The sequence below is a fragment of the Cervus canadensis genome, chromosome 4 (assembly GCF_019320065.1).
Source record: "Cervus canadensis isolate Bull #8, Minnesota chromosome 4, ASM1932006v1, whole genome shotgun sequence".
In the NCBI taxonomy this organism is placed as follows: Eukaryota; Metazoa; Chordata; class Mammalia; order Artiodactyla; family Cervidae; genus Cervus; species Cervus canadensis.
Window position 1 is genome coordinate 42,054,228 of NC_057389.1, and position 288,358 is coordinate 42,342,585.

The 288,358-nt window shown below is 39.0% G+C and overlaps 1 protein-coding gene across 1 annotated transcript; it reads right to left on the reverse strand.

Annotated features, from left to right (window-relative positions):
- Positions 1 to 23,909: 23,909 nt before the first annotated feature.
- Positions 23,910 to 181,907, reverse strand: LOC122440819 (serine/arginine repetitive matrix protein 2-like). The gene is made up of 6 exons (XM_043467519.1): positions 181,765 to 181,907; positions 181,357 to 181,612; positions 180,564 to 181,314; positions 144,323 to 144,412; positions 32,525 to 32,631; positions 23,910 to 24,307 (listed from the first exon to the last, which is right to left on the reverse strand). The coding sequence occupies exons 1-5, from the start codon at positions 181,905 to 181,907 to the stop codon at positions 32,540 to 32,542; spliced, it is 1,332 nt and encodes a 443-aa protein (XP_043323454.1). The 3' UTR covers positions 23,910 to 24,307; positions 32,525 to 32,539.
- Between the last annotated feature and the right edge of the window lie 106,451 nt (positions 181,908 to 288,358).

The following is a 288,358-nucleotide window of genomic DNA, read 5'->3' on the forward strand; positions in this document are numbered from 1 at the left end:
TTCTCAGCACCAAATACATAAGCAATTTTTAACTATTTGCTGGATGTTAAAAAGCGAGCATGCAGCTCAGGGACAAAGAGCATATGGTTTTAGACTTTGTGGGTATCAATTCATGTTTATTAATGAAGAGCATACCCTTTCACTCATGATACACATTTATGCTAAATGTTATGGGGAGGAGAAAGTCAAGGAAAAAGCATAAAACATTATTCTTTCTATGATGAAGATTACAGACAAAGTACTTATACAAAACTCATGACTATTTTTTTAGCTTTACTGAATTGTGATTGACAAATAAAAAAACGTACATATTTAAGGTGTACAATGTGACATTTTGACAAATATCTATGCTGTGAAATGATTACCACCATCAAGGTAATCATTTTCACTTCATACAGTTATTCCTTTGTGTGTGTGTGTGTGTGTGTGTGTGTGTGTGGTGAGAACATTAATGATTTACTATCTTAGCAGATTCCAAGTACACATTATTATTCACAATAGTCACCACAGTGTACATTCACAATAGTCACCACACTGTAAAAGAACTTATCTTATAAATGAAAGCCTGTACCCTTGGAAACATATCATGGCTACTGTCATAATCATCATCATCAACCTATTTATTAATCATTTATTATACATCAAGCATTCTGTTAAGTTCTTAACATGCATTATTTAATTATCACAATCCCTTATGAAGGTAGTGTTATTTCTAATTCTACTTAATAGATTAAGAAACTGAGGCTCACAAAGTTTTAAGCCATTTGCTCAAGATGACAGCTAGAACATAATTTTGAACTCAAATTTGCCTATCTCTAAAGACAGCCGTCAGATTGGGAGAAAATAATAGCAAATGAAGAAACAGACAAAGGATTAATCTCAAAAATATACAAGCAACTCCTGCAGCTCAATTCCAGAAAAATAAATGACCCAATCAAAAAATGGGCCAGAGAACTAAACAGACATTTCTCCAAAGAAGACATACAGATGGCTAACAAACACATGAAAAGGTGCTCAACATCACTCATTATTAGAGAAATGCAAATCAAAACCACAATGAGGTATCATTACACGCCAGTCAGGATGGCTGCTATCCAAAAGTCTACAAGCAATAATGCTGGAGAGGGTGTGGAGAAAAGGGAACCCTCTTACACTGTTGGTGGGAATGCAAACTAGTACAGCCACTATGGAGAACAGTGTGGAGATTCCTTAAAAAACTGGAAATAGAACTGCCATAGTTGACCCAGCAATACACTTCTGGGCATAACACACTGAGGAACCAGATCTGAAAGAGACACGTGCACCCCAATGTTCATCGCAGCACTGTTTATAATAGCCAGGACATGGAAGCAACCTAGATGCCCATCAGCAGATGAATGGATAAGGAAGCTGTGGTACATATACACCATGGAATATTACTCAGCCATTTAAAAGAATTCATTTGAATCAGTTCTAATGAGATGGATGAAACTGGAGCCCATTATACAGAGTGAAGTAAGCCAGAAAGATAAAGACCAATACAGTATACTAACACATATATATGGAATTTAGAAAGATGGTAACGATAACCCTATATGCAAAACAGAAAAAGAGACACAGAAATACAGAACAGACTTTTGAACTCTGTGGGAGAAGGTGAGGGTGGGATGTTTCAAAGAACAGCATGTATACTATCTATGGTGAAACAGATCACCAGCCCAGGTGGGATGCATGAGACAAGTGCTCGGGCCTGGTACACTGGGAAGACCCAGAGGAATCGGGTGGAGAGGGAGGTGGGAGGGGGGATCGGGATGGGGAATACGTGTAAATCTATGGCTGATTCATATCAATGTATGACAAAACCCACTGAAATGTTGTGAAGTAATTAGCCTCCAACTAATAAAAAAAATAAAAAAAAAAATTATAAACTGGACATATATATTAAGCAAAGATTTATAGACATTGTGAAACAGAGAACTTAGCACTTTGTTCTCTGAAGAAGAGAAACACACAGGCTATGCAGATATAATTTCTGTCTAGCAGTAGTTTTTAGACTATGATATACAATAGTGGAGCCCATGTAAAACACAGAGGTCTTATGGAACAGAGATTGTATTTCTGAGTTTCTGAGCAGTTGGAATTTGTGGGGTAGAAAGAAGAAATCTTTAAAGAGAAGAATTTCCAAAAGTACTACATAAGTATTTGACTGAATACAAAAACGGACATTATGATGACAGCGATGTTGAAACACACATAGAGTTTAAAACATATATTAAAAATATGGTTAAGGCTTAAGGAAAAAGGGACATACTATGTGGAAAGTTGAGAAATACTAGTAAAAATATGGTATCTACCAAAAAAAAAAAAAATAAAGTTACCCTGGTAGCTCAGATGGTAAAGCGTCTGCCTACAATGCAGGAGACCCGGGTTCAATCCCTGGGTCGGGAAGATCCCCTGGAGAAGGAAATGGCAATCCACTCCAGTATTCATGCCCAGAAAAATCCCATGGACCGAGGACCCTGGGGGGCTATAGTCCATGGGGTCGCAAAGAGTTGGACATGACTGAGCGACTTCAGCTCAGCTCAAAGTTAATACCTAACTCCATGCCAGAAAGAACTATACCATCTTTAAGTGTATAAAGAATACAGAGAAGAGAGATGGGATGAGGCAAGACTGAAAAAAAAAAAAAAACCCCAACTCTTGATAGATCTCAGAATATATTAACCTTAGCATCCTTATTTGGACATAGGCATGTATTACCAAACTACAGAACTTCCAAATAGTCTCTCTGAAGAAAAGCCCTTAAGTAATGGTACAAAAGTTTCTATAGAAGTTGAAAGCTTGATGATGAGCCAAATTTACTGCTGAAGGTTAAATTGGAAGGCTCCCAGGCATCATGGCAGAGGATGGGGCAGGCCCTGTGTGGAATTTATTGTTCCTGAGGAGAGCAGCAGCCCCAGCACCACTAATCAGATCATACATCAGTAGAGTGATTACTGTTGACTCTTCTCGACACACAGAAAGACAAACAAGTGGTTTGAAAGTAAACGAAAGCAGAGTCTCTCAAGCTCCTTCATCTCGCACGGGAAAGCTATGAATCACCTTGGGAAAGGATTCATCATCTTTAGGTGTCACCTGGGTCATAACAGAGGTGTTAAATTCTCTGCAAGATGGCTTATATCAGAGATACAAAATGAAGAAGCCAGGAAGAATAGGGCAATAACAACCTCCAAAAAAAAAAAAACAACGATTAGTGAGAGTGAATTCCCTTTATAGGCACATTTACATAAACAATGTGATTTGAAAGAGCTCTGAACTGAGAGTCAAATCTGAATTCTACTCCTGGTTCTGCCATTAATTATCCCATAGGATTTTGTTGAAATGCTCTGAGCCTTCATTTCCCTATTTATCAAACAAGTGGTTGGCTGATGAACCCTTTAATTCTTAATGTTTTAAACTGGCATTGATTACAGGTGGAAACATCATTTACGGAAACTGTGTAGACTGAAAGTCAGTAAAATTAGTCATACAAAGACAAATAGCATAACACTTTCTATGTGGAATCTAATAAAAGGGTATAAATGAACTTATCCACAAAACAATAATAGAGTTACAGATGTAGAAAACAAACTTACGGTTACCACAGAGGAAATGTGTGACATACACACACTACTGTATATAAAACAGATAACTAATAAGGACCTGCTATGTAGCAGAGGGAACTCGACTCAATGCTCAGTGTATATACATATATGGATAATTGATTCACTTTGTTCACCTGAAACTAACACAACCTTGCAAATCAACTATACTCCAATAATTTTTAAAATATTATTTAAAAAAAGAAAGGACGCCTGGGTTGTAGTCTGATTGCCCAGATGAAAAATTCCCTTCTCCTCTCCAAGCCTTAGTTTCCCTGTCTGTAAAATAAAAACATTGGATTGAAAGGTCTCCAAAGATTCTTTTAGCTATAGAGGTCTTAAAATCTCTATTTTCTTAATCTTACAATACTAACTTTAGGAAATAACACAGGTGATCATTTTGCCTCTAAGAGGAAGGAATATTTTCAGCTCACCCAGGAGTCAAATGCAAGCAAAATTCTGAAATAAAAACAACAGAAGGATAGATTAGACTCTGACAATACTAAAAATCTATGTTCTTTTCCGTGGGGGAAATGTAGGGGCTGGATTTTTACAGGCAGAAACAGAAAGAACATTTTCAAAACTTTCCTTGTGAGAATACAAATGCAAATGCAGGTTTGCTGGCTGGAGTTCAGCTGAGTAGAGTCACAAGGTCAGAAATGCTGGTACAATTGTGTGGGTGCAAACTCAGGCATAACGACAATGTAAATCATAACATTTCTTATACCACCATCTCGGCTCCCTTAACACGGTGTCTTGAAATAGCGTGTGTGTATGTATTAATGTGTTTAAAGCATACCTAGATATCTCTGACTGACAGGTTTTGGCAGTGCTCTGTGACACATGCCAAAGGAGATATGTGTTAAAGAATCAAAGTGAATTTTCAAACAGCCTATTAAGTAGCAAAATTAAAGACTGATGCACATATCGCCATCTCCACACCTGGAGGGAACTCCATCCACTGAATAGTGAAGTCAGAGTACCTGCTATTAAGACAATTCAAATTTTAAGAATATTCCTTCTGAACATTTTGAAAGCAATGGTATCACTGGAAACTTCAGAGGTACTAACATTTATAGAGATTTCAACAGGCCAGCTATGCAGGATGCTAAGTACTTTTGAGGCAGGAGATAGATGGGCCCCTCCAGGGTAAGCAGCTGATGTTCATTCCCTGTGGATAGAAACTCCAAAATATCAATAGCAGGACAATCTGAGAGTGGAAGCTAGGTACCACCCAGATAAAAGACACCACATATTTTTCATTCTGGAAATCATGAAGATGTCTCCAACTAGAAAGCTCCTTAGAGGTCAAAAGGAAAGTGATGCTAAGTTAACCATTGGCCTTTTCACTGGAATCCATCTTGGCTGAGAGATGCACTCGCACATATGGGAAGATCCTGAGATGTAATAAATATGGACTCAGAATCAGGCAGATAAAAATGCCTGGCCAAAGGAAAACTAAATGAAATGCCCCATAAAAGTGATTCAAACTCCAAGAGGGAGTGACTATCTCTGAATAAACCCATGTATCTATCCACATGTACTGTATTCTTTCTTCTCCTAATAAACACTTTACTTGTTCCACTGCTTTTCATCTTTGTAGGAATTCTTTTCTGCAAAGCTGAAGGGTCAGGGCCTTGTCACTGACCACTGGTCTAATGGCTAGGATTGGGTTCTCTCCCCGCTGAGACTTGGCCTCAGTCTCCGGTCAGAGAACCAAAACTCTGCTTCAAGCCACTGAAGGATAAGGTCACCCAAGATCACTTTCTAGGCATGTTCTCATTAAATCCTCAGAACCACCTACAGAGTAAATATGAACTTGCAACCAACTACAGGGTAAACATGAATCTAACAGAAGTTAGGTTCTTTGCCCCAGTCACATGTATAATCAGCAGAAGGACTTGCTTCTGAACTGAGGTGTGGCTAATTTCAGAGCACCTAAATCTTTCTTTGCTAACAAAGGTCCCTCTGGTCAAGGCTATGGTTTTTCCAGGGGTCATGTATGGATGTGAGAGTTGGACTGTGAAGAAAGCTGAGCACCGAAGAATTGATGCTTTTGAAGTGTGGTGTTGGAGAAGACTCTTGAGAGTCTCTTGAACTGCAAGGAGATCCAGCCAGTCCTTCCTAAAGGAGATGAGTCCTGGGTGTTCATTGGAAAGACTGATGCTGAAGCTGAAACTCCAGTACTTTGGCCACCTCATGCGAGGAACTGACTCATTGGAAAAGACCCTAATGCTGGGAGGGATTGGGGGCAGGAGGAGAAGGGGACGACAGAGGATGAGATGGCTGGATGGCATCATCAACTCGATGGATATGAGTCTGAGTAAACTTCGGGAGTTGGTGATGGACAGGGAGGCCTGGCATGCTGCGACTCATGGGGTCGCAAAGAGTCGGACACGACTGAGCGACTGGACTGAACTGAAATCTTTCATAGCTGCTAGTCTATTGATGTTCCTGTACTTCTGCTACTCACGTGCTATACAAACATGGAGGTGTTATGCGAAACTCCCCAATTCAGCTTTTCCAGCTAAAAAGGGAGAACAAATACAATAATAAAATCTTTGTGTTTTTTACTATCAAAGACAACATAAAATATAAACATTTAAATTAAACCAAACTCTGCAACACCTATAAGAATAGAGGTAAGCCAGTTTCCATTTTCATCCCTGAGTTGTCCAATCCATCAGTTTGTTAAAACAAATGCTTGATTTTACAGAGATGTGTTGAGGATGACTTTTTTTAATGTAAAAATTCCCTGGAAAATTGAAAAGCTATGTACAATTTGTTTTCACTAATTTCATCATCATTTGTACATAGTAAAATAAAATATAGTTCTTTGAAAAGAAAAAAAATACCTATACTTCCTGTACTTTTCTTTAAAAATATCTTCCTTTAAAACTGTATCTCATATGCTTAAAGACTTTAGAAGCCTGAAAGATTGCTTTGCAAGAAGAGACACGTGCATCCAAAGGAAATTCTGTGATTATTCAATTGTTCTTTTTTTTTTTTTTCAATTGTTCTAATCACCCATCTTGGAGGTGTAAATTTGGAGAAGACAACACTATCAACAGAAGTTGTCAAGAATGTTTTCAATCAGCATCATTTTGACCCTGTCTATGGTACAAGCAGCAATGCTCAATTCACAAAGCGGTAAGCATTAGCAACCGTTAGCACCAGCCTCCCAGATGGGAAGCACTAAGAATCTGGCTACACAAAAGAGAAATCACTCTGGTGTACAAAATGAGCAGTTGACACTTTTAGAAATACAATTTGTTGTTTGACGTATTTCATTAAATATGCACCACATCGATGAGCTTTAAATTTGAAGTTTACACATAACAGGGAAGTTGATCTTTAGAGTGAAAAAAAAAAGTCTAGATTTTGTCTAAAACTCAAATAATTTCTAGAGCAAGAAGGAAAAGACTGGTCAGTTCAATCAAGCTAGCCTCCGGTACCAAATACTTGAAAAAAAGTATTTCATAAATCCTGAGTCTTGCAAATGTGGTGCCTGATGGCAGTTATTTCCTTTTGAGTACTGACTGTGTTTTGGCTCTGTTGTATGAAATGTAAAATTTACCAATCTTAAAAACTAGCTATAAAACTGCAAGGAAGGAAATGGAAACCCACTGCAGTATTCTTGCCTGGGAAAGCCCATGGATGGAGGAGGCTGGCAGGCTACAGTCTGTGGGGTCGCAAAAAAGTCAAACATGACTTAGCAACTAAACAACAACAATAAAACTGCAAAATATATTTGTTAGTGGTCATGAATAACCCAAAACCAAGTCAAACTAGCTAGAAGTGACAAAAATTCACATGTTGTTCAGCTTAATATATAAAATGAGACTGAGTTCTGAACTTGCTTCTTGTCTCCCCAAATGTAAGAGAGTCCAGTTTTCTTTTCATTTTAGTTTTTCTTTTTTCAACACACTGTGCAGCATGCAGGATCTTAGCTCCCTGATCAGAGACCAGATTTGCATCCTCCTCCCAGGGGAAGTGAAGCAGCTTAACCACTGGACCACCATGAAAGTCCCCAGAGTCCAGATGTATATGTGTATATATATGTATGAGCAGCATATGTATACAGTCATGTGACTATGTTAATTCTGTTTGATCTGAAAATAGCACCCACAATGTTATAAGGGTTAACAAGAATCTGAGAATCAAGCTCTGTGCAACATTGTGACAAATACCATTGCCTGGCAAATTTAACAGACACTTCTCCCTTTCTTTTGGGCTAAGAGAATCCTAACTTGTTTATCTTCCTCCAGATGGAAACATCCTTCAGGGATGCTAGATCACTGGCTAGCTTCAGGGGAAATCTTGATTATTCTGATCCAGGCAGAGTGGTTTTATTTTCCCTGCAAAAAATTGCTTTAGGCATGGACTTGTGATAAAATCTGACCAGAGAAATTTAAAGCAACATCTGTTTGGGGACTTCCAGAAGTACCTTCCCATTTTAATAAAGGCAAAAAATCAGATGTTACAGTTTTCTAACTGGTCACTGTTTTTTGGTTGTGATGCTTTGAATTGCTTTGAACCTGGCAGCCCACATAAGAGAACAGGAAAACGGGGCTGGGTGGGGTGGGGAACAATGACGTCCATGACCAGTCAATAAACTGATGAATCCACCAACTTTGCAATCTATCTCAAGACTTCTTATCTGATGAAATAATAAATATTGTCATTTTTTTTTCTGTTACTTGCAGCCCAAAGCACCCTAACTACTTTATATGTCTACCCCTAGACTAAAATTCCAGTTCTATCATAAGACCACTGATGAACATATACAGTCTTAAAATAATTCAGTCACCCACAGTCACAGCTTGCTCTATATTACATAGTCAGGGAAACAATTTTGTATCATAAGAGATACAGTGTTTTTGGCAATTTTATCATGTCTACTAAACAAAAGGTGATGCTTATTAAAACATGTATCAGGAAAGACAAATGGTATCAGAAAGAGTTTGCTCTTAACATATAAGTCCTACATAATAACCCTTTTGTACAGTCATAAAGAATATTATATTCAAGGCTCTGAGAAGTCTCTAAGATTTCAATAAAACAAGATTAACTTTATAGGACTTAATCAGTGGTTTGTTTCCCAAGCTTTTTTCCATAGAATCCCTTTTTCTTTAAACATATTAGTTGATCCAGTGGAATAAAAACTTACTAAAAGAACCTTGAGAAGAATTGTGTGCTTGTTTGTGCTTAGTTGCAACTGACTATTTGTGATCCCACGGGTTGGGGCCCACTAGGCTCCTTTATTCATGGAATTCTCCAGCAAGAATACTGGAGTGGGTTGTTATTTCTTCTACCAGGAGAGCTTCCTGACCCACGGATTGAACCGGAGTCTCCAGTATCTCCTGCACTGCAGGTGGATTCTTTACCCACTGAGCCAACCATTAATTTACAGTAAAAATTTTGACTTCAATACAACAGAACAAAATATATTGAAATTTTCATCATTTAAGCCTTCCTAGTTGTAGTAAATGTTTTTAAATGAGAATAACTAACAATTATGAAATGCTTACTCTGCGTGGGGCACTGTTAGAGCCACTTTAACTCATGAATTGCAGACATTCAATCTCAGAACCTCATTTAACCCATGAAGAAAAAGAGGCACAGAAAGACAAAAAACCCTATTATGCTCTGACTTAAATTACTCGCACTCTTCACAGTGCCAGAAAAGGAAAAACTTTATCTTACACTTAACACTTTTGAGCAAAAAAAAAAAAATCCTATCAGAATACCATGTGGGAATTCAGTGTCAACTAGTACCTGAAAACCTGGGCTGATGGCTCCAGGACGCAGTGATGTTGATATGATCTGAAGATACTTCTAATTAAAAACACAGTTGGATTTAATTTAATCCTGACACAAACAGCTACGGTCTTCCTCTTAGCAGCATTTGCATTTGTAGAAATCCTTTGGAATTGTTTAGGCTTTAATTTTTTAAAGCCCATAAGACCTTGGCACATCTTTCATGAGTAAAAGGAAAGACAGCTGAAGTTTGAAAGGTTTCTGAGCATCTCAACACAGTATGTTTCTTGAAGATTGGGGAAGTATTCCAAAATGCTGAGTATAAAGTGGGCATAAAAATAAACATTTGTCAGTTGGCTTCTACTGCTGCATGTTTTTCATTAGTCTAACTAGTACATCCTTTGCCTAAGAAACACATCTTAGTTCAAAGCACAGTGAAGATCATCAAATAAAGGTAGAATATCTATGTCCTTACCATTCATTAAAAGTATTTTAATAGCCTCTTGTCATCTGACTAATAATCAAGTGATAAAATGTTTTTTAATACCCTAAGTAGACCTACATAGACAAACACCATGAGTTTGATCAAACCATAAGTACATTTGCCCATGCATATATATTAATAGAAATAGAGAGCATCAAGCAAGCAAGAAAGTTAAGTTTTAGATGAAGAAATTATAATTTTAACTCAAAAACAAATACATAAATTTTCTTCTAAGGTCAAAAGGCTTGGCTTAAGAGTGTATTATGCTTCAAATAAATTCTAATGTTCTCCTTCACACAAAATATTGTATTAAGGTGTTTTAGAAGGAAGGTAAATAATACATAAATATAAAATCACCTCCATTTATGCTTTTTTCTTTCCAATGTGTTTTGCATCATTTTTATTTTTAAAAAGTGTGATACTGTTGCTAAAATGGGAAGATATACAGATGTTCTTGTACTGATGTCATTCTAAATATACAGGGAGATGTTTTGGAAATTCTCAAAACATCTTTCAAAAGGAAGCTGGAGACTGCGGAAGGGGTAAAGGTCATCAGACCCAATTGGTAGATAATGTCTGCTATGTCTTCAATTATTATTTGCTTATCCTCAAAATGTTAAAATAATGTGCATTCCTTCATAGCACATCTCTACAGTCCTAGCAGGCCCCCTGAAGTATTGTCAGTTTATCACACAAGTGTTGCTCACAGAAGTGAGTATGGAGATTATGTCCACTCCTCAGAAGGTTATGCCACAACTACCACAGGACAGTCTTGCTTCTGGGTTGGGCAGCTGCTATTACAGCTTTGAAGAGAAAGGGGGAAAAGCCACAACAACTTTAAAAAAAAAAGCAAAGCCACCTTGAAAATCTAAATTCTGGTTACAAATAATATACTGGTTTCTGAGAATATAGAAACACCTTTAACTGACTGCACCTTGACGGAAGGCAGATGGAGGCCTAGAGAAATACCATAAGTTTTGCAAGAGTCTTTAAGAGCAAATGAACCAGGTTATGTTTGAGATAAGTTTCCCAAGTAAAATGCTCTGCAAAGGACTCATTTCTGTCATCCATATTTATATCATTTTCTTTTTTTAAAAGATCTGTTGAGTTATAATTGACATACATTAAACAGCATATATTTCAAAGGTATGGTTTGATAATTTTTAACATATGTTCACATCTACAGAACTATCTCAACAATGAGGATGAGAAACAAGTCCATCAGATCCAGTAGTTTCCTTGTATTCCTCTGTAGTATTTCTCCTATGTCTCTCGAATCACCCTCTTCCATCCCAGGCAACCACTGACATGAGTTATATGTTGCTATAAAGTTAACTTGTATTTTCTAGGATTTTATATAAATGGAGTCATATAGTATGTACTCAATTTTTGTCTGGCTTCCTTTACTCAGCATAATCATTTCGAGATTCATCCATGATGCTGCATGCATCAGCTGTTTTAATGCCAAGTACTTTTACACCTCATGCATATATCACAACTTGTTCATCCATTCATCTGTTGCTAGACAACTTTGTTGTTTCCAGTTAGGGTTATTACAAATGAAGCTCCAGTGAACATTCATGTATAGTTCTTCGGTGTGGACATATGCTTTCTTTATTCTTGGGTAAATACCTAGGAATACAATGGCTGGGCCATATGTTAAGGGGTGCATGTTTAATTTCTTAGGAAACTATTAAACCGTTTTCCAAAGCAGCAGTACTATTTTGCATTCTCACTGGTTATACATGAGAGCTGTTCCAAGTACTCAAAAACACTTGGTATTTCCAGGTTTTTAGAATTTAAGAGTTCTAGAGGTATGCTATGATATCTCCCTCTGATTTAAATGCACATTTCCCCAATGATAGTGACGTTGAACATTTTTTCATGTGCTCATTTTCCACTTAGGTATGTTCTTTGGTCAAACAACCCTTTAAATCTTTGCCCCATTTCCATTGGGTTGCTTTTCATTATTGAGTTACATAAGTTCTCTATATAGTCTAGAGAGACTCTACAGTTCCATGTCCTTTGTTTAATGTCTGTTTGGAAAGTATTTTATCCCAGTCTGCACTCTGCTTTTTCATTTTCTAAAACTGTGCTTCTAAAAGAGCAAAAACTTTTTTTTCCTTTTTTGCTCTTTGTATTATGTTAAAAATCTCTGACAAACCCATAGTCACTAAGCTTGTTCTCCTATTCAAGAAGATTCTAGAAATCCAGTAGTTTTTGTTGTTGCTACTGTTACTTTTAATATATATCTGTCCTCTCCTTGTGGTAAATTGTAAAAACTGTTCTTTCCAGTCTTTCATATCTTCATGAAAACTCATTTCCTACAACTGAGTAAGGCCAGAAGATGTTGCTCACTTTTTATAAAATGGCAAGTATGTTTACCCCCTTCTTTTGAAAAACTAATTCAGAAAAAGAAAAAAAAAAAGCTGCAACATTGTCTAAAACATGTACGGTCATAAAAATTGCTGTTGAATTCCAAGAAAACTCCTGCTGATATAAGCAATGGTATAACTGTTCAAAGAAGTCTAGGGTATAGTGAATTGTTTCCTTAAAGTGTGTTGGGACTATATAAAAATTGATCCTGGCTGAAAAGAAGGAAGATTTTAAAGATTAAAAATAGATGCCATGTTAAGCCTTCTGAGATGGTATTTAAAACTGAAGACTAAATAATTTAAAACTTTGGATAAGTTGTTTCCTGCCCTCCTTTTAGAAGTATTTTTCCCCTGGTGAGTCATGAAAGTATAACTGCACAGTGGTGGGCTTTTTTTTTAACTTTTTAAGAAGTATGCTCTTACTGAAATATAAATATTTTGTATTTATTCTTGCTGGTTATGAATTTCCAAAGCAAAATGGTGGTAGACGATTTATAAATAGGCAAGAATAGTATTTCAAGTGAGGTCAACATAAATGTTGCTGGCTTCCTACTATGTGTATAACTAAATGATGGGCTAAAGCACCAGTGCTGGCCATGAAGACACAGAAAATGGAATAATAAATGAAATCTGTCATTTAAAATATTAATTTCTTACAGGTGTCCTATTCACTGAAAGATGTATAACCTCAAGTAATCCACGCTTAGTGAAGAGGTCAGGAAATGGAGAGATGATTTATGCTGGAAGGGAACAGAAAAAACATTTATATCAATAAGTGATGGAGAATAGGATTTTAGGGATTATCTCAAAAGAAACTAAGAAAAGACTGGACGTGAAGGACTATAAGAAGACAAGAGTGTCAAATAGAGGGTTCATTCATCAGATGTAAAGTGTCAATGACCAGTAATCATGGCAACTTCATGAGTCATTGTGCTAGAGCCTGGATCAATAGGGATGGAAGAATATAATTAAAAATTGTCCTTAGAAGATCAGCCAAACAATAGTAAGAAGAAAGACTTGAAGAGAAGAAGGAATAAAGGAAAAAATGTATTTGGAGAAATTTAGGAATAAAATGGAGGGTGACCAGGATAGGTAAGAAGGATCAGTGGAATTTATTTTTTTTAAGGCAAATCAGAGCTATTAATATTTTAAGGGATGATGCACTCTCTGCTTCACTATATGTTCCATGATTATAGGAACCACATTTTCCCTATTCATTCTTTCATTCCCAGAAGTTAGCACTCTGAAGTAAGGAATAAATGAATCTTATCTGTACCTTAAGAATACTGCTGCTCTTAATCCACAATTATAGTCATAGGTTTCAACATTCTTCTCTTAATCACTAATAGAACAGGTAGATAGAAAATTTATAATGCTGCAAAAGACATAAATAATATTATCAACCAATGTGACCTAATTATTATTTATATAATACTCCATACAACAATAGAACATGTAAGTGCATGCAAAATATGTATCAAGATTGGCTATATATGGGCCATTAAAAAGTTTGAATGAATTTAAAGGAATTCCAATCATACAAAGGATATTTTCTGACCAAGACAGAATTTGATTACAAATCAATAACAGAAGGATAACTAGAAATACCTTCAAATATTTGAAAACTAAATAACATAATTTGTGATAACTTTTGGCTAAAAAAGAAATTTAAAAAGTAGTTTTAACTGGATGAAAATGAAAACATATAAAAATTTGTGGGATACATCTATAAATAACACTGAGAGGGAAATCTAAAACTAAACATCTATATTAGGAAACAAGACAGATCTTAAAAATCAAATGCCAGATTCCATGATAATTAATTAGAGAAAATAAGAGCAAATAATACCCAAAGTAAGCAAAGAATAAGAAAATAAATTTTAAAAGGGCAGAAATTAATAAAACAGAACAAAGAAAAAATAGAGATAAACAAAATCAAAACTGGTTTGTTAAGAACATAAGTATTAATAAAACTAAAAATTCCCTAGTATATTGATGAAGTAAAAAAGGGAGGTTATATATGCTTATTATCTTGATTGTGGTTATTGTTTTTTGAGTGCCTATAGATATACATCAAACAACAAATTATACACTTTAAATACATGCATCTTACTGTATCAATTATACATTAATCAAGTTTTAAAAAAGAAAGAAATATTGTCTTAGTAAGGGTCTCAAAAGGCTTCTATTTCATATCATGTCTTAGTATCAACTTAGTATCAACTTTTATCAACTATTAAATCCATATATAGCCTTTCTTTTCCTGGAGAATTCATGTGATCATGTACAATAGCTGTAGCCAGCAAGCTGTGAGTAGAAGTATCTAGGGTTTGGGGGAAACTCCTTCCTTTACAAATAAAAGTGAAATACATCCAACTAGGACAGTCTCTCACTCTGATTCTTTCTTCTACTTTGAAAATACACAGGGTCTGAGAGTGTAGCAACCATCAGATGACTCTGACAAGCAGCTAAGCCAGTGCCAGTCACCATCCACCTCTCTACATGATGCCCCTAATAAGAGAAAAATAAAGCTCAAATATTTACATCACTGTCAGGTTTTATTTGCAGGTAGATACTTTGTAGAGAAAAAAACATAGCTCTTTCCCATCCTTCTTGACTTTTCAGTGCATTAATATCTCTCTTCTACATCTCTATCAGAATTTCACCCCCCTGATTCTCTTCCTGAATCTTTCTGTTCATTTTTTCAGTTAGTCTTAACAAACTACAAAGGTATTCCTAAGAACCACTGATATTCTTTCACCAAGTTCTAAAAATGTAAAATGCATTCAATGACCAGTAAACATACAGAATATGTTCCACACTGGCCACTAGAGAAATGCAAACAAAACCACTAGATCCCAACTCACATGCACTAAGATGGCTATAATCCAAAAGACAGATGATAGTAAGTGCTGGCAAGGATATGGAGAATTGGACTCTATACTGCTGGCAAGAATATACAATGGTGCAGCCACTTTGGAAAACAGTGTTAAACATAGAGTTATCATGAGACTCTGCAACTAAACTCCTAGGAAATGAAAACATATGTTCACATGAAAGCTTGTACACAAATGTTCACAACAGTATTATTATTCATAGTAAGCAAAGTAATAAACAACTCAAATGTCAATCAACTATGAATGTAAAAATAAAAAGTGGTTGGAGAAGGCTCTTGAGAGTCCCTTGGAGAGCAAGGAGATCAAACCAGTCAATCCTAAAGGAACTGAGTCCTGAATATTCACTGGAAGGACTGATGCTGAAGCTGAAACTCCAATACTTTGGCCACCTGATGCAAAGAACTAACTCATTGGAAAAGACCTTGATGCCAGAAAAGCTTGAAGGTAGGAGTAGAAGGGGACGACAGAAGATGAGATGATTGGATGGCATCCCTGACTGGATGGACATGAGTTTGAGCAAGCTCTGGGAGTTGGTAATGGATAGGGAAGCCTGGCGTGTTGCAGTCCATGGTGTCATAAAGAGTTCAACACAACTGAGCGACTGAATTGAACTACATATGAAACTTGAAAGCATCATGCTACATGGAAGAAGCTAGTTACAAAAGACCTCACATTGTATGACTTCATTTATACAAACTGCCTAGAACAGTAAAATTTATATAAAGTAGATTAGGGGTTGCCAGGAGATGGGAGGAGGAGGGTAATGAAGAGTAATTGAAATACAAAAAATTTTTAGCTAGTTATAAAGTAATCAAATATTTAGCTGGAAGAATTTGGTTTTCATTCCCTCCATTGGGACTTAAATTATTAGGTAGTTTACCTGTTTTCACTCATCTTCTGGTGCAAGTTTTACAAAAGAACTGCTACCAAGAAATGCCCAAAGAATAGAGCTCAAAAAGAAGTGTAGATTTTTGCATGTCTCAGTGAGCCCTGGTTAAAAACCATTTATCACCTACTATTTTAACTTTCAAATATGTAGAAGTATGGCCATGTTATATTGATGAAGATATTTAAGAGTACCTCATATTTGTATCATGATTATAGTATAGAAGCAAAAGGTCTCTCCCACCTCTAAAATTTTATGTTTATAATGCCATCTGCTCTCACAACCCCAAGAAGAAATCAGACTTAAATTATGATATAATTATTGTCATTTAACATGTTTATTGTGAGCCACACAGTCAAAGGCTTTGGCATAAGTCAATAAAGCAGAAATAGGTGTTTTTTTGGAACTATCTTGCTTTTTCGATGATCCAGCGGATGCTGGCAATTTGATCTCTGGTTCCTCTGCCTTTTCTAAAACCAGCTTGAACATCTGGAAGTTCACAGTTCACGTATTGCTGAAGCCTGGCGTGGAGAATTTTAAGCATTATTTGACTAGCATGTGAGATGAGTGCAATTGTGCGGTAGTTTGAGCATTCTTTGGGATTGCCTTTCTTTGGGATTGGAATGAAAACTGACCTTTTCCAGTCCTGTGGCCACTGCTGAGTATTCCGAATTTGCTGGCATATTGAGTGCAGCACTTTCACAGCATCATCTTTCAGGATTTGAAATAGCTCAACTGGAATTCCATCATATCCACTAGCTTTGTTCATAGTGATGCTTTCTAAGGCCCACCTGACTTCACATTTCAGGATGTCTGGCTCTAGGTGAGTGATCACACCATTGTGATTATCTGGGTCGTGAAGATCTTTTTTGTACAGTTCTTCTGTGTATTCTTGCCACCTCTTCTTAATATCTTCTGCTTCTGTTAGGTCCCTATCATTTCTGTCCTTTATTGACTATGCCAAAGCCTTTGACTCTGTGGATCACAATAAACTGTGGAAAATTCTGAAAGGCCAGACCACCTGACTTGCCTCTTGAGAAACCTGTATGCAGGTCAGGAAGCCACAGTTAGAACTGGATATGGAACAACAGACTGGTTCCAAAAAGGAAAAGGAATACGTCAAGGCTGTGTATTGTCACCCTGCTTATTTAACTTATATGCAGAGTACATCATGAGAAACACTAGGCTGGAGGAAGCACAAACTTTAATCAAACTTTAATTGAGAAATATCAATAACCTCAGATATGTAGATGACACCACTCTTATGGCAGAAAGTGAAGAAGAACTAAAGAGCCTCTTGATGAAAGTGAAAGAGGACAGTAAAAAAGTTGGCTTAAAGCTCAACATTCAGAAAACTAAGATCACGGCATCTCGTCCCATCACTTCATGGCACAGCAGCTGACTTTATTTTTCTGGGCTCCAAAATCACTGCAGATGGTGATCGCAGCCATGAAATTAAAAGACGCTTGCTCCTTGGAAGGAAAGTTATGACCAACCTAGACAGCATATTAAAAAGCAGAGACATTACTTTGCCAATAAAGGTCCATCTAGTCAAGGCTATGGTTTTTCCAGTGGTCATGTATAGATGTGAGAATTGGACTATAAAGAAAGCTGAGTGCCGAAGAATTGATGCTTTTGAACTGTGGTGTTGGAGAAGACTCTTGAGAGTCCCTTGGACTGCAAGGAGATCCAACCAGTCCATCCTAAAGGAGATCAGTCCTAGGTGTTCATTGGAAGGACTGATGTTGAAGCTGAAACTCCAATACTTTGGCCACCTGATGCAAAGAGCTGACTCGTTGGAAAAGACCCTGATGCTGGGCAAGATTGACGGCAGGAGGAGAAGGGGACGACAGAGGATGAGATGGTTGGATGGCATCACTGACTAGATGGACATGGTTTTGGGTGAACTCCGGGAGTTGGTGATGGACAGGGAGGCCTGACATGCTGCGGTTCATGGGGTCGCAAAGAGTTGGACACGACTGAGCGACTGAACTGAACATGTTTGTCTGAACAATGTTTTTCTAAAGTTCAAAATCTTGGATGTTCTATTTAGTCAGTGAATATAAGGAAATTGTGCATTTAACTACAAATTGACTTCTGGACAATCCTATGGTTAAAAATATGTAATGTGGCAGCCAGAACAAAGTTCAAGATATAGAAGTATTAATATTTCTCGAAGAGACAGAGACATAGACACAGAAATAAAGATTCTCTTAGCTAGTTATCTAGACTATTTTCTTAAGAACTGATTTTAAAGAGTCAAAAATCACCCATGGGTAGATTATTTGGAACAGGCATTAGAAGCCAAAACATGAATTCACATTTTCCTTTAGATAACTCTTCATGTACAAGCCCAGGCTTTACAATCATTGAGAGTCCCCAAACCACAGCTTCATCAGCTCACTACTCTTCCATTTTTTCCCTGATGGTTTCATCATGTCATAAAATAAGGCAGTCTTTTTAGCTCATCTTCTATTGTCTCAATTTGTCTCTTTCTTTTTCTTCTTCCTTTGCTATTATAAATTCATAACACCTTAGTCCTGACCTGCTTTAATAGATTCTCAAATGCTTCTCTCCAAAAGAATATAAAGTCCATTGTAGAGAGTCTGACAGGAAGCAGTGCTTTATAAAATTCCAGTATACAGTAGAAAAAAATACATCCCTTTAAAGTTTAAAGATTTTATTCCCCTCTACAAAAGATACTCAGAGAAAAAAGCTCCTTTTAAAATATCTTGCCCTGTCACTTCATTAATATTTACATTTTCTCTTATGCTGGTGGCTACTTACTGGATATCTAAGTATGTTTCTACTGTAAGGGGCAATTTTCCCCTAGTTTTTCACGGGCCTTGCAAACAGTAGATCAATATTCACTTGGTGGGTTTTTATTCCTCGAAGACACCTAATTGCCTTTGATTCCTCTTTCCTAAATATTTTGTTTGATTGTGACCTTCCTTTGAACTCCACTTGCTAAGGAATGGGTCTATGCTTTCTCTTTGACGTTCTTTGCTCTCGCCCCTTGCGGTTCTTTGCGCTGATGGAGCGCTGGCAGGCATGGCTGTGAAATGAGGGAGGACTGGGCTGCTGCCAGCCCACAGGGCCTCTGTGCAAATTAGAAAAAGGCACCTTTCCCCACAGCGACCACAGCCTTGCAGATGTCCAGCCTACTGAGCAGAGTGACTGCAGGACTCAATGCCTCTCATCCTCTCAGCCAAGAGCCCCTCAGCCGAGCAAGTGCCCAACATCCATGAGGTCCTGGGAGTCATCACCAGCCTAATGACTTCCTTTCAGTCATCCTTCACAAACCCCTTATAAGCATCTGGCTCCATTCAGCTGTTACCCTGACCTCAATGGCATCTATAACCTCAGAGGCTGAAATCCCAGACTGAACATCCCCTGTCCTGTGGATATGTCTCTCTATAGCTGTGGATATGAGGCAGAGGCTCAACAGGCAGAAAAGGATCACACACTCTGATTTTCAAGTCTTATTTTTCCTATCTGTTTCACTTTGAGTAATTTACTCAGCCTCCCTGAGCCTCAAGTTCCTTATCCATGAAACTGGGAGAGGAAAACCCATCTCACGGTGGTGCAGAGAGGAACAAGTCGTACGTTATATGTGAAGAGTTTAGCATGGGGCCTAGAGAAGAAAAGCCTCTCAAAAATGGCAGCTGCTCTAACTCTTCTGCATGTGCATTTTAAAGAACATTTATTGATGGATAAACTGCCAAAAATCAGCAAGGTATTTCCACTACTGAATTTGTTGCCATAATAAGGCATTTTTGCCTCACTAGCATGGCATTTTGCAAAGCGAAGATTCTTGAGGCCCAAAGGACAACTGTGAATGAATATTTAGAAGTCTCCAACTCAAATGATGTGTTAACTCTGAATTCAGGCTCCTTTCCAAAGAAATCTGACATTCATCACATAGCAGACTCAGGAAAGATTTTCACCTCAGTTTTCTAACATGCAAATCTTTTGATAAGAATTTTTAACTCTCTGTGGATCAATATTTCTTGAGCAACTACATGTACCAGGATGTTTCTATGAGCTCCTCTATATAGTAATCTCATTTAAATTTCCCAACAATTTCTCGAGCACTGGGCATCATTATCTACCCGGTAGAGGTAATAAAACTGAGACTCAGAGGGGTTTGCCTTGCCAAGGTCACACAGCTAATGAGTCTCGTTAGAATTCATGTTTTATGATTCTTAAAGAATTTTTTGCCATTATACCACTCTAATTTTCATTTTGATGAAATCCTGAATACCCAGGCAATGTGGGGTGCTGAGAGAGAAGTCCCAAAGGAAGAGAGGGTAAGCATTAACATTCCTCCACGGAGCAGCAAAGCTGCTAATGGAAATTTTGGCTAACTGAGGCACACTAGAATGGTGGTAACTGCCTTGGACATCTACCAAGTGAGGCTCAGAATTCTGGAGAGGGAGAACTCAGCCTCAGATGGCTGAAACCACAGAAAATTCCCTCAAGGCACCATAGCCTTCGCTCAGGCATCTGAAGGAATATTCAGTGCATCATCACTGTCACCCTGTCCTGCATAAGGCTCTGAGAAGCTGCAAGCTCTTAGAGATCTTCCCAAAAACTGGTTTCTGTACAGGGGATATCTACTTGGTTTGGAAAAAAAATGTCCCAGTCCTTTTCAAACCAGATTTTTTTAATCCATAAAGTTCTGATATAGATTTGTTGCTCCAATTATAAGAACATTTCAAATAACAACAAATGTTGGCTCTCAACATTTTCTTGTATGTTTATATGCTTAGTCACTCAGTCATGCCCGACTCCTTGAGACCCCATGGACTGTAGCCTGCCAGGCTCCTCTGTCCGTGGGGATTCTCCAGGCAAGAATACTGGAGCTGGTTGTCACAACATTTTCTTAGATGATATTAGAAACCCAAATCCTGCCCATACCAGAGAAGCAATGGTTTTAACATTAACAGTTCACTAACAGACCAGGAAAAATATTTTATAGTTATGGCAGTTAATTCTCTCAGTATAGCATCTGGCGTTACATGGTACTCAGAGAAGTACTTAATAAAAAATTTAGGACAAACAGGAAGATAGCCAAACTACTCAATAATTGGCAACAGAAATGTACATGATGTACATAACCATTTCCTTACAAACACATAGCCTCCTTTAACTTTCATCTACAATTCTGGGAAAGAATTTTATTGCCATTTGTCTGTTGGCTGCTTCTCTATTTTAATAGTGGTGTTACTGGACTTTTAAAATTAACTTCCTAGTATTAAAAATATGATTAAATGTGGGGCAGGATTTTAAAGATGTCAATAGATGATAAAGTTTTCTATGTGTATGTTTGTGATGTCCTGAGCATCGTGCTGTAGTTTCATATAAATTATCTCATTTGATCTGACTGGAGATGTTCTCATTCTCCTTGTACAGATGGAAACTAAGGCTGCAGCTTCCTACCCTGCCAGGAAATAGTAACTCATTAACTTCCCTTCTTCCTCAGCCTCATCTTTCATAAGTCGCTGCATCATCACATGCGCAGAGTTATGGGTCAGAAGAGGCAGAAGGCCCTCCCTCTTCCTGAGGGGCTATCAACTCCCATTGGTTCAATCAACTGTCCACTTGCTTCTCTATCTCTTAAACACAACTGTTCAGCTCTTAATAGTACTTGCTTTGGCAACTGTTATTTCCTCCTAACCAAACCTCTGACTCTTCTGATTCTCTTCTCCAACTCATCCTTCAGGTTTCAGAGTTTCAGCATAGTAAATCTAATGATCTGCTGCTTCTGTAGCTAAGACTTGGGTGGTTCCCACTTCCAAGCACCACGGTTACCAAACTCTTTTCAGCTTCCTTTCCAGCCCTTTGCTATTACCCCTCCCTTGAAAAATTTATGCTCTGATCAGCCAGCCATTCTTTGAACATGTTTACTTGCAGGTATAAAATTTCCATCATAACTCATCTACCTACCAAAGGCTCAATTTCCTGTTTTCCCTCTCAGTCCCCCACTACATAGTATAACGCCTGGTTCACAGGAGAGGCTGAGAACACAGCAGTTCCTCTTTTTACCTTCCTTGCTTGTGGTCCTGCGGCATTTTGTTTATGGCACCGACATTCATTTTAACCACTTTTAGTTCATTAACCCAGATCCCCAGGCAGAGACACCCATTCACATATTTCTTATCATCTCATTGCCTGGCACAAGTTCTGACATATCACAGTCCCTAAAATGGTTTTCTGAATAAATAAGGGCTTTGGCAGAGAGGCAGCACATCCTACAGACACGGAAGCAGGCTCTAGATGTCCTGGACCATACTCTGGGTATACACGCGGAGCCCTGCATTTTCACCAGTGGTCTTGAACAATGGACATCTTATCAATACAGGGGAGAATAATTACATTAAAATATCTTTGCTCCAAAATGTTATAATTCTGTAAACCAGGGCCTCACATATTAAGGGGAATGCCCCCCTGATTAGCACAAGCAGCCCGTCATACCATATATGGAGAGTTAACAGCAAATGCCTCTGTTGAGTCTTCTTCCTAACTACAAAAGTTTTCTTCATAAATCTCTCTGCATAAGTTACAAAGCTAAAACGATGCAATATACTCCGTGCCCACCTTTATCCCTGTTGAGAATATTTATTATTTTCTGACCCTGCAAAGATTTTCATCCCAGGTAATTTGCTTTGAAAGCAACAATTGTGAAAATGGACTCTATTTATTCTGCTGATACTGATAAGCCAAAATAATAATCAAGTACAGTGACCTCTGAGCAAAACCAGCAGAGATGGAACAAGGTTCACCTGCAAAAAGACATCATCTTGAGAGCATTTCAAGAGGACATTTTAACATGACTACTCCAAAATCACTTTTTTTTTTTGTTCTGAAATTGGAGCAATATACCTCCATGGTAGATTTCTTTGTATTAAGAATTCAGGGCAGGTGGAGAAGGAGTCTAAAGAAGTGGTATTTAAGGGAAAGCTTCATTTTAAGGTATCCTTTATAAGGACAGACCAGATGATAGAATCATCAGAATATTAAAACCCTTGATTCTTCTCCTTTTCTGCCCATCACTCTACATCTGGGGCTTCTTCTGGCAAACAAAGAGAAAACAAGACAGAGACAGACATGAAAGTCATGTTTATTAACTATTAAAGTATTTGGTTAGGGACGAGGCAAAAACTAATAATGTAAATAAGACCTGGGGAGTTAACTGGTGATTCACCAATGATGGTCAAGAAGAAATTAGCAGCCCATTCACTGATTCTGTCACCTTAATAATTACGAGAGATATATAAAAAAAAATTATTGGTAAAGCAGAATTAACACTAACCCTTTAAAAATTACAATAGATATCATTTATTAACACTTTTAGCACTTACATTTGCTAGGCACTGTTCTAAGCCTTTTACAATTATTAACTCAATCTTTATATCAACCATGGGAGTTAGAGGAGGAAATTTTATAGATGAGGAAATTGAGGTTCCAAAAGTCTAGTTAATTGCCCAAGGTCTCAAAGCAGCAAACAGCAAAGCTAAGGTTCAAAACCAGACTGTTTGGCTCCAGAGTCTGTGCTCTAACATGTGAAAATGTCCTTCTGAAACACTCTCTCCCCAAGACCATATGTTGTATCCAGTTTTGTGTTACACAGCTTATAGCCACTATGTTATTTAATTCTTTCAATCACTTTGTGAGATAGTTTTACGTCCCCGTTTTATATATGAGAACACGAAGCCCAGGAGAGGTAAAGAAACCCACCAAACGAAACTCATGATTGGCAGAGCCAATGCTTAGACCAGGTCCATCTGACGCCAAAGTTCAGGCTCTAAACAACTACTCTGTGCTATAAACTTAAGTTAGAGACTCAGTACTCACATCTATATAATGGGTACAGTGACAGTCCTCCTGAGTCACAGCCTCATTAGAATGACTGAAAAAATTAAAATCATTTTACAAATTGCAAAGTTTTACACAAATGTGAGAGAGTGGAGTAACTAAGGGAAAGTAAGCATCCTGATGACTAAGACAGGCTAAATTCATTCATTCATGCAACAACTATTCTTGAGTCTTTGCTAAGTATCAAGTACAATAGTCTAGGTCCTGGGCACCCAATAGTTCTCAAAAACAATCAGGAGGCTCCCTGCCTGCAAACATGGAGAAGGAAATGGCAACCCACTCCAGTATTCTTGCCTGGGAAATTCCATGGACAGAGGTATCTGGTGGGCTATAGTCCATAGGGTCACCTAGAGTCGGACACGACTGAAGCGACTTAGCACGCACACTGCCTGCAAGTAGGATTCCTTCTGGTAAACAAAGGAAGGACAAGAAAGAAAAGAACATGAAAGTCAAGTTCATTAATTAGCAGGTCTTTCCAAGTACATGATAAAATAATTACAATATAGTGGGATAATCTGAAGTACTGACATACAAAGTCAAGTCCCCTTCAACCCTGAGAGTCTACAACTTTGCTTTTAGCTTCATAAAAAGAGATGACCTCTATTTTTCCTTAATTCACTGATAACACCAGCCTAGGATTACTAGCCACTTTGCTATTCATCTTAGTAAAGTCTAATCTCTATAAGAATTATTCTTCACATTCCTTGCTATTTCAGAAAGGTCACTCTTCTATGTCAAAGTTGCTCATCTACCCTGAACCCTACTGCCCCTTACCTGTTTCTCCCATCTCTGCCACCTGCCACACCCACATGCAAATGTTTTCCTGTCACCTGACCCATTATTCCTAAGCACTTTCAAAAAACTAAAGCCTCCCTTCACTTAAATCCTAAACCACTTCAGTTTTTAATCCATACTAACTTACAACTATTTTAGTTTTCTTTCCTTTTACTCACAAATCTCTCCCACAAGCAGTCCATTTTGCTAAGTCTCTTCATGTGCTTAGACACAAATCACTACTTTTTGCCTCTTGCTTCCAATATTATCTCTTTGTTGAGACTTCACATGAAGCCCTACTGTGATGGTGTTCCTCTTTCTCATAGCCCCAGCTTCACTTGTGAATTTAACACAGCACATTTTGAATACACTCAGCTCCTTGACTTCCCTAAGACTGCATTAAGATGGAGGAGCAGTGCTGGAGACAGAGAGAGTAGGGATGCAGGGCTGGCTCAGTCAAGGTGCTAGAACTATGACCTTGGATAAATTATTTAATGTTTGTAATCCATGTTTTTCTCCATCTCATAAATTGGATCTAAAACCTGTTCTCATCCATGAAACTGTTCTGAGAATTAAATGACCTACTGTAGGTCAAGCCTGGCACACAGTAAGATCTCAGTAGTTATCAGCCATCATCTATTACTACTATTACTACCACTATCAAAAAATGCTTACTTCTTGGAAGAAAAGCTATGACCAACCTAGATAGCTTATTAAAAAGCAGAGGTATTACTTTGCCAACAAAGGTCCATCTAGTCAAGGCTATGGTTTTTCCAGGGGTCATGTACGGATGTGAGAGTTGGACTATAAAGAAAGCTGAGCACAGAAGAATTGATGCTTTTGAACTATGGCATTGGAGAAGACTCTTGAGAGTCCTTTGGACTGCAAGGAGATCCAACCAGTCCATCCTAAAGGAGATCAGTCCTGGGTGTTCATTGGAAGGACTGATGCTGAAGCTGAAACTCCAATACTTTGGTCACCTGATGCGAAGAACTGACTCATTGAAAAGACCCTGATGCTGGGAAAGATTGAAGGTGGGAGGAGAAGGGGACGACAGAGGATGAGATGGTTGGATGGCATCACTGACTCAATGGACATGAGTGTGAGTAAACTCCGGGAGTTGGCGATGGACAGGGAGGCCTGGCGTGCTGCAGTCCATGGGGTCACAAAGAGTCAGACATGACTGAGCGACTGAACTGAACTGACCGCTACTAATACTACCACTGTTATTACCATGATGACTACAGGTACTGCTGCTGCTGCTAACGTACATCTACCTCTTAAACTCCTCTGTCTCCTAATGTGGTTCTTCATTTTAGCCTAAGATTAAGCATCCTCTTTGATAAGCCCTCGGCCACCCACTCTCAGGAAATCAATCTTTATCGACTACAACCTTAATACAAAATACAAGACCACCTATGAACTGATTCCAAAACATCTTCAGTGGACCATGCTGACATCAAGACATCCTCAGCTAGCTGCACTGACACCAATGCCTGTTCACCATAAGCACCAGCATATTCTCCCCCAGTACCGCCAACCTCTGAGAAATGCCGAGTCTTCTTCAGAACCTCACACATGAAAGTTGGGAGTAACCTGGATCATTGTCCTTTGTATCCCTCAATACCAACTCCCATACTCTGGGTGCTCTACATCTGCTTTATTTTTCTGAATATTCTTACCCTTTTGCTATGGTTTAAGCCATTACTGCATGCAATATGATTTCCAAGATTTTCTCTGCCCCGATTCTCTTTTCTTTGGTGATACAGCCACCAACAATACCAGTTTAATGCTATTTTTATCACATGTGCTCTGTTTAAGCTTTTTTTTTTTTTAATTAAAATCAGTATCCTCACTGACATTCAAGTCCTTGATCAGTTCATTGCATCCTTCATCCCTACCCACGTCATGTATGGCCAAATGGATGTTCCACCTTGGTCTGAGTCTTTTCTTTATCCCTCTGCATAAACTGTGCCCATTACAGTCCTTAGAGTTAAGCTTATTTTATTCTTATCATCCATATCCCTGCAACCTTGTATATAATCAAGTTTACACTTCCTTTAAGGTACTAGCTAAAGTCTGCCGTTGTGTGTGGTTGGATGGGGGAGGGAGCAGGGGGGACTTACTTTAGGTCTGACAGGCCTGGCTGGAGTCCTGATTCTGCTTCTGAGAAGCCATGTGACCTGAGATAAGCTGACTAGCCTCTCAAAGACTCAGTTTCTCCACTCCTAAAACACCTATTGCAGAGAAGCAACTCTCAAACTGCAGCCTACAGACCCATGAGGTGGGGCTGGGGGTGGGGCTGGGCACATAACCCTCAGATCCTCTTAAGAGTCTGCAGTGACAAAATATTTTATAGTAACAATAAGATGCTGTCTCCCTTTGTCACTGTGTTGGCATTTGTACCAATGGTGCAAAAGTAAAGGAGAGTAAAGCTCGTGCCCCAGTGTGAATCTAGGTAGTGGCTTCAAACTGTCTTAGTGGTCACTGTATTCTTCCCCACTCAGTGCTGAGAGAAGGAAGAAGAAAAGGTCTGTGTCACACAAGAATGCTCTAAATGAAGAAGTGTGATTGATAGTATTAAATCTTGACTCTTGAGTGCTCATTTTCTCTAATATTCCCTGTGGCAAAATGAGAGGTCCACATAAAGCACTGGTGCTGCTCACGGTAGTGCATGGTTCTTTATGGAAAAGCATGTGTGCAACTGCTTCGGTTGTGTGTTGATGCCACTGGGTACAGAGACTAAGATAAACTATGGCTATTGTGACTTGGATAGGTGGTAGGTATCTTTCTGAAACTCAAAGAAGCAAGTCTGTTACTTCAAGAAAAACCACTGACAACTTTCATGACCAATGATAAAATCTGATTAAGTAAAAGGTAGAATTTTGGAAAACTTGCATCTTTGTGATCTTGATAGTTTCCTATGATAGAAAGGCTCTTCTAAGAAGATTGGTGATAGAGGAACACATGTGACATTTAATAAATAATATATAGTGAAATGTGTCAACATTTGGAGATCTGCATCATTTACGAGTCAGTATTTTCCAAACGACCAATGTATGATGTTAAAATATCATGCATGGGTACATGATAGGTGATCAATGGATTTTAAGTTAATAAAGTAAAAACAGTAAACAATATGCCTCAGATTCTACATTACAATTAACTTTCTAGAAACCTGCAGTTGTTGAGTTTCACTGTAGCATCAAAGAGCAATATTCACAACTATTTGAAAAGGTTATTAAAATATTTCCTCACTTTTCACTACATATCTGTACAAGGTCAGATTTTCTTCATATATTTCAACCACAACAATATATTACACCAGATTCAACACAGAAGCAAATACGAGAATCCAAACATCTATTAAGCTTAAGAAGGCTTGCAAAAATGTAAATCAGTGCTATTGTTACTGCATTTTAAATTTTTATAAATTATGATATTTTCATAAAGGGGCTTCCCTGGTAGCTCAGTGGTAAAGAATCTGCCTGCCAATGCAGGACACATGGGTTCAATCCCTGGGTGAGGAAGATCCCCTGGAGAAAGAAATGGCAAACCACTCCACTATTCTTGCCTGGGAAATCCTACAGACAGAGGAGCCTTGTGGGCTACAGTCCATGCGGTCCCAAAAGAGTCAAACATAACTTAGCAACTAAGCAACACAACAACATTAAATATATGCTATTTGCTAAAATGATGAGTTTATGATTACTTCAAGTGAATTACTAATGTTTAAATGCTTTAATTCTGAATACAATAAGTACCTTTATATCTATATCTATGTGTACACACACACACATATATATAAAACCCACACAAACAAAATTTTTTTGGGGTCCTCAAGGAATTTTAAAAGTCTCAAGGGGTCCTGAAACCAAAAATTTTGAAAACTGCTCTCACAGAATTGTTTTGAAGGTTTAATGTTCTTCCCTTATGTAAAATGTCCAGCACAAATTCTGGTAGCTAATGGATGCACTATAAATATTAGGTTTCTTACAAACATTTAAGCATAATATATTTCAGAATACATGCTCATATGTTTTTGTAGCTTGTTCAATGAAATTAAAATAACTTGCTCAGGAGAAGATATAGCTCCTATCATTTAGATGGATATTTAATAGGTGCTTAATTAATGATTTATGCATTTAAATCTATATAAAAATTCCATTTTAAAAAGCTTCAGTCATCAAGATGTAACAGTAAATTTCAAATACAGAGACATTTTCATTTAACTTTAAAGATAATACTTTAAATCACTCTAATAACCGAGCCGTGGAAACTACATTCTCATTTTATTAATCCAAACCAACACCAACTCTTGCCTGGATAATTCTGACCACCTCCTAAACAACCTCCTTGCCACCAGCCTTACCACCCTTCAGCCCTCAACACAGCAGCCAGAGCTGCTGTGTTCATCATCACCGAGATGCTATCTCTACCCTGCTCAGAACTTTCCTAAGGCTTTATATCTAGCTTGGAGCAGAGCCAGAAACCTTGCCAGGACCACCACCTCCTGTTCCCATCAATCCTCTAGATTCACCTCCCACTTTTCTTCCTGATCAGGACACTCTGCCCCGGTTGCTGTGCTATCCTCCAAACAAACTAGACCTTTCACACTTACTGTTTTCATCTCTGGAAATTGTTGTTCCAAAGAGCACTCATTTCTTTCAGACTTTTAGGAGGAAAACTTTTCCTGGAAATCTATTTAAGACTTATAGCAGCCACTATCCAGATACCCACATACCCAGATGCCACTGGACTCCCTCCGCTTCCCACTCACTGTGTGCATATTCTCTTTGCCTGCGTCCCTGGTAAGTCACCTCAGTCATGTCCGACTCTTTGCAACCCTATGGACAGTAGACTCCAGGCTCCTCTGTCCATGGGATTCTCCAGACAAGAATATCGAAGTGGGTTGTCATTTCCTTTTCCAGGGGATCTTCCCAACCTAGCGATCACACCAGGGTCTCATGTTTCCTGCAGTGGCAGGTGGGTTCTTTACCATTAGCACCACCTGGGAAGGCCTCATATTCTCATTTGCAGTTACCAATATCCAACAATCTTGTTTTATTATTTGTTTGTTGTCTCTCTTCCCCAATTATGTGGCAATTTCAATGAGGACAAGATTTTTGTCTCTTTGTTCTATTATGTGCCTGAACCACAGTAGATGCTCAATACATATTTATTGAATGGATAAGTGAATGCATAAACAACTATTAAGAACTTACTGATTCTACTTCCTTCTCAAGAATTTAAGGGAGGAAGGTATTTTTCTGATCAGATCCCTCAGAAGCACTTATAGGGGATCTTGACCTCATCTCCAACTCTCCCATGGAGAGTGTATTTCACTATCCATGGAAAATGCAATCATTTCAAGATGATTGGCAATTTTGTTGGAGAACAGTATGAATTTTTTTGTTCTGAGAATGAAGACTAACAAAGCCTCAGGGAAGAGAGGGTAATTGACTTAGACCATCCCAGCAGGGAAAGCAAAATCACTGGGGGAAATAAAGACAGTGATTGGTCCAGACACAGCATCTTTGAGTTAAACCTGAAGGTAAGAAAATAATATATTGTTTTCTCATCAGGTTGGATCTCTCATTTTACCCTGAGCACATTTGCATTGTGGTTAAAGATCTTGGAGAAAACCCATCAGGAAGTCATTAAAAAAAACTACACACACCACGACGGAAGCAAATTTAATTCAATTTCACGAACACATTATAAAAGAGAGAGAGAGAGAGTAAAGCATAATGAGAACCTGCTGTCTCAAACTGCAGCAGGTGGGAAGCCAGGCTGCACGGAGCAGCCTTGACAACAGCTCTGCATCTGGATGGAGGCTTCTTGCCCGGGGGGATGACTCATGCTCAATATTGTTATACTCTATCTGGCTCCTGGCTTCAGCTGGCAAAGACCCCCTTCATTCAAGCCAGAGTATTTCAAATGTCCACCCCAAGATCCATTCAGCTCTCTCCAAGGATCTTTCAAAACTTCTCGACAAAAAAGATGGAGTTCACTGCTTCCCTGATATCATTTCCTGACATGATGATACCACAGGAACCTCCTTTCTGGATTTTCTCTCGCCACGAGGGTTCCAACCAAATATCTCCAGGTTTCTTAAAAACTGCTGACAGCAAGAAGGTAGTATCACAGGGAGCACACGCTGGGTGTGTTTCTTCTCTCTGCCACTTACTAAATACATGGACAAGTTCTTTAACCTCTCAGCCACAATTCCATTTTTCCTTAAAAGAGAGATCATAGCTTGTCTCTATCTTAGAGAAATTCTGGAAGAATCAACTGAAATAAGGCAAATATGTAGGGTGTGAAGATCAAGGGCTATGTTCAAAAGTTAGTTAATAAAGTGAAAACTTGCATGAGATCAAAATATCATTTGCACCCTAGAAACTGCACAGGATTCTCAGCAAGATGTTTAAATTGTGCCAAGTGCCAGGGAAAATGTGCCAAGCTTCCTAAGACACATCTCTCTGGGGTCAAGACTCACTGAGAAAAATTGCTAGCAGCATCACCCATACAGCTTACATTTTTATTTCTGTCTCCTTTTCTTGAGAGGGGCTGGAGGGAGCAGCAAATACATGTAGTTAAATGTGTATACCATGGTACTCTTCTGTAAAGCACTATACCAGCATCGTGGCTGGTATAAAGTAAACATGCCATATGATATTGTTATTAATTATTGTTTCTGGTTATTTATCTACCTAACATAAGGCTGGGGTGGGGGAAAGAGGGTGCCACGTCAGGACTCATGGAATCTATGGGACCCTGGAAGTGACATTCTCACTAGAGGAAAAACAATCTGTAGGAGGCACCCAGGAGAAAGAGGAAATCATGGATTCCATCTGGGAACTGGAGAAACCCCCACCTGCAGGTAAAATCTTCCGGCTCTCAGATATTTCTCCCATGGAATTTAAAGTGAAGCAGAAAGAACCTGAAGGACACACGTTCATTCCTCTTGGTATATATTCCTATATGCTGTTGTTGTTCACTCATTCAGTCATGTCTGACTCTTTGCGACCTCATGACCTGCAGCACACCAGGCTTCCCTGTCCTTCACCATGTCCCAGAGTTCGCTCAAACTCATATCCATTGATTCAGTGATGCCATCCAACCATCTCATCCTCTGTCGATCCCTTCTCCTGCCTTCAATCTTTCCCAGCATCAGTGTCTTTTCTAATGAGTCAGCTCTTCTATAAGCAGGTACAATTGTGATCATAATACTCATCAAAGTTATTTTAATTGCTTATCTATTATAAGTCATTCCCCACTATACTGCAAGCTCAATAACGGCAAGGACTAGGTTTGGCACATTAAATGCATTTGATAAATATTTGTTGGCTACATAACGAACTATCTATATTTGCATGTGTATTTATATGCATAATGAAAAATGCATACATGTGTTAGCTATTCCACACCTTCAGATTCTCTACTCTTTTCCTCAGCTTAAGTTCTCACATTAAACCACCTCCAGACTCAGAACTCATTTTTTATTTGTCAAAGAGTAACCTATAAGTTGGAGTTTATAAAAACCTTGAATTATACTTTAGGGCTCTAGTTGCTTTGTCTGTGACAGTCCTCAAATTGTTTTTGTTTCAGACTTTCCACTTCAAAAGATATATTCCCTGGATTTTATTGTGCTTTTTAAAAATATCTAATGCAGAAAACTTGAAAATCTTAAGTGAATCTCTCGAGAGCCTCTAAGTAAGTACACCCAAATACAAAGAAAAGAATGATTCCCATGAAGCACGCATTTCATCAGGAATACTTTGCAAGGTACCTAGTGAAATGAGATTGCAACGACTTACAAAAAGGAAATGAATCTTTCAAAGACATACCTGAAATTCAGTATCCTAATTGCAAATCCTCCAATTACTTTTATCTTTCTTGATTTGGTACTGAACTGCTACCTCTGATACAGTTGTCCAGTGGCTAATTATAATCACTGCAAGAGAGAGTGTAGGAAAAGTAACTATTAATAAGACCACATTCGAGTTTGATGTGAGGTTTGTCAAAGTTTCTCAACTAAAAATCATGATGAAACCAAGATGCAACCTTTCTAAAATGATGAAATGTACCAAAAGGTTAAAAAAGTTTAAAGGTTGGGATTGTCAGTTAAAAGCAAGACATAACCATTTGGAGTTTTCAGATAACCTTCTAAAATAAATTCTATTAGAAGAAAATTGGTCCAAAATTCACACTGTGTGACAGGGTTCTTTAGAAAATGTCACATCTTTGTTTTGCTACTGATTGGTCTGATCTTTCTCACATGCATTTACACACATGTTACTAGGGAGAAAGAAAACCACTGGCTTTGCCGCATGCAAAAATATGTAAAGATTTTTAGGTAAATATTCAGCACTGCAAGTAAACTGTTCTGTCTCTCCCTCTTCATATTCCTCTCCAAAGAGCACCGTAATGTATGGTGGGGGGTTTCTAGTGACCTCGTAATGGCCAGCAATCTGAAGATTTTGACAATTTCAGGGAATCTTCTGGATTCTGATGGCCCTGGGCTAAGTGAATCACCAGGTCATCTTCCTATTGTAAGATGTGACTATCACCTGGAGTTGGGGGATAGGGACAAGTGCTTATACCCATCGCGAGGATCCATGTTTCTAACTTGGGGGCCATTTTTAAGGTCACAACTATAGTAGCCTCTGTAACCACATAGGGTCTCATGGTGCTTGGCAAGTACCCTAAACACTAGGTTCAGGTTTGCCTCCCACCACCAATTCTAAGGTACATCCATACAATGGCAAATTACTCAGCAATAAAAGGCATAAACTACTGATCCAGCAGCATGAATAAATCCCAAAAGCACATGCTAAGTGAAAAAATACAAAACACTATATACAAGGTAATATAATTTATACGAAATCCTAGAAAAGGCAAAACTATAGTGATAGAAGCAGATCAGTGATTGCAAAGGCCAAAGAATAGGGGTAAGGCAATAATTTCAAAGGGACACAAAAATTGTTTATGTAAAATTGATGACTATTAATGAATGTGAATTACCTTAATAAAGGTGGACCTGAAGAAAATATTATAACAGTAGAAAATAAGTAAATCACTTTCTGTTTAATATTTGGAATTAAACTCCATTTCCATGAGAAAATAATGTATTGCCAGATGGTCATAACATGTGGAATTCTCAGAGCTTAACAGGCTATTCTCAAATGTAACACTTCCCACACTTTCATGTGTATAAGCATCATCTAAGAAATTTGATACGGTCTGAGGCAGGACCTGAGGTTCTGCATTTCTAAAAAGCTTCTGGGGGATGCTAATGTCACTGGTCCACAGACAGATAGTGAAAATGGCTCTAATAGACCCACAGCCTCTTCTGCTCAGTCTCTGATCACTTCCCATGTATTGATTGTGCTTGTTCTCAACATAGATTAGGCCAGTTTTGCTAGCATATCTTAAATTTTGCTTGCTATCTTAATTAGATAATGTAACTATTACATGAAACAATGTATTTCCAATGGGAAAAGAGTTGATTTGCCAAAAACTAAGTTCAATATTTCATAAAGACTCAATCAAGGTGAGTTTATAAAATGGTACTCTTAAATTAGACATAGACAGCTTTATAAAAGACTATAAAATTTAGAAGGCTTCTGCACACAGATGGTTTCAAAACTGTTTTTAAAAACAGGTTTACTGAGGTATAATTGACGTAAGACAAATTACATATATTTAAACAGTGTAATTTGGTAAGTGAGAGATATGCATAGATGCATGCGCATCACCACAATCAGCACGAAGAACCTATCCATCACACTCCAAAGTTTCCTATGTCCCTTTGGAATCTCTCCTGCTGCCTCTACCTCCCAGGACTCCTCCCCGTCTCGTCCATTTCCTAGCAATTCTGTGGGCTGCTTCAGTCACTACAGATTGCATCTTCTAGACTTTTTGTTTTTTTCTAAATAAATGGAATCATAAAATATATACTTATTTTTGGTAGGCTTCTTTTGCTCGGTTTATTTATTTTGTGATTTATCTATGTTTTTCTGTGTAGTAATTCATTCCCTTTACTGCTAATTAGTATTCCATTTGAAGGATACACCACATCTTGTTTATCTATTCACCTGATTCTGGACATTTGAGTTGTTTTCAATTTTTGTCTAAAACAAATAAAGGTGTCATGAACATCTGTGTACAACTCTTTGCATTAACAGATATTTTTATTCCCTTTGAGTAAACAATGCCTGAGTTATAGTTCCTTTCAAAACTGCGAAACTGTTTTCCAAAATTTGTACCATTTTAGATTTTCATTGATAATGTATGAGAGCTCTGTTGTGAGTTCTATTCCTGTATGTCGTCACCAATAACTGGTATGATCATTCTTTTTAAATTTTAATCACTCTAATAGGTGCCTAGTGGTATCTCTTAATCTGCATTTCTCTAATGGCTAAATTAAAATCTTCTGATGTCCTTATTTGCCTTTTTTATATGTTTTGGTGGAAGTGACTATTCAAATATTTTGCCCATTTTTAAACTATTTTGTTATTAAGATTTAAGAATTTTTTAATAAATTCTGGATAAAAGACCTTTCTTATATATGTGATCTACAAACATTTACTCCCTCTCAAGCCTGTCTTTATACTTTCTTAACTGTGGCTTTCAAAAAGCAGAGTTCTTATCTATGATAAAGTTAAGCTTATTTTTTTCTTTTGGACTGTCCTTTGGTGCATTTATATTTAAAGTGGTTTTCCTGTAGGCAACACATAGCTGGATTTTAGTTTTTAAATCCAGACTAGTCTCTATCTTTGAACCAGACTTTTTTGACAACTTACATTTTTAGTATATGTATATGAGCATATGTGTTGTTTCGATTTTTTTGGTTGGTATATTTGTCTGTGTTTCATATTTGATAGATTTAATTTTATTGCTATATTTTTAGGTTAATTAATATTTTATTTGGTAATGAGGAAGTTAATTACACACATTATATTTTTACCAGCACCATTTCAATTTCTGTGTCTACAAGTTTGGGATATATTTACATATATATATATGTATGTATGTGTATATGTATATAACTTTTTCATGTGTGAACATGAACAATCTTTTCTATTACTTCTTAAAAATATGAAGTATATGGGGGGAGGGGTTTGAACTAAATAAAATTTTAAAATCTTAAAAAAAAAATATGAAGTATAGTTCCAACTATTTTCATGTACTTGTCTACTGAAGATCCCTGGAGATTTTCCCTCTCTCTGCAGCTCTCTTCAGTCCAGTGCTCTACCCCACAAGGTTTAGTTTTATTGACCTTCCTGGACATCCACTACTATATACTCAACTCTGGGAGACTGTTCTCTACACCTGGTTTTTCTCTCCCTGAACGTCAGGCTGGAAATTCACTCCAGGCTTGGAGTGGAACAATGGCAGGGCTTACCAACTTGTTTCCTGTTTCTTAAGGATCAACATCATTCACTGTTTAATATCCAGTGTCTTGAATGCCCTTGTTTCACATATTTTGTATGTTAGCTGTCTCAAGTATGAAAGTAAACCCCAGCCCTAGTACTCCACCTTGGTCTGTAGTAAAACTCTTTCTAATTACCTTAATTTCTTGCTCCACTGTAAGAAACCAAAGCTGAACATCAAAGATGATTCATATGGATATGGTAGATGCAAAAAAGAACACTCTGTCCCAATTAACAGACATATCCTCAAGGAAAAGGCTTTAACTATATAAATAAAGAATGGTAAGTGTGTGCACATTCACATGATTTAAATTAAATGCTTACTGTTTTAATATAGCATGTTTAATTATTTAATTCATCAATCTGATATCAGATAAAAGATTGTAAATAAACATATTTCAAGATTTTTGTGAGGAGTATATCTAATTCATATAAAAAGTGTCTAGTAGATCACCTAGATCAAGGGTTCTCAACCATGGCTGCACATTACTGTCCCCTGAAGAACTTTAAAAAAGTGTTTCAATGCCTGAGCCCTAGCTGAAACCACATGAATCATAATCTTGATGGTTGGGCCCGGTGTTTGTACATTTCAAAGGCCCCAGGTGATTGAGGCACACCCTGGGAATTGAGGTTCACAGATCAGATTTGGGCACCTGATGCAAAGAGCTGACTCCTTGGAAAAGACCCTGATGCTGGGAAAGATTGAAGGCAGGAGGAGAAGGGGACGACAGAGGATGAGATGGTTGGATGGCCTCACCAACTCAATGGGCATGAGTTTGAGTAAACTCCGGGAGTTGGAGATGGACAGGGAGGCCTGGCGTGCTGCAGCCCATGGGGTCGCAAAGAGTCAAACACAACTGAGCGACTTAACTGAATTGATCTAGATCTTAGAATGTGTTCAGTCAATCAAAGCTGTTCCTATCTGTTTTGTTCACACTTAAAAGGAGACTGTCATGTAGAGAAATTACTTGATATGGGGAAAGAGTACTGGTGGACTCTAATCCACCATCTGCCAGCAAGAAATAGTATGGTCTTGGCCAACTCCCTTGATTTTACTGGATCTGGATGGATAAGACAGCAAAGCATTAGGAATGATTTTTCTGCTTATAGTTCAAGATGTTTCGGTAAAAAAAAAAAAACAACAACTTCAGAGCTGGAAATTCTAACCATGTCTCTTTTATAGATGAGGAAATTGAGGCCCAGAGAGGCTAATGAATCTGCCCAAGGCAATCAGTGGCCAGTTAAAAACAAACAAAAAAAGAATCACAACCCAGGTATTACAGGTTAAATGGTGTCCCCCCAAAAGAAGAGAGGGATTGAAGTTCTAACCCACAGTACTTCCAAATGTGACCTTATTGAGAAAAGGCATTGCAGATGTAATTAGTTAAGATAAGATCTATCGAATAGGATGAGCTCCTAATTCAATAAAACTGTGTCCATACAAGAGGGTCAGGTGAAGACAGGGACACAAACAGAAGGCCATGTGAAGATAAAAGTTGGGAGTGGTGCATGTACAAGCCAAGGTACGCCCGGGATTACTGGTAAACCAACAGCAGTAGAAAGAAGCAGAAAAGGATCGACCCCGAGAGGCTTCAGAGAAAACATAAGCCTGCCTACACCTTGATTTTGGACTTCTAGCCTCGAAAATTGTGAAACAATGCATTTCTGATGTTTTAAACCACTCAATTTGTGGTTTTTTGTTATGTCAGCCCTAGGAAACAAACAGAGCAGGATTCCTGCCTAAGAACCTTTCCATTATACAGTCAGTTTCTCTAACACAATATAAGAATATGCTTTGCAAACTGCAAAATTTTGAAAAATCATGTTATTACTATTTATCTTATTTTTTAGTTTGCTTCAAGAGTACACATTTTGTTTCCTGTAATTGATTTTAATCATCTTAAGAGTAAGCAGGCTACAATATCTAGCAGAGTCATTCAAGGAAGTAGAAGAAAATACAGTGTCTATTCAGATACTACAGATTGAAACAGTATACAAATAAAACTATTAAAAAATTCCAGTCATCAAAGCCTTCTTGCACTGATTGTTAACAAGACTGAGTCTCCATACGGCATTTTATTTAGGTTAAACATATAGCTATACATTTTGGTAGATTAAATTTTAATGTAATATATGAATATATTACAACATAAGAAACACATTGCAACACACTTAGCTGAAAATACCCGAAGCACTATTCCACCACTGTATATAAATGTAAAATAAGTTTTTATTCCATTAGTGTAGAATTCTAGTAGGAGTTAAAAATCAACCACATATCATCGTCGTCATCCAAGTAAAGTTTTGGCAACATAACCAGCATAGTATGGATTCCTCCAGAAGCTGACCCCGAGGTAAAGTTTCCAGTGCAAGTGGTCAACTTGGGAAGTGAAATACTGGTAAGAGAGTGAGAGAGGAAAGGCAACTAATAAAGGCTATTGTAATAAGCAAACACACCACAATGGATGTAAGGCTTCTGGGCAAGTATGGAATCCAGTGTAGTAGCCTCAGAACTATCTGACCTTAAGGTTGGGGAATCCAAGGTATGTACCAACCTCTCCTAACAGTCATTAGTTGAAAGTTGCTGAAGGAGCGATAGGTGTTAATTCTCTGAAATTGCTTGCCTTGAGTGTGGACTTGTAGGACTGTCTAAGAAGGGGTCAGAAGAAAACCTTCAGGCAGACATGTCTATGTTGGCAATTAAAGGTGGTCTAGAATGTACCAGAATGATAAGCCTGAGGGGATGCTACAGTGAACAGAAAGTGGCAGGCAGAACAGCACACAAGTTCACAGCAGAACCTTCAAGAGTAGGAAACTCTTGATTCAAGTCCTAGTGCCCTCCGAGAACAATAGCTGACTTTAGGTAAGTGACTATAAACTTTTCTAAAGTTTCTTTAGTCTCTCTACATAAAACAGTTGACAACAATAATACCTGCCTCAGGGTATTTATAAGAATTCAATGATTCAATATAAATAAAGCTTTACTACATTGCCTGGCACAATCAGTGCTTGGTATCAGCCATCATTATAATAATGAATCTTCCTGCTATATTAAAATAATGAAATTCTGTGATATTCATATTGAGATAAGGGGACACATCAATATGGGAAGGTCCTCACTAGAGCAACTTTACCCTGGGTTCCAATTCAAATATTACTATTAATAAAAATTTTCACTATTCATCTAGAAAGAATTTATTGTTTTGTTCTTAATAGCTTAAACATAGTGTCCAAAAGTTGAATCAGCATAATCTACCTATACTCAAACCAGCTTAAACAAATATGGGAAGCTGAGCTAGTTAGGCAAAAGTGTAGTACAAATTAAAACTTGTTTCTGTATCCAAGAGAAAGAATAACTTCTTAGGAGAAAACTACATGAAACTTGATTATCTAAGTCATAACAAAGGGTAACAAAAATGAAATAACATAATAAAATCTGGATAAAATTATAATTTAGAGCTGTGGTTCTCAGCCCAGGGTGAATCTCCCCCTGCCTTCCCAGGAGACATTTAGCAATGTCTGGAGATGTTCTGAGTGTCACAGTTGGGGTGTGGCAGGGAGAGCATACACTACTGGCATCTAATGAATCAGGAATAGGGATGCTGCTAAAACTCCTGCAATGTACAGAATAGCCTCTCACTGTCGGGGCTGTGCTTACATTAAGGAACTCTTATTTTAGAGATATGTTATAATTCCTTAAACCACTGAAGTTTCCAAACAGTAAAAACTCCTTCTGATGTGCCAGTGTTTTTTTAATCATAAAATATAATGTATTCTTATAAATGTTAAAAAACAGTCATCCAATGACAAGAAGCATACATCAAGAAGTCATCAAGTGTTGAGTTGCTATCCCTACTATAACTTTGCTGTGCTTTAAGCTGCCAGATAAAAGCAATTTCAACAAGCCAACAACAGCACTGGGTAATTAAAATGTTGATATAGACACGACCTTAGTTAATTCACCCTGACTTGTAATAGTTGAAACAATGACAGAGAGAAACCTGGGGATACTAAGGTCAGAGGCACATGGGGTTAAAGTTTTTATTTTCTAATTATTTTCAAGAAAACACTGGATCATTACAATGGCATATATTGCCTTTCTGTTTTTCATTAGTAAACTTTCTGGGAACTTTGACACAACAACTACAAGCTAAACCTGATTACTTGGTTTATAGAACACAGAGAACATTACCGAAGAGCTAATGACAATGTCTATTCACTTAGAACTCTGAGCAACCTGCCGACTTTTAATCAAGTTTTTAAAGGCACAAGAACAAAACAGAAATTGAGAATGAACGTTTTACTCCTAACTATTGGAAGGTAAAAAGGCATGAAGACAATTGTTCAAATAACATCAGCACCAAGATGAAAACGTGTAAGCAGAGAAGCAAACACATTTTCAGCAAGGCATTTTTTTTCTCTAACCTACAAATTCTATAAAACTCAACAAGAAACTGTGCTCCAAATCCATTTTTTCTACTAAAATTGCTTTGTTACAGCACAGTTACAGCAAGACTAAAGAGCTCAAAACACATTTTCTTCTCTAAAAAAGCTAAATAAGATGAGATCCAAGCATCTAACCACTGAGTTTTCAATTTATTAAATATCTATTAATGCATGCTAATAATAAGTTCTTACATAACAGTACTACTATCATTTTCAGTTCCTTGATGCTTATATTCATTATATCATAACTGGAAACCTTTCAGTCTTAAATCTTGGACATTTAGCATAACCAAATCCCGGATGAAATCAACTCAAGTCAGAGAAGAAAGAATTATTAGGGGCATCTCTCAATTCATGCAAAATATAAATAAGAGCAAGAAGAAAATTGTCATTCTGAAATCAAGATTCAGACCATATGAGTGGGCACTTGTCCTCTATTACATGGACAACTCTGACTCAAGCACTTAAAAATGCAGTGATATGATTCAGGGTCTGTGATATGAAACATCACTAGTTCAAAACCTATGAACAACAAATAAAAGGAGTATGCAGAAAGTTTGTTAGCCCTTCACATTAGAGGGAAGAATTATAATTTTTCTAAATTTCTTTCACCTTCACTTTTCTTTTTCTCTACAGTCAATATTCATTCATTTGGCCAGGACCTTTTTCAACAAAATATATTTTAACTTTCCTACTACAAGAGAAATTCATAGACTCATCTTTCCCATTCTTCTTCCTCTTCGACATTACTCCTCAATAGGGAAAGGAAAAAGGCTTCTTTTAAGATAATCTCACAATAGAGAAGTAATGATAAATATCCCACTCACTAAGAAGTCCCCATCATGAATTCAAATGCCAAAAAACATGAAGAGTATGAGTTCACAAGTCTTCAACTTGCTGAAAAGACCCTATTTACAGCAAACAAAAACATTTAAGTACTAGTAAGGTGGGGGCAGGAGGAGAAGGGGGCAACAGAGGATGAGATGGCTGATGGCATCACCGACTCGATGGGCATGAGTTTGAGTAAACTCCAGGAGTTGGTGATGGACAGGGAGGCCTGGTGTGCTGTGATTCATGGGGTCGCAAAGAGTCGGACACGACTGAGCGACTGAACTGAACTGAACTGAAGGTAATATCACAACAGTTTCATATCTATGAGCAATTTTCAAAGGATTGGACTTCCTTAAACCATCTCCATTCATTCAGTGATCTGAACACCAAGTTATAGCACATCTAGGGTAAAAAAATATTACAAGGAAAAAGCAGCCTGAGAAATGGTTAACGTTATTTTTAGGTGGAAGCAGACATACTTCTCCAAACATCAAAATATCAAAATATTTTTTCACTCAACTTTGAAGAGTACAGATGAAGCAAGAACAATGCCACACCTATTCTGCAGTAATTTGTGTGACTATACAGGACAGCAGCCCTCTCATTTGATCCTCTGAGTGTCTATCCTGTTCTCGGCTCTGGACGAACAGCTGAGGTTGCCCAAGTGAAAATGACAACTCAGGGAGCGCCTAAGGAGCTCAGTTGATTGGGAACAGACCTAGGTAGATCAATAAGAACAAATGAGTACAGCAAGTCCCCTACAGACACTTGAGTTCTGTTCTGACAGCGCAATTGTACATCTAATTTGTTCATAAGCCCAACAAAGTCAGTACGCAACTAACACAACTGGCTACATAGTACTGTATAGTACTAGGTTTATAATACTATTCACACAAATAATACATACATAAAAAACAAACACACATACACAAAGAAAACATTTTTAGTCTGACAGTACAATACCTTGAGAAGTTCAGTAGTACGGTACAACAGCTGGTATACAAGGGTGGACACGCACATTCATATCTTTGTTGTTGTTCAGGCGCTTTTCTTTGAGTCCTGCTGATTCTTTGAGACCCTGTGGATTGCAGCATGTCAGGCTCCTCTGTCCTCCACTATTTCCCGAGGTTTGCTTAAATTCGTGTCCATTGAGTCAGTGATACTATGTGACCACCTCATCCTCTGCCACCCCCTTCTCCTTTTTGTCTTCAATCTTTCCCAGAATTAGGGTCTTTTTCAATGAGTTAGCTCTTCACAGCAGATGGCCAAGGTACTGGAGCTTCCATCTTCAACATCAGTCTTTCCAATGAACATTCATGGTTGATTTCCTTTAACTGGTTTGATCTCCTTGCAGTCCAAGGGACTCTCAAGAATCTTCTCCAGCACCACGATTTGAAAGTATCAGTTCGTTGGTGGTCAGCATTCTTTATGATCCAACTCTCACATCTGTACATGACTACTGGAAAAACCAAAGCTTTGACTACATGGCACTTTGTCAGCAAAGTGATGTTTCTGCTTTTCAATATGCTAAGTTTGTCACAGCTTTCCTTCCAAGGAGCAAGCATCTTTTAATTTCATGGCTGTAGTCACTGTCTGCAGTGATTTTGGAGCCCCCCAAAATAAAACTGCATCTTTGAAAGTTCGTAACTTGAAAGTTTGTATGTAGGAGACTTACTGTATGGTCACTACAGATGATGGGCAAGGTTACAAATGCTATGGGATTAGTGTTGATGGAGCTAGGATTCAAAGAAGTCTGCCTCTAGACAGCACCCAAGTTCAGCACCAGGTTACACTATTTCTCACAGGTTCCTACTGAGAGAGAAATGATTCTCTGAAGCAAAATAAAGGTGGTGTAGAAAGAAGGAGAAATGGATTCTAGACAGGTAAAATCAGCAGATGTCTGTGAGGCCAAAATGATTGATTGATGAGGAAAACACAGGGAAGAGCTTTCCAAGCAAAGGGATAGTGGTTTATCATGAGTTGTACCTATGTATCAGTAGCACTGGGGCTACTTTTCATTAGCATGCAGGCAGGCTGCCAGGACCAGAACCCCCAAACCATCAAAAGTCACCACTGAGTATGAGCGTTGGTCATAACATTGTATTCCTCCACTGGCTGATGTGTCTTGACACATAAAAGGCCAATGCACTGATAGGACCCTCTAACAGTACACTGCTCAAAGCATACAGAAAAAACAAAAAACAAAAAAAAAAACACCCAGATGTCAGCTCACAACTGAAACTGCCTTTGCTTTAACCCCACAACAAACTCCTTTCTCTTTCATCTCTTTCATCTAAGAACACAATGAACTCCCTAGGTACACTTCTGATCCTCCAGAAAGCTGATGAGACAGTCTTTTCACAAGCTCAGATCATTTAACTGATGTGGATCTTAAAAATATTTTATATTAATCCCAAAGAACAGACTATATTTTGCCATATTCATGTCATATTTGTAAGTCAAATCCTTAAGTTGATATGTGTGACTAAGACAAGCAAAGGCAGGATGCAAAATGATTTTCTCAGAAAGAGAAATATACCAGCTGCTTGGAACTGTAATTAGTAAAGCTCCTAACTAATTGGCACTTAAAAATAGAAGAAATCAGATAGAACAGATAACTTTTGACAATAATAAAAATCACAGCTCATTTATTAATGTAATAAGGCCTCTCCACCCCAATGATTTCCTGTGATTTTACCAGATTCTTCTTTCAAGCAAAACAAAAAATACAGATAAACATTTCCAGCTCTACTTCTGTATCCTCCGTCACACTGAGACTTCCTTTAAGTCCAGAGTTACATCTCCAGCATCATTATATCCCCTAGACTGTGCTTGACATGGTTCCATCCACGGAAAGGAAGGAGAACAGCAAAGTCAAGGAAAACAGCAAGGGGAAGACACACCCAGCAAGTGTTATCACTGCATCTGTCACACCACCTACTACAGTTTCTACATGATCACTCAGCAAACATTCATGGAGCTGCTCCCTGGTAGTCAGTGAATTCCATGACTGATCGGTAGTATACCCTCCTTTGATGTTTCTTAGTTGGCCCACAATGTCACTTTTGATCATTTTTTCAGTTCACCATCCTTTCATCAGCCAAGGCTGAACTGGCCTACTCTCATCCTCTCGTTTTGGCACAGACTTCTGCATGAGTAAATTCATTTTTTTTTTCCCTTGAGGTCACTGCAAAAAAATTTCCCTCGTTTCTTCCTCCCTGCAGGACTCTTATCCCTCCCTGAGCCTTTTTTTGAGTCTAGGCAGGTTTCAGCAATATCACCAGCCCAGTAAGGGTTCCTGGATAAAAGAGCTGTCTGCCTAAGCTCCTCAATTTATCAGAGCCTTCAGACATGAAAGAGTAAACCAATTCCTAGTCAGCAAAGTTACATTACAGAAAAAAGCAAATAAAACCATCAAATGGATTACATACAAGCCTTGAATCCAAAATTAAAGAATATGGAGAAACAAGGCACTTAATCAATTAGGATGAGCACAATGTTCTCTTTACAGCCAGAAACCAACCAATTAAACAAACAGCAAACAACAAACAAGCATTTGATTCCTGATATTTAAATAGCAAAGGATAATGGTCATTCATTCTAATGTCCCAGCTTAAAGGCTCTGGCTAAATTCTTTAAACGTATTGAATCAGACTCATTAATTATTTTTTTAACTGTGTCAACTCATTCAAGGTCATTTTTATTTCATTCAATCAGAAATTGGCTTTGTACCTTTGCTAACATGTACTTCTGTCACTTTTGATATTCAAAAGCGAGAGTTGACATATGAGCTGTTGATTAGGGTTATGTTTAGAGCCATCTGACATGACAGAATGATATAAAGCGAATACATTTCCACTGTAACCCAAAGACAACATATCTGATGTCTTTTTAACATACTCTACATCTCATGCCATGTTATCTTGATAACTACTCACATAAGAATTGCACAGTTAATACCTTACATCCTCCAAATTAATCAATACTTTACAGAAACCTACCTGAGGAAGCACAGTTTTAAGTAAGCTGTTCCCTATGAAGAGACCACAGGCATATGTCACAAAACAGTATTTCTCAATTCTTTATTTGGACTGTACTAAATTAGTCAGATAGATGAATAGACAAGCATGCCAACAGACAAATGAGAGGTAGATACAGGGGCAGATAGATCTGAGAGAGACTCACATTAAGGCATTTCACAGCATAAATTATTTCTTAAATCAGGGATAGTCAGAGTTAAAAAATTAGCATTTTCAGATCAGTAACATTTAGTCAATGAACTTAAATGTTAATAGATTGTATTCTGATGGTGGGTGTGGGATGGGGGGAAGGAGGAGAGGGATGGAAGCAGAAAGAAAGAGAGGAGGAAGTGGAGGAGAAAGGAGAGAATAAATATTAGCTTCTAAAACCAGTTACTCCCCAGGAGCAGCTCTCACACTGGAATAATGTGGTTTCCATTAAAACATTAACAGAATTAAAAGTACAAAACTTGAGGGCATGATCTGGTGACTATGTTTTACAACACTGGGTAATTCAATCTTTTACATACATTTTGAAAAATATGATACCCAGATTTTTAATGTGGACTACTCACTATCTGCAGAAATATATTTGCCTTTAAGAATTTAATAGGGGAGATTTTATGATGAAAAAAAATGAATTGTTCATGCTCAAAAATACTGAAAATGGTGCTGTATTAGCCATGCATTAACTCATTCACACACTCATTCACCCATTCATCAGTTATTTATTGGATACATTCTATGGGCCAAACCTACATAAATAAAGTTAGGGAGGTATGGCCTTTTCCTTATTTCTTTCCTCTGCTTCTTGCTTTTAACAAGCATTATCAAGCATCTTCTTCTGGAAAACACTACAGTAAGTGTTATATTGGATATGATGGTAAGACACACATCGTACTTCCACTGATTTCTCAAATAACTGGGGGAAAGCTATATAAACATCTTTTATATTAGGGAGGATGAGCAAGCATTACAGAGAGGTGCTATTAAAGCAAAGATCTGTAACACAGTAGAGGAAGAGATTTATGTGTCTGGAAATGGAACATTTAACTTGACAAGAAAAAGATGAGAGAGCTTTCGATAGTGAAGAACATTCAATGTAGAGAGAACATCACTTGCAAGTGCTTGGAAGTCTGAGAATGTCCATGTTCAGAGATTATTTTGTTGAATGATATCCTAACCAATGCCTTCTCCACCAGTTTCCATTTTATTCTGGCATCATCCCTTTTCTAGCCTTGAGACAGAATATGCCATTGATCCAGGGATGTATGGAAACAGAGAACAAAGATGCCAAATACTTGGTTTTTAAGCATCAAAACCACAGTCCACATGGCATACAAGTACTGCATAACTCAGTCAACTTACCTAATGTGGTCTCTGCACAAATCTCCTCTTATCCCACCTTATTTTCTTTATTTGTACCCTTGACCACCTGAGAGTATTTTTATTGTCTGTCTCCCCTGACACCATCTAGAACTGAGCTCTAGATTATGCTTATCTTCTCAATAGCTTCCCTCCATGCATTCATTTATGCAATCAACTAGAATTAATCAAGCTGCAACTGCAAGAAGGATACTGTGTTATTCTTCTAAAATAGAAGCAAGAAATATAAAAGATGATGAGATAGCATCCCTATTTCTAATGAGTGTATTATTCACAAATGTGAATGTTTGGTTTGATTATCTATTCTTCTGTAACACTTTACATCTTAGTGTCTTGAAACAACAAGTTATTATTAAATATTTTGCAATTCTGATAACCAAGAATTCAGAGAAACCTTAGAAGGATAGGGGACTTCCCTGGTAGCTCAGATAGTGAAGAATCTGCCTGCACTGTGGGAGACCTGGGTTTGACTCCTGGGTGGGGAAGATCCCCTGGAGAAGGAAATGGCAACCCACTCCAGTATTCTTGCCTGGGAAACCCCATGGACAGAAAAGCCTGACAGGCAGTAGTCCGTGGGGTTGCAAGAGTCGGACACAACGTAGCACATGGAACATGTGGCTCACAGCTCCTCACAGCAAGGGATCTCAGGGTCCATGGACCTCTACACACTGGCTCTGAACTCCTAGAGATCAAAGTGGTAGCTACAAATCCTTTTAAAGGTGAGATCCAGAACTGCCCTAGCTTCATTTTCATAGTCATCTTGTTGTTCGTTGTTCAGTTGCTCAGTCATGTCCGACTCTTTGTGACCCCATGGACGGCAGCACACCAGGCTTCCCTGTCCTTCACTATCTCCCAGAGCTTGCTCAAACTCACATCCATTAAGTCACTGATGCCATCCAACCATCTTGTCCTCTGTTGTCCCCTTCTCCTCTTGCTTTCAATCTTTCCCAACATCAGGGTCTTTTCCAGTGAGTCAACTCTTTGCATCATGTGGCCAAAGTATTGGAGCTTCAGCTTCAGCATCAGTCCTTCTAATGAATATTCAGGATTGACCTCCTTTAGGATTGACTGGCCTGATCTTGCGGTCCAAGGGACTCTCAAGAGTCTTCCTCAACACCATAGTTAAAAAGCATCAATTCTTTGGCATTCAGCCTTCTTTATGGTTCAACTCTCACATCCATACATGACTACTGGAAAAACCATAGCTTTGACTAGATGTACCTTTGTCAGCAAAGTAATGTCTCTGCTTTTTAATATGCTGTCTAGGTTTGTCATAGCTTTTCTTCCAAAGAGGAAGCATCTTTTAGTTTTGTGACTGCAGTCACCATCTGCATTGATTCTGGAGCCCAAGAAAATTAAGTCTCTTACTGTTTCCATTGTTTCCCCATATATTGGCCATGAATTGATGGGACTGGATACCATGATCTTCATTTTTTGAATGTTTAGTGTTAAGTCAGCTTTTTCACTCTCCTCTTTCACCTTCATCAAGAGGCTCTTTAGTTCCTCTTCACTTTCTGCCATAGTCACAGGCAAGTTCAAATTGGAGGAATGGGAAAATAGATCCAACCACTCAATGAGAAGTGTGTCAAAGAATCCACAATATCTTTAATACACTACAGTGAGATAAACCTGTCCTCAAACAACCGTGTCATGATGCAAAATGAAAAGCACCAAGGCAGTAGTGTCATCATCAAAAGCATGATTCTGAGTATTGATTCCACTGCATACTAGGTATGTGATACTGGTTAAATTAATTAATTACTCTGAATTTTTGTTTCCTTATATAAAAAAGGGGATAATAACTATTAAACTTCATAGAACTGTTTTAGAAATGAAACATGTCACTCACACACATACACACATGCACTCACAAATGTATGCACTTGCAGACAGTACACACATCCATACACAAGAGCACAATCACACAGAACACATATGCAGGCCAGACATTAGGATATGGCAAATACTCCAAGGATGTTAGTAGCTGTTCTCGTTAAGAATGGTACAAATAGGGCTTCCCTGGTGGTCCAGTGGCTAAGAATCCACCTGCCAATGCAGAAGATACAGGTTCAATCCCTGGTCCAGTAGGATTCCACATGTGATGGGACAACTAAACCCATGCACCCCAACTACTGAAGCCCACATATCCTACAGCCCATGCTCTGTGACAAAAGAAGTCACCACAGTGACGAGTCTGCACACCTCTCCAACTAGAGAAAGACTGTGTGCACCAATGAAGTCCCAGCACAACTAAAAATAGAATAAATAAATTTGTAAAATTTTAAAAAAGATAGTACAAATAAAGTACATAAAAGTGAGTGATTTATGTATCCATAATTTTATTTTTCATATTTTCAAATTTGTGCCTTTGAAGTTATCAAATCAACAAAGATGATTGAGAACAACGGAAATTCTTTTTGAGCAAAAAAAAAAAAAAAAATCAAACTGAGTTACCAGCAGCTCAGGAAGGAAAGGTACAAAGGTTAAATAGAAAAGAATAAAAAAACAAAGCAAGAAAATAATTACCTACATGACGGGATGCTAGGAGAAATAAAAAAGATCTAAGTAATCAGCAGCATTAGAAGGAAAATATTATTTTACATATCTTCTTATTCCGTGTTACTCAGAAAATTATGAATGAATTCCCTTAGAGGGACAGCTATGGTATGATAAGACAGCAATGGTGGGTTTGTTGGCAAAATAAGTGTAAACTCATAGAAGCAAAAATTTGGTGATCTAAGACCAATGACTTTTAAAAATCAAACCTCCATGTTTCATAAAGAATCAGAACATAAGAGGATGTGGACGAAAGTCCTTCACAAACCACAAGTAATGAGGATGGATGAAACACAAAGATACAGCCAGAAAAGGCTCCACCAACCTACAAGTGTGTATGTTAGCACAATAAATACATACAAGACTCAGAGAGTGAGAAAAGAATATTCCCTTCATTTTAGAATTTTACTCACTTTAAAAAATCTTTATTATTAAAATATCTTAAGGAGACCACTAAAAAGTAACTGATTTCTGATTTTTATACTGACTTAACTGGGCAAGAGGTCAACAGATTAGTATGTACTCTGAGTTAGAAATTATAGAATTAACATCACAAAATTCCTATGTTCAGGGAAAATGCCATGATACAGTTAAGTACTCTATGTTTTTCTCCAATTACTAAAAGTTATCATCAGTAACATTCTTAAGAGAGGTTCCAATGCTGTAGTTACAACTTCATGTTGGACATGACCCCTAGAATATGGACTTCACTGTCCAGGCATTCTTTCATGGGTGGCCACAAAGCTAATTACTTAACCAACCAAGAAAACCCCAAGTTCCATTATTCCCAGATTTATATGTGAAATTTTAAAAAGTAAACCTATTTGAACCAAAGCACATAGGCAAGAAGCCAAGAAAAGTGAACCCTCCAGACCGAAGGACATCAAAGATTAGAGAGAGCCAGTAAGGCCCTGAAGAGTCACTATCATTCAGATGGGAGTGTTTCCTAGTCCTCTGTGAACCCTGGTTTGGCATGAAAAATGGGTTTGCAGATAATGAATTAGCTTTACCAAGGACTCTTAGCCTCTGTCTCCCAGGAGGTTGTAGGAAATACAGAAAGCCATTTGATACCTTCTTAAAAGTCTCCCATCTTATCACCAGAATGGTTACAACTATGAAATGTCTCTAAGCTCTATTTTCCAGTTGAAGGTTAAGTGGGGTGAAAGGCTACACATTTACAGAGAAAAGAGTTTGTAATAAAATTGTTCACTGTTATAACTTCATTTGGGCAAAATGAAAATGAAAAGGAAGGTTATTTGTAAAACTGGTGGTTGACCTTTTAACGTGACCCCTTAATGTGTCTTCAAAACCCACTGAGAAGAAAGCACATAATATACACCTTTATATTACCATCATTAAATCACTAAACTAAAAAGATTATATAAAAGGCAGCAGGTATGTGGAATATGTAGGCAAAAATCTGGTCATAGTTATAAACTGAAAAATGACCATGCCAAGTGTTTCCTATGTATCATCTCACTGAAGTCAAGGCAAGTTTGCCCCATTTTAAAGACAGAGGGGGCACCAAATGGTAAACTAACTGTCACTTAGATATCAACTGGAATAGAATGGATAACCCAGAATTAACCATTGCTATAATGCTCTTGTAATATATGAAAATGCTCCTTATAATGATGTTTTTAACTGAGTATGCAAACTTATGTTAGTCACTGTCCTTCTTTAACTTATATTCTGTGCTGCTGGCAGCATTTATAATGTAAGGGATGGTGGCACCAAGCTTTTTCAATTAAGTTTCAGTAGAAAGCAGTTAAGAAGTGACTGAATGACAACGGTGTAAGGTCACTTCCCACTCTTCCATTTACTATCAAATAATCTGCTTTCCTTTCATCACTGTAAAAAGGACTTTTATTAATGCATAACATCTCTTTCCAGCATCTCTGAGTCATGACTTTCTTCTAACATGTTATAAACAGCCTTGTTTATAAAAATGAAACCATACAGTAAGCCTTAGCAACACCCTCTGGCAATTAACAAATGTGCTTCAGACCAGTTTTTACTAAGTACAGGGATGACTTAATTAAGGAAAACAGAGAATGTAAATGAAGAGGGGAAGTACAGCACAATGTACATTTTAAAAATATATAAGACTTTAGAAAAACAGAAAAGTGAGAAACTTCTAGTTGAAAGGGCAGGGCTACATGCAAAGAAGGAAGGGAAAGTCAAAAAGAACAACACAGACCCACGGGAAAAGCCAGGCCTCTATGAGCTGAGTGTGTGTGTGTGTCTGTGTCTGTGTGTGAGTGTGTGTGTGTGTGTGTACTGTCATTTATTCTAAATTGCAGAGGAAATTAATTTTGAGTTTCAAAATCTCAGTTCTACAGGAAGATACTCATACCACTCTAAGAATAACTGGTTGTGTTTGTTCAAGGTGTGGCAGCTGATTAATCAGGGTCTTTTGAATAAAACAGAAACTCAATTCAAGTTGGCAGGAGCCAAACTGTATGTATGGAAGGGAGCTGGGGGCTCAATTTTTAATAGAAGGACATATAGTGCTCAGTGGAACTAAGTCAAGGGAAGAAGTATTTTGGCGCTTTGTGAATGCCACGACCAAGACCTAGGAAGCCACCAAGACTCAAACATGCAGGCCCATCCCTGAGGCTATGTCACATCCTAACTGTAGCATCCCCACTCAACCTCTACCTGCTTAACTCCTAGGTCTACATGCATGGGAATGAGAATCAGACAGTCTTGCATCAAGTCAGAAGTCATCCTCCCAGAACCTTTCCACTCTCAGACTGGGAAGAAGGAAAGAGTCAAAAGTTCAGCTAATTCTCATCACTCATCTTAGTCAGCTTGGGCTGCCATAATAGAATACCACAGACCAGGGGGCTTACACAACAGAAATGTGTTTCTTACAGTTCTGCAGGCTGGAAGTCTGAGATCAGGTGATGGCATAGTCCAGTTCTGGGACAAGCTTTCTTCCTGACTTACAGATGGTCGCCTTCTCACTGTGTGTTCATGTGACATTTTCTCAGTGTACACATGAGGGGAAATAGAAATCTCTCATCCATTCTCGTAAGGCCACTAATCCCATCATGAAGGCCTCACTCTCATCATTCAATCTAACCCTAATTACCTCCAAAAAACCCATCTCCAAATACCATGACACTGGGGGTCAGGGTGTCAATATACATATTGTGAGAGACACAAAAAACCAACCCATAACACACGCATATACACACTGAGACTTCAACTGCATACACTTGAGAGAGAGAGACAATTTTTTAAATGAGGACCATTTTACCTGATGGGCTCAGTGAGCATACCCCCTGTGTGTGCACAATTCAGAATACACAAATTTGCTATTAATCTCAGTGTGAGCATTCTTGCTATGTGAGTACATTCTTGTATTTAATGGCATGATTTTTTCCTAAAGTATGCCCCTTAGATCCAGAAGTATTTTATCTAGGATTCAATCAATTAGTCACTCAATCCAAAACTGAAGGAAACACTGGCTATGGTCTCATTGACAGGCAATTCATTACTTTCCAAATGGAAACTTCTAATATGTTTTTCAAGGTCAAATGTGAGTATATGTGCTTATACTTTATGCCTAGACTTTATAGCATAATCCTCACATAAGCTACTATTTCTTTGTACAAATTTCTCTCTTTGACCAGATCCATTTTTGAGGATGGAAGCTGATTATTTGAGAAGAGGAAGAAAATATAAACACACAGTTTTCAAGGTGATTATGAAGCATAAATGATACCCAGAAAACTGAAACCTCTTACTTGGAGTTTATAAACTTGAAATCAGTTTAGGGAAAAGACTCAAAACAACTTATCAGGCATCGTTACAATTAATATGTTAACAGGGCAGGAAGATAAATGATGCACTGATACTCAATTAATTATTTTTACAGAGGAACATGCAAATATTTTGGAAATTTCTATTTTGTTTCATAGTTACAAAAAAAATTGAATTAACAACAAACCTAATCAGATACTTTTACCCATTAACTGGAAGATTTTTTTGTGCTACTATACTAATTTTATTACAATTCTGTGTCAGTTAGTTTGCATGATTATATAATTGCCCTCTGAACTAACACTACCCACCACCACTAGACTAACAAACATTCTTTGAAAGCATGTAACTTTGCTTTACTCAGGATCTTCTGGTTGTTTAAAAAAATGATCAAACTAGTTTAACCACAAGGAAAGAATTTTCTGGCTCATCTGATACAGTAGTCTAGATGGGAGGAACAGCTAGATCCAGAGGCTCAATTATTGTCTTCGGGTATCTTTCTCTCTTTCTTCACTTATCTCTCTTTACTTCTTTTCCTGTTTTGGGATTTCATTCTCAAGCAGACTTTTACAATGGGGTAGCAGACATTTGTTCCAGCAGTCCAGTCTCGTGGAGGCTCTTCTATCAGAATCTATTTCACTCACCCCCAAAGATTCCTACTGGTGTCAGTGGACAATACCCTACTCTACTGCCAAAAGAATCACTGTGTATGAAAGGACACACTGTCTGATTGGGCAGGTCTGGATGAAGGAAGGAGACAGAAATCATGTAACCACCTGTGCGATTTCTTTCTTCCCGCTCAACCTTTGAGAAAGAAAATGTCGTCTCAAACTACCAAAACATATGGACTGAACATGACTATTATAAATTGATAAAGAGACTGTCCTCCCATAGGACTCATAGAATGAAAAATTTCATATTTGCTACAAGCTTCAATATAAATCTTCTGAAGTGACACAATGGGAGAAAATATTTGCAGTGTACCTGGCTGGCAAATGGTTACCATCCCGAATAAATAAGGAGTTACGAAATAGAGAAAAAAACATCAGTATAGAAAAATGGATAGAGAGATGAACAGAAAAATTAAAAAATAAAATGCAAGTAGTATTTAAACACTTGAAAATGTGTTAAACTTTCCTCATAAAATATATGTGAGTTAAAACTGTACCAAGATGCTGTTTTCTCACCTATCAGACTGGAAAAAATCCAAAAGTTTGAAAAGACTATTGACAAAGTCATAGCAAAACAGCCACTGACTTCTAGATACAAACACACACATATACATGTAGTATGTGTGTACTGAAATTTATCTACTCAGGGCAGAAAGGAAAAAAATGGAATGGACAAAAATGTGTGTTTTGCAGATTTGACTTTTGAATCATGAATGTTTTACAAATTATTATTTTTGAAATATAAAAGCATCACCTCAAAATAGCAAGCTATTTTGTAGACATCAACAGATTGATCTAAAGTTTACATGGAAACACAGTCAGAAGAAACCTTTGGAAGCCTGATACCACTCAACTTCAAGATTTACTATAAAGCTATAGTGATCTAGACAGGTTGGTATTGGAGAAAGAACAGACACATAGATCAATGGAACAGAAAAGGGAGCCAGAAATAGAGACAGCAAATATATTCAACTGATCTTTGACAGAGGAACAAAGGCAACAGAAAGAACAGTCTTTTAAACAAATAGTTCTGGATCCACTGGATGGGCACATATAAAGATCTGAATCTACACTCAGAACTTACAGCTTTCACAAAGTTAACTTAAAATGGATCATACACCTAAACATAAAATATAATAATATAAAACTTCTAGAAGAAAACATTTAAGTCTAGGTGATTTCAGGTTTGGCAATGAGTTTTAAGATACAACACCAAAAGCATAATGCTTGAAAGAAAAAAATAATAACCTCAAAGTTTTTTTAATTAAAATATAAAAATAGGCTATAGGCTTAGAGAAAATATTTGCAAACTATGTATCTGATTTAAAAAAAAAAGACAGGAAACTTTGAATAATTGAAGCACAGGGGATTTTTAGGATAGTGAAACTATTCTGTCTGATACTGTGATGATGGATATACATCAACCATTTATCAGAATTCAGAGCACAGGGGATGTCACTGGTGGTCCAGTGGTGAAGACTCTATGCATTCAAATGCAGGGGGTGCAGGTTTGATCCCTGGTCTGGGAATTAAAATCCCATATGACACACAGAGTGGCCAAAAAATAAAATAAATATTTTAAAATGCACAGCATAGAGTGAGCCTAAACATACATAAAAACGTATGTAAATTTCCTACAACACTGAAGACAAGTTGAGGAATCACAAGAAACAAGAGAATCTAACCATATTACAAATATATGAAACAATGTCACTGAAGGGGGTTGGGGAAAAGGGTACTGATTTGAGAAAATCTGGAAATGAACAAAATCTGTAAGACTGTTAGGTAGAATAGGAAAAAGGAGTCCAGAATGGTGGTGGCTAAAAGACAAGGAAGGAAAAAGCCCACAAAAGTAGAACAAAGGAAGGTCCGAGGGCTGGAGTGAGGACCTCAGGTAGAACAAACAGCACTCCTGGCTAGCCCAGTTTACATAGGGTAGGCCAGGGGGGAGGAGAAAAAAACATGTAAAAAGAGGAGCCAAAGGGCTGGGGGCCTCTCTTCTCTTCATGTCCTTTGGGTTGGCATGCCCTCATGCCTTGAGGATGTATTTTCCTCTACTTTCTAAATAAAACTGAGTTGTAACACGGAGCTGTAACACAAGTCCTTCGCTTCAAATTTTTGTTGTGATGAGGCAGAACCGAGGAAGTGACACACGCCCCTGACATCTTTGGTGCCGTGACTTGGATTTAACCTGGCTGAAACTACCTCAGCGCGGCCCCTGCAAGGAGGAGGCCAAGCACAGCAGGAGTCCAACTCGGGGAAAGCTCCCGCAATGGAAGCGGAAAGCAAAGCAAACCCAGTGCAGGGGAAATGACAAGAAGCCCAGCGTGCTGGAAACCGGGACAGCAAAAAACAAACTCAACAGAAAGCTCATGCGGCTCAGTCTCAGATTCCAGAAGACCTAAGGTAGGAGGTACTCACTCCTATGGCTAGAAGGACATATGCCTAACAAAAATCTTAATTCCACTACAATCTCTTGTTTCTTGTTTCCTTGACCCACCCCCAACCCCCGCTGCGAAAGAGGCAAACAGCAGTGGGTACAACTGAGGGACTCTGGCAGGGCCTACTTCTCAGACTGTCCCAAAGGCTCCACTATCTGCTGGGCCCCAGTAGCTGGTACCCAAGCTGGTGGGGTTCTTCTGTCTTTAATCTTCTTTGTGCCAAGGATCAGGTCAATGAAAACTGTGAGCACAGGTCAGGTATTAAGCAGATTTTCCAACAGGTTATGAAGGGGCTTCCTCGGCACATTTTTCCCACTGCTTTTTCCTCCTGTCCTTCAGCTCCTCTCTACCAGGACTTGAGCCCGGCCCAAACCCATGACGCCTGGCTTCAGGACCTAAGGAAGCTCAGGCTCTGATGTCTCATTGCAAAAATTCAGTTTGCAACACAGCGATAGGTAAGAGGTGCATTTGTTCCGATTCAGAGAGAAGCACAGTCCGCAAGGTGTGGGCCATTGCAGAGGCAAGTGCTGCTGCCATGGAATGTGGTGTGGCTAGTTTCTGCCAGCCAGGCAAATTCATATGCTAATGAGTGGGAGGATCATCCCAACCACTGGGGAACCACCCACTCCTCAGTCTTCTGACAGTGTCTTGGGAACTGTCCTGCCACCTCTGGGTGTGTCAGTTAGCTTGCAGATTGGGGATCAAGGTTTAGTTGAATTTGACTTGTCCTCTTGTATCCATTTGATTTTAATGGGTTTATGTTATGCCCTTGGGCTATGTCATTCTGTCAAAAGTTGCGCCATGCCCCCTTTGTTCCTGTTTCATGCTCTTTTCCTGAGCCCCATCCAGACCCAAAATGTTGCCTCTACAATATTCTGGAGCGACAACCAGGAAATAGCTGGCCCTTGGGAGGGAAATACTGTATAATATCTAATCCCTCTAGATATTCAGGCCTTTATCTTCCATATTTCCTACACGTGCAACAACAGTATCTCTCCGTGAACCCACTAGGGTAGGTGACAGACACACAATGCCTGCTAGAAGTCCATCAGTTGACATCCCTTCAAGGGCAATTGGGCTTCCAAGGATAATGTTTGCCACTTTGGGAGTTAGCCCTGCAGGCCACTTGGGCCCAAACCCTTACCACTCTTCTCCTAAAAGTTACAAACATACCCCACTTTTATGGAACTCCTGGTCCATTGCCTCTTATCAATTTGTTCTTAAGCCAATTACTAACTCCAACAACCAGAACCCGGCACCCTTGTAGGCAATATTGCTCAACCCCACTTATTATTAAAATATTCTTAATGCCCCTAACAGGGCCACATAATCCACTCCTTTATCATTACTTCTGTTATTACCTAAAGTGGGTCTATGACAATGAAATGTTTACCATTAGAGACACCCTAACCTGCTCTTAAGAAGGACTAGAGGAGGAAATCACTGACTTATATTCCCTTAGAGCAGTAAGAGGATAAGGCTTATGGCTGTTTCACTAGGTTCCCAGCCTCAGGGCACAGGCTTGGATTGCTTTACATCATGGTATCTATTCCCATCTGTGATGAACAAATTGGCAATGAGTTAAGATTACAACCCCTTAATCCTACCCAGCACTGGTCAGGGGAGTGTGTAACTTCCTCCGTTCTGTCTGGTCACAAAAAAAATTTGAAGTGACAGACCAGTGTTACAGTCCTCTTCGGAGGGACCAGTGTTTACAGCTCCATGTTACAGCTCAGTTTTATTTAGAAAGTAAAGGAAAATACATCCTCAAGGCATGAGGGCATGCCAACCCAAAACACACGAAGAGAAGAGAGGCCCCCAGCCCTTTGGCTCCTCTTTTTACATGTTTTTTTCTCCTCCCCCCCGGGCCTACCCTATGTAAACTAGGCTACCCAGGAGTGCTGTTTGTTCTACCTGAGGTCCTTACTCCAGTCCTTGGACCTTCCTTTGTTCTACTTTTGCAGGCTTTTCCCTTCCGTGTCTTTTAGCCACCACCATTCTGGACTCTGTTCTAACTACCTAACAAGACTAAGGGCAAAAGAAAATGTGTATAAAACACTGTACTCTACTTGATAAAGCTGTTTCCCAAGAGCATAGTAACTAACAATTTTGATACTGCTACACATGTTTACTAGAAATGAACAATTAAGTAAATAGATACTGGATATTAGGAAGCAAAGTTCCTCACTGCTAAAGTAGAAATTTATAGATGAGCAAGGGACAGAAGTTAGAATGATCTATGTAGAACAGATTCGAGTTGGAGACATCAGGATAAATTGGGGTCTACCTTAATATACAGATAGCTACATGCAGGAATAGTTATGTGTATATACACAGATTAATAGGCACACATATATCTCTTTGCTCTGTTAGCTGCTGCTGCTGCTAAGTCACTTCAGTCGTGTCCGACGCTATGCGACCCCACAGACGGCAGCCCACCAGGCTCCCATGTCCATGGGATTTTCCAGGCAAGAGTACTGGAGTGGGGTGCCATAGCCTTCTCCACTCTGTTAGCTAAGAAGGCCTAAAAGAAACAGCATCTGAACAGCAACTAGCATATTTAGTGCCCTAATTTTGATTTTTATACCAATCTCCAATTAAAGGAACAGGGACTCTTCAGAGAAATGGCTGATCCTACAACTAGGGCAGGAAATACATGATAATAAAGAATCATGTGGTAAAAAAGTGCTGCAAGAATTAAAATTTGATGTGGATGTACCACGAGGACATAGGAACCAACTGAAAGAACTCCAGGAAGATCTCCTGGAGTAGGAAATCACTACCCACTCCAGTATTCTTGTCTGGAAAATTCCATGGACAGAAGAGCCTGACAGGCTGCAGTCATGGAGCCACAAAAAGTCGGACACAACTGAGTGACTAAAGACACACACGCACACCCAACAGCCAAAGCTGGAAAAATCTGAACAACAAAAAAATACATAACATAGTACTAGATTATAATCCTAAATATAAAATAAATATTCATGAGTCCTACTAATATAAAAATAACTGAATAAATTTTGAATGGGATGAAAGGGACAAATACAGTAAAAATTCATGTACTAATTCATTTAAAAAATGAATCAAGGACTTCCCTGGTGGTCCAGTCATTAAGAATCCTCAGGGAGGATCCCACATGCTGCAGAGCAACTAAGCCCATGCACCACAACTACTGAAGCCCATACACCTAGAGCTCATCTTCCACAACAAGGGAGGGCCCCACTCACCACAACTAGAGAAAATCCATGCACAGCAATGAAGACCCAGCATAGCCAAAAATAAAATAATAAATAAAATTAAAAAAAAAAACAAAAACATTTAAAAAACTAACAAATCCATTACGTTAACACAAATAGTATTTTCTCATGAAAAAACAGCTATTTTTCTAAAACAAAATAAAAAGTTAATGAAAACACTGGATTGTTTGACATTTCTGCAAGTCTCTTTAACATCTGGCTCAACGAAATGAGAACTCAACTCATATATGCTTCTTTATCCACTCTGTGGGGATACCACATGTCAAATAGATTCTAGAAAACTCCACTGTATGCTTATAAGAGGATGAGAATGAAAAAGGCAACTGATATGTTAGTATTATTACAAAAATAATCTTGATCTCATTAATCCCTTGAAAGTGTCTCAGAAACCCCCAGACGACACTATGAGAACTGCCACTCCAGAACTACCTACTATTTTATAATATACACAAAGGAACATAGTAAGTGAAACCGTATGGAGACTATCAGCCAAATACAGAATATGGGGAACTATAGAAAAGAACCTAGTTATTTCAACAAATAAATTATTAGAAAATAGAATATGGAAACACTTACAAGACCTGTCTGTCAAATGATATGAGAAGGTCTCATTTGAATCCAGACTTGAACATTTTTTAAAAAAAGAATTTAAAAGACAATAGGTAGAATTTAAATACTAATTAGAATTTTATAATATTTAAGAATTGTTAAAATCTTTTAATAATTTTAAATGGAGTACCAGTATTCTGTTTATATTTACCAAAAATGCTTACATTTTAAAATATAAGCATAGATTTCTGAAATAGTTACAGATAAAGATGATACAATATTTGACACTTGCTTCAAAATTATCCATAGGAAAGGACAAGAGAACATGGAAAGGAGACGAGGCTGGGTGATGAGTTCAAATACCAGATTACACTATTTTCTCTAATTTTGAAATGTTTCCAATTTTTAATAATAAAAAAAAAAAAAGGAAAGAAAAAGCTGAAGTCTCCAGATAGGTCCATGAAAACATGGTGCTCAGCAGGCCAAATGCCTTTCTGAAATCCCCATATGCATTCTGAATGAGAGATGAGGCCATTTCACACACTGCAGGACACAGCCACTGACTCAGAAATAACTATTCAAGGAAACAAAAAAGGGATTTTGCTGACTTCTGTATAAGGAAAACAGGATGAATTTTGTTAAGTGAGCTTTTATTTATTTATTTTCATATTCAGTGTTTTTATTTAATTTTTTTAGCAGACAATTTACATACTTCCCCACCCCTTCCTTTAAGTTAGTGTTGACAACGTTCCATAATAAACTACTTAAAGAGAAGCTTTGGTCAAGAATGGAATGAAATTGCAAAACAAAACAAAACAACCCCCCAAACAAAACCCAAATCACTGCTGCTTTAAAAAAAACCAACACTTTCACCAATTATATTCAAACAAAACACACAAGGAGGTTTGAGCCATGTGCGTCTTCAGTCTGATGGTTTTCATGACAATAGATCTTCTAACCATTTCCACTCTGTGCTACAATACAGGAGTTGAGACCTGAAAGGAACTGTGGGTATGAAAGGTGCATGAAAATAGCAAGGCACTGGACACCATGGCTGATACTCCTCTTTGGGAAAATTTGGGAGGCACTGCATTATAAAAACCTTGTCAAATGAGAGATTTTATGATGTCCATGCCAAACGAGAAATCACATAGGTAAACATTCTATATGATAAAAATACCATATTTTCTAATCAAGTAACAGACTGCAAAACTGTATGTGTAAAACTAGTAATAAACAGTGGAAATTCACAATATAAATAGCATTTATTGTGTTCCATACTGTATGCTATGCACTAAAATGTGCCCAGCCCAAATTTCATATGTTGAAGGCCTAACCCACAATATGACTATATTTGGAAGAAGGGCCTATAAAGACTGAACTAAGTTAAATGAGGTCATACAGTTGGGGTCCTTATCTGATATGATTAGTGCTTAACTAAGTTAAATGAGGTCATACAGTTGGGGTCCTTATCTGATATGATTAGTGCACTTATAAGAAGAGACACCAGAGAGCTCCCTCTCCATGTACACTCAGAAGAAAGTCCATGTGAAGATGAACCTAGAAGGCAGCTGTCTACAGTCAGGTTGCAGCTCCCACCAGTAACCACCCTGCTAGATCTGGATGTTGAAATTTCAGCCTCAGGACTATGGCAGATAATTTCTGTGGTTTAAACCACACAGACTATAGCATTATGTTAAAGCAGCCCAAGCAGACTAATACACTAAGAAACACTATGTAGTAATTAAAATATGTTTGTTACATATTGCTGAGGGGAAAAAATTAGTCTATCACAAACAATATGCTAAATATGATCCCATTTATGCAAAGAGCAAATACAACAAAGCATTAAAAATACTACATGTGTGTATATATGCATTAAATGGTTCTGAATGATTCTGTGAGCAGTAAACATGCTTTTCCCCAAACTTTTCTTTATGTTCTAACCCCACCTCACGTACACCATTCCCCTTAAGGTAAAGATGACACAGCAGAACTGGAGATAGACAATGACATACAATTCTAGACAGTTTCATTTTTAAAAGATGACGTCCGCATGTAAAATCTTTGCAAACCACTTTTTGGTTGCTGTCTTCTGTCTTAAAAGAGGAAATGGGGGATACCTCTCCCTTGATAGAAGAACGAGGAAAAAGGGCAACAAGAGTATGACGTACTGCTCTTAATCTCAGGTTTCTCTATTGTGCCCTCTCTCCCAAGGTTCACTATAACGGTATGGGAGAGCTAGAACTCTCTGATAAGTACAAGGTTTGAGAGTAAAATTGCCCTGTTCCTGCTTTCCCTCTGAAAAATGGCAGTGAGCACTTCCAAAGAAGGGTTTCACTATCAAGAACAGAGATAGTTGGATGTGGGGGGTGGGAGGGATGGGGAGTGAGAAATACAGAAGTTCCAAGGTAGCTCCACCCAACTTCCATGTCCTTGAAGAAATGTTCCTCGTTAGCATAAAAGGGAGAAAGTCCACACACCTGAAGGACTCCTACATGGACCAGCAGACAGTTGCACAAACACCATGGCCAAGAACTAAATGGGACTGCCAGTACCTAACTGAATGCCCAAGTGAAAGTGAAGTTGCTCAGTTGTGTCTGATTCTTTGCAACCCCATGCACTGTAGCCTACCAAGTTCCTCTGTCCATGGAATTTTCCAGGCAAGAGTACTGGAATGGGTTGCCATTTCTTTCTCCAGGGGATCTTTCCGACCCAGGGATTGAACTCGGGTCTCCCGCATTGCAGGCAGATACTTTACCACCTGAGCCACCAGGGACACCCAAGGAGGTGAGCATAGTTGAATGGGGTTAGATGATACATGTCCCAGAAAATTCTAGGGTGACAGCCCTCATGGGGTCCAACAGTCTCCTCACTTCAGAAGCCATGACCCTCCTTAAATTCCCAGAATTAAATAAGCCACCAGGAAGAAGGACAAGCAAGGGGAAACAATTGTCAGGACTTTAACTTGGACGAAGAGTTTTGCAAGGATGAATGATAATTGTGCTTTCTGCTATTACAGAAATGGGCAATCAAAATAGTAATTATAAAGAAAAATGGTGTGTGCATTTGTGTGTGTACGTAAACATTGCAAAAAGAGTAGAAACAGTGGTTCTGGGGTGGGAGGCGGGTAGAGAAGGATTTGGAGAACGTGTGAATGAACAATCTCACTTGTCCCAACCTGTATACTTCTGTAAATAGTTTCCATCTTTCACACTGAGCACAGACTACTTTCGTAATAAAGGTTTCCTTGTTTAAGAAACAATGATGTCAGCCCAAGTTTCTCAGAGGCAGTTCCATGGGCCACTGATGGGGCATCTGCCCTAGTGTGTTTACCATGTGATACTCTGTCTTCATTGTAAACAAGGTGTCAGAGAAAATAGTAACAGGGGAGCCTTGGTGATGTTTCCTGTCAGAAAGAAGAGAAGATGCAACTATAAAAAAATTAAAGAATTGTCAAAAGCACCTGACATGCGCTATACAGGGTGTAAAACATGTCACAGTACCGCCTCTTCCGCAGCCCTATCTAAACGCTAATTTTTGACAAAGACAGAAAATAACATTAGCAAGCAAAATCCTTGAGGACCACTATATGGAAAGTCTACAAAAGACCAGCTCCTCAAATAGGATATCCCCTCTATCCTCACCACAGAATTAGTCATATTTCACCTGGTATACACTTTTTAGTGTCTTTATTCTTATCAATACATACAAACAACTGCATTTCTAAAAAGTCTATGGAGCTGCAATTGTTATTGTAAGTTCAATATTTACATGTAGTATGGCTCTAAGAAACACTCACTTTAAATTAATAAATGTTTACTGGGGACCTTTTATGTGCAGCCTATTGGTACCAGAAGAGCACAAAGATGAATAAAAGCCAGTTCCTGCCATAGGGTATTTGTAGTCTCTGAGAAGAGACAAATACGGAAACAGCTAATAATTATACATGACAAAATAAATAAAATGTCATTAATAATTACAAGAAATGTAGCTGGGGGAGTAAAATGGAAGGAGGATTTAATTCTACATTGTGTTCTGCTTTTAGAGATTGATGAGGATTGAGGATTCAATCAGTAGACAAACAGCAAGGGCAGTCACACAACGAGAACACCGATATCAAATGCAAGGAGGCATGAAAGGAAGGCTAAGGTCCTTCCACGCTTCAGCATCAGGTCTCTAAGAAAACTCATTCTCCAAACCATTCCCGTGAACAATTCATCATCTTATAGTCCATATTCACTCCTTTCAAGTAGCCAGAGGCCAAGTAGGTAGACCGAGTCTAAAATTATTAGAAAGAGAAATAGAAATGCACTCGGCAAATGTAGGTTCCTTGAGAGGCAAAATTGCTCACACCTCATTCAGGGGGCAACTTGGGAGTGTCTTTAAACATTCCTCTACACTACTAACTATAGTTTCCTTGTTTAGCCTGAAAGTGCTGAAATAAAGCATGGAACAAGACTAGAGCTTGCAAAACAAACAGGTAGATTTCTGACCCCTTGGCTTAAAATCCTTCATTTTGGGCTCGAACTGAATAGAACTCACAATTTCATGTAGCTAGATAGCTATGGTGCATTTATTTAGAAGAATTATTTTTGGTGCCTTAATCTGTTGGGATCCACCATAACTTATGGAGTAGAAGCACCCTCTGTTGGAAAAGAGGTCTCTTGAATGCCTATGACTGCCAGAAAAAAATTTACAAGTTATAAATAAAAGGAGTAATTTCTCTGTATGATTCTGCAAACTACTCACCAAACAGTGTGGGGATTTTTCCATCCATTATATTTGATATAACAAATACAAAAGCCGTCTTTTTTTTCCTACAGAAATTAGTACTGTATTACTTTTTTATATTAAATATTGAACTTTAGTTCAATATCTTCTGACTTTCTTAAAAACTGATCTACATGTTCACTGACAATAGTTTATGAATAGTATCTGTGATTCCTAGAAAGAGCATAGTTTAGAAGGTATATTAAAGAGAAAATTAGGTACTGTCAAGTTTAAAAAATAGTATTATTGAAACTTTAAATGCTAATAAAAATCATATATTTTAAAATTCTACAGTTCTATACACACAAAAGAAATATATCAATTGCTATTTTGTTTCACTGACTTCTTCAACATATCTTATATGCTAGTACATCCTTGACACCTGATTTAAAAGATAAATATGGTAGTGTTATGGATCTCATGGGGTTTCCCAGGTGGTGCTAGTGGTAAAGAACCCACCTGCCAATCCAGGAGACATAATAAACGTGGGTTCCATCCCTGGGTTGGGAAGATTCCCTGGAGGTGTGCTTGGCAACCCACTCCAGTATTCTTGACTTGAGTATCCCATGGACAGAGGAGCCTAGCAGGCTACAGTCCATGGGATCATCCAGAGTTGGACCCGACTTAGCAACTTAGCATGCATAAATCTCATACAAGGGGTAAAGGACAAGGCAGCTGACAATTAGGATACGATGTGACAGGACCCACATAGGGGTAAGTACTGGGAGAACAGAGACCCTAACTCAATCTTTTAGATAGGGGGTGGTATATAGCCTGAAAGATCAGGCTTCCCTGATAGCTCAGTTGGTAAAGAATCCACCTGCAGTGCAGGAGACCCCAGTTTGATTCCTGGGTCAGGAAGATCCCCTGGAGAAGGGAAAGGCTACCCACCCCAGTATTCTGGCCTGGAGAATTCCATGGACTGTATAGTCCACAGGGCCGCAAAGAGTCAGACACGACTCAGCGACTCTCACTATCACTATACCTTGTTTCTTCACCTTTTGGATGCACAAGCATATCAGAATGAGACATGACTGAGCGACTCTCACTTTCACTTGGTATAAAGAAGGGTAGTAATGCTCACGTTGTGTCCTGAAGAGTAGGTAGGAACCAACAACACAAAAGACCAGGAAAAAAACAGTCTCCCAGAAACAGAGAAGCGGTGGTACAAAGGCCCATGCCTGAGACTGAGGTATGGAGGCATCACCAGGTCCGGAGAGGTACAGGGCGTACTGAGAGCTGAGGCTGGGAGTAGGGTGGATCGTGCGTTTCAGGATTTGAAACGATGTTAAGAGGTCTGGATTCTCAGATCCTCTCAGTCATCTCACCTCCCATGCTGCTACACTGGCTTCCATTTTGCACCCTGGAGTTTCTGAATATGAGATTAATCCCTCTTTCACTCATGGAACTAAAATCAGTTCAACTTTTTTGAGATGGACTTCTGAAGAACTGACTAGACACTAGGTTTTCACCAATAAAAGATAATCGGAACTGAGCTGGTGTGAGCTAGAAGATCCAGGGTTAATATGGTTTCTTTTGCATCATCTGTGAGTCATAACAAATAACCAAGTCTCCAATTTCATCCTGAGTCCAAATTGGACATTTCCTGCTGGAGGACCCTTCCCCTTCGTGGTTTCTGCAAACACCATAAGACTTTGGAGGGCAGGTCAACAAGGCTAGCTCTTGAGTCCCCAAAATCATGGCTTAAAGCTCCCATGTACTTCCCTGGAGAACCCCCAATCTCTTCCTCATCAGGCCAAGCACCATTCATAATCATTCTCCCTACAGACTCCGGGGAAGTAATTACTAAATGAGATCATGAGTTTACTGATCAGGACGGTTTGCAGTACAAGGGAACAAAAACAACCATGTTAATTTCACCAGGGAGGGAGTGGTGGTACTTGCCAAATAGAGAAATTGTCCCTCCTCAGAGAAAGCAATTCAATTTGCAGGCTCTAATTGTGAAGTGAAATTAAAAATAATGGGAGGCACAAGGCAACTGCATACAGAAGTCCAGGTAATGCCAGGGGAAAAGGAAACCCATCCTTCAGTGAGCAAGGGCACAGCTCACCCTGCTTTCTCCTATCAATCTTAACATTGATATCTACATTTGCCACTGTTTAATCAGCAAGAGGTTAGAGGAGGCAACGCAATTAAGTCTAAGAGCAAAAACAGAGGCAGATGTCTGTGTATATTGTGTATACCATACAAGAGGAAATGAACTAGGAGAGAAGAAGGAGGGGGAGAGGAAGCACAGATACCAAGGAGAGGAAGTCAATGGTGAAAAAAAATCAAAATCAGAAGAGCAGAGGAAGGCATGAGATAGTCTTTGCAAAAGCACAAGTGACTGCTCACCTCAGTGGCTTAAGAACTAAGGACCCCAGATAGGGAATCAGTCAGACCCAAAGTCAAATACTAACTCCACCCTTTCTAGTTAATTGACCTCAGGCAAATTGTTTAAACAGAGAAAGGTCCAATTTCCCCATCTGCACAACAATACAGGCTTATTGAAAGAGTAAATCAGATACAAGGAATGAATGGCCTTCAGAGAGCTTCTGACACAAGTATTCAGTGAATTTCAGCTTGAAAAAGAATGCCTGGCATACCTCAAATAAGCAGTAATTGTTTTCTGGGTAAAGTTGTAAAGAAGCAAGAAGAAAAACTGCATTCTTTTGAGTTTGAAAGAAAGAAGGACCAATAACACCATGGAAAAACGCTAATTAAAGTCCAACACTGCCACAGTCCCAGGAGATATCTCCATATCTCTTTTGGTCAAGTTGTGTAGTATATAGGATCTTAGTTCCCTGACCTTGTATTGAACCCACACTGCCTGCATTGGAAGTTCAGAGTCTTAACCACTGGACCACCAGGGAAGTCCCTGGAAGTCTCAGTACTTTCCACCTTCAGAGAAGGCAATAATAGAATGATCTTATTTTTATTTTATAGCAATAATGGATGAACTTTTTGATGAATTATGCAGTGTTTATTTCATAATTTTGTTTTACAGAGTTGGCAAAGTCTTTCAAAACTAAACATCAATGAATTAATGAATGAATATTAATAATAACTCAATAAAACTATTTAAAAAATTTAAAAACCAAAAGACTTTTTAATCCATGAGATATTAGGGCCAAAGAAGTTTTAATGATTTTGGTCACACTCCTGTTAGAAAAATCTGAGTACACTGGTTAAGTACATTGTTTCACTGAAATGTGCTCTTCCTTTCCAAATGCATATGTTGAAGCTCTAATCCCATGCATGACTGCATCTGGACTACTACAGGGCATTTAAGGGGGTAACTGAGGTAAAATGAGATCATTACAGTGAGTCCTAATCTAATAGGACTGGTATCCTGATTGCTTCTTGGTAGGAAAGCTGTGACAAACCTTGACAGTGTGTTGAAAAGCAAAGACATCACTTTGCAACAAAGGTCCCTCTAGTTAAGGTTATAGTCTTTCCAGTAGTCATGTATGGATGTGAGGGCTGGACCCTAAAGAAGGCAGAGCACCAAAGAATTGATGCTTTTGAACTGTGGTGCTGGAGAAGATTCTTGAGAGTCCCTTGGACAGCAAGGAGATCAAACCAGTCAATCTTAAAGGAAATCAACCCTGAATACTCATTGGAAGGACTGATGCTGAAGCTGAAACTCTAATACTTTGGCACCCTGATGACAACAGTTGACTCATTGGAAAAAACCCTGATGCTGGGAAAGATTGAAGGCAGAAGAGGGTAACAGAGGATGAGATAGGTGGATGGCATCACTGATTCAACAGACATGAACTTGGGCAAACTCTGGGAGACGATGAAGGACAGGGAAGCCTAGCATGCTGTAGTCTATGGGTTCGCAAAGAACTGGACATGAGTTGGCAAAGAACACCAGCAAACAACAAAAATCCTTAATAAAAAGAAGAAGAGACATCTGGAGTGAGCATGCCCAGAGAAAAGGCCATGTGAGGGTCCAGCGTGTAGGTAGCCATCTGCAAGTCGAGGAATGAGGCCTCAGAAGAAACCTGCCCTGCTAGCACCTGGATGTAGGACTCCCTGTCTTCAGGACTGTCAGAAAATAAAGTTCTGTCTTTTAAGCAACATAATCTGTGACATTTTATTATGACAGTCCTAGCAGACCAATATATTGCGACTCCTTGGCAGACAAAAGTGAATCTAAATCAGATCTCAACCACTCGCTAATGGAGTGCCTTGGGGCAAAATTATTAAGCCACTTTAGGCTACCATTTTCTCATCTACAACTAAAGAAGATATCACTGTTAACTATGGATCCTTACTTTGGGTATTTCAAGAATTAAGTGAGACAATGTATTTAAAGATCTTAGCACAATGTTAGATACATAAGAAGCCCTTGGTAAGTGTTACTTTATGATTTGCATGGCTCTGTATCAGTAATATAGCCTGAGACTCTTCACTCATGAGTTTTTCCTACTCAATGCTCTAACATCTGGACATGAAATTTTACCATCTAAGATTATGCATCATCCACGTTTTTTCCAAACCAAGAATGTCTTAAAAAAGGAAAATCATGGTCAATAAAAAGATAAAGGAATTGCAACTCTAGCTTCTTGATTCCATTTTCTCCAAGGTAGATTCCCCAAAAGGCCATGCATTAGTTTAATAAAACCAAGCGTTTCAAATTATGCTCCTAGCAGCCTCCTTTAAGGCCTAAGGATGTAAATATTCTCCCTGCCTTCTTCTTGTGTATTCTTCCCTGGAAATAAATATAGTTATTACCCTATGAAAAGGAGTTCAATGTGTCTTGGGGAGAGGTAGATCTCTTGCAAAGGCTTTGAAGTGAGACAAGACTCTAATGTGCTTACAGGAGTCAAACATCAGCTATTTATAAGACATTATGAGGGACAATAACGCCTGTAGCTTGTTTCAGAAAAGGAAATATTTTAAAACATGGGTTTTCAAAGAACTTGACCCCCTTAAATATTGAGTAATGCAGAGATAGTTTGCTAGGCTATAGATTCAGAGATATGTGAATGCCAAAAAACGGGCTGTACTACCTAGAATGTCTATTGCCAATGCCAAGGAAGGTCTACAGTTCATCCTGCCTCCAGTTCTAGGAAATGTTCATCTCCTTTGAACAATTCAAAGGCAATTTCTTTCACCTGTAAATTGGCTTGAGAGAGAAAAAAAAAAATGAAAAATGACTTGATCATTGCCTTCAAGTGGCAGTTCAAAAAGAGCAGCCAGGTCTTCTAGCTCTCTATGGGGGACAGAACCAATAAAAAGGACAAGATAGAAGTGATTTGTGTTGGATGAACAGAACTTCCTGGCAGAGAGAATTCAACACAGAAGAGGTTGGAGATCACGGACAACAGGGGGTTGGCAAGGGTGAGGGCTACTTATTGGATTCAACTGACTTTGAGATAACCTCAAAACCTGTCCTATGATGTGCATGGACTTTTTGCTGTTGTCATTGAAAACTCAAAAATATTTTCTTGACAGAGATATTGCTTTGGTTTATTTAAAATGTTTATATGTCAAGCAGTTTACATTCATTTCATCACTTAATCTTTTTAGCCAAGGAGACAGAAAGCAAAGTGTAATGGAGAGAGTGAGGATTGAGTGAAACCACAGAGGGTTTAAATTTTGGCTTTATCTTACTAGCAAAGCCTCACTCTTGTCATCTAAATGAGGAGACTCAGAATTACTGAGGTCAACCATAATGTATATAAAACGCCTGGCAAATAGTGGGATATGATATATAGGTAGCCATCACTATTGTTGTTTTCATAACCGTAATGCAGATTTAGAAAGAACCACAGAAATGAAGCAGCCTTCATGGAATCACTAAGTCAATAAGTGGTGAGCACAGATAGTGCAGATGCTGCTAAGTGTCTACTACTCATTATCCAGTCTCTCTTTCTTAGTAACAGAGCCTGACAAAATTGTAGATGTGACGGCTGAAGGTACCCCAGCAGCCTTCTTGCACCATGAGATACCTCTGAGGATGAAAGTCATGCATTAAGGATGGCAGAGCACCAAGATACAAGCAACCTGGGTCACTGAAGAGCTTGAAGCTGCCATATAGCCCTGGCGTGGCCACATTTGAACTCATTTTATGTGAAAGAATATGCTGCTCTTTGTTATTTCTGGCTTCTGTTACTAGCAGGTAAAGACAATTCCTAACAGATATGTTAGATCTTTTTTTACTCTAAAAGCAGGAAACCTTCTAACTCCATATCCTGGGGCATCCCTCACTTCCAGGCAAACCAGGGTGGTTCTCCAAAAATCATCCCTCAGCAAAGTATTATTGAGATGTATTTTTACATTTCATCTTACATAAGGAACATGTACATAAGGAACATACATAAGGAACACTTTTTCATGCTGTACAGAGAAATAAATGTTTTGGTTGAATCCAATTCAACGGATACTGCCCGGGTACCTACTATGCAGAGGAGGAGAGAAGAAACCAAAACAAGGTCCAGTTTCTGACCTGAGGATGAGTCCATTCAGTCATTCATTCACTCATTCATTCATTCTTTCATTGTTCCTGAAAATTAGTGGTATTCATTCATTCATGAATCCTTGCAGTCTACTTTTATTAATTCATTCAGGCAAAAATTATGTGTGCTTTAAAGACAAAGTGTGGCAAGAGCAAAAGAGAAAAGAGACATCATTCTTATCCTCACAGAACTTGCATTAGTGTTACTGAGGGAGAGACAGACAATCAACAAGCAAGGGAGTAAGTGAACAATCTAACTTCCCTCAGTTGTTCAGATGAAGTTCCTTATCCTGGGAAGAGGGAAAGATCTATTTAAAGAGGTGATATTTGGACTGAGAGTTGCATGCCAAGAAGGACCAAATCATTCAGATAGAACAGCAAATGAAAAGACATGAACCCGAAGGAAGTCTGGCCAATACCAGGATTGGAGAGAAAACTAAAGGAGAGTGGATGGTATGGAGCCAGGGTGGGGATAATAAGGAGGAAGTCAGAGACACTGGAGGGTCACAGTCTGTCAGGTCCTATAGACCATAACAGTAAATTTAGATTTTTTTCAAGTGCAGCAAGTGAAATGGGAAGGCACTGAAAAATTCTAAAGCAGAGAAGTAAGAAGACCTGATCTACATTTTTAAAGAAAATCTAACTTCTGGGTTTTTTAAATAAAGTATTATGAAGCTGAATGAATAGCCATAGAAAGTCCAGTTGGGAGCCCAAAGCCCAAACCCAGATAAGAAATAAAGATGGCTGGCATGTTTGACAGCACTAGGTGGACAGCAATGGGCAGATTTAGGATATACTTTAGAGCTAGAGTGGCTTGACTGGCTAAGGGATCACATTTTATATTGGCAAGAAGATTTAGCTTTTTCAGTGGAGTTTCCTTTAAAACTCACTGAGTAATTTAAAAAGCCAAGTGACCAAGAAATATCTTACTTGCATTCCTTAATACTAGACGGACCAAACAAATAAAAAATCAATGTCCAAATAATGCCCATTGTGTGAACAGGCAAATTATTGCACCACCCTGACATGTTTCTAGTAACCTGAACATTCTCCTGTCTTTTCTATCATTCCACCTTAAGATCTGAGCATTTTGTTAATAAAGCACGGGGAACACAGAGTTTAATGCAAAGACCCCTGTAGTCCAAGCAGTTGTTTGACAATCAAAATGTTAATTCTCAATACATTAGAGAACATCAACAGGATGGTATAACGCAGTGCACCATCTACCCACTGAGCATGTTCTCGCCTTTCCTCTATTTTTAAGTCTGGAACACCTAATTCACAGGAGCAAAGAGATGAAGTCATTGTTTGGGAAACTTTCCCCTTGCTGCTTAGCTGCTAATGAATTCTGCAAACTTTCTAAGACTGGAGGAGGCTGGTTTTTCTTTTCTGTTCTTTATTACCTCATTCCCCAAGTTGATTCTTCCTCTTTTTTTTTTCCACAGAAGTGCAAGCATCATCACAAATGGCTGGAACCGGAATCACATGGTCTACAAGAGGTCTTTCTTGGTGCAATAGGGATCAAACTCTAATCAGGCTTTTATGGATGAAATACTTGTCGGTTTCAAAAAAAAATTGAGTTTGACACTGTGCCTGACACAGTGCTGAAGAAATGAAGGAAGAAACTGTCTTTATGTTAATGGCCATGAACCTGAAGCTGAGCTAGCACCTCTCCTACAGGTGGCCTGGTTGGTTTTTAATCCATACTGCAAGTCTAGAGCAGGTATTGTCCTCTCACTGTTACAGATAAGGAAACTGAGGCTTAAGGAAGTCAGGCAATGTGACAACTGTAGGTTAGTACTGCAACTCAAACTGAATTTCTAACAACTCCAAAGCCTGTACATTTTCACTTCATTGGCTCCCCTCCACACAGCATAAAATTAGAGTGATCCACATTCTGAAAATTTGTGTTCAAGTCTTCAGTCAACCACTCACCAGTTCAGGAACCCTGGACTAAATCATCCAATTTCCCAAGGCCTCAGCATCACCCCCATTACGGGATTTGCAGAGGGTAATGAAAAGGAAGTATTCTATAAACTGTAAACTTATGACAAATCATTATAAATTTTAGAAAATAAAATTCAAACTACAAAATTATGGTGCATCTATATAAAATTAATGGAATTTAAGTTCCCTATTGGCACCACACCCTTAAATATTTTCTCAAGGATTTAATAATATAAAGACTTTAATAATGGAAGATTTTTTTAATGATTATATCCACCAATACCTTCTAACTTTTATCTACGATCCTACTAATGACAATAATAAGAGTTTCTCACATTTACTGAGTGCCTAGCTTTTGCCAGATTCTGTTTTAGGTAGCAACTTATTAATTCTCAAAACAACCCTGAGGAGGTAGGCATTACTGCGGTCCCCATTTTATGGCTGAGGGAACAGCGCGTGGAAAGATGAGGTGACTAGCCAGGTGAAGGTCAGGATGGGAAACCAGAGCACCCTCCTCAGCACTCCATGTATTTAATTACTATACAGGACTATGGGCTTATCCAGGACTGCGGGCTTCCCAGGTGGCATTACTGGTAATGTAGGAGACATAAGAGACTTGGGTTCTATCCCTGGGTCGGGAAGATCCCCTAGAGTAGGAAACGGCAACTCACTCCAGTATTCTCGCCTAGAGAATCCCATGGATAGCGGACCCTGGCGGGCTACAGTCCACGAGGTTGCAGAGAGTTGGACACAACTGAGCAAGTAACACTTTCATGCAGGACTATAGCCCATAATGAAACTCAGTACTCAAATAACCTATCCTTCTTTTTTCAGAAAGGTATCGGGATGCCTATCTCTGATGAATATTAAAATACTTCCAGGCGAGTTTAGCAGAGTGGAAATATTCAAGATTAACACTCCAGCAGGCAGCATATCACTGACTTTCCATAGCAGCTTAAGCCCTTCCTAATCTGACTTTTCATCAGGTCCTGGTGATTCATGACAGGTTAATGATTTTCTTCCCTCTAAGAGTTTCTCTCTTTCAGTCTGTTCCAGCTGTCCTGATGTAGTAATCTGGGATTAGAACAGGAACATCAAATATGAATTTGCTGCTGAAGGGTTCTGAACTCCCAGGAGGAAAGGGTTAGCTACAGACAAACTAGTAATAATGACACCATCAGGAACAAAGAGCCAGGCTATGCTTTTTCTGGCATAGAGAAGCCAGTGTTTACAGCATCGCTTTCTTTTTTAAAAATTTATGATGAGAGAGAATGTGAGCTAGTTACCAGAAATGATTCTGCCTCTCCTTCAGGCAGCTGATAGTTTTGTCCAGAGTCCTGTACTAACGTGCAACTGTGTCCCAGTGGAGCTGCATCATATGCCACTCAGCTCGTGGACTGATTCCCTAACTTTGGAAAAAGTAGAGACAGATGGTCAAGAAGCTTGGAAGTGACAGTTACTCAGTTATTAAGCAGAACCTCAGCAAAAAAAGACAACTTCCTCTCTATACGAACTTTCCAAAGCAAAATGCATTCATGGATTTGATTAAGCAAGGTTGAGATTTAGGCCGATTAATAGTAAATATCTACTATGTGCCAGTCCCTAAGCTAGATTAGCATTCCTATATATTATCTTACTTTTAAGAACAAATAAAAATATTCATGTGCAGCCATGTTACAGAGACTCAATATTCAAACATATGGAGAAAACCCTACAATTGAGCAGAAACATCTTATAATTCTTCACCCATTCTTACTCAATGCTAGGGTTTATCCAAACAACTGCCTACAGATTTTTCTTTCATTCCATCATTTAATCTGGTTCAGTATTTCTCAAACCTCAGTGTGCAAAATAATCACTGTACAGAGTTATAGACACCAAATCTTATTCACTGCACTTCATGGTCAATTTCAGGACATTTCAAGGGTATTTTCAGGGCCTTTGTGTAAACTTGAGCAAGGCTGAAGGTTGAATCCAACATGGACATGCCTGGCTGAGAGGGCAATGGGGACTGAAACCCGGCCCGCGTCCTACTGGTTAGTTGATTCACCTGAAAAGAAAAGGTGCCTTTTTACAATTCATTTGTCCAGACAGACAGATCATTTTAGGAATGACTGTAGAATTTACATATTTAGATATAAGTCAACTGTTCATTTTTATACATTTTCTCTTTGGAATATATGCTTCGGGCTCCTACTTAATCATCTCTGTATTTCCAGAATCTTGTTTAGTGCCTATAAGAAAACAGATTCTTTCTCACTAAAGGATTGTAACTGTATAATGATATTTAAGTAAATTTTAGAAAATCTTAGCCTATATCCAATGTTAGTGCTAATATGAGTTGTATGTCAAGTATGTAGCAATAATCATATAACCCTCACAAAATCTCTATTAATGGGCGTTACCATTATTATTTTATGCCCTCTTACCTTAGCAAGTTTATGTATTTATTCTACATATTTAAGTAACATTAATATATTTAATAGCATTATTAATAAAATATAGTACAATCTTGCTTTTCTTCTGAAACACTAAACAAAAAACACTGTTTCTTATCATTATATGTTATTTTGAAACATACTTTTTATACTGTGAAAAATAAATATCTTTTCATGTTAAAGTCGTGTTCTAAATGTATTAAAAAGCATTTTCCTATGGCTGGACCTTTAGACACTTTCTAATTATTGTCACTGTAAACAAAAAATTTTCATTGACTGTTCTAATATATAATCCTTTGCCTTAATCTCTGGTCATTAACTTAGAATTGATTTCTAAATGCAAGGGAAAAAATGTTAAAGGGAATGAATTTTTAAAAACTCAAGATACAAATATTTTCTTAAAATTTACCATGTATGTTTTCTCCTGCTTCAAAGTGACAGGTTTGGTTTTCAGGTATGTGATGAGTAGTTTACTTAGAGTTGTTGTATTGCTTTTCCTGGCTTTTGCTTTAGAATGATATTTCTTTTTACTATCACTACCATTGCCATTAAAAGCTAAGATTTATCAGTTACTCACTATGAGGTTCAGCAATCACCGACTCGATGGACATGGGTTTGAGTGAACTCTGGGAGTTGGTGATGGACAGGGAGGCCTGGCGTGCTGTGGTTCATGGGGTTGCAAAGAGTCAGACACAACTGAGCAACTGAACTGAACTGAACTGATCCCATTTAAACTGTACAACAAGCTATGGAGCCAGTATGGATGTTAACCCCATTTGGTCAATGACGTACAAATGTTAAGAATAAAGCCCTGTTCCATTTGTTATAAAAGATGTGATCCTGACCACTCAACCAGTTACCTTTTAGTAGAGGAAACTCTCAAGTAGTGGTTATTAGAAATAAAAAAATTATAAGGCCAGTATAACTATAACCCTTTCATCTGGATGGCAATTTCTAGATCACAAAGGCACATTCACATACATTATTTTAATTGATCACCAAATCACTTCTATTCATCCTTGGAGAGATCTTTCTTTCCATTATTGCCTGTTTGCAAAAGGGCTCAAGTGGTAAAGAACCTGTCTACAATGCAGGAGACACAAGAAACGTGAGTTTGATCCGTGGTAGGGAAAATCCCCTGGAGGAGGAAATGTCAACTTGCTCCAGTATTCTTGCCTGGAGAATCCCATAGACAGAGAAGCCTGGTGGGCTACAGTCTATGGGGTCACAAAGAGTCAGATACGACTGATCATGCACACATACACACAGGAGATGAAGAGCCAAACCAAAGAAAACAAAAGCAAAGTAGTATTTCTTATGGATTTATGGGAAAAACTGTTACTCATGAGCAACTGGCAAAAGAAGAGAACTTCAATTATAACCTGACCTTTCAAACAGCAGTGCTGAAAATGTTTGAACGAGCACATGACCCAGGGACTAGAAAACCATCTGATGCTGCTCATCCTCACAGGCATGGTGCTTGGGCATTCTGGTCTTGCTCAAAATAACAACCAAATCCATCCACTCACAAATTCCTCTAAGTGAAATCAACACAGGCTATAGCTGCATGACTATAATTCTACACTTTAAAATACAGTTCAGGTAAGGAAAAGCTTACATTGTCTTTATCAGTTATAATTCTGATAGCGGCACTCTGAACAAAATGAGAAGTCATGAGTATCACTGGCATATTGGTATCTTCTCTTTCAAAGGTCTTCTACCTGTTCCCCATGGACACTGAGATCTTGGTGCTTTTCATAGAACCTAGTTCTGCAGATGTTGTCTGATGGATAAAATCATGAACTCTCAGGATTCCGAGGCTCAAATCCTGGTTCTGCCTTGAACGAACTGTATAAAAGAGGAAGTAACTAAGTCTCTATGCCCAGCATCCTCATCTGTCAAGTGGGGATTATAAAGGTACAGATTTTGCAGGGTTGTTATGAGGATTAAGTGATTTAATTCATGGGCAAGCACACAGTAAGTGTTATTCTTGTACCATTATTATTATTACCTTCTATGAACAGCCACTTTTCACATGACACATTCCTATACCTCCAGCTGTCAAGAGACAGGATGGTTAATACACTGAAATCCTGCTAAACTTACAGTAGCCAATTGCTTTTAGCACATTACCCCTGGGTTATTGGGTTATTTCCTTTTGGGGAGAGGACTACTGAATATTGAAAAGCTGAAATACAAGGAAATTTAAAGATAAGATTTCAGGATGTACATATATATATGTGTGTGTGTGTGTGTATATATATATATATAGAAAGAGAGAGAGGGAGGCGGGGAGAGAAGGAGGAGGAAGGGAGGAGAGAGATTAGATAGGCAGACCAATGGATGGATGGATAGATAAAGAAAACACGTCTTTAAGGTTTCTCAAGCCACATTTAAGATTTTAGAATATTCAAGCTAAAAAGAACTTTGAAAATACACAGTCTATTCTTCTGATTTTACATGTGGAAAAACTGAACCCCGGAGGGATAGAGTTACTCCCAAATAACCCAGTAGCTGTGACTATAATCCAATTTCATGACTCTCAGTCTAGTTCTCTTTCCACCATATCATGTTATTCTTTCTCATGTCCACAATTTACAGAACATTCTTGAAAAAATGTATAAAAGTGGAATCTACAAAATAACAATGAACTACCCTCTTTTCTAAAATACGTTAGAAGTAGTAAAAAAAGATAGATAGCTTTGATCTTGGCATGCTCCTCTTCAAATATCTCCATTCCCAAAGCAAGGAGTCAAAAATTCCTAAGCCACACCTCTCCCTCTTCCCATCTAGGACTCTCACAGCCTTGACCTTATCATTAGAGGTGTCCAGCTTAAACTACATTTTGTCCCTTCCTTTCACTACTCCTCTTCACACCTGTTGCCTTGACCTGTCTCCTGCCTCTTCATTTCTTCTTGGAATATCCCCTTCCCAATCCTGAGGTCTGCCTACTGGAATCTTGTTAATATTTTGAGATAATCTGTGCACCCCCATAAAATAATCTCTATCCCCACACATGTAAATAAAATTAAATCGTTTTCCAGTAGAGAATTTTCTCCTAATCCCACAACTTATTGTTATTTGTGTACATATCTCCCCCAATATATTGAAAGTTTGTTAAAGGCTAAATCATAACCTGGTTCAGTTTTGAATCCTTCCTAGCAATCGACATGTCTTTATAAAGTGTCCACTAAACTGAATAAGGAAAAAGATAGTCTATGCATCTGCTTCTTTAGAAAGTCTGCAGTGAAATTTTCCTAACAGTGTCTCTATTCTAAAACATCTTTGTTTTATGCTAACTTATGATCTGAATGTCAATTATAGGCTATTTTTACGTACATGCATCTCCTACTGTAAAATAAAAGTTAATGCTCATTCCTCTGAGTTGCTTCAGCAACCAGAAGAGTGAGAAGCCACCCAAAAGTGAACCTGTTGTTGTTAAGTCACTCGGTCGTGTCCAACTATTTGTGACTCTATGGACTGCAGCACACCAGGCTTCCCTGTCCTTCACCATCTATTGGAACTTGTTCAAACAATGTCCATTGAATCAGTCATGCCATTCAACCATCTCATCTTCTGTCATCCCCTTCTCTTTCTACCTTTAATGTTTCCCAGCATCAAGGTCTTTTTTAATGATTCGGCTCTTCACAACAGGCAACCAAAGCATTGGAGCTTCAGCATCAGTCCTTTCAACGAATATTCAGGGTGGATTTGCTTTAGGATTGACTGGTTTATCTCCTTGTAGTCCAAGGGACTCTCAAGAGTCTTCTCCAACACCACAGTTCAAAAGCATCAATTCTTCAGTGTTCAGCCTTCTTTAGGGTTCAACTCTCCCATCCATACATGACTACTGGAAAAACCATAGCTTTGACTAGACAGACCTTTGTCAGCAAAGTAATGTCTCTACTTTTTAAAATGCTGTCTAGGTTGGTCATAGCTTTTCTTCCAAGGAGCAAGTGTCTTTTAAGTTCGTGGCTGCAGTCACCATAAGCTGTGATTTTGCAGCCCAAGAAAACCGTCTGTCACTGTTTCCATTGTTTTCCCATCTATTTGCCATGAAGTGATGCAGTTGGATGCCATGATCTTTGGTTTTTGAATGCTGAGTTTTAAGATAGCTTTTTCACTCTCATCTTTCACTTTCATCCAGCAGCTTTATAGTTCCTCATCACTTTCTGCCATAGGGGTGGTGTCATCTGCATTTCTGAGGTTATTGATACTTTTCCTGGCAATCTTGATTCCAGCTTGTGCTTCATCCAGTCCAGCATTTTGCATGATGTACTCTGCATATAAGTTAAATAAGCAGAGTGACAATATCATACTCCTTTCATACTCCTTTCCCAATTTTGAACCAGTCCATTGTTCCATGTTTGATTCTAATTGTTGCTCTTGACCTGCATACAGGCTTCACAGGAGGCAGGTAAGGTGGTCTGGTATTACCATCTCTTGAAGAATTTTCCACAGATTGTTGTAATCCACACAGTCAAAGGCTTCAGTGTAGTCAATGAAGCAGAAATAGATGTTTTTCTGGAATTCTCTTGCTTTTTCTGTGATCAAGCAGATGTTGGCGATTTGATTTCTAGTTCTTCTGCCTTTTCTAAATCCAGCTTGTACATCTGTAAGTTCTTGGTTCACGGGCTATTGAAGCCTAGCTTGGAGAATTTGGGGCATTACTTTGCTAGTGTGTGACATAGGTGCAATTGTGGTAGTTTGAGCATTCTTTGGCATTGCCCTTCTTTGGGATTAGAATGAAAGCTGATCTTTTCCAGTCCCGTGACCACTACTGAGTTTTCCAAATTTGCTAGCATATTGAGTGTAGCACTTTCACAGCATCATCTTTTAGGACTTGAAACAGCTCAGCTGGAATTCCGTCATTCCACTAGCTTTGTTTGTAATGATGCTTCCTAAGGCCCACTTGACTTCACACTCCAATTCCTGGCTCCAGGTGAGTGATCACACATCATGGTTATCTCAGTCATTAAGATCTTTCTTGTATACTTCTTCTGTGTATTCTTGCCACTTCTTAATATTTTCTGCTTCTGTTAGGTCCATACCATTTCTGCCCTTTATTGTGCTCAACTTTACAAGAAATGTTCTCTTCATATCTCTGACTTTGGTGAAGAGATCTTTAGACTGTCCCATTCTATTGTTTTCCTTGATTTCTTTTCATTGTTCACTTAAGAAGGCTTTTTTTTTATCTCTCCTTGCTATTCTTTGGAACTCCACGTTCAGATGGGTATATCTTTCCTTATCTCCTTTGCCTTACACTTCTTTTCTCTTCTATTTGTAAGCCCTCCCCAGACAACCATTTTCCCTTTTTGCATTTCTTTTTCTTGGGGATGATTTTGATCACTGCCTCCTGTACAATGTCACAAACCTCCATCCATAATTCTTCAGGCCCTCTGTCTATCAGATCTAATCACTTGAAGCTATTTGTCACTTCCACTGTATAATCATAAGGGATATGATTTAGGTCATACCTGAATGGTCTAGTGGTTTTCCCTACTTTCTTCAGTTTATGTATGAATTTTGCAATAAGGAGTTCATGATCTGAGCCACAGTCAGCTCCCAGTTTTATTTTTGCTAACTGATAGACCTTCTCCATCTTCGACTGCAAAGAATAAAGTCAATCTGATTTCAGTGTCGACCATCTGGTGATATCCATGTGTAGAGACATCTCTTGTGTTGATGGAAGAGGGTGTTTGCTATAAATTGTGCATTCTCTTGGCAAAACTCCATTAGGCTTTGCCCTGATTCATTTTGTTCTCCAAGGCCAAACTTGCCTGTTACTCTAGGTATCTCTTGACTTCCTACTTTTGCATCCAGGTCCCTATGATGAAACGGACATTGTTTTTTGGTGTTAGTTCTAGAAGGTCTTGTAGGTCTTTATAGAACCATTCAACTTCAGCTTCTTCAGTATTAGTGGTTGGGGCATAGATTTGGATTACTGTGATATTAAATGGTTTGCCTCGGAAATGAACAGAGATCATTCTGCTGTTTTGGAGACTGCCTCTAAGTAGTGTGTTTTGGACTCTCTTGTTGACTATGAGGGCTACTCCATTTCTTCTAAGGGATTCTTAGCCACAGTAGTTGATATAAGGGTCTTCTGAATTAAATTTGTCCATTCCAGTCCATTTTAGTTCACTGATTCCTAAAATGTCAATGTTCATTCTTGCCATTTCCTGTTTGACCACTTCCAATTTACCTTGATACATAGACCTAACATTCTAGGTCCATTATTCCTATGCAATATTTTTCTTTACAGCATCAGACTTTACTTTTACCACCAGAAACATCCACAACTAGGTGTTGCTTCTGCTTTGGCTCAGCCTTTTCATTCCTTTTGGAGTTATTTCTCTGCTCTTCTCCAGTAGCATACTGGGCACATAACAAACTGGGGAGTTCATCTTTCAGTGTCATATCTTTTTTCCTTTTCATACTGTTCATAGGGTTCTCAAGGCAAGAATGCTGAAGTGGTTTGCTATTCCCTTCTCCAGGGGACCACGTTTTGTCAGAATTCTCCACCATGACTCCTCCGTCTTGGGTGGCCCTACACAGCATGGGTCATACTTTCATTGAGTTAGATCCATCTTGTGTTAGTTAGACCCAAGGTTGTGATCCATGTGACCAGTTTGTTTAGTTTTCTGTGATTGTGGTTTTCATTCTGTCTGCCTCTGATGAATGAGGATAAGAGGTTCGTAGAAGCTTCCTGGTGGGAGAGACTGGCTATGGATAAAACTGGCTCTTGCTCTGGTGGGCAGGGCCATGCTCAGTAAATCTTTAATCCAAGTTTAAAGTGAACCTGCTAATAGCTAATTCAATCAGACATACACTTTAGCATATGTAGCTATTTTGTATGTATTAAGATATGCTCAGACTTCATCTGGGAAGAACAAAATGTTCTCCTGTTTTGCTCTTAAGCTAATAATTTCCCTTGGCCCTACATAAAATCTCAAGTTATTTAAATAATTCTTATATTTGGAAAGAAAATTGTTCATGAGCTGAAAATCCAAATGACAGAAATACATAATTTACATGAATGACAATAAAAATAATCGTCAAACAAATTAAGAAAATGATCATCTTCCCAAGGAAGAAAACTCTAATTAATATGAAAGTGTCCTTTTAAACTTACAAAATTAACAAAAACATTTCTAATGATTAAATCTACTTTTGGCATATATATGAGAAAAACAGTTGCAAATACATTGCAAGTGGCAGAGTAAAGCTGGTAGAATCCTTTTAAAATCAGAATGGCAAAAAGCAAGAACTCTAAAGTTGTTCTAACCCTCAGATCCAATATATCTATTTTTGTGGATATGTATTCTAAAAATAGTTGAAGGAAAAATAATATATGTACAGCAGTATTTATTGCAGCATTGAAAAGAATAAACAGGAAGCAATCTAAATATGCAACATAAACCAATGATTTAGTAAATTGCAACAGATCATCATGATGGAATTTCATACTGCTAAATTATTGTGACTATATAGAAATAAAGCAAATGTTTATGGTGTACAGTTAAATGAGAAATGCAAAATACAAAATGCTATATATAGTAATATTCCAACAATGCAAAATATACATATGTAGTGAAATTTGGAGAGCAATATATAAAAATGAAAACAGTTGTGTAGTAGTTGTGTTCCAGCAGCAGTCTAAAAAGGGATTTACTTTTTAAGGTGCAAATCCTCAAAACTTCTTAAAAGTTAAATACTTACTACCAAAGCTATTTTTACACCAACCATTTCCTTACAAATTTCTCAGTGATTTTCCTCCATTACCTTATAAGCTAAACTAACACACTAACATACTTTGAAGAAAAGTTATAACCAACATAGACAGCAGAGACATTAAAAAGCAGAGACATTACTTTGCCAACAAGGGTTTGTCTAGTCAAGGCTATGGATATGAGTTTGAGTAAACTCCGGGAGTTAGTGATGGACACCGAGGCCTGGCATGCTACAGTCCATGGGGTCACGAAGAGTCGGACCTGACTGAGTGACTGAACTGAACTGAACATGCTTACTGGAACATGCATATAACTTATGCAACCACTGAAAGTATAATTAAGTCACGGCCTTGCCTGGTCCCAAAAAACTCATAACCTCTTACGTCTTCAACATTTTGCACAAAAACTCATCTCCTCCAGGAAGCTCTCCTTCAGTGATTTTCACAGGCTCATGTATTCACTGTTGGTTCAATAATTAATTATTTCCAGTAGTTAATATATCATGTTCTGAGCATGCTTCAATTGTTAGGTTATGTGTGTTTTTAGCTTTATAAACAATTTCAAATTCTCAGAAGAAAAGACCAGTCATCTTTTTTGTTGTTGCTTTCTCTCATCATAACCAAAACCAGTACCAAGGTTTTCACACAGGGCTTACTCAGTAAATTTGCTCAATGGTTTGAATCCTAAAGTTTCTAACTTCAGAATTTCTAGACAGTTTGCTTCTACATACAACTACCAATAACACATTTTCTCTGATACATTAAATCTGCCTACATTTGGTTTCTATTTTTGCTTCTCAGATTTTATTTGCTGCCAGTTTTCACTCATTACTAACATAATTGTGACAACCGGAAGAAATGGTTCAAATTAATCTGTTTTTACAATGTATCATGTATACAGTTTTATGCATTATCCAACTAATATTCTAGATAGACTCCATGGATGTTAACTTTATGTTGAGAGCAACAAATGTGTTTCAACTTCACCAATGTGAATTATAACTTTCTCTATGAACTACCTTAAAGGATACCTAACAAACAGGCAAAAATAGGTAAAGAGCAAAAATGACAAAGATCATACCAATCTAAAGAGTAAGAGAACATGGAAACTTATACATTAATATATAGTCTAGTTAAAGTATGATTTGAGCCAGTGGATAATAACATCAACATGTTGAAAATTAAAAATAAGTGAGATAAGTAATTACAGCATGTGTACTAATACAAAATTAAGACTAATGAAACAAACAACACTATAATCTAAGAAATGTGTCAAAGTTATTAACATAGTAGAATGTTTACTCAAAATCATAGAGGATTATATATATGAGTTAATGAGTCATAAGAAATAATCATTGATTGTTTTATCTACTCTCTAGGAAATACTGACTGATTTGAAAACTTTTGGTTATTCTATTTTCTTATAATTAAAATATACACACAAAACCATTTAGTTTTGACTTTTGCTGAAGTTCTTTCTAAAAGAGCTAGTAGCATTTACCATATTAGTAACTACAGTCAATGAGGTTTAGTTTATGGCTGATGATTTAAGATCTTAAAGATATACTGGACATTATTTTGTATAGTAAGTAGACATTCATTTTCAAATATTGGTATCAGGGCCTACCCTGATCCTTCCAAATTAAATAGAGTATGCCCTCCTATGTTCCCATATATTTCATTATTTATCATTCATTCAATTATCCAAACAATAATTCAGTTGAGTTTAGTCACTCAGTCGTGTCTGACTCTTTGCGACCCCATGGACTGCAGCACGCCAGGCCTCCCTGTCCATCACCAACTCCTGGAGTTTACTCAAATTCATGTCCATTGAGCCAGTGATGCCATCCAACCATCTCATCCTCTGTTGTCCCCTTCTCCTCCCGCCTTCAGTCTTTCCCAGTGTCAGGGTTTTCTCCAATTAGTCAGTTCTTCACATCAAGTGGCCAAAGTATTACCAAGTGTCATTTATGGGCCAGGCAGTGTGTTGAATTTGACTCAAGCTCTACCCCTATTCCCATGAAGCCTAGAGGGAAATGGGAAATTGAAATTAAGCAACATTTACAAAAGCAATCAATTATATTGCAGATACACGACAGGAAAGGAAAACACAGGGAGTGATGAGAATGTATAATAAGAGGTAGAAATCCCATCTCAGAGGATGCCAAAGAAGGCATCCTTGGAGAAGTGAGAATTTAAGGTAAATAAGTGGGGGCTAGCCAGACAAATGAGAGATAGAAGGACATTTCTGGGAATAGATCAAACAGGAAAACTCTAAAATGGAGAGGATCTTGACATGTATAAGGCAATGTTAGAACCAAGAGCAGTGTGGCTGCCATGTCTAGTATAAATAGAACAGGATGTAGCTGGAAACTATAAAGGGGAAGAAGGCACTCAGCCCAAAGTCCGGATGAAGACTTTGTGCTTTCATCCAAGAATGATGGTAGCCATTAATTGGCCATGTAGATGCGTGTCTCTAAATATTAGACAGTGTTTATAATTCCAGTCCCAAGATCTTGGGGAGCACCTGACACCCAGTGCTTAATGCTTCTTAGATGACCAACTGAATAAATCATTCCTCCTCTCTCCAAAGAATAAAGAGATTCTGAGTTATTGAGGACTCTAATTCAATGGGAAGAGAAGAGGGAAGATTTCAGTCACTACTTTTACTACCTTTCAATTTATGGTATTTAAAATACATATATACACTGCAACTGGGGCTTCCGCAGTGGCTCAGTGGTAAAGTATCCGCCTGCAATTCAGGAGATCCAGGTTCAATCCCTGGGTCGCGAAGATCCCTTGGAGGAGGGGATGGCAACCCACTCCAGTATTCTTGCCTGGAGAATTCCATGGACAGAGGAGTCTGGCAGGTTACAGTCCATAGGGTCGTAAAGAGTCAGACACAACTTAGCAACTGAGCATGCACACACACAACTGATGTCCAAAGGAGCATATTAAGAGGCTCCCAGACAAGCGGACTGCCCTGTAATCAAACAGTCCAACCAGGGCAAGATTCCAACAAAATCTCCCTGGAAAGCTATCAAATCACTGGCAAATGTTTTGAGAAAACCAACAAGCCATCAGAAGAATCTGAACAGGGTGCCAACTTAACACAAAAAAACTCTAGAAGAAAAGCATTGTCTTCCAACAGTACCCTGGGAGTGTGATGAGATGCAATGAAATTTAGGGCTTCGATTAGGACCTGCTCCCAGGATGTTCTGATCAGGGGGTGTTTTGTTTCCATTCTCTAGCCAGTCCTTTGCTCTTAGCTGAATTCAGGCGTGCAGACCTTTTCTTTCCAAGCATGCAAACAAAAGCCTCTTGCAGTTTCAAATGCACTGCCCTCTCCATTGCAGTCCACTTGGTAGTTTGTCTTTCTTTCTTTATTTTTTGAATACGAGCTTTGATCATCTCACTCCCCTGTTCCACCTTCAGTGGCTCACCAATGCCAGGAGAATAAAATAAAAACTTCCAAGGTTGCCACATAATGTCCTACCTTCCACATGCCCAACATGCTGGCCTAACCTCTTCTCACTTACACTCCACACACTCACTGTGATCAAGCCAATGTTTTCTTATTAGATGCAATGACAAAGACAACCAGTTTCATACATTCCTTTTTCCTTCTGTCTGTTCTTTTTTTTTTTAACTTCACCATCAATTATCTCTATAACTACCACCAAGATACCTAAAGACACGGGAGTTCTGAGTCTAAAAACCAGCTTCCAGCTCTCTCACTGAAGATGTTACTTTCCCACACGAAGTACAACTGTGATGATGCCTGGTTTGGTCCCAGAATGGCTGCACAACTGAAACCCCAGTAATGGAACTCCGTAAAGACAATTAACTTTATGAAATTAAAGACATCCTGGGAGAACCAGTTAAAAATGTAGATTTCTGAGTATGCTCCCAAATATTGTGATGAAACAGCCTGATGAAGCCTGGGAATCTGGATATATAATGACCATCACACCTGGTTCTGATTTAAATAGTCCAAAGACGATACTTTGAGAAACACTGGTCTGCAGTGTTGAGTGGACACCCTATGTTTCAAACAAGCTCCTCTTCTACTTAATTATATATCTCTATGAACATGCTGAAAGCAGAAATTCAGCTGCATACCTGTTTTCGGTGAGTGGGAATTTTTTGAGGACATTGAGAAGTAACAAGAACATTAGAGTATAGCTCTATGGTGCTTTACTTGGTTTTACATGGTCTGAGGATGCTCATCTCCAACATAATATTTTCAATAAGAAATCATCATGGGGAGGTCAGACTGACATTGGAACAGTACTCTGAACAATACACCATGGATTAGTACTTATTTCTTGGCCCAATTTATTCTCTAAGGAACAAGCTTCTGCATAAGAATCCAGGTTTATCCCACACATATCTTTTTTAAGTGTCTTTCAATATTCACGGATGGAACTGGGCGCTAGTTTTAAAAACCCAACACTGTTTGGTACTGTGAAATAGACATCTTATGTCACTACTTTTAAATATGATGACTACATCCAGCATCAGTTAAATGACAAATAGGAAAGAGCATTTTTGGAAAACATGATTTATTGATAATTCCTTGGGACCTGTAATCTAGCATTGAATGGAGTTTATCAGTGAAAAGCAGGCATTAAAGGAAAATTACTCAGAGAAAACCTCTCTGCCCCTAAAAGCACCAGTGATATTTTTAAGCCAAATCATTTTATCTGCTCTTCACTGCAAATGTTTTCAGACATCTACTTTTCATCAGGTTAATGTTTCCCACTGAAACATTTCTGATGGATATTAGCAATATCTGGTTCTTCATTTCATCTTTGTTTAACTTAGGAAGGTTAACTGTAACTGTGTTAAAGGCAACTAACAGAACTGATATGACAGTCAAAGGAAGATACCTATGCTATTATGAAATAAATTAATATAAAATAAAATTCCATCTATAACCCTTTAAGTTTTCTAAAAAAAAAAAATCGATTTGACATTTGTTAAGAAGAGGAAAAATAACACTGAAATAACATATACAAACATCTAAAAGCAGAATATCTTACAAAATTTTTACTTTTACTTTTAAAGAGAAAGACAAAAGTCCAAATTATTAAAAGGTATTTGCTTCTGCATAGAAATAAAGAAACTTGAGGAGAGACCATGTGATTAAAAAAATGAATAAAAGTACAAAAACACAAAGTTAGTATAAAGCAACATTAAAATTTATAATGGCTATTTTACTAGAGATTGTACAATCTTAAATTAACATCACCATTAACTTTAGTGAAAATAAAAACATCAAAGTATATGCATTCTTTGTTAATTGCATCTAATAAAAGTGATAACTGTGGATAAACAATTGTTATGGCAATAAATGGCCAACATTTAAGCCAATCTGGAAGAAAAAGATGAGAAGAGAATTTGAGCACTGAACAATGTGGCTCACTTTATTATACCCTTTCATTATATATAAAAGCCAACTGAGTCTCAAAAATGCCCACTGACTTGCCAGGATCACACAATGCAGAAAGTCTTTCCTCAGATGACCATTGTACTATGCTTATTTGCTCAGTCATGTTGGACTCTGCAACCCCATGGACAGGAGCCCGCCAGGCTCCTCTGTCCTTTGGGATTCTCTAGGCAAGAATACTGGAGTGAGTTTCCATGCCCTCCTCCAGGGGATCTTCCCAACCCAGGGATCAAACCCAAGTCTCCCACATTGCAGGCAGATTGTTTACCATCTGAGTCACCAGGGAAGCCCAAGAATACTGGAATGGGTAGCCTATCCCCACTCCAGAGGATCTTCCTGACCCAGGAATTGAACCGGGGTCTCCTGGTGGACTCTCTACCAGATGAGCTACCAGGGAAGCCTCAAATGACCATTACCGAGTGATATTTTCATATAAAGTCTTTAGGAATTAAAGCATTCAGGACAATGCTTTCGTGAAATCATCATCACTACCTATTTATGCACACTTGATATTTATTCAGGGCCCAAAATTTTCATTCATTTCTTCAACACCTTGTTTATGCTCCACAACATGCTTATCCCTCCTGGATATGCTGGACCCCTTTCTCCACCTTCCTTCTTCCTCTCATCACTTTTTTTTCCCTCCCTACCTCCATTTCTTTGTCCCCTCTCACTCCTCACTCTTTCTTTCTCCTTGTCTGTCAATCCAGAACTCACAACATACCTTCAGGCACTGGGAAGATTAGAATATCAGCAACACTGTTCAATTACTCCAAGAATCAGCGATATTAAGACCCTTCTGAAAAAGACTGGCGATAAACCTCAAAGTTTAGCCAGAAATATCTCCAAACAAATTGGCTCCCTAATTAGCCCATTATATCGATGATCTCTTCTTTCATCTTAGTAATTTTAAGCACATAACCAGGATAGGTTCTGCCCTTCTCCTGTCAGAGATAAGAGTATGCTAGACTCTGATGCTGGGAAAGACTGAAGGCAAAAGGAGAAAAGGGCAGCAGAGGATGAGACGGTTGGATGGCATCACTGACTCCATGGGTATGAATTTGAGCAAAGTCTGGGAGACAGTGAAAGACAGGGAGGCCTGGAGTGCTACAGTTGAAGGGGTTGCAAAGAGTCAGACACAACTGAGCAACTGAACAACAACAAGAGACTAAAGGACTGTGCTCCCTCAAAATTCATATGTTGGACTTAATCCCTAATGTGATGGCATTAGGAAGTGGCGTCTATGGGAAGTGATTAGGTCAATGATGAGGGTGGAGCCCTCACGAATGAGATTAGCACTCTCATAAAAGAGACCCCAGAGGGTTCCCTCATCCCTTCTGCCACTAAAGACACAGCAGGAAGACAGCAATCTAGGAACCAGCAGCAGACCCTCACAGATACCAACGAGGCCAGCACTTTCACCTTTAAGTTCCCAGCCTCTAGGACAGTGTGAAATAAATGTTTATTGCTTATAAGTCACCCACCCTATACTACTCTATTGTAGCAGCTGGAACAGCCTAAAATACAATGACATGGAGAAAAATGCTTTAATATGGTTGTTTTCTAGTGTAACCACTTTAATTATAAAATGTATCACATCATTTCTGGCAGCAATCTATGCATTTAGATTGGGAGAGAAGGGGAGAGACCATCCACCTCGGCTCCTAGCCTTGTGCCTGGCTGGCTCTCAGAAACAGTTCAGAGACTTGAAGTTAATTGGCCAATTACCAGCTATACTGAGTAACTGAGTTCTACAATGCATTTAAGGCTGTGTTCAGGTCATGTAGGTCATTAGGTACTGACTGGCAGTACCTAATGTAATAAAAATGTGTAGTTAACTAGAGCATAAAGAAATTTAGAAGCAGAAGGTTTCAGAGTTGGTAAAGTTGGCTCTATGATGCCATCAAGGAATCTAATCTATCTCTTAATAAGTATGTAACTTTAGCAAATACATGATTTCTGCTACTCTCCAGTGTCTTACGAGAACAATAACAGAATTGGAAAGTGCTCAATAAATTTGTCTATCATCATAATCACTGCTTTAAACATGTCTATTTTATGGAAGATTTTACTTGCTCAAGAGTTCGAACAAAATCAAAATGATAACCCATTGGCTAAACAATCTCTCACATTTCTTTCATTTTCAAGTAGATGTCACTGTTTTTAATCTATTTCTCATAAATAGGGCAGATTGCCCAGCATCACCCAATCTCCACTGGATTTCCTTCAACAGGAAGAAAATACAGGATAGAAAAATTACTTGGTAGCCACCTATGCAGACTGCACGTTCTTCCCAACAACAGTGTAGGTGCCTCCATCTGCCTCCCATCATTCATCTTCCTCTCCACTTCGCCAAGAGTGGTGGGTGCAAAGTTTTAATGAGAACAAAATGCAACCAGATTGATTTACTGTCCAGCACCTGTTTATGATACACAAGCACCTTTTAAAATAGCATTCTGGTGGGTGTTGCTTTTCAATGGTCAGAAATAACAGGATTTGGAAATAAATGAAAAAATTTTAAATGCCAAAAACAAGCCAAAAAAAAGGGATAAATCACAGATTCAAGATGCCAATTGTTAGCTCTCATTGTGAATAGAAAAAATTCAAGCCCACAGAATACGCAGCCTCATTGTAAACAAGTCAGGGAGACAAAATGATAAAGGCAGGACAGAGACCTCAGAAATCCTAAAACAGGTCTCAGTCACCAAAAGCACGCTCATTTCACCCAAAGATGATTTCTTACCAGGTTGTTGACCTAACAATTTCAATTAATATATACCCAAAGAGCCAACTTACTACTGCTACTATGAAGTACTATTTGTATCTCTTATAATAAATGCAGTTTCTTTTCCTACATACCTATCTTTGGCACATGACACACTCTCCATTTCAACCACAAGATAAGCCTAACGAGAAGAATATGACTATACCGCTTTCATTAAAAGGATCTCTTGGAATGGCATGCGGTATTCTATATGCTCAGAAATAACATCTTCCACTATAAACAAAAATGACAAATAGACAATAACTTGCTCCCTCTAAGAATACACCAAATTGTTTGTATCATATAACAATGGAAACTTACTTTTGCACAAAAATGTATGAAATGACCAAGACATAGGTTATGGACTGCACTCAGTTCAGTTCACTCACTCAGTCATGACCCATTCTTTGTGACCCCATGGAATGCAGCACGCCAGGCCTCCCTGTCCATCACCAACTCCTGGAGCTTGCTCAAACTCGTGTCCATTGAGTCGGTAATGCCATCCAACCATCTCATCCTCTTCTGTCCCCTTCTCCTGCCTTCAATCTTTCCCACCATCAGGGTCTTTTCCAATAAGTCAATGCTTCCCATCAGGTAGCCAAAGTACTGTAGCTTCAGCTTCAACATCAGTCCTTCCAATGAATATTCAGCACTGATTTCCTTTAAGACTGACTGGTTTGATCTCCTTGCAGTCCAAGGGACTCTCAAGAGTCTTCTCCAGCACCACAGTTCAAAAGCATCAATTCTTCAGCACTCAGTTTTCTTTATAGCCCAAATCTTACATCCATACATGACTACTGGAAAAACCGCAGCTTTGACTGGATGGACCTTTATCGGCAAAGTAAAATGTCTCTGTTTTTTTAATATGCTCTCTAGGTTGGTCATAGCTTTTCTTCCAAGGAACAAGCATCTTTTAATTTCATGGTTGCAGTCACCATATGCAGTGATTTTGGAGCCCAAGAAAATAAAGTCTGTCACTCTTTCCATTGTTTCTCCATTTTCCAAGGAGTGATGGGACCAGATGCCATAATCTTAGTTTTTTGAATGCTGAGTTTTAAGCCAGCTTTTTCACTCTCCTCTTTCACTTTTATCAAGAAGGCTCTTTAGCTCCTCTTCACTTTCTGCCATAGGGTGGTGTCATCTGCATATCTGAAGTTATTGATATTTCTCCCAGCAATCTTGATTCCAGCCTGTGTTACATCCAGCCCGGCATTTTGCCTGATGCACTCTACATGTAAGTTAAATAAACAGGGTGACAATATACAGCCTTGACGTACTCCTTTCCCAATTTGGAACCAGTCTGTTGTTTCACGTCTGGTTCTAAGTGTTGCTTCTTGACCTGCATACAGATTTCTCAGGAGGCAGGTAAGGTGGTCTGGTAGTCCCATCTCTTGAAGAATTTTTCGCAGCTTGTTATAATCTACACAGTTAAAGGTTTTTGGTGTAATCAATAAAGCAGAAGTATGTGTATTTCTGGAACTCACTTGCTTTTTTTTATGATGGAATGCACTAGGAAAAATAATCTAAGAATTTTTGGAGGAAGTGTTTTATAAAATTTATGGCTTTATTTCAAGCAATGAATCATAGCTCTATCACAAGAAATACAATTCCCGGCCAGTTTGGCATTTCAGGTTTGTTTTAATTTTTATACACACAGCCTACTGACTGGTCTACTATTCAAGCATATTAACCACAAACTGGAGCATTCAAATGCAAGTGAATCCCAGCTTTTTTCCTAGAAAGTTCATAGAACCTACTGGAGATGGCCTCTGCCTTCAAGGAGCTTATTCTCCTATTGTGGTAATAAAAATCAACTATAATGGAAATAGTGATTCCAAACACAATTTCTTGTGTGCTGATATATACAATATGCAGTACAGGTTTTACTTTAACAAAGATTTAAATATACACAATAGAACAAAATTAAAAGAGCTAAACTACAAGGACCAGTGGGCTAGTGAGAGGAACTCAGTCAGGGAAGGCTGTTCTTCATTCTAATAAATCTCTGTCAGAAAAGAAGAAACATCTCCAGGGACATTTCTTTCCTACACTTAAAATAACCTTCACAGGGAGGGGGGATCGGGATGGGGAATACGTGTAACTCTATGGCTGACTCATATCAATGTACGACAAAACCCACTGAAATGTTGTGAAGTAATTAGCCTCCAACTAATAAAAAAAAAAATAACCTTCACAAACCAACCATTGTTATTTGCGTATAGAATGTATCTATGTGCTATGCACCTGTTATTATTTATCCATCTACTTGCTCATTCACTACTACAATCTCAAACCTGACCTAGTCTGTGCCCTAGAGGTTAATCTAGCCCTGAATATTCAGAACCTTTATTAATAAACACTTCCTTGCTAATTATTCTATGTTCTGAATTACAAGACCCTGTTTTTATGGTAATCACATGACCCATAAGTCATACAACAGCAAAATGTTTTGTAGAAGAGGTACTGACCTAAAAACCACAGGGTTTCTATTCCTTCACTGCTGTCTTTTTTGATACAACATGTATATATCGAGCAATTTTAATAATCATTACTCCCCGATAGTCTGCTCATGAAAAGAACCAACATTTTTCTTACTATACCCAAATATCATAATAGATAAATACATGTATGTTACACACATATATATTGAAATGAACAAGTATGATATATAAGAAATGAAGATAAAAATCATATTCTTAACCATCCCTGTCTCAATATATTAAATAGCAATTCACATAAAAGAAAAAAAAATATGTCTGGCACTGTTAAGCCAACAAGTCTACATGAAAAATCTAAAGTCTAAGAAAGAGTTCTATTTGCAGTGAAAATATATATACATTTTTTAAATCACATAAATGTCTTAAAACTCTACCACTCCAAGGATGTGTTTGTCAGTATGTATAGTTGAGACATCAATGGAAAGATCTGATTCGTTTAAGCGCTGCTGAATAGCGATGCTGGTCCCCATCTCTGCTGTCACAGCCTCTGATCAGGTCCTCACCATCTGTCTGGCACAGCCAAAGCACCAACCCTGATATGGTCTACCTCCCATGCCTACCCAACCTGGTTTGTTTCCGACTTGGCACAAGGTTCTGGAGAACACCCCGCTTCAGGTTTGCCTTTCAAAAAAAAAAAAAAAAAATCCTGTCATTCTCCTACTGCAAAAATCCCTACCCATTTTCTGTTGCTCACAGGAGACTGGGTACTCCACAAATGGTAACTGAAGTTCTTTGCTATCTGGCCCCACACTCATCTGCTCATTCTCTGCAGCAGCATCCTCCCAGCCCATGTTCCCACCCTAAGTGACTCACTCCCCCACACAGAACACCTTGTGGCTTTCACAGAGCATTTCCTCTGTATCAGGGGCTCTAAGCCAGAGTCTTTGTGTTCTCCAGAGGCTATTTCAAAATGACTGGAGACACTTCTGTCACAAATGAGGGCTGAGCTACTAGGTATGGCCTCTAGTGGGAAAGGGGGCAGGGATGTTGTTCAACCCTGTTCTATCCAGGAAGCCATCTCTCCATCTGACCTGCTCCCCTATCCCTCAGAGTCCAGCTCAGAAGTTTCTTCTTCCTTAAAACAGCTCCTGATTTTCTAGACTGTCAGTCACTCCCTCCCTTTCTTCCTTCCACATTCTCCTCAGACTATACTTCAACCTCCACAACCAACAAATCTCTATTAAGTGTTTGCATCCTCCCTAAACTGTGAACTCCAATAAGCCAAATCTTCTTCTCTATGCCCCTTGATTTGCTCATGGCAGATACTCTTCAAATGGTAAATGACCATACATTCTTTATCACAATTTTCTATTCTTCCCTCTAAAAATCTTCACTGGTCAATAAAGTAGGTGTTATTCATGTTCAGATTAGTTTTTTAATTGAAAACTCTGTTCTTTAGTTGTACTACCCCATAGCAGAAGCTCAATAGACTCATGTAGCTACTAGCTACTCCTCTGAACAGTACAGAAACTTCTGCTGGGCAGCAGAGCATCTAGATGATCGACTCCATGAGAGTCAAGGATCCTATCTGGGTTCATTACTATGCTTGCTCCACAGTGGTTGTTCCATATGTCTCTGTGCGAATGAATGAGACACAGAGATCCAGGGTGTTCTCGTTTCAATCCAGTCTATCTGTTGCACTTGTGCTTAGCTGCTGAGTAGTGTCAGACTCTTTGTGACCCCATGGACTGTAGCTGGCCAGGCTCCTCTGTCCATGGGGATTCTCTAGGCTAGAATACTGGAGGGGGTTGCCATGCTCTCCTCCACCTTCCCAATTCAGGGATCGAATCTGCATTGCAGGCAGATTCCTTAACCCTCTGAGTCACCAGGGAAGCCCTAAACAAGAAATGAAAGCACAGCTAAAGCAGGGACTTGCAGAAAACCCGTTTTGCTATTGGTTAGCACAGATGGCTCTCAGTCCTGAGTATATGTAAAGTGAGTAATGAATAAACTCCAGGGTACTGGGAGAAACAGTAGGGTCACATGCCAGGAATTAACAAGTGAGAGCTGCACAACTGAAGTCTATCCTGAATGGCTTCCTAGAACTGCTGAGCCCTGAACACCAGCAACCACAGCAAGAAAGGCATCCTGATGATACAATTATAATGCATAACTCAAATCTCAAGGGGAGATTCAAAACCCAGAGAGACAAGGGGGACACTAACAGGGAATCCTCAGTATATACTGGCTAGGGACACGGGATTAAGAGTCAGACAGATTTGGGCTCCTGTTTCTCCTCTGTCACTTTCTAATAGGGAAATGTGGACAAGTTAGTTGAGCCCTTTGAGCTTCAGTTTCCTTATGTACAAAACGCAAACAATAGCATTATCTTCCTTACTATTTTATTGTAGGAAAATAACTGAGACACAGTGTGTACACCTTCAAAACAGAGACTGATATGTAACAAGCACTGAAAAATATTGCTATTTTCATAATTATCAAAGGCATTATAAAATCTTAAGGACAGAGGAGACCAAAGAACAACTCCAAGCTCAATCCTATTTTCTGTTTTCACCAAGTTCTTTATCGTCCCTACAATATCCCCGCCAAGGGTTGTCTCATCTCTGTTGTTTTTCAGTCACTAAGTCGTGTCTGACTCTTGGGTAACCCCATGGACTGTGGCCCACCAGGCTCCTCTGTCCTTGGGATTTCCCAGGAAAGAATACTGGAATGGGTAGCCATTTCCTTTTCCAGGGGATCTTCCCGACCCAGGGATTGAACCTGTGTCTTCTGCACTGGCAGACAGATTATTTACCATTGAACCACCAGGGAAGCCTCTAGGTGGCATTATTTAATAACCATAGCTGCTCCGTAAGGCAGCTCTTTCCATTTCAGATGACCTGTAACATACAGTCACCATGTTTCTCCACGGGGCACCACTGTCATTTGGATGCGGTAGTTCTTTATCATATTGGGCTACTTCATGTTTATGGGACATGGAGCATCTACCTCTGGCCCTCTAGATTCCAGCAGCACACACAATCCCTGATAACTATGGAAACATACAAGCAAATGCACTCATGTATTTCCCATGTTCCTTACAGGGAACCTGATTTAAAAAAAAAAAAAAAATTGCCCAAACAGATCTTCCTCCTGGATTTGAGAAAAAAATATAAACAGGGACATTCAAATGGAGATTTCAAGTGTTCCAAGGGCTATATGGAAGAGTTTGCCTGCTACCTCACATATCCATTTCCCATTCCTTCCTGCCTCTGCTCTGCATCTCATGGTATTACAACTCCCAAGATCCTTTGTCAACTGCCTTCCAGGTGGGTTCATCCAATGAGAGGCACTAGAATGTGGGAGAAGAGGAGAAGGCAGAGTATTTACTCCTCACTTATTCTGCCTTGGGCAATATCTCCTCTCTGGCAGAGGTCCTTCACGAATCCAAGAGCCCTTTTCTCCATAGTCCCACTCCTGCCAGGGCAGCCCTGCTCAGGGTTTCATAGCTGTCTGAAGACTCCAGCTTAGGGGCTGTGATGATATCCCCTTCTCTTGTTGTCTCTTCAAGCTTTTATTAATCCCTGGGGGGTTTCATACCTGAGTTGCTCTGTCAGCTTTTGCATCACCTATACAATAAATTTTCTGTATCATCAAATTCCTTCTCTTGAAAAATACTGAACAGGTTCTGTTTTCATGACTGGACACTGACAAACACAAACAGGGAGATGATGTTTTTTCCTATCTTCATCTTGGATGAATGACTTAGAGTTGCTAGAAGAAAGGATTACTTTTTCACCACTGGCAGTGGCTTAAGTCACCTCATGCAGTAACTTTTGAGGCAATATGAATTGTTTCACCTTTTCTTTCCTAGGCATATAAGTTTAGAAGCTGAAGTTTAGAAGTTGTCAAAGCTGAAACTAGTTTTCCCCATGGACATGCTTTTCTCTATGGAAAAATACACCATTCTCCCAAAGGAGACTAATTTTCCTTAGAAAATGTCTATGAGGAATAGAAAGTGGAGGCTGGATTCAAAGGGCCAGCATGTTCACTTCTTTTCCTTGTCTTTGCTAAATGTCTAAAAATACAGGGTGAAAAAAAGGAGATTGATTCCCAAATGCCAGATGTGGCTGGAATCCATATCAAATAGTTGCTTAAGGATACTCCAACTTCTGACAGTTAAGACTTGGATACAGGACTAATAGCCCTGGTTTAAATTATAGAGGTTATTAAAATACATACAAACATAGATGAGAGAGAGAGAGAAACATGCACATACATAAAGAATATACCTAAATTACGGATAACACATGCATATGTGTTGATGTGATTCTGTTTATTAACTAAGACATTTTTTTTACCTTCTCATTTTCTCTACAAACTCACTTAACCAGTTACAATGATAAGGTCTTCAGAATACTCTGGTTGTTGTTAACAAAAGAAAATCAAACAAACTTACATACATAGGAAACAGGCAGAATTCATTACCAATTTCAAATAAACCCATATGTCCCAAGAAGAGAAAAGTCCATCAAACCTAAAGAGGCAGAGTGACTCTAGAAACTACAAAAGTCATGAGGAATGGAGAAAATCTTAGTCCTCTGTCACTCTCTCTCAATCTCAGATTTATCTGCTCTCATCTCTGTGTCAGTGGGCTTTTTCTAACTTCTATTCACACACGGATAAGATGGCTGGCTGCACACAACAGCATCCTTAGCATCTACTTTAGCCTGCCTTCAGTTCAAGTGGCTTCCAGAGACTGAAAAGAATCTCTAAGTTCTCAATTCTGAGCAAAGTTCTTCCATCTGACCCAGTTTTGGTCAATTGTCTACTCCTGTCCTTGGGAAATAAGATTAGATAGTATGAGCAGGATTGTCTAGACAGCCTTATTAGCAAAGGAATTCTACAAAACAAGGCTGGGAGAAGAAAGAAGGAAGTAGAGGGTGAAGTAGATGCCCCTGACATATAACTTCAAAAGGGTATTATTACATTGTTTTAATCTTCCAGATAAGAACAGAGGGGTTGAATGACCTGTCCAGTGTCTCACAGATGATTAATGTCAGAAACATGACTAAGGGACTTCCCTGGTGACTCAGTGGTAAAGAATCCACCTGCCAATGCAGGAGATACTGGTTCAATCCCTGGCCCAGGAAGACCCCACATGGTGCAGAGCAACTGAGTCCTTGCACCACAATTGCTGGAGCACGTGCACCCCAGAGCCTGTGCTCAGCAACAAAAGAAGCCACTGCAATGAGAAGCCCGTGCATCACTAGAGGGTGCCACCCCCGCTCACTGCAACTGGAGAAAAGCCCGCACACCACAATGAAGACTCAGCACAGCCAAAATAAAAATAAGTACATAAATAAAAAGAAAGAAACACGACTTGAATCCAAGTCTCCAGCATTCTTTCTCAACAATAAGTTAGCACCTATATAATAGAATATATGACAGGCAGAATGTGGTAACTTACAGTTTATTAATTATTATTATTATAAAGGAACTGGAAAAGTTTTTCAAAAACACAACCTATACTATTTGTCTTCTTATGTGCACTCAGCCATCTATCTGCCTCTCTAAGCCAGCAACTGCCATCAGAAACCTAGTATGACTCAGAATCGAGTAAAATTCCTGTGAAGAGAACTTGAAAAAAATTCTGTGCAAGGACCAGAAAACTTTAGAGCCCTACAGGAAGCGTGGTGATTCCAGATCTACAAAGACCAGCAGAATAGGCTGAGGGGAGTTCAAGTGCATCCCTTTTGAGAACCTTGCACCTCCCTGAGCTCTGAATGTCAAAGACAGGGCTAAATGAAGGTGATACATCTCCTTACTCTCATGGCTTGGAATGTGGAGGGAGATCTGACTGCAAAATGACTTCTTACGCTTGTGGTAAGAGAGGTTTAACAGTCTATTCCTAAATCTCATACCACAAGGCAAGAAATTTCTTTTTACCACATCCAGAATTTCTACAATTAAGAATATTCCAACATTTAAAATAAATAAATAAAAAAGAATATTCCAACAAAGAAACCCAATGAGTCAAGACAGGAAAAAAAATATCCCTTTCTGGGAAGCCAAGAATCCAGAGAAGTGGGCCATGTCAACCTGCTCTCCTGGAAGAAAGAGATGAGTACCAGAATAGCAAAATTAAAAAGGCACTTACAGAGATTCAAGTGTGATTCTGAAAAGGACTATGGAACTTAAACACATGATTTTTGATCTATAAAATTCAATAAAAGAATTAAAAATGAAAAATGAGTTGACTGATGTAATTACGGTTAGTGACATGACAGATCAAGCATAGTAACTATATCTAATCATGAAACAAAATGGCAAAGGAAAAAAAAGGCAAGAGGAAAACACTAACAGGCTTAGATGACAGACACAGCATAATACAAAAGGAAAAAAAGGAACAGATGAAGTAATAGGAGTTATGGTCTAGAAACCAATCTAGGAAACAAAACAAACTTCACTGAACTGAGTAAAGATCTGCAATGAAAAACTGAAAGAGTCCTTGAATTTTTCACCTGCCAAGAAAAACAAAATCAAACAGGTATCAGACTTCTCATCTGCAATACTAGAAGCCAAGGTGTTTACAGACTATGTTCACATAAAGTCTGCAACTCAAGAACCTTCTACCAACCAAGAAAACCAATCAAACCAATCAGGATGAAAGAGAAAATTAGGACTTGTAGTAACTGAGAAAGGACCTCCCTCATGGCTCAGATGGTAAAGCGTCTGCCTACAGTGTGGTAGACCCGGGTTCGATCCCTGGGTTGGGAAGATCCCCTGGAGAAGGGAATGGCAACCCACTCCAGTACTCTTGCCTGGAGAACTCCATGGACAGAGAATCCTGTTGGGCTACAGTCCATGGGGTCGCAAAGAGTTGGACATGACTGAGCAACTTCACTTCACTTCAGTAACTAAGAAAACAAACCACATACACATCTAATCTAAAAAAATACTTGAAAAAATACTTCAAAACAATGAATGAGCCCAAGCTAATATTTTTTTTTTTAAATAAGAAAAGATAAACTAAAGAGGATACAGCATTGAAAAAGGAAATGACACAAAGGCTCTCAGGAAATGTGTAATAAAAATGCTAAACAAGCACTTATAAAACTCAAATAAACACAAATAAAGAAGATTCACTTTCTTAAACTATACTACCACCCCCACCCGGTCCCAACACATACATATAAAAAAAGTAAGGAGAAAATAAAGCTATTTGGGAAGTGTTATGTTGTGGATATGTAAGGCAGAAGGAGAGGGGAAATAAAATTAACTTAAAGTTACTGTCCTTTGTGGGAAGTAAAAGGGAAATAGAAAGAAATTGTATGGTTGTAATGCAGAGAAGAAAAAGAAAAAAAGCATTTTGGTTGGGATTGTTATATGTATGTACTACCATAGAACAATCAGTTCAGTTCAGTCCCTCAGTCATGTCCGACTCTTTGCGACCCCATGAATTGCAGCACGCCAGGCCTCCCTGTCCATCACAAACTCCTGGAGTTTACTAAAACTCATGCCCATCGAGTCGGTGATGCCATCCAGCCATCTCATCCTCTGTCGTCACCTTCTCCTCCTGCCCCCAATCCCTCCAAGTATCAGGGTCTATTCCAATGAGTCAACCCTTCGCATGAGGTGGCCAAAGTATTGGAGTTTCAGCTTCAGCATCAGTCCTTCCAATGAACACCCAGGACTTATATCCTTCAGGATGGACTGGTTGGATCTCCTTGCAGTCCAAGGGACTCTCAAGAGTCTTCTCCAACACCACAGTTCAAAAGCGTCAATTCTTCAGCGCTCAGCTTTCCTCACAGTCCAACTCTCACATCCATACATGACCACTGGAAAAACCATAGCCCTGACCAGACGGACCCTTGTTGGCAAAGTAATGTCTCTGCTTCTTACTATGCTATCTAGGTTGGTCATAACTTTCCTTCCAAGGAGTAAGCGTCTTTTAATTTCATGGCTGGAGTCACCACCTGCAGTGATTTTGGAGCCCCCCAAAATAAAGTCTGACACTGTTTCCACTGTCTCCCCATCTATTTCCCATGAAGTGATGGGACCAGATGCCATGATCTTAGTTTTCTGAATGTTGAGCTTTAAGCCAACTTTTTCACTCTCCTCTTTCACTTTCATCAAGAGGCTTTTTAGTTCCTCTTCACTTTCTGCCATAAGGGTGGTGTCATCTGCATATCTGAGGTTATTGATATTTCTCCCAGCAATCTTGATTCCAGCTTGTGTTTCTTCCAGCCTAGTGTTTCTCATGATGTACTCTGCATATAAGTTTAAAAAGCAGGGTGACAATATACAGCCTTGACATACTCCTTTTCCTATTTGGAACCAGTCTGTTGTTCCATGTCCACTTCTAACTGGTGCTTCCTGACCTACATACAGGTTTCTCAAGAGGCAGGTCAGGTGGTCTGGTATTCCCATCTCCTTCAGAATTTTCCACAGTTTATTGTGATCCACACAGCTGAAGGCTTTGGCATAGTCAATAAAGCAGAAATAGATGTTTTTCTGGAACTCTCTTGCTTTTTTGATGATCTAGCAGATATTGGTAATTTGATCTCTGGTTCCTCTGCCTTTTTGAAAACCAACTTGAACATCTGGAAGTTCTCGGTAGGTGTTGCGAGAGGGCATCAGAGGGCAGACACACTAAAACCATAATCACAGAAAACTAGCCAATCTGATCACAGGACCACAGTCGTGTCTAACTCAATGAAACTAAGCCATGCCGTGTGGGGCCACCCAAGACGGTCAGGTCATGGTGGAGAGGTCTGACAGAATGTGGTCCACTGGAGAAGGGAATGGCAAACCACTTCAGTATTCTTGCCTTGAGAAACCCATGAACAGTATGAGAAGGCAAAATGATAGGATACTGAAAGAGACTCCCCAGGTTGGTAGGTGCCCAATATGCTACTGGAGATCAGAGGAGAAATAACTACAGAAAGAATGAATGGATGGAGCCAAAGCAAAAACAACACCCAGTTGTGGATGGGACTGGTATAGAAGCAAGGTCTGATGCTGTAAAGAGCAATATTGCATAGGAACCGGGAATGTTAGGTCCATGAATCAAGGCAAATTGGAAGTGGTCAAACAGGAGATGGCAAGAGTGAATGTCGACATTCTAGGAATCAGCAAACTAAAATGGACTAGAATGGGTGAATTTAACTCAGATGACCATCATATCTACTACTGTGGGCAGGAATCCCTTAGAAGAAATGGAGTAGCCATTATAGCCAACAAAAGAGTCAGAAACGCAGTACTTGGATGCAATCTCAAAAACGACAGAATGATCTCTGTTCGTTTCCAAGGCAAACCATTCAATATCACGGTAATCCAAGCCTATGCCCCAACCAGTAATGCTGAAGAAGCCGAAGTTGAACGGTTCTATGAAGACATACAAGATCTTCTAGAACTAACACCCAAAAAAGATGTCCTTTTCATTATAGGGGACTGGAATGCAAAAGTAGGAAGTCAAGAAACACCTGGAGTAACAGGCAAATTTGGCCTTGGATTATGGAAGAAGCAGGGCAAAGGCTAATAGAGTTTTGCCAAGAGAACGCACTGGTCATAGCAAACACCCTCTTCCAACAACACAAGAGAAGACTCTACACATGGACATCACCAGATGGTCAACACCGAAATCAGACTGATTATATTCTTTGCAGTCAAAGATGGAGAAGCTCTATACAGTCAGCAAAAACAAGACCGGGAGCTGACTGTGGCTCAGATCATGAACTCCTTATTGCCAAATTCAGACTTAAACTGAAGAGAGTAGGGATAACCACTAGACCATTCAGGTAGGACCTAAATCAAATCCCTTATGAATACCACAGTGGAAGTGAGAAATAGATTTAAGGGACTAGATCTGATAGACAGAGAGCCTGATGAACTATGGACGGAGGTTCGTGACATTGTACAGGAGACAGGGATCAAGACCACCCCCATGGAAAAGAAATGCAAAAAAGCAAAATGGTTGTCTGAGGAGGCCTTACAAATAGCTGTGAAAAGAAGAGAAGTGAAAAGCAAAGGAGAAAAGGAAAGATATTCCCATTTGAGTGCAGAGTTCCAAAGAATAGCAAGGAGAGATAAGAAAACCTTCCTCAGCGATCAATGCAAAGAAATAGAGGAAAACAATAGAATGGGAAAGACTAGAGATCTCTTCAAGAAAATTAGAGATACCAAGGGAACATTTCATGCAAAAATGGGCTCAGTAAAGGACAGAAATGGTATGGACCTAATAGAAGCAGAAGATATTAAGAAGAGGTGGCAAAAATACACAGAAGAACTGTACAAAAAAGATCTTCATGACCCAGATAATCACAATAGTGTGATCACTCACCTAGAGCCAGACATCCTGGAATGTGAAGTCAAGTGGGCCTTAGACAGCATCACTAGGAACAAAGCTAGTGGATGTGATGGAATTCCAGTTGAGCTATTTCAAATCCTGAAAGATGATGCTGTGAAAGTGTTGCACTCAATATGCCAGCAAATTTGGAAAACTCAGCAGTGGCCACAGGACTGGAAAAGGTCTGTTTTCATCCCAGTCCCATAGAACAATAGTCATATATATTTGATCAAAATATTAGGCTGGACTGTGAATTTTAATTTACCATAACTGGGCACAAACACATCTTTATTCATCAAAATTGGAACTATTACAATCAACACATTTTTGCCAACCAGAAATAAGTGTGTTTATTCCTGTAGCAAAAAAATCTGTGTTTCAGAATTCAGTGAACTCTTGGAAAGCATTTTCTACCTCCTGTGGGTTGTGGAAGTATTTTCCCGGCAAAAAGTTGTCAAGACGCTTGTAGAAGTGGTAGAAGTCAGGTTAATATGCTGAATGAGGCAAAACTTCAAACAACTCATTCAGCTTTTGAAGCGTTAGTTGTGCAGTGTGTGGTCGAGCACTGTCCTGGAGAAGAATTGGGCCCTTTCAGTTGTCCAATAACTGGCTGCACACATTCCAGTTTTCAGTGCATTTCATCAATTTTCTCATCATACTTCTCAGAAATAATGGTTTCACCAGGATTCAGAAAGCTGTAGTCAATCAGATGGGCAGCAACAGACCACCAAACAGTGATCAGGAGGTTTTATTGGTGCAAGCTTAGATTTGGTAAGTACTTTGGAGCTTCCTGGTCCAGTGACTGAGCTGGTCACTGCCAATTGTCATATAAAGTCCACTTTTCATCACATGTCACAATTCAATTGAGAAATGGTAGTTGTTGCACAGAATAAGAGAAGATGACAATTCAAAATGACATTTTTTTTTTTTTTAATTTGCGGTCAGCTCATGAGTCACCCACTTATCAAGGTTTTTCACCTTCCCAATTTGCTTCAAATGCTGAACAACCATAGAATGGTCAATAATGAGTTCTTTGGCAGCTTCTTACGTAACTTATGTAGGCTTCCCGGATGGCGCTAGTGGTAAAGAACCCGCCTGCCAAAGCAGGACACGTAGAGGCGTGGGTTTGATCCCTGGGTTGGGAAGATTCCCTGGAGGAGGGCACGGCGACCCACTCCAGGATTCTTGTCTGGAGAATCCCCATGGACAGAGAAGCCTGGAGGGCTACAGTCCACGGGGTCACAAAGAGTCAGACACAACTGAGTGACTTAGCATAGCATATGTCGCTGTAAGAGGATTAGCTTCAATGTTCCTCTCAATTAGTTGTCATCAACTTCTGATGGCCAGCCACTGCACTCCTCATCTTCAAGGCTCTCGTCTCCTTCGATCCCTGGGTTGGGAGGATCCCCTGGAGGAAGATAATGGCAACCCGCTCCAGTATTCTTGCCTGGGAAGTCCCATGGACAGAAGAGCCTGTTGGGCTAGAGTCCACGGGGGTCACAAAGAGTCAGACACGAGTAAGTACACCCACAGGACATATTTGGACAAAGAGAGAGGATTCTGTCCCTCAGACCATAATGACGTATAAACTGCAATGATGACTTGTCCAGCAAATGAAGATAAGAAGTACCTTAATTTTAGCAGGTAGAGCAAGAACATCTAAATCACTAAAGAACTCAACTGGAAAACAAAGGAAAACACAAACTCATGTTTTAATACATGCATGAATATCTTCACTAGAATTTCTTTAAAAATCACTTAATAGGCATCTGGAATGAACATATTTATCACCGGTGTGTTATAGAAATGATTTATAAAGCATGGTGACATAGTCTGTTTTCTCCTAGAAATTCCCAAGCAAGGATTTCAGAATGAAGATAAGGGACAGGGCTAAAATATTCTCATTTCCTTTACTTTACACACTTTGCTCTGAAAGCATCTGTTTCAGAAACACAGCTGTTTTTGGCATCCTCATGTTTATCACTTCCAGAAGGCTAGGACCACTGACTAAAACAGCAGCACTAGGGACTTCCCTGGTGGTCCAGTGGCTAAGACTTCATACTCCCAGTGCAGAGGGCCTGGGTTCAATCCCTGGGCAGGGACCAAGATCCCACATGCTGCAACTAAGGGTTCACATGACACAACTAAAGATCCCACATGACGCAACTAAGACCTCGTGCAGCCAAAATATATAAATATTTAAAAAAAAAAAGTACCAATATGACATGTGTCAGAAAAGAAAATTTGTCTAAGGGGGGCAATTTGGCACTAGTGGTAAAGAACCTGCCTGCCAATGCAGGAGACATAAGAGATGCAGGTTCGATCCCTGGGCCTGGAAGATCCCCTGGAGAAGGAAATGGCTACCCACTCCAGTATTCTTGCCTGGAGCATCCCATAGACAGAGGACCCTAATGGGCTATGGTCTATCGGGCTGCAAAGTGTCAGACACAACTGAAGTGACTTAGCTCACATGCATGCATCCTAGAAGAGATCCTAGTATAACCTGGTAAAACAGCTACAATACACACCATATGATTACTACTATTCAAAGAGCATGGAGTGTGGAAGCTTAGCCACTGGACCATCAGGGAAGTCCCTATCAGTGCTGTTTTAGTCAGTAATCTTAGCCTTTGTCTGTGAAAGATGATAGACATGAAGAAGTCAAAAAATTCATGCAATTTCTACCTTATAAATAGTATGATGGATGGTATTGGTTAGAAGGTAAATGTATTACACTGAAGTTGAAGACAGCATTAAGTTAAATGTTCTATCAAATCTTTTGGGCTAGAGATCTCACAAAGGAAAATGTATAACCACACGGTTATGACATGTTTGGAAATACTTTGTGCCATTTTGTTAAAAATAAAATATCTTCAATCAGTAGAATTGGTGAATATTAATAAATCAGTTATAACAGTTGTCTGTTAGTGAATTACTAGAGACACTGGCATAATAAATATGAAAAGATTTGATAATTTTGACATTCTTAGGACAAGAGAAAAGGAATAAACTGAGTGAAAGTTTGTGAGGTGTACAGGTAGAGAAAAATGACTTCAAATACAGAGATGAGTTTAAGCAAACAAAAGTGCCTTGAGATCATGACATATAGAACATGTTTCCATGGGTGCTTGCCTGTTTCCCCACCAGCTTAGGAACAGCTAACGTAAACAAACAGGTCTGTAAACTGACACTGTTTACCAAGGCCAACCTGTGAGCATCACTATATGGAGGAAATCAGTAATCTCATTTCTAGGATAGCTTTTTTACTTTTCTTGTGTTAGTAATTGTTATTCCAAGCAGTTCAGTGCCTGGAATAATCTCTCTACATCTTGCCATTTGCTTATCTCCATAAAGTAGAATAGAAAGACAACTCCAGTTTCATCAGATTTATCAAGGGTCTTAAAGATTTTCTACACAAACCTCTCAATGGACAAATGGGAAACAAAAACCCTGAGATATTATGTAGTAATATTTGCCTAAGATAAGAGGTGAAAAAAAAGTGAAGTATTAGTCACTCAGTAGTGTCCAACTCTCTGCAATGCCATGGACTGTAGCCCACCAGACTCCTCTGTCCATGGGATCCTCCAGGCAAGAGTGCTGGAGTGGGTAGCCATTCCTTTCTCCAGGGGATCTGCCCAACCCAGAGATCAAACCCTGGTCTCCTACATTGTAGGCAGATTCTTTACCATCTGAGCCACCACAGAGGCCCTGCTGCTGCTGCTGCCGCTGCCAAGTCGCTTCAGTCGTGTCCAACTCTGTGCGACCCCATAGACGGCAGCCCACCAGGCTCCGCCGTCCCTAGGATTCTCCAGGCAAGAATACTGGAGGGGGCTGCCATTTCCTTCTCCAATACAGAAGCCCTAGTTGGCGTCAACTTAGAACCTCAGTCTTCTGAATCCCCAAAATGGCACAATTTCTGCTGTGACAAATTTACCATCAAAGGATCTACAAATAAATTCAATTAAAGTACCACTCTCTATACTTCTGTCCACTTCCGTAAAAATTTACTGAAAGCCAATAACAATTCTACGGGCCCTTAAGGTGACAGACAATTACTAATCAGTCTTGAGTAGTATGACCATGTGTTCAAAATATGAATGGGCTTCCCTGGTGGCTCAGAGGGTAAAGCATCTGCCTACAATGGGGGAGACCTGGGTTCGATCCCCTGGAGAAGAAAATGGCAACCCACTCCAGTATTCTGGCCTGGAAAACCCCATGAATGGAGAAGCCTGGTGGGCTACAGTTCATAGAGTCACAAAGAGTCAGACATGACTGAGTGACTTCACTTTCACTTTCAAAATACACATAATGAAATAGTTTTAATTATTCTAGGCTCCTAACGTTATTAAAGTTCTTACAATCCCTGTGTTAAAGAATCATCAAATAAGAATATTGCTGCTTTTCTATCTACAAAAGGTTATAAATAGTAATTATTTCTATCTTAAACATTCAATAGTAATCATTGGTGAAGTCATATAAGTCTGGAATTTTAAATGCAGAAAAATTTTATGAACAGATTCCAATTTTCTATTTCATCTTAGTTTTTTGTTGGTTCTGTCTTTCAGTAAATTTGTAAATTTTATTTTGATTTTCAAATTAATGTTACATGCTTTTATTATCTTTTTAATGTGTTTAGCATATGTATTATTTTCTTTTTGATTGCTGATATTGGTAATTTTTTCCTTGATCAGTCTTGCTATGAATTTTATTAATCTTTGTAAAGAACTAGCTTTGTTTTCCCTTTAGCAATTCCAGATCTTATCTTCAGTATTTTCTTTTGTTTACTTTTTAGGGTTAAATTTATTAGTCTATTTCTAGTTTCTTGAGTTGAAGCTTAGATAGTTGGCTTTAGGCTGTTATTCCTTTCTTATATGTGAATTTAAGTCTGTAAATGACCCTGTGTGTACTGCTTTAACCAGATCCTTATACAAGTTTTGTTAAGTCAGATCATCATTAAAATTCATACCAAATATTTTTAATTGCCAGTAAAATGGCTTCTTTGACACACAGGTTATTTAGAGTATACTGCTTAATTTCCAAGCAATTTGTGTTTTACTATTTATCTTTTGGGCTTTTATTTCTACTTTAATTCTTTGTAATCAGATAATATAATCTGAATGATTTAAGTCTTTTGATATTTGATGAGATTTGTTCTATAAACCATCATATATGACCAGGTTGGTAATCATTCGTATGCACTTGAAAAGTATGAGTTCAGTTACAGTTGGATGTAGTAGTCTATTAACTTGGTGGTGTTTGTAAAATATGCTATTCAGATTTTCAATAACCTTATTGACTTGGGGATGCCTGTTCTATCAGTTAAGGAAAAGGTATGTTTAAGTTGCTTGCCATGATCTTGATCTTGAAGTTACGTTTTTGGTTTTGTAGTTTATTGCTTTAAAGATTTTAAAAGAGTGGTAACAGGTACAGTCAAATTTAGGACTGTAAAAATCTTCTCTTAAATTATATAATCATCCTCTTTATTTGAATACACTTGCTTTAGAATCTACTTCCCTGGTTATCAGAAAACTCTGGAAGTTTTCTTTTGCTTATTGCTTGCTTCTTGCTTTACTCATCCTATTAATATTTCTGTGAAATAAAGTGGGAGTCTCATAAGGAGCACACACTTAGGATTATTTTTAATACAAGCTGACAATTTTAGTTTTTTAATTATCTTTTTATTGGAAGAAATGGTGAATGTTATTTATGATTATTGATCTATGTATTCATACCATTTTATCACTTGTGTTCTATTGGATTCACCTGTATATATATCTTCTCTCCTTCAGATTAATGAAATAATTTACATTATTTTATTTTTCCTCCAATAAATTCTTAGTAATAAATTACAAGTTCTTTAGTCATTATTCTAAAATATGCATCCTTAACTAATAGTCAAATACATTACTTTTATCACTTTTACTACTTTCTAAAAATGCTAGAATATAGAACATTTTGTATGATTTATAGTCCCCCAATGTGTTCACATTACTGTCACTATTGCATTATTTATTTCAAATCTATATACATTAAGTAAAGACATTGTTTTGTACAGTCAGTATTAACCACATTTAGCCACATATTTCTCCTTCCATTTTTTAATTTCTTCCTGCATCTCTGCTTCCTTCTTGAGGATCCCTTTTTACTTTATATTTTAGTTCAGGTATGCCACTGATACATTCTTTCAGGTTTGTTTTTTTTTTGTCTGAAATATCTAAAAATGTCTTTATTTTTACATAGATCATTGGGTCACCTACAAATAAAGACAGGATTATTTCTTCATAACTAGATGAATATTTTACTTTCATTTTCACTGGGTGAAGTAACTTCCAGATAGGAAGTTATTTTCCTTCATCACTTATTAAGCTGTAATTCTATTATTCTCAGGCTTCTATTGTTTTTATTAGCAAATCAGCTGTTAATACTAACATTACTACCATTACTACTTTGAAAATAATGTCTTATTTTTCTGTTTGGTTTTTGCCCCACATTTTGCTATTTTTAAGTTTTTTCTTATCTTTGTTTCTCATCAGTTTTACTGTGGTATGTCTAAGTTTTTACCTTCTTTCTAGTTATTCTACTTGTAATTCACAGAGCTTCTGGAATTTGTGAGTTGATATTTTATCATATTTGGAACATGCATAGTCTATATTTTTGAATACTGATTCTGCCACAAACTCTGGTTTTCTTCTGATACTTCAGTTATATGAAAGCTAGACAGTTACATTACATTCTATAGTTCTTATCCTTCATTTATTTTAAAGTCTTTTATTTCCTCTATGTGCTTCAGCTGGACAGGTACTTTTGAACTACCTACCAGTTTATAGTTCCTGTCTTCTGCTATCAAACACATTGACTGAATAATTAACTTAAGATATTGTATTGTTTGATTTCTACATGGTTATTTTTTTAGATTTTATGTATGTGTTGAAATTATTCTATTTTTATTCATTGCCATCCAGTTTTTCTTAAATATATTAGTAAAAGTCATTCAAAAAATCTTTTGTCTCTTCATGACAGTTTCCAGATCACCTATCATGCATGCATTAGTTAGTCATGTCCAACTCTTTGTGACCCCATGAATTGTAGCCCACCAGGCTCCTCCATCCAGGATTTTCCAGGCAAGAATGCTGGAGTGAGTTGTCATTCCCTTCTCCAGGGGATCTTCCCAACTCAAGGATCAAACCCAGGTCTCCCGCATTGCAGGCAGACTCTTTACCATCTGAGCCACTAGGGAAGTCCTGGATCACCTATGAATATATTCTATTGAGATTCTTTCTCTTGATTTATTTTGTTAGTAATATTTCATCGAGTGTCAGACATAGGGGTTTCAGATTATGAAACAATTTGCCTTTTTCTTTCTTTTTGCTGGACAGAAAGTCAGAGTTGATTTGCCTTAATTCAACCAAAGACGAATTTGCTTTGAGGCTGAACTGTAGTTTTGTAAGGTAAGGCTCCATTAACCTCTGGATGTCTACTCCCCCTAGAGTGTAGTCTCACAGAGTTTCCAATTGGACATCTAATATGATCGCCAGGTTTATTTTCTCAGCTGCTCGTCAACACTAGTCTTCAACTCTGCTTCCTTTTTTTTTTTTTTTTTTTGCCTCCCACTTCATTCACTTTCAGAATTCAGCAAATGTGTTGAGGGAAAAACAGATTGTGTACTGAGATTCCTCAACTTGGGTCAACATTTTTCTTCACTTCACTCCATGAGTTCACCAAAAGTTCTGCATGATCCTCTTCCCTCAAGAGCAGCCCTCTGCCTGAGCTGAGCCCCATTCTTTGCCTCCTAACCATGCCCAGAAGTAGCAGATTTCCCCAAGGAAAAAGTAGAGATGAATAATCAGCTCAGGTTTCCACGGCTTTCTATTTTTCTAGTTTTCATTACTTCAAAAACTCTGAAGCATTTAAGCAGAACTATTTAAATGGTTATCCATATTCTCTAGTTGTTCTCAACAGGAACACTATTCTACAAATCACTCCATACTATTCAGAACTCTTGTTATATTTTAGTTCACTGTAGAAAGCAATAAATTACATCAGTATCTTCAAAAGTTGTCACGGAAGACAGACAAATGGGGAAAATCTCATATTAAATAACTGAGAAGAGCTTTGTGCAGTGCAAAGGAATTTACAATGCTACTTTCAAACCTGTAAAATTATTATATTGCAGCCAAAGTACGATGCTGCATGGAGTATGACTGTCACAAGCTTTTATATAGAAGACACAGAGGAACAAGAAAGTGTACCTGTTATTTCCAGCAATAAACCTTGATGCAGAGACCTGAAGGAAGAGGTCTTTTATACCAATTCTATAAAATAATGAGAAAATGGTACAGGGATGTTCCATATTGCTCTTGTAAAGGGTATGAAGTTGTCTTTTTTTTCAGGTGTATACATTTAGAAAAAACAGCAATATTTTTACTAAAGCATATAAAATCACTCTGATGAAAATGCATTATTATATTTATAAAATTCTTCAAAAGCATATCAATGTTAAGTGCCTGTTCTTACATCGTATTACTTAACCCTAAAATAATAGATCTGATCAATCTCCATGCTAGTATATAAATAGAAAATTACTAAAAAAAAAAAAAAATAGAAAATTACTGCTAAGTTCTTAAAGTTTAAATTTTACAGATTTATTCATTAAAGTAGCCAACAGAGAGAAATTATATAAAGCTACCTATTTTTTTCTGGGGTATATACTTGATGGATGACATTTCAGGTGACTTTCCAACTTTTTTTTTTTTTTTTTTTTTTTTTTTTTTTTTTTTTTTTTTTTTTTTTTATTAGTTGGAGGCTAATTACTTCACAACATTTCAGTGGGTTTTGTCATACATTGATATGAATCAGCCATAGATTTACACGTATTCCCCATCCCGATCCCCCCTCCCACCTCCCTCTCCACCCGATTCCTCTGGGTCTTCCCAGTGCACCAGGCCGGAGCACTTGTCTCATGCATCCCACCTGGGCTGGTGATCTGTTTCACCATAGATAGTATACATGCTGTTCTTTTGAAACATCCCACCCTCACCTTCTCCCACAGAGTTCAAAAGTCTGTTCTGTATTTCTGTGTCTCTTTTTCTGTTTTGCATATCGGGTTATCGTTACCATCTTTCTAAATTCCATATATATGTGTTAGTATGCTGTAATGTTCTTTATCTTTCTGGCTTACGTCACTCTGTATAAGGGGCTCCAGTTTCATCCATCTCATTAGGACTGATTCAAATGAATTCTTTTTAATGGCTGAGTAATATTCCATGGTGTATATGTACCACAGCTTCCTTATCCATTCATCTGCTCATGGGCATCTAGGTTGCTTCCATGTCCTGGCTATTATAAACAGTGCTGCGATGAACATTGGGGTGCACGTGTCTCTTTCAGATCTGGTTTCCTCAGTGTGTATGCCCAGAAGTGGGATTGCTGGGTCATATGGCAGTTCTGTTTCCAGTTTTTTAAGAAATCTCCACACTGTTCTCCATAGCGGCTGTACTAGTTTGCATTCCAACCAACAGTGTAAGAGGGTTCCCTTTTCTCCACACCCTCTCCAGCATTTATTGCTTGTAGACTTTTGGATAGCAGCCATCCTGACTGGCGTGTAATGGTACCTCATTGTGGTTTTGATTTGCATTTCTCTAATAATGAGTGATGTTGAGCATCTTTTCATGTGTTTGTTAGCCATCTGTATGTCTTCTTTGGAGAAATGTCTGTTTAGTTCTTTGGCCCATTTTTTGATTGGGTCATTTGTTTCTCTGGAATTGAGCTGCAGGAGTTGCTTGTATATTTTTGAGATTAATCCTTTGTCTGTTTCTTCATTTGCTATTATTTTCTCCCAATCTGACGGCTGTCTTTTCACCTTACTTATAGTTTCTTTTGTAGTGCAAAAGCTTTTAAGTTTCATTAGATCCCATTTGTTTAGTTTTGCTTTTATTTCCAATATTCTGGGAGGTGGGTCATAGAGGATCTTGCTGTGACTTTCCAACTTTTTAAGCCATATGTTCTGTTTTATGTAAATAAAGAATTCCCACTTTGCTAAGAATTGAAGACCTAAAGTGATATTTCTAACTGGAAAAATTTACCTTAATCCTAAGACCAAAAGATTAAAGATTTGTTTTCAGCTTTTGTATTTTATAGGTTTGGTTCAATTTATTGAAGCAATCATGAGGTAACATATCATAACCTAATTTTCAGGAAAATAATCAAGATTCCTTGATCCTTAATGCTCCCTGAATCTAAGCAAAGTCTAAAACACATGGTCATCTACACCCTAGCTAACAAGAAAAAGAGGAAATACTAAAGAAATTAATTGTATGTACTGGGATACAGACCAATAGACTAATAACCAAGAGTCGTGGGTTCTCAGCCTGGTATCATCAATTACTAACTTCATGACCTATGGCAAATTATTTAACTTCTGCTAATGATGAGGCTGTTGTAAGGAACAAATAAGGAAGTGTTTAAATGTAAAGTATTATACTTTGGAAAATGACAAAGCTCTAAGCAAATGCAGCAGTTCATATAACTCTAAGAGGCATTTTTATCCCATTTAAGAAAACAAACTATCTTCAGACACTTGAAAATCTCGTCAGCTTCATTTGCATAAAATTATTATTCTAATTACAAATTATGTTCATGTATTCATTAAAGTTGGTTCATCAGGGCATCTATTAGGCAATTCTTTATTAGTCTAATTCAAATTATGTATATGAAAGTAATAAAGCTACATTTTTCTTTCAATAATAATTTCAGAAAGTCTCCATTAATCCAACTAACTGAAGTATTACTCTAAATTTTATGCTGTCTTAATGTGAGAGAGGAAAGCTTAAAATTGCAAGAATGAGTTCAATGCAAACACCAACAAACAGTTACTAATACTCTTTTTAGGGTCAATATCTAAATATTGCAGATATGTTTTATGCTTTATTCTGCTATTTCTATTTCACCCTCAAGAAACAGAGCCTATATTTTTAAAAAAAAGTAAGACCAAGAGACCTTAGTATACAACACTAAGCAATATGAAGAGATCAGAACTGAAAACTCCCTAATCTCCAGTTTATTGTACATCTTGATAATCTCTAGTTGCCCACCTGAATGAATAACACCAGCAGAATCAGATAAAAAAGATGTTTATCTCCTTGTATTTATGGACATGACTTAGCACTAAACAACAACAAATTTAAATATGGTGAATAGAAAAGCATGTCTTCCTTTAGAGTCTGACATCTCTCATTTCTTTTTCTCCTTCCACCCTCCACTTTTCACCAAGAACACTAGCATTTCTTAAACATTCCGGGTATTTGCACTCATGTGTCTTTGCTGTTCTCTTGGCCTGGACTGTCCTCTGGCCATTAAAATCCCCCTCCATATTCAGGCTGATGATCCATGCCTTCCCATTATTCCACAAGATGTTCTGTCTTTAAATGGGTGAATTGTTCACCAGCCTGCCTCTTAAACTAAAGTATAAGGCCCCTGAAGGCAGAGACAATGCCATATTCATCTTTCTTATTACCTACAGCACTATGGTGCTTATCACATGCTTAGAAGGCAAGGAGGTGAATGAAAGAATTTATAACTAAATGAATAGATGAATGTAGCAGAAGACCAAGTGATTGACATAATATTTTAAAGTTATGAAGCCTGGTAACTATAAGCTAGCCTATTTTGGTAGGAGAGCAAATTTAAATTATAAAAAATCTACTTAATTTCTGTAGAAAACAAACATATGGCGATCAGGGAGCTGGGGGAGAAGGATAAATTGGGAGACTGGGATTGGCATGTATAGGTTACTATAAAAGATAACCAAAAAGGGCTTCTGATGGCTCAGCAGGTAAAGAATCGGCCTGCAATTCAGGAGACACAGGAGATGCAGGTTCAATCCCTGTGTTGGAAAGATCCTCTGGAGAAGGAATGGCAACCCACTCCAGTATTCTTGCCTGAGAAATCCCATGGACAGAGGAGCCTGGCAGGCTACAGTCCATGGGGTCACAAAGAGTTGGACATGACTTAGCACATGCACACAAAGAAAAACTAAGGACCTCCTATATAGCACAGGGAATGCTACTTAACCTGCATGCAGGTCAGGAAGAAAGTTAGAACTGGACATGGAACAACAGATTGGTTCCAAACAGGGAAAGGAGTACGTCAAGGCTGTGTATTATCACCCTGCTTATTTAACTTATATGCAGAGTACATCATGAGAAATGCTAGACTGGATGAAGAACAAGCTGAAATCAAGATTGCTGGGAGAAATATCAATAACCTCAGATATGCAGATGACACCACCCTTATGGCAGAAAGTGAAGAAGAACTGAAGAGTCTCTTGATGAAAGTGAAAGAGGAGAGTGAAAAAGCTGGCTTAAAGCTCAACATTCAGAAAACTAAGATCACGGCATCTGGTCCCATCACTTCATGACAAATAGATGGGGAAACAGTGGAAACAGTGATAGCTTTATTTTGGGGGGCTCCAAAATCACTGCAGATGGTGACTGCAGCCATGAAATTAAAAGATGCTTATTCCTCGAAAGAAGTTATGACCAACCTGCTGCTGCTGCTAAGTCGCTTCAGTCGTGTCCGACTCTGTGTGACCCCATAGACGGCAGCCCACCAGGCTCCCACGTCCCTGGGATTCTCCAGGCAAGAACACTGGAGTGGGTTGCCATTTCCTTCTCCAATGCAGGAAAGTGAAAAGTGGAAGTGAAGTCGTTCAGTCGTGTCCAACTCTTCATGACCCCATGGACTCCTAGACAGCATATTAAAAAGCAGAGACATTACTTTGCCAGCAAAGGTCTGTCTAGTCAAGACTATGTTTTTTCCAGTAGTCATGTATGGATGTGAAAGTTGGATTATAAAGAAAGCTGAGCACCAAAGAATTGATGGTTTTGAACTATGGTGTTGGAGAAGACTCTTGAGAGTCCCTTGGACTGCAAGGAGATCCAACCAGTCCATCCTAAAGGAAATCAGTCCTGAATATTCATTGGAAGGACTGATGTTGAAGCTGAAACTCCAACACTTTGGCCACCTGATGCAAAGAACTGACTCATTTGAAAAGACCCTGATGCTGGGAAAGATTGAAGGCAGGAGGAGAAGGGGACGATGAGATGGTTGGATGGCATCACCGACTCAATGGACATGAGCTTGAGTAAACTCCGGGAGTTGATAATGGACAGGGAGGCCTAGCGTGCTTCTGTCCATGGGGTCGCAAAGAATCAGACACGACTGAGCAACTGAACTGAACTCAATGGCCCATATAAAAAAGAATCTTAAAAAGAGTGGATATAAGTTTATGCATAACTGATTCACTTTGCTGTACAAAGGAAACTAATACAACATTGTATATCGACTGTACTCCAGTGAAATTTTTAAAAAATCTACTTAATTTGTAAATCTATCCTGATGTAGAAATAATATTACCCAACCTAATCTGATATGAAAACCTGGATATTATCACATAAAACATCATTTAATTGGTCACATAAAACTGCCCTGGATATAAAACATTAAAAAGATTTATGTTTCATCAATATTCTGTCATTTTTCATGTCTCTCCAAGTATTTTTTACTTTTCAAAGTCTTTAGAAGTCAGACCCATGGAGGTAAAAAGGACTAGTAATAAAACAATAGTGAAATAAATTTTTTAAGAGCTATGTTATTTTGACAGAACATAAAATCATTAAAAATTGTGCTGTTAAGAAAGTATTTCATCATGTGAAGAAATCTTCCCAATAAGTGTATTATGTGAGTAAAACAGAATACAGATTTATCTGCTATGTGAAAGTAGACAATTTCTATGATACCTTTCATAAGTGGAAATGGCATAAAGCAAATTAGCAATCACTTCAGATACATCTTTCTAACAGACGCCCAAAGTAAACAGAGACACAGTTCAAAACTATGATGGCTTGGTGTTGAGATGCGAAGAGTGGCTTTTATGGAAGGAGCTCACTGATCAAGGCTCCTGATACCTCTATAAGGGCTCACTGCAACAAATACTGAATGCTATTTTCACTTTTTGCCGTGTGTGTGTGTGTGTGTGTGTGTGTGTGTGTGTAAAGGTGAAAACCCTCTTTGAACCTCAGTTCAAAAAAACAGGTAATAATGTAGGTCTTGCATAAAAGCGAATTTGTGTAAAGAGAAATTTCAAAAAGCAGGGAAAAACATTAGTCTTTATTTTTCAGAGAAAATAGCTATATCTATGCTTCTTTCTTCATGTGTATGTGTTAGTCGCTCAGTCATGTCCAACTCTTTGCAATCCCATGGAATGTAGCCCTCCAGACTCCTCTGTCCATGGAATTCTCCAGGCAAGAATGCTAGAATGGGTTGCCATGCTCCCCTCCAGGGGATATTCCTAAATTAGGGGTTGAACCCAGGTCTCCTGCATTGCAGGCAGATTCTTTACTGTCTGAGCCACCAGTGAAGCCCCTTCTTTCTTCATAAATGTAGATAAAAGGCTGGAAGGGTATACAATATGTTAACAGTAGTTATCTTTGACTGGTGTAAATATAGGTGACTTTTTCAAAATCTACTTCAAAATATTTTTTGAGTTTTGTCTGTGTTCAGAAAGGCAGCATTTTGTTGATCAGTTAAAAAATGAACACCTATGCATTATTTCAGTTTTAACAGGAAAAAAAAAACTTAAAATCTGTAGGCAAAAGGCCATAATAGGGTATGATTATCTCTGAAGGAGAACCCAGTGTGTCCCTAACTTACTATGTGAACCTAAGCAGGCCACTTAATGCTTACAACCTCAGCTTCTTTATTTTTAAAAGGAGGTACTGGAGCAGATGAGTGTTAAAATGCCATGTAGCTATAAAACCCCGGAACTCCAAGCAAAAAGCGAACAGCTTTCAAGAGCCTTGGAAATCGGTCCCATTCTTTACAAAAGACAAGACATAAACATGAACCAAGTAAGTAAGGAAACCAAAGTATCAACTGCAAGAACCACAGAACTCCCCCAAAGACCAAATACTCTCTGATTACAATACTGTCACCCAGATTCCTTACACTCACAGAGTGGCCCAGGGTCTCCTGAGTCTATATCCTCGAAGGCTAATTAATTGCAGGCTACATTGGAGTATTCTCAAGATGCTAAGAAGTCATTTGGGGAGGGAACATAAAAGTTATACTAAACAATAATATCCGATTTATAGTCTGAATGTGGCACATACTGTATTGGCTTACTTTTATTTCACAGTTAATCTCCCAGCTCACAAAAGTTTTATCGGATTGGAGACATGTGCAGTATTCCCTTTATAAAATTTTATAGTCCCTTGCTATTTTCAGGGGTTTGTTTTATAGGCACAATTTGCTGCTTTAATCTCACCCAATTGTCATGTTCTAAATCATGGTGAATAAAAATGTCCTAAAAGGAGAGCTATGCTGAGGGTAGTACTTAATTACACTTAGTGCCTGATTTAAATGTTATCTGGACATTGCCAAGTGCTGGGCACAGAGTAACCCAGCAGTGCAAATCTGCATACGCCGACTCAAGTCATCACTGGTGTCTGACTAGCAGAGCCCACTTGGATCATACTTGGATCCGGGTCACACTCTGGCGGATTCTGATGAAGATGGGCCCTCCCACCTTCCATCAGGATCTGTACAAATTAAACCAGCTAATGAACTAGCTCCAAGCGCTAATGTTCCCAAAGTAGCAAAACCACAGGTTTTATCTATAAGCCCATCACTGAACAAGGCAATATCTGACACATCTCTTAGAGAAGCTTCCCTAATTATCATTCAACTAAATGCCACTGATGAGTCTTAGCGTGGGAAAGCAGAGGCTTACCTGAGGAAAGGCCACGCATTTCTAGGAGTCAATTATGCTTAAGCAAAACTCCAGAACACTTAAGACATGCATGGACTATTCATAGCATTCTCTCCTTAGGCATGTGGAGAAGAAAGATGACCCTAAGAGAAGTAATGGTGTTCCACAGAAGCTACAGTTTTTGCCTGCCCCCTTGACCTGGCACCTGATAACATTACCCCACTTTCCCTTAATGAAAGATTCCCCCCTCATTTGCACTGGTTGGTATCCCTAACTTTCTTTGCCTGGCCAAATATCACAACTAATCTCTGAACCACAGTAACTGTTTCAGGAAAGGACTTGTGACCCAAGGCAAATCAATGTGAAATCTCCCCAAGACTTTCTTGCAGGAGGGATGGCCTCCGGCTGCTTGGATGGTAAAGCTGGGAGCATACAAGTCAGGGAGTGCCTGGGAGGGATGCCAAACAGGGAGACAGATCTTACAAAAAAAAATCAAAGTGTCTAGGTCTAGCCATCCTAATACAACATCATCCAAGTTTCATGAGCCAAGCCAATAAATCCTTATTTTGTCTTCAGTGGGACTTAAGTTTCTGTCATGAGCAACAGAATGAGTTCAGAATAAAAGGAGACATTATTGTAAATGGAACAATACATTTCGTCAGTAAAGCAACACAATTTGCACTCCTCTTTTTTATTAAACATTTCCTAAGTAGTGTTGTTTTAGAACACAGAGAGAAAATATGACCACATATTCCAAACAGACGTTGTCATCAATGACAAACACTGCTCTCACACACCCCAAGGTAACATTAGCTAACTCCCTAAGGGCTGGTCCAAGCACACAAATGGGAAAACATATGGTAAGCACTAAGTAAATGGAAACCAGCAACAGTCATAGCAGTATATGGAACACAGCTTATTTATATTGAAAAAGGCTTAATTTACAGCTCTATTGATCTACAGTCATATTGATCTTCTGGTAGAACTTATCTTGCTATTTATAAATATACTAAAGACTACAAGGACATTTTTAAACAGACTGGTGAAGAAGTTGGTCTGAATTACCCTCATGCATGTGTATGCACTTTACCACATATATACATGTTCACAAGCATAAGTAATAAAGTATATTGATTTATGAGTTTTAAAATTTACATTCATGATATCACAGTATATTCTTTGAGGCTTTTTTTGGCTTGAATTTCAATGTTTTAAAAAAAATTGTCTATACAGCTATCTATACCTGTACATACTTGTAGACACACACATATATACATATGTAGATACACACACATATACATATGTAGATTTCATTCAAGACTTCTTCAGAATTTTATTATGTATATAAATCACAACTTATCAGTTTCTCTATAATGGCATGTTAGGTAGTTTCCACTCATCATTCATTGTCACAGAGCATTACCATGAATAACCCAGTATTACCCATATCTCTTATGTAAACTGTGTGAGAATTCTCCTGAGGTATATAGCCAGAAGTAGATATAGTGGTCATGAGACATATACAACTGCAAATTTACTATGTCAAAATAAATTTGTCTTCAAAGTGGAGTCCCATGAGCAATTTAAGTATCTTGAATACTGTAGAGAATAACAGAATCCTATATTAATAAATGAAAAATAAACTGATGGAAAAATCTCACAATGGTGAAAGAACTAGGAAAGAACCTAACTTTAAAAGTAATATGTCCAGCTTGACCCATTCTAGCCTGCTCTCTTATTAATAGCTGCTATTTGTGCATAGCTTTATAATTTTCAAAACACTTTTAATATAACTCTTTAGTAGATACTGAAGACAAGGAATCAAAGGCTGAAAAACATGAATGACAAATGGATTCTTACATCTAATTTTATAGCCAGGCCCAATGCTGCCCCACAAAAACACTGACCCAGATTCTAACCGATCCTTCCAGCTGCAGCCCAAGTAGTCCTTCTAAAATCCCATTGGATCATGACTCTTCCCTGCTTCAAACAACAAGTAACTACCCACTCAAATCCAAAACGTTTCAACATTACTAATACAGTCAGCCCACCATGCTCACCAAGCATCACTGCTTGCCTCAATCCTGATACCCTCCAACATTATTCAACAGCTCTAGTTCGGTCCTCACTTTTTCTAACTCACATCTTCAGACATCCCCCAAACTCCCTTTCCAGTTCCAACTACCCCACTCTTCTAGTTTCTCTGGGCTAATTACTATTCCTTTTTTTTTTTAATGAAGTATATTTACAATATTATGTTTCAGGTGCATAGCATAGCGACTGACTTTTTTTCTTTACAATTTTTACCCCATTAAAAGTTATTATAAGATAATGACAATAATTTTCTGTACTGTACATCCTTTCACTTATCTATTTTATATGTAGTATTTTGCATCGCTTAACCTCATACACTGAAGTGCCCCACCCCCAACACTTTCCTCTCTCCACTGGTAAGAACCAGTTTGTTTTCTGTATCTATGAGTCTGTTTCTGTTCTGCCATACAAGTTTATTTGTATTTTTAGATTCCACAAAAAGTTATATCATATAATATCTGTCTTTCTCTGATTTACTTCACCAAGCATAATATTCTCCAAGTCCATCCACATTGCTGCAAATGGCAAAAATTCATCATTTTTAAGGCTGGGTAATAATTCCATTGTATATATATAGATATAGTACATCTTCTTTGTCCATTCATCTGTTGATAGACACTCGGGTTGCTTCCATATCTTGACTACTGTAAATAGTGATATTATGAACATTGGGGTGCATGTATATTTTCAAAGTAGTGGGATTTTTTTTCTGATATATACCCAGGAGTAGAATTGCTGGATCATGTGGTAATTCTATTTCTAGTTTTTTGTGGAAACTCCATACTGATTTCCACAATGGCTGCACTAATTTATGCTCCAACTAATGGTGTAGAGGATTCCCTTTTGTCTACACCTTCATTATTATTTGTAGACTTCTTGATGACAACCATTTTAACAGGTATGAGGTGAAAACTCATTGTGGTTCTGATTTGAATTTCTCTAATAATTAGTAATCTTTTCATGTGTCTGTTGGCCATCTGTATGTCTTCTTTGAAAAAATGTCTATTCAAGACTTATGCCCAGTTTTTGTTTGGGCTCTTTGGTTTTTTGGTATTAGGTTGCATGAGCTGTTTATATATTTTAGATATTAATCCTTTGTAAGTCACATCATTTTAAAGTATTTTCTTTCATTCTATAGGTTATTTCATTTTGTCAATGGTTTTCTTTCCTCATGCAAAAGTTCTGAAGTTTAATTAGGTCCAATTTGTTTATTTTTGGTTTAGTTCTTTCACCCTGGGGGACTGATTCAAAAAATATTGCTGCAGTTTATGTCAAAGACTGTTCTGCCTATGTTCACTTCTAGGAGTTTTATGGTTTCTGGTATTACATTTAGGTCTTTAATCCATTTTATTTCTGAATATGGTATAAGGTAATGTTCTAATTTCATTGTTTTACATATAGCTTTTTGAAGCATCACTTTTTGAAGATACTATCTTTTCTCCATTCTTGCATTATTTGCTGTCAATTAATTGGCCATAAATTTGTGGGTTTATTTCTGGGTTCTCTATTCTCTCCAGTTAATCTCTGTATCTGTTTTTGTGCCAATAACATGCTGTTTTGATTACTTTAGCTCTGTAGAATAGTCTGAAGTCTAAGAGGGTGAATTCCTTTTCATCAAAACTGCTTTGATAATTTAGGATCTTTTGTGGTTCCATCTGAATTTTAGGATTCTTTGTTCTGGCTCTATGAAAAATGTCATAGGTATTTTGATAGAGAGCATAAAATCTCCAGATTTTTTGGTGTATTATGACCATTTTGACAATATTAATTCTTCCAGTCCAAGAGCACAGATATCTTTCCATTTCTTTGCATCATCTTCAACTTTCTTTATCAATGTTTTATAGTTTATAGGGTACAGGTCCTTCATCTCCTTGGTTAAGTTTATTCCTAAGTACCTTATTCTTTTTAATGTGATTTTTAAAGTAACTGCTTAATTTCTCTTTCTGAGAGTTCATTTTTATCATACAGAAAGGCAATAGATTTCTATATATTAATCTTACATCCTGCAACTTTGTGATTCATTTATGAGTCTTAATAGTTTTGGGCTAGGGGATTTTATATATAAAGTATCATGTTACTTGCAAATAGTCACAGCTTTACTTCTTTCGTCCAATTGAATACCTTTGTTTCTTTTTTTCTTGTCTGATTGCTGTTATTAGGACTTCCAATACTATATTAAGTAGAAATAGTGAGAGTGGGCATCCTTGTCTTGTTCTTGAATTAAATGAAAGGCTTTTGGCTTTTCACCACTATGTTAGCTGTGGGTTTGTCATAAATCACCCTAATTCATGTACCTTTTGAGGGACCACCTTATAGGTGACACCCTTAAAGAAACCTACTCCAGCTCCAAAGCCCTTTGGGAAAGATATTAAAGGTGCCCAGAACACCCTGTGCTTATGAAAGCATGGTACCCTCTATGGTACACTGCTTTGTCTGTCTTTACCCCCACTAAACTGGGAGCCTTTCCAGAGTAGGGATCAAGGCTGATGTATTTACTACATTTGTTCATACTCATGATCAGCAAATGTCTAAATGATCTAAAGTGTATAATAGCATAAGCTGGAAGCCATCATGAAGAAAGACCAAAATATGATGCTATATCAATTCTATTTTGTTCTACTTTTCTTGTATCTTCTATAATATATACATATATATACATATGTATGACTATAGGATATATGTGTGTATGTGCACTAAGTCACTTCAGTCATGTCTGACTCTCTGTGACCCTATGGACCATAGCCCACTAGGCTCTTCTGTCCATGGAATTCTCTAGGCAAGGTTACTAGAGTAGATTGCCATGCCCTCCCTCCAGGGGATCTTCCCCAACCAGGGATCAAATCTGTGTCTCTCGTGTCTCCTGCAATGGCAGGCGGGTTCTTTACGACTAGCGCCACTTGGGAAGCCATATGCTGTGCTGTGCTTAATTGCTCAGTCGTGTCCGACTCTTTGTGACCCACCAGGCTCCTCTGTCCACGGGGATTCTCCAGGCAAGAATACTGGAGTGGGTTGCCATGCCCTCCTCCAGGGGATCTTCCCAACCCAGGGATAGAACCCAGGTCTCCTGCATAGCAGGCAAATTCTTTACCATCTGAGCCACTGGGGAAGCCTATGAAGACTGGAGTGGGTAGCCTATCCCTTCTCCAGAGGATCTTCTCAACCCAAGAATTCAACCAGGATCTCCAGCATTGCAGGAGGATTCTTTACCAGCTGAGCTACCAGGAAAGCCAGGGAAGCCGTGTGTGTGTGTGTGTGTGTGTGTGTGTGTGTGTGTGTGTGTGTGTGTGTGTGTGTGTGTGTGTGTGTGTGTGTGTGTGTGTGTGTGTGTGTGTGTACACATTAATATATATAAAACATACATACATATATATAAAACTTTAGATTGTTCCTGTATATTTTTTTCCTAGCACACACTATACTCAAACAATTCATACTCCTCATTTCCACACAAGGGACAGAATGCTTTACCTAAGCTTTCCTGGAATTTGAGGTCTGGAAACAGATGCTGGATATTGCATGCATGCTAAGTCACTTCAGTCTGACTCTTTGTGACTTGATGGGCTGTAGCCCATCAGGCTCCTCGGTCCATGGGATCTTCCAGGCAAGAATTCTGGAGTGGGTTGCCATGCCCTCCTCCAGAGGATCTTCCCAACCCAGGGATCAAACCCGCATCTTGTATGTCTCCTACACTGGGAGGTGGGATCTTTACCACTAGCACCACCTGGGAAGCAGGTCTGGAAAGAGATGTTGGATATTGCAGTCATGTTATTTTCAGGATGAATTAACTGTAGACCTAACAAGTGTAATTATTTATTATTATTCATCTGGGACAATGAATTTGTCTTATTCTAGATAATTTCATCATCCTCCATTTGTTCTCAATGTAACAAAATCAGAATACTCCTAGTGACTATGCTTTCAGAATCTGTAGGAAAAAAATTCTTGCTAGAGTAGATGAGTGGGACTGGGGAGGGGGGTGGTGGGAGGGAGGCCCAAGACAGAGGGGGTATGTGTATACACACAGCTTACTAACTTTGTTGTACAGCAGAAACTAACACAATATTGTAAAGTATTTATACTCCAATATGGGAAAAAAAGAAATATAAGAATTCTATCCAAGGCCAAATCAGTTACCAAGAAGATAGATTATCTATCCCCTAAAGGTCACCAGAATTAAGAGTATGACTCTAGTAACAGCTCAATATGAGAGGCTCTATGAATTCATGTAAACCATTCTTCAACTTATTTATATGTTGTCCATATCAAACTCTAAAAAGTCTTTTAAATTTTGTTGAAATTTCTTTCAAGTGTCCTTCTTTGCCTCTTTGCTTTAATAGGATGAGGAGTGTTACTTTAAATTTCCTACCAAGGGCATTCACAATTATGGGATTTCTCTCCACACGTACAGGCATAGAAGACTTATATATACTGTATCATTTACTCTTCAAAATATCTCAGATGAACAGATATTAATTTCCCAATTTCCAGATGACAGAACTGAAACTGGGAGAGGTAACAAGGTCTCTCCTTTTCACTCCCTCCTCCTCTTCATCTCTCTCCTTCTCTCTACTCATTCTACTTCCAGGGTGAATCTTCTGATTTTAGATAATTCTTACTTTCATGGACCTGGAATCTATTTCCCTATGCATCATTTTTCTAAACGGTGAGACCTACATTCTTATTCTAGCCCTTAAAACATTTAGAGGCAAGATCCTCTTCTTTATAGGAGCCCTTGTCATGTAAGAGCTTCATACTCATAACTGACACAGCTGCTAAAACTACTACTAATAATGAAGTAGTCTCAGCTTGTTTACTCATCTTCTTCCTCAATGAGTTTTACAAGTGGTTTTTCAAACTTTTTCTGGCTACCAAACTCTTGGTTAAGACAAAATCTTTTATGAAATTCAAATACATATTAAGGACGAAAAATCTGAGGCTCTGACTGAAATGAATGTAGGGAACCAGGGTTATTGTCTTAAACCCCCTACCTCTGTAATTACTCAACCTTCTTTCTCTATGGGACCTCTATTTTAAGGACCTCTATTTAGGGATTTTCCAGGCTTCATGGTATGCAGGCATAAACCACTAATTATATTCTATTTTAGTCTTTCTTTATCTGGGATGATAAGCTGGACTGACCTGAATGATCAAGTAGTCTGAGGATTACAGAGATTTGGAATAATTAACTGAAAATACCTGTTAGTTTATAATTTGGTTTATAAAAATATGGACATAGGCAGACTAAGAATCACACCATAAAGCAACTTCCTTCCACGTCTTTGTATCTGAGGTTTTGTTGGGCTGTGGAAATTATCAAAGAACCTGAGACAAGAAGACATGTAGGACTCCACGACCAGGAAAATCTCCAACAAAACTGGAACAAGAAGGTATTGTTCTTCTGGAAGCTTCTGAGAACTTCAGGAACTAACCAAAAATGATTTTTCATTTTTGAGAAATCTGGTTTCTCTGAATCTCAGTTTCATCATTTCTACCAAAATCAAGCTAGATGATGTCCAGAGCCATTTCTATGCCTAACAGATCATCAGTGAATTTAAAGTTTTATTTTACTCTCAAGAAAATGAATACACAATACAAGCTGAACTCATTCTATGATTTTATTTTAAATATACATATAGGAAGATCAGTATAGTGGACTTTAATAGTCAAACAACTACACTGAGCTGAAGAATGACCAAGTCAGAAGTGTGATAATCACAGGTGTTTTTACAAAGTCTGAGACATTTAGACAAGACAAACTGATTATATATATATACTGCTATCTTGTTCAGTGTCATTTGGTGTCTTTTACTCCCTTTAAATGAGAGGTCAAAAATAGGTCTACATATTCCAAAGTGTCTTGCGAACACAAAAAGTTTGAAAATCATTGCTCTAAAATAAATGTTAATGAGTAAACCACCCACACTGAACTGTATACTTCTAGAAATCATGTTGTCACCTTTGCACCTAACAGAACTACATTCCACCACCTCCCATGATTATCGAATGCCACCTCATCTGAGGTAGTAGTGTTCTCATCAATTTAAATGCCACTGCACCTCATTTCCCAAAGAGCAGCAAAACAAGTAATTCTCAACAACTGTTGCAAAGGCACCAGATGGAAATTCAAAGGATAAATAAGTACATTTAGACTGCAGCAGGGGATTTCAAAATTTCCTTTCAAATAGAGCCAATTAAGATATAGGAATACTGACAGGAGTTCCACTACAGAGGAAGAAAAAATAATGCACTATCCATGTCACTATTTTAATTGGCTCCACAAAGAGAGCATTTTCTAACCATTTGAAATCAAATCCTGCCAGAAGACATAAAATTTACTCGGATATATAGACAACACAATAGGACTCCAAATGCCACAGAGCCTCCCAAGCATCTTTTCAAAAAGTGACAGTGTCAAGTTGTTCAGGGGAAAGAACTGAGTGTCATGAAATGAGCTAATCTTCCATGCTGTGATCAGATGGAGGAAGAGAGAATCCAGAATTTGTCTACATCATTGCTGTACAGATTTTTAAAAAGGGATATAATGACTCAAATAAACTAAGAGATTTTCTATGTTTACATTTGTGGCTTAATTCCTGTGAGTCTAAGAGTAGAATTTTTTCAGTAAATTAATGTGTCCTTTAGGAATCCTTAGAAATTGCCCAAAGTATATGAATAGCCAATTCACAAAAGGGAAAACCTGAGTGTCCACTAAATATGAGAAACTATTCAGATTTACCCTGAATCATAAGAATTCAAATAAAAATGATGACATGATACCCCCTCTTATTCACCATAAAGGCAAATATTTTTAAAAATCACATTATACCAAGTACTGGCAATAAGGTAAGAGGACAAGCACTGATGAGTGGAATGTAAATTGGAACAGCTATTCAAAAACTTGGCCATTTTTTAAATGGGCCAAAGATCTAAACAGACATTTCTCCGAAGAAGACATACAGATGGCTAACAAACACATGAAAACGCTCAACATCACTCATTATCAGAGAAATGCAAATCAAAACCTCAATGAGGTACCATTACATGCCAGTCAGGATGGCTGCTATCCAAAAGTCTACAAGCAATAAATGCTGGAGAGGGTGTGGAGAAAAGGGAACCCTCTTACACTGTTGGTGGGAATGCAAACTAGTACAGCTGCTATGGAGAACAGTGTGGAGATTTCTTAAAAAACTGGAAATAGAACTGCCATATGACCCAGCAATCCCACTTCTGGGCATACACACTGAGGAAACCAGATCTGAAAGAGACACGTGCACCCCAATGTTCATCGCAGCACTGTTTATAATAGCCAGGACATGGAAGCAACCTAGATGCCCATGAGCAGACGAATGGATAAGGAAGCTGTGGTACATATACACCATGGAATATTACTCAGCCATTAAAAAGAATTCATTTGAATCAGTTCTAATGAGATGGATGAAACTGGAGCCCATTATACAGAGTGAAGTAAGCCAGAAAGATAAAGACCAATACAGTATACTAACGCATATATATGGAATTTTAAAAGATGGTATAACGATAACCCTATATGCAAAATAGACAAAGAGACACAGATGTACAGAACAGACTTTTAGACTCTGTGGGAGAAGGCGAGGGTGGGATGTTCAGAGAGAATAGCATTGAAACAAATATACTATCAAGGGTGAAACAGATCACCAGCCCAGGTGGGATGCATGAGACAAGTGCTCAGGGCTGGTGCACTGGGAAGACCCAGAGGGATGGGATGGAGAGGGAGGTGGGAGGGGGGATCAGGATGAGGAACACATGTAACTCCATGGCTGATTCATGTCAATGTATGACAAAACCCACTACAATATTGTAAAGTAATTAGTCTCCAACTAATAAAAATAAATGGAAAAAATAATAATTAAACAAAATAAAAAGACAAAGCAATCCATACAACTGGATGTAAATATCACACAGATGTTGGAATTTGTAGGCAAGTAATTTAAAATAACTATAAATAATATGGTAGTATTAACTCATCAGGCTTGGTTGTTCACGCTGCACATTTCCATAAAAAGGCCTGTTTAGAATTGGCCCTGAGGAGCTCTGTGTCTATGGACTATTCTGCCTGCTAAGAGTATTTCTGGATGCCTGAGGCTGTGGAGCAAGAGATATTAGTTTGATAAAATAGTTAATAAACACTTGCTTCTGTTCACAAAGACTAGAGTCTTGAGTTACCAAGGTCAGTCACATAGGTGCTACATTTCTATCTGACTGATCCCAAATAAAAAAAATAAAAATAAATAAAACTTGGCCATTTTTGATTATGGCTTCGCAGGTGGTCCTAGTGGTAAAGAACTCGCCTGCAAGTGACATAAAAGATGAGGGTTTAATCCCTGGGTTAGGAAGATTTCCTGAAGGAGGGCATGGAAATCCACTCTAATATTCTTGCCTGGAGAATCCCATGGACAGAGGAGCCTGGCAGGCTGCAGTTCATAGTGCTGCAGAGAGTCAAACATGGCTGAAGTGACTGAGCATCCATGCACATGACCTAGAAGTCTCACATGTGATTTTCTGCCCCATAGAATCTCTCTTGTCAGTTCCTAACAAGTTTATATGGGAATATGTACAAGGATATTCAACAAAGACAGCATTTCTGTGACAACGGTGATTTAGAGACAAACTATATATCTACAAGTAACAAAAAAAATGGATAATTTTAAATGTGGGATATGTATTACACAGTACAATTCAGAAGCAACATACAAGGTCTATAATAATAACATGGACAGATCTCGAAATCAGTGTTGATCAAAAGAAAACAAGATAAATAACAGCACATTGTTTATATAAATTAAAACTTCATACCCTCCAAACTAGCAATATATATTTTATAAGAATTCACAAAGATGTAGGGACACATAGCATGTATTTTAGAGAGAGTATCTCCAGGAAGAGTTAAATGAGCCTGGAATTTGGAAGTAAAAAGGAAATAATGAATTAAAACGAGGCAGGGATTTCTGGGACAAATAACAGAAGTCTGTTATATGCTGAGGTGTGTGATGAACTCACATTTCTGCAACCATGAATCAAAAGAAGGAAAAAATAAATAAACATTTATGTTATCCCACTAAGGATTATTTTATTTAAATACAATCCTTCCTTCTTATTAACTACCATATAAACCATAAGAGTAAATATTAAATAAATAAGGTAAAACATCAAACCTTTATTGGTTAACTTTTCATTAAGTCACCACTAGGAAGGCACAAAAAAAAATCAGACATCCAGCCAACTGCCAGGTACCCAATGTATACCAAATGCCAGGCAGGATATTGCTAAATGTAAAAAAGTAAACTATGAAACCATTGCTCAACTTTTGTCACTTTGATTTTATCAGGCAGGAAATAAAGTCTCTGAAGCATATATGGAGTTTATAAAATTATGAGAATATATAAACATGCATGAGAAAATCAGTTTATTTTAGCAAACCTTGCAACACAAATTTTCAAAAAAAAAAATCAATTCATTTAAGAGTTCTTCTGTACCTGCCTTCAAAGTCTCTGGCACTATATTTTTTTAAATTTTCAATAGTAGTAAAATTTATATTTGAAAGATGTAGTTCACTTTTAAATGATTATTGCTGAAATTATAAATTAACTTCTATTAATGCAATTCAAAAGAATTACACAGTTTATACAGCATGTTCACAAAGTCTAGCTCTTTTGGCAATGTATTTCAGAATCATTTGAGTAAAAAAAAAGATGTTCAGCCAAGAATACTTGTTAAGAGACTTTGTCATAAATAGTGAAAGTGATTTTATTAACACACCACAAAATGAATCTACTGACAAAACCAAAACTCTTCCAAATTCACTTTAAGCAATGGTTTCAATAACCTAAAAATAAATGTATAGCCTTATAATCTCTTAAGGTAACAAGATTAGACACTTGGACTCTGGCATTTTTGAGTTAAAAATATACTGCATTATATTTTAAACACTATGAGTGTCCACACAACTGCTATCCATAATAGCACAAATATGTAGAGAAAAAAATGGCAATGTCAGAAGGCCTAGTTTTTATTCTCTTTTCTTCCAGTTACAGTCAGTTCTTCTATAATACAGGTTTTGAAGGCAGATGTGTTCAATACATTGATATATTAGGAAACAATTTAAGTAAATTACAAATTTGGCATTTGTATATGCACAATTTTATCCATCAAAAACACTAAATTAGGTGGATGCAGAATTTGCACCCAGAGGAGCCTAGCCATACAAAAAGATATAAAACAGGCACACTTCAAACATCTACCGGGAACCAGTTCACTGCATTCTCCTACAATACTGTTTTTTGATATTCCTATACTTAGGAGCTTGGTTACATGAAAAAACACTCAACATTCTATTTATGTTGAAGTATCCAGATTCAAAAATGCAAAGAAATGTATGCAAAAGGAAAGTTTTAAGTCTTGAGGAAAGCTTGAAGTAAGCATTTTGAAGGAAACAAGAAATCACGCTGTAGAAAGGGATCCAAGCTTGTACAGAAGGAAAACTCTGAACTTACTACTCTCATGAACTCATCAAGTTTACAGTTACATATAGAGCAATTTCTCCTGAAGACCTGAAGGCTTACTGAACAGTTTCTGCACATAGAAAGACCACATAGAAATGGATAATAAACAAAAAGGTACAGGATCCACAATAACCCCATCACCCCCAAGAAGTCACCTGCAATACAGAGGGATATTACAGATGAACCAACCACACACTTCTGAACTTTGAGACACAGCAAAAACATGGCAGTTTAAAGGGAACATGGACTATATGGGAAGGAAATTTATATACTAATTTTGAGTATCTGCCAAATGGGCAAGGAACGGTTGGAAGTTTCTCTGGGATAAGAGACACCAGCAAAAATGTAGTGCTTTTAGAATACCCACAAAATTAAGCAACAACCAACTTGAGAGAGAATGCTATATACATAGACTGTTAAATATGAACCTCATGGTAAAGAAAAACTTATAAAAGATAGACAAAATTTTTTTTTAAAAGGACTATAAGCATAGTACTAAAGAAAGTCATCAAATCACGAGAGAAGAAGAGAAGAAGAAAAAGACAACAAAGAACTACAAAAACAACCAGGAAAAAACTTTAAAAATGGCAACAAGTACAAAAATATAAATAATGACTTTACATGTAGAGATTAAGTATTCCAGTCAAAACACAAAGAGAAGCTGAATGGATTTAAAAAACAAAACAGGACACATTTATAAGCTGCTCATAAGAAACTCACTTCAGACCTAAAGACATATACAGATAGAAAGTGAAGAGACAGAAAAAGGCATTCTATGCAAATGAAAACAAAAAGAAAAGCGGGACAATGATAAGCAGATCAGGCAAACTAGACCTTAAAACAAAGACTGTAATAAGAGACAAAACAAGGCATTACATAAAGTGACAAAGGGATCAAATCAACAAGATGACTATAACATCGGAAAATATCTGCGCACCCAAAATAAGAACAACTAAATACATAAAACAAATTAACAGAAATAAAGGGAGAAATAGATAGCAATATAATAATTGTGTGTATGCATTAGTCACTCAGTCATATCCGATTCTTTGCAAACCCATGGACGATAGCCCATGAGGATCCACTGTCCACGGAATTCTAGAGTGGGTAACCATTCTCTTCACCAGGGGATCTTCCCAACCCAGGAATTGAACCTGAATCTCCTGCATTGCAGGCAGATTCTTTAACATCTGAGCCACCAAGAAAGCCCACACGCATAATAATTGTAGAGAACTTTAATACCTCAATGATATCACTGGATATATCATCCAGAAAGAAAATTAGTGAGGAAACACTGGCCTTAAAGGACACATTAGACCATTAATAGATTTACAGAATATTCTATCCAAAACCATCAGAATTCTTTTCATGTACACACAGAACGTTCTCCAGGGTAGATCACATGTTAGGCCACAAGAAAAATATGTATAAATTCAAGAAGACTAGAAATCATATCAAGCATCTTTTCCTACCATAACAATATGAAATTAGAAATCAATTAGAAGAAGAAACTGGAAAAAGCACAAATAGATGGAGACTAAACATAATGCTACTAAACAATCAATGGATCAACAAAGAAATCAATGGAGATGTAAAATGAATATTTTAAAACAAATGAAAATAGACACAAAATTTTTCATAATCTGTGGTATACAGCATAGCAATTCTAAGAGAGAAGTTAATAGTGATACAGGCCTACCTCAAGAAATAAGAAAAACTGCAAATTAAAAAAAAATTCTAAATTTACATTTAAAGGAAATATAAAAAAAGAACACCAAACAAGCTAAAAGTTAGTCGAAGGAAGGAAATAAAAATCAAAGAGGGAGTAAAGGAAACAGAATTAAAAAAAGAAAAAGAAAAAACTCAATGGGGCTACATAGTACTTGAAAAAATAAACAAAATCCCCAAACCTTTAGTCAAACTTATCAAACAACAAAAAGAGAGGACCAAAGCAAAATCATAAATGAAAGAGGAAGACCCAGAGGGATGGGATGGAGAGGGAGGCGGAAGGGGGGAGCGGGATGGGGAACACGTGTAAATCCATGGCTGATTCATGTCAATGTATGCTAAAACCACTACAATAATGTAAAGTAAGTAGCCTCCAACTAATAAAAATAAATGGGAAAAATAAATAAATAAATAAATGAAACAGAAGTTTACAAACAACCACAGAAATACAAAGAATCATAAAAGAATAGTTATGAACAATTATGTGCCAACAAATTAGACAACCTAGAAGAAATGATAAGTTCCTAGAAACATACAATCTTCCAAGACTGAATCATGAAGAAACAGAAAACCTGAATGGACAGATGACCATTAACAAAACTTAATCAATAATCAAAAACCTCCCAACAAACAAAAGTCATGGTCCAGATGACTTTCAGGTGAATTCTAAGAAATATTTAAAGAAGAGTTAACATCTATCCTTCTCATATACTTCCAAAATATGAAAAAGTAAGGAACAATTTTCAAACTCATTTTACTAGGTCAATACCACCCTGATACCGAAAATATAGGTATCACAAAAAAGAAAATTACAAGCCAAAACTGTCAACAAAGTATTAACAAATCAATTTCAACAATACATTAAAAGGATCATACACTGTGATCAAGTAGTATTCATTCCAGGGATGCAAGGATGGGACGCAAATCAATCAACATATTAACAAGAAACCATATGAAAAACAACAAGAAGGATAAAAGACATATAACCATTTCAATAGACTTAGGGAAAGCATTTGACAAAATTCATCATCCATTTATAATAAAAATACTTTCAAGAAAGTGGGCATAGAGGGAGCATACCTCAACATAATAAAGGTCATTTATGACAAACCCACAGCTAACATCATACTCAACTTTCAGCTTTTTTCTAAAATCATGAACAAGACAAAGATGCCCACTCTTGCCACACTTTTTTTAATCTTTTCATGTTTTTATTTATTTATTTTATTGAAGGATAATTGCTGTACAGAATTTTGTTGTTTTCTGTCAAACCTCAAAGAGAATCAGCCATAGGTATACATATATCCCCTCTCTTTTGAAACTTCCTCCCATCTCCCTCCCTACCCGACCCCACTACATTGATACAGAGCCCCTGTTTGAGTTTCCTGAACCATAAAGCAAATTCCCATTGGCTAGCTATTTTACACATGGTAATGTAAGTTTCCATGTTACTCTCTCCATACATCCCACCCTCTCCTCCTCTCTCCCCATGTCCATAAGTCTATTTTCTATGTCTGTTTCTTCATTGCTGCCCTGTAAATAAGTTCTTCAGTACCATTCTTCTAGATTCCATATATATGTGTTAGAATGTGATATGTATCTTTCTCTTTCTAACTCACTTCACTCTGTATAATAGGTCCCAGGTTCATCCACCTCATTAAAACTGACTCAAATTCGTTCCTTTTTATGGCTGAATGATATTCCATTGTGTACATGTACCACAACTTCTTTATCCATTCATCTGTCTATGGACATCAAGGTTGCTTCCATGTTCTAGCTATTGTAAATAGTGCTGCAATGAACAATGGGTATACATGTGACTTTTTCAATTTTAGTTTCCTCAGGGTATATGCCTAGGAGTGGGATTGCTGGATCACATGGTGGTTTTATTCCTACTTTTTAAAGAAATCTCCATAACTTCTTCCATAATGGCTGAACCAATTTACATTCCCGCCAACAGTGCAACTCTTGCCACTTTTATTCAATATCGCATTGGAAATCCTAGAGACAGAAACTAGGCAAGAAAAAGGAAAGACATCCAAATTGAAAAGGAGGCGGCAAAACTTTCACTATTTGTGGACAGCATGGTACTATATATAGAGAGAGATAGAACATATATATATGTATGTGTATATATATGTGTGTATATACTTACATAACACAGAGAGAGAATCCTAAATACTCCATCAAAAAACTGTTAGAACTAAAAAAAAGATCAATAAATACAAAATATACAGAAATATATTGCATTTCTACACACTAATAATGAACTATAAGAAAAAGAAATGAAGAAAACAATCCTATTTACAATTGTATCAAAAATAATAAATACCTAGGAATAAACTTAACTAGGGAAGTGAAAGACCCATATTCTGAAAACCTTAAGACACTGAAGAAAATAAACTGAAAGACAACACAAATAAGTATAAACATACACCATGTTCATGGAATGGAAGAATCAATATAATTAAAATGTCCATACTACCCAAAGCAATCTACAGATTGAATGCAATCCTTACAAAAACAGCAATGCCCTTTCTCACAGACTAGAACAAATAATCCTAAAATTTGTATGAAACCACAAAAGACTCTGAATGACCAAAACAAAAAAGAAAAACAAAGCTAGAGGTCTGACATCAGACTTGGAACTATACTAGAAAGCTACAGTAATCAAGATAGTATGGTACTAGCATAAAACTGACACACAGATCAATGGAATAGAATAGAGACCCCAGAAATAAACCCACGTTCATATGGCCAAATAAAGTATGGCAAAGGAAGCAAGAATTTATAATAGGGAAAAGACAGTCTCTTCAACACCTGATTCTGGCAAACTGGAGAGCTACTTGCAAAACAACAAAACTGGACCCCTTTCTTACACTATATACAAAAATAAACTCAAAATGGATTAAAGACTTAAATATAAGACCTAAGACCATAAAACCACAATCATAGAAAGCTAACCAATCTGATCACATGGACCACAGCCTTGTTTAACTCAATGAAACTAATGAAACTATGAGCCATGTTGTGTAGGGCCACCCAAGATGGACGGGTCATGATGGAGAGTTCTGACAAAACATGGTCCACTGGAAAAGGGAATGGCAAATCACTTCAGTATTTTTGCCTTGAGAACTCCATGAACAGTATGAAAAGGCAAAAACACAGGACACTGAAAGATGAACTCCCCAGATCAGTAGGTGCTCAGTATGCTGCTGGAGATCAGTAGAGAACTAACTCCAGAAAGAATGAAGACAGAGGATGAGATGGTTGGATGGCATCACCAACTCAATGGACATGAGTTTGAGTAAACTCTGGGAGTTGGTGATGGACAGGGAGGCCTGGTGTGGTGCAGTCCATGGGGTTGCAGTTGGACACAACTGAGTGACTGAACTGAATTGAATGGAATTGAAAACCATAAAGCTCCTAGAAGAAAACATAGGCAGTAATCTTCCAGACATTGGTCTTAGTTAGATTTTTTTGGATTTGTCTCCTCAGGCAAGTGAAATGAAAGTAAAAACAAACAAATGGGGCTACATCAAACCAAAAAGACTTTTCACAGTGAAGTAAACCTCCAAAAAACAAAAAGGCAACCTACTGAATAGAAGAAGATATTTGCAAATGTTATATCCAATAAGGGATTGATATTCAAAAGATACAAAATATTCATATATTCAATATAAAAAAACCACTCTGTTAAAGAATGAACCAGAGGAACTGAACAGAAATTTTTTCAAAGAAGCTATACTGACGCCCAAGAGGCACATAATGATGTTCACTATCAGTAATCATCAGGGGAATTTAACTCAAAATCACAATGAGGTATCACTGAACATCTGTAAGGATGGCTATTATCACAAAGACAAGAAACAACAGGTGTTGGTTAGGATGTAGAAAAAAGGAAACCCTTGTGCACTGTTGGTGAGAATGTAAGTTAGTGTAGCCACTAGGGAAAACAGTATGGAGCTTTCTCAAAAAACTAAAAATAGAACTACCACATGATCTAGTAATTTCACTTCTAAGTGTTTATTAGAAGAAACACTAAATTAAAAAGGTATATGCATTCTTGTGCTTGCAGCATTATTCACAATAGTCAAGATATGGAAGCAACCCAAAAGTCCACTGATAGATGAATGGAAAAAGAAGATGTGGTGCGTATATATAAAATGGAATATGACTCAGCCTTAAAAAGGAATAAAATCTTGCCACTTGTGATAACAATGGATGGACTTGAAGTGCATTATGCTAAGTGAATAACTCTGAAACAAATAACATGATTTCACTCATATGTGTAATCTAAAATTCAAAACAATCAAAGCAAAACAAAAGAGAAACAGGCTCATAAATACAGAGAACAAATGGCAGTTGCCAGAGGGAGGTAGAGTGAGGAGATGGACCAAGTCGGTGAAGGTTTTTAAGAAGCACAAACTTATTAGAGTTGTAAAATAAATAAGTCATGGAGCATATAATGTGTAGAATAAGAAATATAGTCAACATTTTAACAAGTTTGTATGGTGATAGTAACTAGACTTACTGAGACAATCACTTTGCAATGTGTAGTAATACCAAATCACTATGTTGTACACCTGAAATGAATATTATATTGTATGCTAATTATGATTCAATAATTTTAAAATGAGAGAACATGTTGCTCTCCTGAGCCAAAGGCACTGCAGACCATCACAGAAAATGTAAGAAAATTAAAGAAATATCTACATCTGAAACAACTGTGAATTAAAAAAAAAAATGTACTGTGAATTCAAAAAAACACAATCTAAATAAAAAACAAAAAGATTATTGTGCATATGGATTGAATAACAGCAAAAAAAAATCAAGAATATTTCTCATAATAAAAGAGAAAGCACAATCTATGTAAAAAGAACTTAAGCAGAAATTGCCAAGTCCTGCATGAGAAGCTCCTGTTAGTCCCAGCAGTGGTAGCTTTGGTGGTTTCAAGCATTGCTTTAAATTCTAAAACCTTCAGCTGTTGGGTGAAGTCACTAAAGCAAATGAGAAAGCTGTACAAGAACTTCTAGCTGTGCTACCAAAAGTAACTGAAGAAGGCTATGTATGGATCACATTTTCAATTTTGATGAAATTCAGCATTTGAAGCAAACCAGAAGGGTGAAAAGGTTCGATAAGTGGGTGCATCGTGAGCAGACTAAAAATAAAAAAACTCATTGTTTTGAAGTGTATCGTCTCTCATTCTACACAATAACAACAAACCATTTCTTTCTTTTTTTTTTTTTTTCAATTATTTTTATTAGTTGGAGGCTAATTACTTCACAACATTGCAGTGGGTTTTGTCATACATTGACATGAATCAGCCATGGAGTTACATGTATTCCCCATCCCGATCCCCTCTCCCACCTCTGTCTCCACCCGATTCCTCTGGGTCTTCCCAGTGGACCAGGCCCGAGCACTTGTCTCATGCATCCCACCTGGGCTGGTGATCTGTTTCACTATAGATAATATACATGCTGTTCTCTCGAAACATCCCACCCTCACCTTCTCCCACAGAGTCCAAAAGTCTGTTCTGTACATCTGTGTCTCTTTTTCTGTTTTGCATATAGGGTTATCATTACCATCTTTCTAAATTCCATATATATGTGTTAGTATACTGTATTGGTCTTTATCTTTCTGGCTTACTTCACTCTGTATAATGGGCTCCAGTTTCATCCATCTCATTAGAACTGATTCAAATGAATTCTTTTTAATGGCTGAGTAATATTCCATGGTGTATATGTACCACAGCTTCCTTATCCATTCGTCTGCTGATGGGCATCTAGGTTGCTTCCATGTCCTGGCTATTATAAACAGTGCTGCGATGAACATTGGGGTGCACGTGTCTCTTTCAGATCTGGTTTCCTCAGTGTGTATGCCCAGGAGTGGTATTGCTGGGTCATATGGCAGTTCTATTTCCAGTTTTTTAAGAAATCTCCACACTGTTCTCCATAGCGGCTGTACTAGTTTGCATTCCACCAACAGTGTAAGAGGGTTCCCTTTTCTCCACACCCTCTCCAGCATTTATTGCTTGTAGACTTTTGGATAGCAGCCATCCTGACTGGCGTGTAATGGTACCTCATTGTGGTTTTGATTTGCATTTCTCTGATAATGAGTGATGTTGAGCATCCTTTCATGTGTTTGTTAGCCATCTGTATGTCTTCTTTGGAGAAATGTCTGTTTAGTTCTTTGGCCCATTTTTTGATTGGGTCATTTATTTTTCTGGAATTGAGCTGCAGGAGTTGCTTGTATATTTTTGAGATTAATCCTTTGTCTGTTGCTTCATTTGCTATTATTTTCTCCCAATCTGAGGGCTGTCTTTTCACCTTACTTATAGTTTCCTTTGTTGTGCAAAAGCTTTTAAGTTTCATTAGGTCCCATGTGTTTATTTTTGCTTTTATTTCCAATATTCTGGGAGGTGGGTCATAGAGGATCCTGCTGTGATTCATGTCGGAGAGTGTTTTGCCTATGTTCTCCTCTAGGAGTTTTATAGTTTCTGGTCTTACATTTAGATCTTTAATCCATTTTGAGTTTATTTTTGTGTATGGTGAACAAACCATTTCTTGATCAGACTGTGACATGTGATGAAAAGTGGATTTTATATGATAACCAGAGACAACCAGCTCAGTAGTTGGATCAAGAAGAAGCTCCAAAGCACTTCCCAAAGTCAAACTTGCACCAAAAAGGGTCATGGTCACCAGTGGTCTGCTGCTGGTCTGATCCACTACAGCTTTCAGAATCCTGCCGAAACCATTACATCTAAGAAGCATGTTCAGCAGATTGATAAGATCTATTGAAAACTGCAATGCCTGCAGCCAGCACTGGTCAACAGAAAGGGCCCAATTCTTCTCCATAACAATGCCTGACCACACATTGCACAATCAACCCTTCAAAAGTTGAATGAATTGAGCTACAAAGTTTTGCCTGATCTGCCATATTCACCTCACTTCTTGTCAATCAACTACCACTTCTTCAATCATCTTGACAACTTTTTTCAGGGAAAATGTTTCCACAACCAGCAGGAGGCAGAACTTCCAAGAGTTGATGGAATCATCCTAAAGCATAGATTTTTACACTACAGGAATAAACCACCTTATTTCTCATTGGAAAAAATATGCTGATTGTAATGGTTCCTATTTTGATTAATAAACATGTGTTTGAGCCTAGTTATAACGATTTAAAATTCAGGGTCTGAAACCGCAATTACTTTTGCACCAACCTAATAGAACTCAAAAGTACATTGATCAATAATTCCCTGGTCAAAGAAACTTTGTGTGCTTTCCCAGATTCCATCATCCCCTACTATCTGTTCCTACAAAATATTTCACTTCTTTGGAACAGTCACGGCAAAGGTAATGCTTTGTTCCCCATGGCACCATAAGCTTCATGAGGGAAGAGACTTCTGTCTGTTTACCACTGTTTCTCAAAGATTAGCCCAGGATTGGCACCTCATGAAGGTTCACTGAAAGTCTGTACAGTGAATGAAGATTGAATGAGTGAATGAAGGAGCACACTTGGCCATTCTGAGCCTGTTTGCTCATCTCTAAAACAGAGAAGCAGGTGATAGTTGCCTGCCTCTTTTATGGGGATCTAATGAGACAATGTATGTGAAAGTGCTGTGCTATCTATAAAGCAATAATTATTATTCATTCAGCACATACTTTACTGCAGTAGTAAAGAGGAGCATAATGGAGTTGATAAAAGCATGGTTGCAGGAGTGAGAGTGGCTTTGCATATCAGCACTGTATCTTATTACCTGTCCAATTTGAGACGAGTTATAGATCCTCTCTAAGCCTCTGTCTCACATTTTGTGAGAATTAAAAAAAAGTTAATTCATGAAGAGCACCTAATTATATTTTAGTTACATCATGTACTCTATCAGATACACTGATATATTGGTGAAGGGCTCTGCCCCCAAGAAGCTTACAGTCTACTAAGAAGATAAATCAGACACATCATATGCCCTGGTCATATCAACTGTCTTCCTGCTGCTTGCCTTTGCACATGCTGGTCCCTTGAATGTAGCATCCTTCTTCCATCCACCAACTCAAAATGGCTTGAATGCAGACAAAGCTGGTGCCCAAAAGGAGCTATAAAGTGACATAAGGTGTCACAGGAGATCGTGGGAGATCACTCTTTAGAAATAAACCTTTTCTTTCTCTAAAGTTACTAAGGTGTCTTCCTGCTAAGTATTACTCTCATTGACAAGCAAGGCTTAAAAAATTCATACAATGATATTTAATTGTGAGCACTCAATTTGTTTGCATTGTTTTATATGGCAAATTCAAAAGCATTTAGTTAGAAAAAAGAAATGTATATAAACCTCCAACCACAAAAATGCTCATGGCATTTTTTGATCAATTTGATCAAGAAGGCACCAGGAGAGGATACTATCAAAGGATCCATAGTTGGGAGGAGACTTATAAACTATATTGGCCTCCAAAAATGTCCTTGACCTAATCTCTGGAAACTGTGAATCAAGTTAAGGGTGATTATCCTGGATTATCCTGGTGGGCCGCACATAATTATAGGTAAGAAGCACACAGGAGGAGTCTAAAGAGAAGACCTCGTGGTAATGGAAGCAGAGACTAGATGGATGTGTCTTGAATGGAGGAAAGGGCCATAAGACAACTAACACAGCAGGCCACAAGAAGCTGAAAAAGGCAAGTAAATAAATGCTCCCCTCTGAGCGTCAGGAAGGAACCAGTCCTACTCATATCTTGAGTTTAGCCCAATGAAACTGAATTCAGATTTCTGACTTCTAGAAGTTTAAGAGAGTAAATCTGTACTGTTTAATCTGCTAAATGTATAGTGATTCTTTAGAAAAGCCATAAGAAACTAAAATAGAGAGAGAGGACAAATGACCCCTGTTCTTCAGTTTCCACTCTGATTTCTAATGAGAAAGCATGTTACAAAGCACTCCAGATGACCTCCAATTGAGAGTTCATTGAGTGGTGGGTAGAAACAGCCTTAAAATTGTGAAAATAACTTTCTACCACAACAATCCTGATAAAGTGGAAAAGCTAACCATCCAAGAGCATAAAATAACTTGAAGTGATCCAGGATTTTGAGGAACATTAAAACCCATCTCAAAGGTAAAATCCTAGAGTTCTTTGGGAAAAAAGTTTCTTATTGTCACCATTCTTACATGTTAACTTTATAGGAAAATTAATTCTGAATATAAGTTGAGAACTTGAAAGTTATGGCATAGATATAAAGGAGTGAGTCTAATTTTTATCAAGCATTCTAGAACTAAAACATCCAAATGCATAATTCTTAAAGTAGACTCTGGAATAAGGAGGCAAGCATATATTCATTCTAACAATACTCCTGTACCACCATCACTGTCCACCCACATCATATGCCCTGGTCATATCTCTGTCTTCCTGCTGCTTGCCTTTGCACATGCTGATCCCTTGAATGTAGCATCCTTCTTCCATCCACCAGCTCAAAGACCTAGAAAGTCGTTAATCTTAAAGACTCAATTCTAATGTTATGTCCTTAGCCAAGTTTCCTTTAACTAACTCCTAGACAAGCTCTCTGCTTTTTGTACCCCTTGCCATCTTGGATAGAGTTTCATTAGCAATTATTCCATGTTACAGTTATTTGTTTACACATCTATCTCCCCAAGCAGCTGGAGGTCTCTGCTGGGAGAGACCAATTATACTCTACTCATCTCTGAATACAGAATGCTTAGTTTCATGCCTAGAACATAACAGACATTTAAAATGTTTTGTTAAAGAAATCAATGCATCAATGCAGCCACTTCAGAAAACCAGTGTCAATAACTTACTATTTTGGTATCTTGAAGACTTGACTCCCAGAAAAACACTTGTTTCTAAAAAATCCAATACAGACTTGAAGAGTTGCTTCAAAAGAGGACCTACAAAAAATATGTAAATAAAGCATGGATTTTGGATTTATTATCACTGCTAATCTAAACAGCTGGTCTTTACAATATGGAATAGCCAATACTTACCATTTTGTCTGCCAGCGCTCCTTCATACTCCTGGAAACAGCGTCCTCCTCTTCTGTCCTCACGAATTCCCCCTCCCCTCCCTCTTTATTCCTTGGTCCAAACAGTACCTGAGGTCAGATCTTTCATGGCTAACCTATGTATACCAATATATTTGAATTTGGTTTCTGTCACTTGTAACAAAAAGATTCCAAACTAATGCATGTTGTTAACTAAAAAGTAAACAGAAGCAAGTTGCTCAATTATTTCTTCATAAAAATCAAATGAGTAGTTTACTGAGCTGCTTTTTTTAAGAGCATGATGCAAGTATTTATTAGACATTCTGCTTATCATCACTGCACTGCACTGCAGAAAAATCTAGAGAAATTTCTCCATTAAATAAAAATTGCAACATGGCAGAGCGCAGTAAGGGTCCAGAAAACCTGAGTGTTAACTAACTGGATGCCTTTGGACATGGGGTTTTTTAAATCCCTGGGCATCAAAGTGCCATGGTCCACTATATTCTAAGCCACTGAAAAACATATATTCTGTGCTTCAGAATACAGCAGCACCTCCATGATTTTTTATTTCAAAATTCAAACTTCTTTTGGTAAAGAAAAAAAAAAAAAACAGAACTTCTCAATTGGGACTTAAATAAAAATTCAAGTACCAGAATACTGAAGTTTTTTAAAGAAAAACCAGAGCCAATATTCTATATGTGATTAATGAACTGAAAATAGATTACCAGGAAAGTTACCTTTTTATGAACTTATCTAGCTTGCTGGATAAAAACTGAAAAAGACGACTAAATCCATCCCCTGCTGAAGTGTGGCTAATTCTATAATCAATCACAGACACCGCACTCAATAATGCGATATGTACTCAAGTACTCGGTCAGCAACGGTTATATGCAGGACATTGTGACCAGTGCTGAGGGCAAGGCGGGAAGGGATAAACTGGATTGATAATCTCACTGCTGTTTAAAAGCTCCAACAGCATGCCATTGCACTTGGACTAAAAACCAAACTCATTACATGACTTTAAAGGCCTGACTTTGAAGACTCCTACTTTCCCAACATCATCTTCTGCCACTTTTTCCATCAATCTCTTTCTTCCAGGCAAAGTCCTTTTTCAGATACTTATACAGACTAGCACTTTCTTGCCTCAAGGTATATGAATAGAGTCCTGCTTGATATTCCATCTGCATGGAATGTTGCACCCCCACTCAAGTCATGGCTGGTTGGCTCCTTTCTGCCTTTCGGGACAATCTTAAAATAAATGTTACCCCCTTAGCTAGATTTTTCCTAATCTTACCCCCCTTTTCCCCTACTACCCTACCTTTGTCACCATTATTTTCTTTCTTGGTCTCATGTTATTTCTCTTCCCAGAGCTTTTCCTATGTTGTGATTATTCTATTTGCTTGTCTCCTTGGGCTTTGTCTGAGTCTGGGAGAAGGCAGGGATATGGTGGGGTATTTTTGGTCCATGCTGTGTCTTCAGTACCTAGTACATCACCTACTACACAGAAGTCACCCTAAGATTCAGAGAATGAATGAGTGGAAAAATGAGACTCATGTATCTACCATAGCTAAAATATAAAATAGTATACATGAAGCATTTACATAGTAGAAAAAAAGAGATTCAAGGGTTACAAACAAAAATGTCAAAGAGCAAAACTGCATGAATGAAAAATCTCTCACCAGCTATACAAAAGGACACAATTGCTAAGACCACATCATTCAGGGTCTTGAGGGTAAAACAAGGAAATTTGTATTTATCCCATGAGAATTGGGGACTCATATAAACTTACTATTATCTCTGGGTTTTAGGATTACTCTGCTGCCAATAAAATAAATAATGGATGGAGACTGGGAAGAGGGCAGTGCCCGTAGGCCAGGCCAATGCATTACCAAAGAGTAGAAGAGTCAAAGGAAAGAATGAGAATGTGTGAAAGACATTTTGCAACTAGTTAGATGTGGAAGGCAAAAGAATAAGGAAAAGAAGATTTTTTATACACCAACGTTAAAACTGCAGAATGCGGGGAAGAGAGAAGGCTTTGGATTGGGAAAGGAAGATGATGGGTTTAACCCTGGCTACCATATAAAACAAAATAGAAAAACCAGACCGCATGAGTTATTACCTGCAGCTATGTTCTCCTTCCGCTATGCAAGTCTCCCTTCCAAACACTCCCTTTCTTTCTTGGAAAATACCTTTAGTTTTTTGGCTGTTTATACAAATAACTTAAAATGCACAAAATACAGATGTGCTTTGATGAGAAAGTGAAATCCCCTATACTCCATCCTCCACAATAGCCTCTGTTCAGTTTGGAATACATTCCCACAGAATTTTTATGCATATGTTAACGAACATTAAAAATACAGTATAATATTATATAAGCAGTTCTATAAGCTTCTTAATTTTTACTTTAGGTATCATTAACACTTCCTGATTAATATATATAGATCTTATTAATCTCTTTAAAGGACAGTTTGGTATTACACTGCAGCATGTTCCATAATGAATTTAATCAGTCCCCTATCGATGGGTATTTAGGATATTTTCAGTTGTTGTCATTATAAGTAATACCTCAATGAGCACCCTTGAATACAGATCTTTGGGCAACTTTTTGGTTATTTCTGCAAGCATGTGGCAGAAGTATTAAATGAGTCAACCTTTCCAGAAAACACAATAGGAGGATCAGCCAGGCTAAGAAGGGCACCAGAAACAGATTCTCTAACTCAGCAACTCAAACCTCTCTTCATAAAAGGATAGCATGCAAATGAAGATGAATTCCTGCAATGATTTACTTCAAGGTCAAAAAGATCTTTATGCACCAAAGAGAGAGCATTCACCCCCACCCTAGCCCTTCAGAAGATAAAAAAATATTTTCTGTCAAATAAGGGCAAAACTTGAAAGGAGGGATTCTCACAGTTTGGGGTCTGTTTGTGTGTTTTTTAAATTTTTATTGGAGGATAATTGCTTTACAATATTGTGCTGGTTTCTGCCACATGTCAACATGAATCAGTCACAGGTATATCTTTTTTTTTTTTTCATTTATTTTTATTAGTTGGAGGCTAATTACTTTACAATATTGTAGTGGTTTTTGTCATACATTGACATGAATCAGCTATGGATTTACATGTATATCCATGTGCCTTCCCTCTTGAACCTCCTACCCATCATCTCCCACCCCATCCCACCCTCCCAGGTGTCACAGAGCACTAGGCCTGGCTCCCTGTGCGCACCGCCAATTCCCTGTGGCTATCTGTTTTACGTATGTATACGTATGTATATACGTAATGTATATGTTTCCATGCTGCCCTCTCAATTCATCCCACCCTCTCCTTCACGCACTGTGTCCACAAGTCTGTTCTCTATGTCTGTGCCTCCACTGCTGCCCTGCGACAAGTTTTCTAATTTACACACACCACCATGACTAACACAGTCCGACATTCCTGAACACTCTCAGTTACTCACTTCCGGGTGTTCTCAAGGCGTTTGGTTCACACCTGGATTTAGTACTATTTCCACCAGAGCTTGACAACTGATTTACTTACCCACTTCCCAGTCTAGATTCTGAGCTCCCCAAGGACAGGGAACTCCTCTTATCCATTATAGTATCTCATGACCTAATGCCAAGACAGACCCTCGACAAGTACTCGTTGTGTGAATGAATGCACTGACAAGTGAATAAATGAGTGAATGCTCAAGAGCAAAACTATTTTCAGTATGAGTAGAAAGTTTTGGGGGAAATAGAGCTGCTGCTGTTGTATTTTTAATACCCTGCCACCATCAAATTCTCACTGCATCTCATAAAATTCACGGAACTGGAGACTGACCTTAAGAGGCAGTTGATATGCCTTCCACAGGCTCCTGCAGGGAGGGTCTCCTCAGCCACTCTGGTGAGTGTCAAAGCAGGCAATGAGATCCTGCAGAAACTGCATTCAGGAGGCCTCGCCTACTTCCAGGGCACTGCTGATGGTTAGTATTGCAGAGTCTAAGTCACACAAGTCATCAAACATAATTCTGAGCATTCACACATGCACAGGGGCCACATGTGACTAATGGGAACAAGGTCAGGAGAATGAGTAGGATAAAGAAAGGCTGAAACCATGCCATGCAAGAGGCGGCTGAAGAAGCTGGGCCTGCTTGGCCTGGAGGATGGGCTGAGTGTGTTCACTCCCCACACACATCAGAGGCTCTCCTTGGAGGTAAAGAAATCAGATCCATGTAGAGCACAGACTCTGGAGTCAGACGGGCTGGACTGAACTTGAACCCCAGTGTTGACATTTATTATTCTGTGACTTTAGGCAATCACTTAACCCCCCTTGCTTTCAATGTGCTCATCTATAAAATGGAGTAATAGTAATTATAGTATTCTTGGGAATGACAGAATATCTATAAAACCCTTAACACAACACTTTGATTGCTATCTTTTAATTTAATAAGTGTTAATATAACTGGTAGGTTGGACAAGATTCAAAAGGTATAATCATAAAAGCAAGTTTATGTTTGAATACCACTGCCCCTAAAATATGTTTTGTGGTTTAGCTAAAGTGCTACCCTAGATAAAAATGTAAGCTGTGCAATGACATGGGCGATCATTCTTAGAGAACTTTATCATTAGACTCATTATCAGTTCTGAAAGTCTAGTCTTAGCAGACAAACACACACCTTAATCTTTCTCAAATGGACAGCCTCTTCCCTTCTTCTTCCACCAGCCACAGCCTTGCTGTCAATGGACCATCTGCTACTGAGAAAGGAGCATGTTGCCTTTTGACTTCTTCTCTCCTGTTTACCTCTTTCCCCTCCAGCAGCTGCTGTGTGCTGTGCTCAGGCACGTCTCAACCTCTCTTTGTGAACCCATGGACTGTAGCCCACCAGGATCCTACGTCCATGAGATTTCCCAGGAAAGAACACTGGAGTGGGTTGCCATTTCCTAATCCACTGTCATGGGCTTGGCCATTGGACTTGCTTTGGCCAATGGGATATCAGCAGACATGCTGCAAGCAAAAGCCTTCAATGGCCTTGCACAGCTTCACCTGGCCCTTTCCGCTCCAGTGACTGGTCACAAAGAGAGCCTTGCTGAGAAGCTGCTGTGCCCTCAGCCTGAGCCTCAGAATGGACAAATACAGAGCAATCCTGAGCACAACTTTCAACTTGCAAACCCATAGCTTCCCAGCCAATCCCAGGATACATCAGTTGAGTCACAGTGGACTTGCAAAGTTGAACTTGTTGAGAGGCATTCCATTTGGGTATTTTATTTTGTTTTGTTTTCTTCACTTTATGGAACATTTAAAGGGCAAGAGCTTTACTATATACTATCTAATGCAATACTATACTATCTAATGCAATCTTCTGCCTGTTGGTCGTCAGCCAATGACCTGTTGATTCTTCTTAACTCTTAGAACTCTCTGGAATTGTCTTTCCATTTTCCTACTACTGTTTCCTCATCAGATTGAGCTTACTGAAACTTGGAATCTTGCCATTCTTGTAGAAAGTATTATATTGCCTGATGTAGAGTAGCCATTCAACAAGCATTTGTAGAATTAATGATTAGTTGCTGGGTTAGGCAATTTTGAAAAGTATAAAAAGAACAAAGTGTAATTTTTTAAGTTTCCCTCCCTGTAGTTTCTCTTCCCAAAGGTGACCCTTCTAGCCTAGTTCTTATGTATCTTTTCAGGAAAAGAAAAAATCCTGTGTACAGACATAGCATGGGGGAGAGTAAGACAGAGGTTCCTAATTGAAGGAGAGGGAAAGAAAGAAAGTGGAAGGTGATTACAGCTTTTATAGAGTTTAGGGCTGTTTTCATACTAAAGGGATCATATTATCCATTGTGCCTTCCATGTTGTTGCAGTTGTTTTAATTTAAAATGTGTGTTGGAGACCTTCCAGTATCAGTTCATCTGCTCATCCACATCAATGACTCAATAATACCCACCCTACCCCATTCCTTTATTCAGCTACTCTCCATCTGATGGGTCTTTAGTTCTGTTCCAATTCCTCTTGGTTTTGCTATTACAAATGATGCTTCTGAGACCAACCCGGTACATTTCTCTTGAACATAGCCCATCACATTATAGACTGAAACTCTGATCTAGAAAGAGGAACATTCATCTGTTGGTAGTTCCTGACTTTTATACCCTAGCAATCAAGATTTTATAAAGCTTAACTCTATACAGCTTGGTTCACAAAACAATATTCATTGATTTTCATTTCTTATTTTAGAATACTGAATATGCCTTTTCCATCAATTAGCAGGCCCTCTTCCCTCCCACCTTCTACTTCAAGGTTCTGATAACACATCCTCTAAGAAGCCAGCCTCCCTGGTTGAGAATCACTATTCTAAGACATCATCAGGTTGACAATAATTCCTTCAGCCCTGAGATTAGAAAGTTCAGTACTATCAAGCCTTCAAAGAGCAAGATGATCAAAACTTGGGGTAGGTGACAATGATTTTAATCCAAATAACAAGAGAGTTTAATTGAAGAATTAAATGACAAGAAAACAAAAGGGAAAGAACAAGAATCAATTACACTGTTCTGAAACGAATGCGAAGGATCACTCAGTTACAGGAGAGATTTCTACTCTCAGCACATTATCTTTCAGCAGCAGTTGCCCAGGTCCAGGCTGCCACTCCAGCTCCTCTACCAACAGTGTCTGCAGGAAGGCGCAGAAAGGAGAAAGTACAAAGCGACAACGTCTTTCGGCTTTTGCTGTGTTCTTGACAACAAGGATCTAATTCACCTACTCAAAGTACTCCTTTTTCCTAAGTAAACACACACTGTTGCTGCAAAATTGGAAATAAGAGAAATAAAGAAAACTAAGTATTGGAAGGAATGCTATAATACAGTGAAATGTATTATGATACACAGGTAATGTTTTGATGAGTGATATAGGTAAAGACAAACTTTTAGTGCTGCCATAAAGATTAAATGAGGGCCTGGCACATGGAGATTGCTTACTAGCTGATATCTGTAGTTGTCATTATTATTATTAAAATATGCAAAGGTACACTGTAAAATGTAAAGCACCATAGATCATACTGTTATCCTTATCAGACAGCAGTTTTATGAAAATCAAAGTTTTTGTTGTTTTCCATAGTAATCAGCAGAGAGGTCAGAAAAAATTAGAGAAATGTTTACTGGAAGGAACATCATTTCATTCAGATGTGTTTTTTTTCAGATGGGTAACCTAAAATCCAGATGTGACCTGGCCAACTTGAGCTAGACAGCACTTGTCCACAATTGTCTTGTCTTGTATTTGCTATTTCCCTCCCCAACAAGTCTAGCTATACCTGGGAAAGGGACAGGGGGAGTCAGGAAGAGGATGAATAGTGTAATTGCAGAGTGATGCTTGGCATAGGTTTCAGAACCACATAGAACAAGCATTCCAATCTAGTTCAGCCATGTAGTGACTATATGGACTTTTTCAAATAATTTCACTTTCCTGACACGCAGATGTCTCATTTGTGAAGTAGGGATAATAATACTTGCCTTCTAGAATGACGTGAGACAGGAAAGATACTTAGCAGAACATGTGACACATAGTAAGGGCTCCATAATTAGTGACATGATGATGGTGATGGTGATGATGGTAAAGAAGGTGATGATGAGATGATGAAAATGCTTTGTGCATCAGTTCCCAGAAGGGGCTTTGATATAAGGCAGGCTGACGAAATTTATGTGCAGAGACAGGACAAGAGTTACCTCATGGGAAAGCCCTGTGTCCTGGTAGCAGAGCCAAGGGCTTAAAAGCCATATGACCCAATGAACTGATAACAGCTGAGCAGTAACTGATGCAACTAAGGTCTATAGGTCAAACAGAGGGAGAAATTGAAGCCAGATGACTTCTCCATTGGGTCCAGGTGAGGATGAGAAAGAAAAGGATGTGTGCTAAATTACAGCATTTTGCTAATCAATAATACATTTAGTCATTTACTTCCTAAGAGTGAAAATCTCACCATAATTGCTCTTATCAATGAAATATGTACACTGCTGTCATATGGATTCAGAGAGGATGGCACCCTTGTCAACATAACCTCTGTCTACAAGTCCTAAGTACTAATACTACAGATTTCCAGAAAGTCTTAAATAATAAATACAAATGGTTATGATTATTCTGCAATCTTATAATCTGTGAAGAATGTGTTACATTCTGGAAGGAAGAAGATGAAAGAGGAGTGTAATAAATAAGCAGTAGATGCCTCTTTTATAACTGTTCAAATTGGGAAAAAAAAAAAAAAGAGCAGTAGAGAGGCAAAGGGGCAGGAGACAGGAGAAAGGAGAGGTGATGTAATTCACTTGTAACACAGTAACGTTCTGTATTACACAAAACTAAAATATTAATTTCAGCCCCTTGGCTATGAAACTGAAAACATTTGCTCAACCAAGGTTAATGTCTAAATCGTCTAATGCAAATTCAGTACCAGAAAGTTTTGGACAATTTGGAGCCTTCTTCAAATCTTGGAAAGTTTTTCAACCATAGGATAAATATTACAGTCAACTGACCACCAGCTTCCATGAAGACAACAAAGGCATAAAAAATAGAAGGCTTTTAGTCTTTCACAAGTGATCATATCCACAAAGAGGGGTGGGAAAAAATCAAGATCAGCCTAGGCTATGTCAAATGAGAAACTACACTTGCAAATTATCATTTTGCAAATTTCACTCATGTAGCATGACAAAATTCTTAATGACTTCAATCATCAACAACTTTTATACATACTGTCCTCCTCCCAATAGTTTGAGAAAATAGTAAAAATAGGAGTAGGCACACATCTGTAGAACTGGCTAACATTCAGGGAAGTCATTCTATCATGGTGGTTATATCCTGGCTCTGTTGATAACTCAGAGTAAAAATAAACACTACAGGGAACTTCTGCTGGAGAAAACTCTTGAGAGTCCCTGAATAGTCAATGAAAGGGCTGATGCTGAAGCTGAAGCTTTTTCCTTTGGCCACCTGATACGAAGAGCTGAGTCACTGAAAAGGACTCTTATGCTGGGAAAGATTGAAAGGAAAAGGGGTGACAGAGGTTGAGATGGTTGGATGGTATCACTGACTCAATGGACATGAGTTTGAGCAAATTCCAAGAGATAGTGAAGGACAGGGAAGCCTGGGGTGCTGTAGTCCATGAGTTTGCAGAGTCTGACAGAACTGAGCAACTGAATAACAATGGGGAACTTCAAGATGTTCACTTCCAGTATGAGCCAAATTAGGATCAGATGCATACCAGGCCATAGCTGAATAGGCTCGGCAGGCCATGCAAGTCCACAAAGTAAGTTTGAGAAAATAAAAAGAATTTTGATCCTGAGGAAGGCCCACCAACATCCCAAGGCATGTTCCTTAAAGCCTCTAGTCTCAACCACACAAAATGAGAGATGAGATAGGAGAGAGTTGTAGTTGGGTGTTTGCCTTTTGGTCTCAGAGACACTTGGACTCAGCACTCAGCTCTGCTGCTTAATAACTAATTGTGACTGAACAAATCATTTAAGCTCTTTAAGGTTCAGACTTTCCATTTCCAAATATAATATTACCAGCCCTAACGGAAAGTTATAAAAATTAAATGAGGTGATATACACAAAATCTTTAGCATATATAGAGCAAATGAAAATAGGTAAAATATTGCTTAATTTGCAGGGCTACTGCCAAGAATTAACTAAGTTATAATATATGAAAATCACTTAGTGTGGTGGCTGCGAACTCAATAAATACTAGGTAGTTGTTATTATAGACAAGATAAGTCCTGAGCCTTCCACGCTCTGAGCCTTGCCTAATTCTATAATCTCTGTCTCTTGTTACTTAAATGTCAACCTAGGTTTCTCATCTCCCTGCCCAGCATGGCTGCTACCACCCTGCTCAGAAACTGAGACAGAATATACAATTTCAAGGCAGAAGCCCCAGTGAGGAGCCAAGTGCCAGCTTCCTGCCCATCCCTGCAGAGAGTCCTCCATCTCAGCCTGTGGTCCAAGTATGACAGACAGACATGGGGTCAAGCAACACTTCCTGTGCAGAATGACTGACAAAACACACATCCAACTTTGGCATTTACCTCAGAAACAGAACTGAGGTCTGAGATGCTTTAAGGATGCTTTGAGGAGGGGCCACTTTGATGCCATATCTATGCAGCCGACACCTTACCCATACCACTGTGTACAACCCATGTCAACCTCAGAGTTCCCATTTGAGGTGAAGGTGAATGCCGTTCCTTGGACAGCTGCTCAAGGAAGTGGTTAATATTAATAAGGCGTCGCTTTAATGTTCTGCATTTCTCATCAACCAGTAATGTTTACATATTAATTCCAGTCACATACAGTTGCAACTACGGCTGGGAAACAATGACAAAAACAATAGTCAATGCTTATTGATACTTAACTATGTGCCAGGGATCATGCTCAGTTCTTCAGAAACATAACTGCACAGACTCACTACAGCAATTCAATCCCTAGGAGCAATGGTTGATGGTCACCAGGCTGCATGTGACAATTAAGGAAAAACATCTCTTTGACTGACCAACATCACAGTAATTTTTGCTTGTGAGGAAAGAGTGAGCACATGGGAAGTGGGGAATCTTTTAAAATTGTCATCTAACAAGACAGAGAGCTTTCTATAATGAAAATAAGTCTCGTTACAAATAGAACTTAAACCTTCCCCTCCTTCTGAACTTCCAAGCAGCTAATGTGTGTCTGAGCCACTGTCCTGCAGTTAAGCCCCTACATTTCTCAGGGAAGTCCCTCAATCCACTCACACTTCGGCATGCTGATCTAGGATTGACCAGGGTTGTTTTATGTGAGATCAGCTTGCTCTTGTGTCGCTTCCCCCATTTTATAGATGAGAAAACGGAGGCAGTTACATTCAGAAGCACAATGCAATTCTTACCATAAAAGAAAGAATCCTAAGAAGCAGTCCTTTTGAATGTACCCATCACTCTGCATTAGATGGAAAATCCTCAGTTGTGACAACATGCTAGATGATCTCCTGTTTTACACTAAAGGCCAAGAGTATGTGTTTCCCACAAAGTAAATGACTCCCCAATAAATTGTTTTATGATGTTAGACTTGAGAGGTCTGATGGTTCTATTAGTCTCATACCATAGGTCTCAGAACAGTACAAACAAACAGAAATAAAACATTGTGTCCTAGGTTATGAGAATGTTATTTTCATTGTTTATGTGAATCAGCCAGGTATGGCACAGTAAGTTACTAATCTTTTTTGTTTTAATAAATGTGTTTACCAGTGAGGAGAAAGCAGCTTGATTCAATGTCTCATAGAGCACTCAATTTTGGCAAATTAAAGTTAATAACATTTCTCTGTGAGCTATGATAAGATCTCATGGTGAATCATGAAGAAAGGGCACCGAGTTGTGGGGGGATGTTGCAATGGGGTGGAGGGTCTCTTGCACGCTGGTGGCCTCTCCACGTGAAGAGACAAAGGTTAATAAGCCTTCTCATCATAGCTCAGAAACAGGCAGCTGTCCGTCACTTACTTTTCTGGATCCTACCCAGTGTTCATGGCTGCAAAACTGCACAGACGTGAAGCCAAAAATTGCATCAAGAAAGCCATCAAGCACAGAAAGTTGAGGCAGAATTATAAATAGAGGTTAGAAATAATTACAGATGCATAAATCGTCACCAGACAACTCTGCAACTACTACTAAGCATGAAATTAAGTCGTATGAAATGAAACGCATTATCAATACTTTCAGTTATAAATTAAGGCTAGGAAAACTACATTTCCTCTCTTTCGTCTGTTGAAAAAAACTAGAGCTCACTACTGAACAAAGTTTCTCAACACTGTGAAGTGGTTTAAAGATAGGGAGGTTTATGTTCCACTTCATAATTGATGCCATAACATATAACTGCAGACCAATGCAATACACTGTAATGTAATTATTTGTGTAATTAATGCATAGTTCTCTGAGACGCCATTAAAATGGTAATCGTAATTTCCCCACTCCTCCATGCTGGGGATAGGAAGCAGGGCTCTTCTCCCTTCATGCCTGTGTATCATGACTCTGTAGCTCTCTGGCCATTTTAATTGGTCCTCCCTTTCTGGTGGCAGGGGTCAGAAATTATAGGGCAGGCTGTTCCTGAGCAGCTTGCTCTCTGCCTCTTAATTACAGTCCTTTCTCCTTGAACAACATGTCTCCATTTACCAAATACTATCATGTGCATCATCTCATTTGATTTGCACAATATCTCTGTGAGGGAGTCAGAGCAGGGATTATTATTCTCAATTAATAGATGAGGAAAGATAGCGAAGCCCTCAAGATCACAGGTCTTTATCAGGTCAAGAGCAAATTCAGAGGACTCCAAATGCTAGCTCAGTTCCCTTTCTAGAATATGACACTGGCTTCCTATTTCAAGTATGTTTCCCTGGTATTCCATACATGGTCTGTAAACTCAAAAGGGGTCAAGGAGGTAGGATCAACAAGTGAGTCAAATCAGAGCAAGTCAACAAGGGAATGACGGGGAGTATGGCAAAGTGGTGGGTATTTTGGGTGAATTTCTGCCTAAAAACATGTCCATTCAAAGCAATTTTAAGCGTGACATGTGCCAAAAAGCACACACTTGGGGATGGGAGGGGAGGCAGTAAACTGGGATGTCTGGCTCCCAACAGTAATCCCTGCATTGTACATATTTGTCAATTAAATCGAAGGCATAGGAGAGCGCTTACACAGATGCTTACCTGGGAGCCATATCCCCCCACAATGGAGAAATGAGTTCACAAAGGGAAACAAGGCCCTTGGTATTGAGGGCCTCACAGTCTACCGGGAAATGACTCCCTCAGTGAAGCCTCTCATCAACTGCTGCTTTCAGTCAGAACAAAGTAGACTTTCTGGTAGATTCCCACAGCCTTCTGTACGCTTTGCAATGAGAAAGAATTCTGTGTACAATGCAAGAGGAATTGTTTGTATAGCTATTTCACTCCTAAACTTTGACTTCCTTACAGCAGCATGCCTGATCCTTCTTAGCATTCAATAAATGGTTGATCATGAGCTACAGAAAGTTTGGATACAACCCAGTAATTTGGCAAATAAATAAAACAGAGCAAGTTAAGATGAGCCAATTTCTAACCATGAGGAGAGCAACACACCTTGCACACTTATACTCAATTTTTTAAGAGACAGCAAAGCCTAGAGGTTAAGAACACAGGATTTAGATGTGAAGTAACCTGAATACAAACTATAGCACCTCGATGAATACTCTGCAATCTTAAGCAAACACTCTGTAAGAACACTCTGAGCCTTATTTTTCTCTTCCATAAGAAAGAGAAAAATAAAAATCATGTCACAGTATCATTGTAAGGATTCCATGGGAGGAGCATAAGCTCTCCCTGATTCTCAAAAATTAATTCATTCAGCAAATACAGATGGAGGGTCTGATATCTCAGGGCATCTACTAGGTCCCGGGGATACAGACCTAGTCCTTGACCTCATAGGGCTTTTACTGTAGCAGATAAGGTACCTATTAAACAACCATACAATACAATAAATAACCAGTAAACAATCAAATAGTCATACAAAGAAATATAAAATTATAACTGCATTAAGTGTTTTGAAGGAGACATATATGGTACTATGGTACGTGAGATTGAGGGTGGGAGGAATCAGGCCTGGCTGGGGAAGGGGAGGGGGCAGGTATCAGGAAGAATGGGAAATAGCGGTAGAGGAACAGAGATATGAAATATGTATTAAGTATTATTCATATTAAGAAATATGAAATAAGTATTAAGCAGCTGGGAACAGGAGAAAAAAAACCCTGAGCAGAAAGACTGGCTTGTGTAAGGGTCCCATGAGGGAGGAGACAGCTGAGCAAAAGAATGTAAGTGCACATGTAAGAAATCGCCAAGCAGGTCAGGATGCCTTGACTGACGGGAGCTATGGGCAGCAGGACCACGATGAGGCAAAGCAGCAGCAGGGGCCACACCAGGCAGAAACTTGTAGACCATGTTCTAGGAGTGATGGAGAGCATTTGAAAGGCATTAGCAAAGACTCGTGAGATCATATTTGCTTTTTGAAAATTTCACTTCAGCTGCAAGCCATGTGAGAATGTACAATGAAAGGGGCTGGGGAGGACAGTTAAATGGATACTGTGTTCTGCTAATAAGACATGAATGGTCATTTAGACCATAGTTTTGGCTATGAGATGGAGGAAAGTGAGAGAATAGTGCTTTGTCAATGCTAAATAATTTTGTTATTATTATTATAGATATTATTGTTGTTCAGTCGCTAATTCATGTCCGACTCTTTGTGACTCCATGGACTGCAGCACACCAGGCTTCCCTGTCCTTCACCATCTCCCAGAGTTTGCTCAAACTCATGTCCATTGAGTCAGTGATGCTATCTAACCATCTCATCCTGTGTCACCCCCTTCTCCTGCCTTCAATCTTTCCCAGCATCAGGGTTTTTTCCAATGAGTTGGCTCTTCACATCAGGTAGACAAAGGACTGAAGCTTCAGCTTCATCATCAGTCCTTTCAATGAGTATGCAGATATAGATATTATTGATATATACATTATCTCATTTAATCCTTGCAAAATCTCAGGAGGGAATCTCAGACTCATTAAGCAGGCAGAAATCAAAGTCTCAGAGATCTCAGTGACCCACTCAGGATCAAAAGGCTGGCCATAGATTTGGCTTCAAAGTACTTGTATTATCCCAGACTGTCTCTGGAGAGGTTACAAAATAAATAAAGTTAGTAATGCCTTAAAATATGGCACTCAGTTAACAATGTATCATGAAGAACAGTGGAACCTTGGCTCTTGGTTGAGCAAAAGAATGTTCTTTTTTTAAAATTTTAGAGCTTTGATATCAAATCTGTACCACAAATAAATACTGCTATTTCAAAGTTCCATGGTAACTTAGAGACAGAATCTGTTAGGGTACTCAAGTACATAGATCAAAGACTATAAAAAACACATGCACTAACACCATTGATAGTCTGTCAAGTCCAAGACTGTTGAACTCCTGATGGCAAATATTTTTACTATCCACTCCCCTAAAACTATGCCTTTTGCAATCTCTTATCGTCATCATCATTACACATAAGTATATCTATTTTCTAATTTTGTATATATTTAATCAAAATACTTTGAACTTCTATTTACACACAAAAGTGCTAAGCAGATCTAAAATAATCAACAAATCACATTTGGCTAAAAAAAAAGAAAAGAAAAGAAAGAAAGAAAGAAAAGGTGTAACTCCTAAATATAGAGCTAAAGAGGTTTTGTAGTTATTCCATGGAGGTGTAATCATCTTGTCTAAATTTTTTTACACTGTTCACAAGATCATCCTTCTACTTTTTACCTCAGAGGTTACAAACCCAAATACTTGCAGAAGCCAGTCAGGAACAGTGAATGTACACAGTAGCCTGGAAATGTAAGGGCTGTCACAAATGAGTGAGCACACACCCCACCTAAAGGACAATCAACTTCAAACACACACACACAGAAGCTCCGACTCATATGTCACTTTGACCAAGGGCTAAAATCAATCCACCAGCCATTCAGTGTTTGCTATCACATAGTGAAAGCTCCCTAACTGCTCACAAATTATTAAGTGCAATGTCTTTTTAAAATCTGTTTTGTAAAGTATGAAAGTTTTGGAAGTTCTGATTCTTCAAGAAAACTGTCATCTTAAGACACTATTCTATAAATATATTTTAGGAAGGGAATATTTAGAGAAATGTGGTTCTTCACACGCTAATTAAAAGGGACAAACACCAGTTATTTTTTCCTCCCAAATTAAATGCAGCTTTTCATGTATTTCTCCAGGGTGGTTTCCATTTACTATCTAGCAGATATAGGAAAATTAGATGTGGAATATGCTGATCTGGTCTCTGTTAAATAAACTCTCTGCCCTTGGGGGTAAAAGATGCTAAGGAATGAGTAATGTATTAACTTTCTGTGTATCCTTTGAACAATCCTCCCACGCCAAAACTATTATTTATTCAAATTGTGTAAAAATATCTTTTATATTTGCAGTACATCTGTACATTCATTCTGAAGGCAATCAATTACACAAAATTGTTACTAGTACCCAGATTCTAATTGTAACAATTAAGATTTGCTTTATTACTTGCTTTTTAGGTTTCTAGGACTCTTCTCCTTCTCAATATTAGCTTAAAAATTGAAATCATTTTAGAATCTTTAAGTGAGAAGAAATATATTTCTCTCAAACCAACAAGAATGAATCAATATCAAAAGGCAGTGTTAACTAAAGTCATTACAGGTTCAACAAAAACAATTCATGCCAAATTCACCTGAATTCAAATAAGCTTACTAGCCTAGCTGAGTAATAGAATTCATAATTGTGGAATATATAGTTTGGATAAAGAATCCACTAAAATTTTTCTTTATAAAGTTATGAACAAGATGGAAAAAAGTGTGAGATAGATGATGATAAGATTAGGGTAGTAGGCACATACCAGGTCAATCCATCATATACAAAGAACTTCAATTCATGATTGATATAAAATTGGGTAAGTTAAAGAGATGAAAGCATCTCTCAGAGTGTGTCCAAGGCTCTGTTTGTTTGCTTCCTCTAACTAAGAAAAAATCCTAGAAGTCAGTTGTGCTTGTCAAATGTCTGAATATCTCATGTTTAATGCACTGAATGAAATTCTTAAGTTTCAAAATGATCCAAACAGACCTGGGTCCATACCACAAATAAATGCAAGCAAGGTTAAACATGTATTTCTGCATGAGTTCAAAATGAAATCCACTGTGTAATCATACAACAGAGAAATAATGTGACAATTTTTAGAAGGAACAAAGACTTACACCTGGATTCCAGGCTCATCTTAGATTGCAAGTGTTTTAAAATAGTACAAGGGAGAAGGAGCAGCAAGTGTTTCAGTGTTTGACCAGTTCCCATGCTCTGATCCTTCCAAGCTACTTAATCCCAGAACTTAATCTAAGTCTTAATTTCCTCCTTCATAAAATGGCAATAATAATGACTTCTTAAGGAGTAGTAAGGACTAAGTGACATATTAAGTGTACTAGTAACAATTAATAACAATGATGGTAACATCTATCACTTATTTGAATTATTGAATTTTACCCTTACTGAGTTCTACAGGCATTATCACGTTCATCTGTATTTTTTTTTTTTTTTTTAGAGAAGGAAAAATATTTTATTTTTTTTTTCAATTATTTTTATTAGTTGGAGGCTAATTACTTCACAACATTGCAGTGGGTTTTGTCATACATTGACATGAATCAGCCATGGAGTTACATGTATTCCCCATCCCAATCCCCCCTCCCACCTCCCCCCCCAACCCGATTCCCCTGGGTCCTCCCAGTGCACCTGGCCTGAGCACCTGTCTCATGCATCCCACCTGGGCTGGTGATCTGTTTCACCATAGATAATATATATGCTGTTCTCTCGAAACATCCCACCCTCACCTTCTCCCACAGAGTCCAAAAGTCTGTTCTGTACATCTGTGTCTCTTTTTCTGTTTTGCATATAGGGTTATCATTACCATCTTTCTAAATTCCATATATATGTGTTAGTATGCTGTAATGATCTTTATCTTTCTGGCTTACTTCACTCTGTATAATGGGCTCCAGTTTCATCCATCTCATTAGAACTGATTCAAATGAATTCTTTTTAATGGCTGAGTAATATTCCATGGTGTATATGTACCACAGCTTCCTTATCCATTCATCTGCTGATGGGCATCTAGGTTGCTTCCATGTCCTGGCTATTATAAACAGTGCTGCGATGAACATTGGGGTGCACGTGTCTCTTTCAGATCTGGTTTCCTCAGTGTGTATGCCCAGAAGTGGGATTGCTGGGTCATATGGCAGTTCTATTTCCAGTTTTTTAAGAAATCTCCACACTGTTTTCCATAGTGGCTGTACTAGTTTGCATTCCCACCAACAGTGTAAGAGGGTTCCCTTTTCTCCACACCCTCTCCAGCATTTATTGCTTGTAGACTTTTAGATAGCAGCCATCCTGACTGGCGTGTAATGGTACCTCATTGTGGTTTTGATTTGCATTTCTCTGATAATGAGTGATGTTGAGCATCTTTTCATGTGTTTGTTAGCCATCTGTATGTCTTCTTTGGAGAAATGTCTGTTTAGTTCTTTGGCCCATTTTTTGATTGGGTCATTTATTTTTCTGGAATTGAGCTGCAGGAGTTGCTTGTATATTTTTGAGATTAATCCTTTGTCTGTTGCTTCATTTGCTATTATTTTCTCCCAATCTGAGGGCTGTCTTTTCACCTTACTTATAGTTTCCTTTGTTGTGCAAAAGCTTTTAAGTTTCATTAGGTCCCATGTGTTTATTTTTGCTTTTATTTCCAATATTCTGGGAGGTGGGTCATAGAGGATCCTGCTGTGATTTATGTCGGAGAGTGTTTTGCCTATGTTGTCCTCTAGGAGTTTTATAGTTTCTGGTCTTACATTTAGATCTTTAATCCATTTTGAGTTTATTTTTGTGTATGGTGTTAGAAAGTGTTCTAGTTTCATTCTTTTACAAGTGGTTGACCAGTTTTCCCAGCACCACTTGTTAAAGAGGTTGTCTTTTTTACATTGTATATCCTTGCCTCCTTTGTCAAAGATAAGGTGTCCATAGGTTCGTGGATTTATCTCTGGGCTTTCTATTCTGTTCCATTGGTCTATATTTCTGTCTTTGTGCCAGTACCACACTGTCTTGATGACTGTGGTTTTGTAGTAGAGTCTGAAGTCAGGCAGGTTGATTCCTCCAGTTCCATTCTTCTTTCTCAAGATTACTTTGGCTATTCGAGGTTTTTTGTATTTCCATACAAATTGTGAAATTATTTGTTCTAGTTCTGTGAAAAATACCGTTGGTAGCTTGATAGGGATTGCATTGAATCTATAGATCGCTTTGGGTAGAATAGCCATTTTGACAATATTGATTCTTCCAATCCATGAACACAGTATGTTTCTCCATCTGTTTGTGTCCTCTTTGATTTCTTTCATCAGTGTTTTATAGTTTTCTATGTATAGGTCTTTTGTTTCTTTAGGTAGATGTACTCCTAAGTATTTTATTCTTTTTGTTGCAATGGTGAATGGTATTGTTTCCTTAATTTCTCTTTCTGTTTTTTCATTGTTAGTGTATAGGAATGCAAGGGATTTCTGTGTGTTTCATCTGTATTCTAAAACAGTACTTGGTACACAGTAGGTTTCTAGTAAGGGCTTCCCTGGTAGCTCAGCTGGTAAAGAATTGCGAGAGTAGCATTGAAACATGTATATTACCATATGTAAAATATATAGCTAGTGCTAAGTTGCGATATGACACAGGGAGCTCAACCTAGTGCTCTGAAACAACCTAGAAGGGTGGGATGGGGTGGGGGTGGGAGAGAGGTTCAAGAAGGAGAAGCTATAAGTACAATTATGGCTGATTCACACTGCTGTATGGCAGAAACCAATGCAACATTGTAAGGCCAGTATCCTCCAGTTAAAAATAAATTAAAAAAAGAAGTATGGCAAGTCTTTCTTAATGGCTGGGCACTTATCATTCTTGACCTTCATCAGCTGAAGCCACTTTGAAGAATGAATTTAAATTTAACATTTGTGACACGAGCTACATTTTGTATCACCTTATTCCAAACAGAGTCTCAAAAAAGTACTGACACTTGAATGATATTGTAACATTATACCAAAATTTAATTTTAGTTCTTGTGTATGAGATGCTACCATGGAATATAACACTTCCTGGTGGCTCAGATGGTAAAAGAATCTGCCTGCAATGTGGGAGACCTGTGTTCGATCCCTGGGTAGGGAAGATCCCCTGGAGGAGGGCATGGCAACCCACTCCAGTATTCTTGCCTGAAGAATCCCCATGGAAGGAGAAGCCTGGAGGGCTACAGTCCATGAGGTTGCAGAGAGTTGGACATGACTGAGCAACTAAACACAGACCATGGAACATGATACTCTAGTCAGGAGAAACTAAACAGATTGAGAGACATGTAGAATAAGATAGCTAGGCTTATAAAGCCTATAATCATGACCTAGGATGAATAGTTCAAAGACAACGAATGTTTAAACCGTGAAGATTAGGGAGTGGGAGGTTTGAGAGAAACATGGATATTGTCTTCAAATGTGTGCAATGATTCCCTGTGGAATCAAGAACATATTTAGTATGAAGAGGCACAGGAGAAGTAACCAAAGAACAATGAGATGACCAATAATACAACCAACCACATTAAGTTTAAAATCAGAAGATATGGGAATAGTTGCCACACAGTGACAATCAGCTGGAGTCTGATTTGGACAGTTTCTACCCTACTCTTGTTGACTTAAAACAACATTCAGAAAACTAAGATCATGGCATCTGGTCCCATCACTTCATGACAAATAAATGGGGAAACAGTGGAAACAGTGACAGACTTTATTTTTGGGGGGCTCCAAAATAACTGCAGATGGTAACTATAGTCATGAAATTAAAAGACACGTGCTCCTTGGAAGAAAAGTTATGACCAACCTAGACAGCATATTAAAAAGCAGAGACATCACTTTGCCAACAAAGGTCCATCTAGTCAAAGCTATGACTTTTCCAGTAGTCATGTATGGATGGATGTGAAAGTTGGACTATAAAGAAAGCTGAGGACTGAAGAATTGATGCATTTGACCTGTGGTGTTGGAGAAGACTCTTGAGAGTCCCTTGGACTGCAAGGAGATCCAACCAGTACATCCTAAAGGAAATCAGTCCTGAATATTCATTGGAAGGACTGATGCTGAAGCTGAAACTTCAATACTTTGGCCACCTGATGCAAAGAACTGACTCACTGGAAAAGACCCTGATGCTGGGGAAGACTGAAGGCAGAAGGAGGAGATGACAGGATGAGATGGTTGGATGGCATCGTGACTAGATGGGTGTGAGTTTGAGTAAGCTCCAGAAGCTGGTGATGGACAGGGAAGCCTGGCGTGCTGCAGTCCATGGAGTCACAAAGAGTTGGACATGACTGAGCGACTGAACTGAATTGAACTGTCCTACTCTGTGGCTGACACCATTTGCTTTTATATCTCCTCGGGACTCCTGAATTAAATGACCACTCCAGTTTCTTCAACCATCAAGATTCTCTAACTCGAATGGAAAGAACACTCAGGGTTGAGACAGAAGGTCCATATCTGTTTACCATGATTCTGTGTCCTTGGACAAGTTGCTTGAACTCTCTGATCCTCTTTTTTTCTAATCAGGAAACAATGTTTTTTGAGAACATCTCATAAGGCTGATTTAAGGATGATGTGAAATCATTTCTGCAAGCAATACTGAAGCACTTGCAAAGGTAAAATATTATCACCAAACACACAGGATAGTTTGTTTATTCATTTCAAGGTAGAATAATATGGTTTCAATATTATCTTAAAAACAGATGAATATTTGAAATACCTATATTTTGAAAGAACACAGCTGAAATTACATAAGGTCTGATGAAAAATATTAAACATCTACCTGTGAATTGGGTGTGTGTGTCCAACACATTTATCCTTGAGATTAAGTTTATCAATTTAATATATTTTAAATGTACCATATAACACTTCACCTACAAGAGCTTAGAAACTACTCTTTAAAAAAATTAGACCAGTGTTTGTATTTGTGTGTGTGTGTGAAAAAGAAGGTGGGACTCTATGGAAATTTCCACAAATTTCAAGTTTCAAGACCCAGAGAAAATGATACCACTCCTGAATGACTCATCCTAACTGTTGCACACATCCATGCATTGGATAATTACAAAGCTCTGTTTTTTTTCTTACATCCGATTAGAGATTGGGGTTGTCAAAGAATCATTGAAGGGAAGATACTAAAAGTAAAAGACTGAGCTAAAGAGTTAGAATATGGCACTCAGTGAGATGCTTAAAATTCAGATCACAGATGTGGTGCAGTTGTTGCAGAGGCCAAGCTGCAGCACTGAGGTTCCCAAAGTGTGGCCCTCAGATCTGCAGCAGTAGGATCACTCTGAACTTGTTAGAAAAGCAAATTCTCCAGCCCACCTCAGATTTACAAGTCATTACTCTGTGGTGGAGAATCCAGGACTCTATTTTAAAAAGTCCCTGAGGCTTTGCCGGTGATCCAGTAGTTAAGAATCTGCCTTGCAGTGCAGGGAACTAAGATCCCACATGCCACAGAGCAACAAAGCCCACACACCACAACTACAAAGCCCAGGAGGTCCAGAGCCCACATGCCACAACTAGAGAAGGCCCCATTCGACAACAAAAGATCCCATTTGAGGCCATGAAGGTTCTGCATGGTGCAACTACGACTCAATGAAGCCAAATAAGTAAATCAATAAATATCTTAAGTAAATAAATAAAAAGTCTCCAAGGTGACTGTGATGCACACCAAAATTTGAGAACCATAAGCATAAGGCATAGCTAAGGTAGCAGTCAGATAAAGTAGGATGGAGAACAAGATTCTCTGAAGGAGGAGAATGATCAGGATAATGAGGAAATTTTCTATAACAGAGATTGTAATCATCAAGACTTCTGACCAGTAGTTTTGAGGAAAGAGAAAGAGCCAGTCCAAGAGCTGAAACCCTCAAGAATGTTGAGGCTATGACTTGGGAGTTAGTGAATGAACTTAACAGGGGAGGGCAGTCAGTAATACAGTCAGATGGTTCAAATCTTCACTCAGCACATGAAAAGGCCCTGTGGCAGGAAGAAGCAAGAGACTGGGGTGGGGAGGAAGATCAGCATAACCAGTGAGGGGTGGCAGGTGGTGTGAGATACAGTGAACAGGGGGAAAAAGGATATGACTCCTACCCTAAGGTCAAATGAAAATAATAAAAAAAATGTTCATTGTGGTGGCCAAAAATATCAGAATCAGATTTGCCTGTTTTTAAAGGTTCTTCAGGCAACCAAGTAGAGACGAAGACTAATGGTCAGGCTATAAAACTGTTTAGGGATGTTAAGAGTCTGGTTGACTAGAGATAGGGTGAAATGTTTAGAAGTGTCAAGGATAATTCTGGGCTTCTGATCTGCACAAATGGTGCTACTTTATCAAGACAGGGAGATAGGGAGTAACATTAATAGGCTAGGGAAAAATACTCTAAGGCTTCCAATAAAGATTATCTTATTATAATCTTATAACCTTCTAACATGTAATATGACAAGTGCTATAATTCAGGAATAACTACCTTATATTGATGGTAAACTGTAAAGCCAAAAGGCTGGGGTTCAAATCCCAGCTCTAGCTCTTTGTAGCTGGCAACTCATAAGCAAATAGTTAACCATCTCCTCTTTAAAATGGAAATAACAACACTGAGTTCATAAGCACCCATAAAAGGTCCCTACTCTCCAAGGAAGACCAGTTGTTCTGCAGCCACTATCAGAGGGTTTAAAACCCATACAAATAGATCAGTGGCAGTTTTGCACTAGTACAAAAGCTTCCCAAACCCAGCTAAGCAGTGAGAGTCCCTCTTCTGAAAGTCAATTCCAGGAGCCACACTTTTACAGATAAAGGTCAGCAAAACCCCTAAACCCTTTGCTTCCAAAAGGTGGACATCTCAGGACTCCATTTACCACATCCTCTTCCTATTCCATTCAGTTGCCTGCCCCCAGGAAGAAACCACTATCATCCATATCCTGAACTTTGTTCATATTTCTTTCCTTTAAAAAAATAAAAAATAACTTTAGTGTTCCTTGAAGAAAACACAGAAAGTTGCTATAGGTGATATACCATAAATAATATAATTATATTCGATATTTTTATATTCATCTCCAGGTTAGTGTATATAGTCATAACTCACTCATCTTCTCTGCCATATAACCCACTGCATTAATATTTCACAACTTATTTATTCATTCTCCTGCTAATGGAGATTTTGGTTATTTCCATTTTCTTGCTATTATAAACAGTGCTTTGATGAATATTCTGGTATGTGTCAACTGTGACACACATACAAAATACCTGGAGGAGATATACATTAGGAGCGGAATTGCTGAGTCATAAAGTAGACCAATGTTTAAAGTCACAAGCAAATGCCACAGGATATTTCTAAATGATTGCATTCCCCAAATCAGTGTATTAGAGTTCTCTCCAACATTTCATGTTTTCAGACTTCCTTATCTATTCTAACCTAGCAAATATAAATGAGATTTCAGTGAAGTCTCTCTACTAAGAGGTCACATAATTCTTCATATGTATACTGGTTATATGTTTCTTCTCAGGGTAACTCCTATTGAAGCCCTTTGCCCATTTTTCCATTAGGCTGTTTATCTTTTTCTTCTTTAATGATAGCTTTTTATATATTCTAGTCATAACTTTTCATCATTTACATGTTTTTTTAAAAAAAAATACTTTGGTTCATAGCTTATCTCTATATGTCTTTTGAAGAACAAAATAAAGGATCTGTAAACCTTTGAGATGTCTCATAAAATTGATGTTTCTAATTAGATTGATGATATGCATGCCCATATAATTTCCTTTTATTCTTTTAAAGAGTCATACCAAATTTTTAAATTCTATATGTGATCATTCAAATACTCAAAAATCTCAGGGAATTAAGTGTGTTTTCTGTTTTGTCTCCCTTCTGATATTCTCACTGATAATGGCTGGTTTTCTTGTATATTTCTACCACCTTTGATTGTGGGATCACTTTTTTTTTAATCTTCCCTGTGGGGCTCCTGTAGTCCCAAATAGGGTATGCTTTTCTCTAAAGAAGAATGGCGGATGCTCTCGCTAGAAGACGAGGGAGGCTACCAACCTAGAACCACTTGGTCCCCTTCCTTCCAGGTCCTAATATTATTTGGGAGCCAGGTTCAGATTCCTTACCTTCTAGTTTACAACTGACTTACTCAAGGCTGATCCTCAGAAACAGAGCTATGAGTTTCACATGCAGAATAATTCTGGTCTTTCTTACTTGTTCCTTACTCAGTATTTGTCACTGGGGGTTCAGTTCAAGGTTTGTTGGGTACATGGAGGGCTAGAGATTTCCCTTGCTTGATCCGAGCCTAGTAAAACATTGAAATCTAGGTTTATACATGATCTAGATGCTTTATAGCCTTTGAAGTAGCCTATATCAAGTGACAGTATAAAATAATCATTTTTAGTTTATTGCTCTAAGAGTTCAGGGTGTGTAATAATATCATTTAATACTGTCCACTTGTCTATTACATGGTGGTTCTCTGATGACATGTTGGAAATGTCACCCAATTATGTTGCTCCTAGCTAATCACTTCCTTCTCTGAATCCTAGTGGATTCACTGTCCATAACGTCCAATTTAACTCTTAATTATGTACAATAGTTTAACACTCTCAGTCTGCTCTGGGTAAATACATGCCATCTCCAGGTTTTCCAAGGACAGAAAGCATTGTTTTTACTTGTCTTTTATTCTCCCAAGACCCCAAGCACAAAAGGTTCTTGATCAAAAAATACTCAGTAATTTTATTGTGTAAAAAATTCATACAACTGTATTAAAAATAGAATTCTTGACAACAAGCCCGAAAGATCTACAATTAGAGATCTACTCTTTTCCAAAATAATTCATCCACTTATCACAAGTAAAATCAACAATGAGAAATAATAAATACTTAATATCCTTCATAAAACTACAATTTCAGCTGCTTTTGCAAAAAGGGAAGGAAGAGAAGAAATGGGAAGAGAAATGCTATCATCACTGCCTTGAAGGAAGATGAAACTCTTATTTTTGCATACAATAAGTTACATTTGTTTCCATATGAATCTCACTCACACACTGGCTTAAACAAGAAAGGGGACCAGAAGTATATTTCCTCCTCCAGGTTTCAAAATCAAAACAGACCTAATGATACAAGCACAATCCCTTAGTGAATAAAATTACAAAGAGTCTAGCTACTCAGGACCAATTTGTAATCAGAGCATCAAGCCATACTGTACAAAAATGTCAATTCTGGTGCAGCCCTGATGAGCTAAGATTGAACACAGGGGCCAGTTTATCATATTATCCTGACTGCCCTCTTTTAAGACTGACAGGCACAATTTGAGTACAAAAAGGATTTCAGTGTGAGTGATCTTGCATCTGAAAAAGAACTCACCCGGACTGACAATGTTTTTCATTGCTATTTTTTTCTTAAGAGAAATAAACACATAGAAAGCATCCAACATAAATATTTTCTCAAAATCAAGTGGTCCTTTATAACTCTTTTCCCTGTGATGTATACAAATAAAAAGCTAGGCGTTAAGAGATACATTTCTTGTTAAAAATGTGTCATTCAAAACAATACTAATACATTTCAAGCATTTTGATACAACCTCTATTTCTTTGAGTTAGTGCCAGTAACACTGAGACAATCACACAAAACCTTCATTAAGGTAGTATAGGGGAGGGTGGGATTGGCTGCTTGTAATCCTCTGTGCTGTTTAATTTCATTCTACTGCCACCCAAACAACTGATTTTAAAAAGGAAAAAACCTGTAATTTTGAGGATGAAGTAAAATGTCCTCCCCACTTTGGCTGGTATGGCATATCCCAGGTGATAACTTAAAACCTGCTTCATTCAGAAACTTCCTGCCTTCCAACCAGGATGGAGTTGCCTGTCTCTTCCACTATTTTTCACAAACCAAACTAGTGAGTTCACTTTCTAGTTAGTTCATTTGTTCAAGTCTGTGTTCCTTCATTGAACACCTGTTTCCTGGGTATATTTTTATGTTTCCTTCAAACTCGCTAGGATAATAGGCAGGAGCATTATGCTGAAAAATCCTGGACTCTGAAAGTACAATCTATTATCTCATACCTTGGAAATAGTCACACAGCCTTCTTTAAACCTTCTATAGAAACCTAGCTGAGGCAGGTTAGATGGAATATTTTATTTCTGTTACACGCCTGTACATTAGCCTTACAGCAGCTTTTTCTTTGGAATCAACATGTTTCACTGTAGTCCTCTACTTCAAGCACCACTAGCTTCCCTGCTGGTTCTTGACTGTGACACTCAGAGTCCCACTCCAGGGCCTTTGTACAAACTCTCCTTTTTGCAGGGAATGATCTCATAGCAGATACCTCCTAGACAGCATCTGGCTTAAGTCTCAGTAACACACAATTGTTTATCATTCTCGAACTGTTTGGAGTAAATAAATGATGTCTCTGGATTCTTCAGGAACAAAAGCAATGTCTTTACTTCCCCTGCTTTCCCAGGATCCCATGGAAAATAGGTCTTCAACAAATAACTGCTGGTAGTTACATGGTACAAAAAGCCCCACACGTCCTTCTTCCCTTCCCCATTCTCTCTCTCTCTCTCTCACTCACACACACTCACACCCACACACACACTTGTCAGGTTAGCTGTGCACTTTCTCAGTCACTACACTTTACTACAGCTAAATAAATCCCAGTAGCTCAATATAAACTTATGTTAACTATCACTATGATGTACGATTTAAATCAAAAGAAAAAAGGTATAGCATACATGTTATATATGTGAAAGAGAAAAAACACATGCTTTTTGTTCCTACATATAGCAAAGAAAAAACAGGAGACTCTGGACACATGCTTGTACTAGGAAAGGAGGAACTGGGATCAGGGAAGAAAGAATGCTTATTTCTTACCAATTTGTACAGTTCAGATTTTTACTACTCATATGCAGTGTTAAAAAATTAAAATTCACCATTTTAAAAAATTCTGCCCCCAGCCCAACAATCATCAGAGTTTCTAGAATAGGGGGCTTTGCACATGAACATGGGAAAACCAGACTTTCATTGGTGCTTGCAGTACTGCCTTTAAATGTCCTCTGGGTTGTGAAGGGGGAAGTGGTCTAGAGAGAAATATGTATAGGAGGAAAAGGCACCCAAGTTGGCATCAATGCTTCTTCTGTCCCCCAGGATCTTATCCCCAGTCATTTGGTCAAAAAGTCTGTAAAGGTTCACAGAAGAGCGCCACAGGGCCCTCATCACTGATCCTGCTCCTCCACAGAGCCTTTCAACTACAAATAGTGTAAGAGTTAGTCACTCAGTCATGTCTGACTCTCTGATACACTATGGACAGTAGCCTGCCAGGCTCCTCTGTCCATGGCATTCTCCAGGCAAGAATACTGGAGTGGGTAGCCATTCCCCTAGGTCCTTAATAAACGCAAACATTAGCAGCATCAAGAGAAGTAGTAACTGGTGTGCTGGTAGGCCTTAATACTTGTCAAAATGGTTCCATAAAACGAAAACTATAGGGTGGAATGTTAGGTCTATACAGCTAAAGCAGTAACTGATATCTACCTAGGGAGTTTTGCATTTTAATAGAAGACCATGGAAAATCCCAAACTATTTCATGTAGAGGAACTGCAAGCACCCAGACAGGCTAGAGAAGGGAGCAACTCATCCTGGTGCTAAGGCTACAAAAAGAGGCACCTCTCCCTGCACCCAGCCACCAGACAGCAAAGCAAAAACACCATATAGCTGCCCTGCAAATAGGTTCACCAGTACCATCTTTCTAGATCCCACACCCATGCATTAATACACAATATTTGTCTTTCTTTTTCTGGCTTACGTCACTCAAATGTAAAATAGATAGCAAGAGGAGATTTGCTATGTGACTCAGGGAACCCAACCCAGTGCTCTGTATGAACCTAGAGGAGTGGGAGGGGGTGGGAGAGGGGAGAGGAGCTCAGGAGGTGGGGAACATATGTACAGCTGTGGCTGATTCACGCTGCTGTAGGACAGAAATCAATACAATATTGTAAATCAATTATCCCCCAACAAAAAAACACAAAATACAGCACCAATCATCTCAGAATGACTACAGTTGAGGGGCAAAGAGAATTCTTAACTGTGCCTTCTCTCCTTGAATAATCAAAGTCTTGTTACTTTGGGTTGACTTAGCAAGCCTTTTGGGAGTCAGAGAAGGTGCTGTGTTGAGATATTTCTACTGCCTTGTCAGCACTAATTATAATGTTTCCAAAGGATCATCCACAATACATCGCACCAATGATCTGTGTCTTAACTGTCTCCATAATACTGACACCATGTGATAAAAGACTGTGTGTTAACAACGTCAGAGTACACGGCACACATTTCTGTGTCTGAGGATATAGTCAGGCTGGTCTATTTAGTCAGACTCCAAGGCACCCCAGAGGTAGAGAGAAGGGTCCTAAGGTGACTGCGTCCCATCTTTTAAAAAACAAGAGTACTAACAAGGAAGGAAGAGTGATCTGAACTGCTCTTCAGTCAACCCCCCTGTGCCAGGGGCTTGGCAATGAACTTCCATACATCTTCCATGTCTCCTTGAAATATCACCCTTGAGAACATCAAAGGAAGATCCCTGTCAGGTCATATTTCCTTGTTTGGAAAGCAGACTGGGGATCCTAGAAACCCACAAGACTTTACCAGTGCAGGGCCTGCCAGGATGCTCTTCCACAAACATCTCTGACACTTGGGATTTGCCCTGGCAGCAAATCATTTAGTCCTGCTTTCCTCCTCCTCAGTATGAGCTTTATCTTGAAATTTTGCAAAGTTCAGGCTATATACATGCAGAAGACTTGCAAGCATGCCTTCAAACAAGTGCTCACCACTGATGTGCTCATCACTCTTAGGTGTGCATTACGATTCCTGGGCAATACAGGTACGACTATTAAACGGATACATAATAAGGACCTACTGTATAGCACAAGCACCTCGACTCACTACTCTATAATAGCTTTTATGAAAAAGCTGCTAAAAAGGTGAATATATTTATAACTGATTTACTTCACTATACACCTGCAACTAACACAACATTGTAAATCAACTATACTCTAATAAAAATTAAAGAAAGAAAAGAGTCTTGAGCAAGCAAGACTGGCTCTCACATTGCCTCTGGCACTAACTTGCTGGTTAACTTCAGGCAAATCTCTTTCCTTCTCTGAATCTCAGTTTTCTTGTCTCTCGTACAAGCTGGTAGAACTAGATTATCTCTAACTTTGGTTCTAACTCCAGGAGCCTATTAATTTTTAAAACATTTAGGCTGAGGAACAAAAGTGCCTTTCTGAGAAACTAATTAAATGTACAGATATAATCACATTAACTTATAAATCAGAATGTCCCTTCTAATTACATCTTAAGCAGCATCACGATGGAACTTGCCCAAAGCTACCAACATAGTTAATCAACAACTACTGATACCATAACATTCCTCTCCCATCTAAAGAACTTAAAGCCTATGGGGACACATTATATAGCAAGGTTTTCAATTCCAACATTTGGATGTTTTCCTTTTAGAATTTAAGGACAATGACCACTTTTTCTGGAACATCTAGAATTAGCTCAAAGTTTCAATTAGACTTTCAAAAATATTTTGTAAGTTTTCTATATGTCATATACTGTCCTAGGCACTGTGGATATAACTTCAATTAAGACCATGACTGTGATCTCAAGAAACATATACAGACTGAGTAGCAGATATAAAGAAGCAAATGGGTACATATTACAATGTAAGTGAAGGAACATATTATTAAGACATTTAATTCAGCCCTTGAAGAGTCAGCTTCCCTGGTGGCTTAGCAGGTAAAGATTCCTCCTGCAATGCACGAGACCTGGGTTCAATCCCTGGGTCGAGAAGATCCCTTGGAGGAGGAGATGGCAACCACTCTAGCATTCTTGACTGAAGAATTCTGTGGACAGAGGAATCTGGCAGGCTATAGTCCTATAGGGTCGTAAAGAGTTGGACACGACTGAGCAACTAACACTTGAAGAGTCAAGTGGAGATTTTCCCAAACAGTATCTACAATGAGACTTTTAAAACAGGTAGAAGTTATTCAACCAAAAGCAGAAGGGGATGGATCCATGAAAACTCTTCCCAACTGCTGGGAAATCAAAAGCAACTATTTGGAGGAGATTTAACCACCTAAAAATTATCCCCCCAAATTCAAAAGATCCTCACTAGAACAGCTCTGACACTCTACTAATGGATTTAATTAAAATATAAACCAGAGTATGTTTCATATGCAATACTCTGTCTTAACGTTTAAGGAAAGAACAGTAACTCATATCAATGTAACAGTAAGTCAGGAGAACTTAAAAGGACAGATCTGAGTTGCAAGTTGGCGTCTAGCACTTAAGATCTGGGTGACCTGGGCAAGTTGCTTAACTTGTTTGATATCAGTTTTATCCACGTGACATCTGTTTAGTAAACACTAGGTAACAGATGAGTCGTTACCATATGCCAGACACTGAGCTCAGCACTTCAGTCACTGACCAAGTCCTGGCAGCATACATAGAGAGGACACCTTTTATCATCTTCAACATCCAGATGAAGAAATGGAGACATGGGCAATTTTCAATAACCAGGCCAAGGTTATAACAACCAGCAAGGTGTAGGCAGGGTTTAACCTCCAGTGGTCTGCACTCAAAGCCCAAGTCTTAACCATTCAGTGTTTCTGTCCACCTTGTACTTCTACCAGCCATGGCCGAAAAGCAGCTTTGCCCCTTGAAGTAGTCAAAATATTCCTAGCTTATTAAAGGTGGAGACACTGTGAGTCTAAGAGTGTAAGTTCTCCTCAGTTTGCATCCCATTCACAAACGGCTGCAGTTATTTATAACACATGTATCACATAACTGCTTATCAGTTCTACCTCAGCTGAATTACCATCCTTGAATAAGAGGTCAGGGTTAAAAGCAACAGATTCAAAAAATAAATTTGGACCTGAAAAGGGAAAGATGACAAAACAGTTTGCTGGACAAGATGTCTGGCACCTTTGGCCACTTTTCAATGAAACAGAAGGGAAAAGATGTTGAGGTTACCGAGAAAACAATTTAAGTGTGCTAGAAAGAGCGTGGGTGTGATGGCAACTTGTTACCTGCAAAAGGAGGCACTGACATATCCCAGAGGAGTCAAAAGCATGATAATAAAGGGAAGGAAAGCAGTTTTTTTTAATCCCACAGCTAGATCCACTAAATTGGGAGACAGGGCTTGACACTCTGACATAGCAGCACATTGGCCTGGCTCACCGTGTCATTTTGTGTCAAGTATTACTACAAATACTGACACTGATGCACTGAAGCAGCATTTGATGCTTCCTTAAACACTTTCCACTTGGCACAGGAAAAACCAAATCTAACAAACATCACTGTGATGGCTACACCTCTCAAAGTTGCCTCTAGATGACCAGCTTGTTCCCCTATCCGTGGTACGTCAGCGTGGGCTGCAGCAGGCAGAGAGTATACTACTTTGTGTGTGTTTTGCTAGAAGCGGGAGGGGCTTGGAGTTCTCCTCCCGAAGCTGTTTGAAAGGGATCCACGGCGTCAGACGCCAAGAGCTAGAGAATAACTGGGGCAAACAGTACTAGGCAGATGCAGAGTGGAGGCAGGGACTAAAAATACAGATTTCTGGGCTCTCTTCCCAAAGCTTTTGATTCAGTAAGCCTCTAGTAGGGTCTGGGTACTTGCATTTTGATTAAATGTTCATTTGACCTCAAGGATCAGCCAAATGCAACAACCACTGGTGTAGTGCCGAGAAGGCTGGACTGAGACTCAAGATAGCACGGCAGGTCCCCGTTCTGACACCAACTGGTTGTAGGGTCTCTGGCAAGTCTCTTCACAGTTCTTAAGCTGCTTCTCAATTTCCTCAATTGATAAGGTGGGGAGAGAGAGTGCCTGGGAAAGATCTCTGAGATCTTTGATTCCATCAGTCTAGAATGGAGTACTGGGATTAGCAGACAGCACAGTATGTCATTAGGACCTTGAACCCTGGTTCAGTTCAGTCACTCAGTCGTGTCCGACTCTTTGCAACCCTGTGAATCGCAGCACACCAGGCCTCCCTGTCCATCACCAACTCCCAGAGCTTACTCAAACTCACATCCGTTGAGTCAGTCATGCCATCCAACCATCTCATCCTCTGTCGTCCCCATCTCCTCCTGCCCTCAATCTTTCCCAGCATCAGGGTCTTAAACCCTGGAGTCGACCAAATCCAGGTCACATTTCCTCACTGCTGCTTCCCAGTTGCTGGGTCACAGACAACTTCACAGGGAAAAGTAATAATTTCTTTAAGTCTCAGTTTCCTCAACTATAAAATGCTGACAACAGTAACAGTGCCGATGGCATAGATTTTTCTGAGTTTTAAGTACACAGTGCACAAAGCCTGTCCAGGACGGAGCCCCGCCGAGTGTCCGATACCTGTTGGTTGTGAACACCCCTGACAAGGTCAAGCAGAAGAGCTGTCTGCTGTCCCCTGGAGCTACTGTGATTAATGAGGTTCAGGGGAAGGTAACCCTGGCTGAGCAATCCTTAGGCTTGTCTTTTATCAAGAGAAACTCACAAGAAAAAAGCTTCTCAGGGGAGAGCAGGATACCAGAGTGAGGCATTAAACTGTGTCTCTTAAGAGGAAACATGGGGACAAATTAGAGAAGGGTGTTACACCACCTATAGCATGTTTATCAAAGTGTGATTCAGGAACACCCTGCTTTAGAATCAACGGGGTACTCATTAAATTAGCACATTCCTGTCCCTACTGGATCAAACCCCGTGGGGAAGCACGTCCAGTACTGTGCTTTTCTCAGAAGGTACCAAGAGACTCTCCTTTAAGCAGAGTTTAGAGAATCAGTGGCAAATGCTATGCATGATACAGCCCTCTGCCCCTCAATTCTCCAGCCCTGTGTTTACCCAGAAAAAAAAAAAAAAAAAAAACCACTGAGGGCAAATGAACTTGTACATCTGCGTGTTTACCAAAAATCTAAATTTCTTATGCTCTTGTCATCTCCAATGCAGCTGGGTTCCAAGCGGGTGTTCAATTTCACATAATGCACGACTCCCCAGAGAAACAAACACTAACCCAGGGCTGGCTACTTAAGGATGTGGATTATGTCAACTTCCTTGGAATGGCAGTGTGGTTTCTAAAACTTCAATACCCTTCCTCTCCACCCCACCTGGCTTCTTTACCTGGTTCCCATTCCTTTCTCCTTAGGCTTTCTTTGCTTACATTCTTTCCTTTGGATATCTTTTCCTTCTTTTTCCTTATTCCCACTTCTCTCACTCCTCACTCCTCTTCAGCTTTGCCCTACCCACCCTGTATCTTCCTTCTCTCTTTCCGTCTCTGGTTTCGCCTCTGTCTATGTCTGTCTCTCCCCGATTCCTTCCTTGTTCTGCCTCTGTGTGTCTCTCTGCCTCTTCCTTTTCTGTTTCTTGGTTTCTGTACATCTGTCCATGGATCTCTCTTTCCAACCTCTGTTATACACAACACCTTGCTGCCCATCCCTCTTCTTGATGCCCCAGCTCCTGGCTCCCCTCCTAATAAGAAACCTCCAGGAGTCAGGCTTCTGGGCAGCCACGCAGGCTGGCCCTGTGAAATCAACCAGCGCCCTCTACAAATCAAGGGGCTCACTCTACTTACAAATCCTTGGCAATCTGCTGCCAGAGTCCCAGAGTGAGAAATGAGGAGGATAACTCCTGGGAAGGGACAATAAATGGGGGCTGGAAAGACGCAGTAGCAATTACAGAGTGGAAACAGCAAGGCTACACTGCTGTAGTACCTACAGCCTCCCCTGAAGGAGAAACTGCTGGACCCGGCACAAGCAGTGGAGGGTTCTTTTTGCCTTTTGAGTGTCCGTCACTTTATTTCCATAGTACAAACAGCTCGCTGGCAGACAGCGGAGTGGCAGTGCCAAGGGGGTGTTGGGAAAGCTTTAGCATCTCCAAGCCTCCATTTATCTCCTCAAAACCAATCGACCTCCTCCAAAGACAAAATCTGAGTGAAAAGTGAGTGTCTCCTACGCATGGTACCCCCAGACAACTCATCTCCCCACACACCTCCCCACAGCGGCTCCCCCATCTCCCAACCTGCCACCCAGCTTTAAGTATCTCCTTTACAGACAGAGAGGCTTCTGCCAGGAGCAGAGATAACTGTCCCCAATCTACAGATGAACAAACTGAGGGAGGAAGCCACACAGCTGATGAGGGAAGATGCCACTTTGGAGTGCCATGCTTTCGGGAGTATTCTGCACATTCACCTTACCGGAAGGATGGTGCATTCAGAAGAAACTTTCTCAAAGCGCTGCCCCGCCCTCTGTCCTTGTGCATCTCCGTGGGTGGGGTATACACGGTCCCTGCTCTTTCTGTCCAGCTTTCAAACGACTTGTCCTCATACTAACCCACTCACACCACCTGTCCACACCCTTCCCAGGCACTTAACCCAATACCTCCATCTGAGTCTCAGGATAAAAGTGCAGCAGAGAGGTAAAGAAGAATAAACTCGTGCCTGGCCCGGGTGTTTCTGCAACTCCCCCTCCCCTTGGGGGAATATAGAGGAGCAAAACGCTGAGGTCTGGCTCGCTGCCCAGCCTAGGGAACTGGAATACCCGCCACAGGGGCCACGAAGAAGGCCGGGCTCGCATCCGAGGATCAGCCAAGTCCGCGGCGCCCCAGCTGAATGGCCCCTCAGTTGCCTGCAAGTTGAAACCGCAGTCAGGCACACAATGAGGCCGCTGTTTTCCGACAGGAGGCATTTGGATGCCTCACACACTCACCCCAAATCGGGCCTGAGAGCAGAGAGCGTATTTCTTTACCCATGTTCAGATGCACCCCCCCGCCCGCCAAGCAGCAGCCTCGGCCCTGTGGAGGGAGCGGTTCCCCTCCCCCGCGCCCGGCTCCAGGAAGCCCGCGAAGGCCACCTGTTGGACTCTGTCCGGCTGCCCCAGATCTTGCGCCCCGAAACCCGCACCGCGGAGCGGGCACCCAGGGCACCCTACCCGTCAGTGACAGATAAATTTCACTCGCGCCTTCTCCTGTGGCTTCGTTTCCCACTCCCAATCACCCACATACACAGCTCCTTGTATCCCAGCTGTTGCCTATAATGAAGCACGCTTAGACCTTCCCTAGGGGCACGGGCTGCCCTGGGTCTCTGAGAGCGCCCAGGTGGCTGCGGATCTCTAAGCGCATACGCTGGGTGCCTGCTTAATGTGCGGGCGGCTGAAAAGCCCCAAATGGCAAATTGATTGGAGAACAGTCAGGGGCCTGCTCTAGGGAGCCCCCTTTCTCCTTGGGAAGCGGAAGAGGGATCCTTGGTTTAGAAATGAAGGCATTGGGGGAAGCCTCGAAGGCAATCGGATTGGAGAACCACTGTTGCGTTCCGCTGCCAAATCCCAGGATAGGTGCAGGGAGACCCAACTTTCTCCAGTCTCCCTGCCTTGCCTGCAAGCAATTACCTAGGGTGAAAGGGCGCCGCCTGGACCGACCGGGCTACTCACCCCTGGGTATGGACGCTGCCCCGCAGGAGACCTCAGCAGACCCGCGAGCGCGCGCGGAATCCGCGAAACGCCTTGGTGTCTCGCTCCTCTCTCGGGCCACGCGGCGAAGGCTACGCGCTCCAAGCGGGGCAGTCGAGGGCAGTGGATCCCATGAGTGGCGAGTTGGCAGAGGGCGCGCCGCCCGGCTGGGGGCGCATCGCTCCCAGGGCTGGCGCAGGCTGCAGCGGGGAGAGGGGCTCCCGGGGAAGTTGGCGGCGCTGGGGGCTGACTTCAGACTTCGCGCTCGCTTCAGCTCGGGCGGCCGGGCGCGTCCTCCGGGATAAACAGGGACTCGCCGGCGGAATGGGGGCCGGCTGCGGGAAACCTCCGCTGGCCGCCGCCTAGAAAGAGCGCAGCGGCGTCGCGCCGCCTGGAACCCCCGGCAGCGACTGGAGCAGAGAGCGAGCGAGAGCGCCCGGCTGCCTCCTCCCGGCTGCGGGCGCCCCTTGCTCAGAGCCCGGCTCGCCCCTGCCCGCCGCGCCCCTCCTCCTGTCCGTGTCCTCCCCTCCGCGGCTTCACTGGCTCGCGGGGCTGGGCTCCGGCCAGAGGCAGAGCGGAAGACGGCCGCAGAGCCCGCAGCATGGAGGGTAATCTCGCCGGCTGGGGCTCGGGCTTGGGCTCCGGCAGCGGCAGCAGCGGCCGCCGCCTCCCGCGCGCCCACGTGCCGGAGCCCCGGTGTGCGCGCTCCGGCCGCGGGGCTGGAGGGAGGGAGCTAGGGCGAGCCGCGGATGGGGGTGGCGAGCAGAGCTTGCACACCCGCGCAGCCGAGGGGAAGCCGCTGAGAGGCTAGGGAGGGCACGGGGCTCCTCGTCTGCAGCTCCAGGAAGACTAGTGTGCAAGGCTTCCCCAGCTCCGCCCTCCCTTTGCAAAGCGGAGGGAGCCTGCCGGGGGCGGGGGCGCTCCACTGCACAGGATCGGCCGCGAGTAGCGGCTGGAGGCGACTACGTGTCTCCGCCAAAGGGACAGGTTCCAAGTATCCTTGAACCCCGTCACGTCTCCCCCCGCGGAGACTGGGTTTCAGAAACCCCGGTTGAGAGATATGCCTGTTTCGGCTTGCCCCGCCTTCCGCCCAGAGTAAGCACTTTTCCCGTTAACCCACAGATTTCAAGGTACTCCTCCTTCCAGGGAGAGAGGAGTTGTCTTGCAAGATGGGCCTGACAACCTCCAGTCAATTGACCGATAATGAATGAGGCTCACTTTGAGCGATGCCGGGCCATGTCCTGGATCATGGGGCCCTCCGTGATTGGAAGTTGCGTTGTCTTCTCTGCTCTGCGGACCCTTACATAGGCCCTCCCCGGGCCTCATTGCTCCCACAGTTAAATAAGGTTCCTTCCTAATGGGAATAAGAAAGACAAACTTGTGTGAGAATTTTAAAATTATAAAATACTTTAAAACATGGGTAATAGTTCAATACTAAACGAGAAGTATGATTAAAATAAGGAAAATGATCACAGAAAAATAAAAAATGAGACCTCTAAAAACACACACACACACAAAATGCGCATGTTACTGGGCACACACGCAGTGACTTAGAGCTCTTAGGCTCCAATCTGCTCATAATCTTGATGGTGAAATGGAGGCTCGGAGAAGACACGTGGACTGTCCAAGGTCACACAATCCAATCTGGTGAGACACTTCCGGTTTTGGTCGCTTACTGCCAAACCTGTGTTTTGTCTGCCACGCACCAGTACACGAATTATGTTCAACCTTGTTGTGCTGAGACATAGCAAAAAGAAAGAGAGATTAATTCCCTTTGAGGTTTCTCAAAAAAAAAAAAGGCTTCGTGAAAGAAGTGGAATTTAAGCTAACTTTGAAGGAGTTGACAGAATTCAGGTATCTGGAAAAGCCAGATCCTCCAAGGGGAGAAAGAGAGGTCACTAAAAGATGAAGAAGGTCACGTTACAGCAGCAGCAAACAAGTTTGGCAGGAGCAGAGTGCTTGCCTAGGCGATGGGGAGCCTCGAAGGGTTTTTAGCAGTAAAGGAGAATAATGAAAGCTTCTTTTTAGGATGATCAATATGTCCCCGTACAGGATGGATTAGAAGGGGAAGAGATGAGGGAGAGGGGAAGGAAGAAAGAAAAGAAATTGCCAGCGGAGGAAACCATTAGGAGGTCAAGACAGCTATCAGGTGCTGGTGATGGAAGCTGGATGGAATGTAATGGCAGGTAAAGGTGAAACAAACAAAACTCTTCTATCCTGGCTCTTAAAAGCCTATTTCATAGCAAGTACTCTGCCATTAATTGCAGGGGATGCTGTATGGAAAGGCACATGTGATTGAGAAATAATTGAAAACTAACCCTCAGAGACAACAGCGGGGCTTTTCACAATAACTGATCTGAAGCTTATCTGGTCCTTTGGTTTCAACATTAAGCAACTGGGAGCAGCTCAGCAACAGACTTTGAGAAGAATGACTAAAGATTTCTATCAATCTACCAAAAGCAAAAACCAGAAAGAGAAGGGAAAATCTTGCTTTCTTTTATCCCTTGGATGCTCTTGAAGTCACAAATGAATGGCTTCAGGGGTTTCCTGAGGTTCTTCCACTGGAAATAGTCTTTCTGACACTCTAATTGTCTTATGTGGACCAGCAGCAACAGTATCACCAGGGAGCTTGCCAGAAAGAGAATCTGAGACCCCATCATACACCAACTGAATGAGAACCTTCATCTTAACAACATTTCTAGGTGATTTATATGCACATTAAGTTTCAGAAGCATTTCTCTATCTGGTCATGTCTTTACAGTTCTTCATACTTTTGAGTATAGCATATAGTAAAAACAAAACAAAGAAAATTTACATATTACACCATGGCTGTACACACAAACATACACTTATTTACAAGTTAAATAAAAGTTTCACAAAACTAACATGTGATTCACTTCTGTATTTCCTATTTAGTTTATATTTTTAAAAAATGATTAAGATTTACTGATTGATTCCCCGATCTCATAATCGATGACTGCAATATGTGGTATGAAATACATTGAGCTGTATTTATTCTTTTTGCCTTGAGTTTTGGTTGTATGTTTGTGTATCTTACCTCTTCCACTAATCTGTGAGTTGAACCTGGAGGGCAAGGTTCAGATATTTTTTATCACTGAAATATAGGTCAGAGGTTATCAGAAGGTTTTCTATGTAATAGCAACTCAGTTAATATTCAAGAAGTAAATCAATCAATGAATGTATGAATGGATGGCAGCCAGGGGTTAGGGGCAGGCTGAGGGAAGAAGGGAGAGAAGCTTGGAATGTAGGAAAGGATTAAGCCAAGAAAATATTTATCCAAATCTCTAATTCCCTGAAGCAATGTCAATGGACTATGAGCAGAAAAAGTCATTTATAAAACAACCATGCATTCAAATGTTCCACTGGCAGCCAGAATCTTATTTTCCAATAGAGCTCACCTTTATCGCTTCACAAAATTCCAAACCTTGCTTGGTTATGGTGGAAAGCAGCTGAATAACTAATGTAGATTATTAGAAAAGGATAAGAAATGGAGAAGTGGCAAAGACCAGTGAGTTCAAATCTGACACAAAAAAAGGAAGCTGCTCAGAATCTTGTCATCCTGGGACCCAGGCCACTGACTAAGGGGAGGAAAGAACTAGGATTAATTACTTGGATTGAGGTAAATGGGATTGTCTGACTACATGGGATCCTTGGCAATTGTATCTTTCCAAAATTCAAAAAATAATGTTTTTGGAGGCAGCAATTTCCTTGTCACAGAATATATATCACAGAAAATGGAAAATTACTTATTGTTCACCTATCAAAGAACTTTAGAATGGAGAATATTATGATTTATTTGAGATAAATAAAACCATAACCTAAAGTGTGATTATTTGAGTCACAGTATTTCATACTGTAAAGAGATCAAGTGTCCACCAGTTCAACTTTTCATTTTAAAGGAATCTATGAAAATCATCACAGATTCCCTTATCACAGGGTATACCAGGAAGCTATAGATCCAGGATTTGATCTCAGGCTTTCAAACTCAGTCACCATGACTACCTGTTATACTTTACATGGAAATGCTATAGACTACACAGTTAGGAAGGGCTTCCCAGGTGGCGCTAGTGATCAAGAACCAGCCTGCCAATGCAGGAGACTTAAGAGAAGTAGGTTTGATCCCTGTGTCAGGAAGTTCCACTGTAGGGGGGCATGGCAAACCCACTCCAGTATTCTTCCCTGGAAGATCCAATGAGCAGAGGAGATTGGCAGGCTACAGTCCAAAAAATCACAGAGTCAGACTTGACTGAAGTGACTTAGCATGCACACTGGAGAAGGAAATGGCAACCCACTCCAGTGTTGTTGCTTAGAGAATCCTGTGGACGGCAGAGCCTGGTGGGCTGCTGTCCATGGGGTCACACAGAGTCTAACATGACTGAAGCAACTTAGCATTCATGCATGCATTGGAGAAGGAAACAGCAACCCACTCCAGTATTCTTGTCTGGAGACTCCCAGGGACAGAGGAGCCTGGTGGGCTGCCGTCTATGGGGTCGCACAGAGTTGGACGTGACTGAAGTGACAGCAGCAGCAGCAGCAGCATGCATGCACACAATTAGAAAACCCTGTTTTAGTGTAAAGACTGATTGATGAATTGCCTGAAAAGTCAGTGAGTGAATAAATGTATCGAATGTCTGCTATGCAGAAAGCACTGTAGCAGATGCTTTGTTTTATTTCATAAAATCTTCTTTTTTAAAAAAATCCATGAAATAAGACTATTTAATCCCCACTTTGCAAATGAGGAAAGGAAGAGGGTAAATAATTTGCCCAATATTTTAAGGCTAGAAAGCTCCAGAGAAGGTTTTTAAGCAAAGGTCTATATTACTCCTGTAGCCATACTCTTTCTTTTCCTTATGCTTTGCTTCCAAATCACGGATGGTTTAGAGCAAAAACTGGCTGGAAGATGGAAGGACAGAATTCTGATTGGGGCAGAGGATTGAAATAGCTGACTTGATAAGTACACCCTTGTGCTGAGATCCTGGGATGTTTTGAAGGGTTGTTCACATCAAGGTGGAAATACTGTTAAGTACTTTGAGTACCCCCTCCTGTGTAGAATCCACAAACTGACTCAGTGGTGGCCCATTACACTTGAAAGCTACCATATAGCACAGGGAATACTTCTCAATATTCTATAAAAACCTAAATGGTAAAAGAATTTGAGAAAGAATAGATACATAAATATGTATAACTGAATCCCTTTGCTATATAGCTGGAACTAACATAATATTAATCAACTATGCTCTAACATAAAATTTTTAAAATACCAGTTAATGCTGCTATTGAAAACTGCATTGGCTATAGCTCAAGAGGAAGTTTTGCATCAGGAGAATTTTATTCTCCATGTAAATTAGTGTCTTTTATTTGTTAAGAGTAACAGACATCAACCTAAGCTAGTTTGAGGGGTGGGGAAGGAAACACATTTTAAAGAACCAAGAGACTCAAAAGACGCAGGGAAATTAATGAAATAAGGCCTCCATAAGGGATAGGAATTTGGGGGTGGAGTCTTGTTAAATTTCATATTCTCTCTCTCTTTTCATCTCAGTGTTGTTATGCTTCTATTTCTTGTCTCTCTTGCTACAAAAGTCTTCTCTGCTTCTCTGCTAATGTGGCAGATAACATGAATCACGTGCATTTCAAATAAATTTCACAACTTGCATCTCTGGGCCTCCAGTCTTTTTATCAGGAGAGGATATCTCATTGTTCAAATGTTCACCTTCAACCATAGGACAGAACCAGGAGGGTGTAGTCACAGTAGCAACAAATCTCCTAGGAGCTTAGCTCTATGAATTAGACATAAAGCAGGCAAGGTGTGTTGGAATCCATGCCAGCAAAAGTACAGAAATATAGCTGCTCTGCTCCTTAACACAATCTAATGCTTTAGAAGTGGAATTGAGGTTATCAGTATACACACACTAGAGTGTTAAGCAGAAGATTGCCAAGGAGAAATGAGGTTTGGTAACATGAAAGCTGGTTTAAAGCCCTAAAGTGCAATGGAGCTCCTTTTAAAGATCCCCACAACCCACAAACATGTGCAGATGAACCAGAACTGGTGGGAGCTAATGAATGTCCCAGGCACATATATCTGCAGGCACATATATCTGAAGATTCATCTGTGCCGGGTTTCCTGGAAAGAACCCTGAATCAGATTCAGAAAACCTGTGTTCAAATCCTGCCTCTGCGCTTGCTTTTTATGCTGTTCTGGGCAAGTTCACTTTACCAAAATCGGGGTTAATAAGCATGCCTTGCCTACCTCAGAAAGCTGTTTCAAGAAGCAAATGAGATAATATCTGTAAAGTTAGCACTTTATAAGATCTAAAGCACTGAGCAAATGTAACAGATTATTAGTAATATAAGACATCACAGGAAGCTAATGAGTTGTAACGCTTAGGTTACCTTTGCAAATATCTATTCCACCATGCTCCTCTTTGCTTTTCAGAGTAGAAAAAAAAAAAAATCATGCTTCAAGAAATGTAATGAATGTGAAGTATATTTATTCTATTTTTATGAGGCATGGTTGGGTGAAAAGATCAGTGCAGCTCAAAAGTAAAGGATTCCAAAGTCTGTTCTCTATTTCTGCATCTCTGTTACCGCCCTGCAAACTGAACAGAGCAGGGAAGAAGAGGGTGGGATGAACTGAGGGGGTAGCATTGAAACATATAGATTATCATCTATAAAATAGATGGATAATGGGAAGTTGTTGTATAACATGGGAGCTCAGTGCAGTACTGTGTGACAAGGTAGAGGGATGGGATGGAGTCGGGGGTGGAGGGAGGATCAAGAGGAAAGGGACATATGTATACTTACAGCTGGTTCACGTTATTGTACGGCAGTGCGTGAGTGCTAAGCTGCTTCAATTGTGTCTGACGCTTTGTGACCCTATGGACTGTAGCCTGCCAGTCTACTCTATCCATGGGATGCTCCAGACTAGAATACTGGAGTGGGTTGCCATGCCCTCCTCCAGGGGATCTTCCCCACCAAGGGATCCAACCCCTGTCTCTTATGTCTCCTGAATTAGCAGGCAGATTCTTTACCACTAGCACAACTTGGGAAGCCCATTGTATGGCAGAAGCCAACACGATATTGTAAGGCAATTATCCTCCAATTAAAAATAAATTATTTTTTAAAAGTGAAGGATTGAGAGTATATAATTTTAAAGAATTAACTAGAGCCTTGAGAGGGCAGGGGGAGGAGAAAGAGTGGTAGTAAAAATAGTAGTAGTGATAGTATCAATAATAGTAATAGCAGCAATACAGTAAAAACAATAATAACCATCTGGTTGCCCTGTTTCAGGCATTGTGCTAAGTTCTTTCCACTCAGTTGCTCATTAAATTCATAGAATCTTCTCAGCTAGACTCCATTATCATCTCGGTTTTAGAGATGAGGAAACTGAAGTAGGGCAAGTTAATAATTTCTCCATAGTCTCAAATATGACAAGTTCAGACTAAGACTCACTTTACTTCAATCCAAAGTTAAAGCAAATAACCAAGACACTATTCTGTATTTTATATCCTTAGAAGAAAATTTAATAAATGTCAAGTTTTGGTGGTAACAAAAACTCTTATATAAAGGAGAGCATCTAACAATCAAAATTGTTCAATCATAAGTCCATATATTTTTAAGGCATGGTACTTTTCCAGTGAATGTGAGTGATCTCTAAACATGACTAATTTAATCACTATACACCTATATTAATTACTTAAAAATGACAAATACCAATTATTGTTGAAAACGCTGAATAACAAGAACTTTCATTCATTACAAGTGGAAACACAAAATAGAATAGCCACTTGGAAGACAGCTTGGTAACTTGTTTAAAGCTGAACGTAGTCTTACTATGCAATTGAGAAATTACATTCCCTGATATTTATCCAAGTGATTCAAACACATCTCCACACAAAAACCTGCAGGCAAATGCTTATCACAGCTTTATTCACCAAAAACTAGAAGCAACTAAGATGTTCTTCAGTAAATGAACTCAAGAAATATATCTATACTACAGTACAGTGTACCTAAAACTCTGAAAGTGCAGAGAAAACATAAACTTTGAGAAACTATCATAGCCAAGACACAACAAAGGAGATAAGATGACTAAAGTAATGTGGTATCCTAGTGAGATCTTGGGAAAGAAAAAGGACACTTGATTAAAAACTATGATATCTGAATAACATGGACTTTAGCTAACAAAAATGTATTGTTGTTTCATTGATTGTGAGAAGTCTACCATACTAATTTAAGATGTTAATAATAGGAGAAATAGGGTAGGAGGTCTATTGATATACAAAACTCTCTGCATCAACTTGGTAATTTTTCTGTAAATCTAAAGTTAGAAGTTTAGTTTCCAAAATGTAACAATCCAAACCAAACTAAACCAAAACAAAACTGTAAAGCCCCAAGAGATAAACTATAGGGAATACATAGTATTCCTTCCTTGAATAATAAAATAATGAAACCAAAAAAACTCCGAAGGAAAACAAAACTCAACTAATTTAGCCTCAACAGTGAGAAAAAAATAACAGTTAATTTTGCAAACAGGTCAACGCCCCCATCTGAAACCATTAGAACCTTCATGTTGTGGTCAAGAACAATCTTCTGCATTTTTCTGCTTGCTAGACCTGTTCTGTTCGTATTTAATGGCTATTTAGACATCTTTAAGATAATATTGATCTGTGTCTTAAAGTGGAATTGATTATTCAGCCACTATTAAAATGTCCCTTTATTGTATAGGTATTTGCCTCCGTGCACATTAATGCTATTTTGTTAACAGCTATTCAATGGCTAATAGATTCAATCTCAGCTAAGCAGATAAAGTCAAACTTCATGAAAAAGTTTGATTTAGGTTTAGAAACCAATACAAAAAATGCAAGTGTGGATGTAGAAGGCCATGTGCCAATTTATTTCTGGAAACAAAAATAGAAATATCCTTTAAAAAGATAACTGTTTTCTATCATCTGGAGATTACTTAGTAGAGAAAAATGTGTGTACGCTGACTGCAGACATTTGAACTGAGTAAAACAATTAGGAGGTGATTCAAATCCTAATTTCCACCTATTTTGCCCATCTATTCATTGACTTGTTGGAGAAGAGAACAGCAAAATGAAGATTTCAAGCCAGTTCAGAATCACTAAAGGAAAGGACTCTGCATTCTACAATTCACATCCACTATGGCAAACCAGGCAGTACTGAAGTATTCTTTTGGACTTCAAAAACTTTATAATTTTTCCACAAATGCTTCTTCAGTACAGTATTTTCTTTGGAAAGCATATTTAATGTGAGTTCTTTCTGTTGTAGTAGTACTTTTGACTAACACAAATATGACTTCAATGCAAGATATTTGTTCTCCCAGGAAGTGTTTCTAGAATAAAAATTTGAGATATAGCATACCAATGGAACTGCATTATTTTAGCACTCTGGAAACTCATGAGATTAAACTATACATGTAAGATTTGAATTTTTTGAATTTAACAAACGTAATTTATTGTTAGAAAATATAAAAATAAGATATTGAAGGTTTAGAAACCAATTTAAAAGCTGTATGTGTATATATAGAAGACCATGTTCCTATTTATTTCTGGGAAGAAAAATAGACAGAATCCTTTAAAAAGACAACTATTTTCTATCATCTGGAGATTACTTAGTAGAGAAAAATAATGTACCTCTTAAGCAGCCATTTTAACTGAGTGTAACAATTAGGAAGTGATTCAAATTCTAATTTCTATCTTTTTGCTCATCAATTCATATCAGAATTCCATTCCTAGGTATAAATCCCAAGTTGGTATTCAAACAAAAATTTATACTCCTATGTTCATAGCATCACAATTCACAATAGCCAAAAGGTGGACACAACTCAAATGTTCACCAGCTAATGAACAGATAAACAAAACATAGTCTATCTATACAATGGAATATTATTCAGCCACAAAACGAATGGTACATGCTAAAACACAGTGAAACTTGAAAACACAACATTAAGTGAAAGAAGTCAAAAACAAAAGTTCACGTGGTGTATGAGTTTATTTATATAAAGTATTCAGAACAGGAAAATTCATGGAGACAAAAACACAAATTAACGGTTTGAGAGAATGGACAAAGTGAGGACTGGAAAGTGACTTCTTCCTGTGGAGTGATAGATAGTGATGATGCTTGCACTTTGTAAATGAACCAAAAGCCACTGAATTGTGTATTTTAAAATAGTTAAAACGGTGAGTTGTATATTATGTGACTGTTCATCGAAAGAAATTTATATAAATAAATGTATATCATGAGGATATGTGTTGGAAAGCACATGTACCCTGAACCACTAACCTTGTGTAATTGTAACTACACATTGTGTTCCTGTGGAGGCGGGGGACAGGGGCGGTGATGAGAAAACAAGAAGTGTGGACACTGTTTGCTAAGCCAAAAGAACGTGGAGAAAAAGAGCTGCCTTTGCCCTTATAGGGGTAGTAGGGGACCAACTCCCTATTACCAATCTGCCACTCAGCTCTTCATTACTACCAAAACCAACAAAACTAGAGATGCAAGAACAGCCTGCCATCAGGCAGGGGAGCACATAGAACTGAGATGGTCTGTCAGGCTAGGAAGAGGCTGTGGTGGGTACCACACTAGTCCAGAGTCATGCATGGCATCTGAGAAGTGCATCCAGAGTATCCAGCGAGGTCTGCAAGGAGATCAAATCAGTCAATCCTAAAGGAAATCAACCATGAATATTCATTAGAAGAACTGATGCTGAAGCTGAAGCTCCAATGCTTTGGCCACCTATGTGAAGAGTCGACTCATTGGAAAAGACCCTGATGCTGGGAAAGATTGAGGGCAGGAGGCAAAGGGGTTGACAAAGGATGAGATGGTTGGATGGCATCACCGACTCAATAGACGTGAATTTGAGCAACCTCCGGGAGATAGTGAAGGACAGCAGAGCCTGGCCTTGCATGCTGGCCTGGCATGCTGCAGTCCACGGGGTCGGAAAGAGTCAGACACGACTGAATGGCTGAACAACAACTGCAATGCCAGTTGGTCTGGTCAGACTGTAGGTGAGGTTGCTTAGCAGACCCACAGACATGAAACCTTGATGGAAAGGGTGGTAGACAGGTGAAGACAGTGAAGAAGCATAAACATGAGAACGAAGGCAGGGTATAAACAGGAAACTATGAAGTCAAGTTAAAGCGGCCTTCACCAAATACATTTGGTGTCGGTTTCCCATTTTGGGAGTGTTGGAATCCCTCCTACTATCTCAATTCATTTCATGAGTCACAGCGATGTGCCGATGAGGTAGAGGCAATGATAATTCATGGAGTTGCAACATCAGCACTGATTACACTGATGATCAAAGCAGTTTCCATTTGCTTAGTGAGGACGATGAGCCAGGGCTGAGCTAAGAGCTTTCAAAAGATAATCTCTTTTAGTGCTCACATGCCCCTCAAGGCAGTTCCCACTCAGTGGAAACTTGAGAAAACAGAGCCATGCCCAGGTGAAAGAACTCTCTCAAGTTCTCACATCTAGTTTCCAAACTGGTATTTGAAAGCCAGGAGTCTGAATGTAGAGCTCTTGTAATCACATGTGCGTGCAATGCTCAGCTGTGTCCAACTCTTTGAGACTCCGTGGACTAGAGCCCACCCGGCTCCTCTGTCCATGGACTTTCTAGGCAAGAACATTTCCTCCACCAGGGGATCTTCCTGACCGAGGGATCAAACCCACATCTCTTGCGTCTCCTGTACTGGCATGCAGATTCTTTACCACTGAACCACCTGGGAATCTCACAGACACCCTCCATAGCAGTTGTACTCGCAGAAAGTTTCCAGGGATAAGCTCAGAAGCCCTGACCTATACTAATCTGACCCGGAAGAAATATGCAAACTGATTTTGAAAGGCTCAGTAGCAAACTAGCAAAGACAGTGTGAAAACCAGGGTGTGAGGCAATGTGAAGTAGGAGAGAAAGAGGTACCCAAAAAATAGACTGAACATAATTTAGTGACATCATGTTTTTATACAACAGTCATCCCCACTAAACTGAGAGTCCCTAGCAGGTTGGATTCCTGAGTTTTTCATCCTGGTGCATAATACAGTGTCTGTTTCCATGAGTCTTTAATAAATATTTTTTGAATAAATAAAATTGTACTTCTTGTATAGTGACTGATAAGAATAATAGATGCTTCCCTGGTGGTCTAGTAGTTAAGAGTCCGCAATTCCACTGCAGGGAGCATGGGTTTGATCTCTGGTCTGGAAAGGTCACATAGCCGTGAGGTGACCAAACGAAAAAATAGAAGAAAATAATAGATAAAAATCAAATTTGCAAATTTGAAAAAAAATAATAGTTGCTACCACTTACTGAGATTTAACTTACACTTATAAATGTGTACTTTATAAAACTTATATCTCATTTCTACTTCCAAGCAAATGAGGCTAATATAATTACAAGGAAACTAAAGCTCAAATAACTTTCCCAAGTCAACCATCAAGTTAAAAGTGAACTGGGTTTCAAACCCTAATCTCTATGACTCCAAATCCCAGATGCTTTAACCTCTTCTATTTTCTACAATAAATGATCCATCCTTTAGTGAGAAGGAATTAGTGATTATGCACATTTTAGAAGAGGGAAAATGAAAATTATAATGTAGTATCAGCTTTTAAAGTAATGAATGAAAAAGTATACACGTGCCTTGATTACCATTGTGTAAAAATTCACAGCATGAAAGGGAAACAGCAGGAAGTCTGGAAAATAAAACAGTTGTATAAAAATGGTGAAGCTATGGATAATTTTTAACATTGTGCTTAATTTTTCTACAATGTTATTTTAAGGGTAAATAAGATTTGAAGATAAATACAAGTGTAACAAAACAAATTATTATATGCACACAAAGTGATTGCTTTAAACAGCATCATCACTTTTGAGCCATGATTGTAGATCCAGGATAATTATATGACATCTTGGGTACCATATTTTCCTAAAGATATGGCAAAGCTCTGTGAAACAGGAATTTTGAGTCTTCTTGAATTCTTCAGTTAAGATTAAAAATTTAAAAATATGATACACTATTCTCCTCAGCAGAACATTCAAAAATATCACTTGCTGTAAATATACCTTCAAACCAGTTTCTCCTTTCACATAATATGTGAAATATTCTCTGTCTCCATGTTTATTAAGTTTTATTAGTTCTGAAAACGTCAACACCACCATCAGTCTTTCATCCTGTGCCCAGTTATCTTTTTAAAAGCCAGGTCAATATATGGCACTTCCTTCCTTAAAAACCCTCCAGCACTTCCTATTACATAAAGAATAGTCAGAAATTTAAGTCCTAATCTCTATTCGCTCCTACCATCCTCCTTAGACCATATGCTCTCCTCAGAATTTGCCATTCACATTCCTCACATTCATGATTTCATGCCTTTCTTGTAATAGAAACTTCGTTTCAAATGTCTTGCCTCACATCAAATCTTGCCTCATTCCTCCAGATTCAAGGGTATTGCTTCTGTTACACCTTTAATAATATTGCACACCCTGGTTTAAATGACTCCACATGCTGTGATCTCAATTCATAAACTTTGTATTGCTACAACTTACTATATTCTTTTATAGTATAATAATAGCAGATAACATTTATCAAATATATTAGTTCCTCATTTTACATGTATTTGCTCATTTAAAATAACAAAGCTAGGAGCTAAGAACTATTAGTACCATTTAAAAAAAAAAGGAACCAGAGACCCAGGGTGATAAAATTCTTCACCTAGGAGTGTAATGAAGAAGCATCAGAGATGAGCTTTGAACTCAGATGTGCCTGAGCCAGAATCCTGTGCTCGTAACTACATTTCAAAAGTTCCTCTCCAAATTTCCAGTTGTCTCTCTGGGAAATTAACGGGAGGAAAATGGTCTGGGATGGCAGGAACCTATGCATTTGATGTATATGCCAAATGTTTAGCTCCAGCCCATGCTAAGTCCAAGGAAAAAGGAAAAATCAGTAACACTGATCCTGTCTTTATTTAAAATTTGGTATTTTTTCATCATGGATTTCCTTGCATTTAATTTGATGCTTAAGATATTACGTAAAATATTTTTTATCTTGAATCCTGAGTTTCTTGGAATGTCTTCAGGTTTTGCACCCTACTCCTGGCCCTGTTTAACTAACCCATAGGGGGCGCTCAAAAACTCATCTTGTATCGTGTCTAACTTCTATGTCAGTCTTATCCACATGACCTCAAAAATGGAACTGCTTAAAAAAAAAAAAAATGGAACTGCTTGAAGGCAGTGACTCCTTAAAGGTAGGTGATCCCTTTTTGTCATCTTACTAACCCCTAGTCTCTATCTTTTCAGTTTGATCCTCAAAAAAGTGTTTGGACACTCCTCTCACTTTCAACTGTGATAGACTCATACTTCATAATGCCAATTAGAAGGTAACCCTCTATTATGAAGGACTTCCCAGGTGGTGCTAGTGGTAAATAACCAGGCTGCCAATGCAGGAGATGTGAGAGATGAGGGTTCGATCCTTGGGTCAGGATGATCCCCTGGAGAAGGGCATGGCAGCCCACTCCAGTATTCTTGCTTGGAGAATCCCATGAACAGAGGAGTCTGGAGGGCTAGAGTCCATAGAGTCACAAAGAGTTGGACATGAGTGAAGCAACTTAGCATTCACATAATTTAAAATGAAAATCTTGCCATCTGACCATAGTTTTAACTTTTCATTAGATGCCAAAACATATTGTTTGTGATTTAAAAACAAAAAAGTAAGAAATGAAAAGTCAACTGTGTTTCCTCTAAATTCTGCCCCAAAGTTCCTCTTCATGGAAAGTTTTGAAGAACTATTTTTAGTTTCTCTCAGGGATGTCTTTGTCACTATAGTTAATCCTCCAAACACAACGATGGAACTCCTGTTGTTAGTGAGTCATGATACTTCATGGGACTGGAAAATATAGGCCAAGGATTTGTTTCAAAGTTTTGAAAGATAATTATCTTCCTTTGTGTAGTCTTAGTGTTGGTACAGCCATTTGACCAAGTGAAGATCCTCTGCAGTGTAAAGAAGCTGTGAATTCATAAAGCCTGGGTTTACATTCTAGCTCCATCACTTACCAACTGTGTGGTATTTGCAAGCAACAGAATCTCCCCAAAGCATATCTGAAAAATTTAGACAATAATAATAACAACACCTCTTCAAGGGAAAATGCTGTGTCTAGCACCCAGAAATTGCTCAATAAATACTAACTCTTCTTTTTCATTGAATGCATGTATATTAAGAACTACTAAATGCTAGGTGCTGGTCTAGGCATTAGAAATAAAAGTTAGACCAAGCACAAAATCAGTGATTGTTAAATTAAGCTATATGCATTGAGCATCTACCATGTAAGGCACTCTACCAGGATGTGTAGGAAAACAGAGGAAAAAGAGAAAATCTCAACCTTTAAGACATTAGTATAGAAATGTTATTCATTTAAAACAAAAAAGGAAAGGCTACCAATAATTTAAGAAAATGATAAATGTGATTTTGTTAAGGATGAACCAAACAATACAATGTTATTTCCAGTTTAGCATAAGGCCTGGAGGGATTTTTTTCTTTTTTTTTGCATCATTGCAACATTTTTTTTTCATCATTCACTATTTGTGAAACAAATAGTTTATTTCAGAAGACTGTAAAAAAAAAATGAATTAGACTGAGAGGAGATAGAGATTCTGGCCACAATCTGTACTAGTAATGATAGCTTGGTGAAATCATTTCGCTTTCCATTATTAAAATGGGGTTGCTCAGAGTTTTAGGTGAACTAAGCTTAGCTGGCTTGTCAGCTTAGGTACTTTGGAAAGAAGATGAATGATAGAATGAGAAACACAGATTTATTGGGGAAAATCCCTGTGAATGTGTTATAGAATGAACTGTGTTCCCCTACAAATCAAACGATGGAGTCCTAAACCCTAATATCTCAGAATGTAACAGCGTTTGGAGACAGGGACTTTTTTTTTTTTTTTTTAATTTATTTTTTTTTTTCCAGTGGGTTTTGTCATACATTGATATGAATCAGCCATGGATTTACATGTATTCCCAATCCCGATCCCCCCTCCCACCTCCCTCTCCACCCGATTCCTCTGGGTCTTCCCAGTGCACCAGGCCGGAGCACTTGTCTCATGCATCCCACCTGGGCTGGTGATCTGTTTCACCATAGATAGTATACATGCTGTTCTTTTGAAATATCCCACCCTCACATTCTCCCACAAAGTTCAAAAGTCTGTTCTGTATTTCTGTGGAGACAGGGACTTTAAGTAGGTGATTAAACTAAAATGAGGTCATTGGAGTGGGCCCTACTCCAGTATTACTGATATCCTTATAAAAGGAGATTAGAGACCACAGGGAGCTTGGCCAAGGTGGCAGAGTAGGAAAACCCTGAGCTGACCTCCTCTCACAGGCACAATGACATTACAACTATTTAAAGGGCAACTATCAATGAGAAAGACTGGAATCTACCAGAAAAGATCTTCTACACTAAAGATATAAAGAAGGAAAGAAGGGACCACAACAAAAAGTGTAGGAGAGGTGAAGTCATGGTATAATCAATGGTGGTCAATCAGGTGGTCAAACCATAGGGAAGAATAATTACAATTGCAAAGGTTCTCTCCAAGGAATAAGGGGTCTGAGAATAATTACAATTGCAAAGGTTCTCTCCAAGGAATAAGGAGTTGGGGGACTGCATTGGACTTCCTAGCCCAGGGTGCTGCATCAGGAAGATAAGCCTGCAGAACAGTTTGGTTGTGAAGGCCAGCATGGTTTTCTTTCAGGAGACCCAGAGCACTGTGGGAAACAGAGACCCCTTTTTTTTTCTTTTATTTTTACTGGAGTACAATTACCTTACAATTATAGTCCACATAGTCCACAGGGCTGCAAAGAGTCAGACATGACAAAGGTGATTTAGCATGCACACACAGCCATACAACCACATGAATCAGCCATAAATAAACATATGTCCCCTCCTTCTTAGGCCTCCCCTCTAGGCCATCCAGAGCACCAAGCTGAAGTCTCTCTACTGTACAGCAGCTTCCCACTAGTTGTCTGTTTTACACATGGTAGCATATATATATCAATAATACTCTTTCAATTCATCCCACCCTCTCATTCCCCTGCTGTGTCTGCATGTCTGTTCTCTAGGTCTGCATCCCTATTCACCGATAGATGAATGGAATAGAAGAAGTGGTATATATATTTACAATGAAATATTACTCAACCACAAAAAGGAAAGAAATCAGGCCATTTATAGAGATGTGGATGAACCTAGAGTCTGTTATACAGGGTGAATAAAGTCAGAAAAAAGAAAAACAAAGATTGTATATTAATGCATATATATATGGAATCTAAAAATTATTTTCTAGATTCATTTTTAAGACTGAATCAATTTTTAAAGGTTGCACACAAAAGTTCCAAGACCCAGAGTAGAGCAGTAGTTTAGAAGGAGCCTGGGTCAGGCCCACCTGCTGATCCTGCAAACTCTCCCAGAGAGGCAGGAGGCAGCTAGAGCTCATGGTGGGGACATGGATGCTGGAAGCAGCCATTTGGAGAGCTCATGCTACCATGCAGACACAGGTGCTGGCGAGTACCTTGAGAATCCTCCCTCTGGCTTGTTAGCCTCTGGTCCCACAACCCTTACTGCCCAGCCTGTGTGCAGCAGTCCTGGGATGCCTCAAACCAAACAACTAGCTGGGAGGGGCCACAGACCCAGCCATCAGAAGTCAGGCTGCGTTACAACCTCATGAGCTCATGGCTATCCCTGGATATGACCCTGTGCATTAGATTAGAGAGCCCAGGGCACAGCCCCAAGCACCAATGTGTAGGCACTAGACTTAGGACCACTGAGCCTGTGTATTCAGAGATCCCAGGACCTGGCCCCACCAACAGGCAGGCAACAACCCCAGGACATCATGGGTCCCGGCCCCACCCACCAGCAAATGGATACAGGCCCCAGGACAACCGCATCCCTGCAGCCTGTTGAGGCAGGAACCAGCTAACTCACCCGGGGCCAGCACCTGCCCTAGGACCCACTGTACCCTGGTCTTGATCACCAGCTGAAAGACACAGCAGTGGAAATCACAGGCTGAACATAAAAAGGAATGAAATGAGGACAATTTAAGAGACCTCTTCTACACACATACAGCATATGGTCAAGCAAGCTAATATTCACATTATAAGGGTCCCAGAAAGAGAAGGGAAAAAAGGGCAGAGAATGTATTTGAAGACACAATAGCTGAAAACTTAATAAAGGAAACAGACATCCAAACCCAGGAAGCACAGAAAGTCCCAAACAGGAGCAACCCAAAGAGGACCACACAGACATGTAATTAAAATGGCAAAAATTAAGGCAAAGAGATAATATTAAAAGCAGCAAGAGAAAAGCAATAAGTTATATATGAAGGAATTCCCATTAGGCTATCAGCTGACTTTTCAGCAGAAATTCTGTAGGCCAGAGAGAGTGGCATGATATATCTAAAGTGAAGAAAGGGAAAAACCAAGAAATAGACTACCCAGAAAAGTTTTCATTCAGATTTGATGGAACAATCAAAAGTGTTACAGACAAGTAAAAGCAAAAAGAGTTCATCACTGCCAAATGAACTTTACAAAAAATGTTAAAGGAATTTCTCTAGACAAAAAAGAAAAGGTAACAAGTATACACATGGAAATTCTTAAAGGAAAAACCTCATCAGTAGAGACAAATATATAGTAAATATATAGTAGTAAAGGTAATAAATCAATCACTTGCAAAGCTAATAGGAAAGTCAAAAGACAAAGTAGTATAATTGTCTATATGTGCAATAAGTAGTTAAAAGGTATACAGAGCAAAGATATAAGTATCATGTCAAAAGCAGTAACCATGAGGGGAGGGGAGAAAAATACAGGGTTCTTTTGTTGTGTGCAAATTCCAAATGTGTGGCAGCTGGAAGCCATCAGCTTATATACTTCTTGCAGGAGGCTCTTTCCTGAAGGAAAATCTGAGTGACATGCCTCCGTGACTGATAATGCTAAAGAAAGTTATTGTTATTCCCCTTGATACTGCTGCTGCTACACCTACCACTACTGAGCCCAAATTTGTTCATTAACTAAATAGAGGACAATAAGGATGAGGCTTCTGCTGGGTTAGACACCAGTGGGCTCCAGAAATCCCATTCCCGTAAGGGTGCTATGAACAAAGCTAGTGGAGGTGCTGGAATTCCAGCTGAGCTATTTCAAATCTTGAAAGATGATGTGTGAAAGTCCTGCATTCAATATGCCAGCAAATTTGGAAAACTCAGCAGTGGCCACAGGACTGGAAAAGGTCAGTTTTCATTCCAGTCCCAAAGAAAGGCAGTCCCAAAGATTGCTCAAACTACCGCACAATTGCACTCATCTCACATGCTAGTAAAGTGATGCTTAAAATTCTCCAACCAGGCTTCAGCAATACGTGAACCATGAACTTCCAGATGTTCAAGCTGGTTTTAGAAAAGGCAGAGGAACCAGAGATCAAATTGCCAGCATCCTTTGGATCATCAAAAAAGCAAGAGAGTTCCAGAAAACCATCTATTTCTGCCTTATTGACTATGCCAAAGCCTTTGACTATGTGGATCACAATAAACTGTGGAAAATTCTGAAAGAGATGGGAATACCAGACCACATGACCTGCAACTCCAGTACTTTGGCCACCTGATGCAAAGAGCTGACTCACTGGAAAAGACCCTAGTGCTGGGAAAGATTGAGGGCAGGAGAAGGGGACGACAGAGGATGAGATGGTTGGATGGCATCTCTGACTCAATGGACATGGGTTTGGGTGGACTCTGGGAGTTGGTGATGGACAGGGAGGCCTGGTGTGCTGTGGTTCATGGGGTCGCAAAGAGTTGGACATGACTGAGCAACTGAACTGAACTGAACTGATACAAAGATAAAATGTGAAAGGTGCTCTCTGTACAAGATACTTTGATAACTGACCTACCATGATGCCTACCATTTCACCGCTAGATATTCGTCCATGTGGTTTAAGATGTGTGTTTATAGTAATCTCTAACAATACTAGATGCATTAACATCAAACCTGTGTTTTTAACCACTATACTAGTTTGGCTTTAGGGAAAACTATACAATTCTTCACAAGAGAAAATGGGAAAGTACATATGAATGGAAGCATACATTCCTATCATTTTTGTGATATATTCAGTAAAATTTATAGTCAAAAAGGCCAATGAAGTCTTTTTAGCTGGTAACAATATACAGAAGATAAAAAGAGAAAAAAACAAGGCCTACTAATTTTGATAGTTTAAGAAGCATTAGTGTAGTACAATCCAGTTCTGAATTTCTAGTTTGTCTTATAAGCTGTAAAACTAGACCCCTGTGAGCTCCCTTCCCTTGAGGCCCTCCAGTTATAGAGAATTTATTATTGGTTTAACATTGTCATTTTCCTTAACTAGAAAAGGTAGGTTAGTTAGTTGAATATATTTTCATTAATAGTGAGGTTAAATATATCCTGACTTGGGGCAAGTAATTTTCAAATATTTTAAGTAAAACAAAATGAGCTGCTTTAAAAGATTTTACAGTATACAATTTTATTTTTGTCTTAGGATTCAGTAGGCCCTTGGGAAGACTGCATTGCCTCCAAAGTCACTGTGAAAAACTACAAAGTAGAGAAGGAACTGACATTCATTGGGAACTAACTTTGTGCAGGAAACTGTATAAGGTACTCCCTACATATTATCTCACTGACATCCCAGACAGACACCCCCCAAATTTTTATATAATGAAACTGAATCTCAGACACATAAATGATAGGCTTGGAACATCATAGTTAGAGAGGGATAGAATTGAGAGGCTTGAACAAATTGAGTCTGATTTTTATTGTTTAGGAAATGTGGTTGATAGTAACAGTGACAGTGGCTAAAACAACAACAATAACAACAACATTTTTTAAAGAGTGGCATTTTACTCTCACAGAAATTAAAGTCCAGAGATAAGCTGCCTAGTGCTGGTACAGCAGCTCCGTGAGGTGGTCATGGATCCAGGACCCTTCTATCTTTCGGTTCAGCCCTCCATAGTACTGGTTTCGTTATCAAGGAGGGAGATGGATGCAAGAGTGCTAGCCATTACAACCATATTCCAGGGAGGGGGGGTGGGGAAGAGAAGACCAAGATACCACAAGGGTAAACAAAGCTCTCAAGTGAGCCAGCACCATCTAAGATATCCAGGAGTGCCCTAGTGGTCCAGTGGTTAAGAATCCATCTGCCAATGCAGGGGACATGGGTTTGATCCCGGATCACGGAAGATCCTACGTGCCATGAAGTGACTAAGTCCAAATGCCACGACTGCTGAGACCATGCTCTATAGGCAGTACTCCGCAAGTAGAAACCACCACAATGAGAAGCCCGCCTACTGCTACGAAGAGTAAACCCTGCTCGCTGCAACTAGAGAAACCACTTATGACCTTTCAATTGCTTTGTCTGCATGCAGTTGTAAAAGAGGCTGGGCATTTTGCTACCAGAATAAAGTTGGAAGAATAAAGGAAAAGAGAATATTGTGTAGTCTGCCCTAGATGTACAGCCCATGCCATATTGGCTTTGTCATATGGTTAAAGGATAAAGAACGTAGGGCGGGCTGAAACAAGGATTTTCAGCTGGAAAGATGACTCCTTCCCAGTTGAGAATTGTGTTCTTATTAAAAATCTATTGCTTATGCACATAAATTGTAAATGTTAGGTGTTTTGGTGGGGAGACAGCAGTTATCTGACAGATATTTTGAGCAGAAATTCTAGTGACCTTGATGAGTGAAAGGGTAACTAAAACTTAAATTCCTTGAACACTCTCCAAACCCTTTAATTGACTGGCTACCCAAGGAACTTTGGAGAATATTTCTGGAAAATAAATGAGACTAGAACTGTTTCACTTTATAAATTAGCATAGTTAAGTAATCTCATTTGTGGTCTCTCATTAGGAATAGGGAACTGGATTTTTTCTTTAGCTTTAAAATTAGATAACCCAATTTAATTACATAAATGTAGAGTTTTATAAATATCTTAATTTTATATTATGCTTATATGTGCTTTAAATGCAAATAAATGTTCTTGTAAAGATCATACAAGCAAAGAATGTTGGAACTTCTAGAATCCAGCTTCTGATAAGCATGAAGAGGAAACAGACAAGCACCAGAGTCAGCAGAGACAGTGGTCCATGGCTAGCATTACATGCAGTATCTGTGATGCTAGATTCAATGTCTGTGTCAGCAATTGTGTCAGCAGAATTGTCTCCACTGGGAGACACAAAGTAATTTGGGCATTTTCCCCAGGTGTATAGTCTCCAATCCTTTGTCCCCTAAAAAGATTCTTAAAATAAATTCCTTTTCTGTCAGAAGTAGAAGTTCTATATATCATGAAGGATATATCTTATTTTATAGATGAAGAAAGTAATATAAATATGGTTTATAACATCTGGTGAGTGTGATGCATTATAGAGTAAAACTGGTATGAATTAAGGGATTGTAACCAATCTGCTAGACAACATGGGCCAGCAGGAGTCAGGAGGGTACAGGTGTTGATGGGTCCTGGGGCTGCTGACAAGGTGGGTGAAACATAGAGCTGGATAAGGGGGAGTTCATTGTTAGAGAAGCCCTTTTCCATGATAAGGAATGAAAATGAGGGCAAAGAATTAAGGAGGTAATGTTAACACAGAATTAGATGGCTCTTATAAGCTTAGAGAAAGCAATCACTCAAACTCAATGAATTAGAAATGCCCAAACTGTCATGGCAGCTAATCAAACGAGAAATAAAAAAGGTTCAAAAGAGCAGGTATGCTTACGATGTGTATATTGCATAAGCCTGAAAACCCAACAGCCAGCTATCTTTTGTGTGATGACACAGAGATCATAAAGAATGCTAGGTTATACAGTGCAATAGGGAATGCACTGATGAACAGGACAACAGAGTTCTTGAAATGCTCAGTGATGACTGTCCTTTTTAGATCAAGGCTAACAGGAAATGCTAGTACAAATGAGGCTCCCTAAGAATGATAAGGATGATAGAATATTGGCAGTAATTCCAAGTGGTACTTAACGATTAGAATCAAGGCACAATTGACTTGGACTTCCCTTGTAGCTCAGATGGTTTAGAATCTGCCTGCAATGCAGGAATTCAGTTCAGTTCAGTTCAGTCACTCAGTCGTGTCTGACTCTTTGCGACTCCATGAACAGCAACATGCCAGGCCTCCCTGTCTATCACAAACTCCCAGAGTCCACCCAAACCCATGTCCATTGAGTCGGTGATGCCATCCAACCATCTCATCCTCTGTTGTCCCCTTCTCCTCCTGTCCTCAATCTTTCCCGGCATCAGGGTCTTTTCCAATGAGTCAGCTCTTCACATCAGGTGCCCAAAGTATTGGAGTTGCAGCTTCAAAATCAGTCCTTCCATTGAATATTCAGGACTGATCTCCTTTACGATGGACTGGTTGGATCTCCTTGCAGTCCAAGGGACTCTCAAGAGTCTTCTCCAACACCACAGTTCAAAAGCATCAATTCTTCAGCACTCAGCGTTCTTTATAGTCCAACTCTCACATCCATACATGACCACTGGAAAAACCATATCCTTTACTAGACAAACCTTTGTTGGCAAGGTAATGTCTCTGCTTTTTAATATGCTGTCTAGGTTGGTCACAACTTTCCTTCCAAGCAGTAAGCATCTTTTAATTTCATGGCTGCAATCACCATCTGCAGTGATTTTGAAGCCCAGAAAAATAAAGTCAGCCACTGTTTCCCCATCTATTTGCCATGCAGTGATGGGACCAGATACCATGATCATAGTTTTCTGAATATTGAACTTTAAGCCAACTTTTTCACTCTCCTCTTTCACTTTCATCAAGAGGCTCTTTAGATCTTCTTCACTTTCTGCCATAAGGGTGGTGTCATCTGCATATCTGAGATTATTGATATTTCTCCCAGCAATCTTGATTCCAGCCTGTGCTTCATCCAGCCCAGAATTTCTCATGATGTACTCTGTATATAAGTTAAATAAGTAGGGTGACAATATACAGCCTTGACGTACTCCTTTTCCTATTTGGAATCAGTCTGTTGTTCCATGTCCAGTTCTAACTGTTGCTTCCTGGCCTGCATACAGGTTTCTCAAGAGGCAGGTCATGTGGTCTGGTATTCCCATCCCTTTCAGAATTTTCCACAGTTTATTGTGATCTACACAATCAAAGGCTTTGGCATAGTCAATAAGGCAGAAATAGATGGTTTTCTGGAACTCTCTTGCTTTTTCGATGATCCAGCGGATGTTGGCAATTTGATCTCTCGTTCCTCTGCCTTTTCTTAAACCAGCTTGAACATCTGGAAGTTCATGGTTCACGTATTGCTGAAGCCTGGCTTGGGGAATTTTAAGCATTACTTTGCTAGCGTGTGAGATGAATGCAATGCAGGAGACCTGGGTTTAATCCCTGAGTTGGGAAGATTCCCTGGAAAAGAAAATGGCAACCCTCTCCAGTACTTGTACCTGGAGAATTCCATGGACAGAGGAGCCTGGCAGGCTGTAGTTCATGGAGTCACGAAGAGTTGAATATGACTGAGTGAGTGACTCACACACACACACACACACACACACTATTAACTAACTTTTATTATAGTAAAATCATGGCAGCCAAGGAGACTTGATATGCAAAGAACTGTAGAAATAGTTAAAAGAACACAACATCATATAGCTCAAAAGCAAAGGGGAAAAAAAACCCCCAAATGGTCTGATTTAAAAAATGGGCAGAGGATCTGATTAGGTGTTTTTCAAAGAAGATACACAGATGGCCAACAGGTTCATGAAAAGGTGCTCAGCATCACTAATCATTAGGGAAATGCAAATCAAAATCACAGTGAGAACTCATCTCAAGAAATGACAATTTCTGGCAAATATGTGGAGAAAAGTGAACCCTTGTGAATTATAAATTAGTACAACCAGAATGTAAAACAGTATGTAGGTTATTAAAAAAAAAAATCTACCGTATGACCCAGCAATTCATCTTGTGGGTATTTATTAGAAGAAAATGAAAACAGTAATTTGAAAGTGTTATCACCCCCCAAGTTCAGTGCACCAATTTGTACAATAGCCAAGATAGAGAAACAACCCGTGTCCATCAATAGATGAATGGTTAAAGAAAATGTGGAGTATATATGCAATGGAATATTATTCAGCCATAAAAAGAAGGGAGTCTTATCATTTACAACAACATGGATTGACCTTGAGAGTATATGCTAAAGGAAATATCATACAGAGAAAGATGAACACCACATGATCTTACTTATATGTGGAATCTAAAAAATAAAATCTTTTAAAAAGCTCACAGATACAGAGAACAGATTGGAGGTTACTAGGAGGGTGGAATGGATAAAGAAGGTTAAAAAGTACAAACTTCCAATTATAAAATAAATAAGTAATGGGGATGTAATATATAACAGTTACATTATATATATACTATATATAATATATGTACTATATATATTATATATTAGAAAATTGCTAAAAGAATAGATACTAAAAGTTCTCATCACAAGAAAAAACTTTATATATGGTGATAGATGTTAACTAGAATTAGTATAGTGATCATTCCACCATATACACAAATATCAAATTTTTATGTTGTACATCTGAAACTGATATAATTTTACATGTCAATTATATTTCAACTTTTATAAAAAGAATACAGCATCCATAGCAACAAGATTGATGGGCAGCCAACACTGACATCACTTGAACCATGGGTAAGCAAGCCAAGACAAATCCAGCCCACCACGGGTTTTCATATAGCCTATGAGCTAAGATATACAAAGAATATCAAGGAGACTAAGGCCCTCGGTCACATTAAAAACTGAACTTTCCCTCATCTAGTTTCCAGACCCAAACCAGTTTTCCGGAAGGAATCAGTTGCTCGGCAGGTCCTGGTCCCCAGAAGGACAGGACAGCCCTATAGCAAGTGGATACAGTCCTTGCCCAGAGGGACCTATTGCAATTTAATCCAGTAAACTAAGAAAAGAGGAATACGTAGATGTTTCAAGAACTGTTGGAAGACTTTCTGGGTGGTCCAGTGGTTCAGAATCCCCCTGCCAATACAGGGGACATAGGTTCAATCCCTGGTCCAGGAAAGATTCCACTTGCTGTGGGACAACTAAACCCATGTGGCTGAACTACGGAAGCCTGCACTCCCTAGAGCCCATGCTTCACCACAGGAGAAGCTGCCACAATGAGAAGTCTGCACATCGCAACTAGAGAACAGTCCCCGCTTGCCCCAGCTAAAGAAAGCCTGTGTGCAGCAAGGAAGACTTGGAGTAGTCATAAATTAATTAATTAATTAATTCTTAAGAAGACCTGTTAGACACAGGATCTGAATTGGCACTGGTATATAGTTACCTGAAGTGTCATCATCCTCCCTTTTTAGAGGGAAGCATATAAGGAGGGTCAGGTGATAAATAATGTATTGGTCCATATCTCACTCCCAATGGATCTACTTGGTGCATAGATTCAACCTATAGACATTTTCTTGGTCCCTGACTATATAATTGGCATAGGCATACTTGGTAGCTTGGAAAACTCCTACATTGGTTCCTTGGCCTGTCACAGTGGGAGAAGCCAGATGAAAGTTTTTGAAACTGGCTAAAATAATAAGATCTAAAACTATCACTCCCATGGTATGTGTGGGTATAGCAAAGATTAGTGTTAGATTTAAGATCTGAAGAAGACAGAGAGAGTATATTCTTTCCCCATTTACTTCACAAGTTCAAATTCAGCCCCTGCAAAATCCATATGGATCTTAGAGAATGACAATGGACTACCACAAACTCAAACAACCATTAGCCCTAATTGCAGCTTCTGTGCCCAAACTGATAACATTTGATAAAGCAGATTAAGAGCCTCAAGTACAAATTAGGAGCAAGTAGTCTGCTGAATGCATTCTTTCCTGTTCCTATCAGGGTGGAGGATCAGCAGAAATTCACATCCAGATAGAATGGCAACAACACAAATTGACAGCTTTGCCCATATGTTATTCTTCTGCCCACATTTAGACCTAAACCATTTGGACTCTCTGCAGAACATGATGCTAGTCCACTACATGTTTGCCATCATATTAATTGAATCAGATAAGCAAGAAGTGGTAACTAAGTATATTGGAGGACTTGGTAAGACACATATCAGGCAGAGGGTAGGAAATGAGACCCTACAAAGATACAAGATCCTACACATCAATGAAAGTTTTAAGGGCCCAGTGAACTAGGATATCCCAGGATTTCCCCTTCAAAGTAAGGGACAAATTCTTTCATCTTGTACCTTCTACTGAGGAGGAAACACAGGTTCCAGAGGCAGTAAATTCTACATCCTGATATATTAGTTAGGGTCTAGTCAGGAAAGCTTAATATTATACTTATTAACTGCTAACAGGGGTTTGGCTACTAAGGGATAAACAAAACTTGGAAGAAAACAGGAAGCACAGACACATAAGCAGACACTACTCAGTGAGAGCTGAGCCAAGTACCCAAGGACTTGGAAGAGGACCCTTTGGACATTAGCCTTATCTATGCATCCTGTTACACATGTTTAAACTTTTGTACAATGAACTAAAGATGTTTTGACCTTACAACACGTAGCTATCCTTTGTACAAGACGTTTTCACTCTTTCCTCAAGATAGAAGACACAAAATCTCAGTCTTTGTATCCATGTAAGACTATATTAATTACTCCTCAATTTGGGAAGAGTGCTGCTATGAACATAGGGTTGCATGTATCTTTTTGAATTATAGTTTTGCCAAGAAATATGCCTAGGCATGGGATTGCTAGATCATATGGCAATTCTATTTTTAGTTTTTTGAATATCCTCCATACTGTTTTCCATAGTGGCTTCACCACAATGCGGACTTTAAAATATGTGGTGTGCTACACTGACTCCCAAGTCCAGAAAATGTTACCAAGCATCATGCTTCTTTTTTCATGATGTGTAGCACAAGGTTCAGTGATTTGTACTCCTCCTTGGAGGGAATATATTGACATATTCCACTGAAATAAGAGCCCTTGGAATTTTATGTGCTTTACTTCCTATCCTCTTGCTCATATATATTTTGCCAAGGCATCAAAATACTTGACAGTTCATACTGATCAAATAAAAATAGCATAGCATCATCAATGCTGGAGACCAGTGTGTTAATTTGTAGAAGGTCAAGATGATTAAGATCATTGCAGACTGTGTTATGGCAGATAGCAGAATGGATATAGCTCTGAGGCAAGATGTAAAAGTATCCTCTTGGCTCTGCCAGGTAGAAACATACTGCTTCTGGTGGTCCTTGAAAATAAGTATGGATAAAACATAACCCAGGTCATGTGTGTGTGCTAAGTTGCTTCAGTTATGTCCAACTCTTTTGCAACCTTATACAGTGTAGCCTGGGGAAGCCCAACCCAGGTCAATATCCTCATACAAAATTCCAAGAGCCATGTCAATTTGCTCTAGTAAGAATAGTATACCTGAGATAGTAGTAGCGATTGGATTTAATATCTGATTAAGTTTATGATAATCTGCAGTCCTCCACAGAGAAGGCAATGGCAACCCTCTCCAGTGTTCTTGCCTGGAGAATCCCAGGGATGGGGGAGCCTGGTGGGCTGCCATCTATGGGGTTGCACAGAGTTGGACACAACTGAAGTGGCTTAGCAGCAGCAGCAGCAGTCCTCCAAGATCCACTCAACTTTTGCATAGGTCGACCAGATGGGCTAAATAGAAATGAGAGATGTATCATACCCCAACACTTTTCAAATCTTTGATGGCATCACCAATTTCTGCAGTTTCCCCAGGAATACAATATTGCTTGTAGTTTACAGTCTTGGTAGTGAAGAAAAGTTCCAGGGGCTTCCCCTTGGCCCTTCCTCCCATAATGGTTCTCACTCAGTATGACAAAGAGATATGTGAATAGTATCCCTATTTCCCAGTGCTGTGTGCTTAGTTGATCAGTCGTGTCTGACTTTTTGCGACCCCCTGGACTGTAGCCAGTCAGGCACCTTTGTCCATGGGGTTTCTTCAGGCATGAATACTGGAGTGGGTCTCCATGCCCTCCCCCAGGGGATCTTCCTAACCCAGGGATCAAACCCAGGTCTCATGCATGCAGTTGGATTCTTAACCATCTGAGACACTAGGAAAGCCCAGGAATACCAGTATATCTCTTCAAATCAGACATTGAAGAGTTGGAACAAATAACCATGGAACGAGTCTGACGGGTGAACAGGACCTCTTATGATGAGGACTTGAACCAAGAGTCCATCTATTATTTGATTACCATAACCTTTGTACTTTGACTAGGAATAAGCATTCATTCAAAGCCATTGTCTACCAATAGTCATGTCTGAAAGATCTGTACATTTCATTTTCTTCCAGTGCTTAGACAGTCTAGTATGGCCACAGACCCCTTGAAGAAGGCTTGGAGGAAGATTTATAGCATGTATTTGTGGCAGAATTACAGGGTTATTTCTCAATGGATCTAGGCATCCTGTCAGTCAAGAGACGATAGGTCTGTGAATTGGCATTGGTCTAGACATGAGGCTGGAACTCAACACTCTGATGATACAAGTCAGATCGTCTGCTACTTCTGCTAGAAGGAGCAGAGTCTATCTTCTGCTAGAGTTCGAGAGTTTTTTTGTTGTTGTTGCTGTTGTTACATGGATCAAGCAATATTCTAGTGCGTTATCCATAAATTTTGTAACTGGGGCAACACAATCAATTAATCTCCGCCAAAGGTCTTTGTAGATCAAGGCATTCTGACTACTAGTATGTCCCTGCTGCTCTACATGGTAGCAAGTTGTCGGCACCTTATTTTAGAAATTAAGTGCTGCCTCCCAGACTCTGCTACTCTGTAATACTTTCAGTCCCACTGAAATCAAGGAGTGCCTTGGATGGCCCACATGCCAGCTGAGAGCCACCAGAGCACAAAGCAAGAAAAGCATGTCAGAACTAGGAAGAAGACCCCCTTCCAGCACCCTCTGGACAGTCCCTTGATTAAAGAGATGCCTAGGCCCATTGAGGAAGGGCCCTGTAACACTGCCACAAATCTTCCTCCAAGCCTTCGAGCAAAGCTCAACTATATGCAAGGTGTCAGGAGAAAAGCCTTTAAAAGACACAGTGTCAGCATCACATGCAAAATAATAAATGGCAAATTTGGAGCTGAAAGGCAATAGAATGATAATTGTCTCACTTAAGAATGTTGCTTTGAACCATTTATCAAGTATCATGGAATCCTGCCTCCATTGAGTAGGGCCCAGAAGAGGAAAGGGATCTCTAGCTAATCTTGGGCTTCCCTGATAGCTCGGTTGGTAAAGAATCTGCCTGCAATGCAGGAGACCCTGGTTTGCTTCCTGGGTTGGGAAGATCCTCTGGAGAAGGGATAGGCTACCCACTCCAGTATTCTTGGGCTTTCCTGGTGGCTCAGCTGGTAAAGAATCCACCTGCAACATGGGAGACCTGGGTTCAATCCCTGGGTTGAAAAGATCCCCTGGAGAAGGGAAAGGCTACCCACTTCAGTATTCTGGCCTGGAGAATTCCATGGACTGTATAGTCCATGGGGTCACAAAGAGTCAGACATGACTGAGCGACTTTCACTAGCAGGTCTAGGATGTGGTACAAACAGCAATGGACCACATATGTAGCAGTGTTTGGGTTTTAAAGATACTTTAAATGATACTGTATTGAGTTATGATCAATCTGAAAGAAGAATCACATCTTTAATGCTAGGATCATACAAGGCCATATCATTTGCAGTAGAAGACTATGCACCATTAGAAAAATTTCTCCAGGCATGCAGATGAATTCTGGTAGAAATAAAGCAACCAGTCATGGGACATCAAGTGGCCATGGGGACAGAACTGCCTATCATGAGCTGGGTTCTTTCAGATCCAGCAAGTCATACTTTTAGGAAGTTGCTGAAACAATCTACCACAAGATGGAAGCAGTAAGTATGTGATCAAGTATGAACAGGGCTGGAAGGAATAAGTAAGAGGCACAAGCTCATACCCCAGATTCCCATGAAACCCACAGGGGTTGTACTGGTGCTTCTCTTTCTACTCACAAGCACGACTAGGCTGCAGGGAGGTCCCTCGTAAGCAGCCAACAGAAGAGAAAAGGCCAAGCTTTGTTCATGGGCTGGATAGCTCAAAACAGGGGGTTCAAGCTGAAAACAGACTGCAGCTATATTATCACCTTACTTGGAAATGTCCCAGAAAGGCAGTGATGAGAAGAAAGTGGCCTGGAAAGAGAAAGATTGAGAGATCAGAAACAAAGAGGTCTGATGAAGAGGTATGTGAATGAACTGTGGGAGTAGGAATGAATAATAAAGATCTCTGATTCACTTGTTAATAATCTTCCGAGGACATCAACAATGGAGAAGGTACTACCAAAGAAATGGACCTGATGACTTGTCAAGTTGACACCATCCAACCTCAATCTCTGGCTGCCCCGGGGCTGGCACAATGTGATGACAAATGGAACAGCTGTGGTAGCTGGTATGAGCCTGAGATTAAGGGCAGCCACTTGGGAAGGTAGATCTAGCTATTTCCAAAGCCAAATGCACAACGAAAAGAGACCACACGGAGCCCCCAGTTCAGCCACCACTCAAGGAGATCAGCCAACTCTTTGGCAGTAATTTGACTATATTGTATTCCTCCCATCCTAGAAGAGGTAGGAATTCATCTTGATGCAAATTTTAAAACACTCCTAGTATGGATTTGCCTTTCCTTCCCACACAGCCTTAACCCATACCACTATATAAGAACTCACAGAGTGGTCCATCAGTAGGGTAAGCCTATGTAACACTCCCTTAGACCAAGGAAGAAAGGCAATAGGCAAATGGCCATGGCCCTGAATTATACTCATACTTAGAAGTTGATGGCCTGATAGAGTGATAAAATAGCCTTTTGAAGGCATGCCTGAGGGACCAGCTTGGAGATGATACCCTGTGAATATGGGAAATACATCCTTAAACCAGTGATCACTATATGGTGCTCTGTCCAAAACAGAGAGTCCACATGGTCCAGTAACTAAAGAATGGAATACAAGTGGTCCTGCTTGCTATCACTCCCAGAGACCACCTTGGGAAACTTGTCCTTACCATTTTCAAAACTCTGTGCTTTGCATATCTAGGAGTCCTGGTTCAAAGAGTACAATGTTTCTACCAGAACACACAGCAAATGTTCTATTACGTTTAAGTTATGACAGCACATTAGGCTTCTTGTACAAAATCAGCAGACAAAAAAAAATGTGTCACCATTCTGGAAGTGATCATCAGCAGAATGTGTCTCTAGCACCCAGGTGACACTCTAGAACATCTCCGGGTACTCCTTTGCCAGTTTTGATAGTAAACAGACAAGGGTATCTGCCATGGCCTGAAAACAGTGAGCAAAGTCTCAGACTAATCAACGAGCATACATCTGAGTCATCTCACAGAGTAAACACTTAAGGAAAAGAGGTACTACGTGTGAGTGAAGGGAGGGAGGGGAAAAAGGAGTATCTGTTATGACTTTGAGGTCAGACATAGTATCAGACTTTGCTAATCTCGTTCTTGTAAATTAGGAAAAACAACAAAGAATTCTGGAGTAATTGGTGTTATGTATGATAAACTTACTGTCAGTTCAGTTTAGTTCAGGTACTCAGTCACGTCCGATTCTTTGCTGCCACATGGACTGCAGCACGCCAGGCTTCCCCGTCTATCACCAACTCCCAGAGCTTCCTCAAACTCATGTCCATTGAGTCAGTGATGCTATCCAACCATCTCATCCTCTGTCACCCCCTTCCCCTGCTTTCATCTTTCCCAGCATCAGGGTCTTTTTAAATGAGTCAGTTCTTTGCATCAGGTGGCCAAAGTATTGGAGTTTCAGCTTCAGCATCAGTCCTTCCAATGAATATTCAGGACTGATTTCCTTTAGGATGGACTGGTTGGATCTCCTTGCAGTCCAAGGGACTCTCAAGAGTCTTCTCCAACACCACAGTTCAAAAGCAATTCTTCAGCACTCAGCTTTCTTTATAGTCCAACTCTCACATCCATACATGACTACTGGAAAAACCAAAGTTTTGACTAGACAGACCTTTGTTGACAAAGTAATGTCTCTGCTTTTTAATATGCTGTCTAGGTTGGTCACAACTTTTCTTCCAAAGAGCAAGCATCTTTTAATTTCATGGCTGCAATCACCATCTGCAGTGATCTTGGAGCCCAGGAAAATAAAGTCAGCCACTGTTTCTGTTGTTTCTCCATCTATTTGCCATGAAGTGATGGGACCAAACGCCATGATCTTAGTTTTCTGAATGTTGAGTTTTAAGCCAACTTTTTCACTCTCCTCTTTCACTTTCATCAAGAGGCTCTTTAGTTCTTCTTTGCTTTCTGCCATAAGGGTGGTGTTATCTGCATATCTGAGGTTATTGATATTGCTCCTGGCAATCTTGATTCCAGTCTGTGCTTCATCCAGCCCAGCGTTTCTCATGATGTACTCTGCATATAAGTTAAATAAGCAGGGTGACAACATACAGCCTTGACATAATCCTTTCCCATTTGGAACTAATCTGTTTTTCCATGTCCAGTTCTAACTGTTGCTTCTTGACCTGCATACAGATTTCTCAGGAGGTAGGTCAGGTGGTCTGGTATTCCCATATCTTGAAGAATTTTCCACATTTTGTTGTGATCCACACAGTCAAAAACTTACTGTCTGGAACAAGCATATCTGAATAGTGCATGCAATTAACTGCAGTAGATGCTTGGGTATAACACCCAGATTCACTCTTCAATATCAAGTTCCCCATTCCATTAGCATCCAGAGGTATTGTCTGTTGATGGCTCAGAGCTGTGTTCCTTCCTAGGAACTATTGTCAGTTCAAGTGTATACACCTCTCCTTGGGGACAGCCTGATAGATGCAGGACCACAGGGTAAGAATACTCTTATTCTAGGTTGGAACATCTTAGAAAGTTCATCCCAGCTGTATGATCTCTTTGTAACTACATAGTAGATCTCTTTCTAATGTAAATTATATTTAATAATATAAAAGAATTTTGATATAAAAAGTAAAAATATTAAAATTTTATATATTTGGGTAATAATAAAACTAGGATACCTAAATTCACAGCCGACAAATTAGACTTTAGACAAAAAGCATTAATAAAGATAAAGAAGGATCGCTAAAGATAAACAGCTCAGCTAACCAGAAAAGCATACAACTTTAAACTGATATGAACCTAATTAATAACTTCATAATGTATAAAGTAAAAATTGGCAGAATTATAAAAGAATTTTATAAATTTACTGTGATAGAGACAATATCACTAATTGATAGATCAAGTATAACTAAAAAATAATGATGCAGAAGACTTAAACAACACAATTAACAAGCAACTGTGAATAAATTAAAATGATTACTACCAAAAAACTCTCTGACCACATGCAATTGTCAGAATTTTAAATGTTACCCCTCAAAGAAACCCCAAATATAAAATTTTCACACATTTGAAAATTAAAAAGCAATTAATGGCACATAGGAAATCATAATATAAATTAGAAAACATTAAAATTTTAATATCAGTTAAAATGCTACATATAAAACCTTATGGGATACAAATAGAGCAACATTTATAGAAAAACATAAAACTAGCTTTAAATACACATTTTAGAGATAAGGCTAAAAGTAATGGAAGGACTGATCTTGAAGCTGAAACTCCAATACTTTGGCCACCTAATGCGAAGAGCTGATTCACTGGAAAAGACCCTGATGCTGGGAAAGATTGAGGGCAGGAGGAGAAGGGGACGACAGGGGATGAGATGGTCGGATGGCATCACCAACTCAACGGACATGGGTTTGGGTGGACTCCGGGAGTTGGTGATGGACAGGGAGGCCTGGCATACTGCAGTTCATGGGGTTGCAAAGAGTCAGGCACGACTGAGTGACTGAACTGAACTGAACTGCAAGGAGTTAAGCATCTATCTAATTAAGAAGTCATGACTAAGTTGGGATATCAATGTTATACTTGGGAATTCAAGGTTAACTTAACATTAGAACTTAGATTAATGTAGCTGATTACATTAAAAGAAAAATCATGTGATGCATCTTAATACAGGGAAAAAGAACATTAGATAAAATGCAACATTCACTCATGTTAAATACTCTTAGCATACAGAAGTTCAACTTCCTTAACTTGATAAAACACCAAAAAACCTCACAGCAAAGGTTTAAGATAATGATAAAATCTTAAAGTATTCCATTTAAGATCTGATCTTGGCCATCACTATTTCCATTCAATACAGTACTTGTAATCTTATCGGAAATACTAAATTGATATAAAAAATCATAAGAGGTATACAAAAGCATGAAAATAGAAAAGGAAAAAACATATATTGTTATATGAGGACAATATTATTGCCTACAGAGAAAATTCCCAATAATCTACAGAAAATTATTTTAATCAATCAGAAATATATTTTATCCAAATACTGTAATGGAAAGCCAGTTTGTTTTTAGTCAACCATATTTAAAAAAAAAAAAAAAGCTTAGACACTGGGAATTCCATTTTGATAATTCAGCAAAAAATGATCACATAGTGTTGCTCTGTGCCCTTATCCATCCTGAAGACAAGTTGTGCCAGGGTAGGAGCCCTGAAACTGTGGTTTTTATTACAATGAAAGGTAATTCCATCTTTCATTGTCCACTTTCTCTGTATGGAGCCAAGAGTGGGGCCAAGGTGAGGCCAAGAACACGAAGGCTTTTGTAGGTGGGGTAGAACCTGGTGCATTTGAACTCAGGAATTTGTTCTTCCCCTCTTTGGTGCCTGTGGAGCTCTTTGCTGCACAGTCTTTGTAGGGCAGAATGGAGGAGGAAATGATTCCTTTGGAATAGCTGTGATTTTAGGATTATATAGGAGCCACAGAGGTCACAGGAAAATAAAACTGTTAAAATGATGTCAAGGCTTGATTTAACCCCACTAAACCCAGAGATTTCCAAGTGCTTAAAAAGCTTTATTTGTAAATAACTATCCATTTAACTTGGTCTAAATTCTCATGCAGAGAGAGACTGCAGTTTTTCCAGGCATCTATGATTTATCATGACTTTTTTCTCCCAGGAGTAAAAGCAGACTATCAGCAACATAAGAACACAAACTGAAAGAAGGAAAAATACATAATTTAGCCTCTTTTCATCATCATATCATTGAGTCAGTTCTAAACAGTCTTTTAGTTAGTACTGCTACATAACCCTAGATCTTAAAAGAGGAATGAATACTTAAGCAGAACAACATATAATTTACCCTCTCCCATTTACAGATGAGCAATCCGATAACAAGACAGATAACCTAGATGAGCAAAATGGCACAAGCAAAGTCTGTGGGAGACTGGAGAGCATCTATCCTTTCCAAAGGAAGTAGCAGCTACCTGGCTACTGCGGACTGTTGCAGTAGGAATTGTGGACCCAGTGGGACCGTTCTTCTGATGTTTTCAGGAGAAGCCAGAAATCCAGATTTTTGTGTGAAACCCCTTGATTTTTAAATACTAGCTACTTTACCCCACAAAAACTGCACAGGTTATAACAAAGACATCTATCATCTATTTGCCAGCCGTGATGTGTAAGGTTGCATTTTATGGCTCTGAGATAATAATAAGACTAGGGGTAGGACTTTCTCTCCAATGAAGACATAAAGGTATACATGAAACCACTATCAACATCACAGATAATCAGGGAAATGCAAATAAAAACCACAATAAGATACTACATTACCCTTATTAGTATGGCTATTATCAAAAAGACAAGAAATAACAGGTGCTGGCAAAGATGTGGAGGAAATGGAGCCTTCACACACTGCTGGTGGCAATGTAAATTGGTATAGCCACTATGGAAAACAGTAATAAAAACATTAAAATTAGTACTATCATATAACCCAGAAATTCCACTTCTGGGTGTTTCTGTTAAGGAAACCAAATCACTATTTCAAAAAATATCTGTGCCCCCATGTTCAGTGGCATTATTTTCAATAAGCCAAGACATGGAAATAACCTAAGCATGAATGGATGAATAAAATGTCTATTCATTATTTATACTATATTATTGTACTACTTGGCCTTAAAAAGGAAATCCTGTCCTTTGCAACAATGTGAGTGAAACTTGAGGCCATTATACTAAGTGAAATAAGTCAGACACAGAAAGACAAATACTGTATGATTTCACTTGTGTGTGAAATGTAAAAAATCAACCAAACTCATAGATACAGAGAACAGATTGGTGGTTGCCTGAGGCAGGAGATACACAGGGGTGTACCTGTGTGCACAATGGGTGAAGGTTGTCAAAAGTACAAACTTCAAGTTATAAAATAAGTCCTGGGGATGTAATGTATAGCACAGTGACTGTGATTAACAGTACTATGTCATATGTTCGAAAGCACTAAGAGAATAGACCTCAGGGATTCTCATCACAAGAATAAAATATGTAATGATATGTGGTGATAAATGTTAACTAGATTTATGCAGTGATCATTTCACAATATATACATGTATCAGATAATTACATCATATACCTAAAATGAACACAATGTTATATATGTCAATTATATCTCAATTTTTAAAAATCCTGTCTCTCAAGTTCCAGGCCAGGGCTCTCTTCACCCTAGATTGCTTCTCTGGAACAAATTCACCACTGTTTCCTTGATTGTATTCCCTTAGTGAAATATGCCTTTCTTAATCATATATGTTCAAATGGAAAATCTATAGCTGAGCAGAAGTGTTGAGGAAAAGAAAGGGAGTAATACTGCATTGAATTACAATTAGCAAAGAAGTGTCTGACTTAATTTTCCATGTATTTAGAAATATAGCATGTATTTCCAGAGAATGTTTTGTATTTACAGCATGTCGATCTAGTTATACGGCTGCAATATAATTGTTTTCCTGCTGAGAGTTATGGCACTGAAGTTACTCTGGGTCCTATTACAGCTAATTATAGCCTTGCTCTGAAATTTAAGGGCTCCCCTGCAAGGCTCCCTCCTTCCCAGTGGTATACAATGGACCTGAGAGCATTCTGATTCCACATGTGATTTTCCTTCTCAGGTTCTTGCTAGAAATATGACATTTGGATGTTTAAGGGTATAAATTACCAGAAATGAGCCCAAGTTGATTGGAATAATTCTGACTTTCAATAATATGAAAATGGAACACCATTGTGTAACAGGAAAAAGAAAACCTTCATATATATGTAGATTTGGGGGGAAAACTAGATCCAGAGAACTTGTATGTGTACAGATTCTCCCTGGTCTGGGTTTGAGAAAAGATGGAAGGGTGTGACCTGGGTGAACATGTTCCCTGGGCTCATCATAGTTTGAGCAGAAGAGTGTAAAGTTCTCCAAAACAAAGGGGAAAAAAAAAAATTTCTCTCTTAAGTCAATGAGCTTCCTTTGGGCTTCAAGTCAGAAAGATGTTCTTTCCAGCGATGTCACTTACTACCCTGGGTATGTCACCAACTCATTCAATTTATTTAAGCTTCATTTTCCTTGTTTGTAAAATGAAGAAACGAATCCCTGCCCTGCATTCATTCTAAAGTTGTTATGAGGCTCAAATTAGATACAGGATCTAATTAGACTAAGGTAGCATGCCTCTTTGGGCTCCTACTACAATAGGAACTGCAAGGCTATATAGCATTTTGAAGAGACAAGGATGTATAATTAGACATTGCTAGCTTTGTAAAGCACTCAAAATGATGACAACTATACCTACCCCTGGAGTTGCGGTGAGATTTAAATGAGATGATGCCAGGAACGTCCTGGGCTCACTGGAAGACCTTAATGGCTTTCCTCCCCTGCATTCATATTTTGTTGAAAGACTAAATCTTTTTTCATTATATTACCAGAGGGTTTTTGCATCTATAGGACATTGACTAAGATCAGCACTTCTATTTTTTTCATTGTAATCACTGATTTTTACCAAAAACTGAAAGATTTTTATTTAAAAAAAATCAAACAGTGTACAAAAAGTTTCATGGATTTAAAAAACAAAGCAAAGAAGCTAAATACAGAACTCTTGATCTTGAAAGTGTCTATTTTACTGTCTTTCCCAAAGCACATCAGAAGATGAATGAAGAGGGCATAGAAGTCAGAAAAAATTTACCTCCAAAAATCCTTTGTAGCAGCAGGGAGGGATATTTCTCTCCTCATTTTTCTAATCCATGCCTTTTATGAAATTAATTTTTTAATTTCTACCAAAGTAGTGTTTGGTATGGTTTAGAAAGTAAAAAAATACTACAAGGCTCATACATAAAAAGAGCTATCTCAAGTTCTACCCTTCTCTCTTCCAATTCCAGCTCCTAACAAGTAGCCACTTTCAAATACCCAAGATGTTTCTTATGTTATTTACTTCCTTATTTATGAGGAACATGCTTATACTGCCATTCTTGATTTATTTCCCATTTTTACTGTTATTTATTGATTTCCTAAAAGAGAAGCTGATGATTTCATTCTCTGAAATCCTCTTTCATCCCATCCCAATTTCCCTTCCTGCCATCCACCCCTTAGTAGCATATAATAGCTCTTAGTCTCATCAATAGCAGTGTTCACATCGCTATGATTCTGGTTATTTCTTAACAGTTGTACCACACTGTTTTAGTTACAATTCTTCCCTGATACAAAATTAGTGTTTCTAGAAGTTAATAAATGCTGCTTTGTTTTCTCAGCTTTCCACATATTCCCCCAAATTTCTGATCTTCGATAGAGTCAAACGTATCAATTTATCCAATTCATTGTTTCTTTCTCTTGGAGAGAAGCCCTCCCGAAGCCCTCCATTCCCCAGTTTTCCCTCAGCCAGTTACTCTCCAATCTTGCTCTAGAGATGTTGCACTGATATTTCTTTCTCCATCACCTGGGAATTCCTGTTTTGTTGGACCCTCTTCTTTGTTTTGTCTATCTTTTCCTGATTTACTGTGTCATTTGAGGAGCACATTCTCCAATAACTTCCTGACAAATGACGCTTGGTATACACATTTTTGAGACTTTGCTTCACTAAAAATATTGTTAGTTTACGCTCACTTGTAGTCTCATTGGATATGCAATTTCTAGGTTTTCAGCTACTATCGATGACATTTTAAAAGTATCATCCATTGTCATGTAACTTCCAATTTCGTGGGTGAGCAGCTTCAACGCAAATCATTGCCAATTTCTGTCTGGAAGCTGTGCACATTTTCTATTCCAGATGCTCTAAAGCCTTCATGTGGGTCTTGCACTGTTACGTGTGGTTCTCAGGGGAAACTTTCAACCTGAAATGTCATGCCTGCTTCCTTTCTGTGAAATCCTCCTATTTTTGTTTTTTGTACTAACTCCCTCTCCTCAGTGTACCTGTCCTCCCTGTCCAAACTTGTTGATATCAGGAGTTAGTCCTTTCCCTTGAATGTCCAATTCGTAAATATTTTCTCACATTGTCTGTTTTTGCTCTGTTTTATGGTGGGGGGGGACCCCATAACTTGATCTCCATGCTCCTCCAGTAAAATAATGATTTCTTCTTAATGGATATAGTTTCCATTTCTAATACCTCTTTCTCCTTTAAAAGTTCTTTTATTCTTGTTTCACGACTGCTACTCCTGCTACCTAAGAATCATAGTCATGACTGGGTTTATTTAGATTTTACTTTGTTCTCTCTCATGCCTCTGTCTTTCTCACATTCTACCCCCGCCCCCATTTCCTTGATTAATGTTTTCATGTCTGATTAACCTTGGTTGTTCAGCAGTACCTATGAAAGAGGCATTAAAAAGCTGATAGAAAACTGTGTGACTGACTGGAGCATTAGAGAGTGAGTAAGCAAAGGCCCTGTGGGGCCCCTTGATGTCAGACACTACTTTTTTCATAAACAAGTTCTCCAAAAAGAAAGACTCCAGTCTCCCATCTGTATTATGTAAGCCTGGTACTAGCATTCTGGAAACCTAAAGATAAGAGAGTAGCAGAACCCCTTAAGATCTCACCTAGGCAGACATCCTATTTTGTCTTAGTTGTGCCTGGTGCCCCAGGGGTAGAGAAACTTTCTGCTGTAACTTTTCCAAGAGGTTAAACTTCTTTCCTTGGCTGGGAGGAGTGAAGGATCTTGTGTTGTGGTCTATTATAATTGTTCCTTATTTAGACTTTCCATCAGTCCCTTGATGTTAATTCCTTTCTGAATCACACTCTTGAGATCTACATGATGCTCCCAAATCCAGTCTTACTAGATTTCTTCAGCTTGAATCACATGCTTCCTATTCCAACCTCCATGGCAGAGAGTTTACAGCTTTCTCCACTCTGTGAAGCCAGTTACCACTCGTTTACCTACCTCCTATTTTCCTAACTGTGATTGAAGTCTGCTGGAATCCCGTCTCGCCTTCTCATTGCTGTAGGGGTCTAAATCTTGTTTACACATTATTTTAGGTCCTCTGAGAAGCAGATGACAAGATGGAGCTAGACTTGCAAGACTGGAGGGAAAATCAGTAAAGGATAAGAGAGAGAGGAAGAGGAGGTTGGGAGAGGCTTTAGACTGTGATGGGATTCTGATCCCTCTGAAAGGAGAGAGCAGGAAGGAGGATTGGGTAAGAAGAGCATCAGAAAAGAAGAAAGAAGAAGAGCACTGGAATACAGTGCAGTTCTAATGAAGGCCAAGGGGGAGTTCCCAAGCAAAGAAATCCATGAGAGAAGTCCTGCTTGGGGCATAAACGGCCTGGCTCTAGTTCCCCTGCCATGCACAGTCAGCGTCTGGGAGCACCCCAGAGGGAGCATGGTCAGTGTGGGTGACCTGGCTCATCTGAGGGTCCAAGAGCCAGTGCCTATCAGCCAATGACGTTGCTCACACCTGGTCCTCTGAAAAGGTGACCTGTGTGGTGTACCTCCATTGATGCTAAATTCACTTATGTTTTTATATATTCACTTTATTTAGTCATTTTAATGTGATATTTTGGAAAGAGCAGAGGTAAGTCTCTATGTTAAATCAATCATATTTCACTGAAGTTCCAAAAAGCTACTGAAGTTGGCTAAGCACACATACACATCTGAAATCATGATATCGCTCCAAGAAGAGTATAATTAACACAGCTCAGTTAAACTCATACACCCTCCAATCAACTTCCAAAATTACATGTACAAGTCTTAAAAAAAAAAGGTTACCTTTTAAAATGAGAAAATAGTTTTCTTTTATGAGAAAACCAATATATTATTGGTGATTTTCATTTTCTTCTGTCCATTTCAGTATGAGAAGATTTTAAAAAGGAGGCTGTTTTGGGTCTACAGTGAAGCTCTGTAGCTTGAAGCTCTGTTTTTATGCATATGTGACAGTGCTAAATATTTTATAATGTAATAGGCTAAATTTTTGGGTCCCCCAAAATTCACATGCAGAAATCCCAGTAAGATGGTATTAGAAGGTAGAGCCTTTGGAGGTGAGCAAATCAAAAGGATGGAGCCTTCATGAATGTGATTAGTGCCTTGTAAAAGGGACTCCTCAGAGCTGTCTGTTCCTCTGAGGATGGAACAAGAACTCAGCAGTCTGTAACCCAGAAGAGGGCTCTCAATAGAACCTGACCATGCTGGTACGTGATCTTGGACTCAGCCTCCAGAACTGTGAGAAATAAATTTCTTCAGTTTATTAATGTAAGCCACTAGTTTATGGTACTTTGTTATAGCAGCCCAAACTGAGTAAGACATGGAGCTTATATTTGTCTGTTACCTCTGAGAAATGTATTCTTCTCTTTAACATACGAAATGAAATAGTTTTTGTTTCAGTTTTAGTTCTTTGAGTAAAAAAGTCAAAAAGTATCGATAAAGCAAAAACCTTTATCTATTACTTTTATCTTCACTCTACAACCCTTCCCCCTACCAAACATGGGTAACCATTGGTAGGCAATGTAATTTTCCAGGCCACATTAATGTATGTGTGTGTATATGTGTGTTTCTGACTCTCTGTATGTTTATATCTATCTCTTGATTGATAGATAAATAGACAACTAGATATTATTGTTTCCCTGATTTTTAAAAACATCATTTCTATCTACTGTAAGTATTTTTTTTTTTCTCTTTTCCTACAACAGTAAGCTTTGGAAATCTTGATATATCATTGTATACAGGTTTACTTCAATTTTAAATTTCTTGCATATTATTCTTCCATTTGTATTTATTCTAATAGATTATTTAGTCATACTCCCTATGTTCCCTATGGAACGTTTATGCTGCTTTGCTTTCTGCTGTAATAAATAACGTCACAATGTATACCCTTATATATGTCTCTTTGTGCTCACATGTGACTATTTGTGCATACATGCTAGTGTTTTTCTATGACAGATAGCAAGAAGTGAAATTTCCTGGTTTAAGAATTTGTGTGTTCAGATTCTAAGATACTTTCAAATTGCCCTCCAAGTAAGTATGCATCAGTTTACATTGCATAGTGCTAATATATGTTCATTTTCAAGATTATAAAAGCTTAATAACTATCTTGATTATAATATAGTAACTCTAATGTTTAACAAGGCATTTATCACATGATAGATATTAAATACATTTTGGTAGAATGTATGAGTGAATGAATACCAAGAGTATTAAATATAGTTCTGGAAAGATAAAACTACATTATTTTTGTCAGCTAATCTGACATTAATACCACTAGCAATATGATTGGATTCAAAGGCCAGATCTTTGGTTTATATTCCCTGTCACAGAATGAGACAAAATAGTAATTACATCAGAAAGAGCAAAATTTAATATGACAAACAAAAATTTTAAAGTCAGAAACAGACGTTCAAACCCTGGATCTCCCAGGACCTAATGGTATGAACTTAGGAATGTCATATTTTTTTCCTGTGTGTCACCTTATATATTTGTAATGGGGAGAATAAACTCCAAAGTTAAGTGAAAGAAAGTATGCAAAAGGCTAGGCAAATGATAGCCCATTATGCAAGTGTTAGTTTTTAGTCCCTCCTAAGGTTCCATTATTTATAAGTGTAAAGAGCTGCATTCTAAACTATTTGATTCTGCCTGGCTATAACTTCCATGCTCCCTAACTCCATCCTCCCTAGCCCCACCCTCTTCATCCACCATCTTCACACGCTCTCATTCCTAAGTGGCCTCACTGCAACATGGGGCTGCACATACTTCCAACATGAAATGTCAATGAGTTTTCCAGATTAAAACATTAAAATTGTATGAGGAACCACTGTCATGCAAAGAAGCTAATACTCATAATTTTTTTTTTATGAGTGAGGTTGTTCATTTCAAGAGCAGCAGTTATTACTATAATTAGTAAAAGTGACTCTAATACCTCCTATTGGTACACACAACAGGACGCAAGGCACTTAATATCTATCTCAGTTTTGACGTGCTCAAGTACAACTGTGTTTATTCTACCAACATATTGCTCTAGTTCTTAAAAAGATATGAAACATACAGCACCAGCTGTAAGCCAATTTATTATATAGAAATTGCATAGTTAAATATAATTTTCTTTAAATGCCAGCTAATATTCAGCAGGAAGGAGAAGCATTTGCTCTAGGAAATCTTCAGATGGTTTAACCTTCATTTTTGGTTTTTTTTCCCATCTCCTTCTGCCTTGTCTCTGCCCACCTTGCCAGCCTGGGAGCAATGTTCTATCATCTTGTCAGCCCCCTGCCAGGGTGAAGCACATCTGTTACAAGATGCGTACTGCAACCAGAGAGGGCCTAACACAGTGCCACTTTTGGCTGTAAGTTTAGGCTAAAGAGGCAACCACCAATTTCACGTTGTTCAGCATTTATAACAATGATAATCATGACATTTTTCATAGTATTTTACACATGCATTCATAGTGCTAAAGGGAATGGATTTGGGAATCAGACTGCCATTTAAATATGACTTAGATCATATTTAAATCATTTAAATATGATTCATACACGGATTCAAGCCTCTCTGTGCTTCAGTGTCTTCACCTGTAAAATGGAGTTGATCACTCTCTACCTCATGGGGCTTTGAGAAGTTCTAAATGGGTAATAGAATTAGCACGGCCAGGCACATAAGTAGATCGGTTCACATTTGCTTTGACTGCTGTGCTCACAGGCCAGTCCAGGTTTAAGTGAAGGGAAAACAGACTATACTTCTTGCTTGCAAGAGAATCTAAGAATTTGTGGTCATCTTTAATCTGTCACAGTAGCCAATGCTAGGAATAATATGAAATATGAAGTATGGGCAACTGGACTGAAAAACTATGAGCTCCATCTAATAGCCATTCCCCAGACTCCTATATCTTCCTCCCTCCACCTACTGCAAGTCCTTGATTAAGACTCTCCCAATATACCGTGGCAGGTGTAAGCCATCTTGCTGACGTGCAAAATGATAGTATTTTGCACAGCACCTTGATTGTGCCATTCATCCAAGACTCTCCAAGTTCTCTGCAAACAACAATTAAGCCTCTGAACCCCTGCGATGCTCCATTATCTTCTTTTCATAGATAATGAAGCACTGAGCCCAGAAAAGGGAGTTTGTCAAGGTCACAGGAATAATGACAGCGCTGAGAAGGGATCCACAGCATTAGCAGCTCAGTCATCGTCTACTTTCTGCATTGCCACTGATGCAAGCCCTCGAAATACAAGGGAAGTCCTCGTTGCCCATTCTCCTGGTGGCCATTGTCACTTTGCCCCTTAGTATCATTGCTGTCTTTGCTTACAACAGTCTCTCTGAATTCAAACTTCTCCAAAGTCAGATGGTGACCATCAAAAGAGCTGGAGACTGCATGTTTCTCACTTCATACCCAAAGTCTTTCCCAGTTCTTAGGAAGTCATGCACAATTCAACTGAGGCAGTGAGCAGAGCAAGGTACAGGAGTTGTACTTTCATTCTATACTGGGCATAGCTCATTTGCTTTGCTGTCAAAAAGCAAGGAATCCCGGAGAAAAGAAACAAAAAAATATGGGTGTGAGGGGAAGGGGAGTGAGAGAGAGAGAGCGACTGTAAATGATATGCCACATTCAGAAGGTATCATTAGCTTTTGGCGTACTATTGACTGCTATCTGATCTTTATCAAATCTTGTAAAGCAAGTGCTATGCCAGCTGCTAAAGCTTGCTGGAGTCAATTAGCTTGTCAGATAAACTGGAACAAGAACAGACACATCACCTTTTATCAGTGAACCTTCTCCTTTCTCTGTTCCCGGGTACACAGACCTAGATCATTATGATCATTTCTGGGGAAATATTAATTTTTTGAAGTATACCTGATTTATAATGTTGTCTAGTTTCAGGTGTACAAAGTGATTCAGTTATACATGTATATATGTAGATATATATATATGTGTGTATATATATGTATATGTATATATATATATTCTTTTTCATACTATTTTACCTCAAAGGGTATTACAAAATATTAAATATAGATCTCTGTACTTTACTGTAGGTCTTTGCTAGTCATCTATTTTATATACAGTAATGTATATACACTAATTCCAAACTTCTAATTTATCCTCCTCCCCCTTCCCCTTTGGTAACCCTAAGTTTGTTTTCTACGTCTATGGCTCTATTTATGTTTTTTATACAAATTTCTTTAAATCATTTATTAGCTCAGCAGTGTAACCTTTTTCCCATAAAATATTTTTTAAAAATGCTTCTAGGAAGATCTATTCTTTTTACTGTTTTACCATGAGGCTCAGAGATTATTTTACAAGATATAATCCCAGTCATACATATGGTGATACTCATATAAATGATCAAAAATACATAGACACACACACACACAATCTTGAATCCAGCATTTTTTTTTTGGATTCTGCATATAATCTTTCTATAGCCATCTGCACCTCAAGTCACTCTATCTTACTAGTGTCAGTTTAAAATTAGAATTGAAAACTTGGAAGAAATAGAATTTAGGAGGGATCTCAGAAGTTCTCTAGCTTCCCACCTTCACATTACAGGTAGGTAAATGGAAGTGACACTATGACTTGGTGACTTGAATACTTTGTATACTTGGACCCAATATGTAACCTCTTTGAGTCTTTGTTTTCTCATCTATGAGATGTGGATAACAAATAGAATGTGTCTCCTCTTGGGCTATGGTGAGAACTAAATAGAATCGTGCACATAAAAGATTTGGAGCTGTGAACTATTTTACAGGAGAAAACACTTGTTCAAGGTCACACCGCAGGTCAATGACAGAGTTGGGCTTGAACCCGACACTTATAACTTCAACTTCATTGATCCACTCAATAAACTTTTATTGGGAGACTACCCTATTCCAGGCACTGTTGTGAGCACAGAAGATTGACAGATGAACAAGACACTCTTGGTCACGGCTCTTATTGGAGTTTACAAGATAGGGAGGGAAACGGGGTTTATCCTTTGTACAACTGTGGTAAACCTTAGAGAGGATCAGAGAAGGGGCCTCTGGAATTGAATGAGAGGAAAACCACCTGGGCAGGGGCAGTGAGGCAAGATTTCCCTAAGGAAGAGATGTTCAGTTTGTTACTGAAGCATCAGCAGGATTTGAACAAAAGCAAGTGGACCAGGAAGAAGGGGAAAGATTCTGAAGGAGGAAGAGAAAGATGTTCTCAGAACTGGGAAAAAAAGCCACTGCAGTTAGAACATAGGTATTCCACCAACAGAGGCCTTTTCTTATCTCCATCAGCCCCTCTAGACTCTGTTTCTGCCCATAAAAAAAGTCCAGCCTTTCTTGATGCCTCTTGGAAGCCCTGCGTTAGAGTGAGAAAGGGGAAATCCACAGCTCTCTGCTCCTGTCTGGAGCTCCGTAAGTCTCTCTCAGTTTAACAGAGGTCCATGGCTTAAAATCTTGACTTACTTGAAAAATAAATTAGGTGGCAGTGAAGTAATGTGTATGTGCTTACACAAACACCTTAGCCTCTGCTTGCCTTGTCTTATGCTCTGATTTCTGGATTGCAAGTTGGAAAATCAGTAAGTTACTCAGAAGGAGAGCTGGGAGAGAGATACATATTCAAGTCTACTGAAATTATACCAGTGGTTGTTTATTTCAAAAGAGGGGGGCACACAGAGGATTATATCCTCTAAAGGAACAGCTTTCATCCTGTCCTCAGACCAGTTATCGCTCCTCTTTCCTGCTCCCTCTATCAGTGCCCCACACAATCCTGTTTCTTATTGGGTTCAGCCTGTGCTTAACCTCTATTCTGACCAATTCTTTTTCTATCTTTCCTATCTTAACACAGAAAGGAGGAAAGCTATCCCCAGAAACTCAGGTGCAGCCCTAGTGATGGATTTGTCCAGGATCAGGAATCAGTATTTGGTAAGCTGGAAGAGTTGGTGCACTGAGCTAAGTGAGGAGTTTATTTTCTCAAAAGGAGATGCACTTACCCTGTGCTCCCAGCCTTGGAGTCCATTGTTTGAGAAGATACAGAAGACTTACTCAAAGTTCACAATTACCAAAAAAACCCTGGTAACAACGCTAATTCATCTGGCCTTGGAGACACACAGAAGTACAAAGGAAATAAATGTAACATATAATTATTGGTTGCATGTAAGAGCCATGCAAACCAGCTAAGGAAATGAGTTAATGGTTATCATAATAACCATTATCATGATAATGGTTTATTAGACCCTGCATTAGGCACTATGGTAAGGGATTTACAAACCCTGACTCACTTAGTCCTCCCAACAGTGCATTTGTCCTGTTTTACAGGTAAGGCAAAGGTGCATCAGAAAAGTTAAATAATGTACCTAAGATGACAGATGCAGATAGAACTGAGAATGAAATCCATGCTGTATAATTCCCAACCTTGTGCACATAGTCATGTCAGGATAGACACGATGAAAGGCAGTATGTAAGATCCACACAATTCAGAGAGAGAATTCTGTAGGGTTAGGATAAGGGGCTTCCGAAACTGCACAGAAGTGGTCCAGAATTTGAAAACTGAGGAGGCCTTGGATCAAGGTGGCTCAGTCTCAGTATTATTGACATGTTGGCCCAAATAATTATTTGTTGCAGGGGAAGTCCTATGTATTATAGGATATTTAGCCTTATCCCTGGCCTCTACCTACTCACTGTCTCTCCAGCAAAGGCAACCAAAAAAGTCTGGAGACATTGCCAAATGCACCTTGGAGACAAAACTACCCACAGTTGAGAACCACTGCTTTAGAAGAAGTCATGGAGCCCCAACAGCAGGAGAGACCCAGAGAGATGGAGGCCATACAAAGCCAGGGGAGGTCCATTGGACCAGGGAACATGTGTTAAATAAAGAGAATAGTTGAGAAAAAGTTAAATCGGAGACTGGAGCCAGAGTGAAGAGGGCTCTGAATGCCAGGAGAAGATATTGGGAGCTAGGAGCAGGTACAAATTTTCATTTCTGGGAATAAGGATGGTGTGTACCCCTTACATTCTGTGAATTAGCCTGTGTCCTCCATCCTGTTCTCCAAATATGCCAAACACACTTGGGTCTCAGAACTTTCATATTTAATTCCTCTCCCCAAAGTTATCCTCAGTTACCTGCAGAGCCCCTCTTACTTCCTTCATGTTTCTATTCAACATCACTTTATGAGGAAGGTGGCCCCACCTGTAACTCTCTCTCCCCTTAGCCCGCTTAATTTCCTTTTGTACGTCTGCCTTTCCTGAATGCCAGACCCATTGTGTCATTCATTCATGTGTTTATCACTTTACCATCCATCTCCCTCTATTATTATAGAATGTCAGTTCTACCAGGGCAAGTAGCAGAAACACTTCTTGGCATATGGCACATACTCAATAAATATTTATTGACTCAATCAATTTATTTCCTAGAGAGTGTTTTAGGAAGGGTGATTCCTAGAAGCCCAGGCACTCCCATGTCCAAACTGTAAAAGAATGTCTTAAATAAGATGGAAGGTTCACAGAGTGTGGTCTGTGTTCTTCCTGAATCAGAATTAACGAAGGCAGGGCTGTCTCTTAAAGCCTAGATTCCTGTAACACAGTCTAGAGTCAATAGACTAGAGTAACTGCATGGAAGGACCTGGAAACTGGCATTGAATGCATCCTACGTGGTGACTCTAACATTTTGTGAGACAATGCCATGACTGTTCACTTTCTTGGAAGTCAAGATTCAGATGCTCAGAATTAATAAATGTAAAGTTATCATGTAGAATATCTTGTGTTATTCTGTTCCATATAACTGTTCCTCTTGCCTATTAAAACTTAAGTAATGATATTATGTTTATTTTTTTAAAAAGCTTAAATTCTCACAGCTCTTTATATCAGACACAACATTTCACATACTCAAATTCTTCTGACCCTTACAGCCATCTTCAAGAAAGACAGTGGCTATAATTTCCTCCATTTTGCCACCTGATACAAGGAGGACTCAAAGAGTTGTGGTGATTTGCCTGTGCTACACAATTTATTAAATGCAGAGCAGAGGACTATCCACTCCTGGGCTATTTCTACTCCACCATTCAGTTGACCTGTAATAGGAATTGAATGCATTTAATGGCATATGATAGTTTACTAAAAACTTCCACAAAACCTTATGAAATACAGTTAAGTAGCAGTATCTACATTTTCAGATTAGCAGGTCAATAGGCACACTGGAGTACTGTGGTTAAATTTTAAGGCTCAGGACTGATTTCTTAGCTCTGTTGCTTGTTCCATGACCTTTAAAAGTTACCTAACTTATATGAGCCTCAGTTTCCCTATTGACAATATGGGGATAATAATAACTGTCTCGGGAATATTGTGAGAATTTAGTATCATAATTTACATAGATCAGACTCAACAAATGTCAACTATTAGTGGCAGTGATTAAAGTTCTGAGGCTAATGAAAACAAGAATAATGTCTCATTGTTATCCTGGTGCATAATCCAATGAACAGCATAGCGGGAATTCAATATATATTTGTCCAACCAGTAATAAAGGAATGAATGGATGACTTCCTCTGGGTCATGTAACTGGTAAATAACAGAGGCAAGACCCAATCTGTCTCCCAACAACAAATCTGGTGTTCTTTATACTCTGCTGGTCCTCCAGCCTTCCCAACTTAGCAATGCAGTGAAGGCAAGGATTTATCTTACTGTTGTACAAGCACTGTCTGAAAAGAATCTACATTCATGAGTATGAAATTGTAAACTAATGCCTCTGCTCCCAAAATGCAATGGGCCCAGTCAGCCAATCTAGGCTTTATCCTTATCATCATGTCTCTCTCCTTGATGCTCAGGTACAAGGAGCTAAGCATGTAAATATTTGTGTTTTCCTGAAACAACAAGGCCATTCAGCAGTTCCCTTCTAATTTAAAGATGCTGTCTGTGTCTGCCCATCCTTCTGGTTCAGGAATAGATTTGGAAGATGAGTGGCTAGCATGTTCCAGTGAAGTAAGAAGGAAAAAGTGTTATATAATTGAGATTGTGCTCTCACATGAGGTTAGTAAATCCCCATCCTTTTCTCCTAACCCTTCAATCACCACCTCTACCTCCTCCTCCTCACCTCCTCCTGGTAGAGAACAAATACATTTGAACTAACCTAATGCCATTTCAATCACTTCTGATATGAAAATTACAGTGCTCTGAGCTCTTTATTCATGCTTATACCACATCTGCATTGAACAGTAACTACTAATTAATGTTAATTTATTGATAGCTCAAGATCTAATTTCTTTGTAGCCACATGAATCACATGACAAAGATTATAGTATTCCTAATTCGATTTAAATATGATCATTATTTTGAAGATGAAAGAAACAATGAAGAATGCAGAATCAATGGGTGCTTTAGATTGCAAGGAGTTCTTTTTAAAAATAATAATAATAAATTTTTATTATTTGAACTAGAATCCTAAAATGTTAAAAGTGATAGAGACCTTAGAAAGCATCCAATCCAACCCTCTTTGTTTATAGTTGTGAAAAGCGAAGCCAGAGAGAAATGAGAAACTTGTCCAGAGCTGTGCATTTTCTTTCTCTATAGCTAGCATTGCATCTTCCCAGCCTATGCATCCCAGGATTTGTTTCTAAACAAGTCCTAACATATACACCAGGAAGCTCTATTTAATACAGTTCTCAAGTGGCAAGCATGGAGGGCTATTAGAGGTGATTAGAAGATAACAAGACAGCCCAGGAGTTGACCCTCTCCTGCTTCCTGGAAAGATGCTCCAGCCTAGGAGACTACAGGTAGAGGGAGATTGCCAGCTCAGAGAGTGTGGGGAGAACAGGACTGCCAGTTAGATGGCAAAGATTAGAGGCACACGATAAAGCTTCTCTATTAACTTAAGTGATTGGACATGCTCAATCAGACATCCCAGCTCTATCAGTTATAGATTATCAGTGACATCAGGCACTTACATGTGAAGCTGTCCTGGGCCCTCAATGCCTTATTGCTGGAAGATAGGAATCAGAATTCCAAATGCTTAAAACCTAGCCTTCTGTGGCTTTGATACACTGGCAGAGGAGTTTGGAAAACTGCCATTCTTACACACACACACACAGAGTAGTGATGGCAATTCATATTAGCTTTTGGAAACCATCCTCTGAGTAAAGATGCACAGGACCGCTCGAAAGGCTTTCTCTTAATCTGTTTTGTTGAACCTTCTTCCAAGGTTAACCAACAAGGGAACAGTAGGATCAGAGATTCTAGATGGAGCTAAATTGGTTACATCGGGGTATTGTAGAACAGTGGCCTCGAATTGTGGAGGGCACTGAGGAGCAACCGAGCCTGCCCAGCACTGGGATGCAATTTCAGATAAAATATCACAGAGCTACCAACTGTGTTGCTGCTTCTCCAAATATCCTGATATTAATATTTTACTGGATAAAATTTAAGACTAATTTATTTCGTTGGTGTTTCTCTCTTCCATAAGACAGATAGAAGTAGAAGGCATAGAAGTTACAGCAGGAACATCAGCTGAATATTACCGAGCTCTTACCATCCAACAAGCACAGTCACTAAGTGTTTTGCAGGTACGATCTCATTTAATTTTCTCTACCATGTGAAAGGTACTCTGAGTTTCCCCACTTCACAGATGAGAAAACTGAGATGGTTAACCCCAAATTCACTGAGGTCATAGATAGCAGAGTGAGATTAAATGCCAAACGTGTCTGTCTCCTGAGCATCTGAGATTCAAGAAAGCTGTTCTATTTTTGTAGTTTTAAAATTAATTTACTGTAAAATTGACTTTCGGGAGTAAAATTTTAGGAATGTTAGCACAGATATAAATTCTTTCAATCACAACAGTAAAAATATAAAGCAGTTTTATCACCTATGAAACTCCTTTTGCCGTCAAGCTCTGTGTTTTTCATCACACCTCGGGTCTAATCCTGACCCCTGGCAACTGTTACTGTGTTCTCCACTATAATTTTTTCTTTCAAGACTGTCATGCAAATAAAATCTATGTGACTTTAGGAGGCTAGTTTCTTTGACTTAGTGCAACACAATGCCTTTGAGATTCATCCAAATTGTTGCATTTATCAATACTTTGTTTCTTTTACTGCTGAGCTGTATTCCACTGGGTGGATGTCCTACAATTTGTTTATCCATTTACTCACTAAATGGGTTGGGACTGTATACAATTTGGAGTAATTATGAATCAGGCTGCCATAACCATTCATGGACATGTTTTTCTGTGAATGTAAGTTTTTACTTCTCTTAAGTAAGTACTAGGAGAGGGACTGATGGGTCATATGATTAATTTTATGAGAAACTGCCAAACTGTTTTCCAAAGTGGCTGATACTTTTTCATTACCACAGGCATATAGGAGAGTTCTAGCTGCTCTGAATCCTCAACAGCATTGAATATTTTCAGTATTTTAATTTTAGTTATTCTAATGTTTGTGCACTCAGTCATATCCGACTCTCAGGGACCCCATGGACTAGCACGGCAAGCTCCTCTGTCCATGGGATTCTCCAGGCAAGAATACTGGAGCAGGTTGCCATTTCCTTCTCCAGGGGATCTGCCTGAGCCAGGGATCCAACCCTAGTTTCTTGCCTCTCCTGCATAGGCAGGTGGGTTCTTTACCACTAATGCCACCTGGGAAGCCCATTCCAAAGGGTACGTAATTATATATCACACTGGAGTACTAGTTTCTATTTCCTCAATGACAAATAATGTTGAATGTCTTTTTATGTTTGTTTACCACCTGCATAACCTCTTTGGTAAAGTGTTTTGCCCATTGTAATAATGTTGTTTTCTCATTTGTTTGCTTTTTTTTTTTTTTTTTTTTTTTTTTGCTGTTGAGTTATGGGAGTTTTTATATAGTTTGAATACAAGTCATGGATAATACATGTATTTTGCAAATATGTTTTCCCAGTCTGCTTAACAATGTCTTTGACAGAGCAAAAAGTTTTAAATTTTTGATAAAGTACAACTTATTAATTTTTTTTTTTTATGTACCATACTTTTGGTGTCAGAGCTAAAAATCTTTTTGATGGGGATTTCCCTCAACAGTGGCTAAGACTCCATGCTCCCAATGTAGGGGGCCTGGGTTCCATTCCTGGTCGGGGAACTAGATTCTACATGCTGCAATGAAGAGCCTGCATGCTGCAGCAAAACATCCCTCATGCCGCAACAAAGAGCTGACACAGCCAAGTAAAAATAATACATATTTCTAAAAATATAAATACATAAATAAAATATAATCTCTTTGGTAAGTCCAGCTCCTAAAGATTTTTTTGTTTTTATTCAAATTGTTTTGTTTTGATTTTATGAATTTCATTGATGATGCCCTTGGATTTAATTATTGTATGAGGTTGAGGTTCATTTATACTACCTTTGAAGGTGCAACTGTTCCAACACCATTTGTTGAAATGGCTAATCATTTCTGCATTAAATTGCTTTTGGAATTTTGTAAAAAAACTAATTGACCAGGGCATGGAAGGAGTGGGTATGACTGCTAATGGGTGTGAGGTTTCTTTTTGGTGATGAAAATCTTCAAAAATCAGATTCAGATAATGGTAGCACTTCTCTGTAAATATTCCAAAAACCATTGAGTTAAACACTTTAAATGAGTAGGTTTTTATAGTATGTAAATTACATCACAATAAATCTTTAATTAAATAAAATCAGTTACCCATAGTAGTGTGGGTCTACTTTAGAACACTAGTCCATCAATCTTTGTATATCCCTCCCCCAATACCACAGTCTTGGTTACTGAAGCTTTATAAGAGGTCTTAAAGTCAGATCGTATGATACCCTCAACTTTGGCCTTTTCAAAACTGTTTTAGCTTTTCTAGTTCTTGGCCTTTCTATATAAATTTTAGAATCAGCTCATCTATAATTATTTTTTAAAAAACTGTTAGGATTTTCTTTTTTTTTTTTTTCTTTCTTTCTTTTTTTTTAATTGTAGTGGTTTTTGCCATACATTGACATGAATCAGCCATGGATTTACCTGTGTTCCACATCCCTATCCCCCCCTCCTACCTCCCTCCCCACCCCATCCCTCTGGGTCTTCCCAGTGCACCAGCCCTGAGCACTTGTCTCATGCATCCAACCTGGGCTGGTGATCTGTTTCACCCTTGATAATATATGTGTTTCAATACTGTTCTCTCAAAACATCCCACCCTCGCCTTCTCCCACAGAGTCCAAAAGTCTGTTCTGTACATCTATGTCTCTTTTCCTGTTTTGCATATAAGGTTATCGTTACCATCTTTCTAAATTCCATATATATGCATTAGTATACTGTATTGATCTTTGCATAAAATCTATGGATGATTTTGGACAAAACTGACATTATGCTGGATCCTCCAAAACATGAACATGGTATGTGTCCATTTATTAAGATCTTTGATCGACATTTTGGGGATAGTTTTCAGCATAAGCATTCTACACATGCTTTCTTATGTTTACCCACCTCTGTTTCATTTTTGAGTACTATTGTAAATGGTATGACCATAAATTTTTGATTCCCAATTGTGCATGGCTAGTGCACAGAAATATAATTGATTTTTGTGCATTTACCTCACATTCTATGATCTCATTAAATTTACTTATTAGTTCTGAGCGTTATTTTTATAAATTCCTTGGGATTTTCTATCTAGATAATCATGTTGTATGAAAATAAGGACAATTTTATTTCTTTCACTTCCTTCTACTCTGATCCCTAAGACTTTGTTTTTGTGTATTAATTTTCTCTTTTAGGTAAACTCTCTGAATTCAATTCAAGACAAGAATGAGGATGAGAGAAAAATGAGAGTGTTGGATACAGTTTAAATTGCACTAAGTTTTAGACCTTCCAGAGATATCTGAGACATCTTTAATGCCATCAACATTTGGCTCATATCAGTTCACTAAATATTTATCTAGTTTCTACTGTATACAGATATTTGAGGTAGATAGAACTAGAGCATAAGAGCAAAGTCCTTCCTTGGAAGTTTACAGTGTAGTATGGGAGACAGATAGCAATACACATCATTTCATTGCAATGTAATAAATATTAATGAAAAGGTAGACACATGAATGAATGAAAAGCATATTTACTCTGGTCATGGTTGGGATGACCAGATTACCCTGGTTCAAGCCACTGCCATTTCCCACTTGAACAAAGCAACAGCCTCCTAATTTAGTTACATATCTCTAATCTTGCCTTCCTGACTATTTTTTAAAAAATCAATTTCATTGACATATAAGCACACATAGTACAATTCATCTATTTAAAGCACACAATTCAATTTATTGTATTCACACAGTGGTACTCCATCACCACAGTCAATTTGAGAACATTTTCATTATGCCAAAAAGAAAATGCATTTCCCTTAACCATAATCTCCCAAACTCCTAACCCCTCAGTTGTAGGTGATCACGAATCTCCCCTCTGTCTCAATAGATTGGCCTATTCTGAACATTCTATTTGCATATAATCAAATAATATGTGATCCTTTGTGACTGGTTTCTTTCACAAAATGTTTTCAAAGTTCATATATGTTTTACAATGCATAGGCACTGCATTTGTTTTTATTGTCCAATATTTCATTTTATGCATATGTCACATTTTATGTATCCATTCATCAGATGATGGATATTTGGATTCCTTCCACTTCTTGAGTATTAGGTTAAATACTGGATGTAGGATTTCAATATCTTTAGGACGTGAACTTTTTGCACCTTGTTTTATGTCCTTGGATTTGTTCCAGTGTCTCCCAGTTTACAGTCTGTGGAAACCTGAAAAACATTTGTATCCTACTATTTTATGAAAATTATATAAATCTTAATTATGCTGAATTGGTTCACAGTGCATTTCAGGTCTCCTATATCCTACTTCCCTGTATATTCATTCCGTCTTTGAGAGTTTGATATTGAAACTCCAACTAAAAATCTTAATTTATTTACTAAAAAGTTATATAGTGGAACTGTATGTAACCTTGTTCTGTATTTTCCAGGTCTTTCTGTAAATGTGTTATCATACTTTTATAATTTAATAAAATAAAAATTAAAAAGTATAAACAAGATAAATAGTGTATAAACATTTGTATGGACACATGTTTTAATTTCTCATGGGTACATATTCAGAACTGGGATTGTTGTAACAAATAATAATTCTACATTTAATATTTAATAAATTTAACATTTAATAAATTTCTCAAATTTAATATTTGAGGAAACACCAGACTCTTCCAAAATGATTGAACCATTTACTTTCTCACAGCAGTATATGAGGTTGCAATGTCTCTACATCCTAGCCAACACTTTTTATTACTTATCTTTTTAAAATTATTGATTTGGCCAAAAAGTTCATTTGAAGTTTGTATATGCTCTTAAGAGAAGACTTGAACTAACTTTTTGGCCAATCCCAATATAATCATTCTAATTGTTGTGAAGCAGTATCTCACTGTGACTTGTGCTTGCCTTTCCTAGATGGTTAATGATGATAAACATCTTTTTAAATTCTTATTGACCATTTGTACATCTTCTGTGGGGAAATATCTATCCAAGTCTATTGCATATTTTTAAATTAGGTTGTTCATCTTTATATTATAGAGTTGTAAGACTTTTTTTATTATTCTGCATACAAGTGCCTTGTTAGATGTATAATATGCAAATGTTTTCTCCCATTCTATGGTTTGTCCTTTTACTTCTTTGATGATGTCTTTTGATAAACAAAAGATTTTAATTTTGAGAAAGACCAATTTATCCAATTTGTCTTTTGTTACACATGTTTTAGCCATCCTAAGAAGAAACCATTGCCAAGTCCAAGATCAGAATTTACCTGTATGCTTTCTTCTAAGGTTTTGTTTGTGCCCTACAAGAGTCAGTTTCCCTAGTCCTGTGCAAGTTCTGTAATCAAATCCCACTGGCCTCCAAAGTCAAATTCCCTGGGGGTTCTCAGTCCCTTTGCCAGATCCTCAGGTTGGGAATCTGTTGTGGGTCTTAGAACTTTCTTAACAGTGTGAGAATTTCTTTGGTATAACTGTTCTGCAGATTATGGGTTGTCTGCTTGGCAGCTCTATGGTGGGGTTAAAGATGACCTCTTCCAAGAGGGCTTATGTCACATGTCTGCTGCACCCAGAGCCCCTGCCCCTGTGGCAGGCCACTGCTGACCCATACCTCCACTGGAGACTCAAACAGAGATCTGGGTCAGTCTCTGTGGGGTCTCTGGGTCTCGGTGTGCACAAGGTTTTGTTTGAGCCCTTCAAGCATCTCTGGCGGGTATGGGGTTTGATACTAAACATGATTTTGTCCCTCCTACCATCTTGCTGGGGCTTCTCCTTTGCCCTTGGGAATAGGCTATTTTTTTTTTTTTTTTTTTTTGGTTGGATCAAACATTCTCCTGTTGATGGTTGTTCAGCAGAGAATTGTAATTTTGGAGTTCTCACAGGAGAAGACGAGTGCACATCCTTCTACTCCACCATCTTGTATCAATCAGGATGAAAGATGATGCTTTTAAAGTGCTGCACTCAATACACCAGGAAATTTGGAAAACTTAGCAGTGGCCACAGGACAGGAAAAGGTCAGTGTTTATTTCAATCCCAAAGAAGGACAACACCAAAGAATGTTCAAACTACCACACAATTTCACTCATCTCACATGCCAGCAAAGTAATGCTCAAAATTCCCCAAGCCAGGCCTCAACAGTACATGAACTGTGAATTTCCAGATGCTCAGTCTGGATTTAGAAAAGGCAGAGAACCAGGGATCAAACTGCCAACATCCATCGGATCATCAAAAAAGCAAGAGAATTCCAGAAAAATATCTACTTCTGCTTTATTGATTGTGCCAAAGCCTTTGACTGTGTAGATCACAACAAACTGTGGAGAATTCTGAAAGAGATGGGAATACCAGACCACTTGACTTGCCTCCTGAGAAATGTGTATGCAAGTCAAGAAGCAACAGTTAGAACTGGACATGGAACAATGGACTGATTCCAAATTGGGAAAAGAGTACATCAAGGCTGTATATTGTCACCTGCTTATTTAACTTATTTGCAGAGTACATCATGGGAAATGGAATCAAGATGGCCAGAAGAAATATCAATTACCTCACATGCAGATGATATTACCCTTATGGCAGAAAGTGAAGAGGAACTAAAAAGCCTCTTGATGAAAGTGAAAGAGGAGAGTGAAAAAGTTGGCTTAAAGCTCAACATTCAGAAAACTAAGATCATGGCATCTGGTCCCATCACTTCATGGCAAATAGATGGGGAAACAGTGGAAACAGTGCAGACTTTACCTTGGGGGGCTCCAAAATCACTGCAGATGGTGACTGCAGCCATGAAATTAAAAGACACTTGCTCCTTGGAAGAAAAGTTATGACCAACCTAGACAGCACATTAAAAAGCAAAGACATTACTTTGCCAACAAAGGTCCATCTAATCAAAGCTTTTGTTTTTCCAGTAGTCTTACATGGATGTGAGAGTTGGACTATAAAGCAAGCTGAGCACTGAAGAATTGATGCTTTTGAACTGTGGTGTTGGAAAAGACTCTTGAGAGTCCCTTGGACTGCAAGGAGATCCAACCAGTCCATCCTAAAGGAAATCAGTCCTGAATATTCATTGGAAGGACTGATGCTGAAGCTGAAACTCCAATACTTTGGCCATCTGATGTGAAGAACTGACTTCTTGGAAAAGACCCTGATGCAGGGGGAAAGATCGCATGCAGGAGGAGATGGGGATGACAGAGAATGAGATGGTTGGATGGCATCACTGACTCAATTGACATGAGTCTGAGCAAGCTCCAAGCGTTGGTGATGGACAGGGAAGCCTGGCGTGCTGCAGTCCATGGGGTCACAAAGAGTTGGACATGACTGAGTGACTGAACTGAGCTGAACTGAACTTCTTCTAAGAGGTTTACCATTTTTGCTTATATTTAGGTTTTAATCCATTTTGAAATAATTTTTGTATAGTATGAGATAGGGATCAAACTTTATTCCCTTTTATATGGCTAGACAGCTGTCCCAACATCATCTGTTTAAAACACTGTTCATTTCCCCGTTTAAGTGTCTTATCACTCGTTGAAGATTGACTGTAAATGTGAGGATTGTTTCTGGACCCTCAGTTCCATTTTTTGGTCTCTATGTCTACAACAATTTATTATTCACTCTATAGAATCCTCTTAAGAATATTAAAAAAAATTAGATTATGTCATCCCCATGCTTCATGTCCTGAGGACTTAGCATTGCACCTAGAATGAAATCCAAGTCCCATGAGTTCCAAGATAATTTTGTCCCTGTCAATCTCTCTTTCTGCCTTTAAGTTTTTTCTGCCTTTCTTTCTCCATTTTCTGAGATCTAGCCATAAAAAGCTTCCACCCACTGTATTTCTTCCCTCAACTCTATTCGTGACCATCCCTTCCCCACATTCAGGTTTCAGCTCAAATTCTACCTCAGAGAGGCATCCACGATATCCTATCTCTTCATAGAAATGATCACTATTAGGACTTATTTTACTTACTCACTTGTTGAATGGTTTGTTTATTGCCTACCTCCCTAATAGAATGCAACAAGCATAAAAGCAAGGACTTTGTCAAGTTTTCTACCAGAGTCTTTGACATAGTAGGTATTTAGTAAATATGCATTAAATTGTACAAATACATAAATAAATGAGTGAATGAATGAAAGAGTCAAAGAAGTCATCCTAGAAGAGGTGGCACTAGAGAAGACTCTAAAGGAAATTTAAGACTCACTGTAACCTCTGTATTAATTATACCCTGAATGGGACCATTTACAAATCCTGCAAGGACCAGACCTATACTTGATGAAATAACATCAATAGAGAACTGAATGTATATTTCACCTAGGAATGAGTTTGGAAACATATATTACTAAACTGGAGATTTGGAGCTATGTGCAGTCTCTTTAATTATGGAAATAGAAAAAGAATAATTTCTCCTTTGCCTGTTTTTCAGACTCTATTCTGAGCCTACCATCTCTCTGATTGTAGTTTTCCAGCTGCATATTTGTGAATCAAGTCAAACCCTTTCTGGGTTGAATTGTGGTGCCAACTTCAAGGCGTTCCTTGCTATCAAGACCAGCTGTCACATGAAAAAAATGCAGCCCACTTCCAACTGGCACACAATAGCACATAACAGCTAGACTGGGTAATAATCCCACATTGGCAGCTGGACTTTGGTAGAGTTTTGCAATACCTTTTATTTTTTTATCTCACTTGCCTCACTCTTACTGGGAAGTGACATGGCATTTGCCCTGTTGCCTGAGTTCCTCTTAGAAATTTTATCATATGTATTTATGCTACTTGTTAACATTCACCCTTAATAGGAACACAGCAGCAGCAACAATGTGGAATGGAATGGACTTTGAAGTCATATGGACTTGGATACAAATTACAACCTTGCTTCTTACCAGATGACTGAACTTTAGCAAAAGAATTAACCTCTCTCTAGTTTAGATTCCTTATTTATGAAATAGAGAATATTCTTCATATCTAGTTGAGTTGAGCAAGAAATTATTCATACATTCATTCAAGTAATTCTTATAGAATGGCTGTTATAAAAATAATAGTTGTCATGTTCTGAGCAGAAACCATGGGCCAAGCAGGGTTCTTTTATCTTCAAGACATCCTAAGACCCAGGCACTATTGTCATGTCCATTTTACAGAGGAGAAACCAGAGTCCCAGAGACATAAAGTTAAGTCTTTATGACTAAAGTAATATGGTCAGTAAGTGGCAGAGACTGAATTTAAATCTGAACACACTTTTTGCTCTTAAGGACTGCTCTCCATGATAGCTGGGATTTGTGGGCATTTTGTAGATCGTTAAATCCCTCGTGCTAGGAATTATCATGAGTGCCTAGTTGTCAGGTCCCTCTAGCACAAAGAAGATGTTCTATACATCTATGCTGAAGTAATTCACAGATCTTCTCTACGGCCATACACCAGCCTTTATGCCAGACCCTGATGCCTTGACATATGAGGAAGGCTTAGACTCTGCCTTCATGTAGTTTATAGTCTAATGAGGATTAAATGAGATCATGTTTATAAAACACCTAGCACAGTATCTAATGCATAATCAATACTAAAAAAATATAGTTATAATTTTACAAGACATTATTTCTTTTAAAACCCAACTCAAATTTAAATACCAGTATTATCAATGCACAAGGAGAGAATAATTATTTTATTCTCTATTTATATAAGAGCATTCACCTTTAGGGGCTGTTATGAGCAAACTCTGGGAAATAGTGAAGCACAGGGAAGCTTGGAGATCTGCAGTCCATGTGGTCACAAAGAGTCAGATACGACTTAGCAACTGAACAGACAGATAGTTTATTCTAACTCCTTCTTAAAGGCATTTGATGAACACATGGCTCTGGGTTTAAAAAAAATACCAGTTCTGCAGATAACCAACAAGGACCTATTGAACAGCACATGGAATTCTAGTCAATGTCATGTGCCAGCCTGGATGGGAGGAGGGTTTGGAGGAGAATGGATAAATGTATATGTATGGCCGAGTCCCTCTGTTATTCACCCAAAAGTACCACAACATTGTTGATTGTCTTTATACCCCAATACAAAATAAAAAGTTTAAAATTTGAAAAACAGGAAAAAAAAATACAGTAAGTTCAAAAAAAAAAATTTCTGTAAAATCCACAGAAACTGTCAGAGAACTTGCCTCATTCACCTGGCTACTACTTGCTTCCATCATTCCTTTAGCTCCAACCAAAGAATGAGAAGGAAAGGTACAACTCACATCCAGCAACCTGGCCCTCGCAGGGAGCACCTTTCAGGAAGCCCCCAAAGCATATCTGATCTGCCCGAGGGCATTTCTTATCATACTGAGAGATGAGATAGCATCAAGGGAAGTGGGTGGAAATGAAGAGGCGTGGACACCAAAGCAGGAAAGGGAGGGTGGGATGAACTGGGAGACTGGGGTTGACATATATACACTATTGACGCTGTGCATAAAATAGACAACTAATGATTGTACAGCTAATAAATGTGAGCTAATGTATAGCTCAAGGAACCCTACTCAGGGCTCTGTGGGGACATAAATGGGAAGGAAATCCAGAAAAGAGGGGAGATACATATACATACATATAAGTGATTCACTGTCCTGTACAGTGGAAACCAACAACATTGTAAAGCAACTATAATAAAAATTAATGTAAAAAAGTGGGTGTCATTTAGTACAAACAGCCTAGACTGGAAAGAGGGTAGATATAGCTCAAAAGTAGGGTAGGGAGAACTTGGTTTTGGCATTTCTCCATCCCCTTTTCCATGCTGTCAAGCATTCAAGGGCTGACCTGGAGAAGTAACTTTGGTTGTACCACGTGGGACTCCAAAGAACTAAAGCAGGAGCTTCCACAGATGAGCAAAACTTTCTAATAACCAGAAATAAACCCAAGTGTGGCAGTGAGCTTCCCAGTTTGTGCTAGTGGTAAAGAACCTGCCTGTCAATGCCGACGCAGGAGACATAAGAAACACGGGTTTAATCACTGACTGGGTAAGGAAGATCCCCTGGAGAAGGGCATGGCAACCCACTCTCTACTTTTGCCCAGAGAATCCCTTGGACAGAGGAGCTTGGTGGGCTACAGTCCGTATCATCACAGAGTCAGACATGACTGAAGTGACTTAGCATGTGGTTCAGTTCAGTTCAGTCGCTCAGTTGTGTCTGACTCTTTGCGACCCCGTGGACTGCAGCACGCCAGGCCTCCCTGTCCATCACCAACTCCTGGAGTTTACTCAAACTCATGTCCACTGAGTCAGTGATGCCCTCCAGCCATCTCATCCTCTGTCATTCCCTTCTCCTCCTGCCTTCAATCTTTCCCAGCATCAGGGTCTTTTCAAATGAGTCAGTTCTTTGCATCAGATGACCAAAGTATTGGAGTTTCAGCTTCAACATCAGCCCTTCCAATGAACATTCAGGACTGATTTCCTTTAGGATGGACTGGTTTGATGTCCTTGCAGTCCAAGGGACTCTCAAGAGTCTTCTCCAACACCACAGTTCAAAAGCATCAATTCTCGCCACTCAGCTTTCTTTATATGGTAGTGAGCAATATTTCCTAGAGATTATAGTACCCTGTGGCTATCTGGACTCAGGGCATATCTAGAAGTGAGATTCTTTTATTATCTTCTATTTCTTGGATACATTTTCTCAAGAAGCTAAAGTTTTCATGACTTTCTTCATCTTCTTATAAGAGTCGGTGGTTCAGCAGGGTATCTCCTTCTTTTACATCCCACATCAAGCATTCCCATCTGTACACCTTTCTCTCAGGCTCCTCATCACACAACTTTCAAAACAATGCAAGCCGTGCTTATCAGCCATGCATGTTTTCTCTTTTTAGAGAATATTTGCATTTTAACAAGGTTTCCTAGCTCTGGAGAAGCTCAAAACACTTTTCTTGACCAGAGATGGAAGCAGAATATCAAGAAAAGTGTTTGGAGAGCCAGAGAGGTGCTCAGCTACTTAATTTTGCTGCAGGCCAGTACTGCACAGAGGTAGGGAATAAACATGCTCCTAGCTGTTGACTAGAAAAAGGGAAAGATAATGAAAAAAATCTGAAGCTTATTTTTATAGTTCGTCAAACTCTTTTTCTACCTAGATAGTTTCAGTGGGCTTTTACATTTTGCTTTGTGTTTTTTTTTGATACTGATCCCCAAAACCAGATTTCATGTCAAATTAAGTAATAAAATATTGTTGCTGTTGTTCAGTCGTTAAGTCATGTCCGGCTCTTTGAGGCCCCTTGGACTACAGCATGCCAGGCTCCTCTCTCTTCCAATAAAATATTACTACATTTAAATGTCTGACAAATTTTACAATTATCCTTTGAGACAATAACTCTTATTATTACTATTATCAGCTCCTCTTAAGGATAACTGAAGCTCAGAGAGGCTAAGTAAGTTATCCTAAGTTCCTTGATCAATAAGAGAAAGAATTAAAAACCAAGGAGTCTGCACAGACTTAGACAACAAACTTACGGTGAACAGGGTTAAATATGGAGGAAAGGGATAGTCAGGGAGTTTGGGATTGACATGTACACATTGTTGTATTTAAGATAGATTACCAACAAGAACCTATTCTATAGCAAGTGGAACTCTACTCAATGTTATGTGGCAGCCTGGATGGTGGAGTTTGGGGGAGAATGGATATATATATGGCTGAGTTCTTTTGCTGTCACCTGAAACTATTACAACATTGTTAATTGGCTATAATCCAATATCAAATAAAAAATTAGAAAAAAAAAACAAGCAATCTGTACTTAAAGTTTCACTTTAGGGTGTCATTAAGTTCCCAAATCAGTTAATCTTGTGATAGGGAGATTATCTAAGAGGATCTGACCTAATCAATAAGCCCTTTAAAAGCAAAGAACTTTATTCTTTAGCTGGTCACAAAAGAGGAAACTCATGCATTCTGGCTCATCCAGAAGAAAGAGAACAACCACCTACAAGGCCATGTGGAAGACCTGTGGGCAGCCTCTAGGAGCAAATAGTGGTCCCTGGTTGACCGCCAGCAAGAAAGCAGCAACTTCAGCCCTACAATCACAACAACTGAATTCTGCCAGCAACCTGAGTGAGCTTGAAAGAAAAGTTCCCACTGAAGATGAGGATTCATCTCAGCTTCTCACCTCCTCTTTCCAGCCTAGTGTCCTGGAGCAGAGACCTGCAAACCTGGAAGGTAGCACATGATCTTGTTTTGGGAGATTAAATATGTGGTAACTTGTGCAGCAATAGAAAATGAATCCAATATTCACTATTGAGACAAAATACATCCCAAACATTTCAGTAGAGGAAAATAGATATCACCCAATGTTTCACCACTAAGAGGAAATGATGCTCACGTTTTTGGCAAATTTGTTTCTAGGATTTACAAATACATGTTCAAAACTGGTAAATTGTTAATACATTTTGTCATTCTCTATTTTGTTCATTGTGGCTTCCCAGGTGGCTCAGTGGTAAAGAACCTGCCTACCAATGCAGGAGACCCAAGAGATGTGGGTTTGATCCCTGGGTCAGGAAGATCCCCTGGAGGAGGGCACAGCATGTGCATGCACGCATGGTAAGTCACTTCAGTCTTGTCCGACTCCTTGTGACACTATGGACTGTGGCCCACCAGGCTCCTCTGTCCATGGGATTCTCCAGGCAAGAACATTGGAGTGGGTTGCCATTTCCTTCTCCATTGGAGGCATTTAGATTGTTTCATATTAACTTTACAATAAACCTCATTTTGATCATTATTCTTTACATAAATCTTTGAGTTAATCTCTCTGGTTTGTAGGATAGATCCCTAGAAGTGCTGTTGATAATCCAAAAGCTTCTGAATTCTTTTAGTGTTTTGATATAGACTGTCAATTTGCTTACAGAAGTGTTGCAGAAATACTGTCCCTACCAGCAGTGTGGGAAACTGCTCACCTCATCATGTTTTCACCGCACTAGGTATTATTGCTTTCAATCTTCATAAATCTGATAGTCAAAATGTGACATCTCTTTGTCTTTTCAGTTATGCATACCTTTGTTAGCCATTAGTACTTTTAATGAATTATTTGTTAATGTTCTCTACCTGTTAGTATTTTTTAGCAGATTGGTAAAATTTCTTTATGTGGTTATGATGTTAGCCAAATATTTCTTGCAAATATTTTCCTCAGATTGTTATTTTGATTTAGATTATTTATCACCTACAGTAACTTCTGTTCACCTGTATGCAAATGATCACCTCTTATTTCCATGAATTTTTCCACTGCTGTTAGAGAAAATTACTTGCTCACCACAATATTAAATAGTACCATGCATTTTCTTCTGCATTTCAAATATTTTCCTTTTTATTTTTCAGTAACTGTAGCCCATCCAATGTGAGGTAAGGCTTCTCATCTGGTGACGAAGTATCAGTCTAGTAACAGGACGGAGGAGGAGAGTCACAAGGGCATGAACTACACCTTGCTTGGGTCTTCTCCATGGGGCCAGCACAGTCATATACACACCTAATGCACGACAAGTCAAAGTGTCTCCTGCGCTGAAGGTGACTGGACAGATTCACATGGAATCTCTGAAACACCAGTGAGTCATGGACAGATGACCCCAGGATCCTAATATTGATAAATATACTTGGGTCTAATCTTGTGTCCACAGTAAGCTCAGTGGATGGCAATGGAAGGAAACAGCTTTCGTAAAAGCTTTCGTTTCAGCAGTCCCAACTCAGTGGCAGATGCTTCTGGTTCCAGATCTCTTCCCTCCCGCCAAATTTGTCAAATGAAGCTGCAGACGCGAGGGTCTGTTGCCATTTCAGGATCAAAAGGCACACTTCCACCTGCTGTCACATGTCTGATCCTAAACAGGCACCAGGTGATTGGATGTGACAGACATCACATCCGATGCAGAAATCATTTCCAATCACCTGAGAACTATTTCCTCCCCTTTGCCTCATGTTCAAGCCAGATAGCATCTAGAGCTTAACTCAGGCAGAATCTCTGCTGTAATGTGTTTTTTCAGGTCATGCAATTGCTAACCAAATGTATGTAGATTGCTAATCATAAAGCACAAGGAAATAACTTAAAAATGGGAAAGCTATTGAAAACTTCTTAGCCAATGGCCCCTTAGTAGTTCTTTTGTAATTTATTGGCCATGTAACTTCCTGAAAATCATTGCTCTCAGATCATATCAGTTGAAGCTGGTTGGTCTTATTGTGGCAGAGAGGCTGTATACAGAATACACACAGTTTCAGGTTAAATACATCATCTCCGCATGGTAGAAAATAATTGAGGTGCACTCTGTCCCTTGATAAGGTAATTCACACTTCTCTTTTCAATCATCTCACAAATGCTCATGCTGCTTCCTCTGTGGAAGTACAACCTCAAGTCAATATTTTGCTACATCCTCAAAATCCAGGGGTGTTAGACAACTATTTTATTATGTTCATGAATTCTATGGGGTGGGAATTCAGGCATGGCACGGAGAAGCCTGTCTCCACTTTGTGATGCCTGGGAATTCAGCTGAGAAGTCTGGGATAGCTGATGGTGATTCAAACAGTGGGTCCTGAAGTCATCTGGAGGCTTCTTCACTTGTAGGCCTTATAGCCAGGTTGGAGTGTCATCAAGAGCTATGGCTCACTGGTCATCTCATTACACATAAAGAGAGCTTCAGGACTCTTCATGTGACCTCTTAGTACGACATCTCCAGGAGGGCAGCCCCAAGCAAACTGCACTTAAACAGTCACTCAGAGCTCCAGCAGTCTTGTTCCAGTGAACAAGAGCGATGCTGCATGGCCGTTTATTACCTAGCTTCAAAAGTCACATAGCATTACTTCTACCACATTCTATAGGTCACAACTCAAGCAGATTCAATGAGTGGGGACCTAGATCACCATCTCTTGATGGGAGGCATGTCAAGAAGTTTGTAGACCTGTTTAAAAGCTGCTACAGAAGCAGCCCTTGAGCGAAGGATTCAGCTCAAGTATGTGGTTCCCCTGGGCAGTGGTTTCAGAAGGCGCCCAGTACAGGATTGAAGAAGTGAGACAAGAAGTGAACAAAGTCTCTTCACAGTGACTTAGCCAGCAGGTTAGGGCTGTGGACAACTAAGGCTCAGTCTCAATGATAACTATATGATGCTGAGTCCAGTATGCCTCATCACTTCCCAACTGGGAGAGAAGTTTGCTGAACTATTTATCTACCAACTTCTTATAGTCCTTGGTTGAGTGTTACATGTCAGAGAGGTGGTGGTAGCTCCCAGACACTTTCAGAAGATTCCCACTGGCAGAGAAAGTCCTCAAGAAGAGGCATGGGCTTGAAGGTGGAAGTTGTAGGGTTGGCATATGCCCAGTGATGTTGAGAGCTGAGTAGATATATCGGGGCATGAACAGGGTCTGCCAGGGACTGGCATCAAACCTTAATTCTAGTGCTACTCATCTAGACATGGAATTCAGACAGGTTGATGTAGCCTCTATCCTAAACTGTGACTTCTGAGGGCAGGAGCTATATTTTTTTAATCTCTGTACCATTAGCAGCAAGACTGAAACCTTGCACATAGGAGACCTCTGTCCCCAAATTATGAATGACAAAATAAAATAAAGAATATATAGATATCCTTAGGTCAACGCCTCTCCCAAGAAATTCCCCAAAATTTTTTATTAATTAGTTTCTACCTTGGGTACCTCTAATTTTGTGTATATATAGTCTACCTCTGTCTTTTCCATACCATGCTATAAGACCTTAAGTCTGCTTCTCTTCCTGGATTCACTCTATCAAAAAAATCACTTCATCATCTACTCAGTCCCCAACCAAGCAGAAGCCCTTGATTTGTCTTTTACCTCTTTTTCCCCCCAAACCTCCTATACTCATGTTTTTGTTACATCTGTCTTCAGAAGGTTACTTTATTCCTCTTTTTGCCATTTCTCTCTGTTAGTCCTCCTAGATCAAATGTTCATCATCTCTTGCTAGACTACTAGCTGCAACTGCCTGATTTGTTTTATTGCTTCCAAAATCTCCCGAAACTTCAATGTATTAAGACTTGAACCCAAATAAACAAACAAACAAAAAAAAAAAAGAGTCGAACTCTTCATTTAAATCCTTCAGTTGTTCCAATATCAGGTGAAAATAAACTCTCTTAGCTTTCAATTATCAGCCAATATAGAAGTAAGAAAACTAGGTTTTCAAAAATTTCCCCTACCTTGTCTATAAAACTCATTTGTTGATGTAAAGATTTCACAAAGCCTCAAAACCCCCAGACTCACCTTCTATGCTTGGGTCTTCTTATGCTGTTCTCTCTTCCCAGAACACCCTTCTATGCCAGTCTCCACGTGACAGTTTCAACTAACCTTCAGGGTCCAGTAGCTGCCACTTTATCATTAGAACACCCACCACTACCAACCTTAGTTAACTAATCACCACAGCCCTAGTGAAAACTACCACATGTCCTCAGTTCTGAGATGTCATCAGCTATTTAATACCTCACTGATTTATTACCATATTTTGATACAGTGGAAGCAAAATGGCCTATGTATGTGAACTGTTTAAAAAAATGCTGGAAATGTTGGAAATTGTAGAGATTCAGAGCATGTCATCCTAAAATATGCCATCTTGGCATCTGGATCACTTTGAGTTAAAGGTGTTTGAGAAACAGTAGACACAAGATGGACATTCTGACCTTCCCTTTTCTTCCTAAAAGCAGGAAATAAAACTCCCATGTGGAAGGTGCCCTCCCTGTACCAGGAGGAAGGAAGACATTCAGGTCCCTGGAGACTAGGAGTGGGAGCCCAGAGAAATCTGCACAAACACACTTTTTAACCCTTTTCTTCCAAGGTACTTTTCCACAATTAACCGCTCTATCCAAAATGTCTTAAAAAAATTTTTTTTTTAATTGGAGGATAATTGCTTTATAACAATGTATTGTCAAACTTCTTTGTTTTGTCACATTTTCACAATTTACTACTCTTTGTCCAATCTAGTATATACACTTTGGGCCCCACTTCTTCACTCAATTGTCATTATTTTTTTTTCTTGTGAAAGCGCCATGTATATGTAAAAATTATAAATATAATATAAACTTTTGTGTTGTCTTATGTCAGTCCCAATTGGAGACTCTAAGAAAGTAGAGGAGAAATCTTACCTCCCTTACAAAATATAGTGTTTGGCTCCTCTTCTGTGTTCCCAGAATACTTTTATTATCAAGCATATATTTCACTTTGCTTCCCAGGTAGTGCTAGTGGTAAAGAACCCTCCTGTCAATGTAGGAGACATAAGAGACACGGGTTCAATCCCTGGGTCAGGAAGATCCCCTGGAGGAAGGCATGGCAACCCACTCCAGTATTCTTGCCTGGAGAATCCCTTGGACAAAGGAGCCTGGTGGGCTATAGTCCATGGGGTAGCAAAGAGTCAGACGTGACTGAAGCTACTTAGCATGCACACACATACATCTCATTTGAGGTCCTCTGCATGCTCTGAGAAGGTCAGACTTCCATGTGAAATTTCTTGAACCATCTCTCTATATTTTCTCTATCACAGAATGTTCTGGATTAATTGCAAACAGATAAAAAGCCACATCCTTCAGTTTACTGGGACTGAGGAGTATACTGGGTAAGAACCTGAAACTAGATTACAACTGGAATTTAGATCCGCTGGCTGGATAGGAATTTCCTGGAAGAGGCCAACCTGAGAGAAGGGACGATGAAGACCCTAAGAGAAAAGAACCCTAGGAAAACATCAGGAGGAGTGATTGCTCTGTATTCTGATATGAGATGGTCAGATGCTGCCACAAGAAGAGACTCGAGAGAGGCTCAGGAAAACAACAAGAACAAGGTTTATTATACTTATGAGTCCTGAAGATACCCAGCATATTATCCCACACAGGGCCACATGGGAAATAAACCAGAGTGATCAGGAGGCAAAGGATGGGAGCAGAGAGACTACTTAGGCTACAGACTTTATTAGGGTTTCCTCAGAAAAGACAAAGCAGGGCAGTGTAAACATTTAAGGACTGGCCAGTTTGCATAATTTTAGCTAACTTTATGACTGGTCCCTAGTTGTCTGGTACCTGGTCCTAGGATGATTAAGAAGAGGGATATTACCTCCTGGGGTATATGGGCTGGAAAGTGGAGGGACGGCTCTGGATTTGTTAGTTTGTATTTCAAAGGCATAATCCTGACTGGACCCATTCCTATCGCTAAGAATTGGCTATCCCAGGGAGAGACGGTCTCTCTTCAGCTAGAAAGGTATTGTAAGATAACAAAACATCATAATAAACAGAAATATAAAATATACAATACAGTGATCCAGACTGAACAGCAGGTCTTGTGTCTTAGCATCTGGCTCTCATCAACCCATTCTTTGCTCTACTCGCCTTTGCCCTCTTATAAAGTGAAAGAGTTAGTTGCACAGTCGTGTCCAACTCTTTTCAACCCTATGGACTGTAGCCCATCAGGCTCCTCTGTCCATGGAATTCTCCAGGCAAGAATACTGAAGTGGGTAGCCGTTCTCTTTTCCAGAGGATCTTCATTACCCAGAGATGGAACCTGGGTCTCCTGCATTACAGGCAGGTTCTTTACTGTCTGGGCCAGAGAAACCCTTGCCTTCTTATAGGATAAGAACTAAAGTATAAAGGAAAAAACTAGATCACTAGCAATTCAACAACTATGCCATGGGAAGGCCTTCTGAAGGTATGGCCATAGTAAGGGTAAAAACTTTCCTATTAGCTAAAGAAAGTAGATGCAGTCAGTGGTCTAGAAAAATTGGATTATTCCATGGCAGTGGTAGCCTTGGGGGTCAGTGGTACAATACAAATTGACAGAAATGTAGACAGCGGAAAGACAGAAAACTAGGCAGCTGGAAAAATAATAAATAATAATATTCAATGGGACAAAAAGAATGTCAAAAGTAGAGTAGACTAGAGAACAAGGTACCCTGTAAATGTGACACGTGTATTCAGGCACATAAGCCCATGGATATACGAGTTGCACTTTACTGCATGATGTTTAGGAACAAATAATCAATATGTGAATATTCACTATACATCCTACCTCACCCCCATTGCTCTTCTCAAAAGAAAAATTCTGGGTCAAAATTTGAGTCCCCTTCTTGTAGAGCTTCTGGACAATGAGAAAAAAAAAACAGAATCCTGGGAGGTTTGTAGGGGAAGAGGCAAAGGAAAGAGAAAGAGGAAAAGAGAAGGGAATTTAAAAAAAGAAAAGCTTTCCAGGTAGGATATTGTTGGAAGATGAATATATGGTAGAGAAAAGAAGACTGTTAGGCAGCACTTGCCAGCCATGTGGAGAACTGAAAGAAGCAGCAAAGCAAAGGCTGTAAAATGACTTCTGTGATATAGGAATACACGTATACGTTAGTACTTTTTACATGTGAAGTTAAAGTTTAGAATGATTTTTATTCGTATATTTTATTTCAGATATTGTATCATTTTAGTTTAAAATTTTCCATTTGTTTTTTTTTCTCTCCTGCATAGCATGCAGGATCTTAGTTTCCCAAAGAGAAACCTGTGCCCCTTGCAGTGTAAGCAGAGTCTTAACCACTGGACTGTCAGGGAAGTCCCTTGTCTCTTCCTTTTATTGTCTATTTATCGCTGAGTTTTCTATCTTTTTATTAATGAATATGCTTTCCTGTACTTCATGAATAATAGTTATAATAGCTACTTTAAAATTCCTGTGGGCTAATTCTGACATCTGAGATATTTTAGGGTTAGTCTCTGCTGATTATTATTTATCTTGAGACTAGGGCACAAATTCTATCCTTTGTATGCCAAGCAATTTTGGATTACATTCTGGGCATTGTAATGGTATGTTGTAGTAATGGAATTCTGTTACATTCCTCCAAAAATTATTGATATTTTTGGTTTGTTTGTTTTATAAGACAATTAATTTGGTTGGAATCCAACTTCAAACTTTGCTGTCGGGCAGCAACTCAAATTGGTTGAGTTCTGTTTCTCCTTAGCTGAGCAGTTGCAGTCCAACAGGAGTTTGCTCCTCTGTGTAGCTCAGGGATCAACCAGAGATTTGGAAGAGTCTATACACAGAAATTAAGTCTCCCCAACACTGGGCCTCTCCTTTCCAGGATCCTTTCCTTGCTGCCTAGTGACTATGGTCACTCTGAACTCTGTCCTTTAGTTCTTCAGGCCAGAAGGGCTGTAGGTTTTCTAGCGAAGGTTTAGATGCCACATGGTGCTGACTTTGCATGCCCTCAGGCTAAAATTCATATTAATAGGAAACATCCTATCTAGTCCCATTTCCCAAATTTCTATCACTTTCTGGAATCTCCTGCTTTTGTTTATTCTTAGATTCTTCAAGCAGTTGTGTTTTACATTTTGTCCAGAGTTTATAGTTATTATCCATAGCAGAATGTATCTACGATGAGCATACTTCTCCGTACTTGGGAACTTAATTATTTTTGATTATTGAATTTCGTTTCTTTGCATATGAAACCACATATGAAGACTTAGAGAAGCCTTCATGGTCTGGGTTGTTTGTTTATTTTTTTTTTCCTCCCAGCCAATATCTAGGCACTTCCTCCAATCTACTCTAGGTAAGAATTTTAACCCAGATTGCAATTGAGGCTCACAAATGTTTCTTAAAATAAATTAGCTTTTCTAATTATAATGGAAATATAACCCCAATTAATGAATCTATTGATGGAGTTTATTAAAAGGAAATGGCCATAATATTATTAGACCACCAACTAAGTGTCAGACACTGAACTAGTCTCCCAGCAAGGCATCTTATTATGTCACACGCTATGGACAATAGCTCATTTTGAGACTGTAGTCAAACTTTGAAGCCTACCTCTACAGTTAACGTAAAGGTACATTACATGTGTACATTGTACATTGTAAAGGTACATGTACATTTGTACATTAACTGTACAAAACAAGAAAGTCATTTTGTTTTTTTAACACTACCAAATTCATGGTACTTATATGTTTCTCAATACAATGGCTTACATTACTCTTTACATATGAAAAAGTTACATTGAAACAGACTCTTCAACATTTTAAACAAAACAATATGTGGAGACAACTCTCAAATTACATTCCAATCACAAAGAATGGAATATCAGAATCACATTTTTTAAAGAGCATGCTAATTATTACTAAAGGGAATGTTGCTAGTGAAAAGATACCCTAGAATATCATGGTCAGTCCCCAAACCGACTGCTTGTGAACAATTGTATTCATAATTTGGTTATCAGGAAGCAATGTTTTAAGCATTTTACATCCTAAATGACAATTTGTTGTGTGTGTCTGTGTTTAAATTGTGTTTTAGGAAATTAGTTGGGGATTTGGGGTTGATGAATAATGCATTATAATTCTTCCCATTTAAAATAATAGGAAATATGCTTCTGGGTTAGTGTTTTTGTGTAGAATATCTGATTTTTCAAGAATAGATTACTGAGCTGATGTTAAGCAGAAATGCCTGTAATTACATCTTTCTATGGATATGCAGGCTTACCAAATATTAAAGACAAAAATTTTTCCTTTTTCCAAATGTATTTTCTAAAACTTACATAAGATGTTAATAAGTATTGCTAGATGTCTCCTTACTGTTCTTGAAAAAGCCCTAAACTAAGATATTAATACAAATACAAATGTTTCTGACAAAGAGGGTAAGCATTCTGTTTAACAACACAAACTAGTTTCTTGAATAAGCTGATGTCAAGGATCAAATCTTGAGGATATATATGTATGTATATTGTGTTTATATCTATATCTATCTCTATATATTTGAGCTTATCTGGTAGTTCGGTGGTAAAGAACCCTACCTGCCAATGCAGGAGGTGTAGATTTGATCCCTGGGTGGGGAAGATCCCCTGGAGAAGGAAATGGCAACCCACTCCAGTATTCTTGCCTGGGAAATCCCTTGGACAGAGGAGCCTGGCGGGCTACAGTCCATGGGGTCACAAAGAATTGGATATGACTTAGCAACTAAACAACAAACTATATATAGACACAGAAAGGTCTGAGTAATGTATGACACATACCTTCTTGTGCATACATAACTGTATCGACATGTGTCTGTAATATATATAGGCTGCATTTAGCTTGGAGACTTGTTTTGCAAGACCTGCACAGGATTTTTTAAATGCCCTTCCAATAAGTTAATGTCCTTACTAGACGGTAAAGCGTCTGCCTGCAGTGCGGGAGACCCGGGTTCGATCCCTGGGTTGGGAAGATCCCCTGGAGAAGGAAATGGCAACCCACTCCAGTACTCTTGCCTGGAAAATTCTATGGACTGAGGAGCCTGGTGGGCTACAGTCCATGGGGTCACAAAGAGTTGGACACGACTGAGCGACTTCACTTTCACTTTCACTATCCATATATAGTAAGTATACTATACTGCCTGTGGTATAGCCAGTCTCCTCTGTACCAAACTGGCTGAATGCATTTGCACCACCTGTCTGGACCATGTAGGTGTTTGAGTTTGGAACTTGAGATGTAGGATTTAGAAGCAGAAAGATGGGGCTGAGAGCATTATCTCAGATTGCAGGGTGGCTAGGATTTTGGTCTCTCTTTTGGCCCTGAATAATTGGTTGTATTTTCTTGTTAATGTTTCAGAGGCTTCCCTCCCCCAAGCATTTCCTACCTCTCATAAGGATGTTTTTCTCTTTTACTCTGTGTAAGCATTTTCCAAAATACAACGAATATAAAATAAAAAGATTAAGTTGTAAGTTGTGTATTCAAATTGCAAGGGAATGGGATTTAAAAAAAAGAACAAGCTCCAACTAAAAAAGCAACTAGTTCTTCTTTGCCTTTCCATTCTTTCCTGACTCTGTCAAACGTAAACAAACTCCCACAAAGCCTCCTGTTAGAAACATAAAAAGGGGAAAATGCAAGCTTCTCTCAGGGCATCAATTGAAGTATAAGATAATTTATTTTAATAACCTCTTCCCCTGAGACTGTTGATGGTACACTCCCACAAAGGTACTACTGGGACTTTTGCCCCAAGGTGACTTCCTCCACTGAGCAAGTTTTGATGGCCACAGAGCTTCTAATAAAAAGAAAGAAGGAACCACACAAGTGTCTTCCTTGGAGTACTGGGGCACAGGTCATCACAAGAACAGTACTGGTGCAGAAACTCTTGAACCAGTAACATTTGCAATCATAAATTGCAGGACTGGGGGGCAGACTGGTTAGAGGGTTAGGTTTCAGTAATACCGAGAGGTAGCCAATTTATTCCTAAAGGTAGGGCTGGAATAAATTGAATCTGAAGGTAGAATAATTTACATTCATTATCATAATGCACATCTAAGTATAGTTAAGTGTTTTCATCCATTATCTCATTTAAATGACCTGCTCAGTCTCCTAATTGACACAGAGTCTTTCCAATCTAAAAGTGTCTATAAATATTTATGCACAAAGATATTTCTCCCCCTAATCTTTATAAAAGAAAATGACTGAAAACAACCCAATTATTCAACTTTATGAAAATATATATGTTATGGTATATATACATAATGTAGCAAAGTTATGACAATGATATTGTCAAGATTTTTTTGTCTTGGTTTTTGAGGAGAATGGTAAAGTTCTTATGAAACATTATTCATAACAATATAAAATGCATTAAAAATGAAATGAAACATACCAAGATGCAGAACCCTATGAACAAGAAAGAGTTTGGATTTTATTCTGAGTGTAAGTAGAAACCATTGAAGTGATTTTAGTAGCATAGGGAAATGCATGGATTTGCATTTTAAAACAATTACCCTGTTTTCTCTAAAGTTCTTTGTTCCTTCCAAATTTTCTACAATAAAGATGTAATGCTTTTAAAAGTTAAAAACAAAACAGGATTAAAAATAAACTTCTAGTCCTTGCTTTGCAATCTACATGCCATATCCCTAAAATAAGCCCAAACCAGGGAACAAATATGTAGCCCTGACCTCAGGACCTCAAAGGCAGGCACTGTAGGGAGGCTTCAATACCCCTTGGCGTGTGCCCTTCAACTCACGGTGTAGAGTTGTTTTTATGGGGCAGACAAATGAGCCCACTGTAATATCTCTTGCATGCTTGTAAGTTGCAGCTCAGGAAGATGGTAAATAAACTCCTATCTATGGAAGTACTACTCTCAAGAGAAGTTTGGAAGAGACAACTGACCTCCATCAATTTGGTTTCCTTTTCTGGAATAACTGATGCCACATAGTGACTTCTATCCTTCAAGGAGACAAAGTCCCAGTGTCTGCCACTTTCATTCAATGTTGAAAGCTCTGGGACATGATGTATGGTGAGAAAACCTTGGAAACTCCTCCAGAGCCATCCAATTCTATATGTAGAGTCGATGAGGGTTGCCTGGGTCATGGTATTTGGGTATGCGGAATATCACACACCCCTGAATCCCCTTAATCTTCCTGCTACTATTGCACACTTTGTCCTAATGAATTTGATGGTGTGTTTCTGTGTGATTACTTCCAAAATCTAAACACATTCAGATTTGAGTGAGCTGGTGCTGGGTCTGAGATAACAACTGTTAGGTGGGTACAGTTTTTAGAATGATGCATTATCAAAAGAGGGCAAGCCTAAAGTCAGAATCTTGTAGGACAGTGGAAAAAGAAAGTCAAGATATAAGAAATAACTGAAATTTGACTACATTGAGCCCAGTGGTAAGAAGTACAGGGGAAAAGCTCAGAATTTGCTCCTGGCTTTCTTTCTTGCTCATTCTATAACCTTGGCAAGATATGTAGCCTCACTAACCCTAGTTTCTACTGGTACAAATTTAGAATGATAACAACTACCTCCTAGGATTGGTGTGATGTGCTGAAAGTATCATCTTTAAAATATCTCAGGCCATGCATTATATGTAAGAGGTTGGAGGCTCTATGCATTGCAGTGCAAAAATCATGAATGCAGTCCTGTCTTCTCTTCTTACAACAAGAACAGTGAGGGCTGAAGACCTTGCACACTCAATGGAACTCCCACAATTTCATCACTGCTTTTACAGCCTTTAAAAGGAGATGCATTTTCCAAATGACTCCTAAATCTTCAAATCCTGAATCATGAAAAGAACACAATTATGTTCCCTAGAATTATGAAGACAAGGAAGCATATTAATACATTTTGGAAGTTTTTTCAACAAAAGCTGAAGAAAGAGATTCTATATAAATCCTCAATCAAGAAGTAGAACTAGAACACTATTTTTAGAGTCCTTTAGTTAAGAGAGGTTTTACTATATTTAGTGGCTAAATATAACAATGGATTGTCAATGCATAAGACTCCATTAATTTACTATACTAAAGTGATTTTCTTTTTCTTTATTTGGGAAGAGGGAAGAAGCAAGGGTTACCTCAGGTATATAAGGGTGATCGTACCAAATTCTTTGGCTTCTAACATACATGATATATTTCTAAATGATATATGACCCTTCTCTTGCTTTCTCCATTTGGGTTTGCTAATTATGACTTTTTCACATCTTTTCAACAAAATGCAGTTTTTGATATCACATCTACTAGCCACTCATATGAGTCTTCACACATACATACCTGCAATGTCCTCTTCACTAGAACACAAAATGCTCAGTCAATATTTTAGTTGTGTCTTTGAAGTAAGGATGGAGAGATTACTCTAAAAGCTTAAATTTAAAGAAGCACGAAACTGCATTGGGAGTGAAATCTGGATGAAAGGTGGTTAAGATATTTATTTCAAGCAACACTTATTTCTCAGCTGGAGCCCACATTTCAATGAAGACTGTTTTGGTATTCCTTTCTCTGGCTGGATTTCTATCATCCACATGGCCAGTGATCCAGATACTGGAAAGGAAAGCCCCAAGATCTCTGCCAGTCCTTGTGGCTGAAGCAGTAATTCGGAGTGGGGAGACAGAATGAGAGCGAACACTATTTGGGAATCCCATGTCTGTTGATCCTTCAGATGTCCTGAATGTCATGTTTGCTGATTACATAAAGGAAGTTTAGCAAAAGAAGTGGGCTTGTGTGACTGTTTTCTGCATACTGTACCAACCATCTGTTACTATTAAAGAAGTTCCAATTAAGGAGGGAAGCCAAAGAAAACTCTTTAGGTGTGATTGTGTGGAGTCTACTGGCCAGCCTATCTTACAGTATTGCTGGCTTGTGTCCTCATGGTGGCAGTGATCGTTTCTGATTTGCATCAGCCCAACCCATTCAACCAGAGAAGGCAATGGCAGCCCACTCCAGTACTCTTGCCTGGAAAATCCCATGCATGGAGGAGCCTGGTGGGCTGCCATCTATAGGGTCGCACAGAGTCAGACACGACTAAAGCGACTTAGCAGCAGCAGCAGCAGCAATCCATTCAGCTGGGGTATGTGCCAGAGGTATATGGATGAGAGATGGGGCTCATTTTCCTGGAGTATCAAGTTTACTTGGATTTGAGAGGAGAAGGATGAGAAATGAGGTGGAGGAAAACTGTCTGTTTTATATTAATAGAAACAGTATGTGATTGAGCAAAACGCAAAAATCTCATGAATCCTTAACATAAAAATACATCACCAGATTTTCTCTCTTCTCTGCCTAGGGAAACTGAGTGAAGGTAGGCGTTCAGGCACAAATGGTACCAGGAGGCAATGTAGGGAAGATGGAGGAGAACTGAGTAGGGAGTAGTTCAGTTCAGTTCAGTTCCGTCCCTTAGTCATGTCCGGCCCTTTGCGACCCCATGGACTGCAACACGCCAGGCTTCCCTGTCCATCACCAACACCCAGAGTTTACTCAAACTCATGTCCATTGAATTGGTGATGCCATACAATCATCTCATCCTCTGTTGTCCCCTTCTCCTCCTGCCTTCAATCTTTCTCATCATCAAGGTCTTTTCCAATGACTCAGTCCTCCACATCAGGTGGCCAAAGTATTGGAGTTTCAGCTTCAGCATCAGTCCTTCCAATGAATATTCAGGACTGATTTCTTTTAGGATAGACTTGGATCTCCTTGCAGTCCAAGGGACTCTCAAGAATCTTCTCCAACACCACAGTTCAAAAGCATCAATTCTTCAGTGCTCAGCTTTCTTTATAGTCAAACTCTCACATCCATACATGACCACTGGAAAAACCATAGCCTTGACTAGACAGACCTTTGTTGGCAAAGTAATGTCTTTGCTTTTTAATATGCTCTCTAGGTTGATTATAACTTTTCTCCCAAGGAGTAATTGTCTTTTAATTTCATGGCTGCAGTCACCATCTGCAGTGATTTTGGAGCCAAAAAAAATAGTCTGTCATTCTCTCCACTGTTTCCCCATCTATTTCCCATGAAGTGATGGGACCAGATGCCATTATTTTAGCTTTCTAAAAGTTGAGTTATAAGCCATCTTTTTCACTCTCCGCTTTCACTTTCATCAGGAGACTCTTTAGTTCTTCTTCACTTTCTGCCATAAGTGTTGTGCCATCTGCTTATCTGAGATTATTGATAGTTCTCCTGGCAATCTTGATTCTAGCTCGTGCTTCATCCAGCCCAGCGTTTCTCATGATGTACTCTGCATATAAGTTAAATAAGCAGGGTAACAACATACAGCCTTGACATTCTCCTTTCCCAATTTGGAACCAGTCTGTTGTTCCATGTCCAGTTCTAGCTGTTGCTTCCTGACCTGCATACAGATTTCTCAAGAGGCAGGTCAGATGGTCTAGTATTCCTATCTCTTTAAGAATTTTCCACAGTTTGTTGTGATCCACACAGTCAAAGACTTTGGCATAGTCAATAAGGCAGAAATAGATGTTTTTCTGAACTCTTGCTTTTTCAATCATCCAATGGATCTTGCAATTTGGTCTCTGGTTCCTCTGCCTTTTCTATATCCAGCTTGAACATCTGAAAGTTCATCGGTCACATACTGTTGAAGCCTGGCTTGGGGAATTTTGAGTATTACTTTACTAGCATCTAAGATGAGTGCCATTGTGTGGTAGTTTGAGCATTCTTTGGCATTGCCTTTCTTAGGGACTGGAATGAAAACTGACCGTTTGCAGTCTTGTGGCCACTGCTGAATAAGTATAAGTCAATGCTAGTCCTGGATTGGAGCTCCCCTGCTCTGTGATTTGGGGCAAGTATCTTTCCTTTATTGAAGTGGGGGAATTATATCACATTCTCATAAAGCTATAATAATCAAGATAACACAGTATTTGGTATAAAGACAGACATAGAGATTAATGAAATAGATATTCCAGAAATAGGCTCATACTTACATGGTCAATCAATTTGCAACAAAATTACTAAGGAATTCAGTGGGAAAGAGATAATTTTTTCAACATATGGTTTTGGTACTACTGAACATGTAAAATAATGAAACTTAGCCCTTACCTCATGTGGCATGCAAGAAATTAACTTGAAATGGATGATACATTTAAATGTAAAAATTAAAGCTATTACATTTCTAAAAGAAAGCGCAGAAGAAAGTACAAGCAGCCTTGGGTTAGGCAGCTTTTTAAATAGGTAACAAAAAACACAAGAGATTAGACACAAAAACAGTGACACACTGGACATTATCAAAATTTAAAATTTTCCTGAGTAAAAGATACTGTAAAGAAATTGAAAAGGCATGCCATAGACTGAGGAAAAAATAATTTCAAAACAAACGTCTCACAAAAGACCTATTTCCAGAATATATGAAAATACTTTGGTAACTCTGTAAGAAAACAAGACAGATTTTTAAAAATAGGGAAAAGTTTCTAACAGACATCTTACCAAAGAACATATACAGATGGCAAAAAAGATTATGAAATATGCTTAACATCATTAGTCCCTAGGGAAGTGTAAATTAAAGTCACAAGACACTACTACATGCCCTCTCAGAAGGGCTACAGTTGAAAAGACTGCTCATACCAGTGTTAGTGAGGATGTAGAACAGTTGGAATACTCTTATCTTTCTAACCAAAATGCATAAATGGTATAGCCACTGGAACATGGTCTGGCCATTTTTCAATAAATATAAATATACTTATTATATAACCCAGTGATCCTAGTCCAAATTAACCCATGAGAAATGAAAAAGATATACTTAAACAAAATTTTTATGCTTATATTTATCATCTTTTTATTTAAACATAAACATAAATATATTTATTGCTTTATGTAAACATAAATATAAATATATTCTTTAAACCTAATCAAAAATATGTTTCTAGCATCTAGTTAGTCACTCAGTTGTGTCCTACTCTTTGTGACCCCATGGACTGTAGCCTGCCAGGCTCCTCCTTCCATGGGATTTCCCAGGTAAGAATATTGGAGTGGGTTGCTGTTTCCTTCTCCAGCGGATCTTCCGAACCCAGGGATCGAACCAGGGTCTCCCACATTGCAGGCAGACTCTTTAATACCTGAGCTACCAGGGAAGCCCTAAATATGTTTATATTTATCTAATTCTAACAATTAGAACTGGACATGGAACAACGGTCTGGTTCCCAATTGGGAAAGGAGTACACCAAGGCTGTATATTGTCACTCTGATTATATAACTTATATGCAGGGTACATCATGAGAAATGCTGGGCTGGATGAAGCACACCTGGAATAAAGATTGCTGGGAGAAATATCAATAACCTCAGATATGCAGATGACACCACCACCCTTATGGCAGAAAGTGAAGACGAACTAAAGAGCCTCTTGATGAAAGTGAACGAGGAGAGTGAAAAATCTGGCTTAAAACACAACATTCAAAAAATGAAGATCATGGCATTCAGTCCCATCAATTCACTTCATGGCAAATAGACGGGGAAACAATGGAAACAGTAAGAGACTTTATTTTCTCGGGCTCAAAATCACTGTGGATGGTGACTACAGCCATGAAATTAAAAGACACTTGCTCCTTGGAAGAAAAGCTATGACAAACCTAGACAGCATATTAAAAAACAGAAACGTTACCTAGCCAACAAAGGTCCCTCTTGTCAAAGTTATGGTTTTTTCAGCAGTCATGTATGGATGTGAGAGTTGGACTGTAAAGAAAAAATGCTGAGCACTAAGGATTGATGCTTTTGAACTGTGGTGTTGGAGAAGATTCTTGAGAGTCCCTTGGACTGCAAGGAGATCCAACCAGTCCATCCTACAGGAGATCAGTCCTAAATATTCACTGGAAGGACTGATGCTGAAGCTGAAACTCCAATACTTTGGCCACCTGATGTGGAGGACTGAGTCATTGGAAAAGACCCTGATGCTGGGAAAGATTGAAGGCAGGAGGAGAAGGGGACGACAGAGGATGAAATGGTTGTATGGCATCACCAATTCAATGGACATGAGTTTGAGTAAACTCCGGGAGTTGGTGATGGACAGGGTGGCCCGGCGTGCTGCAGTCCATGGGGTCCAAAGGGTCAGATGCGACTGAGTGACTGAATTGAACACAAAATATTTATGTTTATATTTATCATTTTTACGGTCAGAAATTGGAAACAATCTGGATGTTCTTCAAGTTGTGAAGGGATAAACAAGTTGATGCGTATACATATGCTACCGGTCAGCAATAAAAAGGAACAGACTACTAATTCACATCACAACATGAGCAAAACTCAAACAGGTTTTGCTAAGTGAAGGAGACTGTATGTAAATCAAACCAGTATTGTAAAGCAATCACCAATCAATTAAAAATAAATATAATTATAAAAAAGATAATATACTGTATCTTTTCATCTATATGGGATACCAGAAAAGGCAAAACTACAGGGATAGGAAACTAAAGATAAAAATCTGTGGTTGCCAAGGGCAAGAGATTAGGAGAATAAATTAACTGCAGAAGGAATTTTGAGATTGAAGGAAATACTATATCCCACATCTTTATTGTGTTGATAGTTATGGTACTATGAAAATTTGCTGAAACTCAAACTGTCCATTTAAAGTTGGTCAATTTCACTATTTAAATTGCATCTTAATAAAGCTGGTTTTTCAAGGGGGTTGGATTGTAGAGCTTCTGATGTCTTTTCAATCCATAAAAGATGATTCTCAGGTTACATGAATCTTTTATAATGAGCCTGACCTTTTGCCTGAGAGGAAGACATCATCTTTATTGCACTGAACAGAAAACACACATGTCTTCTGCTCTTGAGAGGAACACAGTTTCCACCTTTTAAGACTCTCTGTTCTACAGACAACTCTGAAAAGATGATATAGAACTAAGGCAGTCAATTCTCTTGTTTGCAAGACACCAAAACATTTGAGAGACAGAGTGGAGAATTGTCTTTCATTACCAATCGCTAATGCCTCCCCTGAACTTTCGTTACAGTTTGGAGTCAAAACATCTGAGTTCAAAACAGGCTAAGCTACTGACTAGCCGGACAAAGTATTTTACTTAATCTAGGCCTCAGTTTCCTTATCTATTATATCAGATGAAGGTCATAATCATTGTCTTAAAGAAATTGGGTGAATCAAGTAAGATTGTTTATTTTAAATGCTTTTTAAACTCTAAGAGCCAGACAAATAATTCTACCAAGTACTTTTAATGCTGTTTCATTCTCTTGTCAGGTTTGTTGCCAGCTCCTTCTATTTCTTCATAGTCCTTCAATGCACTTAACACAAAACTGAACAGGTAATAGGTATTCAATTAATCCTTCAGGGTTGCCTAATCTTTTGAATACCTAGGTACAACTGAACTCTCTTTCTAATTTTCCCTTAAAAATGCATAGATACTTTTTTACATTTTCTCTTTTAGCTACCCATTCCCAGTCACTGCTTAAATGAAAAAAAAAAAAAATTCTAGTTTCTTTTCCTAAAGAAGGCATTTTGAATTCCATTCCAGCATCAAATGGGTGGTTCCTTCTATGTGTGACAAGCCCTTAGCAAATACAAAGGTAAGATGGTATGATGCCCTTAGCATGTTTACCAGGCAAGAAATGTGTTTCTTTAAATAACCAGCACTTAGTGGAGTGTTCATGTGTAGTTAGTGGGGAATAAAAATGGGATAAGAGATATTAGAAGAAAAAGAATCATCTTTCATATAATGATTTTTAATCATTTTTTTAATGCTCTAGTGGGTCAACCCAAGAAAGCAGTTCATTCAGGTCCACCTCCAGTGTGAGTGACAGCAGCATAGGGTCTAGAGAGAAAGATGCGGCTTGGGCCATCTGCTGATGGTAGACATGGTGAAGGTTATGGTGATGATGGGGAGGATTGAGTAAATTGCAGGTAATGCCTCATTTGGGCTTCCCCAGTGACTCAGCAGTAAGGGATTCACCTGCAACACAGGAGACATGGGTTCGATCCCTCAGTCAGGAAGATCCCCTGGAGGAGGGCATAGCAACCCACTCCAGTATTCTTGCCTGGAGAATCCGATGGACAGAGGAGGCTCATGGGGTGCAGTCCATAGAGTCACAGAGTCTGACAGGACTGAAGCAACTGAAATGTGTGTGTGCATGCAATGTCTCATTCTGAGGGTAGTCAGCGCACCAAGTGAAAAAAAAAATAAAGAGCTATCCTTGAAAAATACCTCAGCAAGGAGCCACATTGGGTATGAAAGTATTGCCTCTTCATAAGGTTTTTGTAATAAGCCTCTTAATAAGTAGTAGCTTATGTAATATCCAGATTTGCTCAAACATCATGCTGTGCTTGGTTTGCAATTATGGGTCCTGTTGTTTTAAAAATATGCAGCTTTAAACTCCATAGTCTCTGTAAGATGCTAACATCGGGAGCACATGGGCACATAACTAATGAAACAGGCAGATTCCTGTCTGTCTCCATCACTTCCTCCTCACAGAGGTTAAAATGACAGGCAGAACTCTCTCCTCTCTCTCTTTCCACAAAAACTAAATCCATCTAAATAAGAATATGATGACACTGCACTGTCCTTAAAAGGCTACAATTTCCTTTTTTAAGTTTGCATATCCATTTCTTGTTTGATTTTCCTAAATTCCCATAGAAAACACTGGACACATCTGCAGACAGCTTTTTCACTTATAGGCTATATCTAAAATTGATACAAAAGAAGGTCATAATAAGTCTTTTCTCAGTTACATGATTAATGTACTCTGAGGCTTAGGAAAAAGCCAGTAATTGGGAAGGTTTAAGAGTGCGTTGAGTGAATTCATTGCTGTCAGAGACAATTCACCATTTCACTGACGGAGCCAGCAGCAGCCCTTCTGAGAGCAAGAAATAGCTATAAATCTAAACAGGAAAATATCTGAGTTTTGCTACCGTGTCACATAAAATATCTCTTCTCAGAGCTGGAGGTATTTTTCAAAACTAAGTTAGAGCCGTGGCTGTGAATAAAACTAGTCTTCTTCAAGAATGAGTAATAGAGACAACATTTTATAAGACTCCAAATTTGACCTTTCTTGGAAATTCTAATATCCAGCAAGAACTTGTCTTTGAGTTCATAAACATATAATTCGTTTGATTTTCTTCCAAATTTCCACTAAGCTAAGATTGCAGTTGGAGTTAGAGAAGCAGAACACTGTGAACTGGAGAGAAACAGAGTGGTTCCCCTTGAACAGAGGGCATGCCCAGAGGCCAGTGAGCTGGACTGTCCCCACAAGCGTGTGTGATTTGGCCCAGGCAGTAGTGTCTAAACAGAGTTCATAAAATGTTTGAAGTAATGGGAAACCTAAAAACATGGAGTTCATATTGAAAAAAAAGTTCATAATTCCAGTTTCTCTTTGAAGAAATGAGATGACCTGGCAATAATGGATGGATGTCACTTCTAGGGAACAATCAGCTGGGACTGAAGGGAGACTTTCCCTTTTGACAGAGCAGGCAGTTTCCAAATCGCCACAGTCTCCACCATGCCTTGATATTTCCCAGACACCGAATGAAGCCAAGGGTCAGCAACTGCTTTATCTAAAGTGAAAGTGAAAGTCACTCAGTCCTGTCCGACTCTGTGACCCCATGGACTATCGAGTCCATGAGATTCTCCAGGCCAGAATACTGGAGTGGGTAGCCTTTCCCTTCCCCAGGGAATCTTCCCAACCCAAGGATCAAACCCAGGTCTCCCACATTACAGGTGGATTATTTACCCGCTGAGACACAAGTGAAGCCTGAGAATACTGGAGTGGGGAGCCTATCCCTTCTCCAGCAGATCTTCCCGACCCAGGAATCAAACTGGGGTCTCCTGCATTGCAGGTGGATTCTTTACCAACAGCTATGAGGGAAAGCACATAAAGAGAGATCAGAAGTTAAAAAGAGATCAGAAGTTTTATACCTAAGTGTCTACCAAAGGTATGGGACATTAAAAGACAGGGTGAGCCCTGATTTATGCATCCAGGTTACCTGATTTGTCCCTATGAACACTGAAGTTTGAAACTGCTACCTTAAACATTTACTGCCTTCGGAGAAGAGGGGATGAATTGAGAGAATGACATTGACATGTATACATGATAATGTATAAAATAGACAGCTAGTGGGAAGCCGCTGTATATAGCACAGGGAGCTCAGCTCGGGGATCTGTGACAACCCTGAGGGGTGAGATGGAGGGTGGGAGGGAAGAAGACTCAAGAGGGAGGGGATGTATGTACACACATAGTTGATCTAGGCTTTGAAAAACAGAAGTAACACAAGACTGTAAAACAATTATAATCCAATTGAAAATAAAGAGGATAATAAACGGTAAACATGAAAATAATAAGTTCACCTCCTTCAGGAAGCCTGCCTTATTTGACTGATTTGGTTCTATCATTTAAAGGTGGGATGCATGAGACAAATGCTTGGGCCTGGTGCACTGGGAAGACCCAGAGGAATCAGGTGGAGAGGGAGGTGGGAGGGGGGATCGGGATGGGGAATACGTGTAACTTCATGGCTGATTCATGTCAATGTATGGCAAAACCCACTGCAATGTTGTGAAGTAGTTAGCCTCCAACTAATAAGAATAAATGAAAAAAAAAAAAGCTTTCTAACAGAAGGTTCCTTTAGAGAGCAATACAACTGAGGTTTCAGATGCAACATAAAATGATCTTTGTGTAGATCATCCAGTGATAAGTAATTTTAAAAGAAAAACATGTCTGCTGTCTTGAGTTAGCACATGGACTTTCTCACTAACCCAATCACCTAAAAAATTTACCACAAATGTTGACATTCTTCTCAGAGCTCTCTCTACTTTTCATTTAAGAACTTGAAAAAGGAAGCAGGTATAGTTACAACCTATAATATGCAACCCTCTGAGTAAGGACGGGTTTGCCTGTAATAAAGTAATTATGTAATTGTTACAATAAAATATAATTTACCTTACCATCAGAAAAAGTAAATTTTTCCTCACTGAAAGGATCTGACTTTTCAAAAAGATTAAAGGTGCTTACTGCAATATTTCTGAGGCAAGAGACAAAAATTTAAGGAATGAACATTGCTTTTAGCAGAGCCTTGGAGCTAAAATGATCTGATTGTTGCAAGGACATTGTTCAGAATATTAGATGACTCTAAAGCACCAACAGACTTTCCATATTTAATATGTCTTTAGACAAAATTAAATTTTAGAACAGTATAAGGTCACACAGTCAATATGCCAACCCTCTTTACATTTATTTTAATCTCATCTCCCAGCATTGTCATCGGATCTTTGCCTTCTCTCCATCTCCATAAATAAACCGTGTTGACTCTTGAACCTTCGTTCACTCTCTTGGCTTAATTACCTTCCAAGATAACGAATTCCGTTCCTATTTCCATAAAGTAGTCTGTATGGACACCTCACTTTTTTCCCTCCCTGCTCTGCTCATCTTTGTAATCCTCCCCTGGGAAAGTGGGAAAATGCCTCCTTTCCCCCTTTCCATTTCCAGTTATTTCTCTTTTGCTCTCTTTCTCACTCTGTTCTCTCATGTTCTTGATTTTCCTTTCCCTCTCTCATTCAGCATACCCTAGCCAGAATGACTCCTTTCCATTTCTGAAACAAAGAACTTTCTCTGACCTCAGGGCCTTTGCACTGGATATTTCCTCTGCCTGAATGTCTGGCTCTCGGGTCTTGTCTCAGGCTCCACCCACTTCACACCTGCCCTCACAGAGGGTGTTCTGACTCCGTGCTCCCTTTCCCCTTCCATACATTACTTATCACCTCTCTTTGCCCACTACCTTTATTGTGCTGTGGCACTAGCTGCCTTGCCCTTTTTTAAAATTTTGTTTGCTGTCTGTCTCTCTCAAACTAGAATGCAAGCTTGGTGAGATCAGGAATTGAGTCTGCCTTTGTTCCCTGCTGAAGCCTAGATCCTAGCACAGTGTTCAGCTCTCAAGAAGCTCAGTAAATGTTTGCTGAACAGTGAGGATAAAAAGAGAGGTCCATCGACCTCACGAATATGAGCCACTTAAGTAAATTTTAGTTACAGAAAGGATTGAAGGCAGGAGGAGAAGGGGATGACAGAGGATGAGATGGTCGGATGGCATCACTGACTCGAAGGACATGAGTTTGAGTAAGCTCTGGGAGTTGGTGATGGACAGGGAAGCCTGGAGTGCTGCAGTCCGTGGGGTCGCAGAGTGGGACATGACTGAGCGACTGAACTGAACTTAGTTACAGAGGCAAAAACCATGTACCAGACCTCTTTTGGGGGAGAAGGACACCCACTTATTACCCTTATAATTTTGGGTGGCAGTAGGGGTCTAAGGCCATGGTTTTCAAACATTTTATATGTGTAATGGATACTCAAGGCTTTAACTGCAGATCTCAGCATCTTCCTCCAGAGATTCCATTCTGTCAAGAATCTTCAACAAGAAACTGAGGATTCTGATATGGATTCCATGGAGCATGTTCTATATAACCGTTCTAGGACTAAGATGGTAGTATAGAGTCAGTTAGATGTCCTTTTCCCTGAATTTATTTGCACACAAAAAAATTATAGAAGAAACAAGAAGATTTTTGGGGGGAAGAGCAGTAGAATGGGGATTCCCTGGTGGCTTAGCGGTAAAGAATCTTCCTGCAACGAAGGAGACCCAGGTTCAACCCCTGGGTTGGAAAGATCTCCTAGAGAAGGGCATGGCAACCCACTCCAGTGTTCTTGCCTGGAGAATCCCATGGAAAGAGGAGCCTGGTGAGCTACAGTCCATGGAGGTTGCACAGAGTCAAACACAACTGAAGTGACTTAGCACACACAGCAGTAGAATATCTTCCCTCTAAGGTTTAATGTTATTAGAAGGTGTCTGATGGAGCATGAGTTGGTAATGGCTGGGGCCAGTAGATTACCAGAGAATTCTTACAGGCATAGAGAAGGATCCCTGTGAGAAAATGGGGTTGCAAAGCTGGGGCACACACAGATGGACAGTGGGCTATTTTAGTTGATACCCTTCCTGACCCAGCCTTCCTGGCAGATCTCAACTGAAACAGTCTTCCTTACAGCCCCATCCCAAAAGTCTAGAGCAGAGGTTTTGTTTTTTGTTCATTTTAAGTCTGCAAAATCATTCTCTGAATGCAAAGTGAAATCTTGCTTCAAAACCTAGGGAGGAAAAGGGTGAAGGGGTGACCCTAGGGTTCTACATCCCCCTCGTGAGGTGTATCCTTCTCATCCAAGCACAGTGATTCTCAGTGTGGTCACCTGAGGAAGACTTAGGGTAGGAAATCTCAGGACCAGACCCCTCATTCATCTGAGCATGAGTTAGAGTCTATAATTCAAGAACTAAGAGAAAAATGACCTTATTTTATTGATATAGGTAGGTGAGGTCTGGGGACATTGGTAATATTTAGAAAGATCCTAAATGCATCTGATCAAACATGCCCATTTGGGAGACAGGAAAATTGAGAATCAGAAAGAGGATGATAGCCAGCCAATGTTACATGGTTGCAAATCCAAAATTTACTTATTCACTTGATCTTTTAAATATTGACATTTTTTAGCATCTACCGCAGAGCTAGTTCTTATAGAAAAACACATGAATTTGGTTCAACAAACACTTACAAATTCTCTACTGTGATCCTGGCATTGTGGTAGATATGGAGATATGAAAACAAATCAGAGAGACTTTTTCTTGAGATGCTCACATCTAGTGAAGAAGAGACAGATTTATAAAGAAAGATCATTGTACAAAGTGATAAATGCCACTCTTGATGAATATATATAATGAGATCACATCTAAAATGTAAAAAGCCATTCCTTCACTTTATTCATGACAACAAACAAATCTAATAACATGTATTGGATTTAATTAAAGAAGTTCATTATTAAAACTGAGTGGAATCAGCCCTGAAAACAAGCAGGAACACTGTAAAATCTACATCATTAATCATTTGAGGAAAGCACAATAAAACTACAACGAATACCACTAAACACCTATTAGAACATCTAAAAATTAAAAGACTAATCATATCAAGCATTGGCAAATATGCAGGGTAATTAGAACTCTCACACCCTGCTGGCAGGATTGTAAAATAGCAAACACATTTTATAAGACTGTTTAGGAAACAAGTTCACTCCATTCGGCTAAATAAGTTAGACTACATTCACTGTATGATCCACCTACTCAATTCCTAGGTATATGTCTAAGAGAAAAGAAAGTCAATGTTTATACAAAAACTTATACACACACACACAAAAGAAAAAAAAGTCAAGGGGTTCAAAGTGACAGGACCTGACCTCTGAGTGGAACCCCTGATACTCACTGTCTCCATGGTTGTGCATGGGTCTCCTGACTTTTCTCAAACTGTTTTCTTATCTAACAAGTGGGGATAGTAATTCTTGTCCTACTTGTTTAATGAGATTATAATGAGGAGCTAATAGAGGAACAAATGCAAAAAGGCTTCATAAAATTTTAAAACCTCATGCACTAAGTGGAGCCCTTCCTGGTTGGCAGACTAGTGACTTTATGGAGGCAGGAGATGGTTACAGGAGAGATGGCTAGACGGTGAGAGGATGGAGCACATCTACGTAGACCAACAAAGCCAGGGCTAAGACAGGTGCCTTTGAGGACAGTAAAAGGATGACAGGGAAGGCATCAGGAAGAGCGGACAGGGCAGGAAAGAGACTCCAGGTGCTGGAGAGCAGAGGCATGTATCTAAATAGATGAGGAAAGGGGAAGCAGAGGCCAGAGCCTGGACCTCAGGCTGAGGACAGCAGAACTCTTGGGAACGTAGTCTCTGTTGTCCTCCCTGCAGCCAGATGAACCTTTGTGAAACTTAGCCTCTCACCTGCTCATAGGATGAAGACCACACCTCTAGACTGGCCCACACCTTCCTGTCCCAGCTGATCACCTACTGCTCTCCCTAGCAGTCTGCATATCACCCCTCTTCAGCAGACACCCTGAGACTCAGTCATGCTATTTGCCCAGCTCAGACTCTGTTCTCACCCATGCGCCAAACCTCTACTCAGGCAACAGGTCTGAGATGAGCTATTGCTTCAGAGAAGACGGTCCTGACCTCCCAAACTCAATCAGATTTCCCTCTGAAGACCTCCCACAGACTCAGGGCACATATACGGCTGATGACTTGACCAGCGCCCATCTCACCCATCAAACTGCTACCTCCAATGAGTATGGAGATCATGTATCATTTTTTAAGTTGAACTTTTGGGGGTGGGGGAGCCCACATTTTACAGCATGTGGGATCTCATTCCCTGACCAGGAATCACACCCACAGCCCCTGCAGTGGGAGCACAGTCTTACCCTTTGGACTGCCAGGGAAGTCTCTGAGATCAGGTCCTTTTTTTGCTCTCCACTGCAAGTTGCACACCCACCACAGGTGCAAGAAAGACAGCAAATGACTGAATGAATTAACATCTTGTGAGAAAAGGACTTTCTCTGACCCCTTAAGAATTAGAGAAACAAATCGGGTGGAGAGGGAGATGGGAGGGGGGATCGGGATGGGGAATAAGTGTAAATCTATGGCTGATTCATATCAATGTATGACAAAACCCACTGAAATGTTGTGAAGTAATTAGCCTCCAACTAATAAAAAAAAATTAAAAAAAAAAAAAAAGAATTAGAGAAACAAATTTAGAGAAGAGCTAACACCTATCTTACTCAAACTCTTCCAGAAAATTGCAGATGAAGTTTAAGCTTCCAAACTCATTCTATGAGGCCACCATCACCCTAATTCCAAAACCAGACAAAGATCCCACAAAAAAAGAAAACTACAGGCCAATATCACTGATGAACATAGATGCAAAAATCCTTAACAAAATTCTAGCAAACAGAATCCAACAACATATTAAAAAAATCATATACCATGACCAAGTGGGCTTTATCCCAGGAATGCAAGGATTCTTTAATATCCACAAATCAATCAACGTAATACACCACATTAACAAATTGAAAGATAAAAACCATATGATTATCTCAGTAGATGCAGAGAAAGCCTTTGACAAAATTCAACACTCATTTATGATTAAAACTCTCCAGAAAGCAGGAATAGAAGGAACATACCTCAACATAATAAAAGCTATATATGACAAACCCACAGCAAGCATCACCCTCAATGGTGAAAAATTGAAAGCATTTCCCCTGAAATCAGGAACAAGACAAGGGTGCCCACTCTCACCACTACTATTCAACATAGTGTTGGAAGTTTTGGCCACAGCAATCAGAGCAGAAAAAAGAAGTAAAAGGAATCCAGATAGGAAAAGAAGAAGTGAAACTCTCGCTGTTTGCAGATGACATGATCCTCTACATAGAAAACCCTAAAGACTCTACCAGAAAATTACTAGAGCTAATCAATGAATATAGTAAAGTTGCAGGATATAAAATTAACACACAGAAATCCCTTGCATTCCTATACACTAACAATGAAAAAACAGAAAGAGAAATTAAGGAAACAATACCATTCACCATTGCAACAAAAAGAATAAAATACTTAGGAGTATATCTACCTAAAGAAACAAAAGACCTATACATAGAAAACTATAAAACACTGATGAAAGAAATCAAAGAGGACACAAACAGATGGAGAAACATACCGTGTTCATGGATTGGAAGAATCAATATTGTCAAAATGGCTATTCTACCCAAAGCAATCTATAGATTCAATGCAATCCCTATCAAGCTACCAACGGTATCTTTCACAGAACTAGACCAAAGAATTTCACAATTTGTATGGAAATACAAAAAACCTCGAATAGCCAAAGTAATCTTGAGAAAGAAGAATGGAACTGGAGGAATCAACCTGCCTGACTTCAGACTCTACTACAAAGCCACAGTCATCAAGACAGTGTGGTACTGGCACAAAGACAGAAATATAGACCAATGGAACAGAATAGAAAGCCCAGAGATAAATCCATGAACCTATGGACACCTTATCTTTGACAAAGGAGGCAAGGATATACAATGGAAAAAAGACAACCTCTTTAACAAGTGGTGCTGGGAAAACTGGTCAACCACTTGTGAAAGAATGAAACTAGAACACTTTCTAACACCATACACAAAAATAAACTCAAAATGGATTAAAGATCTAAATGTAAGACCAGAAACTATAAAACTCCTAGAGGAGAACATAGGCAAAACACTCTCCGACATGAATCACAGCAAGATCCTCTATGACCCACCTCCCAGAATATTGGAAATAAAAGCAAAACTAAACAAATGGGACCTAATGAAACTTAAAAGCTTTTGCACAACAAAGGAAACTATAAGTAAGGTGAAAAGACAGCCCTCAGATTGGGAGAAAATAATAGCAAATGAACAACAGACAAAGGATTAATCTCAAAATATACAAACAACTCATGCAGCTCAATTCCAGAAAAATAAACGACCCAATCAAAAAATGGGCCAAAGAACTAAACAGACATTTCTCCAAAGAAGACATACAGATGGCTAACAAACACATGAAAAAATGCTCAACATCACTCATTATCAGAGAAATGCAAATCAAAACCACAATGAGGTACCATTACACGCCAGTCAGGATGGCTGCTATCCAAAAGTCTACAAGCAATAAATGCTGGAGAGGGTGTAGAGAAAAGGGAACCCTCTTACACTGTTGGTGGGAATGCAAACTAGTACAGCTGCTATGGAAAACAGTGTGGAGATTTCTTAAAAAACTGGAAATAGAACTGCCATATGACCCAGCAATACCACTTTTGGGCATACACACTGAGGAAACCAGATCTGAAAGAGACATGTGCACCCCAATGTTCATCTCAGCACTATGTATAATAGCCAGGACATGGAAGCAACCTAGATGCCCATCAGCAGACGAACGGATAAGGAAGCCGTGGTACATATACACCATGGAATATTACTCAGCTGTTAAAAAGAATTCATTTGAATCAGTTCTAACAAGATGGATGAAACTGGAGCCCATTATACAGAGTGAAGTAAGCCAGAAAGATAAAGATCATTACAGCATACTAACACATATATATGGAATTTAGAAAAGATGGTAATGATAACCCTATATGAAAAACAGAAAAAGAGACACAGATATACAGAACAGACTTTTGGACTCTGTGGGAGAAGGTGAGGGTGGGATGTTTTGAGAGAACAGCATGTATATTATCTATGGTGAAACAGATCACCAGCCCAGGTGGGATGCATGAGACAGGTGCTCGGGCCAGGTGCCCTGGGAGGACCCAGGGGAATCAGGTGGGGGGGGGGAGGTGGGCGGGGGGACCGGGATGGGGAATACATGTAACTCCATGGATGATTCATGTCAATGTATGGCAAAACCCACTGCAGTGTTGTGAAGTAATTAGCCTCCAACTAATAAAAATAATTGAAAAAAAAAAGAATTAGAGAAACAATGATATGTGTGTGAGACTAATTGACAAGTCACGATCTATAAAGAGAGCTTTTTTCTTACTCCCATTTGATAGATGCAGACACCAAGTTGAGGGAGGTAAAGTAACTTGCCTCACACCACACTGCTCATGAGTAACTTGCCTCACACCACACTGCTCATGAGTAACTTGCCTCACACCACACTGCTCATGATGTAGGAGGTGACCTGACTCCAGGGCCTGATCTCTTAGCCAGTCTCATCCGTTTGATTTTAAAAGGCAGGTTGATCCCCAGTCCAACTCTAGCTTTCTCCAGTCCTATCACCTCCAGAAAATGAGCAGGCAGATCTCTCAACAAGGCAGCCACCATCAGCAGCCTGCATTAACCTTTCAGACCTCTGAGGCACCTGCCAACATGTTCCCTCAACAATAAATTGCTCTTCTACTTCTAGGCTAAGAACTGAGAAGAATTACAATCCAGTTGACTCCATGGGCTAAAAGGAGCATCTGTTTAGTTTATATCAGCAGTGCTGACTTGAAATTAATACTTTGACATCAATCTTCATCCTCTGTGTGGCCACTCCGAGCTGTGTCCTCTCTGGGTGAGCCTGGGGCAGCTAGCTCCAGAGAGGGGAAAGGGTCAGAGGAGTCCCAACCTTCCTGAGTCTAATGAATTGCTTTTCTAGATGGAAAGTGCTGCTCAAAGATAGCTTCTCCTTTCAAATACACAGGCTGTCCTTATTCCTGATACCTATAACTCCAGTGGCTGGGTTAAAGTAATTTTCCCCATGATCAGAAGTGCTTGAGTACTGGTTAGATATTAGAACACATATTAACAATTTGTAGGGGTCTACGGTTCAGATGGTAAAGAATCTGCCTACAATGTGGGAGACCCGGGTTTGATCCCTAGCTTGGGAAGATTCCCTGGAGAAGGGAATGGCAACCCACTCCAGTATTCTCACCTGGAGAATTCCATTGGCAGAGGAGCCTGGTGAGATACAGTCCATGGTGTTGCAAAGAGTCAGACATGACTGAGTGACTAACACACACACACACACCACACACACCCCAGCTCCTAACACATGTGCTAGATGATTTGCTTCTTCTTAAGGCCACGTGGCATTAGTATCATTGGTGTCTGTCGGGTAGGATGTGGTAGCTAGGGAACAAAATTTATCGAGTGTCTACTGCATACCAAGCATCCTTGTCTCATTAACTTCTCACAATTAAACATCCAGGTGAATATGAGCACCCCATTTTATTGATGATAAAAGAGGCTCAGAGAAGTCAGTCTTCACTCAAGGCCACACAAGAAGGACAGGCAGGAATGGGTTCAAATCCAGACATGTCCAGCAACAGGTCTGCCTAATGTTTATGGGTTTAATAACCAATACTTGGAACAAAGATTCTAACAGATTTTACCAAAAACGTGCAGTTAATTCAGTTATACCTAGACATATATCTAATAAATCACCTTATTGCAAAGAATGAGACTTGACCATTAGTATTCAAAGAATGGTCCACAGAAAGTTTCCAGTCCATGAATTGTTGGTTACCAGCCTATGGGGATAAGTGCAGAAATTAACAGAAAGCATTTAGAAATGTTGACAACAAGTTGATAAAGTCATAATATCCAAGCATGTGATCATATAATCATTATTATCATATTTTATAGAAATATCCATAATAAGTAGGAAGCAAAAATCTGTAAATGTTTCTTCTCTACAGATAGTTTTTGAGTAGCAGTGAATTAGATTAAATTGGGTCCGGGGGTGTGGTATCATTAGAAGGGTACTATGGTAAATACTGTGTCAAACTCAAGGGTGAGTGTTCTCAGAGGCCCATGACTTCCGATCAAATGCCAGCCCCTCCATGTCTTAGCTGGTTACCTTGGGCAACTGACTCAACCTCTAGTGTCTATGGAAGGCAAGCATTTAAAAAATGCTAGCTGCTGCATTTATGTTCTACTTGGTTGATATTATTATTATCATCCTTATTACTTTTTATTGACACCTATTCTGTTATTAGAATGTATTCCTTTGATTTAAGCTAGTAGCCCTGTTTTGAAATGTGAATCCTCCTTAGAGAGTAAGTTACCTAATCATAAAAGCTCCACCTATCATGTATCTCTGAGTCAGTGATAACTGGGAAACATGGGTTGGGAAAGACCCCAAGATGTCATGGGGTGAGTGGGGGCATAGGAGAGAGTACATGAGCATGACCTATGGACAATAAACTTTGTATAGGAGGATCTTGAAATACAGGAATCTGGAGGCATGCAGAGAAGGATGGGACCAGGTAGTAACTTGGGGAATTACCTTGAAGAAAGCAGCAGAGAGAAGACATATACAAAGCAGCAGCACAGAGTATGGTTAAGACTCAGAAATCTAGAGCCAGACTGTCTTGGTTTAAATATTGTCTTTGTCATTTTTAACTGTGTGACCTTGGATAAGTTATCTTTCTGTGTCTCGATTTTTTCAGTAAAATGGGAATAGTACTGATAGGAATACAGTAGGATAATCAATAATCAATGGAATTCCAGTTAAGCTATTTCAAATCCTAAAAGATCATGCTGCGAAAGTACTGCATTCAATATGCCAGCAAATTTGGAAAACTCAGCAGTGGCCAGATCATGTTACCTGTCTCCTGAGAAATCTGTATGCAGGTCAAGAAACAACAGCTAGAACCGGACATGGAACAACAGACTGGTTCCAAATCGGGAAAGGAGAGCATCAAGGCTGTATATTGTCACCCTGCATATTTAACTTATATGCAGAGTTCATGATGAGAAACACTGCAATGGATGAAGCACAGGCTGGAATCAAGATTGCCAGAAGAAATATCGATAACCTCAGATATGCAGATGATACCACCCTTATGGCAGAAAGCGAAGAAGAACTAAAGAGCCTCTTGATGAAAGTGAAAGAAGAGAGTGAAAAAGCTGGCTTAAAGTTCATCCTTCAAAAAAACGAAGATCATGGCATCCGGTCCCATCACTTCATGGCAAATAGATATGGAAACAGTGACAGACTTTATTTTCTTGGGCTCCAAAAATCACTGCAGATGGTGACTGCAGCCATGAAATTAAACGACACTTGCTCCTTGGAAGAAAAGCTATGACCAACCTAGACAGCATTTAAAAAAACAGAGACATTACTTTGCTGACAAAGGTCCATCTAGTCAAAGCTATGGTTTTTCCAGTAGTAATGTACGGATATGAGAGTTGAACTATAAAGAAAGCTGAGCGCAGAAGAATTGATGCTTTTGAACTGTGGTATTGGAGAAGACTCTTGAGAGTCCCTTGGACAGCAAGGAGATCAAACTAGTCATTCTTAATTGGATATTCATTGGAAGGACTGATGCTGAAGCTGAAACTCCAATACTTTGGCCACCTGATGTGAAGAACTGACTCACTGGAAAAGACTCTGATGCTGGGAATGAGTGAAGGCAAGAGGAGAAGGGGATGACAGAGGAGGAGATGGTTGGATGACATCACTGAATCATTGGACATGAGTTTGAGTAAGCTCTGGGAGTTGGTGAAGGACAGGGAAGCCTGGCATGCTGCAGTCCATGGGGTCGCAAAGAGTTGGACATGACTGAGTGACTGAACTGAACTGAACTGAGGATAATCAAATAGCTCAGAAATTGTGTTAAGAGATTGCAGATAGAGAGGAAACTTTAGGGAACTTTGGGAAACCACAGTAAGTTAATAATTACTCAAGAAAGCAGACTTGCCCAGCAACAAAACCATGCAGCAGAAGCCTGAGATATGCCTCAAAACAACAAAATAATAGTGACATGAGACCCACAACTTGCCCACTGAGTTCAGTAAGTTAATGACCCCAGGATATGCTTCTGCACACATAAAAACAATTATTTATGGAAAGGTGGCATTTCAAAATGAAAGACCCTCATTGTACTGAGACCTAGAATAATCTTTCCATAGTGCCATGACTGTCCTGGTTTGACCACATAGAGAAAAGAAAACTCCCCCATGCAACTTGGAAGAGGAGCCGATGATGGAAGCATGATGTGTACTCAAGAATGAGGAAGTGGTCTTATTCCCTGCCACACTTTTTCTTTGATTATAAAACTGTAGTCCACTAAGTGCTTGGGGCATGACACCCTCTCGCCTGTACACTTGTAAGCCTCGCAAGCATCCTGTTATAATAAATCACTTCTTATCTATTACTTTGCCTCTCATTGAATTCTTTCTGCACTGAGATATAAAGGACTGGAGCTACTTGGAGACCCCAACACGGCACCTAAAAGATTCAGTACCAACTTCATAGGGTGCTGGTGTGAAAAGTCAGTGAGCTTGTGTTTATATCTATAGATATAAATAGCTATTTATCTATCTTAGTGCCTGGAACATAGTAAGAGCTATAGGGTATGAACCATAATCATTAATACCAGTAGTGGTATCTGTAGTAACAGAGCATTTCAGCTATGAGCAGCTCTCTCAAAAGTCCTTGCTATTTATTTCAGGACATCCCTTGTGAGTGTAGGAAGAGATGACTCAGCAAAACCCAGCCTCACTGCTGGAACATCAGCATGTGACAGGTCAGTAAACCCTGCTCTGCACACAAATGACAAGGCTCTTGAAAAATAAAAATCAGTCTTCCTGAAGCAGTCTTCTCCTAATTACTCCATGAGATCCCCTGGGATTATGGACTGAGACTTTGGCAGGCAAAGAAGCTCATTTGCCAAGTGCAGCGCTGGGCGCTGCCCACCCTGGACCTGCCTGGCTGTGACAGGCTCCTGCCTCATCTCCCCACCCCTGGATTGCTCAGTTGCCACATGGGGGACATTGTAAGTTTGGGAACTGAATAAATGAATCCTCCAATCTTTTACTTGGTCTAATCTTTTACTCGACAGATGACCAAATATGAGATCAATGGAAGCAAGTGATTTATCTAAATTTTAAATGGGACTAAAAGGCAACTTTTAATGAAACAAAGAATGATTTTATTTGAATTGGAAAGTACTTTTAAAGACCAAATGGCTGGAACTCCAGTGGAGAAATTTCAGGCATTCTGTGAACAAAAAGGGGGATATTTTGGAGTTGGGTAGGAAAGAAGGGAGGCTTTAAATTGTCTCTCAAATCATACTACATAGACAATATTCTGCCTACTTGTAAAGAGGGCTCCAACCAGGAAAAGGCAAAGTTGTCCTTACCCCCCATCTGTCAATAATGTCACACCCCTACCAGGTACTTGGTGACCTCTGCTGGCTTTCCCTGGATAATACACAATTGGTGTAGGTGGTTCTTGAGCCCTCCTGGGAGAATCTTTTTGACCCAGTTATATGTCTTCAGGTACCCATTACTGAGAACTGACTTTTCTTAACTACCATCCCCCAGTAAAAGGAAGTAGGGCTCCTTAGTGAAATGGTTCATTCTAAGACTGGGCAGTTAAAAAGGAAGCGCCTGGACCATCTCACAATGCATAAAGATGTGCTCAAAAAACAAAAGGTTGGGCTCATGCCAAAGGGACACAGGATTCAACTTGAATGAGTGGCCAAAACGAGAGTAATTATAGGCAAAAACAAACAGACTGGTATTGGATTATAGCCCAAAATATAAAATTAATACACCCAAATTCATACTGATTCATACTAACATAAAGAAATGACTCACTGAATGAATGAATGATTTTTTTTTTTTTTAAGCTGAGAAGGGATCAAACTTTTTCTATGAAAGCTTAACCTCTCACTTCTTTGAGTATGGATGGGTCTTAGTATAACTTGCATCCAAAGATAAGAATATGGGAAGGGGAAAACAGTAACTGTACTGTGGAGAAGCCTGGTTTACACTACCTTAGCCAGATGGTCAAAGTTAACATTACTAGGTAGAAGCTATGTTAATGTCATGTACCCCCTGATGTGACCTGATGAGAAGGTCTGTGTGGCATTCTCCCTCTGAAAGCCGTAACTCCGTTATAGTCTTAAGAAAAAGATTAGACAAACCCACATTGTGGGCCATTTGACAAAGTGTAAAACTGACGAGTATTCCTCTAAACTGTCAAGGTGAAGTGAAATAAGAAAAGACCAGAAGCTGTCAGAGCCCAAAAGAGACTGGGGAGCCCTGACAACCAAATACAATGTGGTGCCCTGGCTTCCATCCTGGAATGAGAAAATAATATTAACAGATAAATTGGGTAAAATCAGAATAAAATCTCAGAGAAACGTTGGCTTCTTCATTTTGACAAATGTACCACAGTAATGTAAGATGTTATCTTTAGAGGAAACTGGGAGAGGTGGATACGAGAACTCTCTGTACCGTCTTTGCAATTTTTCTGGAAATCTGAAATTATTCCAAACTTTAAAAAATGTATCTTAAAAAAGTCCTTGAGGAGGCTCAGACCAAGAGAATTGAGCTCCATAAGCTTAGACCAGCAGAGGTTTCTGAATGGGCCACTGAGCTTGTCAGTCTGTGGCTGAGGGCTTGGGTAGTGAAGCAGCAGTGTTAGAACAGGTCAACTGTAAACTCACTCCAATGAATGAGGCTTCCCGGTCCATCAGGCACATGTTGGGGACCAGGAATTTCCTCTGTTATTAGGTAGGTTCATCCTGCAACCCTTCCACTAGAAAAAATAACATAGTCTTTTGTGCTAAAAGACGATGATAAATGGAAATACACACACACAACTTCCTCTAGTCTGGGCTCAAATCACGGGTTTGCCAGATAAACTGTAGGACACCCAGTGAAATCTGAATTTTTAGATAAATAGTGAAATGCAACGTGCAATATTTGAGACATTCAATCTGGGGACATATACTAAAAATTATTTATTATTCATCTAAAATTCCAGTTTAACTGAGCATCTAGTATTTTCATTTGTTAAATCTGGCGATCCTATTCAGATATCTTATCAGTGAAGCCTACCTTGATTTTCTTCTTTAAAATTGCAACCCACATACCCTATTCCCCTTTATTTCCTTGAAATACACCTTAACATGTTACACAGTTTATTTACTGTCTGTCTTTATATGCTGTAAAGTAAGCTTCCTGAGGGAAAAGATCAATCATTCATTGATCCCAAATACACTGCTGGCACATAGGAGGTGCTCAATAAATATTTGTTGAATAAATGAGTATCTTAAGGGAGTAAGGTTTATTGAGCTTCTATATGGTAGAAGAAATTGCAGTGGGTACTCAGGATACTCACAGTAACCTCATGCAGGAAATGGTCTCTGTTTTTTTACAGTCAAGGCTCAGAGAGGTCTGGTAATGTGGAACATCTCACACAGTCAGTAAGTTGCAGTTCTGAGATACATATCAAATTTTGCCAAAGTTAAGCCACTTTCCTTTTGCTATGCCAGGTAACAAGCTGATCTTGTCAAGAGGAAATTTTTTTAGATATCTTTGGTGAGAATTTATAGAAGAGTTCCATTTGGTGTTGTGAAGCCCATTACATGAGAGAAAATGATTCTCAGACAATTGTTCCTGGCTTGCATAAAATGGCATTTTGCAAATGTACAATACAGAATGCAAGTGAATGCCCCCACCTTGGGGAGGGGGTCCTGTCCTATATCAAAGCCACCTTGATTCACTTGCCTCCTCTCACATCAAAGAATGCATTTGTTAAATTGCTTCAAAATGTCTTTAAGGTGCAATTTTGTTTTATACTCACTGTCAACCCAAACAATTTACCGTTAATTTCTTACAACCTACTCCACTGTCCGCTTTCTTCATTCTTGATATTTATTTCCTAGCTAAATGTGCATTTATCTGTTGACATTTTTATTAAATTAGACCATTATAAATCTGACTGTGCTTATATCTAATATTTTCCCCTTGTGCTTGAGAATATAAAGTAAGTAGATGTGTTTATTAACTGCATGACCAACTGCCCAGAGCAAGTGGTGAAGAGAAAGTGCTGTAATGATAAACCAAAGGGAGGCAGAGCCTGAAACCCTCTTGTGGGGTTGTGGTACATTCTGAGGTCCAGGGTTGCCTTTTGATGCTTGCACCATGTGGATGAGCACCTCTGAGAGACAAAGATGACCTAGTATTCTCGACCCGTTAATCACTGAGAACTCCAAGAGAGGGATGGGATGCCAAGAGAAACTTTGATGAATGAGTAAGGAGCACAGGAAATGATCTCAATTTCCTGGTGCCTTGTCAACAACTGTAATCAAAAGGTTAAGAACACAGGCTTGGGAGTCAGACAGATAGACCTTGCATTCTGGCTTGCTGGCTTGCTATCTGTCTAAAAAACTCTGGGCAAATGCCTAACCCCTCTAAGTCTGAAACATCTCATTTATTAAATGGAGGTAGTTATAATAGCAATCTCATGGGACAATTATAAAGATGTAATGACATAATGCACATGTATGCTCAATACTGTGCCTAATATACAGTAAGGGCTCCAAAAACAGTGTACGACTACCACTGTTTCCTTTCTTTGCTCCAGATCCCAGTTTCTCTACTACTTTGTTGTGTCTGGTTTCTGCTGCCACTCTGTATAATATTTGCCAGTCCTGAGTTATCTGCATGGGAACCATGATTCAGAGTTGTGAGTGAGCCAAGTCAAACAGGAGTACCTTCTTTCATACTGAGGCTAAGAGATCCCCAGCGCAACCAAGAAAGCCCTGCAGATCTCCAGCAGCACAGAATATGGCAGCAATCCCCAAGTTGGAAGCCAGAGGATCTCTCTCAGAGACCCTAGTGATTTTGTCAGAGTTGGGTTGCAACAGCTTGAGCAAACTGGTTCAGTTTCCCAAAGACTCAGTGCACTAATCTGAGAAAATGGGGACAATTTCTTACCAGCCTGTTATCTACCAGATCACTGCTTCTTGTTATTCAGTCGTTCAGTTGTGTCTGACGCTTTGCGACCCCATGGACTGTAGCTCGCCAGGCTTCCCAATCCTTCACTTTCTCCCAGAGTTTGCTTAAACTCATGTTTCTTGAGTCAATGATGCCATCAAACCATCTCATCCTCTGTTGTCCCATTCTCCTCCTGCCTTCAATCTTTCCCAGCTTCAGGATCTTTTCAAATGAGCCAGTTCTTCACATCAGGTGGCCAAAGTATTAGAGCTTCAGCATCAGTCCTTCCAATGAATATTCAGGACTGATTTCTTTAGGATTGACTGGTTTGATCTCCTTGCTGTCCAAGGGATTCCTTAGAGTCTTCAACACCTCAGTTTGAAAGGATCAATTCTTTGGCACTCAGGTTTCTTTATAGTCCAACTCTCACATCCATACATGACTACTGGGAAAACTGTAGCTTTGACTAGATGGACCTTTGTCAGCAAAGTGATGTCTTGCTTTTTAATACACTATCTAAGTTCATCATAGTTTTTCTTCCAAGGAGCAAGTGTCTTTTAATTTCATGGCTGCAGACCCCATCCACAGTGATTTTGGAGCCCAAGAAATAAAGCCTGTCACTGTTTCCATTTTTTCCCCATCTATTTGCCATGAAGTGATGGGACCAGATGCCATGACCTTAGTTTTCTGAATTGTTGAATTTAAACCCAGCTTTATCACTCACCTCTTTCACCTTCATCAAGAGGCTCTTTAGTTCCTCTTTGCTTTCTGCCATAAGGGTGGTATCATCTGCATATCTAAGGTTATTGATATTTCCCCCAGCAATCTTAAATCCAGATGATTGCTTAGTGAGCTGCAAAGTGTTGGGCAGATGTTCATGAATATCTTTTCCAGTAATCTAGGCTTTCTAGCAAATGAGGGAAGAGAAACTTTTACAGAATCTAAATTTGTGAAAGAAGTCAAGAGAACAATGATTATATTCTGTTCTTATTAGGATGATCTTGGCTATATTATTCTTGGGGGGCAGCAGAATGAATGGATAGTGTCTCTCTTGGGGAACTTGTAGATTCATATCAAATTATTTGGGACATCTTCAAATCTGATTCAGGATGGTAAGAAAGTTTTCTGTGAGTGCTTCTAGGAGTATGGTTTTCCTATAATTCCCTACTAACTAAACAATATAATGCACAATCAAAAGTTACATAAAATTAATACAGCTAAAGAAGCATGTTATTGCCCCATCAAATGGGCCATATTAATCTACTGAGTTCTGACAATGAAGGTATGATTGATGTAATAAAAGAGTTGCTTCCTTAGATGTAACTAAGGTTTGAGTCATTGCCCAGCAAATTACCTGTTTAAAAACACATGTGCCAGCATTAAGTTGTGAAATCTATACCTATGGCTGATTCATGTTGAGGTTTGACAGAAAACAACAGAATTCTGTAAAGTAATTATCTTTCAATAAAAAAATAAATTAAAAAATGTTAATGTGGTAGATTATAATGATAAAGAATAAATTGTATATAAGTTTTCTATAAAACAAGTATGAGTGGAAAGGAAACTGTAGAATAAAAAGCTTTGAGAAACAGTATAATACATCAGAAGGAACACTGGAGTGCAGCTAACTGCTTCTCTGTTCCTGGAATAATAGTAACCACAATTACCATTTACTGAGTGTCTACTATTTGTCCAGCTTTTATACATAATAGGTTATTTATAATACTTCATTTAATTGACCGCTCTTATGCAGTGGCTGTCAAAACACAGCTTGCATCAGAATATCCCAGGGCTTGTTAAAACATGACGTGCTGGACCCTAACCTAGAGTCTGATTCAGTCAGTGGGAGGGGAGAAGGGCTGCAGAGAACTGGCATTTCTGAAACGTTAGAGGTGATGCTGATACTGCTAATTCAGGCACTAAATGTTGAGGACCCAGCTCAACAATGAGGCATTGGTTTGCCCACTTTAGAGACACAGAAATGGACACTAGGAAGGTTACAGGATGGACCTGTTGTTTCACACCTTCAGAACCAGAGCCAGGCCACATTGGTGCATACTTGAGTCCAAGACCTATGTCCACACAGACACAAGAGAAAAGACTAGGAAAGGGAAGAAATCTACTTTGAAATGACTGTTTTCTTGTCCAGGAGAGGAAGAGAAAAGACACTTTATTCAGAGTCAAAAGCTTTTCTCTGTGACACCTCATGCAAGCACTGAGTCTTGGATTCCCCATCCATAAAACGGACATTATCTCCTTTGAAGATTGTTGTAAAGATCAAATCTAAGTGAGATGCAAAAACGTTTGGAAAATCCAAAGTGCTACAGAAATTTAAGGTATTGTTAGAAACAAGTGAAATAAATTAAAAAGCCAAGATCTTCATTAAGAGAATTTCAAACTCTTCATGCTTTTACAGAGGCAGCACTAGCTACACAGAAGCTATGAGGCCCATTTCTACCAATTAATGGATATAGGACTGTGGACCTATCCTCATGGAAAGGCGCTCCTTCTATGGAAAACGCAGGCAACCCTGTGTACTTCACAAGATTTGGGAAAACTCCACTGACTTAAGACAGGCAAACATTTTGTAAACTGCAGAGCACTCTACAAAATAAGAAAATATCTTCAGCAATAGCATAAATACTATTTTTTAAAGAATCAAATAGGAAACAACTTGATTTTTTTCTTTCCTTTTTTTCCCTTTCTTTTCACTTTTTCCTTTTATTTCATCCACTCCCATGTTTCCTTCTGCCTAACTCTGCTTGCAAGCCATCATAATTTGTGCATCAAAAACAAACTATCCAATGAACATATCAA

Coding starts and splice junctions, on each gene's coding strand:
- LOC122440819 (XM_043467519.1), bottom strand. CDS start 181,907: ATGAGGCCCGGGGAGGGCCTATGTAAGGGTCCGCAGAGCAGAGAAGAC. Junction 181,613..181,764: donor TATCGGTCAATTGACTGGAG/GTTGTCAGGCCC, acceptor TCTGAAACCCAG/TCTCCGCGGGGGGAGACGTG. Junction 32,632..144,322: donor GTCTTCAAGATACCAAAATA/GTAAGTTATTGA, acceptor TCTCTCTTGCAG/TGATTATAATTAGCCACTGG.